The sequence below is a fragment of the Glycine soja genome, chromosome 8 (assembly GCF_004193775.1).
Source record: "Glycine soja cultivar W05 chromosome 8, ASM419377v2, whole genome shotgun sequence".
Classification (NCBI taxonomy): Eukaryota; Viridiplantae; Streptophyta; class Magnoliopsida; order Fabales; family Fabaceae; genus Glycine; species Glycine soja.
This window is the reverse complement of record NC_041009.1, coordinates 46584827-46868695: the sequence shown is the minus strand read 5'-3', so window position 1 is coordinate 46868695 and position 283869 is coordinate 46584827. Positions and strand designations below refer to the sequence as shown.

The 283869-nt window shown below is 32.7% G+C and overlaps 32 protein-coding genes, 1 long non-coding RNA gene, 2 other non-coding genes and 4 pseudogenes across 57 annotated transcripts in view; 20 read left to right on the top strand and 19 right to left on the bottom strand.

Moving 5' to 3' along the window:
- LOC114423744 (phosphatidylinositol/phosphatidylcholine transfer protein SFH9-like) overlaps nt 1–857 on the top strand; it is a 9792-nt gene extending 8935 nt beyond the window's left edge. For 4 of the 5 annotated variants that reach the window (XR_003668898.1, XR_003668900.1, XR_003668899.1 and 1 more), the window contains 2 exons: nt 288–454; nt 547–857. Coding sequence is in view for 1 of the 5 variants with exons in the window: in XM_028390613.1 (XP_028246414.1) it covers nt 288–338 (51 nt within the window). In the remaining 4 variants the exon portion in view is untranslated. Of the gene's footprint in view, nt 1–287 lie in introns of all 5 variants that reach the window. The other variant, XM_028390613.1, reaches the window with a different exon arrangement.
- Nucleotides 858–20383: 19526 nt separating this feature from the next.
- On the bottom strand, nt 20384–43330 carry LOC114423742 (chromatin modification-related protein EAF1 B-like). 6 transcript variants are annotated; one of them, XM_028390611.1, is made up of 23 exons: nt 42800–43330; nt 40552–40740; nt 40393–40447; nt 40207–40304; nt 38662–40066; nt 38450–38569; nt 38039–38311; nt 37460–37651; nt 36773–36853; nt 36535–36592; nt 35875–36386; nt 35709–35762; nt 32430–32487; nt 32133–32329; nt 31979–32032; nt 31789–31869; nt 29231–29368; nt 28768–28887; nt 27148–27239; nt 26734–26946; nt 26267–26642; nt 24199–25931; nt 20384–20857 (listed from the first exon to the last, which is right to left on the bottom strand). In XM_028390611.1, exons 2-22 carry the CDS (start codon nt 40692–40694, stop codon nt 24282–24284), a joined length of 5970 nt encoding a protein of 1989 aa, XP_028246412.1. In that variant the 5' UTR covers nt 40695–40740; nt 42800–43330; the 3' UTR covers nt 20384–20857; nt 24199–24281. The 6 variants fall into 6 exon arrangements, with proteins under 6 accessions (XP_028246412.1, XP_028246413.1, XP_028246411.1 ...); XM_028390612.1 differs by having other exon boundaries at nt 28768–28884; nt 42800–43329; XM_028390610.1 differs by having other exon boundaries at nt 24199–25988; nt 38662–40009; nt 42800–43329.
- Nucleotides 43331–48867: 5537 nt separating this feature from the next.
- On the bottom strand, nt 48868–52353 carry LOC114423741 (pentatricopeptide repeat-containing protein At5g48730, chloroplastic). Its single transcript, XM_028390606.1, has 3 exons — nt 51667–52353; nt 50197–50603; nt 48868–49740 (listed from the first exon to the last, which is right to left on the bottom strand). The coding sequence occupies exons 1-3, from the start codon at nt 52099–52101 to the stop codon at nt 49026–49028; spliced, it is 1557 nt and encodes a 518-aa protein (XP_028246407.1). The 5' UTR covers nt 52102–52353; the 3' UTR covers nt 48868–49025.
- Nucleotides 52354–52490: 137 nt separating this feature from the next.
- On the bottom strand, nt 52491–55433 carry LOC114424252 (annotated as a pseudogene).
- A 1879-nt stretch (nt 55434–57312) lies between these two features.
- On the bottom strand, nt 57313–60958 carry LOC114423740 (G-type lectin S-receptor-like serine/threonine-protein kinase At1g11300). The gene is made up of 7 exons (XM_028390605.1): nt 59528–60958; nt 59328–59432; nt 59001–59230; nt 58719–58929; nt 58263–58500; nt 58041–58191; nt 57313–57942 (listed from the first exon to the last, which is right to left on the bottom strand). Exons 1-7 carry the CDS (start codon nt 60804–60806, stop codon nt 57634–57636), a joined length of 2523 nt encoding a protein of 840 aa, XP_028246406.1. The 5' UTR covers nt 60807–60958; the 3' UTR covers nt 57313–57633.
- A 2230-nt stretch (nt 60959–63188) lies between these two features.
- On the top strand, nt 63189–74124 carry LOC114424251. The gene is made up of 16 exons (XM_028391095.1): nt 63189–64548; nt 64646–64756; nt 64851–65077; nt 65150–65360; nt 65591–65828; nt 65900–66050; nt 66147–66454; nt 68425–68454; nt 68641–68791; nt 70783–72172; nt 72258–72368; nt 72466–72695; nt 72770–72980; nt 73220–73457; nt 73541–73691; nt 73810–74124. The coding sequence occupies exons 1-16, from the start codon at nt 63264–63266 to the stop codon at nt 74122–74124; spliced, it is 5358 nt and encodes a 1785-aa protein (XP_028246896.1). The 5' UTR covers nt 63189–63263.
- LOC114423739 (receptor-like serine/threonine-protein kinase SD1-7) lies at nt 68459–69319 on the top strand. The gene is made up of 3 exons (XM_028390604.1): nt 68459–68566; nt 68641–68791; nt 68908–69319. Exons 1-3 carry the CDS (start codon nt 68505–68507, stop codon nt 68962–68964), a joined length of 270 nt encoding a protein of 89 aa, XP_028246405.1. The 5' UTR covers nt 68459–68504; the 3' UTR covers nt 68965–69319.
- Nucleotides 74125–75488: 1364 nt separating the features above from the next.
- Nucleotides 75489–76763, top strand: LOC114421117 (annotated as a pseudogene).
- Nucleotides 76764–83647: 6884 nt separating this feature from the next.
- LOC114423738 (1-aminocyclopropane-1-carboxylate oxidase homolog 1-like) lies at nt 83648–86448 on the top strand. Its single transcript, XM_028390603.1, has 3 exons — nt 83648–84380; nt 84780–85101; nt 85837–86448. The coding sequence occupies exons 1-3, from the start codon at nt 83842–83844 to the stop codon at nt 86095–86097; spliced, it is 1122 nt and encodes a 373-aa protein (XP_028246404.1). The 5' UTR covers nt 83648–83841; the 3' UTR covers nt 86098–86448.
- Nucleotides 86449–87231: 783 nt separating this feature from the next.
- On the top strand, nt 87232–90660 carry LOC114423736 (1-aminocyclopropane-1-carboxylate oxidase homolog 12-like). The gene is made up of 3 exons (XM_028390600.1): nt 87232–87791; nt 88135–88456; nt 90222–90660. The coding sequence occupies exons 1-3, from the start codon at nt 87247–87249 to the stop codon at nt 90492–90494; spliced, it is 1140 nt and encodes a 379-aa protein (XP_028246401.1). The 5' UTR covers nt 87232–87246; the 3' UTR covers nt 90495–90660.
- A 4784-nt stretch (nt 90661–95444) lies between these two features.
- Nucleotides 95445–98505, top strand: LOC114423735 (1-aminocyclopropane-1-carboxylate oxidase homolog 12-like). The gene is made up of 3 exons (XM_028390599.1): nt 95445–96111; nt 96282–96603; nt 98064–98505. Exons 1-3 carry the CDS (start codon nt 95573–95575, stop codon nt 98322–98324), a joined length of 1122 nt encoding a protein of 373 aa, XP_028246400.1. The 5' UTR covers nt 95445–95572; the 3' UTR covers nt 98325–98505.
- A 4017-nt stretch (nt 98506–102522) lies between these two features.
- LOC114421037 (putative F-box/FBD/LRR-repeat protein At3g49480) lies at nt 102523–103655 on the top strand. The gene is made up of 3 exons (XM_028386805.1): nt 102523–102911; nt 103008–103154; nt 103253–103655. The coding sequence occupies exons 1-3, from the start codon at nt 102780–102782 to the stop codon at nt 103553–103555; spliced, it is 582 nt and encodes a 193-aa protein (XP_028242606.1). The 5' UTR covers nt 102523–102779; the 3' UTR covers nt 103556–103655.
- Nucleotides 103656–106365: 2710 nt separating this feature from the next.
- On the top strand, nt 106366–112659 carry LOC114424250 (F-box/FBD/LRR-repeat protein At4g00160-like). The gene is made up of 7 exons (XM_028391094.1): nt 106366–107322; nt 107429–107578; nt 107676–107965; nt 108098–108177; nt 111105–111838; nt 111979–112125; nt 112207–112659. The coding sequence occupies exons 1-7, from the start codon at nt 106621–106623 to the stop codon at nt 112486–112488; spliced, it is 2385 nt and encodes a 794-aa protein (XP_028246895.1). The 5' UTR covers nt 106366–106620; the 3' UTR covers nt 112489–112659.
- A 2347-nt stretch (nt 112660–115006) lies between these two features.
- On the bottom strand, nt 115007–120498 carry LOC114423732 (ER lumen protein-retaining receptor). The gene is made up of 6 exons (XM_028390597.1): nt 120226–120498; nt 118319–118584; nt 118076–118191; nt 116447–116520; nt 115478–115541; nt 115007–115379 (listed from the first exon to the last, which is right to left on the bottom strand). Exons 1-6 carry the CDS (start codon nt 120314–120316, stop codon nt 115343–115345), a joined length of 648 nt encoding a protein of 215 aa, XP_028246398.1. The 5' UTR covers nt 120317–120498; the 3' UTR covers nt 115007–115342.
- A 3025-nt stretch (nt 120499–123523) lies between these two features.
- LOC114423731 (protein XRI1-like) lies at nt 123524–127411 on the top strand. 6 transcript variants are annotated; one of them, XM_028390591.1, is made up of 10 exons: nt 123531–123609; nt 123703–123778; nt 124465–124520; nt 124598–124717; nt 125050–125207; nt 125967–126030; nt 126133–126232; nt 126320–126360; nt 126473–126556; nt 126809–127411. In XM_028390591.1, the coding sequence occupies exons 2-10, from the start codon at nt 123756–123758 to the stop codon at nt 127087–127089; spliced, it is 927 nt and encodes a 308-aa protein (XP_028246392.1). In that variant the 5' UTR covers nt 123531–123609; nt 123703–123755; the 3' UTR covers nt 127090–127411. The 6 variants fall into 6 exon arrangements, with proteins under 6 accessions (XP_028246394.1, XP_028246395.1, XP_028246393.1 ...); XM_028390593.1 differs by having other exon boundaries at nt 123524–123782; XM_028390594.1 differs by having other exon boundaries at nt 123526–123778; nt 125062–125207.
- A 2046-nt stretch (nt 127412–129457) lies between these two features.
- LOC114423730 (purple acid phosphatase 15) lies at nt 129458–134147 on the top strand. The gene is made up of 7 exons (XM_028390590.1): nt 129458–129921; nt 130267–130458; nt 130628–130961; nt 131060–131277; nt 132175–132365; nt 132822–133106; nt 133717–134147. The coding sequence occupies exons 1-7, from the start codon at nt 129645–129647 to the stop codon at nt 133861–133863; spliced, it is 1644 nt and encodes a 547-aa protein (XP_028246391.1). The 5' UTR covers nt 129458–129644; the 3' UTR covers nt 133864–134147.
- Nucleotides 134148–135858: 1711 nt separating this feature from the next.
- Nucleotides 135859–139099, bottom strand: LOC114423729. 3 transcript variants are annotated; one of them, XM_028390587.1, is made up of 4 exons: nt 138942–139099; nt 138711–138792; nt 137918–138116; nt 135859–137043 (listed from the first exon to the last, which is right to left on the bottom strand). In XM_028390587.1, the coding sequence occupies exons 3-4, from the start codon at nt 138085–138087 to the stop codon at nt 136182–136184; spliced, it is 1032 nt and encodes a 343-aa protein (XP_028246388.1). In that variant the 5' UTR covers nt 138088–138116; nt 138711–138792; nt 138942–139099; the 3' UTR covers nt 135859–136181. The 3 variants fall into 3 exon arrangements, with proteins under 3 accessions (XP_028246388.1, XP_028246389.1, XP_028246387.1); XM_028390588.1 differs by lacking the exons at nt 138711–138792; nt 138942–139099 and adding an exon at nt 138441–138650; XM_028390586.1 differs by lacking the exons at nt 138711–138792; nt 138942–139099 and having other exon boundaries at nt 137918–138327.
- A 5062-nt stretch (nt 139100–144161) lies between these two features.
- Nucleotides 144162–146126, top strand: LOC114423727 (beta-amyrin 24-hydroxylase). The gene is made up of 2 exons (XM_028390585.1): nt 144162–145140; nt 145220–146126. Exons 1-2 carry the CDS (start codon nt 144235–144237, stop codon nt 145853–145855), a joined length of 1542 nt encoding a protein of 513 aa, XP_028246386.1. The 5' UTR covers nt 144162–144234; the 3' UTR covers nt 145856–146126.
- A 1794-nt stretch (nt 146127–147920) lies between these two features.
- LOC114420916 (putative E3 ubiquitin-protein ligase RING1b) lies at nt 147921–158320 on the bottom strand. The gene is made up of 10 exons (XM_028386626.1): nt 158106–158320; nt 157697–157748; nt 152365–152423; nt 150845–150926; nt 150605–150725; nt 150476–150514; nt 149377–149859; nt 148715–148822; nt 148444–148629; nt 147921–148296 (listed from the first exon to the last, which is right to left on the bottom strand). Exons 1-10 carry the CDS (start codon nt 158152–158154, stop codon nt 148240–148242), a joined length of 1236 nt encoding a protein of 411 aa, XP_028242427.1. The 5' UTR covers nt 158155–158320; the 3' UTR covers nt 147921–148239.
- Nucleotides 158321–161207: 2887 nt separating this feature from the next.
- LOC114423726 (small ubiquitin-related modifier 1-like) lies at nt 161208–164618 on the bottom strand. The gene is made up of 3 exons (XM_028390584.1): nt 164454–164618; nt 163200–163349; nt 161208–161571 (listed from the first exon to the last, which is right to left on the bottom strand). The coding sequence occupies exons 1-3, from the start codon at nt 164541–164543 to the stop codon at nt 161500–161502; spliced, it is 312 nt and encodes a 103-aa protein (XP_028246385.1). The 5' UTR covers nt 164544–164618; the 3' UTR covers nt 161208–161499.
- A 6861-nt stretch (nt 164619–171479) lies between these two features.
- Nucleotides 171480–173434, top strand: LOC114424249 (putative xyloglucan endotransglucosylase/hydrolase protein 1). The gene is made up of 4 exons (XM_028391093.1): nt 171480–171505; nt 171646–171806; nt 172227–172314; nt 172885–173434. Exons 1-4 carry the CDS (start codon nt 171480–171482, stop codon nt 173279–173281), a joined length of 672 nt encoding a protein of 223 aa, XP_028246894.1. The 3' UTR covers nt 173282–173434.
- Nucleotides 173435–175480: 2046 nt separating this feature from the next.
- Nucleotides 175481–180266, bottom strand: LOC114422027 (F-box/kelch-repeat protein At3g23880-like). Its single transcript, XM_028388201.1, has 2 exons — nt 179040–180266; nt 175481–175688 (listed from the first exon to the last, which is right to left on the bottom strand). The coding sequence occupies exon 1, from the start codon at nt 180264–180266 to the stop codon at nt 179079–179081; it is 1188 nt and encodes a 395-aa protein (XP_028244002.1). The 3' UTR covers nt 175481–175688; nt 179040–179078.
- A 756-nt stretch (nt 180267–181022) lies between these two features.
- On the bottom strand, nt 181023–187552 carry LOC114423724. 7 transcript variants are annotated; one of them, XR_003668894.1, is made up of 4 exons: nt 186254–187552; nt 185045–185125; nt 184593–184904; nt 181078–181312 (listed from the first exon to the last, which is right to left on the bottom strand). It is a non-coding gene; the product is annotated as an uncharacterized LOC114423724 (long non-coding RNA). The 7 variants fall into 7 exon arrangements; XR_003668896.1 differs by lacking the exon at nt 184593–184904 and having other exon boundaries at nt 181023–181312; XR_003668891.1 differs by having other exon boundaries at nt 185045–187552.
- Nucleotides 187553–189902: 2350 nt separating this feature from the next.
- LOC114421464 (xyloglucan endotransglucosylase/hydrolase protein 2-like) lies at nt 189903–193437 on the top strand. The gene is made up of 4 exons (XM_028387390.1): nt 189903–190139; nt 191528–191628; nt 191895–192088; nt 192781–193437. The coding sequence occupies exons 1-4, from the start codon at nt 189905–189907 to the stop codon at nt 193163–193165; spliced, it is 915 nt and encodes a 304-aa protein (XP_028243191.1). The 5' UTR covers nt 189903–189904; the 3' UTR covers nt 193166–193437.
- Nucleotides 193438–197369: 3932 nt separating this feature from the next.
- Nucleotides 197370–202370, bottom strand: LOC114423723 (ankyrin repeat and SAM domain-containing protein 6-like). Its single transcript, XM_028390583.1, has 6 exons — nt 201876–202370; nt 199709–199770; nt 199348–199601; nt 197978–198052; nt 197798–197860; nt 197370–197648 (listed from the first exon to the last, which is right to left on the bottom strand). Exons 1-6 carry the CDS (start codon nt 201980–201982, stop codon nt 197604–197606), a joined length of 606 nt encoding a protein of 201 aa, XP_028246384.1. The 5' UTR covers nt 201983–202370; the 3' UTR covers nt 197370–197603.
- A 1151-nt stretch (nt 202371–203521) lies between these two features.
- Nucleotides 203522–206199, top strand: LOC114423722 (pentatricopeptide repeat-containing protein At1g06143). The gene has a single exon (XM_028390582.1). It carries the CDS (start codon nt 203803–203805, stop codon nt 205477–205479), a length of 1677 nt encoding a protein of 558 aa, XP_028246383.1. The 5' UTR covers nt 203522–203802; the 3' UTR covers nt 205480–206199.
- Nucleotides 206200–206650: 451 nt separating this feature from the next.
- On the bottom strand, nt 206651–206798 carry LOC114424805 (annotated as a pseudogene).
- Nucleotides 206799–208835: 2037 nt separating this feature from the next.
- LOC114424871 lies at nt 208836–208996 on the bottom strand. The gene has a single exon (XR_003669161.1). It is a non-coding gene; the product is annotated as a U1 spliceosomal RNA (small nuclear RNA).
- Nucleotides 208997–211036: 2040 nt separating this feature from the next.
- LOC114423721 (GPI transamidase component PIG-S-like) lies at nt 211037–216576 on the bottom strand. The gene is made up of 13 exons (XM_028390581.1): nt 216390–216576; nt 215683–216304; nt 215108–215192; nt 214937–215026; nt 214480–214553; nt 214152–214236; nt 213956–214045; nt 213376–213506; nt 212872–212953; nt 212738–212785; nt 212298–212370; nt 212084–212187; nt 211037–211571 (listed from the first exon to the last, which is right to left on the bottom strand). The coding sequence occupies exons 1-13, from the start codon at nt 216526–216528 to the stop codon at nt 211455–211457; spliced, it is 1740 nt and encodes a 579-aa protein (XP_028246382.1). The 5' UTR covers nt 216529–216576; the 3' UTR covers nt 211037–211454.
- Nucleotides 216577–216642: 66 nt separating this feature from the next.
- TRNAK-UUU lies at nt 216643–216715 on the top strand. The gene has a single exon. It is a non-coding gene; the product is annotated as a tRNA-Lys (tRNA).
- Nucleotides 216716–218802: 2087 nt separating this feature from the next.
- Nucleotides 218803–218911, bottom strand: LOC114424817 (annotated as a pseudogene).
- Nucleotides 218912–220176: 1265 nt separating this feature from the next.
- Nucleotides 220177–225729, bottom strand: LOC114423720 (B-cell receptor-associated protein 29-like). Its single transcript, XM_028390579.1, has 2 exons — nt 224779–225729; nt 220177–220893 (listed from the first exon to the last, which is right to left on the bottom strand). The coding sequence occupies exons 1-2, from the start codon at nt 225062–225064 to the stop codon at nt 220523–220525; spliced, it is 657 nt and encodes a 218-aa protein (XP_028246380.1). The 5' UTR covers nt 225065–225729; the 3' UTR covers nt 220177–220522.
- Nucleotides 225730–226360: 631 nt separating this feature from the next.
- On the top strand, nt 226361–231580 carry LOC114423719 (RPM1-interacting protein 4-like). Its single transcript, XM_028390578.1, has 4 exons — nt 226361–226640; nt 230242–230763; nt 230930–231118; nt 231229–231580. The coding sequence occupies exons 1-4, from the start codon at nt 226635–226637 to the stop codon at nt 231256–231258; spliced, it is 747 nt and encodes a 248-aa protein (XP_028246379.1). The 5' UTR covers nt 226361–226634; the 3' UTR covers nt 231259–231580.
- Nucleotides 231581–239752: 8172 nt separating this feature from the next.
- Nucleotides 239753–242044, bottom strand: LOC114423716 (cell division control protein 45 homolog). Its single transcript, XM_028390576.1, has one exon. It carries the CDS (start codon nt 241838–241840, stop codon nt 240062–240064), a length of 1779 nt encoding a protein of 592 aa, XP_028246377.1. The 5' UTR covers nt 241841–242044; the 3' UTR covers nt 239753–240061.
- Nucleotides 242045–247773: 5729 nt separating this feature from the next.
- Nucleotides 247774–253465, bottom strand: LOC114423715 (oleoyl-acyl carrier protein thioesterase 1, chloroplastic-like). The gene is made up of 7 exons (XM_028390575.1): nt 252876–253465; nt 251915–252048; nt 251727–251840; nt 250816–250911; nt 249029–249116; nt 248806–248874; nt 247774–248454 (listed from the first exon to the last, which is right to left on the bottom strand). The coding sequence occupies exons 1-7, from the start codon at nt 253218–253220 to the stop codon at nt 248173–248175; spliced, it is 1128 nt and encodes a 375-aa protein (XP_028246376.1). The 5' UTR covers nt 253221–253465; the 3' UTR covers nt 247774–248172.
- A 4535-nt stretch (nt 253466–258000) lies between these two features.
- Nucleotides 258001–265100, top strand: LOC114423714. Its single transcript, XM_028390574.1, has 2 exons — nt 258001–258645; nt 263512–265100. The coding sequence occupies exons 1-2, from the start codon at nt 258362–258364 to the stop codon at nt 264893–264895; spliced, it is 1668 nt and encodes a 555-aa protein (XP_028246375.1). The 5' UTR covers nt 258001–258361; the 3' UTR covers nt 264896–265100.
- A 720-nt stretch (nt 265101–265820) lies between these two features.
- On the bottom strand, nt 265821–270498 carry LOC114423713 (dolichol-phosphate mannose synthase subunit 3-like). The gene is made up of 4 exons (XM_028390573.1): nt 270276–270498; nt 268016–268125; nt 267607–267714; nt 265821–266216 (listed from the first exon to the last, which is right to left on the bottom strand). Exons 2-4 carry the CDS (start codon nt 268115–268117, stop codon nt 266157–266159), a joined length of 270 nt encoding a protein of 89 aa, XP_028246374.1. The 5' UTR covers nt 268118–268125; nt 270276–270498; the 3' UTR covers nt 265821–266156.
- Nucleotides 270499–274271: 3773 nt separating this feature from the next.
- Nucleotides 274272–276069, top strand: LOC114421828 (FBD-associated F-box protein At4g10400-like). The gene is made up of 2 exons (XM_028387915.1): nt 274272–275025; nt 275581–276069. The coding sequence occupies exons 1-2, from the start codon at nt 274312–274314 to the stop codon at nt 276004–276006; spliced, it is 1140 nt and encodes a 379-aa protein (XP_028243716.1). The 5' UTR covers nt 274272–274311; the 3' UTR covers nt 276007–276069.
- A 3773-nt stretch (nt 276070–279842) lies between these two features.
- On the top strand, nt 279843–281734 carry LOC114424248 (F-box/FBD/LRR-repeat protein At1g16930-like). The gene is made up of 3 exons (XM_028391091.1): nt 279843–279959; nt 280064–280744; nt 281190–281734. The coding sequence occupies exons 1-2, from the start codon at nt 279843–279845 to the stop codon at nt 280610–280612; spliced, it is 666 nt and encodes a 221-aa protein (XP_028246892.1). The 3' UTR covers nt 280613–280744; nt 281190–281734.
- Nucleotides 281735–283869: the final 2135 nt, after the last annotated feature.

Below are 283869 nucleotides of genomic sequence, written 5' to 3'. Positions count from 1 at the left end.
TTGTAAGGATCCAAAAGTAAAGCTACATCCACCACCACCATCATATTCTCCTCACTATACCTTAAATTGAGGTCCTTGATCAATTTGAGTTGTGCACATCTCTGCATTACATTTTACTAATATATTACTCAGTTTGAGTTGTGCACACATCTTATTGTATTGTTTTAACGTGTTATTCTCAGAAGATGAGGTCGTAAATGGGTTTTGGTGATAAGCTTTTCTATTTATTTGAATGCTTGTATATAGTATATACAGATGATAAATTGATAACTTTTCCTAAAAAACAGGGAAGAAATTCATGTTGGCCTAAAAATAGAAGTTATGCCCCAGGAAGATGAGCCCGTTTTTCAGCATCAGTTTGCAGTCCATTGTTTTTTATACTTTACAGCTGAATCACTACCAGAGCTAAACTTCTATTGGCTTATATAAAAGAATTACTCTCATTATCATATAGGTGACTTTCCTTCTATTTATATAAATACAATTTTATACTCTCTGACTCCCTGAAAGAAACACTGGTATCTTGTAATATTCATTTCTTTTCAGGCTTGAGGAATGTGGGCTATGGGGAGTGCATAGCCCCAATGTATAGAAGGCAACAAGAATTTTTTATGAAGATTCTGGACTCCAAATACTCCTTTTAAATGTATAACTGAGTGTGTTAACCACATTTATTTTCTTATTGGCTTTTCTGTACAGAGGACATATACACAAAGTATGCTACTCAAATTCAGATGTATTTTAATACCAGATGCATATATGCACAAAAGAAATATTTTCTGTAATACATTGTAACAAATAGCGAGCGCTTAACTGTAAATCTTGGATTTTACTAGAGGATGTGCTTTCCCCGGAAATTTTTAGTTTTGGATTATCTTTGTTACTCTAGTTTTTAGAGAAATTACTTTTCATGGACTTTATAATGGGTCATTTTGTTTAAAACTTAAAATAAGTAATTTTAGAATAAGTTTTTTTTTCTTTCTTTCAAAAAATGCTTATTTAATAAGTAAATAGGATTTGCTTATCCAAATAAGCAGAAAAATGTTTATTTTAAGTAAAAAGTAATTTAGACAAACACATTAAAAATAAAATTAAAAAATTACTTATTTTATTAAGTTTTTCTTCAACAAATAAGTTTAAATCAATTGACCCAATACGAAGTGTCAACGGGCATGTTATTAAGCCACTATATCTTTTGGTTTGCTTGTAATTACTCCCCTTCTCATGAGAACAATGCTATTGAATTTGGTAGAATTCAACTGAACTCAAGAATAAGAGTAAAATGTGGTTTGTGACTCTTAATTAATCCTGATAAAAGGAGTGATCAAGTAACTGCGAGAGAAATTCTAGAAGAGTCACTCTCTATCCTCATCCTTCATATTTTAGTATAATAGTTGTATATAAGTTACTTATTATAAATGGAGAATGGAAGAAAACTCTTAGAATATGTTTGAATAGAGAATTTTAACTGAGGAAAGTAATTTATCAGAGAATTTGAATTTTTGTAATGTAGAATTCATTGTTTGGATGTTTTATATGAAGAATTTAAAATTTTGGAATTTTAAACCAGAATTTTAAACAACTAAAAATCTGGAATTTCAATTTCCTTCTAAAAGGTGAGAAAATGAAATTCTCTTCTTACCGTCTTCTTCAAGAAACACTGTTTGAGATTGTGGAACATCGTTCGGACTTGAGAACGTAGAGGAACACACGTATAACTAGCACACCAATAATATTTTTTCTTTTCTTTTTCATTCATTTTTTTCACCCTCATAATTTTAACTTTTTTTATCCAAACACAGAATTTTAAAAATAAAAGAATTTCAATTGAAGTATTTGAAATTCTTAGAATTTAAAATTTCTCAGAATTTTAAATTCCTCCATCCAAACACACTCTAAAGGTTATTCTTTATAATGATAAAAACTATTGGAAATCAGCTCACTTGAACCTTTATAAAAACTATTGGAAATCAACTCACTTGAACCTTTTAAAATAAATAAGGGTCTTAGTTATGTGTAGCTTGGGAGTATTGGCGTTACAGGGACGAATCCAACTCTCTTGAAAATTTTCATCTATATAAATATATTTTTTTAAAGTTAATTAGTATAAAATTATATAAAATTAGTTTTTGTATGTTGTTACTCTAATACTAGTTAATGTTAATTAGTATAAAATTGTGTAAAATTAATTGTGTGCTTGTTATTATAATAACAATTAAGGTTATCATCATCTAATAAAAAATTTTAATTTCAATTTTATGTATAAAAATAATTTTGTTTATAAAAATTATTATTTATTAAAAGTTAGACATATAAACAATTATAAAATTATAAAGAAAGAAAAAAAAATTGACATTAAGAACTTTAATTTTTATTTCCTTAATCTAAAAGGTATTAACTGACATTTGCCTATAGTTCGAAACTTCTATATACACTGAAAAGAGTGAAAAATTCACTTTTAAATTTTAATAAAGCAAAAAATCGGCAATTAAATCCAAATTTGTAAACACTCAACTGATTCAATCTAGTTTAACTAAACATAACGTTCAAATTATGAATTTATAATTACGTTAAATATTAGATATTAGAGGAGAAATTGTAACACACATAATAATCTTATCTAACTTAAATATGATTCTAATGGAAAATATACTTGTCATTTATAAAAAAAATTAATCTAATTTTCATGTTAAAACTGATTTTGACTGACTTTGGGATAGTAAAAAAGAATTCAGCATGTGATTTCTTTATTAAATTAATTTTATTAAATTACTTTTTCAAGGGTTGATCAGACTTGATTGCCTTAACCCGTGGATTGAAAATTAGTGTTGAGAAGTCTAGAGCTTTTGCTTCCCGGAGATTGTCTGGGGACATCAGAACAGATATTTCAGATATTACTCAAATTGATTTCACAAACATTCAAAATGTTCCAAGGAAGGTGGACTCTCTTGGCTGGATGGAAATGAAGGTTCCGGGCCGTTGCAAACTCAGTTTTGGCAGCACTCTTGGCCCATGGAATACACATTGTTGGAATAGTATTAAAAAAAAATTCAAGTGTCACATCAACTAAAATTAATGTGCCAAAATCACATCTTAAGTGGGGGCATGTTACCCAACCAAAGAAATATGGGGGCTTTGATGTTCGTATAGCAAGACACCAAAGCTGTCATATTGGATTGAATTTGGAAGACTAAAATTCCAGCTAACTGTATGCATTTTTTTAACGGCAGATATGCCATGTTGCTCTTCCAACTAGCTACATCAATTCTCTATCACAAGACGGGTCATCATTATTATCCTCATGATCTTTTTTTGACCATTAAGATAAAAAAAAAATTAATAAATTAATATTTGTCGATAAAAAAAAAAAAAGAAATCATGGCCAGATAGTGAAATTTCAGTATCCAACACACGTTGCGAGAGGAAAATGTGTGCAGATCTTTTGGCTAAGCTTGGTACTTCTACTGAAGCTGAGTTTCTACCCTCCTCCTGTCCTGACATAGAATCTCTAGTACAGCTGAAGGATGTTCTAGGGTTCTCGATCATTCGGATTCAGTCTTTGTTTCTTGTTTGTTCTTTTTCTTGGTTTTATCTCTCATTAAAAAAATATCAATGAAAAATATGATGGATTATCTGGTTTTCCTTTTTCTGGTATCCGAGAAAAGATAATGATTTTCATTGGTCTCATTATTCAGGATTTGGATTTGTACATTTTTATTGGTTATTATCTATTCATTCATTATATTAGTAAATTTAAGTTTTTTTTTAAATAACAATATTTGATGCAAAAATAAAATAAAATGATTAGAACTAAAGGTATTAATTAATAATTATTATTTCATTTATCATTTATAATTATGTGTAGTGTACAAGTATTATAATGTTTTAAAATTTATTAATATGTAATTATCGCTAATACCATATACAATACACGTCTTCTATAATAATAAAAAATTGTATAAAAGATTTCATTACATTCATGAATTATATGTAAAAAAGATGGTATGACAATTAATCAATTGAAATTGTTTATTATATAAAACATAATAGTACAATATATTTTTTATATAATTGTTGAAATTTTTAATATACAATTATCATTTTTCTTCAAATAATAGTATTTGAAACTGTGCAGTTAATTAAAAAAAAAAAACACAATGAGTGGGGTTTGGAAATTAAATTTAAAATATAAACTAAAAGGTGGAGGGTATTGTATTAGAGACTTGTTCATTGTCTTATAATTTCTGTGTCTCAAAGCTGCCGCGCTTTGGTTGGCACTTGGCAAGGGGAGTTGATAAATAGATTATGCCTAAGGTTGATGCTCAAGTACCAGACTGGGTGCAACAACATACGTGGATTCATGGGATTCAAATTCCCATCACGCTGTGGGTTGTTTGGAGGGCTAGGAATAAAAGTATTTTTGAGGAGGAGATGGGGACAACTACTCAGTGACATGCGCAAGTGTAGTCTCTTGTGCATTATACTAAAAGTTGTGTGTTGGGGAACATGTTAATTTGCATGAGCAAAGCAGATGGATTTGCTGGGTGATACCTCCTTTAAGGGCGGTGACATTGAAGGTAGATGGTAGCATGATGGGTAGCCCTCCTAGGGCAGGGTTTGGAGGACTTTGTAGGGTTCACCATGGAAGCTTTCTTGTGGGCTTATATGGTCATGTTGGAGGGCAAGAGATCTTATATGCTGAGATTTAAGCATTGTTGTGCTTGCACAGGTTTAAATTACAGTTTGCAACCGCAATGCAATGCAATGATTTTTCGACTCACCACAATACGACCGCAACTGCAATTTAAAACCATGGTTGCGTTGTTTGAATATTTACTGGGACTCACCATAATACAACCGCAACCGCAACCACAATTTTTCGACTCACCCTCATTCATTTGAGTAATAATATGCCTTTGTGTTATAACATGTATAAAAATGAGATTGGGCTTATCAAGAAGTTGATGCCTTTGTGTGAGGTGCAGCACACTCTCCATGAGGGAAATCAGTGCGTAGACGTGTTAGCAAAACTGGGAGCTAATTCTTTGAGTCCTCTTGATGCTTTGCATGATCCCCCAGTTGCAGGCAGACGCACTGAAGGTTGTCTTCCCAAGGCTGTAATTCACTTTTAGTTTGTGCTTCCCCCTTTAACAATTAGAATTCCTATCTATGTGTTTGCATGATTGATTTTTTTTTTAAAATGGACTATGATTGAGAGAAACATATCTAATTTTTCTTTTTTCTTTTTCTTAAATATATGTCATAAAATTTTAAAATATGTTGAAGAATCTGATGATAAAAACTGTGAAAAACATATCTAATCTTTCTTCTCTTTCTTAACCCAAATGGACAAAAAATGTTATGTGTATTTAAATCAGGATTTATTGCACTAAATTTGTTAAGAAATTGTTTTTAGCTCCTGCATCTTTCGCCTAATTTATTTCCAATTTTATTAGAGCAATTATTAAAAGATTAAATAAATTTATCTCTGAAATAAAATATATTCATTTATCGAAGGGTTAAACCCTAGAAACATTGGAACATATATATATATATATATGCACTGTTCACGAAGGTGCATGTCTTGATAGGTACAGAATTTGGATTCAGAGTGTTTCGACGCTTCGCTGAAAGCCACAGAAACATGCGACCAGAGAAGAAACCATGGTCGTCACTCCTCTGTAACGAAATCATCGAGAAAATCTTGTCTCGTCTTCCCGTCAAGCCTTTGATCCAATTCAAGTGTGTGTGCAAGGAATGGAACTCCTTGATGTCAGAACCCTATTTCATCAAATTGCACCTTAGCAAATCTGCTGCGAAGGACGATTTGGAACACCTTCAATTGATAAAAAATGTTTGCCTCGGATCCATCCCTGAAATCCATATGGAATCGTGTGATGTAAGTTCAATATTCCATTCCCTACAAATTGAAACGTTCTTGTTCAATTTCGCAAACATGCCAAGTTACCATCTGGTCGGTTCATGTAATGGGTTGCACTGTGGGGTTAGCGAAATACCAGAAGGATACCGTGTTTGTTTCTAGAACAAGGCGACAAGGGTGATATCCAAAGAATCGCCAACGCTGTCTTTTTCCCCGGGCATCGGTCGTAGAACAATGTTTGGGTTTGGTTGTGATCCGTCAAGTGACAAATACAAGGTTGTAGCAATTGCGTTGACTATGCTCTCACTTGACGTATCTGAAAAGACTGAGATGAAAGTTTATGGCACGAGTGACAGTAGTTGGAGAAACCTTAAAGGTTTTCCAGTTCTTTGGACTTTACCTGAAGTTGGTGGAGTGTATCTGAGTGGAACCCTTAATTGTGTTGTTATTATGGGAAAAGAAACCATTCATTCTGAAATCGTAATTATTTCTGTTGACCTGGAGAAGGAGACTTGCAGATCACTGTTTCTTCCCGACGATTTTTGCTTTTTCGATACAAATATTGGAGTTTTTAGAGACTCGTTGTGCGTTTGGCAAGATAGCAACACCCATCTTGGCTTGTGGCAGATGAGGAAGTTTGGAGATGACAAGTCTTGGATTCAATTAATAAATTTTAGTTATTTACATCTTAATATTCATCCTTATGAAGAAAAATCAATGATTTTACCATTGTGCATGTCTAACAATGGAGACTTCTTCATGCTGAAATTCACTAGAAATGCTGATGATGAATACCAAACAATTCTGTATAACCAGAGGGATGGTAAGTCTCAAGTTTATGTCGTTCCCTCAGGTAGTTTCAGAACTTTGTTGTGGCGCAACCTCAAGATTTTTACCAAAAGTTTGGTCATACCTTATTGAAATTCTACAGATGTGAGTTCTTGATTACCCTATTTAATTGGCATCATCTAATTTCTGTCTTTTCAATTATATAATGATAATCTCGAACGCTTTGTCAGATGTTTAATTCTGTATAATCTCGAACACATCTGGTAACCAATTTATTTTATTAGCATGTATAGAAATATTGTGGATTCTAATAAAATGTCATTTGTTAACATTTATACTACAAATCGTTACTGTTGCCTGCTTGTCTTTTGTTATCACTACCATTATCAAATTAGTAAGCTGATATATCTGTGTTGGGCATCATATTACTTTCCTTGATAAAATTAGATATTAATTTCATTTATGAGAAAATCTAAGAAAAGAAGTAATGAAACCACTGCATGTGAATTCAAGGATTCATTCATCAGCATCTCAATCTTAATCTGTGCTATCTTTGTCTGATCTCTCCAAACTATGCTCTCCCTCTCTGTCTTTCTTTGACATGTTTTCTCTCCCTCCCTCTCTCCGAATGTGAGCTTCATCAATTTCTGCAACGCTAGATCTGAATATTTGTGCTTTTTTTACTGTAAGACTGTAGCTTTGAACGATTTCAACCTATAATCACAGGTTTTTTATACTTTTTGATATATACGTCGGTTTCCATTTTGCATAGGCATTCGGTCTAACCAATCTTTTTTGTGATTCATCCTCGGTCATTCACCTCTTTCATTGCTTTGTAAGTTTAGAATCGTGATTACTGGAATTAAGTGAAATAGAAGTTAGATCATTCTACAAATCCTTGGTCATTTCATATTTCATTGATTCTTAATTCTACAATTTTATTGATTCATGATGCTACTACAATTTTAATAATTTTCTCAATGTTATGGTTGTTTTTGTCTTGCATCAGCATGCTACATTTTGTTATACTTTGCTTAACCAACTTCTCAGACTTTCAATTAACATCAAGTTTTTTTTTTTGCAGGTACGAGGACAGAACAAGAATGGTACATTAAACTGTAGTATTTATGTTATTAGTTCTTTAAATTAGTATATCATCATTGAGAAATACATACTGATGTGTTGTTGTAACTGTGACAATTATATATAAACTAGAGAAAGCTTTAAATTCTAAAATGAATCAAATCATTATTGTTCTAACTTTCATTTGTGAAATGTTGTCAAAATGTTAAACAACTAAGAAGCAAATTAAAGTTAGACTCAGACCTCAAATTTGCAAAAGAAAGATTCGAAAGAATTGAAAGTTTTGAAGAGGCAATATGCGGCACTACCAAAACAAGAAAAATTTAGCATTTACCAGCAGTAATTGTTATTAGCTTTTGTTTATTTGATTTGGGTAATATAGATAACTACCAGGATAAGCAGGATTTTATCACAAAAGATTTATCTATTGAAGTTTTATTTATTTTTCTTTAAATAATTTAATTTATATAAAATAATTACGCATCATCTTTCTTGTTTTTGGTACTTTAGAATTTCATACCATATAGCAGTATTGTTATGAGAAAACATATTAACATCTGAATTGTTAAATATTAAAAACATGTACACATGTTTGAACTTTTTGCGTGAAAGTATATTAATATTTGAATTGCTAAGATATATATATATATATATATATATATATATATATTTCATTTTAATTGTCGAAACTTTCTCTAGTTTATTATCATAATAATTTTAATATGAAAATTTTTCCCTATATTCTGATTCTTCTCGCCTAACTAAAGATTTATTGAAGATATTTTTATCAGCAAATTTAAATTCTTGTTTCTATTTTTTTCATTCCAATTAAATTTGGAGAGCATTTTATTTATTATTTGTTTATAGTTTTTTTACTTCATTGTCATAATAGTTTAAAAACTTTATAATTTTTTTTTTACTGAAAAACTTCTTATTGTAAAACTTTTATGTAATTTAGTAAAAAAATTGCAAAATTTCCTCACTGTTACGCAATTTTTTTCATCTACTCTATTAATTCAATTTACAAAACTATTTTTACTTAGTAATTATAAAATATATTATATTCTTAAATTATTATATACTCAAATAATAGTTTTTAGTAATTATAAAAAAAACATTATTCTTTAGTTATTAAAATGGATATGATACAAAATAAATATAATTATTTTCCCAAACTAAATACTGTGCAGAGCACAGGCCCAGAAATAGTGAGAAACGTATCTAACATTTCTTTTTTCTTTTTCTTAAATATATGTCGTAAAATTTTAAAATATGTTGAAGAGTCTGATGACAAAAATTGTAAGAAACATATCTCATTTTTCTTATTTTTCTTAATCCAAATGGACAAAAAAATGTTATGTGTATTTAACTCAGGATTTATTCCACTAAATTTGTCCAGAAATCTGCGTTGTTTTTATCTCCTGCATCTTCCGCCTGATTTATTTCCAATTTTATTATAGCTTTTATTAAAAGATTAAATAAATTTATCTCTGAAATAAAATATATTCATTTATTGAAGGGTTAAACCGTAGCAACATTGGGACATATATATGTGGATTGTTCATGAAGGTGCACGTCTTGATAGGTATAGAATTTGGATTCAGTGTGTTTCGGCGCTTCGCTGAAAACCACAGAAACATGCGATCAGAGAAGAAACCATGGTCGCCACTCCTCTGTGACGAACTCATCGAGGAAATCTTGTCTCGTCTTCCCGTGAAACCTTTGATCAAATTCAAGTGTGTGTGCAAGGGATGGAACTCCCTGATGTCAGATCCCTATTTCATCAAATTGCACCTTAGCAAATCTGCTGCGAAGGATGATTTGGAACACCTTCAACTGATGAAAAATGTCTGCCTCGGATCCATCCCTGAAATCCACATGGAATCATGTGATGTAAGTTCGTTATTCCATTCCCTACAAATTGAAACGTTCTTGTTCAATTTCGCAAACATGCCAGGTTACCATCTGGTCGATTCATGTAATGGGTTGCACTGTGGGGTTAGCGAAATACCAGAAAGATACCGTGTTTGTTTCTGGAACAAGGCGACAAGGGTGATATCCAAAGAATCGCCAACGCTGTCTTTTTCCCCGGGCATCGGTCGTAGAACAATGTTTGGGTTTGGCTGTGATCCGTCAAGTGACAAATACAAGGTTGTAGCAATTGCGTTGACTATGCTCTCACTTGACGTATCTGAAAAGACTAAGATGAAAGTTTATATCGCGGGTGACAGTAGTTGGAGAAACCTTAAAGGTTTTCCTGTTCTTTGGACTTTACCTAAAGTTGGTGGAGTGTATCTGAGTGGAACCCTTAATTGGGTTGTTATTAAGGGAAAAGAAACCATTCATTCTGAAATCGTAATTATTTCTGTTGACCTGGAGAAGGAGACTTGCAGATCACTGTTTCTTCCCGACGATTTTTGCTTTGTTGATACAAATATTGGAGTTTTTAGAGACTTGTTGTGCGTTTGGCAAGATAGCAACACCCATCTTGGCTTGTGGCAGATGAGGAAGTTTGGAGATGACAAGTCTTGGATTCAATTAATAAATTTTAGTTATTTACATCTTAATATTCGTCCTTATGAAGAAAAATCAATGATTTTACCATTGTGCATGTCTAACAACGGAGACTTCTTCATGCTGAAATTCACTAGAAATGCTGATGATGAATACCAAACAATTTTGTATAACCAGGGGGATGGTAAGTCTCAAGTTTCTGTCGTTCCCTCATATAGTTTCAGAACTATGTTGAGGCGCAACCTCAAGATTTTTACCAAAAGTTTGGTCATACCTTATTGAAATTCTACAGATGTAAGTTCTTGATTACCCTATTTAATTGGCATCATCTAATTTCTGTCTTTTCAATTATATAATGATAATCTCGAACGCTTTGTCAGATGTTTAATTCTTTGTCACTTAATTATGTGAGATCTAATCTATATCATGTATTAACATATATTCTTCTTTGGGTTGTGAATTACTACTAGAAATGTAGCATCTGGTAACCAATTTATTAGCATGTAAAGAAATATTGTGGATTCTAATAAAATGTCATTTGTTAACATTTATACTGCAAATTGTTATTGTTGCCTGCTTCTCTTTTGTTATCACTACCATTATCAAATTAGTAAGCTGATATATCTGTGTTGGGCATCATATTACTTTCCTTGATAAAATTAGATATTAATTTCATTTATAAGAAAATCTAAGAAAAGACGTAATGAAACCACTGCATGTGAATTCAAGGATTCATTCATCAGCGTCTCAATCTTAATCTGTGCTATCTTTGTCTGATCTCTCCGACCTATGCTCTCTCTCTCTGTCTTTCTTTGACATGTTTTCTCTCCCTCTCTTTCTCCAAATGCGAGCTTCATCAATCTCTGCGACACTAGATCTGAATATTTGTGCTATTTTTACTGTAGGACTTTAGCTTTGAACGATTTCAACCTATAATCACAGGTTTTATACTTTTTGATATATATGTCGATTTCTATTTTGCATAGGCATTCGATCAAAGCAATCTTTTTTGTGATTTATTCTCTGTCATTCACCTCTTTCATTGCTTTGTAAGTTTTGAATCGTAATTACAGGATTTTAGTGAAATAGAAGTTAGATCATTCTACAGATCCTTGGTCATTTCATATTTCATTGATTCTTACTTCTACAATTTCATTCTACAGATCATTGGTCACAGGTTTTATACTTTCTGATATATATTTCTTGCATCGGCATGCTACATCTGTTAAACTTTGCTTAACCAACTTTCTAAGACTTTCAACTAACAAAGTATTTTTTTGCAGGTACGGAGACAAAAAGAATGGTACATTATACTGTAGTATTTATGTCGCTAGTTCTTTAAATTGGAATATCATCATTGAGAAACAGATACTGATGCGTTGTTGTAACTGTGACAATTATTAGCACTATGGCTAATATATTTCAGACATAATTGACTTTATATATATGTTCAATTCAGTTGTCAATTTATCAGGTTGCAACTGTTCCTTGGAAACGATACCTGGCTGTAATACACATAGTCTAAACTCTTAAGAGATTTCTGTTATAGCTGAATCCCTTAGATGCAATGTGATCTTGCTGGTCGAGTGCAACCTCGAGTTTCTTAGAGGTTGTATCAAAAACTGATACTTGACACAATGCCTCAATTCAATACCAATTAAGCTGAAATTCTCCACCCACTTTGCAGGTGGTTATACACATAGATGTATTCTTAACTTTTAAGTTTATTTAATTTTCTAATATATTAAATTTTTCTTAACTCATATTATAGACTAATTAGTATACTATCTTTTTTATTAGAGCAGTGCTACTAAATATATTGAAAAGATTGGAATTTATGTGACACCAGTACAACGCAATTATACACTAGCAACTTTCATAAAAGCATGCTGAACGAATTGGATTCAAGCCTATATATAAGAAGTTTTCTAATAAATCTCCTTTGCTAAAATGATGTAAATAATAATTTCTAGTATTTTAAATCATGATCCAGTTATAGAAGCAGTTACTAGAAGGTAGTTCAGTTACAATTTTCACCCGTCAGGCAAATTTTTGTTGCTGTCTGCTGAAATGGCTTCCAAAATTAGCTAAATCTGTAAAATTTCCCTTCTCAAGACAATTTGCTTGACATTATTTTCGAACCGTGATGAAGCCTTTAGTTGATCGATCCAATTGACAGATTCATTTGTCAACAAAATTTAGATGCCCCGTGAGCCCAAATAGCTGAAGACATTCAGAAATCTGAGGAAGAGAACATGGAATCTGGTCGGGGAATTCGTGGATTTTATTGGATCATTTTTGAAGCAAAAATCATCTAATTTAATCACTTTAATTTTTTAATTTATCATCTAATCGGTTTTGTTCAAAACTTTAATCCTATCTGATCCAATCCAATTTGATGCGGTTTGAATTGGATTGAATTGATTTTCTTTTTTAATCATACATTTATTTTTTATAGAAAATATTATATATTAATGTGATAAATATAATAAAAATTAATTTAAAATAATAAGTATTTTATTTATATAACTATATTTATGCATCTTAACTCAAATAGTAACTAAGAATGATCTTAAATTAAATATATTTTTTAAAAATAAATATAAGTTATATAATAATTTTATAAATATATAAGAAATGAGAATATATAATGTACAAGCTCAATTTGTATTGGATTAGTTTGCAGAATTAAATTTGAAATTCAATCCAATCCGATAAAAAAATTCAGTTTTTCAAATTTTTTATCCACTGGGTTTTTTTGTTTATTCTGTTTTTGTTTTTTGTTTTGGGATTGATTTTTTTTTATTTTCATTTTGGATTGAATCAATTCACAAATATCCCTAGAATATGGTCAAAAGAAAAGTGATTCACACAAGGAGACCTAATCAATTAGCATTGTTATGCTTACTTGGCAATTTCTATTACCTAACCAATACAGAACATGCCTACACTAATCCGTATGTCTTTTGTCAAGGCAAATGCACCACTAATAGAGAATTGATCATGAGGACCTTCTTTGAAAAATAGCATATCAACATCGGGATACAGAATTGATCATATGGTTCACAACGAATTTCATCAGGTTAAAGAATTTGAGAATAGCTAGACATGGGAAATTTGGAGAAAATTCTGCTAGGTCATCAGTACTTGCATGGGTATACAGACCAACTAAACCAAGGCCAAATGATTTTGGTAGGAAACCCATAGGTATCAGCAAACACTCAGGCATGATCTTTACCACAGTTTCAACCAAGTGGCTTTTTGGCAGAATTGGTACAACCTAGCCGGCCAAATTCAATTCAGGCAAGATTGATTCCACTAGTGCAGCCGAATTCAGGTCAACCAGTTTAGCTAAATTCAGTTAAGCTAGTTCAATCGATTTCAATTCAGTCAGTTCAACCGAATTCGGGTCAGTTATTTCAGCTGAAGGCAGTTCAGCTAATACAGCCGAATTCAGTGCAAGCAGGACCTTCTTGGATGGTTCAGCCAATATGATTCAAGTAAGACCAACACCAATTCAGTTGTGTTATGCTCAGGCAAGCCAGGCTTTGCAAGTCCAACCAAATTTCACTCAACATGTACCGTATAGCCATTCTTGGCCCAATCAGGTTCATCCGCCACTACCAATCAATTGCTTGCTTGAATCGCTGTTTGGAGGTTTGGAGAGCGAGAACACCTGTTCACGGTACAGGCTGTTTTTGGGTTTTTTAATGTTTTTGTTTTTCATTGTATATGTTTGTGCACTTTTTGCATGTTTTGTGCTTGGCTTGATTTTGATTATTGTATGCACTGCATGTGCACTTGAAGACTCTTGTACCATTAACTGATAATAATGGAGGTATTTCTTGTGTCCTGTAATTTTCTAATATTGTCAGTTCATTCACTCAGTTCTGTAAAGACTTAACTACATCTAGTAGCCATTGGAAAGAAGCCTCTAATACGCTTTGAGAACCCTAAAAGAAGGCTCTCATAACCTAATTTGCACTTTCGAAATAGTTGTTAATAACTTGTATCCACATCCTTGGAGATACTTCTTTTAGTTGAAAGCTTCTAGCCATTTTTAGAGAATCAACTTTTAATCTTTGAAGATCAGATCAGAGTCTCAGAATGTAACTTGAATAAAAAAATTCATTGTAAACAGTTGAACCATTTGTTGCTAGAGAACTCGATTATCTTTGATTCACTGGGTTCACTCGGGCAGAGTTGGCTTTAACAATTTACAAAGTCTTCAAGCCATTATTGGCAATGAAAATAATATCCGGTACATGATCAAGTCTTTCAACATTGTATCAGTACAAATATTGGCTTCACGTGAATATATATATATATATATAAATAAAGTAGATGTGCGGACATTTTTGTAAAATCAACTTTCCTTCCTTTTTTTGTCTCTACTTTAGTAAAATTGCATCTCATATTTTCTTCAATAAAAAATGAAAATTATAAAACTTTATAAATATATGTGCTAATTAATGACATTTAAAAATTTGTTCTCTCTTTTCACGGCTGTTTACTTTTAATCCAATTTATACGTACGTTTCAAAATAGTTGTTAATCACTCGTATTCATGTCCTTGGAGTTACTTCTCTTAGTTGAAAGCTACTGGGCGGTTTTAACCTATAAACTTTTGAGCTTTGTTTCTGTGTAAAGGTGTAAAGGTGTGGAGGAGGGAAAGCATATCTCTTGGATCAAATGGGAAAAAAAATTGTCTTGAGAAAGAGAAGGGAGGACTAGGAGTAAAGGATGTTGCAATGTTCATGGAATTGCTTGCGAAATGAAAATGAGGAAAATAATTAAGGATGATGGGAGTCATGGTTTTAAATAGCGGAGAACAGCCGTAGTTGCGGCCATATCAATCGCATTTTTTCGCAATGTAAAGGTTTTCTGGCAGACCGCAACCTCAATTTAAAACCATGACGGGATTCTTTGGTGCAATGTTTTTAAATCAAAGTATGGGGGCTGAAGGGGATTGGGAAATTCAGATGTTGTGAAGAAAGCCTCCCTTTGGTGGAGAGATTTGGCAAAAGTATGAGGTGGCGAGGATCCAACTTTCAAACATAGAATATTGGAGGCTAGGGAGTTGTAGGGATGCTAAATTCTGGCTGGACAACCGGAATGGTGATACAGTTTTTGGGCTTTGGCTGACAAGTATAGCAGGTTACTCACAAATTCTTGTAATCCGAATGTCGTGGTGGATGAAATGGGATATTGGGTAAATAATTGGTGTCGCATATGCTTTTTCTCTGTGAGTTATCTGATTCAGTTGGGAGAAAATGTTACTATTGGATGGGGCTGCAGGTACCCTCCCAAACAAACAATGTTATTTTTAGAGGGGCCAATGTGAATTGGGAAGCTGTGTTGTGTGGCCGCATGGGATCTGGTAAAACATAGAGCTTGGGCATTGATTAATGCGAAACGGAAAGGAAGAAAATTCTCTTATTGTGAATGGGAGATGAATCCCAGGGCTTGTTTGAATTGTTTAACGTTATGATTGTTTCGATCTCTTTGTGAAGGAAAGGAGATCGATTGATATGATGATACAGGACTTATGTGAATGTTGAAGGAGTTGGTAAGGGTTGGCTTTTTTGTATAGCTTTCTTATTTGCTTTACACTTAGAAATATACGCACGAAGGGTCAACAGCAGATGATGTTGGGTTTCATGGTTAAACTGTATTTGTGCTGCTGGTATAGATACACAGTAACCGTGTGAGTCCATTATTCCTTGTTGGTGCACGACCTTGTATTTATGTTGTTATTCCTTATACAAGCTTCTTATATATATATATATATATATATATATCAAATGTTAATTAGTATCCTTAGAGTATTAATTAAGGAACTAAAGGAGAAAGATTTTCTTAAAAAATATACAAAATTATTTTATTTATGACTTTTTTTACTTTTATTATTTCTATTATAAATATTTTTTCATTTAGTGTCCTAAGTTTAGCAAGACCATATATATATATTCCTTTGGCGGATCGAAATAAATAAAAAATCTTTTGAGCCTTGTGGACGAGATTCTAGAGGGTAATTTGAAGAAAAAGATCATTGTAAACAGTTGTAGCATTTGTTGCTAGAGAAATGATTATTTGGACTCACAAGGTTCACTAGAGCAGACTTGGCTTTAACTTTTTCAGACAGCTTCAAATTAATTCCATTTTTCATTATCAAATTGATATAAAGCACATGATCAAATCTTTCACAGTTTTTATTTTTATTAGATATATGTTTCAAAGTTTTAATTAAAAAAATCAACATGTCATTATTTATTAGAAGAATCTGATGACAAAATTGTGAGAAACTTATCTGGTTTTTCTTCGTTTTCTTAACCCAAATCGACAAAAAATGTTAAGTGTGTGCTTTTTTTTTCTGCTTTTGCTACGGCTTTCCTAGTAGGTAGGCATTTATATAAGGATTTATTGCACTAAGTTTGTTAAGAAATCTGCCTTGTTTTTAGCTCTGCATCTTACGCCTGATTTATTTCCAATTTTATTACAGCTTTTATTAAAAGATTAACTAAATTTATCTCTCTAGTAATATATATATATATATTCACTATTCAGGAAGATGTGTTGAGAAGTACAGAATTTTGATTTAGAGTGTGTTGTCACTTCGCTGAAAGCCACAGAAACATGTAATCAAAAAAGCAACCATGGTTGCTAAAAGGAAAGTGTAGGATTCCAAGTTAGGAATCGGAGTTGTTAAATTATAGAGCAATGCATGAGGTGTTAAAAGGAAAGTGTAGGATTCCAAGTTAGGAATCTGAGATGTTAAATTGTAGTGTATTGTATTAAACATGTTTGAAAATAAGTGTGAAGTCATGGGTATTGTATAATTCATGTGCAGTGTCTGTATGTAAAAGTTTTAGGAATTGGACTTGAATCAGAAAAGTGAGACCCTAATGGATTCTTCAGAGTCTAGGCCTTGAGGGTAAATACATTCGGTTTGAGTGCTCCTTTAAATCTATGTTGATCTCATATGGTTAAAGCATTCTCGTTAAACAGAATAACCCTAACTGATCACCTTATGATTTCTCTTAGTAAGAGTGACCTGACTTAACCATTGTGTGGTGTATCTTGTTATGTACTCCTAGGCGCCCTAGTGTTATTTTTCACTGATACCGCATTCAATATAAGATTGAGTCTTAGTATATATGTTGCATAACGTCTGTGTAATGATCATTGTGACTTGCTACATGATGGTGGGTAATGAATTGTGTGTGAGAGATGTTGTGTTGTACTTGAGATGTTTTGTTATGAACATGTGATTAATCTGAAGGTGTAGAATGTGATTTTGTGATTAAATCCTTGGGACAAGTGATGCTACACAATGATTGGTAAAATGATGTGAATTATGTTAAGTTGAGCTTGTGATACTTTTACTATATATGTGTGTCTTCGTTTATCTCTACCTGTTTAGAAATATGATAATTTACTCCTCATGTGTTGTTTGTGTTTGAATCATGTAATGATTTCAAACCTTGTGTTTGTGAGAGCAAATGACTAGGTGAATTACTTTAACCTTGTGATGGAGGACTCCGAGACACAATATTTTGATAGGATCTAACATTGGAGCATGAGTTTTTGTTTTAATTGCATAATATTTCAAACATGTCATTTTACTTTATTTGATAAACTTGAACAGCCTTGTTTTAAGTCATGAATATTTCTAAGAAATTTTATTTGATAACAGTGAAGCGAATGTGAACATTTTACCCACGTGGACTTACTTACGATTTTATTGAATAAAATTGATTTAATTAGATTCCACATTTTATATATTTTTTTTCATTTATATGTATGTTGGAGTAGAAGGTATCAGAGACATCTTGTTCTTTATATTTCTAATAAATATAATAGTCATTGTTTAAAAGTTATTAACAAACCTCAAGTTCTTCTAACAAACAATGTGTGGCTTCTCTTCTCTTTTTGCTCTTTTTTTTGCTTTTTTCAGTCCCTCTTCCTACCAAAAAAAAAAAATCTTCCAGCTGCAATTGAAGTTCAACATGATGAATTTCCCCCTCTTTTGTGGATGTCTCTTTTATAAAGCAGACAAGACAATCACACAATTTATTCAGTTTACAGAGGGAGGGAAGTTCAAGATTAACAGGGGCCACAATTGGAGACAACAATGGTTCAAAGATTCTCCACACATTCTCAATATCAAGCTCGGTATCAACGAGCATGACCCCTGCAATGCTTTCCACCATGTCCCCAAGAGCCTGAGCAAAAAAAATGCATCGATGATATGAATTTTACAATCAGCTAAAAGTACCACAGTATAGCATTTAGCTGGTAGAAGTGTAAGTTGTTCTATGGATTGTTACCAATATACCATAAGCGGATGTTTCTAACATACATCTATAAATTTCCTATTTACTTGTGTTTATGTCAATATAAGTAGCGATGTAATTCAGAAATTAACCTTTGGAGCTTTTACTATTAATTTGGGGGAGTTCTTACTTTCCGCCATTGAACTCATGAACTTTGTTACTCGACTTTGAAGAATTCTGGAACAATATTGAAGATGAGGTTGAAGATTCCTTTTTATACAGCATTGAGCAAAGTTTTCATTGCTAACAGCTTCAGATCATAAATCAGTTAACAAGCCAGGATCAATATGAGGGTAGCTCTCATAAAATGTTGTGTAATGAGAAAGCCCAACACTGAATCACCTAGAAATTCAAGCCTCTGTCCATCAATATGAATGGGGACAACAAAGAAGAGAAACAATTAGTAAAAATTCTGAAGGTCTTATAGGACATATCACATTATTGTTGTTATTAATCTTTAGTACTACTAAACAGTTATCACCTTATTTTCCTTAATATCAGAACCATGTGGACAAATAGATAGCTTAATTTCCTTGACAGTAAAAACAAGGAAATGGGGTATATAAGCATGGACTTGTGATTTTTTCAGAAATGGGGCTACTCATTACTCATTAAGAATGATTTCTTTTTTTTAGGTGAATGAAAAATTATTTCAAGTAAAAACTTTTACGCCCATATAGAATACCTATTGATCTCTTATTATAAATAATTTTCTGATATCAACAGACTATAAAATTAAAATGAAGAAAAATTGTGCAGACAGAAATTAAATCAAATTTTTTTACTAAAAAGGTTGAAAAGAAATGTAACACAGAAATGACAAAAACATTAATTTTAGGATCAAGCTGATTAATCACACTAGACAAAAAAGTTAGAATTAAAGTTGAAGTTTAATTTTTAAATATTATTAGTGTAAAAAAATTATATGATTAATTAATTAGATATTTTCTTAAATGAAATTTTTTAAAATAATTATGAATAATGAGATCAAGTAATATCAAGAGTTACTTTTAAAAAGATGGTTTTTATCTTCACCCTTCATTTTCTTATAATCAAATGATTCTAATGAATAACTCACTTTTCATCTTAACCCTTCATTGCGTATACAAACATGAAATTCATACATCAATAAAACTATTAAATTTCATCAAAAACTCAAATACATGCATTGCTTTTAAAACATTACAAATACTCACAACTGTATTATTACTAAAAGTGACTTAAAATTAGAATTACTCATTTTTTGAAATTAACTATACTTTTTCAAATTAACAATAATAAAAATTTAGATTGAATAAGTATTAGAAATAACCAAAAAAAAAACTATCAATAATTTATAGTCAATGTTAAAAAAATATAATAAAAAATGACAAGTTTTATATTAAACTTTTTAAGGCTCAAATTTTCTAAACAAGCCCTCCCCTCAGCTACACCATTATTTTCCTCTTGCAGATGCAGATGTAATACCTAAATATAACATACAAATCCGTCACAAATAAAAATGCACTGTACCATATCATCTGCTACTACAAAAATATAAGCATTTCATCAGGCAGAACTCCAACCCCCCAACAATATAGGAGTACAAAGCATCAGCTCCGCTGAGACTAAAAAAATAAAGTCGAAAAGGTTACTGGCTCCTTCTGTGAAAGGATTAAACAAATAAACCTTACCAAGAATAATTTCACATCTCCATCCCTCCCAATGGTTCCAACTAGTTACCTGCTTTTGCACTAAAAAAAATTGTTTCTTGATACACAAGGAATAAGATAAGGTGATATGGAACAAGTGAACGTGGTTGTTTTCTCCATCACTGATTTAAAAATATTTGCAGACACCAATGGCAGATGCATACACCAGAAATTTTGTATTCACAAAACTTTGAATTGGCTTTTGCTCATAAAAATTACTCCTATCCCAATTATCTAACAGACTAATAATACATTCACTAATCTAGTAGAACAAAAAATAAAGTGTTCCTCTGCACAAGGGCAGAGAGAACGAGACAAAAAAAAAAAGAAAACAAAGGAAAATTACAAGGAAAGAAGAGACGATCCTGTACACATGCCTCTATATTCGTCTCTTACCAAAGAAAATAGTCTAAAAACAGTGGTAATATACAAGACCTATGAAACGAATGAAGTAAGCAATAATGCCTACCAATACAATTTTTCCTAATCTTTTGACAGGACCTACACAAAACAATGGATATCTATCTCCATATTACAAAGCCCTCATGTATGACCAGCTTCGTCTGCACAAAAACCATAACAAAGTTTAAGTATTTTTTTCATTCTGCCATGAAAAAATAGATAAATACACAGAAAAGAAAAATCAAAGGCCAGAAAGGAGGGAGAGGGAGGATATAGAAGGATTATATAATGGGGGTATCAAAAAATTGGTATTGAATAGGCTGAATGAACAAGCTGGTTCTTCCTCGGAAAAGGGGCTCTCTAGTTCTGTTTTTTTTTTATTTTCTTGGATTGCAGCCTTGTAACAGATTTATACCCCTACGATACAGCTCTAATTCAGTATCAACATTACTTTAGTTTTACCATTGCAATATCAAAAGAAATATTTACATCTAAAAAATACCATGGTTATTTACATAAATAACCAGCATCATAGTTATTAATCTCGGATAATGGTACAACAAAGGGACTGGTCATATTATAATACAAACTAAATAATTTATACTGCACATACAAAATACAAATACTCAAAAATAATATACCCAAAATTAAATAAATTCATGATAAATAAGTCACAGTTTACACTCAGAATCACCATCAATCAAGGAGCAATAAGAATGTAGAATGAAGTCAAAATATGAAAGATGATGGTCAAATTATCAGGGTAAAAAAACAGAAAACACATTAGATAAAAATTACGAAAATGTGAACTGTTGAATATTAAGGAAGAAAAGGACCCCAAAAAGGAGAAAAAAAAAAAAAAAAGCAGACATTTGTGAGCTCTGAAATGCTAACAGAGTGAGCTCTAATGCAAGAACAGAAACCTGTGATTGGACATTGGCCAGAGAGGTCGGGCCAGGGCAGAAAAAGATGCTAGCAATGATATCTATTATCTATCTATTACTATATATTAGAAGTTTTCCCCTCCTCTCTCTCTCTCTCTCTCCCCCTGCCACATGTCATTATGTGGTTAAAATTTTCCCGCCAAAGCTACAGTACACAACTAAGGAGCTTTTTTTGGGTACTCAAAAAAAGCTCTATTGAAACGGAATCAAAACAGCATGGTTAATATTTAATCAAATATTAATTGTTTCGACTTCTGACCATATATAATTATTGCAAATATTAATTACTTTACAAAATTAAGAAAGTATTTTCACTGAACTGATAGAAATATTCTTATTTAATAATTACTCATAAATATTTTAACTGATCTTGCATTAATTAATATTTTTATTAAGTGTATATTATATTAAAATATAAAGATAAGAAAATATAGAAAATTATTTTTAACAAAATATTTCTCTAACATTTATGTTTGTAAATAGTACTAATTTTGCTGCATTTCATTTTTGTTGGAAAAGCCCTCCTAATTGTGGACACCCCTTAGCCTACCTTACTTGTGGCCTCTTTGGGTGGTGATTTAGTCCAACATGGACTAAAGATAAAACCAAACTAAAATATATAAGTGTGGGACAAACTTCACCTTATAAGCCGATTTTGTATGATTGAGTTAGGCCTATAACCCACTTTCTAAAATGGTACTAGAGTCTATTCTAAATCCATCGTTGGGTCACCTGCATTTGGCACACTCCAGGCTGAAAGTCCTGGGAGTGATGTGGAGTATTGGAAAAGTCATCTTCTTAATTGTGGACACCCCTTAGCCCACCTTAGTTGCGGCCTCTTTGGGGTTGCCTGAAGTGAAACCTTGAGGGTAGTGCTTTAGTGGTTTAATTAGCAGCACACTCCTCCCAACACACACCCTATCATGGTTGAAATTTAATAAAATATGAAAAATTATGAGTCATTAAATAATATGTAGGGCCCACTATCTTTTGTAATTTCCAAAACAAATTAACAAATAAGAGAGTGTGTGCTCAAAAGAGTGTGTTGCTAGCACTTCTCTTAGTGGTTAGTCCCATGCCGACTAGAGATATGGTCAAATTAAAGTATATAAGGAGACAACCCTCATCTTACAAGCTGGTTTTGTAGTGTTGAGTTAGGCCTATAACCCACTTTCTATGAATTTTAGTGTGTCGAATTGAATATACTTTATAATTTTTCCTTAATTGTATATTTTGTTTTGTTTATGAAATCACTGCAGAGCGATGTGGTTTGAATTTAACCATTTCTTTGAGTTGGTTCCAAAGTTATTATTATTAAACTGTGTTTGAGCAATATACTTCATATATTGTATTCGGTAATGATTTTTACAATTGATACTTGTTATTACCTTACAGTAAAGATAAAATTATTATTGAACAATCAATTAATCAACATTTTGTTATTGTCTAAAGTAACATTTTTGTATGTATTTTTTTTTTCCATTCAACTATTATATTATTACACTAGAATCAAATATATATTTTGTTTTCATTATTAATTATATGCATTTCCATATATACTGTATATAAAATTTTTCCCTACATTATCAACCAACTACATCTACATGCCTTTTTACTAGCTGAGAATGCGATTTGTGTTGCGGTTCTTATTTATATAAGAATAAAAGAAAATAAATTTTTAATCACTTATGCTATCTGTTTACAATATGCACCATGGCATCTTTTAAAATATGATACAATTATAATATTTTGTTTACGTTAAAAATATAAGAAAACTCCGTACTGAAAATATAAGAAAATTATTAGTAACAAATACTATTTCTCTAACATTTGAATTTAAAGTGCCAAAATGAATATAGTTTATAATTTTTCCTTAATTGTCATTTAAAATTTTATATATAAATTAAATATATATAATTTAATAAAAAATAAAGAACTTAAAAAATATTTAAGAATTAAATTGTAATTTAAGTTAAATGTATAATTTTAAATTTTTTATTTAATTATTGTTATTATTATTAAAAATTATTTATTTAACTATTAAAAATAATCCATTTATATTTTGAATAATTATAAAAATAAAGTATGAACATAATTACATAATTAAATTTTAATATTTATATATAATATTTATAATAATATTATTATATAAAAATTTTAACTAAACAATTAAACTAATGATCATAAATATATGTATATGTATAACACGGCATATGCGGGCGGGGGACAGGGGACTAAATACCCGAATCTGAACCCATCCCCTATTTATTTAACAGGTATTCACAGGAAATTTTCCCTATTTGTTTTAATAAAATACCAGGTTTCTATCGCAATGCCACTGTCGACCAAGTTAATATATACTACTGAGATTACCATTGAGGAAAAAGCTTTTCACAAAAATCAACACCGATCAAGAAATTTCAAAGTACAAAATGTTTCATATACCACTAGTGAAAAGCTCACAATTTTACCCCACCCCTCAATGAAAAAAATTTAATAAAATATGTACTTCAATAATGACTAAACTTTTGAAACAAGGCCATAGAACATAAAAATACCTGTACAATGGTGACAACAGGGCATACAGATTCCAACCCTGACAGAACCAAGCACACTCAGCTGCTTCATCCATTACAAGTCATCATTCCACTTTAGAATTGGGTGGATGGATAAGCAAACTGCTCTGCCCTGGTTGCATATGTTGCACTTGTTGCTGTGATTGATGTTGCACAGCTAAATCTGTGGGAGAATGTTGCTCCTGCTCCTGTTGCTGCTGCTGATGTTCTGAAGGCTGACATGATTGTTGGGATTGGATGGGTTGAGATGAAGTTTGTTTTTGAAGAGTCGGTGACTGCTGCTGCTGCCACTGCCCCCCAGAATTATGTGCATGAGAAGGTAAGCTAGTTGATAACTGTTGTGGGCCCAGCTCTTGAGTAATAGTTGGTAGCTCATTTCCAGCAGAATTTCCAACAGGTGTGCTCCCCAGAGAGCTCGCTTGAGTAACTGGATTGGGCACATTGGAATCAAATGGTGATTCTGACGTTTTCCACTGAGAAGATGCACTGGGAGGAACAACAGTTACACTAGCTGCATCCATACAAACAGGAGACATTGCAGTGTTTGTACTGACTTGTGAAGCACGGTTTGCAGGATGTTGATCAACTTTAGGCGAATCAGATTGAGACATGCTTGATGACTCAGACTGCACCTGACAGTTTTGTTGCAGCATTCTCTGAACATTTGATTGAGTCTGATTACTTTGCTTATATGGTGGCTGAGATTGTAGCGGCTGTTGATGATGATTAGAAGCAACAGCTGGCTGTGGAGGTGATGCCATATGGCCTGCAGTAACAGACAAAACATGTCCTTGAATGCTATTATCAGAAGGAGATACCACTGGCTGAGGTTGTTTCAATGTAGTGTTTGCTGGTCCAGAATGTAGCTTTTGCTGCAACTGGGAATGATTTGAAGAATGCGCAGCAACCAATGGCTTGGATGGTTGATTTGGATTACCAGATCCAGGATATAAATTTTGACCTTGCATCACGGGCATGATTTGGTCCACTTTCTCAACAGTTTGGCTTCCTGGAGATACAGATAATCCATTTAGATGAGATGGATCCACAGAGTTGTTTTGATGGATCAACATGTTTCCTCGTCCTAGTCCTTTCAGAAGTTTTGCCTGCTGTTGAGACTGTGCATGCTGTGGCTGATTAGGATGCTGCCTACCAGGCTGTGGATACTGTCGCTGCTGTGGCTGTCGCTGCCGTTGTTTTGCTGTCTGATTAGGCAACACACTAGCACCAGGATTCCTGCTGAAACCATGTGGTAGGTGATGTTTCTGCTGTTGGTGCTGAGAAGACATGGGAGTCAATGGGGATGTTGGTGTTACAGGGGAAAGAGATACTTGCTGCAATGAATTTTGAGGTTGTGCTTGTGAACTATTTTGTAGAGGTGATGATACAGAAAGCTGGGACTGTGGCTGAGCATGTGGACTCAAAGAACTCGATGCAGCAAGCTGTTGCTGTTGTTGGTGCTGCAGATATCGCTGCTGTTGGTGCTGCAGGTGCCGTTCCTTTGCCAATCGAATTGCATAGGCCTGTTGTGAATTAGTAGCATGATTTGGACCTTGAAGAGAATGGGGATTGCTGAGATGGGACTGTTGTTGAGATAGTTGATGTGGCTGCTGGGCATGTCCTGGGTATGACTGAACAGGTGGTGCTGTCTGATTATTAAAGGAAGAATTCATCCCACTAAAAGCAGGAATGCCTTGGCTGTTCCCTTGTGTGACCTGCATCGGAAGTTCGGGAACCATCATTTGTCTTTGGTGTTCTTGGTTATGGCCAGGCTAAAGAAAATGGGAAGAAAAATCATTGGTTAAAATAAATAGGATCACCATAAATGTTAATTGATGCACAAAGGCAAGATCAATCAAAATAGAACTGACTTGCTATGAACTTATTGCCCAACCAAGTTGAGAAACTATTGGAAACATTGTAATAACTGGGATGCTAAATTGGATGGATATTAAGTTTCATAGCCAAAAGCAGAAATTCCAACCCCAACATGTTAATTATCACCAATAGAACCAATTAAATTCAAAGAGAGAACCAGAGCACTTCTCACCCTCATCATATGTACAGTCTCCCGAGGTCTCAGCATTGAGTTTCCTTGTCCAGCACCAACTCCAGCATGCATATTTACAGGGCTTGGAATCCCCACCATACTAGAAGAAGGCATGCCTCCAGAACTAAGCATAGATGATGATGGCACTCCCTGAAACCCTGGTCTAATGCTTCTGTTAATCCCACCCAACATGCCCATACCATTTCCACTAGGCAACATTCGCACACCACCAAGATCACTTCCTGAAAGAGATCCAGGAACAGACATGGTAGATTGCGACATGTTTCTGCTAGATATCATCTGATTATATTGTTGTATTCTCTTCTGTTCGTCAACTGATAAAGGTGGAGTTCGTGAAACTCCATATCTACTATCCCTGAAAACACATGCAGTCCCTAGCATTGAATAACTAATTATGTGTATTTAATAATTGCTAGCAAGAATCTCCAGTTATAAAATGTGCTAACCTGGCAGGGGCTGCCAATGGACCAGATGATGTTAAGTTATTGCTAAGACCAATACCAGAAGATGATGGAAGTGATGAATTTAGCCCAGCTGAAGGATGCACAGATGAAACAGAACTATGATTTGACATTGGTAAACCACCAGCAAGAGAGCCTTGATACCCAAGAGACAGGACATCTGGGCTTGTTTGATTTGTATCACAAAGATCAAGTGGCCTTCACCAGAACTCAAAAATGGTTAAGATACTTGTGATTGTGCCAAAGAAAACAATAATGTAAAACCAGAATGTGAAAAATTCAAGGTAACCCTAGTTGTGGCATAGACAATAATACAATAGTATTCATAACTTTAAAACTTCAATGCTAACCACCACCACCACCCAACAAAAAAATCAAATCAAATCAAATAGAACTTACGTCAAAACATTTCCATTCAAGTTGTTCGGGCAGATTTGGGAAAGAGCAATCCCGTGTGAATTATGGACAGGTACTAATGGTTGGTTATCATTCTGCATTTAAACAAAAGAATTTCAAATCAGCTGTTATTAAAAGGTTTTAAAATTCTTACAGCTACCACCCTGCTCATAGATACACATCAATAATATTCTTCAAAAATAATTACACCAACCAGCAGTGTATGTCCCATATCGGTAAGATATTACCATACAAAATCAGCAGGAAAAGTGCCAACAGGATATAAAAAAGTTATGCTGTTTGCTACATAATCACATTAAAATCAGAATTAAAAAAATGACAAAAATTATGATTAAATGTCCGACTTCTTCAGAGGTAACTGCACTCTAGAAATCAACCAGGAAATAAACCAATAGATACAGAAAAGTCCAATTCTAAAAAGGTTACCATTAGGACCGCAGGAAGGGGGAGTTAATTAAGGATAATTAGAATATTAGTTTTAGAGTTAGTTAGTGACAAAAAAATAGGAAGACTTAAGGTAAGGAAATTCATTCAGATCTGCCAGTTACCATTCGTAAATTGAACATTAGTTTGCTGTGAAAGGAAAAATCCTTTGTGAGGGGGAAACCTTTGGAGGACTTTGTTCTGTTCTTTTCCCATCAATCAAGAAATACAATCTTTTATATTCTTGCAAGGTTTCAGAGTTGAAGCACAGGCTGCACAAGCTATTGAGGAGTGAAGAAATGTTCTGGGAGGACTGGAGACTGGATTGGAGAAAGCTTGACGATTCTTAGTTTTGGGAGGAAGGGTTAACGTAGAGAAGTTTTGGGAGGAAGGAAGGATTTAATGCAATAGAAATAAAAACTCAAAAGGAACTTGAGCCCAAGTTAAGGCACTTGAGTTTTAGTAGTAGTATGAATAAAACAAAAGCAAATCCGAATCCTTATATTATGTTTTAAAAAGGCACGTGAGCCCAACCTACTCAGTTTAACAAAGCAGTGAGACCAATTTCCATTTGAACCGCAAGCCCAAACCAGACATCTCCTTCATAACCCTAATCTGAAACTGCCTCCACGATTGTGGACGGAGAAACTTCTCCCCTTCGCAAGATCCACAACACGCATGACAGCCGAGAGGAGCGAAGCAGCCACGATTGCCTTTTTTGCGGCTTATGCAACGCGACACCATCGCAATCGTGTGAAGGGGAAACCCTTGGAGGAGAGTTCTCTCTTCTTTGTTCTGTTCTTTAGTCTTAGAATATGGGTTATGGGCCTAACTAAAAGTCATTGACTGAGGGTTGCCCCCCACTTATATATTTTATCTTGGTCTTATCTCTAGCCGATGCGGGACTTGGGTTTTTCCCAATACACTCTCTCACGCACAATGTAATACAATCAGGCCATTGTAATACAAGCAGATCTAATCTTAAAATGGCATTCATACAACTACAAGCATCACTAAATTCAAGTTTCAACTGTATATCAATTAAGTTTGTCGGATATTTGAATTAACTAAATCATATTTAACTAGTCATAAAAGTGATTGACATATAATAAATACCATTTTTAAATGTCACTGCAATTGTATATTAGAATCCACCTAATATAAGATTTTGATTAAAACCTGATTCCTGTGGTAACGTTGCTTCTGCCCAATCTTGATAATTTTATCAAAATGAGACTTCAGAGTATCCTCCTCCATTGGTCCTTGCAAACGTTGAAACAACTGTCGGGCACTACCCTGCTAAAGATACAAAAATGTAAAACCAATCAAACAATGAGGATCTACTAATATGTATGTGTGAACGCATAATAAAAATTAAGAAATAATAAGGTTTAATTAATCATTTGGTCTCTCTATAGTTACAAAAACTTTCCCTTTTAGTCCCAATGCTTCAAAGCATCCCCATTTAGTCCCTACACATACCATTTTTAATCCCTGTTAGTCCAAACAGGACTTAAAGGGATTAAAAGGATATGTGTAGGGAATAAAAAGGATTAAAAAATGTGTAGGGACAAAAAGGGAAAGTTTTTGTAACTATAGGGACCAAATGAGTAATTAAACCAAATAATAGAAGTATTCATGCCTTTGGAATTCCAGGTAGTGTAGACGGATAAGACTGAGAAGACCCTGAGTCTTCCGCGCTATCTGCACCATCCCCAGAAGTTCTATCCATTAAAATTTTGTGACGCTCCTTGCACTCTTTTGGTTTCCGAAAGATACACTGGAAATATTGCAAAATTGTATTCCTTCAATTACAGATCCATGAGAAAGATAGCTGAGAAATAAAGGAGAAAAGAAAGAACAGTTCAGTCATGATTGACTGAGTGGAAAACAGAAAAGGGAGAATACTCCTTCCAAGGATTTCCCCTTCTACAACTGCTCAGTTTCCCAATCAAGGTTTATCAATAGCAAATAACAGCCTATGGCGGTGAGCTAAAAATCCACAAATCCGCAATACACATACGGCAGATGGCATGATGGCCTACGGCAGAAGCATGGTAATTGAATCGGGATACAAATCAAGAATCGGAAGGCCAATTTTCCAAATCACAAATCTCAGAAAAAACAGTATAATAATAAACTAAAATTCAAGTAAATATCATAAATCTAAAAAAAAAACAATGTCATAACAATTATCAAAGTCTCAAAATCTCATCACATAAAGTCATTAACATAATTCTTAAAAACACCAAGGTTATCAATAGTGGATGGCAGCTTATGGCTGTAAGCCAAAAATCTGCCATATACATATGGTGGACCTATGGCAGAAGGAATGGTGGACAAAAAAAAAATATAGACAAAAACTAAAAAAAAGCATAAATAAATTTCAAAAAAAAAAAAACAGAAGAATCATATACTAAATTTCAAGAAAATATCATAACATTCATCAAAGACATAATGGTGATTAAAAAGGATAGTTATAAACTAACAATTAAATAACAGAATTAGAAAACAATTAAATATATCAGAATTTAAAAAAGGATACAAATAATAATAGTTTTTTAAACACAATTAAAGAAGAATTAAAAATATAAAACCAAAATAATATTTATAATGAACAAAAATACAAAACTTTATAATTAAAACACATAATAGAACAGTAAAACAAGAGAAGCAAAGAAAAAACAGATAAAAAAAGAGTGAAATAAAGGAGACAAGTTTGTTGGAGACGGTCATCGCCACCAGAGATGATCACAGCTGCCAGTGATGGTTGTTGCAGGGTCACTGGAAGAGTACCTCAGTATTGCTGGGGTGCAGTGTTTAGTTTAGTAATTGGTCACAATTTTATATCTCGAGAATACAATACTTTTATAAGGGTTTTTCAAACATTTTGGGATTTGGGTCTGATCAGATCATGGTCCAAACTCAACTTTTCTTTTTTCCAAGGGTTTTTAAACGTTGTGGGCCTATGGGCCATGTCATACAGGTCAGGTCATACGACCTAAACCCTTCTCTTTTTCTTTAACAAATCTCTTGCAATTTCTGCTATAGCCACTGCACACAACACGGACACCACATGAAGTGAGTGCCATAACTGAAATGGTGGAGGACACCATAAAATGCAATATGGCAGATGGCAAATGATGGAGGCTCCAAAATGCCACACCATACCGCTATGGCGGGGCCCATAAACATTTCTCAGCAACATTACTCTTACCCAGCATTATTTGACAGACATTGAAACTTTATCAGCTTTCCTAGTATGGTGCAGGTGCAATTGGTGAATGTCAATAAAAAGAAAAAAAATTAAAATGAAGATTTTTAGGTGAAGGAATGTCACTAGGGGTGTAAATGTACTGAGCTATTCATGAACTATTCAAGCTCAACTCATTAATTACTAGTTCAAGCTTGTTTGTTTAATTAAATAAACAAACCCAAGCTTAAGATTAGGCTTGATTATTTATATGATCCGAGCCCAAGCTTTCAAAGCTAGACATTAAGAGCTCGTGAATAGATCGTTTATATATATAAACAATTTTATATATTCTAATAATTTATAAAAAATATTTTCTTACTATTTATCATTTTTTAGTTGAAATTAGAAAACATGAAAGGTGTTGTTGTTTATGTTTCATTGAGGTCTAAATGATTTTGTTGATAAAAAAATTGATGAAGATTTTATTGGTCTTTGTTATTTATATATTGATTATGAAAATATGTAATTTGAACTTTGTTGAGAATGTTAAATTGATTTTGAAGTTTCTTTTTTGTAAAGGTCAATAAGCTATGAACTATTTTAATAGTCTAAAAAAATTTAATTCCACATATCACATGTTAAGCACATTTTTTAAGTAGTAAATAATTATCTGGTATTAAAATAATTATCAAATGCTTAATCGATAAAGTTAAAAAATAATTTAACAAATTGTAAAAGCAAAAATCATAAGTTATAAATGAGTTAAACAAGTCAAGCTCAAGCTTCTTTTTTTTAACAAGCCAAGCCCAAGCTTTCAATTAGTTAGGCTCGTTTAAGTAAATGAGCCAAGCTTGAACAATCAATTTATTTTACAAGCCTAAGCTTTAAGAGCTCGGCTCGACTCAATTACACCCCTAATTGTGACAACTATCATTGAAGATGTCCTTCTGTCCAGCAACTATAGCACCTTTCCTATATGTGTAATTATATCTGCATATCATTACCTTGAATTGTATAGTACTGTTGATAGCATCACTAACAAGCTCCCAGTTTGGACCCATATCATGCACCAGGACAACAAGAGCCTGCAACATTGGATAATAGATAACAACTTTCTGTAAGTCACTAAGTTCAAATATTTACTCCAAAACATGACAAGAGTTAAGTTGAGATAACTATCGAACAACAAACAACCTGGTCTTCAAATAGTGACCAAGGACTTCCAGAACCAGGCTGTCCCACAGAAACCTACAAAAATTATTAAACCAAAAATGCAAATAAATAGATCAGCACGGTGACAACAGACACTTTGCTACCACACAACCATCTAAGTTCCCAGCAAAATTACCTTAAGTGCTTTGGCTTTCCTCCCCCTATCTCGTCCACCACTAATGATTCTAATAAATTTACTTGGACTGGACATGTTACTCATTTGCGAAGCAGCAGGGGAGGGAATAGAATTAGCTATTGGAGCAACATTGTCAAAATTATCAAGGGATTGTTTTGTTGTCTTCAGCTTCTTCACACTATGCTGGCCATACAAACCTTCAAAACACGACAGTTAAAAACATCAAGCATGAAAAAAATATAATACTGACTACAGAAAAGTTTTCTAAATATATTATCAGATAACAGGGCAGTTTACCGCTACTTCCATTAGGTTCAAAGTGATGACTATCCAATCTCTTCTTGGCATGATCCCTCTGTTAAATACATAAAAACACCATAGGATAAGCGCTGAAGAAAATATTGTGAACAACTAAGAAAAGGAAAAGCATAAAAGTAAAGTTCTCCAATGTCTACTTCAAAACAACATAAAACATTATAAGTTCAAAACTCCATATCCCATCTAAACATTATTGACTTCTATAGGTGTGTTGGTTTTCATGTTTCAAATGCTCAAACTGAGGTTTGACCCAAAGCAACAACACACAAGCTTTTCCATTGAGGTGCCTTGAAAGTTGTGCCAACTACAAACCAAACACACACTTTATCCCACAACTAAGCAACATTCAACTAGTTTTTACAGTAGAAAGAGTCTCTAAGGTTTTATTTGAATTGGTGGAAGGAAATGAAATGGAACAAATTGGAGTGAAACAAAACATAATAGAATAAAAGTTCTATTTCATTGTTTAGATATTTTATAATGGAATGGAAGAAAGTTCTTGATCAACTGTTTGGAAAGTGATCGGATGAAATAAGTGATAACTTTTTTTATTCCCATATTACCTTTACTTTAAAAATACCAATATTTTATTTATATTGAAAAGGAAAATAATTTTAACAAAATATCAAAATATAAAGAACTAAAGGGTCATGGAGTCATAGACTAATAGTCTAATATTCATTTTTTATTTTAATTACCTGATTTGTGTGATTGAAATAATAGAGAAAAGACAACTACAGCATGGTGCAGGCAAGGTGAGAAGTGTAAAAAACGTAGCAGTAAAAAGCATAGAAGAAATGTGTTGCTGAAACAATTCATTCATTGATAATCAGAGGGTAAGAATAGAACCATAACTTCATAATTTATACAAAGTTAGACCTTTAGCTCCTCTCATCCCCCCAAATTGGGATAGGTTTCACTAGTTTCCATTATATTTAATCCTCATTTTATCAATCCAAATAATGAAACATAATAACATTATATTCCTTCCCAACCTCTTCCACCAATCCAAACAGACTAAATCTAAAACAGCATAGGTATCATTACCCCCAATTTCAGTTTACCTCAATGAAATCACAATTCAGAATTGTTGGCAATTGCTCTGTCATCCCCATATTATATTAGAGAACAAGGAAGCTTTCAGTTTTCAACCAAGATTTACATCTATCAAATACTAATGAGGTTGTCCTCAAAATTATACACACACACACACACAGACACTAAACTTTGAAATTGGCTAGTATTAATTTCCATTTTAAATTACAAACAGGAAGGAGACAATGAATTAGAATGCTTATCAATTCTTTCCGCATTTAGTGCTGCATTTTCAGTTCTATATTAATTTCCTTCTTTCCATTCCTCTTCATATCAGATTTCAGAGGGGTAACAAAATTCATCATGATGGAAAGAAAAGTACAAGGAGATGAGGAATATGAAGGATAATTGATCTCCCTTAGCAAAAGAAAATGCAAAGTAAAGCAGCAGAAAAACATCAATGGAGCAAAGCTACCAAGTCCCTTTACAGACAGAGCAAAGAGTATTTGAAGAGGAATCTTTGGTGGAACAGGAGTTGAGAGTGAATGAATTTGAAGGGTTACAAGATAATCCCCATTTTCCTTCCATCATTTTCAACTCCCACCCCCAAACAAGGGAGTGGTTTACTTGGAGCCATTTGATTTGAAAAAAGCACCTTCAGTATTCATTTTTATGTTTTCACTTTTGATTACAAAAAAAAAAAAAAAAATCATCTTGATTTTAGTTTGTATTCTATTTTCAAAAATTTATATAGAAAATTGTGAAAATAACTTTTCATTGTCTTCTGGTTTCACTATTTCCTATACAAACTTCCAAAAACAGGAAACTTAGTCAAAAACAGAGTGACATTTTTGTAATTAAAAATGAAAATAGAAAATATTTTCTCAAAACAAACAGTCCCTTAAAACATTCCCTCATTTCCCTTTCCAAACCCCACCCCCAACCCAAACATAGCCTTAAGAAATCCCCCTCAAAAAGGCTAAGTGTTTTGCACCAAAAGAAAAACCCAATCAACTTATCCATAATCAACTTCCGAGCTGATGAGACATCTTTGAAAACAAAGTGTGTGTGTGTGTGTATATTCCAACCAAATTGAAAACAAAGAGTTTTGGTTTATGTAGGAGTAGAACAAAGTTTATGCATAATGCATTGCAATTTTAGTAAGATACGAGGAAAATGACTTGGAAGTAAAATTCTGAGAAAATGTCATACCAAAAGATCCATTGTTTTATCTGGGATCAAATTACGAAGACAGAGAAATTAATGAGGATGTCACACGTAAGACACAATCAGAAAGGTTAAAATGAGAAAGACATCGGTGTTACTTGTGATCGCAAAGTACCTATCAAGTTCAAAGGAAAGTTTTACCGTACTACTATATGTTTGGCTATACTCTTGGTAGTGAATATTGGGTTTTAAAATAAAAGAAAAGGTGGAAAAAGAAAAAGTAAGAATGCAGCACGCCAAAACAAATACAAGAGATATTGGAGGAGCCCTGATTGAGGAAAACACAACAGAAAAATGATTAAGGTGGTTGGGCCCTGTGAGAAAAGGGGAAAGCAAACCAAGGACATTAGACTGATTAGAGAAACTTATTAAGAGAAATCTCATAGTAAAAAATATCTATAAAGGATTTGGTCTCTAGCTGAGCCTAAAGGTGTCATGTGACCCGTGTAGCCAACTTCACCTAATAGAATTAGGTCTTTGGTTTTGTTCTTATATGTTCCGACCAAGTACAGTAAATTATAAAAATATATCTGCTTACACAAAAAGGACAAAAATATGCCATACAAGGAATAAGATAACCTTCTAAACTGGAAACAAAAATATATGTTTCCAGTTTTGGTTGCCTCCGAGACTGCTGTGTAGTCTGTCTTGGGAACCATCCCACTGGTTTTTATTGTAATCACAGTACCTCTGGTACTTGGTTTTCATTCATATATATATATATATATATATATTATCTTTGCTGACCAAAAAAAAAAAAAAAGATAACCTTCTAAAAAGTGTGGCCAAATCACTTTAGTGGAATAGCATATAATGGAGCAACTGCTACACCAAATATAACGGATGCAATGATAAAACTTCACATTAATGTGATACCATATTTCCAAATACAGCATATTTAGACAAAATTAAACAATCAGAACTTGAGTTTAGTTTCATCATGAACAAGTGGAAAGATGAATATCATGGTAAGGAAATTTTATATAAAAGAATAACCTGTTCACTCAGGACAACAGAATCCAATTGCCATCCTTGATCATATGAAGAACCCTGCACGCAAAATTGTTTTAGAAACTACAACAGAAATACAAATTATTATAAAAAAGATCCACAAGTCTCAAAAGTCTGCAGACATAGTTACATAAATACAGATTTTGATTACCAGATTCTTGGGCTTCTTTTTCTTTGTTTTAACTGATGTTTCTCCACAGTCATAAGCTACTTGCTTTTCAAAATCTCCAACTGACTCCACCTCCAAACTTTTCTGGATCTGTGATCCAACATTTAAAGTACTCTGGTCATCCTGAAAGGAATTGGTGTCTCCACTAGAAGCATCTGTCTTAGCATGAGCCTGTACTGTCCCAGAGATCACAGCAAAAGGACTGACAACTCTCTGCCTAGAAGCTGTACGCATGCGTTTCGTTGGAATTGATCCAACATTTAAACTAGCGGGCCTTCTTCCAAATAGCACGGATGGCTGAGCTCCAGTTGAATAACGCCCATAAGGCAAATCAATTCCAATTTCACTGGACTTATGAGTGTAAGACTTTATCCTGTTTTTGTGTTTTTTCTGAAATGATTTTGATGATCTGCTACCCTCATAGACACCAGGCAAATAATAAGTACTATTTTCTCCTTCATCCTCGTCATATGCAACCTCTTCATGCCCAAACTCTACATATAAATTTTGAAAGGAAAAAAAATATTGTGATTGATTCCAGACTGATCAACAATACACGTATAAATCAAATAATCTACATGTTCCCAATACAACTCTCTGCCTAGAAGCTGTACGTATGGGTTTCGTTGGAATCGATAGTACCTGCTGCAGCATCATACATAGATGTTTCAACTTCCTCTTGAATGCTACTACCAGTTTTCTGAGGCGGAAACCGAAATAGTGTCATCAAAAGTATAAGACATAAGAGATAAAAGAACAAGGATCACAAGTCACAGCAAAGTATCTTCAAACCAATAAAAGTTCAGCGCTAGTCATGAAGCATTAAACCATCCAGGAAAGTAAGCTAGTAAAATTAGAGCATTTACAAGCATAAATTTACCTCATACTGTAGAAAATGAGATTCAATAGACTTTCTGTATGCTTCCATTGCAGTAGGAGGAACTGTATAGAAAAGGTTTTCCTGGAAAGTAAGATGCAACATGTAAAACTGATATTTGAGCTAAAAAAATTTGCTAATCATAAACTAATAGCAAAAGTAAACCAAAGTAATCAATAACTATAAAAAAAATTATTAGTGGTGTTATAATTGTTAATATTTAATACTCTTATATTTAGTCTAAGCAGTTTATATCAATTTGTAGATACATTATTTTCTCTTTACAAATTTAAAAGTATATAATATAATTTAATATATAATGAAATCTTATATTTCATTAGGTTATTTTATAATAAAATCATCTCTACTAAATTTGAAAGTATATAATATAATTTAATATATTTTATATTATTAGCTATATTTAATTTAATTTCACAGTGCAACGCACAGGTGATATACAGCATGTAAAAGGGCAGCCTGGTCCAATGAAAATTGCTTATTATAACAAACAAACAAACAGCAAAAGTAAACCACAATCATCTATTAAATCATATTGAAATAGCCACACAGTCACATACAATGGACTTTAAAACAAGATTTTGATTTGACTAACGGAGAAAATAAACAAGAATCACTACCGTACAAAATTTATAAGCTAATCAAATAAGGATAAGGTAACTTGATCCATACTTCTGTAAGATGATCATCCCATGACATGTCAACAATGCCTGAGTCAGATATTTTATCGGGAGTTGTTGGTGCTTCTGCTTGACTGGAAATTCCCAGAGATCTACTATCCTTTAAAAATCTCAAAGCATAACTGTGCACCTTAAATACCACCTGTTTTCTGGGATTTTGTCCATCCAGGTATTTGCTTGTTGCCTGACCAAAACCACCAACATTCAAGCATCAGTAACAAATAATAGGAATACCTAGTTAAATCAAGCACAATAAAGTCCACCCATAACCCAATAGCTGATACATAAAACAAATCAACAACAAACCAGAACACAAGCAACGCACTAGGTTCAGGATTCCACAAAGCATAATATCTAGGATGGCTTTCAAGTTTACATAATCTCATAGTACATTTCTAAACGCAAACTAAATGAATTTATTTTGTTGCTGTTGAGAGAATATTCCTTTTAGAGTAAACGAATTTGCATTTGTATAAAAGTAAAGTCCTATCACAACACCAGCCAATGTGGTGGCAAACAAAGAAAGATCACTTTTTTAAGAATGGGATAATAAAAGGACAGAGTATATAACCAGCACCATCTTCGAATTGCTCCTCCTGTTCCCAGAAGCTTCATCTGAATCAATGTTCCCAGATTCAACTGAACCATCAATGCAATTACGCCCAGGAACATCATTGTCTAGAAGGAGCTCAATTGAATTCCAAAACTGCATGACAGCCTTTGCCATGTTGTGAGACAAAATTTTCACCCCAAGATGTTCGCTTTGTTTTTCAAATCTTAACCGAGAAGTAAAAGATGCCTGATGAGATAATTGTGCAGCAGCAGTTATCTTCCAAAGACGCTCCTACAAACACATTTTGGTGGGACAAAAAAGATGTATTGAAAATAAATAAATAAATATCAATTAAATTTAACAAGGGTTAGTCTTCAAGTCCAAATGATGATAGAGCAGAGAATCAAAAGTAGGTCTAAAAAATAATACCTGTGCAAAATCATTCGCCAACCATGTCATTTCCTCAAGGACAAAACCCCAGTGAGACTTTCTATGGATCTGTGAGGGCAATGTGCGAACAGATAACTCTGCAATCCTCTTCCGCTTGACCTGTGTCAACATATGATGTCAGAAGTTTATAGTTTAAAGACAAACCCACAAAATAAGAACAATCAATAGAAATGGAAACAAAAATTTAAAACCTCTATAATTTTAGCCTCTTCCAAAATAGAATCTTCAAGAGCCTTGTCTGGTAACTTCAAGTTGTGTGTAGAACATGGTTGACAGTCAGAGGCAGTAGTAGTAGTAACCTTTTCAACCGGAGCAGTTTGAGTTGTTGAAAATGATACATCCATAGGAACTTGAAGTCTTTCACAACTGTCTTCCATGATACAATTAGGATGATCCATCAGGCCAACACTTTTCTCTTTATCAGCATTTGATATGGAACTTCCGTTGTTGTGCAGTCCTTTAATATTGGGAGAATCTTTCACCTTGTTTAGCATGCCAGAACTATTAATATGGATGTCTTCCTCACTTTTGACCATATTACCACTACCAAAATGGTTTTCGTAACCAGTAGCATGTTGATTGTTTGAAGTAACCCCACTTTCACCAGCATTGGTATTACTACTTTCTTTTACAACTCCACAGCCAGTTAAATTGAGCTTCTGATCAAATTCTGATGTTTGTTCCACAGTATTTCCATTTGCATCAATATTCTTCGTATTACTACACATATTATTATTATTATTATTTACATCTCTAGCTAAACTAGTCTGTGCACAGGAGAACTCCGAATAATTCTTCATGCCTAATGCAGCACTGCAATTTTGGTCTCCATTTGGTACACCTACCCTGTCTAATTTTATGTTTCCAAATCCATTTGGCTGACCAGAACAAGATTCATTTCCAGGTTGTTTAGTAACTGCACAAGGTGAAGGCTCAAGATCACCTGAAGTTCCCAGGTCCCTTTCTCCAACTGCTTTAGCTTCCCTAGAAGCCAAGACAACTGAATTTTGTACAATATCATCTTGAGAAGGTACAATTCGTTGATCTTCTTTGAAGTTTTTATTCATGACAATATCCAATTTGTCTTCAGGAACACTAGCACTGCCACTAGCTGTTTGACAAGCTCGGACACCAACCAACTCATTACCCAGTGGATTATTGGACGTTGGATCTTTAGAAAGAACCTCACCGTTTGAACTTGTAGGCTTTGGCTTAGAAACAGAAAGAACATTGTGGTCCTTTTGTTTGTTTGTATCAGATATTATTCCCTTCAAATCCCTTGAACCCCCACGAGGACCATGATTTGGTTTGGACCTATTCCTTCGCGCATATGGCCTGAAAATAGCAGAATCTTCAGTCTCCTTTGCATTTTGATTCCCACCAATTCGAGAAGATTGTTCTGAAGGAGCAATATTATTCCTTTTATTTGAATGTAGAGACCTCTTTTCGCCTTCAAGCAACTCATTATCACCATCAAAAAGCAAGAGGTTGTCAGCGGTATTTGGTTCACTAAGAGAAGGGACCCCTGGTCTAGCACTACTGTCGACAGAGTCACCATGAGGGGAGGCAGTCAATACAAAACTACCTTTTGCTTCACTGAATCATATTAGAAGAGAGGAAAAGAGAAAAAATTGATAGGGCATCATTAAACGAATTAATACACAGTATATATTCATAAACAAGTAACACGTACTGGAGACAAAACAAAAGAAAAAGACAAGAAAATAATAGTCAACCTGGTCACAAACTGCTCCTGGTGCTGATCAGTGAGTGAAGTAGACTGAACACTAACTGAAGCACCATTCCCTAACTTAAAGTCCAAAGGATTCCCTCCCTGCAATTACAAAGCACCACCGAGCTGGTCATCATTTACATGGAAAAATTGTTTAAAGTAAGAATGCAGAAGAACAAAGCTGTCATACTTTTTCAAGAAATTGTAGTTCCCTTCTTCTTTCTTCGCGCGCATCATACTCCAGTCTGTATCAACATGCATGAGTTATTCTTCAAGCATAAGATTACATTGGCACTCAAAAAACACAATCAAACAAATAATGCAAGTACACAAACAGTTTTCCCTTCACCTGAGCTCTGCCTGGGCCTTCTCAATTGCTGCTCGGCGCGGAGAGGTTTTCAAACCAATACCAACTCCACCATCAACAACACCCCCCATGGAATCAACCTCAGCATTTACAAGGAGAGCAGATCCTGAGTTACATCCATGCATCCCACTCTTAATAACTAAGAGTCTCACTTTCCATCTATCAAAGAATCTGCAAATTTTGTAAAGAAAAGAGGGCAAATTAGGATGTAAATCCAAGTACAAAGCAAACCACTGAGGACTAAAAAGTTCCTCACTGACCAAACATTAGAAAAGTTAACAATTAAACAATACTTTACAAACAGACAGTAACTTTGTGTATGTGTGAGAAACGTACTCCAAAATAGTAAGTTGATATAGGTGAACTAATTTCCAGCAAGATTTAATTCTCCACATCAAAAAAATTCCCCAAATTAAAAATGGGGCTCTACTCTAAGCAAGACTGTTAAATCATGATGTCTAGAATTTGGATCTCCTAAATTTCAGATACTGCATGTCATGCAGTAAGTGTTTAAAGTTTAGACGGCTCAAGTTTTTTTTCCAACTGAGTTTAAGATCAATCTTGATTGTAAAATAATTTGGATGGTTTGAGATTGTATACAGTTTCCTAAAACACTAAACCATCTCAATCCAGGATGTCTATATGCCCCACTTACAAGCATGAGCTGCAATGGTTCCATACTGATTAAATATAAAATGGGAAATTGGGAACAGGTGAAGGAAACATAGGTATGTTATGGAATTATATATATCAATCAGGAATCATGTTTATATTTCAAAGCAATTTATAAATAATCTCTCATGGGAACTCAGTACTTTCCTTGTTTTATTTATTGAATATTATTAAACTATTAAATAATAATATACACCAAAAACAAGAACCAAAAGTGCAAGCAGAAAATGATATGATGAACACTTCATGGATAAGTATCATGCACTGCATGACCATTTAAAATCCTTCAATTTTCAATTTTCTATTATTATATGATAGGGGGACCCATCCCAGAATGTAAACTCTTTTCATCACTTTGTAATGAAAAGCTAGCATGCGATAAAAGTTTCAGGTCCTGTTAACTAATTGCTCACATACATTATAATAGATTTTTTCATTTCCATTACAATGGAAATTCAGACAATTCTTTAGCACAAAGGATATCTGTTTCCACTGAGTGGGTAACCGATAATTGATAAGAGATAATCATTGCAAATAAGCCACGGGTAAATATCACTTTCAAAAGGAGATGTAACCCAAGTAGAAAAACACACTGATCTATACCAGTTACTGAGGAAAAGCTTCACCTTATAATCAAATTGCCCAAAACATTTTGAGATATATGCTAGAAAATTTCTACAACATAATGGTATTAACGATCATCCTCACATAAGTCACCAGATTATATCAATCGTTTAAGAGATACAAATAACATATATACGACTCAACAGATTAGAGGAAAAGCCAGAATAATGTCCAAGTTGAAAGCAAAAGCTCCCCAACCCCAAGCTTAAAATGTTTGCACAGGAAAGGAAATCTTTGACCAGACAGAAGCAGCGCACTAACAGCCCACGCGCGCGTCAATTTAGAAAGATACCAACTAACTAATAGCAACAAACTAAAAGTTATGGTAATTAATATGTAGCGTTCTTAACACGTTAACAGCACACACACCCGACACGATACCAACTAACTAATAGCAACAAACTAAAAGTTATGGTAATTAATATGTAGCGTTCTTAACACGTTAACAGCACACACACCCGACACGCGCGTCAATTTAGAAGGATACCAACTAAACTAATTGTAACAAACTAAAAAATTATGGTAGTTAATACTCAAAATTTTGAACACGTATATTCAACAACCATATTACATCGCATGAAAAGGTTGCCGCCAATGATTCCCTTAAAAAATTTGAACTGACATCACCAACCACACATTTACACTTCAAATTACTAGCTCCCCCCTTAAACATAAGCATTCTAATTCCCTTGCCGGTAAGTGTCAAAAACAAAAACTCACATTTTAGTAACACAACAATGCAGCACCCCATTAACAGACACAAACCCATACACATTCCATTCCAACACAATGCACAGCACAAACATCACTTCCCAATTCGCCCCATCATTCAAAACCCTAACCGCGCCCATTTCCCCATAATTCCCCCAATTCAAAAATTCTAGGGTTTCGAGGGAATGCCAATAAAACAACAATTAAGGCGAGAGAAGAGCACCTGAGCGCGAAAATGCAAACCTAGGGCACAATTCAAGCGCGTCCCGAGTCGAAATTCCTCTCTCCTAGGGTTTTGGAAAGGGGGGGGGGGGTCCCCGAACAACAACGAAGGGAATTGGCCCTAAAACCTAACGTGTACGGAACCGAATGCGAGAGCCATGGAAGAAGAAGAAGGGTTGGGTTGGGTTCGTTTCGTTTTGTTTGTTCCCTCAGTATGGGTGGGTGGAGCAATTGGGGTTATTTCGTTGCGTTTCGCTCTCTATAATTTGAAGAAAAAAGGGTCGTTTTGGTGTTGGGGGTTGTCGTTGGTGATGTTTCGAAAAGAGAGAAAGAGAGAAAGAAGGGACTATGCAACCTCTGGTGAACTGTTGTGGGCTTTGGGTCATGAAGACGACGACGCGCAGAGGAGAGGGCTTGTTGTGAGAAATTGGACGTCCATTTTGGGCTTTTTATTATACACTCTTCCTCTTTCTTTGTGTATGAGTGTGATTCAATCAGATTAAAAATGAGTTTAACTTAATTTGGTTTAATTGCACTAATTATGCTTGTGAATTGGGATGTTAGCAATTAGGAGAAAGGTTTTGATTTGGTTTTATTGCAAGGAAGAAGACGATGTGATACGCCAAAGCAACATATTTTTTTAATATTGATTTATTGTCATCCAATAAAACAAAATACATTGTTAGAATGTTTAATTTAAATTCAAACTATTTTGATTTTTTATAACATTACTTATTTGATTATGAACATGAAAATGTTTTTAAAGAAGAAATAAAAGATGAAAACATGGGTTGAAAATTTGAAAACATCTCTAAAAAATTGAAGTTTTGAATGTTTTCTTTAAAGATGTAGTGACGCGATAGTAATAATTGAAGTATTACTTATTTTCAATTTGAAGTTTTGGTTATCACAATTTAACTTCTTTTGTAGTGACGTGACACCAATAATAACAAAGTTTAATAACTTCAACAAATTCTCAATATTATTGTAATGGATGTAAAGGTGAGGGTTTTCAAAGCAAGATAGATAGAAAGGGAGCATCGCATCAAGATCTCGAGTCCTCTAAATATTCTCTGAAAAATAGAAATGGGAATAAATGAAAACATGATGGTAGTTTTTAGTGTCATTGTCATTGCTTTCCTTCATTGTTCAACAGATGTCACAATTTTTCGCTATCATTGTGTTGTTTTTGCTATTATTTTTTACGAAGCTTATATTAGATATTTTCTCCTTGATTTCTTCCTTTGTTCTCTCATATAGTTTTTTTTCCTTGTCGAAAGTATTTGTCAGTAATAGCAAGACATCAGCAATGTCTTATCATGATACAGTATTGAAAAATCAATAGCCCTATCTATGAGGGGGAAAAGTAATCTTATAGCACAAAAGTTTATCCAAATAGAGCATGAGGATGAAAATCTTAGTTCAAAAGTTGTATTTAGGATGAGAAAGTGTTTTAGGACCTTTATAGTCAATGGAAGGATGCTCTTGTGATCAAATTGTTAGGAAAAAAAATGGTTACAATATCACGAGTGAGTAACTTAAGAAATATGGCACTTGGACAAAGGTTTGAATTCTGCAATAAAAAAACAAAGGCTTGCAACATCTAACAATCAAGAAATGATGGAAAGCAGAAATTAAGGGTAGTGTTTTAAGAGTGAGAAAAATTTCATCCCTTACATTAATATGTAGAGAACTAGTTAAGAGTGGTAATTATGGAAGATGATGAAACCCTAAAAAAAGATGAGAAAGTAATTGCTATTGAAGCAGACAAAGATAATAAGAAAGAACCAATTTCATGCATTAAGCCTAATGGACAAGGTTGATTTTTTAGGAGGTGGTAATGGTGGGATTAGGGACAGTTGTGACAATTATTGACAAGAATTAGAAGCATTTACATATTATTAATTATGTATATTGTTTTATTAGTTTCAACTATGTATTTTAGGAATATTTATTTTATGCAGGGTAAGATGGTAGGCAATTATTAAGTTTTTAGGAGCAATAATTATGCATTATGAAGTTCTTTTGTTAGGTTTTTTTTTTCTTCCATAAGAGTCGTTACAATTTTGGGATAACTTTTGCTCTAATTTTTTGTTTAATTAGTATGCCTAAATCTCAAATTTTAGTTTTCTATTAGAGTGCGTTTGGATAAAAAAAATTAACTGAGAAAAGTAATTTATCAGAGAATTTAAATTTCTTTAATCTAAAATTCATTGTTTGGATTTTTTTAAGAATTTAAGTTTTTAGAATTTTAAAACAAAATTTTAAACAACTAAAAATGTAGAACTTTAATTTCCTTCTAAAATGTGAAAAATTGAAATTCTCTTCTTGATAGAAGAACCTTCCAAAACGTTTCGTGTATTTCCTTTATAACCTTTATCCTCTCTTCCACTTGAAAGTTCCCGAAATCTCGTTCTCAAACTCACGACTGTTCCCTCACGCCGATGATCCTCTTATTCAAGAAACATCGTTTGAGCTCGCGGAGCGTCGATCGGGTGCGGGCGTAGGGGGACATGTAGAGCTGCATCCGCTAGTTAGGGGAGCAACTGTCGCTGCCTATCACACGGTGGAGGTGCTCACCGTTGATTGAATATTGTGGTCGGGTATGATGGTATACGATGTCGTGTCCCGGATTCCCTGCAACTCCCCATGCTGCATCAATATTATTTTCCTTGGAAGCACACCAACCATATCTTCTCTCCTCTTTGCATTCATTTTATTCCACCATCACAATTTTAATTTTTTTTTATCCAAACACAATTTTGAAAATAAAAAAAAATTCAATTAAAGTATTTGAAATTCTTAAAATTTAAAATTTCTTAGAATTTTAAATTCTCTCATCCAAACACACTTTCAAAGAATTGTGTTCTAGCAACAAAAAAACATAGCATGACATCTGCAAAAATGTAATGGAGAATAGCTTTCATTGAAGTTTTTGTTAAAGTGCTTACTTGTCATCTTTTTTATCATAACCCTATTTATTTTCTAGTTAGGGTTTAATTGATAAGTGTTAATTATGAGTAGATTTTGAGGTTAAATTATATCATAATTTGTAATTTTTCTCTCCTAATTCTTCTTTTTTGAGCAAATAATTGTTAAATTAACATCATTTAATTTTTTGTGCAAAGAATATTAAAAGTGATGAATTTATGATGTTTAGTGAGTAAAATAAAGTCCAAGAAAACAAGGATAATTAAGGAAAACATGACTAATTAAGGAAATAAGACTAATTAAGGTAAGGAGACTAATTAAGAGAATGAGGCTAATTAAGGAAAATAAGATTAATTAAGGAAAGGAAAATAATTAAGGAAAGTAAAACTAATTAAGGAAATAAGAACAATTAAGGAAACAAGACTAATTAAGGAAATAAGGACTAATTAAGAAAAGTAGACTAATTTAAGAAGAGAAGAAAAAGGAAAAGACACATAGTAATTATAAGAAAATATAATTCCTTATAAAAGACAAAGACTAGAAGAAGGAAAAACAAACATGGAGAGTCATTCATTCCCTCCATTCCCTTTCGTATCTTTCTCCTCTTTACTAAATATTTTTTTCTTGCAATTATAAAACTTCCATGATAATGAGAAGTTAAACCCCTTTTGCTGAGAACTTGACAGCCAACTAAGTAATTTTTCTTCCTATCCATTTATGAATATTACATTTACATTATTTTTTCATGTGCTTAATATTATTGTTTGTGACTTGATCATCCATTTGCACGGTAAGTTTTAGGGGTAGCATTGAGAAACATTATTTTCTAATAGAACTAGAAAAATGTATCTAAATAAAGTCATAACTAGGAATAGGTTAATATTTGTTTAGCCTATTATACATCTCTATTCTTAATGCAATTTACTATTTTAGCTCTACAAAGGAATTTGAGAGAGAAAATAGATAAATTAGGTTGTTTCATACGGGGATCAAAGTTAGAGTATACTACTAGATACATTTAGGGACCAAAGTGTAAATTGAAATAATTATAAATAGAGAAAAATTATTAACATTACATTAAAGAGTGACTCTAATAGGCTAAGTTCCCAACATTCTCATCTTCTAAATTTCCTTGTACAATAATATTGAATTTTCTCATTTCTTCTATCTTTAATTAATCAATTTAAAAATTCTTGTTTAATTTCTCTTCTTGTTTGTTTTAATTTTCTATCAATTTAAATTACTATTTTTCTACAACCTTTCCAAATCTTTTTCTTAATCAAATATTCGTCTACATAAGTAAAAATAAAATCCTTGTGGATACAATACTCAAATTTTCGTTTTAACTTTATTACTTAGGATGAATTGGTGTATTTGCCAATTCATAAACATTAACCTTAATTGAAAGATGTACAGAGGGAGATAAATGGTCAACCTCTTTTAGTTAGGAATAAAATTAGAGATGACTCCTTAATTTTTAATAAATAAGTATTTGAGAACATTCACAATCAAAAAAGAAAATTAAGACAAATATCAAGGGAATCCAACAAATCTTAAAAAAGGTTGATTCGTAACTAGTTATTATTCATCTAAAAAATACTTTTCAACTTGAATGCAATCATATTTTGTTTTAGAAAATTCATTAATATACAAAAATTACAAGAACAATGGATGAAATTAGGAGATAAAAATACATCAATTTTTTCATACCCAAATTGTTAAGAAGAAAAATAACAAATAAAAGCCCATAATTTTTCAAATATTAAGGAAACGAAACATAAAATATTTAATATAATGAATAGTTTATACTTTATTTCCTTGCCTGAAAACAAAATAAAAAGGCAATATATTGATGGTCATATTCTTTAGGCTTAATGTTCAAGTTTTATTAAAATGTTCAATTAGGTCTCTATATTTAAAAAAATTCCAATTAAGTCCTCAAATTTTAGAAAATGCATCATATTATCAATCTAGTCCTTTGTGTCCAATTGGGCTGACGCTAATACGATTATGAATAGTGATGGCTTTTGTTTATGAATTATGACAGTTTTTAGCCGATCCTATATATTTTATTATTTAGAAAGAATAAAAAATATTCATCATTCTAGAAACTGATTGAGAAAGTTGGGATATCAAGAAAATTTGTCCACAATCAAAGTTCTTTCACATTGGGATATCAAGAAGTTCAAGCAACATGAGACTAAGAATCAAAATTTAGAAAAAGAAGAAAAAATCCACCCAAATAACCCGTTGCCACTTCCTAAATCGCCTTTTGAACCTAAACCCAGAATTCTCCTTCACTTGCGCCCTCTAAACCACCGCCATCGACCCATGCAACATTACGACTTTCTCACGCGCGATTCATCCCTCGCCTCCACCCAATATCTCTACGAGGGACACTGCATCATTGGATCTCAAAGGACTTGGTTGCAACTTCCACCAAAACGGCAACAAATTTGGCCACACCTTCAATTTCGCCGTTGACCTCGACATTTCCAAGCTCAGCTTCTCCTCATGCCTCATCGGATCTCTAAAGCTGTGAGATTACTCATCATTCTCAAAACCCTAACTGTACCTCTCCTCTTCCTATCACCGCTGGCAAAACTGTCTCGTGGCCACAACCCCACTAGTTGGAGATGTGGGTGAAACACTTCAAACCCCATGAAAGAGAAAAACGCTTCAAACCTTATACTTTTGTTTCATTTTATATTAATAATAGTAATTATTATTATTATTATTATTTAGTGATAGTTTTTAACTTGTAACAACTATCAGAATTTTCAATCCTAACGTCATCAACCCAATTGGATGAAAAGGATCTAATTTAGGCAATTTAAAAAATTAAAGTACTCAATTGGAGTTTTTTAAAATATAAAGATCCAATCAAACACTTTAGTTAAATTTAAGGACAAAATTAAGAATTAAGTTTATAATCCCTCCCCTGTTAAATTACAAATGATATGAAACTCACATTATTCAAATATGCTCTATTATTGGCTTGGAACTTACTTATAAAGATAAAATTTATGGCTAAATTCCTATTTAATAAATCTCAATTATTATTTCTAAATTTTTAATTAAGTTTTTTAAAAATATATTTGAAAACGTATCTTCTTAACACATCTAAAAAATAGTCCGTTGAAAAAAATGTGTTGCTAATATTTATACCCTTCTGAAAGACGAAAATTTTAGAAACAACCTGCTCAAAAGTAGTAGGTATACTGCAAGCATGCACCAAATAAACAAATCATTGACAGCCAAATAAATTGGAGCTAAAATACGAGTAGATTTTCTCATCAAAAGTCAGGCTTATCCCTTTTCAATGGAGGCCTATTCACTGTTGGAAGGAGCTCTCTAAGTTCCTTAGCATGGCTATCCATGCCCTTGTATGTATAGGTTTTAATCATGGTTCTGTAAGTAACAATATCGGGTTTACAACCATTCTGTTTCATCATCTCAAGCACTCCCTTCATCTCAGCCAAACACCCTAACCTCGCATAAGCATCCACTAAGCAGTTGAAGAATACAGTGTCCAGTAATACATCTGAATTCTCGACAAAACGAAGGACACCACTGATTTTTTCAGGTTTACCTGCACGTGCATAAGCCCTCACAAGTGAGCACAGTGTAACACAACTAGGTTTTATTCTCTCTGACCGCATTAGTCTAAACAAGTACTCCATCTGTTTGAGATCCCCAGCCTTCCCAAAAGCATCAATGACAATATTAAAGGTCACAATTGTCCAAGAGTAATGGTACTTCTGCATGTATTCCATCACAGCACTCATTTTCTTGTAATCCTGAGCCTTGCCATAGGAATCCAAGAGAATGTTGAAAGTCTGAACATTAGGTTGGATTCCAGCATTTTGGAACTTCTCATAACACTTCTCCATTGTTTCAATTTGTCCAATGTTGCCAAATGCCCTGAGTGTTGAATTCATAGTCCATACATCGGGTTGGCAATACCGGTCAGCAAGCATTTCCACAAGTATAGATTCCATTTCTGAAAACCTTTCAAGAACAAAACAATTATATTACAAAACAATTATATTACAGATATGCAAATATGATGGTGTAGCTGGTTGCTAAAAGAATAAAATACAAGCTATACAACTAAATAAAAATGGAACAACTTCTATATCTCAAATTTGATTGGAAGGGAAGGGGCCGGGGGATCCAGGAATGGATGATGCTGTATTAGTGTCCAGCTATAGCAACAAAAATACATTAGGTGAGAGAGCTCATATATGGCAATCATAATGGTTATGACTGCCATTAAACTGACTATCCTTACCTAAAAAAAAGGATTGAACCTCTGCTCTCCCAATTGTTTTGATTGTATCTAAATTCTAGAGTAAGACAAAAAAGTAGGTAGTCAATGAAATTATTTTTCCAATTTCTCTTAGCAACCAGATTGAGGATGTATTGCTTTCAGAAAGTAAAAAAAGACAGACAAAAACAACTTACTTTCTTGCCTTCCCATAAGCATCAATAAGGGTATTGTAGGTAACTGTGTTAGGTTTGATTCCACGATTGGTCATATCAGATAAAAGACTCTGAATCTTGTCAAAGGCAAAAACCTGTAAGCAAGATTTTAGGAGGATTGAATAAGTCTGTACATCTGGCTGACAACCAGGTGTATTCTTCATTTCCTCAAGAAGAGAGAAAGCTTTGTCCAAGAGACCACTCCTACTGTAGGCCGATAACAGTGCAGTGTATGATTCACAGTCCAAAACACAGCCCTCATCAACCATAGCTTGAAAGAGTTCATGAGCTTTCTCAGGTTGCTTACATTTGCCAAGCATGACTATTAACTTGATGTATACACCAGTGTCAGGTTTGTACCAGATCTGTTCATGCAGTAGTTCAAAAACCTGAAACCATGACAGTATGCTTTGATATTATTATGAAGTCTTCCTATTAAAAAGAAAGTTACACCAGAATGTGTGTGAGAGAGTAGGTGCAAAAACATGTCAACTGTAGTTTTAAAATTCAAGTGCTTAAATATCAAATCATTCAAATTAAAAATTTTCAGTACATGAAATCCTTGAACAAGAGGAATTCTGTAAATAAGACTTCCTCCATCAATTTAACCCTCCTTATGTTGCCACACTGTTCAACTTATCTTCTAAATTCCAAAAGCAAAAATGCTTCCCTATATCTTTACTTCCTTCAACATTTCATATTTCCTGACTAATTACAATCTAAAACTACAGAACAAACACCAAATTCCAAACTCATATTACCACAATCACAAGACTCACAACATAATCCATATAGTTTGAATTTAAATGGAAATTAGTCAACTACAAAACTTACAAGCATAGAGTCCTATGGTAACAAACAACAATCCCTGAGACAAACAATTCATACTAAGCAAATACTTTCCTACGCCCAATTAGCATTCTCTAACCTAAACTGCAGTACAATAAAAAACCACACCATAAAAACTCAACTTCCATCTCATAACTCATTCACAGTCCCATACATATCAGTTTCCTTTCCTTATTTTCCATATCCAAATCCCTCTACAATAATTAAAATCTCAGAAAAACCACACACCTTCCATCTATTTCACCTTAAAATTCAACAATGCTCAATTAACCCTCAACTCTCATCTCATTTCCACCAAACACAACCACGTCAAGTAGAATATAAAAAAAAAAAAACTTTGTTCTCTCCCCTAAATCCCCACACAATCCAACACTAAGGCTTTGTTTGTTTTCCATTTTCAAAACCAGTTCTCTATAAATTTGTTGGGTCTCTAAGCACATTTGAAAGTGTTCGTCCCCAAACACATTTCTATTTCCCAAAAGCTAGTTCCCTAATCACTTAAACAGAGCAAAGCAATCCAAAAAAGAATAAAACTCAACCTGTCACCTCATCCCAACCCAACGAAACACCACATTGAACTTGAGAAAGAGAGCAACTAAAAACCTTGAGAGCGGATTCCCAACGCAGAGCCGTGACTCTTTCATGCAGCGCTTCAAGAACAGTTCTGGGAAGAAGCTTCTTGGAGTTGATGGGCCCCTTCTTCTTCCTACCACCACCGCTCTTATCAATCATGGCCTTCGTCGCCTCTCTCCACAGAATCACCGACACCGCTTTCTGCGACGCTACCTTTCTGTTCCTCATCTCCTTCCGCTCCCGCGCCTCCCGCGCCTTCAGCTTCTCCAGCTCCCTCGCTATTCTCCGCGTCCGCTCGTCGGTGACCACCAATGACGCCGACAAAGAAGAAGGAGAAGGGGGTTCAGGGTCGGGTTCCGGGTCCAGGCGAGGCGAGGCTTGGAATCGTCTTGAAGCGGCGCGGCGGGCGGCGGTGGGCGGAGGGAAGGGTGGGACGCCGGGTGCGGTGGTGGAGAGTGATGCCATTTGGAACAGAACGGAACGAGAATATTAGGCTAAATTACTAAATTATCCTCAACAACACCTCCCGTGGAGTTGACATTTACAAGAAGAGCAGATCCTTAGTTTCATCCATGCATCCCAATCTTAACATCTAAGGATCTATTTGGTTCCAAAGATAGAAATAAGTTTTTTTTTTTTTCTTTTCGAAATAAGTTACTGAAAATGAAGTGGGTACATTCGCATAAAAATGGATTTTTTGGACGACAAAAATCGATTTTTGTAGAATAAAAAACCAAATTTCTTTGAGTTTTAGACGGAAAAAATTGATTTTTTAGTCAAAAGAATTAATATTTTAGATAAAAAATGATTTTTCAGAAAAAGAATAATATTCTATGAGAAATATATTTCTCGTCTATGTTAAATCAAATAACACAATATATTATTTTATTTCTCATTTTTCAAATTATCTTTCTTCTATTTTTATTTATCCTATTTCTCTTTTAAGGAAACAAACCTATAGTATCACTTTTCATCTATCGAAGAATTTGCAAATTTTGTACTATAATATTAAACAAAAATATATTGATTCTGCAAGTATTGTACTATAATATTGGACAAAAAAAGCATACTTACTATGTTCCAACAACCATGTTAGTATTGGCCTGATCTTCACTCCCTCCAAAGATTCTAACCATACCAAAGTCTGATATTTTTGGATTTAGCTCTTCATCTAACAAGATATTACTTGTCTTCAAATCTGTGTATGATTCTTAGTCTGGAGTCTCTGTGCATATACAACAATCCTCGAGCTATTCCTTCTATTATACTATAGCGCTTCCTCCAATCCAGGAGTTTACTTTTTGATGGATCTAAAAAGTAATGGAAGCATTATACTCTTGTGAACATAATATTTGAAGAGTATATCGTGAAGCTGAGTCATCCAAATCCCCTGATTAGTATGCTTTCAAGAAAACTTAGTTATGAAATGATTGTTTATATCTTAAATATTTGTGTCCTAAATAAAGTAAAACATATAAATTTGGAATTAGATGAGCAAATACTAGAAGAACTAACCAAAGATTAACACATCCAAGCTTTTATTTGGCATGTATTCATATATCAACATCTTTTCATCACCTTCAATGCAACAGCCAAAAAGTTTGACAAGATTACGGTGTTGAAGCTTTGAAATCACCACTACTTCATTCATGAATTCTTCTAGACCTTGTCCAGATGCTCTAGATAGTCTTTTAACTGCTATTTCCTGTCCATCTTGCAGTTTCCCCTTGGGAAAATATTATTAAGAGAACAGCTATAAACAATGGATTCAAATATGACAACTTTGTTTTAAGGTACCTTGTACACAGGACCAAAACCACCCTGCCCAAGTTTGTTGGGCAGGTGGAAGTTGTTTGTGGCTATTGCAACCATTTCGAAATCTAATTGTAACAGCTCCGGTAGTGTAACTTGTGACAGTTCTTCAATTACTTTTTGGCTTGGATGTTCTGATGTTTCATCATTATTAAACAGTAGGGATGCTTTGTTGTTCCTTTTCCTTGCTGATTTACGAACAAAAACTTTTTAGCTCCTTTACGAACAAAAACTTAATTATATGATTAGTTATGAATGTACCAAAAATGGCGTTTAAATTACCTTGGTGATTGTACGTCCTCCACATGGCACATGCACAAGTAACAATGAGGATAGCTGCTATTATCACTGTAATTGTAATGATGATTGTTGCCTTTTTTTCCTTTATCTGTTAAAAGGTGAAAATTTAAATTTAAAATATAGGGAGATCAGTCCTAAGAAAATATGTTCAAAATGCTTGAGCAGACATAGCATACCATGTTCAAGTTCAGCATACGCTACACGAACATATAGAACAAGTTCTGCACTTGAGAATTGTTGTATGTCAAGTAGATTTCCAGTCCAAGACATACAACCAGTCCTATCATCATGAGAATACGCAACACAAGAGCAACTCTCCAATCTGGAACTTTAACCGTTTGCATTTTCAAAAATCCATCTTCCTTTGTATCTAAACTTGTGTTTTTGATCTTCAACCGTACGTTTCACACTGCAAGCCTGTGCTCCTAACGCATCCACTACTCCAGTTTTGTCTATCCCATTCCCCTTTGATCCTTGGCTCAAACCCTTTCAAACAGTTGCATATTTGTGAGCTCTGTGCATTGCAGATTGAAAATGACCCACATATACTATAAACATCACAATCGGATTCTGGACTAGTCCATGAAACTTCCGTGTCTTTCTTCTCATCATCCCACCTTGTTTCTTCTTATTGGCCTTTCGAATTCAAGACATAGATAGCATATTCAGATTCAATAGGCATTGAGTAATAGATATTTATATTTCCCTCCCCGTCTTCCACACCTTGAAAGCCATTAAGATACGCAGAGTCCGTGTTCGGTATCCATGTAAAGAGCCTACCATTCCATGGACCACTGCGCCAGTATGGTCGAGTTCCATTCCAAATTAGCAGTTCAATTAAATTTATGCGTTGAACAATATTGGAAGAGAAGCTCCAAATGGAAGGATTAGAAGGGCTTTTCCATGATGTAAGTTCTACTTTCAGACCTGCTCTTATATTTGTTGTAAGTTCCAGGCCAGGCAATAACGTATTTGAAGGATGCTGAAAACTATCCCACAAGATGTTTCCAGTTGAGGCTTCCATAAGTACAAGCTTACAAAAATCTGAAAACTCTGAGCTTGTATATTGGATGTTATGTTGGACATGTTTGATGACCAAATGACTTGTTTCGTTCCATTCAGCACCACAAGATTTCCATCTTCGGATATTGTAACTTTTCCAGAAGAATCATTCAGTGGTTGGTTTCTGTCAGCAACCCAGATGATTGTAGACTGAGACATCCACCAAATTCCGACATAGCGGTTTGTGGAGTTTTGAGGGGTGAAGAACCCCAAAGTGAATTTACCATCTTTGGACCTTAGAGTTTCAGGGTCCTTGATGGATTGTGATGGTGTCTATGGCAATGCCAACATCCAACAGATAACAACACAGCATGAACAAAACAAAGAACAAGTTTGTACGGTTGGTGGAATTATCCATTATTGAGATGAATAGATAACCAAGAACAAAGAATATAATATGAACCGAATGGACACATTATTCTTCCTTTGACATAATGACATTTGACACTTCCTTCTTATAGTCAATGGTCCATGGCATGCAAATGAGAATTTCTAGTTTGCTTCCCCAACACATTTGAATGGACTCTTCAAAACTGATATTTCCTGGTAGATACATAATTATTCAAAGTTAATTCTCTTGGATCAATTCAAATAATGGGTATAGAATAAACAGCCTTCACCATCACCTTGAATATTTTTCCCCTTCGATCCTTCTCTAGCTTTGCTTTATTTATTTATTATTATTTATTACATTGAGTCAACTTACCTGCGCAAATATTTAGGTAGCATTTATGTAGTCAAATTTACGGATGACAAGTTCCTAAGATAATTACTAAACTAATATTAGTTGTCTGATTCTTTTTAAAATCATTGCTTTAAAATAGTTTTGACAGGAATATGTATGTATGTATTTTTAATGAGAAGTAAAATACGTATGAAGCTTCCCAGTGGGAGCACAGTGTTGCATTATTAGCCCCATCAAAATGTTGAGTTTAACCTGACTAAATTCAGAAAATATTGTTCTAGTATTTATTTATTTTTTAAATATTACATATGTTAATCTTGACACATTTGATGGCGTAATTTTTTTTATTCTGTCAATTAATTAAAAAATACCTTGATATGACTTGTAATTATTATAAAATTAATAATTTTTAATTACCTAGCGATCTATATAATTAAATGAAAATATAAAAATATTGGACTTAACTATTATAAAATTAACAATTTTTACTTTAGCATACTGATTTATATAATGGAAAACTACAAGAAATGTATGCTCCCACGCACTAGTTCTTAGTAAGGTCGTGAACCACATACCCGTACCACGTACTAGAGCATATTGAGAATTATGTGATTGTTAATCAATTAATAACTGAATCAAATCGCGCAAGTAGTATTTATTGAAACTTTATTCATGCTAAGCAATATAAATGAATGTTTGATGAGATTTTGAATTATAATGCTAACTTAGAAGTATCATAAAAGCAATGAACAATAAAGACAATTGAAAACAGAACACAACTACTAAATCAAAAGCACAAACACTTTAGAGTGCTGGAAGAGAAAAATATGCAGATTTATGAAGTTTTTGAGTATTTGACCTTACTAAACCACTCTTGATGTAATAGTAATGATATTTTCTCTACTCAATATTTAGTCAAGTGTTATCCTAATTCACAAAAATACCCTAATCAAGATTCCTCTAATAAAAAGGCCTAAATTACTTCACTTAACTCCTAATCCTTTAGCAAGTTAAATGAAATGGATCACAACAAGGATTAAAACAAGGTTAATAAACCACATTCTATCCCTAGACATAAGTTTTATTATAAGCTACTTTTAGTTCTTAGTAGTGATAGTATTTTCCAATGACTCTCACTCTATAAAACATGCATATGGGTGATCAAACCATAAACAAAACAATAATAAAAGAAAGTAAGTAATAACATTGAAAATGAACATTAAGTAAATAAAAGAGATAATTACATCAAGAGTTTCTAGAGCACCAAATCACCTCTAACAATGGGTGAACCAGCCTCTCATTATCATGATGAACCTTACAAGAAAATAAAACACAAAGTAGAAGAAGAAGAAAATGATCAACAACCAAAAACTAGCCTAAGCTTTGTATTTTCGTGTTTTTCACTGTGTCCTAGAATAACTCTTGCCCTAGAATAGCTCTGTATTTTCGTGTTTTTCTACATATTTCATGCCACCACCAATATTGTGTGTGTTTTGGTTGGGCCTTTTTTCGATGGTCTTTGTGAAAGGCCCCCGACCAACATGGGTCAACTTCAAAGGCCAGCAATTTAATATGTAGTGGTATTTTATTTGATGGTGATTTAGTTAAAATTTTAAGGTTTAAATATGTTTTTAGTCTTTTAAATTTAAGATACTTTAGATTTGAACCATCAATTTAAAAATTCTCATTTTAGTCTCTTAAATTTTAAAAAATTTGTTTTTAGTCCCCCGAGTGAATTTGATTGACAAATTAGTCGAATTGTTTATCATAAGTCATGGAGTAATTTGTGAGTAAACTATATAGTTTCAGGACCATTCTGAAATTAAGTTTCTAAAATGTGAATATACACATATATATTTTACAATGGTATAGTTTGTTACATACGAAATATTATCTCAACTCATAATAAGAGATACAAATGAAAACCATTACATGTGAATAGGAGTTTAGAAATTTGGGAATCGAAAGTTGAAGTGTCATTACTAAAAAATTGAAAACTTTTTTTTTTCCTTCAGTTTTCCCCCTCTTCAACCAAGTGCCCAGGGCCATCGCCTCAAAAACCACCCACAGGGCTGGTACTAAAATCATTGGTACAAGTATATTGACCAAAGCTATATTTGATTCTCCTCTCAAATTTGCTATCTACCTTGGATATCTGTGACACTAACAATATTGATGGAGCAACATCTAAGAGTTTCTTCAGATGACGCCAAATTTAACATATTTTGCTGCAGGATGAATGCAGGTTGACTTGGAGGAGGAAGCGCAAGCTCACTGCTAAGCATAGAAATTACCGCAGCCATAGTGGGCCTGTCTACAGCATGTTCTTGTACACAAAGAAGTCCTATGTGTATGTACCTTAAAATATCTTCATGATGACTAGGATCGTGTATTTCTTGATCCATCATTAAAGATAACGTATTGCCTTCTCTCCATTGTATCCAGGCCTAAAATAAAAAATAAAAAAAAGTCAATGTTTGGAAGTTGTACCAGCAAAAGGCAAAAAACCCTGTAAATGAGTTAGAAATGAATTGTTGAGACATACAAATCCCAAAAGGCTAAGAGCATGCACGTTGTCGTAAAAGCTTGAGTTTCTTCTTCCACTAACAATCTCTAGTACCAAAACACCAAAGCTAAAGACATCTGATTTCTCTGAAAATAATCCTTGCATTGCATATTCAGGGGACATATAGCCACTGCATTCAAATGTAAAAGTTAATTCTCCAAGCATTTTTAGTCTGATATTGGAGAAAGAAAGCATACTTACTAGGTTCCAACAATCCTATTAGTGTTGGCCTGATCTTCAGTCCCTCCAAAGATTCTAGCCATACCAAAGTCTGATATTTTTGGATTCAGCTCTTCATCTAGCAAGATATTACTTGCCTTCAAATCTCTGTGTATAATTCTTAGTCTGGAGTCTCTGTGAAGATAAAGCAACCCTCGAGCTATTCCTTCTATTATGCTACTGCGCTTCCTCCAATCAAGGAGTTTACTTCTTGATTGATCTAAAAAGTAATGATGGCATTATACTAATGTTAACATAATATTAGAAAGGAAGTTTCGAAGCCGTTTCATCTAAATCCCCTGATTAGCTTTCAAGAAAACTCAAAAGTTGTGAAATGATTGTTTAGTTCTGAAATATTTTGTGAGCTAAATAAAGAAAAAGATAAAATTTTGGAAATGGATATGAGACAAATACTAGGGGAGGGACCAAAGAACTAACCAAAGATAAACACATCCAAACTTTTGTTTGGCATGTATTCATATATCAACATCTTTTCATCGCCTTCAGCACAGCAGCCAAAAAGTCTTACAAGATTGCGGTGTTGAAGCTTGGAAATCACCACAACTTCATTCATGAATTCTTCTAGACCTTGTCCAGACGCTCTAGAAAGTCTCTTAACTGCTATTTCCTGTCCATCTTGTAGTTTTCCCTGAGAAAAAAAGTATTAGTCAAACAACTATAGGTAATGGGTTCAAATACGACAATTTTGTTTTAAGGTACCTTGTACACTGGACCAAAACCACCCTGCCCAAGTTTGTTGGACAAGTCGAAGCTGTTTGTAGCTGTTGCAACCCTTTCAAAGTTGAACAGTAACAGCTCCGGTAGTGTAACTTGTGACAGTTCTTCAATTACTTTGTGGCTTGGATGGTTTGGTGTTTCATCATTGTTAAATCGTACAAAAGCCCTGTTGTTCCCTTTCCTTGCTGATTTAATTAAGTTCCATATCCTGCCTGGAGTGAGAAACATATATAAAGTAAGCTTACCTACTTTACCAACAAAACCTTACTAATATGACTAATACTGAAAGAAATGAAGATGGTGTCTTACCTGGATGATTGGAAGTCCTCCACATGACATATGCACAAGTAACAATCATGACAGTTCCTATTATCACTGTTATCGTAATGATGATTTTTGTGTTTGTCCCTTTATCTGTAATGAGAGGAAAATTAAAATTAAAATATAAGGAATTCAGTCCAAAGAAACTATGTTTTAAATGTTTGAGCAGAGTAGCAGACAAAGCATACCAAGTTCGGTGTGGGCTACACGAATATATAGATCAAGTCCTCCTTCTGAGAATTGTTGTATGTCAAGTAGATTCCCAGTCCAAGACATGCAACCAATCCCATCATCATGAGTATATGCAACACAAGAGCAATTCTCCAAGCATTGGCTTCTGCATATGTCTGGCTCAACAGGGGACCCTTCTGGAAAATCTGGAACTTTAACCATTTGCAGTTTCAAAAATCCATCTTCCTTTGTATCTCTACTTGTGTTGTGATCTTTGACCCTTTCACACTGCAATTGTGTTCTCCGAACACATCCACCAGTCCAGTTTTGTCTATTCCATTCCTCTTTGTTCCTTGGCTCAAACCCTTTCAAACAGCTACATATGGGTGAGCTCTGTGCATTACAGCTGGTGAACGGTCCACACATGCCATAAACATCACAATCTGATTCTTGACTTGTCCACACAAGTTGCATTTCTTTCTTCTCATCATACCACCACTTTTCTTCATATTGGCCTTGCGAATTCAACATATAGATTGTAAATGTTAATGCACTTGGAACTGTGTAATAGATTTCCGTATTTGCTTCCCCATCATCCCCACCTTTGAAACCATTACGATATGGTGACATGCTCGGTATCCCCGTAAATATCCCACCGTTCCATGGACCACTGCGCCAATATGGTTGAGTTTCATTCCAAACGAACACTTCAAGTATGTTTATGCGTTCAACAACACCCGAAGAGAAGCTCCCAACAGAGGGATTAGAGGGGCTTTTCCATGATGCAAGTTTTACTCTCATACTTGTACTGTTGCTTGAAAGTTTCATGCCGGGCAATAATGTATCTGAAGGTTGCTGAAAACTATCCCATAAGATGTTTCCCGTTGTGGTTTCGGTAAGTACAAGTTTGCCATAATCTGAAAACTGGGAAGTTGTATTGGATGATGTGTTGGACACATTTGATGACCAAACCACTTGTTTCTGTCCATTCAACACCACAAGATTGCCATCTTCAGAGATTGTAATAATTCCAGAAGAATCATTCAGTGGTTGGTTTCTGTTAGCAACCCATACGACTGTGGACTGAGATTTCCACCAAATTCCAACATAGCGGTTTTTGGAGTTTTGAGGACTGAAGAACCCCAAAGTGAAGTTACCATCTTTGGATCTTAGTGTTTCAGGGTCCTTGACGGGTTGTGATGATGTGATGGTGTCTACGGCAATAGCAACATCCAACACATAACAAAACAGTATGAACAGAACAAAGAACAAGTTTGCACAGCTGCTGAAACACATTACTGAAACACTTCCCTCCTAAAGTCAACGGTTTATGGCATGCAAATGAGAATTTCTAATATGCTCCAACACAATGAATGGACACTTCAAAAGAGAATTTCTCTTTGATCTGTTCAAATAACGTGTGTAGAATATATGAACTGGCTTCACCGTCTCCTTTCATTTCTCTAACTCTCTTTATTTATTTGTTTTTTCTTTCATTCAGTTGACTTTGCTAGCCCCTGAAATTATGAAATTTGCAAGGAAATTTCTGGAGTCAAATTTTCCTTATCCCCACGTAATTACTAAATTAGTATATTTTAGATTTCTGTTTCTTTCTAAAACTATACCTTCAAAATAGTTATCCAGGTAGTAGTTATTATATTATTTTATTGTTATAGTCGCCAAATATCTCATGCCAAGTTTGAATTAATAATTCAAATTTGAATACAGCAGAAGAAAAATGAATGAATCATTCAATTTAGCATGAACAAGTGCTGCATTATTAAACACATCGAACTATTTCGTATGGCCCGACCAAATTGACTATATTTATTTATTTATAGTTATATTATATGATTTTAATTTTGATACATTTTATAGTGTAATTTTTTTTGGGTTTAAATATGTTTTAGTTTTTCGATAAATGATTGACTTTTGTTTTAGGTCTCTCATAAACTTTTTTGTTGCATGATCTCTGATATATCAATTTTTTTAATATATTTCAATTAAATTCATATTCCATGCATTTCTCTTGTAGAAAAAGTTATACAAATATAACAGCATGAATATTAATTATATACATCTAATTTTCTAAGAAAATTATTACATTTTTAGTCTTATAGATTTTATCTGCACCCTTTTGCTTTCATACTTTAAGATATAAGATATAAGATTTGAGTCTCGGTAAATAGAGATAAGGTGTGGTTGAAAGGAAAGACATCATTAAAGGTGAATAAAATTAATGGATATTTTATATCAATATCATGATGATAAATTTTTTTTGAAGTACATAATTTCAAAACCAATGTGAAGGTTTATGAGGTTTGAAGGGTAACATCCTAACTCGTCTCTAATCCTCAAGTTATATTATCATTTAATATATTCTATGAGAGTGGAGTTATCAAGTCAGAATAAAAATTTATTGGGTGAATTGTAATTTTGGTCTTAATTTTTCAAATCCATGATTTTAGTACCTTGATTTTTAATGATAAGATTTGGTCTCTCTAGTTTTATAAATTTATGATTCTCTCCCCGATAAATTAGTAACTAATAATTGTAATTATTAGATATATTAAATTAATTATAAATTAAATAAAAATGATTAATTATTAAAATATTTAATAAAAGACGGCTAACCCTAATGTATTACTGTCAGTGGAATTTCGTGCGACAACAGAAGTAGAAGATGTTTGCAGATAATAGGAGAAGTACAGTATGAAAAATTAGAATTAATAATTTTTATTCAATTTTTTAATAATTACTAATTTTGATTAGTTTATAATAAACTTAATAACTCAATTAATCATAATTATTTGTTAATAATCCATCAAGAGAACCAAAATCACTAATTTATCAGACTAGGGATCAAATGTTACAATTAAAATCTACGGATCAAAATTATAAATTTGAGAAATTGAAGGACCAAAATTACAATTTGGTCAAATTTATTGTGTTTCTTTACTCACTTATTGACTTGTTGAATTTGCAATAAATTGGATTGTGATTAAATGTATCTTGCATTCATGATAAGCTAGGTTTCATAGATCAATTTCTAAATCATATCTCAACAATTACTAAAAATCGTCTTTTTTTTTTAAATTTTACATTTGAGAATTCTATTGATTTGATTTTTGAATTAACTATCCTTGAATACTTCCATTTGCCTAATCCCAAAGCCGTTAGCCTTTCATGGGCGCTAATATCTTATTTTGATGTAGCAACAAGGTAATTTACTCATTGCGTAAAAAAAAAACCTTGTTGACTTTAAAACTAGAAAAATTGGCACATAACATACACCCGTCCGCGTCTGCTACTTGAAAACTAGCTTAAGGTATACTTGTAAAAAGCACGAGAATTGTACTGAGTTGAATTTTAAAAAGGCTGATTCTTCTATCAAGTTTTTTTTTTCTTGGTTAGAGACTATGGGTCCTCCATTTCATTGAGTTTGAAATTAATTCTACTTGTTATATGTGTTTGCCGTTGACCTAGAATTTTTTTATTCACAAAGAAAATTGAAAAAAAATTCTCCCACTAAATAAATCATCTTGACGTGTAAACACAACAAGGTTTTACACCGATGTGTCAAGCCATCAGGCCTTTGGATTATTCTATCACGTCTTTGAATCCATTTACTGAATTTAATTATATAATTGTTTATTTAAGGGAGGAGAGAAGTGTCAAATCTTAAAAGGAAAAATAAAGAGTTGCTATTTGTTTTGTACATGTTATGTGGATCTCACTCTATGCATCTCAATAATGGGTTTCAGCAGCCGTGCAAACTTGTTCTTTGTATTGCTTATGTTATGTTGTTGTGTGTTGGATGTTGGTATTGCCATAGACACCATCACCTCATCTCAGTCCATCAAGGACCCTGAAGTTCTAACTTCCAAAGATGGTAACTTCACTTTGGGGTTCTTCACCCCTCAAAACTCCACAAACCGCTATGTTGGAATTTGGTGGAAATCTCAATCCACAATCATATGGGTTGCTAACAGAAACCAACCACTGAATGATTCTTCTGGAATTGTTACAATCCATGAAGATGGCAATCTTGTATTGCTTAAGGGACAGAAACAAGTAATTTGGACAACAAATCTGTCCAACTCGTCATCCAATAGAACTTCCCAGTTTTCAGATTATGGTAAGCTTGTCCTCACCGAAGCCACAACGGGAAACATCTTGTGGGATAGTTTTCAGCAACCTTCAAATACATTATTGCCCGGCATGAAACTTTCAACAAATAATAGTACAGGTAAGAAAGTAGAGCTTACATCGTGGAAAAGCCCTTCTAATCCGTCCGTTGGGAGCTTCTCTTCTGGTGTCGTTCAAGGCATAAACATAGTTGAAGTGTTCATTTGGAATGAAACTCAACCATATTGGCGCAGTGGTCCATGGAATGGCAGGCTCTTTACGGGGATACAGAGCATGGCAACTTTGTATCGTACTGGTTTTCAAGGTGGAAATGATGGGGAAGGATATGCAAATATCTACTATACAATACCAAGTTCATCAGAGTTTTTAATCTATATGTTGAATTTGCAAGGCCAATTATTACTAACAGAGTGGGATGATGAGAGGAAAGAAATGGAAGTTACATGGACTAGTCAAGACTCAGATTGTGATGTTTATGGTATATGTGGATCGTTCGCAATCTGTAATGCACAGAGTTCTCCCATATGTAGTTGCTTGAAAGGGTTTGAGGCTAGGAACAAAGAGGAATGGAATAGACAAAACTGGACTGGTGGATGTGTTAGGAGAACACAATTGCAGTGTGAAAGGGTCAAAGATCACAACACAAGTACAGATACAAAAGAAGATGGATTTTTGAAACTGCAGATGGTTAAAGTTCCATATTTTGCAGAAGGGTCACCTGTTGAGCCAGACATATGCAGAAGCCAATGCTTGGAGAATTGCTCTTGTGTTGCGTATTCTCACGATGATGGGATTGGTTGCATGTCTTGGACTGGGAATCTACTTGACATACAACAATTCTCAGATGCAGGACTTGATCTATATGTTCGCATAGCCCACACTGAACTTGGTATGCTATTTTTGATACTCTGCTCAAACATTTAAAACATAGTTTCTTTGGATTGAATTCCTTATATTTTTTAATTAAAAATTTACTTTCATTACAGATAAAGGGAAAAACACAAAAATCATCATTATAATTACAGTGATAATAGGAGCTGTCGTCATTATTACTTGTTCTTGTGCATATGTCATGCGGAGGACTTCCAATCACCCAGGTAAGACACCACCTTCGGTACTTTAGTCCTATTATTAAGGTTTTGTTCGTAATTAAATGTGCTAAGCTTACTTTATATATGTTTCTCACTCCAGCTAAAATATGGCACTTAATTAAATTAAGGAAAGGGAACAGGAATGGTTTTGTACAATCTAAATTTGATGAAACACCAGAACATCCAAGCCACAGAGTAATTGAAGAACTGACACAAGTTCAACAACAGGAGATGTTCGTATTTGATTTCAAAAGGGTTGCAACAGCCACAAACAACTTCCACCAATCCAACAAACTTGGCCAGGGTGGTTTCGGTCCAGTGTATAAGGTACCTTAAAAACAAAGTTGTAGTATTTTGAACTCATTTTCTGTAGTTGTTCTTTTAATACTTTTTTCTCAGGGTAAACTGCAAGATGGACAGGAAATAGCAGTTAAAAGACTTTCTAGGGCCTCTGGACAAGGTCTAGAAGAATTCATGAATGAAGTTGTGGTGATTTCCAAGCTTCAACACCGCAATCTTGTAAGACTTTTTGGCTCTTGTATTGAAGGCGAAGAAAAGATGTTGTTATATGAATACATGCCAAATAAAAGTTTGGATGTGTTTATCTTTGGTTAGTTCTTTGATATCCCTGCTCTAGTATTTGTGTCATATCTAACTCCAAACGTTTATGTTTTTATTTAGCACACAAAATATGCAAGTAACATAAAAACAATCATTTCATAATAAGTGAGTTTTCTTGAAAGCACGCTAATCAGGTGATTTAGATGACTCGGGTGCTTAGCTTACTCAGCTCTTCTAATATTATGTTCACATCAGTATAATGCTACCCTTGCTTTTTAGATCCATCAAAAAGTAAACTCCTAGATTGGAGGAAACGCATTAGCATAATAGAAGGAATAGCTCGAGGATTGCTTTATCTTCACAGAGACTCCAGACTAAGAATCATACACAGAGATTTGAAGGCAAGTAATATCTTGTTAGATGAAGAGCTGAATCCAAAAATATCAGACTTTGGTATGGCTAGAATCTTTGGAGGGACTGAAGATCAGGCCAATACTCTCAGGGTTGTGGGAACCTAGTAAGTATGCTTTTCTTGTCCAATGTAAAATTAAAATACTTCGGAGAATCAATTTTTACATTTGAATGCAGTGGCTATATGTCCCCTGAATATGCAATGCAAGGACTGTTTTCAGAGAAATCAGATGTCTTTAGCTTTGGTGTTTTGGTACTAGAGATTGTTAGTGGAAGAAGAAACTCAAGCTTTTATGACAATGAGAATTTTCTTAGTCTTTTAGGATTTGTAAGTCTAAACAATTCATTTCTAATTCATTAAGGAATTTTTGGCTTTTGCCGATACAACTTCCAAATGTTGACTTATTTTTCTTTTTCATTATAGGCCTGGATACAATGGAAGGAAGGCAACATATTATCTCTAGTAGATCCGGGAACATATGATCCTAGTTATCATAAAGAAATTTTAAGGTGCATACACATAGGATTTCTATGTGTACAAGAACTTGCTGTAGAGAGACCCACAATGGCTACAGTAATTTCTATGCTTAACAGTGATGATGTGTTTCTTCCTCCTCCAAGTCAACCTGCATTTATCCTGAGGCAAAATATGTTGAATTCGGTGTCATCTGAGGAAATTCATAATTTTGTCTCCATCAATACTGTTAGTATTACAGATATTCATGGTAGATAGCAAATTAAGAGCTCTAAGAAAGATAATAATGTAGACATTTTTTTACAGCCAATCATGTATAACTGGAACAATGATAATAAACTAGCGGTGCAAAATACAAATTTTAACTGTCATCTAGGGCCGTGTACAGCGTGAGGCCAGTTAGGCCACAGCCATAGGCCCCTTTCTTTTTCCAATATACTAGTTACTATGTAATATTACAATCTACTCAGCAAAAAAAATGTAATATTACAATTTCTCTTTCGAATTAGAATCGTAGATAATTGTTACAGATCCAGAAAAAGGGATTGCTCGTAGATTGTTATTAGCATTGATAATGATTATAATTGGAATAGCATGTATCATTGTATAATTGATATTTTGTATACGTAAATTAATTTAAATTTTTAATTGAGTCAATTTAAAATTTGAATAATATTTAAAATAGCAACTCACAATTTTTTTTAAATTAACAAAGTGTATTAAATTAAAATTTGAAATAAATTTTATTTTAGGTTTTATAATCTCTATATACGACTCTGACTAGAACATATATAGGCCAATCACCCTTCTGAACTATTTTGAGAAAATATTGTTTTTTATTTCATATTTTCACTAATATTTGTAAAGAATAATGAAAATCCCTTGAAAGTGAAGTGTTAGAATTGCTTGATTATAAAATTCTGATAAATGATTTTTACAGCTAAAAAAGCTAGAAGATTAATATAAAAATTGATATTTTATATAATATATTAAGTCTCTTTAAAATTCTTGTAAAAAAAAAAATTCCTTTAACATTTTCACCTTAAGTTTTAAAATGTCTGTCCTGTTGTCATCAATCTCTTAAATGAATCTCAATACTTTGAGGGAGTAATCTCTTTGACGAGAGATACCCTGTATTTAGCAAAAACATCTTTGTCCATCATTTGAATGAAAATTTGAAATCTATCAAGATATCTGCAAGTTCTTCCTGATAAAAAAAATTCTGCAGGTTTTTTTTCTTTTTTGTAAGGCAAGATATTTGCAAATTCTGTTTAGACAAACGTATCAATAAGAAATTATGAATAATTAATTATGCTTCGTATGGTAGGAGATTATTTGGGCATGAAAATTAAAGTATATTTCTTGTGGGATTCTAGTGCGTAGTTAAAATTAATATAATGGTGTTAAAGTGACATACAATATTAGTGGCTTTATAGATGGTTAAAGTGATAAACTCTAAGTGTCTTAAGTGAAGATTAAGATACAGTTCATTGGACCGATTTGTTTAAATGAGTGTTTATTTTAGTAAAATAATTTATTTTTTATTTTTTAGTATGTTTGTATAAATTGTTTCTACTTAAAAAAATAGTTTTTTTGCTTACTTAATAAGTAAATCATATCTGCTTCTTAAATAACATACTTATATAAAAAAAATTATTTTAAAATTGTTTTTTTAGTTTAAATAAATTCATCCAGTAATTATGAGATAAAGTACTTAACAAAAGAAAATGAGAAACCATTTGAGATAATAAAATGATCTCTAAAATAGAGAATCAACCAAAGTCCTTAACTAATAGCCAGTGTTTTGCATGTTGCTTTGTTTGTTTTTGCTAATTATGTTATTAGTATAAAGTATTTATTAATTTTTATCGATTACTAATCTTTATTGAAAAATCTAACTAGTCATCTTTAATAGTTAAAATTTTCTCTTTAAATTACATTTTTTTTATTGAGAAGATTTGAGTTTAAAACTTTACTTAAAAATATAGAGTGAACTCAGATCCAGTCAAACAAATAACTTTTTACTATACTCCTTTAGTTTGATAATGTCACTTAGTTTTGGAAATATGTGACATCAACATAATTTATATCCATTAAATGAATAAATGTTTCCATTATAACACTTCTTTCATTTCTTGGCAGTGAGTAACATCAATATCATTTATATCCATTAAATGCATAAATTTAATGTTTTCATTATAACACTTCTTTAATTTCTTTCATACAGTTACGAAAACGTACAGATATTTGAAGACAAGTAATATATTGTTAGATGAAGAGTTTAATCCAAAAATATCAGACTTTGGTATGGCTAGAAACTTTGGAGGGAGTGAAGATCAGGCCTATACAAACAGGGTTGTTGGAACCTAGTAAGTATGCTTTCTTTGTCCAATATGAGAGTAAAATACTTGGAGATTCAATTTTAATTTACATTTGTATGCAGTGGCTATATGTCCCCTGAATATGCAATGCAAGGACTAATTTCAGAGAAATCAGATGTCTTTAGCTTTGGTGTTTTGGTACTAGAGATTGTTAGTGGAAGAAGAAACTCAAGATTTTATGATGATGAGAATGGTCTTGGCCTTTTAGGATTTGTAAGTCTCAATAATTTATTTCTAAGTCTCTGATTCTTTTACAGGAACTTTTGCCTTATGCTGCTGAATGATACAACTTTCAAAAGTTAACTTTTTTTTCTTTTTGTGCATTTCAGGCCTGGATACAATGGAAGGAAGGCAACATATTATCTCTAATAGATAGCAATATATGATGTTACTCATCATAAAGAAATTTTAAGGTGCATACATATAGGGCTTCTATGCATGCAATAACTTACTGTAGACAGACCCACAATGGCTGCAGTAATTTGTATGTTTAACAGGGAAGTTGTCTTTCTTCCTTCTCCAAGTCAACCAGCACTCATCCAGAGCCACAATATGTTGAATTCGGTGTCAGTATCATCTAAAGAAAGTCATAGATTTTGCTCCATCAATGCTATTAGTATTACAGATATTGGAGGTAGATAGCGAAACAAAAGCTCTAAGAAAGATGAAACCTGTATAAGTTAGTGTCAGAGCTATTAATTTTGCCAAATTTGATTTTTGAATAAGTTTTCCACCGTCTGAGAATTGGATTTTTATGTTCTTCCCTGATAATTTCCTTTTACAAATGCCATTTAAAATTTGGATTTTTAGTTTGAGTAAATCACATCTTTTCTTAAATAAATATTGCTTTGATATTTTTGCGTTTGTTAAAATATGGTTTCCTTCTTATAATGTTAGTACTTTTTATGATCACTATCTTGTATAAATCATTGGTTAAATTCACGTGTCAAATGAATTTACTTTATCCAAAATAGTAGTACGTGTTGGTAACTGTTAAAATTTACTTATTGTTTTTGTATAGACACGTGGGTTAATAATGTCTTTGAATGATAATGAGGTTCAAGTTCAATCTCTTTATTAGTTGAGAAGATTTGGATGTATATTTTATGATAGTATTTTTTTAAAATATTTATATATTTTTATAAATCCTATATCAATACTTGTGCTGAAGTATATTATACATTCTAAACTTGGTTACTTTTAAATTACATTTTATAAATAAATATATATTAAAAATTAGATTTAATTATCCATTTAGTCTCTAGGTTAATATATAAGAACTTTTATAAACTACTAAAGCTTTTTTTATTTTCTTCTCCTGATAATATTTATGAAGTTTATGTAAACATACTAATTTTTAATTTTACTTGAATTCAGAATAATTGGATAAAAAAATAAAAGAGAAAGAAAGTATGATTAACCTGAGAGAGAGCTAGAGAGTTACACATCAAACATGGTCCTCTTCTGACGACGTTCCGATCTACTTGGGTAAGGATAACGTCGTCAAATAAGCATATGAAAAGAATATCTTCGTAAATTGGACGCTTAAATACTTCTGGATACCATAAAATAGTCATTGACATTTTTTCTATAAATATTTTAATGCTTAAAGATTTCTGTGGTAGTGATTAATAATTCTTGTTAATAATGACGAATTTCAACGTTATCGTTAAGTGAACTTTTTCTTTTTCAATCTTGATTGAGTTTTGCTCCCAAGAGTCAACACACGGATTGGTATTGTCTGACTTCTCTTGCCATGCTTGTGGAAAGAAAGGACAATAATGCATAGTAGTATCTCGTAATTATTTGACCAATGATATTTCTAACATCCCAATTTTTCAAACACCTAGTCACACTCTTCATATTTCTCTCTTTTATCCCGTATACTTGGATCCTCTACAGCATTTTTTTCCTCCAACCATCATCCTGCTGCATCGCAGCCCTTGATTAATCATTATATAGCAATCCAATGGTCCTGGTATCTCCTACAATCATCACATATCCAAATCTAATATATATATGCTACGTTTTTTTTTTTAAAAAATACTAGCCAAAGGTATAATTTTAAGAGCCGAAGTACCAAGCCAATTACAAAAGAGTTTGCTTGACAAGTTACAAATGAGAAAGGCACCTACAAATTTGTGGGGAAGCATCCTAGAAATTCTCATTTGTATCTCAAAGTAGACCGTTGACTTTTAATTAAGAGAGAATTGTCAAATCTTAAAAGAAGGAATAAAGAGTTTCCATATGGTTCATATTATTATGTAGATCTTATCTTATTCTATTCATCTAAAAAAAAAATGGGTTCCAGCAGCTGTGTAAAATTTTTCTTTGTATTCATACTGTGTTGCCATGTGTTGGACGTTGGTACTGCCATAGACACCATTACATCATCTCAATCCATAAAGGACACTGAAACTCTAACTTCCACGGATGGTAACTTTACTTTGGGGTTCTTCACCCCTCAAAACTCTACAAACCGCTACGTTGGAATTTGGTGGAAGTCTCAATCCACAGTAATTTGGGTTGCTAACAGAAACCAACCTCTGAATGATTCTTCTGGAATTGTTACAATATCTGAAGATGGCAATCTTGTGGTGCTTAATGGACACAAACAAGTCATTTGGTCGACAAATGTGTCCAAGACATCATTCAATACAAGCTCCCAGTTTTCAGATTCGGGTAAGCTTGTCCTCGCAGAAACAACAACTGGAAACATCTTATGGGACAGTTTTCAGCAACCTTCAAATACATTATTGCCCGGCATGAAACTTTCGATCAACAAAAGTACAGGTAAGAAAGTAGAACTTACATCATGGGAAAGCCCTTATAATCCCTCTGTTGGGAGCTTCTCTTCCAGCCTTGTTCAACGCAAAAATATAGTTGAATTGTTCATTTTCAATGGAACTCAACTCTACTGGCGCAGTGGTCCATGGAACGGTGGGATCTTTACAGGTATAGCGTACATGTCGACGTATCTTAATGGCTTCAAAGGTGGGGACGATGGGGAAGGAAACATAAACATCTATTACACAGTGTCAAGTGAATTAGGTCCATTGGGATTTTTAATCTATATGTTGAATTCGCAAGGCCGGTTGGAAGAAAAATGGTGGGATGATGAGAAGCAAGAAATGGGACTTATGTGGGCTAGTAGAAAATCAGATTGTGATATTTATGCTATATGTGGGTCGTTTGCAATCTGTAATGCACAGAGCTCACCAATATGCAGCTGTTTGAAAGGGTTTGAGCCAAGGAACAAAGAGGAATGGAATAGACAACATTGGACTAGTGGATGCGTTAGGAACACAGGTTTGCTGTGTGAAAGGGTCAAAGATCAAAACACAAGTATAGATACAAACGAAGATGGATTTTTGGAACTGCAAATGGTTAAAGTTCCAGATTTTCCAGAAAGATCTCCTGTTGATCCTGACAAGTGCAGAAGTCAATGCTTGGAGAATTGCTCTTGTGTTGCTTATTCTCATGAGGAAATGATTGGTTGTATGTCTTGGACTGGAAATCTACTTGACATACAACAATTCTCGAGTAATGGACTTGATCTATATGTTCGTGGAGCCTATACTGAACTTGAACATGGTATGCTACTGCTCAATCATTTTAATCATAGTTTCTTTGAATTGCATTCCCTATATTTTAGATTCAATTTTTTCCTTCACAACAGATGAAGGGACAAACACAACAATCATCATTATAATTACAGTGACAATAGGAACTGTCTTCATTGTTATTTGTGCGTGTGCATATGTCATGTGGAGGACTTCCAATCACCCAGGTAAACACTATCTTAGGTGGTTTCAGAATTAGTACTACAATTATGTTTTCGTTTTGTTGGTAAAGGAGTTAAGGTGACATTATCTTTCTCATTCCAGCTAAAATATGGCACTCGATCAAGTCAGGAAGGAAAAGGGGCAACAAATATTTGGCTCGTTTTAACAATGGGGTACCATCTGAACATACAAGCAACAAGGTAATTGAAGAACTGTCACAAGTTAAACTCCAGGAGCTGTTACTGTTTGATTTTGAAAGGGTTGTTGCAGCCACAAACAACTTCCACCTGTCCAACAAACTTGGGCAGGGTGGTTTTGGTCCGGTGTACAAGGTACCTTAAAACAAAGTTATTATCATATTTGAATCCAATGTTTATAGTTGTCCTCTTAATATTTCTTTTCCCAGGGGAAATTGCCAGATGGACAGGAAATAGCAGTTAAAAGACTTTCTAGAGCCTCTGGACAAGGTCTAGAAGAATTCATGAATGAAGTAGTGGTGATTTCCAAGCTTCAACATCGTAATCTTGTAAAACTTTTTGGCTGTTGTGCTGAAGGTGATGAAAAGATGTTGATATATGAATACATGCTAAACAAAAGTTTGGATGTGTTTATCTTTGGTTAGTTCTTTGGATTCCTCCTCTAGTATTTGTCTCATATAGAATTCCAAACTTTTATGATTCTCTTTATTTAGCATATGCAAAAATGTTTAAGAAATAAATTAAACAATCATTTCATAACTATTGAGTTTTCCTGAAAGCACACTAGTCAGGGGATTTAAATGACTTAGTTTCGTAAGTTACTCTTCTAATATTATGTTCACAATAGTATAATGCTACCCTTAATGTGTACTTTTTAGATCCATCAAAAAGTAAACTCCTAGATTGGAGGAAGCGCTGTGGCATAATAGAAGGAATAGGTCGAGGATTGCTTTATCTTCATAGAGACTCTAGGCTAAAAATCATACACAGAGATTTGAAGGCAAGCAATGTCTTATTAGATGAAGCGCTGAATCCAAAAATATCAGACTTTGGTATGGCTAGAATCTTTGGAGGAACTGAAGATCAGGCCAATACTAACAGGGTTGTTGGAACATAGTGAGTATATTTTTTGTTGTCCAATGTTATAGTACAAATGTACAATACTTGGAGAGTTAATTTTAATTTACATTTGAATGCAGTGGCTATATGTCCCCTGAATATGCAATGCAAGGACTGTTTTCAGAGAAATCAGATGTCTTTAGTTTTGGTGTTTTGGTAATAGAGATTGTTAGTGGAAGAAGGAACTCAAGATTTTACGACGACGACAATGCTCTTAGCCTTTTAGGATTTGTAAGTTTCAACAATTTATTTCTGAGTCTCTGACTCTTCTACAGGAACTTTTGCCTTATGCTGCTGAATGATACAACTTTCAAACGTTAACTTTTTTTTTTTCTTTATTGCATTTCAGGCATGGATACAATGGAGGGAAGGCAACATATTATCTGTAATAGATCCAGAAATATATGATGTTACTCATCATAAAGATATTTTAAGGTGTATACACATAGGACTTCTATGTGTACAAGAACGTGCTGTAGACAGACCCACAATGGCTGCAGTAATTTCTATGCTTAACAGTGAGGTTGCATTTCTTCCTCCTCCAGATCAACCTGCATTCGTCCAGAGCCAAAATATGTTGAATTTGGTGTCAGTGTCATCTGAAGAAAGACAAAAATTATGCTCCATCAATGGTATTAGTATTACAGATATCCGTGGTAGATAGCAAAATAAAAGCTCTAAGAAAGATGATGAATCTGTATATGTTAGTGTTAGAACCACGAGATGATTTTGCCTTATTTGAAATTTCAATTTTGAATAAATTTTAGACAGTCTTCAAATTTGATTCTTATGTTTTGTTTTGTGGTTAGTCAATGTAATCCCAATAAATCTCAATTCATTGGCATTATCTTCCATAAATTTAAGAAGGATATTGATTTTTAATTATTCTTTTCTCAGACAATTTCATTTTACATGTCGTTTAAAATTTTGATTTGTAGTTTGAGTAAATCACTTTTTTTCTTAAATAAACATTAGTTTGATATTTTTTGTGTATTTTAAAGTATGTTTTCCTTTTTATAATTTTAGTATTTCTATTATCACTAACTTGTATAAATCATTTGTTAAATTAACAAGTGAAATAATTTACTTTATATATCCAAAAAATAGTAGTGTTGGTAACTCTTTATATTTACTTATTGTTTTTGTATAGACACATATGATTAATAATGTCTTTGAATGATAATGAGCTTCAAGTAGTGTTGGTAACTATTAGTTGAGCAAGTTTGACCTTAAATTTTGAAAAATGATCATTTTCTTCATAAAGTCCTTTAAAAATGGGGTAAAAAAAGTAATTGTTTTTTTAAATAAACTAAAATATGCATATGTTTATTTAAGCATATGTTTTATTAAAAAAATATGTAATAATATTTATATTAGAATCTATTGAGTCATTCTACCTATTGGGAATTTAAATTTTGTATCCCCTATATATTTCAATAATACATACCAAATTTGTAAATTCAAAATTCCTATCCATTTATTTTATTCACTTAATATAAAACAAAGAAATTCATCTCTTTCACTATTTCCTCTCCCAATTATTTATATATCATCTTCTATTTCTTAAAAACTCATATCCTTTATTTCTCATTATATCTTGTCTTCCAATTATCCATCTTTTCTTACAAGGAAGGATGAAAAATATACAAAATAATTTTCAGGGATAAAAATTTGAATAACACAAATTACAAAGACTAAAACTTAAACAACAAAATTTATGGAGATTCAAAGTAAAAAAAACGTTACTTACATATACTAAAAACATATTTATACTTATATATTCTCTTTTTTTAGGGGACCATAATTTATGGGAGATAATTTTGTTTAAGATAGATAGAACTATAATAGGAGACACATCTTCTTGCAAATATTTAATGCAATTGGATACTCATGCTCAATCAAACCCGAGACAACTTATTAAACTGAAATCGTCTTCCATCCTTGACTGTCACTTGGATTTAATTATATAAAATTCATACTCTTCTTCCATACTACAACTTGTGTTTGAGGTAGCCACTTCTATTTTGCCAGTTCTCTCTCAATATGGTGGTCAAAAACATAAACCAGTTGGAGGAAAACATTGATTCTACTTATGACAGGAAAGCTGAAGTGAAAGCCTTTAATGATCCAAAAGCTGGTGTAAAAGGTCTTGTAGAGTCCCTCGCATGTTCCATTCTGGCAACTTGGATAGCATTGAAACCTCAGCTAGTGACTCCAAATTCAGTATCCCAATCATAGACCTCAAAGACATACACTCTGGTCCAGCTCTGCATTCAGAAATAATTAGCAAAACTCGAAGTGCATGCCATGAGTGGGTATTTTTCCAAGTTATTAGTCATGGAATTCCAATCAGTGTTTTAGATAAGATGATTGATGGAATTCGTAGATTTCATGAACAAGTCACTGAGGTAAGAAAAGAGTTCTAGTCTCGAGATTTGATGAAAAAAGTTTTGTATTATTTCAATCTTAGCTTGTATAGTAACAAACCTGAAGAAATAACATCTGTATGTAGGTAAGAGTTTTATTTCATCTTGACTTTGAATGTAATTATTATATAATTTAACTTTTTTTAAAACATCAAATAATTCATTCTCATTTATATACAATTTATGATCATATGAAAATGTAAGTGTATTCCAATTAAATTCTTTATCTTAGTATATATAATTTATGTTGTGAATTTAGCCAGTATTTGTCTTAGAGAGAAAGAGAATGGCCTGGCAGTTTTTTCATTATATGTTACTAGCAAAACTTTCGTTACAGGCATTTAGTCAGTAGTTACACTTGTTACATTACATGACATTTAATCATGAAAAAAGTACATTTCAGTTATGGATCAAGTTCAGTTGATTCAATTAGTTATCCTTGATGACTGATGAGTGTTGATTACTTTTTTGCAGGGATATTCTGATTGAATATTCAAAGAACATAAGGGATTTGAGTTTTAAAGTTTTTGAGTTATTGTCATAGGCTTCGGGACTTCATCCTTCTTACCTTAAAGAATTGAATTGTGCTGAGGGACTCTTTATTTTGGGTCACTACTATCCAGCATGCCCTGAACCTGAATTAACTATGGGCACTACCAAGCACACAGATAGTAACTTCATGACTTTACTTTTACAAGACCAACTTGGTGGTCTTCAAGTTCTTCATCAGAATCAATGGGTCAATGTTCCTCCTGTACATGGAGCTCTTGTTGTAAACATAGGAGATCTTCTACAGATAAATACTCTAAGTTATTTTTGTCAAATTTTAGAGTATGTATTTTCTATGTTGTATTAAACATTAAGAATTCAGATACAATCGAAAAACAAAATAAAGTTCAACAAAAGGTTTTGTTATTTTGGATAAATTTTAAGTTAATTAGGCGTAGAAAAGAAAATTCTACTGGAGAAAGGTTGAAACTTGAAAGTAGATATCAAGCGTATGAAATATAGAATCATAAAAAGTTGGTGTGGCACCTTTTGGCGTGTTATCTATCAAACAAAAGATTACAGAAAATTAAGGTAGTTTTGAATGTGCAAAGAAGGTAATTAGAGGCATTGGTGAAGCAAGTGGATAACATGATTTCTGGCCCTGTAAAACTAAGCAGAGGAGGTCTAAGAAGAATATTAAATGAAATTATTAAAAACAATCTTATGATAAATAATATCCAGGAGTACTTTATTTTTTATTGAGCCCAATAGTGTCATGTGATCTATGCAGTGTATCTCCCCTGATTTATTATTGTTGTCACAGTTGAAAATATAGCATGGTATTTTCCCAGCTATGACTCGCAATGGTTCAATTCAAAGTATCTAAAATCTACTACTCGTTCCTGACGACTTTTGCAGTTTAATTTGAAACCCTTTAATGCTTAACGTTCAACGCTAATTCATTCAGTGGACTTTTTCGGTTTGGGAATAGCTACAGCTGAATTTTTTTAACCAATTTTCTTGCAGAAAAAAGAGTAACATCAATCCTTGCTACAATTTAGTGTGGCCATATATGATTAAACTTAATCCTCAAAATTGATAAACCGTTTTCTCTTATTGTGTTTTTTTCCTCCACAACCGTCTTTGATTAAACACCTGAATTCACTGAAAGCAAAATCATTTTGATTGCTTCTTCATGGACACATTTTGTGAGAATAGCATTAATCAATTTATTTCATAGTGGTGCAGCTTATCACAAATGACGAGTTTGTCAGTGTGTATCACCTTTGTGACGAGTTTGTCAGTGTGTATCACCGTGTCTTATCACAAAACACGCCCAAGAATATTGTAGCAAGCTTCTTTTTAAATTCACATGACTCAGTTGAGGGTACATCAAGAGTGTTGTTAGATGCACGCAACATTCTTTAAAAATGACAAAACTGTCCCTACTAATTTCTCTTCTTACGGATCAACTTGATCCGTAAAAGATTTATGGATCAAGTTGATCCGTAAATCTTAAAAATTAATTTACGAATCAACTTGATCCATAAGGGATATTTCTGTCTTTTCGTGGTTAGTGTTGGGTGTACCAACAATAATACTGGGTGCACCTAGCAGCACTCGTACATCAAAGGTGTATGGTCCAATTAAGGAATGCTTTGAGAAGAAAACCCACCAATCTACATAGACACAACCTTAAAAGAGTTTTGGCATATTATTGTGTAAAGGGCCTTGATGGGAACTCTTTGGACACTCCTACGCGCACCCAACGAAATTGCTAGTAAAGTTAATGGTCCACGCAAGAATTAAACATATGACTTTTGGGTTATTAACAATACTCTAACCAATTGAGTTAATAGACCAATTGTGTTATAAAATAAATAATGTTGCTATACATAACACTAAACTTTCTAATGTATATGTAATGTTCATGTAAATTTAAATAATAAATTTTATAACAATTAATTTTGATATAATTCATATGAATTATTTAATCAGTATATTTTTTATAAATAAAAAATACTTACTATTAAAAATTTTAATATATTAATAAATTAAAAGACATATTTTTGAAAAAAAAGATTAAAAAAAATACTTATGAATCACGTGATCCCGCATGAGTCATACGAATTAACTCATACAAATTACATAATATGAGTCATACGGATTATGTACAGACGGATTACATAATCTATAAGAGACATACGGATTACGTAATTCGTATGAGTTAATTTATATGACTCATATTGATCATGTAATCCATATGAGTAAAACATTGGGCTCTATATCTTGTCTGGATCCGGGTGCAAGTTCACACCCTACAAATGATATAATGTTAGAAAAGCTTTATTTGTGTTAAAACAACAAATTAAACAAATGGGTCTCTTGGTGTGAAGAAAAGAAGTGTTGCCTTGTATTGGGCATCTAGAAACGGAGGGGGCGGAACGATGGTGTGACATTGCTGATGGTGTCCTTCGGTTTTTGAAATCATGATATTTGAACTCCATGACAAAAGGATGGAATGTGAAACAAAGGAAGAACCAGGAAAAAGAAAAAAGTGTGAGGGGTGAAACGCTTGAAAAAGGAAGGAAAAGGATAAAAAAATGATTGAAAAAATTTCAAAACAAAAATAGTTTGAGTTGGAGAAAAGCATTAAATGTTTGATATGTTAAAGATTTGATTTTCTTCTTGTTTTAAGTATTAAATATTTTTTTAATACACTACAAAAAATACATATTATAAATAAAATAACAAAGTGAAAAACTCATAAGAACAAATAATTTTCATCAAATTAATATAATTAGTATTTTGACTTGTAGCTTGCATAAAATAAATATTTATAATATAAAATATATTATAGTTATAATTTATAATTTTGTAATAAAAATTGTTTGAATATATAAATTACATTTAATGTTTATAATAAATAATTTAAATAATACTTGTAGGAAACTGGATAATATTTTACTTGGGTCTATGGAGATTAATTAAAGAATTAAAAAAATATTAGAAAGACAAATTAATTAGCAAATTTTAACATTTTCCATTTAAGTTTTTACTTTTTACTCCATCAATTTATTAGAAAATTATTTATGTAGCTATCTTTAAATAATTAATTATATATTTTAAACATAAATATTGCATATATATGATACCAAAAGAGGGATTTAAAATCTTGAGTATTAATTGAGGGCATTAATCTAATGCATTTTCCGTCTATTTCATATCAAGAAAATCGTCAAAAGATTATTGAATTTGATATTTTTTTTATTAAAAACATTTATAGAAAATAATGATAATTAAGGATGTAGGTAAAGTATTCCATATAATATTTTTAATTAAGATAAATCATTTATATTCTTTAACTATTATTTTTTAAGATAATTGCAAATACAAGAATTAATAAAGTTTAAATATTTATATATAATGAAGAGATATGTAAAATGAGAAAGTGAAACTTATTCATCATTAGATTGAATTGAAATATTTTTAAATATAACATGCTTAAATTGACTTTGAATGTGTCTTTGATTTTTCAGTTTACCATATTTTTTACTTTAAATAAGTTAAAATTGGAAATAAATTTATCATTTAAAAAATCTTGAAAAACTATCTTATTACTAGTATGGAACTTGCGCAACGCGTTGGTGATATACAATATTCAACTTGATAATATTTTTAATGATTTTCTATTTTCTAATTAAATATAAAGATGAGAAAAGTAAAATAAGAATAGAAAAAAAATCAATGCATGACATAATTCATATTAATTTTTTCATTAATTCATATAACTTTTACATTTTTCAAAATAAAAATCAAATATTTTAATTTTTATCATGCACAATTAATATAATTCTAATCAAATATTTTTAATGGTTCTCTTTATTTTTAATATAAATACCATGCAATACATGAGATATTTTCTAATATAACTTAAGTTTAAAAATAGGAAAAAAAAACTTTGAAATATGAAACCATTAGGGTAGATGTCTAAACACTTTTTGCCTCAAAAATATACTGTTATTTATTACTAACATTTAAAAAATATATAAAATCCAATAATTATTTGATAAATGATATTATCATTTATTCGACTATTTTAACTCATTCACGCCCTTTAAAAATTATTTAATTTAATTAGTAACAAAAAATATATTAACAATTTGTGTAATTACGAAGAATGCTTGAACTCCAACCTTAAGTTTCAGTTGATTTCAAATTCGGTTTCAGATCTGCGTTTTAGATCCGGGTTTCAGACTTGAATAATGTTTGTATTGGGTTCTGTAATTTTATTGAATTTGGGTTTTTAGATTTCAATTGCTTTTGGGATATTTGGGCTTTCAGATGCATTGTCGCTGGAAATAGATTGTTTTTTTGAATTCATCTTGTTTTATGGTTGCATTTTGCTGGAGATCTTTTAAGAATTTTTTTTATTTCCCCAATTTGATCTCTTGAGTATTGTATTTGTCTTATAAGGACTATTTTAAATTTTAGATTAAAATGTAATTTCCTTTCTCCAATTTTTTTTTTATGTTTTTACTCCTTCATTTTTTAATTAAGATATTTCATGATTAATTCTTAACAAGTTCATAATTTTAATTTTTCTATTTTTTAATTAAGATATTTTTTCTTTATTTTTAAAAGATTTACGATGTTAATAATTTTAGTCAATTTTAAATTTATTGACTATTTTAGTATCAAATTCGGTTGTCCTGGTAAGAAATCTTAAAAGTTGGATATCACAAATTTTATTTATATTATTTGAAAATTCTAATTAATTACTATAAGATTTTTTTATTAAAAATAAGTATTTTAAAATCCTAATTTAATACACCCGTACTAATTAGCAAATTTTGAACTACTAGTTGTCGTTTGAAGTTTTAACATAACAATAGTCAAGTCAATTCGGGAATCAAAAATGAAATTTTGAAAAAACTAAAAAAATGATAAAGACAAAAAACAAAATTTATTCATTATAAGAAAATCAAAAGCAGTTTAAGCCTAAATTTTATTTTAAAATTAATTAATAAAAGATATGACAATATTTTTTTATACTTGTTCTATTTTTAATTACAATTTGAAAATGAAAATACCATTAAAAATGCTAAAAAATATCATTTTGTTCCTTTAGTTTTTTTACATTTTCTCATTTCATTCTTTTATGTTTAAAAATTCTCAATTTCGTCCTCTATCTTTTGAAAGAAACCCATATTTTAATCTTAAACATGAAAAAAAAGGATTAAAATGGATCTCTTCAAAAACATAAAGGGTGAAATCAGATATTTTAAACCATAAAAAACAAAAATGAGCAAATCCAAAAAAGTAAAATGGATCTCTTAGTCTTAATATATAATGTATCAAAAAATCTATGGCTAACACTTCCCTTCCTAGAGACAGCCACACTACACAAACAACATCAAGATGAACAAACTCTGCCAAGTCATTTGAGCCGGCAAACTTCTCTGCCAACAACAACCAGTAACCCAGCCATATACAACAAACAACCTCTCTGTTTGTGTGTGTAGGAATACAACAATATTTTCAACCAAGGACCATTTTGCAATTATTTTTTTCATTCTCTATAACCATTTTGGACTATTCATGTTTTTAAATTTATATCTAATGGCTGAAATTTCCTTTGTTCAAAGGGAGCAGGTTAGGAGGCATCTGGAAGAGGTTAGGGTCATCATCATACAAAGTACAAACCTAAGGAAGGTTGTTCTAATTTTCTAAGTAAACTCACTCCCAAAATAACGTTTTTTTATTTCTCCAGAGACTGTCTAGATAGATACTAACACTCACTCCCAAAAAACAAACTTTGCTTCCGCAATCCAAAGCATATTGTATATATTTTGGGTTAGTTTTGTCCTTTCCTTTTTGTGGCTCAAGGTTAGTTTTGTCCTTTCCTTTTTTCTAAATATTCATACAAATATATTACTTTTGCAACATCTCAGGTTAGGACTTGATACAATAATACAAGTTGTATATATTTTCCTTCTAAAGAGAGGTAATGTCTAGTTGACATCGTAAGTTTAGAAATTGTGGCTGCTATTCTTTATTTTAATAATTAGGAGTTGTTTCAGTGGAATTAATTACAAAATATTCTAGTAGGGAAGATTTGATAAACTGTCTTAGATTTCTTTATAATTATTCTTACATCTGCTGTTTGACCATTCTAGGCCTTCCAATATATTTAAAGTTAAATTTTCATGTGCAATCAATATAATTTTTATTTACATGTTATTCAAATGGTTAAATTGCGACCCTAGTATCTTAAATTCATGTTTGTGGTACCTCTTAATTTTAATTGTAATATTTAGTCTTCCTAATCTTATAAATGGGTGATTTTGATCATCCTACTAGATTATTAACAAATAATTATGATTAATTGAGTCATTAAATTAATTATAAATTAATCAAAACTATTAATTATTAAAAATTGAATAAAAAATTATTAATTATAATTTTCCACAACAACCATGTGTGTATCCTTTTTTTCACAAACAACTCTTCTACCTTCATTGTCGCATACAATTCTACCAATAGTAACATAGCCACATTAGAGTTAATAATCTTTTATTAAAGTTTTTCATGATTAATAATTTATATTTAATTTAATATCCCTAATAATAACAATTATTAGTTAATAATCTATCAAGAGGACAATATCATAAATTTATAAAATTAGGTGATCAAATGTTACAATTAAAAATCAAGAAAACTAAAATTATGGATTTAGAAAACTAAAAGGACATAGATTGTAATTGAGTCTATTAAAGATCAGGTTAAATATCACTTTGAAGATAATTATTATGAAAATTAATAAATTTAATATACATTGAGAAATTTTGATAGCATGACAAATTCACAATGTAAAATTCATTTACAATGTGTCACTACATTTAAATTAAAAATATAAATTTATTATTTCTTTATTCTTGTGTCAAGGAGTGCTAAAAATACATTCTCTAATGCATTTCTTTGAATTTAAAATTTATTAAAAATTATAAAAATAAAAAATAAAATTATTAAATATGACGTGAAACCTATCAAATTTCAACCTAATGAGAGAAAATATACTAAGAGTATGCGAAAAAGTGCTTTCTTACGTGTGAGATAACGCACCAGAAATGTTATAAATGATATCTTATCTCATTTGCATTATTGTACTGTCAATTGAGCATCGACCACAAATCACATAAGCCACCAGAAAATGTCACGTTTTTATTCTGTCTTTGAGAAAGTGGCATATCCCATCCTTTTCAATTTGTGTCATTCTCCATACAGAGAAAAAACATGTGTTTATATTAATTTGTGCCACTTATTATATAATTACTTCTTCCCCCGAGGGTTATTTGGGATTTGGCTTGATCTTAGAAAAATCTATGTTTCTTTTGTTTTGAATTCAATACTCAGTGCTTTGATTGTGCATTTTGCATCAGAAGCAGGCACTGCTGAGTCACAGTATGGAGGCCAAAAGCTCAAACCAGATAAAAGAGGAAAGCAATGATTCCAATTATGATAGGAAAGCTGAAATAAAAGCATTTGATGATTCAAAAACTGGTGTTAAAGGTCTTGTAGATTCTGGTGTGAAAAAGATCCCACGCATGTTCCTTTCCGGCATCGACATAACTGAAAACGTAGCCAGTGACTCGAACTTGAGTATTCCTGTCATAGACCTACAAGACATACATAACAATCCTGCACTGCATAATGAAGTTGTCACCAAAATTCGAAGTGCATGCCAGGAGTGGGGATTTTTCCAAGTGATCAATCATGGAATTCCAATTAGTGTTATGGATCAAATGATTGATGGAATCCGAAGGTTTCATGAACAAGATACTGATGTCAGGAAACAGTTTTACTCTAGAGATTTGAAGAAGACAATTCTATACAATTCCAATACTAGCCTGTACCTAGACAAGTTTGCTAACTGGAGAGACTCACTTGGATGTTCTATGGCTCCTAATCCACCCAAACCAGAGAATTTACCTACAGTATTTAGGTAATCAGTTAATATTGTACTTACATTTTACAGTTGTTAATAATTTTGATATATTAGTTTCCCTTTTTCTTTGTATTCTATATTATGTATCTAGGTGCTTTCCTATTATATGCTGGAAGGAGAACATTTTTTCAAGTAGCTTAAGTTATTATCGAACCATAAATTTCATGTTTTAAATACAGTTTTTCGAAGAATTGGTCACTTGTGCATGTCAGTTTCAGAAATTGTTGGAGATATAAAGTTTGTTGGGTGGTAAAGAGAGAAGGGAAGTGGGGGAAAGATGGCGTGTTCGATTCCTCTATTAACAAAAACTAATAATTAACATTTTCCCATAAAAAAAAAAGTTTAAAAAGTTGTTAAACTATTCGAATTCTTGATGAATTGTTTATGTACTTGCAGAGACATAATTATTGAATACTCCAAGGAAATTATGGCACTGGGTTGTACAATTTTTGAGTTATTGTCAGAGGCTCTTGGCCTTAATCCATCTTATCTAAAAGAAATGAATTGTGCTGAAGGACTTTTCATTCAGGGTCATTACTATCCACCTTGCCCTGAACCTGAATTAACTTTGGGCACGTCCAAGCACACTGATAGTTCCTTCATGACAATAGTTCTACAAGGCCAACTGGGTGGTCTTCAAGTTCTTCATGAAAAACTATGGTTTAATGTTCCACCTGTGCATGGAGCTCTTGTTGTAAACGTAGGAGATATTCTACAAGTAAGTACTAGAACCGTAATAAGCATTTTCTGTAGTTTATATGTTCAGATAATTGTATTAAGATTACTTCAAAAGATAAAATATAAAAATCAAATATCGTGAGAAGATTTTATGTTTTAGGTTAGGCCTCTAATTATGTAAGTCAAAAGATGTCCGCATTATTTTTATTTTTTATCGCTAAATGAAGAAAAACTTAAGGAATGCGCAAGACTATGGGAAAGAAAACTATGGAAAGATTGACTCTAAAGATTTATCAAATATGAGTTATCATGGCCCTATGGCCACTATGCTTTTGTACTATATTTTTCCTTGATATGGCTTTCAGGGGTTCAACAGCAATTAACATTTCATGCACCATAGACATATAAATCTTGGTGATAGTTTGCTTTGCTGTGATACTTTTTCTTTTAGACAGCACTATTTTTTCCTAAACACATAAGGAGAAAGTAAATATACACATGTTAAGTAATCGTATTTCTCTCTCTCTGATCTTCAGAGAAATGATTGTTTTATAGTTAACAAAGCAAACCCTATTAGAATTAAAAAGAAAAATTGCATAGAAACAGGGTTGTCAATTCATAACATGCAACATTCAGCATAAGAGGCAAAAGAGAATAACATCTGTGTTATGAAAAATTTGTGAGTCACTTTGTAGGCTTGAGCAGTTGCTTCATCTACATCAATACAGTTTGTACGTGAGGAGTATAATTATTAATTTGCTAGCTATTGTTGCAGCTTATAACGAATGACAATTTTGTCAGCGTTTATCATCGGGTTTTATCGAATCATGGAGGGCCAAGAGTTTCAGTAGCAAGCTTCTTTTCGAATTCGCATGATCCAGCAAAAGGTGCATCAATGGTTTATAGTCCAATTAAGGAGTTATTATCAGAAGAAAACCCAGCAATCTATAGGGACACTACCATAGGAGAGATCATGGCACACCATTTTGCTAAGGGGCTTGATGGGAACTCTGCCTTGCAGCCTTTCAGGTTGTGAAATGAACAGATTAAGACCTAGAAAATAACGATGCTCTCCTGATTCTCATGGAGGTGCTTGTAATGTGTTATTTCTGATGCCTTTTATTTTCTTAATTTTCTTCTTCACACAACAAGCTTCAAATTAAGAAACCTTCTGGGCAGACATATGCTCATCTGTCTCATCCTAGGCTTCTTAGCTTGTGTTGTAACGAATAATTTCGTGCCATTCAAGAAAAATATGTAAGAGATTCCATTAGAATGGATATGACTTAACAAAGGATGATAGGACAAGTTTTAAATGTATCTTCTAGTCTCCTACAGCATTACCGAAATAAATAAAAAAAAGCACTGCATACACATTGAGCCTCAATACTTGGACTATCAGCATTTTTACACCCAAAAGCCCATACTGAGAACAGAAAGGGTAAAACTAACTGTACACTGTTAATTCAACAGTAAAAACTAAAAAGTGGCTTCATTGAAATGGAGAACTTGTAAAGTTATAGATAGATGAAATGAAATCAGTCTCATTTTATTCGGGATTAAAATATGTTTGTACTCGAAATAATATTTGTGATTTTTAATAAATATCTAAATTTTATATTTTTGTTTTGATAAAAAAAATCATTTTTATTTCTTGATAAAACAAAATATTTTTGATTCTTGACACATTTTTTTGTCTCTGTAAATTAATAAATTTTGTATTTGTTTTTTCATAAAAAAATCATTTGTTATTAGTTCTGTATAACAAATGAAAAAATTTATCAAAAAATAATTATTAAATTCGTTAATTTATTAAATTCGTTAATTTATTAAAAATTAAAAAAAGTGTCAATTATAAAAAATAAAATTATTATTTTATTAACACAAAATTCAGATATCAATCGTGTGTTGAAAGCATAATTGAGCCTTTATTATGAGTTTTGAAAGTTTGGGGTCGTCATTATTGCTGTTATGCCCTGGTTACCAAATTAAAAAAAATATACTTGTTTTTGGTTTGGCAAACAGAAAAAATATATTTATACCTTGGGTTACGTGTGGAATATGGAATGCAGTCACATAAGTTTAATTATATTATTTTTTTTTCCCTCGTTAACTGTCATAAATCTCGATTTAATTATTTAATAATCCCATTCTTTTCTTTATATTCTGCTAGTTCTCTCTCAATATGGAGGTCAAAAACACAAACCAGTTAGAAAAAAACATGGATTCCACTTATGATAGGAAAGCTGAAGTGAAAGCCTTTGATGATTCAAAAGCTGGTGTTAAGGGTCTTGTAGAGTCTGGAGTCACAAAGATCCCACGTATGTTCCATTCTGGAAAGTTGGATTTGGATATCATTGAAACCTCAGGTGGTGACTCCAAGTTGATTATCCCCATCATAGACTTCAAAGACATACATTCTAATCCAGCTCTGCGTTCAGAAGTAATTGGCAAAATTCGAAGTGCATGCCATGAGTGGGGATTTTTCCAGGTGATTAATCATGGAATTCCAATCAGTGTCTTGGATGAGATGATTGATGGAATTCGTAGATTTCATGAACAAGACACTGAGGCAAGGAAGGAGTTCTATACTCGGGATTCTAAGAAAAAAGTTGTGTACTTTTCCAACCTTGGCTTGCACAGTGGCAACCCTGTTAATTGGAGAGATACAATTGGTTTTGCTGTTTCTCCTGATCCGCCCAAACCTGAGCATATACCATCTGTATGCAGGTAAGAGTTTAATTTTGATAAATTATCTGTTCAAAGATTCTTACATCGTTGTCTAATCAGAAATCATGTTTTCACTTTTATGCTAAGTTAACAATTTTCAACAAAACTGTAATCTATGATTTGAAGAATATAAAAAACTTTTACATTATCTGCTTATGTACCCCATCTTGTTGTGAATAAGAAAAGCTAAGGAGAACGGCCTTGGTTCTTTTTCATTATACTTTACATGAAAAACATTTGTTACCGAAATTTAGTTACAGATCATGATTGCAAGTATCTCAGTAACGGATCCAGTTTAGTTGATTGGATTATTTATCCTTGATGAGTTTATACTTTTTTGCAGGGATATTGTGATTGAGTATACAAAGAAAATAAGGGATGTGGGTTTTACAATCTTTGAGTTATTGTCAGAAGCTTTGGGACTTAACTCTTCTTACCTTAACGAATTGAGTTGTGGTGAAGGACTCTTTACTGTGGGTAACTACTATCCAGCATGCCCTGAACCTGAATTAACTATGGGCGCTGCCAAGCACACAGATGGTAACTTCATGACTTTACTTCTACAAGACCAAATTGGTGGTCTTCAAGTTCTTCATCAGAATCAATGGGTCAATCTTCCTCCAGTACATGGAGCTCTTGTTGTAAACGTAGGAGACCTTCTACAGGTAAATATTCCAAGTTATTATTCTCAATCGTTAGATTATGCATTTTAGAGCTTACTTTTAAGTTTAAATGTGTTTTAGGTTCCTAATAAATTTTAGAGCTTACTTTTTATGACAAGTGATTGTTTTTTTTTTTAGATTCCTAATAAATTTTTTTGTTACATTTAATTCATTATATATTAAAATTTTTGTTTTGAGTCGATGTTGTCACTTAAATGATAGAGTAAAATTTTTGTTTTGAGTCGATAATGGTTACACAATTCTTTAGATTGGCTTCGATGCCTCTATGAGTGAGCATAAAGCCTAGAAATTTTCTGCCTTGTACTCCAAAGACATACTTCTCAGGTTTCAACCTCTAATCCCACTTTCTCATCTCCTTGAAGATCTCAGCCAAGTCTTTTGCGTATGAGTCCATGTTTTGGCTTTTGATAACCATTTCATCCACGTAGACTCTCATATTTCGTTCAATTTGATTGAGGAATATCTTGTCCATTAGCCTTTGGTAAGTGACCTCTACATTTTCAAGGCCAAACAACATGATTGTGTAGTAGTAATTAGCATTATCAATCAAGAATGTCATTTTGTCCTCGTTTGAGGGGAACATTTGAATTTGATTGAAGCTGGAGTAGGCATCAAGGAAACTAAGAACGGGGTATTTTGAAGCTTCATCAACTAGAAGGGTTGATGCTCGGTAGTGGGTAGGAGTCTTTTGGACACATTTTGTATTGGTATGTGTAGTCAGAACGTATCCTACAGTTGATGTTTGCCTTTTTTCACCATAATTACATTGGCTAGCCATGTAGTATAATGGACTTCCTTATGAACCCAAAATTCAATAACTTGTTAGTTTCTTCCTCTACTGCTTTTTCCCTTCTCGACACCCAACTTCCTCTTCTTATGAGACACGGGTCTGGCCTCTGGAGAAATGGCCAAGTGATGACAATGGAAGTCTGGGATGATGTCTGTCATGTCCGATGCATTTTGAGTTAGCACCTTCGTAATCGACTTTTTTATTTCTTTACCCAGATGGGATCCAGGTTGGTGTTGGAGTGAGCCCTAGTGGTCGATCTAATTTTAGACTATATTTATATATATCATGATTTTATAATCTGCATTATTACATGTATATGATAAAAATATATTCTTCAGAGACTAAGGATGTTAGGTAAACTACTCAGACCTTGCATCACTAGACCTAGCTTAATGAGTTATTTATTTATCTATTAATTAAATCTGCATGTATATGATAAAAGTATATTACTAAAAAATAATAATTACAAAATAAAGTACCTAAACAAATATATAGAGAAATAAATTAAAATATACTTTAAAATTCTTATTATATATATTTCTTATTGCTAAAAGAAATAGTTTATAAAAATTATTTTGATATTAATAAAAAATTGTAATAATAATAATAATAATAGTTTATTTCTTAATTTCTATTCACAACTGTTATGGATTATTTTATACTATATAACTATAATTTTATAAAATTATTATTTTTAATTAGGCTATATTAAATTATTATGGTTTTATAAAATTATTGTTTATTTTATCATTTAGTTTTCGTAAATGAATGTGCAATTTCGGTTTTTCTTTTAAGTTATATATAATATAATTTTCTCTAATTGCATTTTTTTTTTCTCCATAAACGTCTTTGATTAAACACCTGAATTCAGTGAAAGCAAAATCAGTTTGATTGATTCTTCATTGACACAATTTGTGGGAATGGCTTTAATGAATTTTTTGTTTCACACTGGTGCAGCTCATCACAAATGACAAGTTTGTCAGTGTGTGCCACCGGGTCTTATCAAAGAAGACATGCCCAAGAATTTCTGTAGCAAGCTTCTTTGGGACCTTCTTTGGACATTCGGATGACCCAGTTGAAGGTTTACAGAAGTTATATGGTCCAATTAAGGAACTAATTTCAGAAGAAAATCCACCAATCTACAGAGACACTACCATAAAAGATTTCGTGGCATACTACTATGCAAAGGCCCTTGATGGAAAATCTTCCTTGAACCGCTTCAGGTTGTGAATCGAACATGGGAATGCACTCTTTACGGTGCGTATGCACGGTAAAGAGTGAGTTTGTGCTTATTGAGTTTAACAATAAAATTTATTAAATAATGTAAATTCATATGAATGATGATTTGAAATGTAATTTTATTTATAATTTAAATAAAAACAGAGTTGAATATAAACTCACAATACAAATATTACATCTCGAAAATGTTATTAAAAATTTTAAAAACTTTATAAAAGATAATGGAGTGGTAAAAAATGTGTTGTGATGATATAAAATGATTTGGTATATAATTCACTTGTCTTAATGATTGGGCTTGCTGGTAGAATTGAGCGGTAAAAGTAGATAAATCTGTTGATAAGAAAATATATATTGGAATGATAGATTAAAATAAATTAACTCCAAAAGCAGGAATATTTCTATAACAGTCTTAATGTAAGGAGATCTTATACGATGAAGTAAAAATAATTAGTTATTTTAGTATTGCTACTTTTCTAAGTAAGTAGTTTAGTGCGATAACTATTTGTTGAATTTGCCTTATTATTTGGATTTGCTGATAACATAAAGTTGGGCAACCAAAGGAGAGGAAGCTGTTATAGCCAAGTATATGGTATAAACTGGATAGATGACATTATTTTTTGTTAACAGATTAACTTTCCGCAATGATCTATGGAATGTAATATTTTTTAAACAAAGTAGCTAGTATGTAGATGAATTTTTGTACAATGAAGTAAAAAAAAGAAAAAAACCTACAATGTAGATAGGTTAAGTGATTTTCTTGGTTGTTCAAGCTGAAGTCATAATTAGTTCATTCAACTTGTCTTGGGGTTGAATTTGTTGGTAGGATAACTTTGATCAAAGAGAGGTAGAGCTTCGAAATAATACCATTTGTTGCTAGACAAAATGCATGTTGGATTGATAAATGGAAAAAATAAATCACACACTGAATATAATAAATAACATTTAGATAAACAAACCTTAAAAATAGGAGTAATCTTGTAGCAGTCAAAATATAAGAGAATTTATGTACAATAAAGTCAAAAAACCTGCATAGTTGAAGTTAAGAAAACCTGCAATATAGATAAATTATGATTTTTGTGAAATATTATAAGAAAACAATACCTATCATAAGTTCTGGAACACCTCCTTGAAAACTACATTAGTTATTGTACTCAAGGATTTTTTTATCTTTATCATGTATCATTATTTTTAGTCCATTTTTGCTTTGTACCCTAGAAAATGTTATATGGGACTGGCCATGATTAAATACTGGTCTAGGCACATATAGTCCAACACTTACTAATGATTAACAACTAATAATAATCATATCTCTAGCACAATCTTGCAACATGAACAACCACAAAATCAGCTTGTAAATTTAAGTATTTTGTGCAATACCAAAACATATAAAAAAAATGCTCACCTTTTTTTTGTAACTATTTTTGCAGAAAACCAAAATGTCGATTCCCATCCAAAGCATGATCATCAGATGCAAAACGTATCTAAACAGAATAATGAAAAAAGAAACCCCTCATTCTGAATATTGAAGTGAGGTTAGCACAAGGCTTGGAGCTTCTAACCACGTTCTTCTTCTTTCTCAAAATAACATAAAAGAAGCTTGAATATATGCAGTGTATGTCAATACACAGGTTGGAGATGGTGTAAGCTGTGACACCCAACCTAGAGAGAGAAAAGGGATGACCAGTCAGGTACATTAGTCAAAATAAAAGAGAGTGAAAGTATCTAAGGAAATGAGGAAAAAAATCTAGAATCACACTGGATATTGACAAAAGAAAAATCTAGAACTGTAGGAAACATTGATCACTAACTAGTTTTTTTTTAAGAAAAAGTTGAAAAAACAAAAAAATTAAAAAACATTACATGTGTCTGCAAATCATCCCTTAAACCAAAAATAAAGAAAGAAAGAAAGAAAAAAGTCGATAATTAGTTGAATCTGGAATCATCCTAATCCTTTATTCTCGAAACTAGTCACTCTAATCCCGTTGTCGTGAAATTCTTCGAAACTCTGTCCCCTTTTAATAATAATCTTTTTTTTCCTACCTAAACATGTACTTTTGTGCAAACAATTTAGCTATATAAAAAAAAGTAAAATTGATTGTAATAATTGATTTAAAATGCATGAGAATGTAAAGTGAAGATTAATTTAAAAGAAAAATTGAAAAAAGTTAGAACTGCAATTGACGTTGTGTCTTAGCTTCCTTTTTCGTCATTGATTTTGCTGTCATTTTTTCGTAATGTGTCTGTTGTAGTGGTTGTTTTGACAGCTCCTCCTCTGCTATCTGAAAAGACCAAAAAACCAAATAGATGACACGTGTCAGTCAACTAGAGAGAGCATAAATGTATTTTCATATGTCTACAACTTTCATATATATTTAATAGAATAGACAAGCCACTTTCTGGTTTCCCAAGTTAAGGGACTTTCATATAAACAACATCAAGTTCTCGAGACTAAAAGTAAATGAAATATTGACATTTTCTTATAAAATAAACTTTTTAGCTCCCCCTCCCTCCCCCTGTTTTTTTTCTTCCTTATATCTTTGAGACAAATTAAAAAAATCGTGAGGTGGTGAAAAGAATTTTTTTAAACTAAGTATAGATCTCATTTTTGAAGGATGGGTGGTGGTTGATTATAACTTTTTTATACTAGTAATTGATTCCATTTCATAGTTTATAAAAAAGTTATAATTGATTCGATTTAATAGTTTTGGAAAAAGAGGAACCAGAATGAATTATAACTTTTTTGGTTTCATATTACTCATTCTTTAAAAACATTAACAAAATTTAAAAATCTAGCTATAGATTTTCAGTGAAAATCTAATATTGACATTTGGCAGAAAAATCAAGATAGTAAAACTTTATTAATCAGCATGGACCAATTCAATTTGGCACTTCAAATTACATCTCTTCATATCCAACCAATGGGTGACTTGTTCGTATGAGAATTAAGAGTGTCAATGAAGAAGCAATTAAACTGATTTTGCTTTCATTGAATTCGGGTGTTTAGTCAAAGACAATGGAGGAAAAAAAACATAATTAGAGAAAACGGTTTATCAATTATAAGGTTTAACCATATGATCAAATTAAATTTTAGCAATCATAGATGCCACAAATATCAAAGCTTCAACAATAAAACAAGTTATCAATCATGACATTTCTAGCATGTGATGATTACGGTTCACTAAAAACGCATTAACAGAAATATACAACAGTCCTAGTGTAACAACGAAATAGAAAGAAAAAAAAAATATGATTTATTGTTAGATTTCAAAGAATGCACGTGGGAATAACAATAGAGACTCCAGACTTAACTAATTTCCTTCTATTGGGGTTATTTTAGAATAAAGTGATATATTGAGTTATGACTTATATTTAAGTCAGGATTAAACTCTAAATTTTAATTAATGAACTCAAATATTAAATCACTTATATCAATAATTTTTTATAAATTAATTTGATTTTAAATGCTGATGTCCTCTATAGTCTGTATTTTTTTAAAAGTATATCGAAGACTTTAACTATGTATTTAAATTGATACTTTTATCACAATAATTATTTTAAATGGGATATTGAATATCTGTCATTTTAAGTTTAATATTTAAATAATAATTTAAAGGAAAATTAAATATCACTTTAAAAAAAAAATTTAATCAACAAAAAAAGAAATAATTTGAAATTCTCGTACAAATTAAAGAATTTCAATTTCTCCACACACTCATTCCTCTCTCCGTCTTTTCTCTCACGGAGACACTGTTCACTCCTCTCGAGTTACACATTCTCAAGCCTCACACTCTCTCCCTTGCGATTTCGAGACGCTCGTTCTCTCACTTTTGTTTTTCACAAAATTCTCACATGGGTGTTTTTACATAGGGTTTTATTTTTTATTTCATTAATTTGTGATTTGTTTTTTATTTAATTGTTTGATTTCATTGGTTTTGTTTTTAACTTGCTTGGATTTGGTTGATTTCTTGCTCATTGCTCATTGTGTTTTGTTGTTGTTGGATTTTTCCTGCAACACCTACCACCTTGCTCTGTAGGAGTAAATGAGAAAGGGAAAAAATGCATTATAGGGACTTAAACTCACTTTGACAAATTTATGTTCCATATGATTAACTTAACGGACTAAGCTCACTTGAGGGGACTAACTTGTACCAAAACAAATTTTAAAGAGTTGCACCGAGTTCGTAGCCATGAATATTATTTTGATGATTGATCTTATAGTTATAGATAATTTAATAGGCAACAATGATACTATTATTTATTGTGCTGGAAAGATGTCGTAAATGATATCATTCCTATGCCACCTTAAGTGCAGTCTCTTTGGCAGGCACGGACCCTCATCCTTTATGGAGGAAACTGCATGTGCAGTTAAAATAATTTTAGCAATTCCCTCTAACACTGAAGAGGATTCGTGCCTCTCTTTGGCTTGTCATCATTGTAGGCTCTAGCACCTTTATCATGTTGGGTGTGAGGGGACGTCTAGTGATATTGCCAAAGTTATAAGCTTCATATCATCCTCACTTTGATTTTGTGAGATTTAATGGTTTTAAGTTCAAATTCTAAAATATTTTAAAATAATATCAAAGTCAATTTTAAATTCATTATTGAAGCACCCACATTGTCGATACTCTGGATCTGGCCAGGAAGGGGGGTGTTGGAAAGGTTTCAACAATAGAATTAGTCTTGATTCACTAACTATGAAATACCAAAAGCAATTACGAACTCGACATGATTCTTATCTCCTTGGCATTAATATAATTGTTTGACTTATCATACATGCCATGAAAACAGTCACGTTTTTATTCTGCCTTTAAAAAAATTGGGATCACAACTATTTCTATTATTATTCTGCCCCTTTCACCAAATTAAAAAAGATATCTTGCTTTTGCTTTGGTAAACAGAAAAAATATATTTATACCTTGGGTTGCGTGTGGAACGTGGAATGCCGTCACATAAGTTTATTTTTACCTCATTGACTACCATTTGGATTTAGTTATATAATCCACACTCTTCATCAATACTACAACTTGTGTTTGAGGTAGCCACTGCATTTCTGCTTGTTTTCTCTGAACATGGTAGTCACAAACACAAACCAGTTAGGGGAAACCATTGATTCCACTTATGATAGGAAAGCTGAAAAGAAAGCCTTTGATGATTCAAAAGCTGGTGTTAGAGGTCTTGTAGAGTCCGGAGTGACGAAGATTCCTCGCATGTTTCATGCTGGCAAGCTGGATGTCATTGAAACCTCACCTAGTCACACCAAGTTGAGTATCCCCATCATAGACCTCAAGGACATACACTCTAATCCAGCTCTGCATACACAAGTAATGGGCAAAATTCGAAGTGCATGCCATGAGTGGGGATTTTTCCAGGTGATTAATCATGGAATTCCAATCAGTGTCTTGGATGAGTTGATTGATGGAATTCGTAGATTTCATGAACAAGATGCTGAGGTAAGGAAAGAGTTCTATACTCGAGATTTGAAGAAAAAAGTTTTGTATTACTCCAACATTAGCTTGTACAGTGACCAACCTGTTAATTGGAGAGATACATTTGGTTTTGGTGTTGCTCCTGATCCAGCCAAGCCTGAAGAAATACCATCTGTATGCAGGTAAGAGTTTAATTTTGATAAACTATCCGTCTAAAGATTTTTACAATTTTGATTGTTAACTAATTAGAAATCATTGTTTGAGTTATTGTCAGAGGCTAAATATTTCAGTTACGGGTCATGACTAGTTTTATTATTTATCCATGCATGATGAGTTGATTACGTTTTTGCAGGGACATTGTCATTGAATATTCAAAGAAAATAAGGGATTTGGGTTTTACAATGTTTGAGTTATTGTCAGAGGCTTTGGGACTTAATCCTTCTTACCTTAAAGAATTGAATTGTGCTGAGGGACTTTTTATTTTGGGTCACTACTATCCAGCATGCCCTGAACCTGAATTAACTATGGGCACTACCAAGCACACAGATAGTAACTTCATGACTTTACTTTTACAAGACCAACTTGGTGGTCTTCAAGTTCTTCATCAGAATCAATGGGTCAATGTTCCTCCTGTACATGGAGCTCTGGTTGTAAACATAGGAGATCTTCTACAGGTACAAATATGATGTTATTATTGTCAAATTTTAGAAGTTCGCATGCATTTTATAGGTTATTCTCATTAAGAATGCAGAAACAATAGAAAAACATGCAATAAAATTTAATAATAGGTTTTATTATTTTGGTTTGGCTCATAATCGTACAAATTTTGCATAAGGCATGGGAAAGAAAAATCTGGTTGGGAAAGGTTGACTGAAATCATCAAACGGGTAAAATATGGCTTTATAGAAAATTGCGTTGGCACCTATCAAAGATATTGGTGTGACGCTTATCAAAGAAAAGATGAAAAAAAAAATAGTTAAAATGATTTACACATGTGCAAAGAAAGTTATTGGAGTCACTGATTAAGAAAGTGGATTGCTGCATGATTTGTATCCCTGTAAAAAGGAGTAAAGAGAGTAAAGACATTGGAAGAAATTATTAAAAAGAATCTCATGATGAATAATCACGAAAAATTGGTTTTCATTGAGCCCACCAGTGTGTGTGAGCAATGTAATCGATCTCCCTAATAGGACAACTGGGCAACGCTATTGTTAGTGTTGGAGCCTTGGAGTTGAAGGTGTTGTAAAATATGTTTTTCCTAGCTATGGCTTGCAATGGTTCAAAGTATCTCAATCAAACACTCTTTTCTGACTTTTACAGTTTAATATGAACCCCTTAAATTATTAGGTTCAACGTTAATCCAATGGACTCTTTTGTTTTGATAGCTACAACTGAATATCTATCACCATTTTGCTTTATTTGCTTGTATAGAAAATAGTGGCAGACTTTCTATGAGGTTTATATACTTTATCCATATATCCAATCATATCTTTTACTGATACGTATTTAATTATATATTTCTGATATTTCTTGTCATAATTGTTTTCACGTTAACAAAGCATAGCGATGAAACAGAAACTACAAAACTATGAAAGTGGGGGGAATAGTTATCTATCCAAATACTGTAAAATTCATATTTGTTTATAATAAAATGACAATAGAGGAAACCTAATGTGTACCAAAAGAGAATTGAGTACAAGGTTCTCAATATAACCATGTGTCACTGTATATCTAAAATTTGTGCATACCAGCATATGCGCTGTGTTCCTTTTTTTGTTTTTCCATCAATTCTCTGAACTTCATTAATGTATTAGTAATTTAGTATTCATTTGAAGTTACGATTCTCCATAAAACTGTGATTTCATGTGTTCTTTGAGATAGCAATGGATTGCAAATGCCATGATAAAGATTTGATATTTCTGCCATCAATTCTTGCTACAATTTAGTGTGACCATATATGACTAAACTTAAACCTTAAAATTGATAAACCCATTCTGTTGTTGTGTTTTGATCCTCCATAACCTTTTTTTTTATTAAACACCTGAATTCAGTGAAAGCAAAATCATTTTGATTGCTTCTTCGTGGACACATTTTGTGAGAATAGCATTAATCAATTTGTTTCATACTGGTGCAGCTTATCACAAATGACAAGTTTGTTAGTGTGTATCACCGTGTCTTATCACAAAACACAGGCCCAAGAATATCTGTAGCAAGCTTCTTTGTAAATTCACATGACCCAGTTGAGGGTACATCAAAGGTGTATGGTCCAATTAAGGAACTGCTTTCAGAAGAAAACCCACCAATCTACAGAGACACAACCTTGAAAGAGTTTTTGGCATATTATTATGCAAAGGGCCTTGATGGAAATTCTTCTTTGGACCCCTTCAGGGTGTGAATCAAACATGGGAAAGCACTCTTAATTCTCTTGGATCTGGCTGTAATTCATCTAAATAAGAAGCCACTTTCTAGTTTTCCAGAATGACCTTTGTATAAACAGAAGCAACAAGTTCTCCAGATTGAAAATAAATGAATTATCTATGTTCACATTTTCCAAAAGAATAACTTTATACTTTACGTGTGTTGGTGAAGAATTTTATTTTTTTTAACCAGTGTTGAACAGATTCTAGGGAAAGCACTCTTAATTCGTGTTAACAATGGGTAATTTCCAATAACAACTTGGCACACACAATGGGACCTCTTAGTCTTACGTAGTTCGTGTCTATTGAAATTATGTTATTGAATAATGATGGCAATTGCAAATAGTGGGCAAAGAAGTTATAATCCAAGAACTTCTGCTCATATTAAGCCTTATGGCATGCCTAATTTTCCAACTTAAAATATTCCACAAATTGTAGTACAAAATTTAGGTGCTCTGCTAATGGTGTTTACTAATCCTAAACAATTTTCCCAATTTGCAAATTGGTTAACAGCCAATTATGTTCAAAACTAGCGATGGGATCTGCATCTTTGCGAATTGCAGCACATGATCTTCCCCTTCTCCGAGAGAAGGGTTCTGGTTAGGAATGACGACGGACACTAGTAGTGCCTAATTGCTACCCGGCCCGCTTGCTAAAATATCCATTCATGTCCACCCCGTGAACCCGCATTATGTTAACAATAGCGATGGGATTTGCTGCTTTTTTTTAGCTTTGATTTTTATTCACATGGTTCCAAGAATCAGAAATGAAACATCATTGTGGGGTGGGTAACTCGGATTTCTCATTCATGGCATATCATAAATTAACAGCTTGATCCCTAAATAACCATAATCAATTTTAATTTTCCATGAACATTATTTCAAATAACGTTCCCAATATCAATCATTCATGACAGATAATAGAACCTTCATTTAGCAAAATAGTCGCGAGATACTTCAATAATTTACAACATTAATTCAAACATGTTGAGCTTGACTTGATTTTCATCCAATATAATCACTTTTTCTGTTGTTTAGCAAAATTGTCAATGGACCATAAATATTTCATGTAAACAGCACTTATAAGACAATTTCAAAACAGAATTCTAGAAGAGCTATTTGATTTTCTATCCAAATCAATAAGCAAGGTTCCTAAAGTCTTCACTCTTCAGCTAAAATTTCATGAGAATAACTATGTTTCACTTAATGTTCTATTGACGTATAACAGAACAACCCAGATTCATTTTCTTCTCATCATAGTTTAAGGATCCTAATGCAAATTTTAGCATTAAAGGCTAAAAAATAGCAGTCAAATTATGCATCAGCAACGAAATTCAACAAGAATCCAAGTAAAAACACCTACATCTTTCTGCAGTAAACTTGAGTCATTACTGCAGAGCACAATTGCTGATTTTTTAGTGGATTCTCGGCATAAAACTGCTATTTTTTTGCTTAAAAACACCACTAATACCATCCCAATTATTTATCAGACAAAACTTATATTCAGTTCCATAAGTGTTTTTGTCTTTTTGATATTGTTCTCCAATTAGAATTGGTTTCACTTTGGTAATCTGCATGTGCATTCAATGAAAAAATTCATTACATGGATAACCAAGGTAAAATTCCAATTCTAATTGGCGAACAGCAGCAAGAATATCTATCAAACTACATCAAGTTTTGTCCTTATCAATATAGAGATTTCACTTGATCAACCATCAAATGTATGTGAAGAGAAAGGATCAAACATCCCCCAAAATCTCTGCTAAAAGCTTTAAACTTATTAAGAGAAACATATTTTGAGATTTTTTAAGTATTATTTAAGCATGAATTAACAAGTATTGCCCAAATTACTACCAATATCACCTCCAGATAACATGCAAAAAGTATCTTATAGGCACATGGGTTCCCACTCCTACCAAACTCTTGGGTCTTGCTAGAGTGTCATTTCTACACCCTAGCTACCAAATAATCCTTCTTTGCAAAACACTCCCAAACAGAGGCTATTCAAAAACACACTGCAATGCAAAACCTCTACTGGCCACTATACTGCTAAGGTGCAAACTATTATACAGATATATGAAAATAAACCAGAAACCCTAATCAGAATATGCAATACAAATAATTCCATCTTCACAATCAACCACAAAACAATTTTCATATGAACAGCTTCACATTATAAAATTAAACATTGCTGATTCAAAGAACTGTGTTTGGCACACAATGAGTCATCAAAAAAGTAGCAACAGCAATTCAGACAATAAGAGAGGGGAGAGAACACAATATAATTGCCAAATACTATTATTCCAAACAAAGATACAAGTTATTGATTCTGCCCCCAGCGACAACATCTTTCAAAGAAGCACAACTTATTTGTTCTTCCGTCGCAAGTTACATTAATAAACACATCATACTCCATGAATAATGCAACATAAAATTTCCACAAATTCCATGTCCACAATCAACAAACGGCAAACTCAAACTACTCATTGAATTATTGCCTATTTTTTGCTTCCAGCTGCATTATTCCCTCCTGCACCCTGTGCCGCTTTCTTTGCGGCCTTCTCCTGCAGCGCCTTTGCATCTCTGCCCACGAAGAAATACAACATTTCACCACAAATCAACGTTACACACAATTAATTTAAAAAAAAAATGAGATTGCAAAGTATGTGTGGTAAATCACAACAACCCAACCTTTCCCTGCGCTGTTCAGGGGTCAATCCATCATCTTTCTGCTTGCCTTTAGCACCAGTTCTAGCCTGAGCCCTTTCGCGATCACGATCCCTCTGGCTACCGCGTGCGCTTTAGAGTTAATTGAAAACAATAACAAACAAAACGGCTTAACAAACCAAACCACGAATACCCGGTCTGTATTGTGGCAAAGGAAACAAAATTTGAAAAGAAAAGGACAAAAAAAGGTAAAATTATTAAAATTGTGTTATTCTTGTGTTTGTTTCCATGGATCCAAACTGAATGAAACTATTAATTGCGGTAAAACCAAAAAGATCAACAAATGGGGGTAGCGGAGGGTGAAATGTGATTTATTTTTTTCCTCGAATTTTCTAACAGAAAGTCAACCCAATCCCTAAATTAACGACAATTTGTGAAAAATTAGCAGTAAAATTTCAACGGATCAAAGGATATGAGTCATTATCGTAGATCGATTATTCGAGAACGAAACGAGCCCGGAGACGAGGGGAAACCCTAAAATATCAAAATCGGGGGAAATAAAAAATACAATTAACGAATTGAAACAAAAATCGGAGAAAAGAGCAAAATAGAAGAAAGAAATAACAGAATGAAAAAAGTTCCTACCTGATCGAAAGAAAGAAGAGAGCGAGAATAGATGCTGAAAAATATGAAAACGTTGAAAAGAGAATAAATAAGGATGACAATATAGCGTGGACTAAAAAAGATTCGTTCCCCACTGGCACATAGATCCCACCACATAAAAATAAAAATAGTAAACTTAAATATATTTTTAATTTTTAATAAATATTTAATTTTTATGTTTATTTTCTCATCTTTTTAATATCCTAATTAATAAATTGACTGGTCTTAGTTTAGCTCCTGATGTTTTTAATATCTTAATTAATACTTCAGTCAATATTTTTTTTAATTAAACTTAAAATTGATTTTCATCTCATATATTTCTTTTACATATATAAATTTTAAATAAAAATCATAAATTTTATAAAAATTAATATATATAAACAAATTAATTATTAGATTAAAATTAATTATCATAAAATTTATTATCTGACTTTACATGTATATTAAATATATATTAAAAATTTTAGTGTTATATATAACAATATTAATTATTATATAATATAATTAATGTATTAATTTAATTGGTTAGAAGTTGTGTTAATAATTTAAAAATAATTCTTAAAACATATTTTTGAAAAAAAAAAGTTAAAAAAATTCGTAACACGCAGATTTCTAAGTTTATCCGAGAAATTATAACAAATTTTTGTGCATGACCCTTAAAACTCGCTGACTTCACGCGCTTAATCCGTAGGTTTGTAGGCTAACCTGCAGATTTCTAAGTTTATGTTTTCCCTTTTACGCTTTTATTTAATTTACTTTGGCTCTTTTTTTATTTGCTTTTTCACTATTTTTTTTATTTTTTGAAAATGAAATAGGAATGCATACAATATGAGAATGAAACAAATTATGATATGTGATAGTGTATTTATCTGCGGACTTTGCAGCCTAGACATATAAACCCCGTATTCTGCCTTCCTTAGATGCGAAACCCTTGTGGCTCTCAAGATTAGAGCTTTACGTGAAAATTCGCTATTCTGTTCGTTTGCCTTTACTTAGAATCTTGCATTTGAATTCCCTCAATTTCTTGAAACCCACGCATTTTGCTCGGTTTCTGCATTTACGAATGAACGTGGCGATGAATTTTATGATGAAATTGAAGATGATATGAGAGGAATTCAAGCAGAGTTTAAAACATTGCGCAAGTTGGTCAGAGCCCGTATCCATAGAACTGCGGTTGTGGTTCCATTCGAAGTTTTTAGCAATGTTGAGTTTCTGCACATAGATTGGATAAGAAGTGTGAGATTTCTTTGTCATCACTTTCTGTTTTTAAAGGAAAAAAGGGGGGGGGGGGGGGATTCTGATAATTTGTTGCTTTTGATGTATCCTTTGCAGATTCATCACGAAGCCTACGTTCCTGAATTTCAAAATTTAACTCACATTGAATTTGGCTATTTGGATTTGGAACGTGCCTGCGAGCGGCTTAAGTTGTTAAAAGTACTTGAGCAGTGTCCCAAGATTGAAATTGCTGTCATTGATCAGGTTTGATGAGTTAAACCTTTTAAACATGATTTCTATTTTAATCTTTTCTTCATGTAGTAGTATTAATTTTATTTTATACATGTTAACGGGAGGATCAGGAATTATGCGCTGATGATGAGGGGGCAGAAGACTGGTCGTATCCACAATCTGTCCCTGGCTGCATTTCATTGCAGCTTAAAAAATGCCGTCTTACCAATTATGTAGGCTCAAATGACGAGTTTCAATTTGCAAGAAATATTATGCAGAATGCAAGTCATTTGCAGACCATGACCATCTGCACTAACACTAGTTCAAATGAAGCGGAGAAGCGTATAATGATAGAAATTATATCCTTATGCACAAGGGATCTGCAACTTGTAAACTTTCATTTGAATAGTTTAGATTTGAGCGGTTGCAAATAGTTCCTTATTGTCCATGTTTACATTAGTAACCTCTAGGATATTGACGTAAAGTCACCCGGTTTCAGGGTAAATTATAAATTAATGTCTATAATGTTTGTCATTTTTTTTCTCTCTCCAGCATAAGATTGCTCCCACACCCAAAGATCAAATTTGTACCTGTTTGCTTTACTCGTACAGTAATATCTATACAGTGAAGGGTGGTTCATTCCTTTCTTTTTGGAAAGATTAAATAATCTTATGTAAGAATTTAATTTCGGTCGAAATTTGAATATGACAAACATGCTATTAGAAGTTCAACCAGATCGTTGTAATTCTTAAATAGCTTCAGAAAGTGAGTCCTATAGTAATGTTGAATCCTAACAGCATACCAAGCACGGCAATTGAGGCTTGTGCTAACTGCTTGTTTGATTCTTGGCTACTAATCAAACAAACCCCAGTGTATCGGGGAAAGGAAAAATAAGTATAACATTGTGTACATATAGCAACTGAATAGAAAGGGTAAGATGTTTTTATTGGGAAACAAGTGTGTTGTTAGTCTGGTCTCCACCTCTGACTCAGATTTTCTTGTCTTAATTTCTTTCCCAATAGTATATTCTATTGTCTCTTTTTTCTATGACTTATGCTGGTTTTGTGGGTTCTGTAATTTCCTGCGATTTACTTAGATCCACTTGGGATACAGTATGTAAACCCTTTAGTTATAATTCTTTAATTTTTTTCTCTGTTAATTGTTCACTAGTCACCAGTACTCCAACTAGTTGTTTCTCCAACTGCTCATCCAATTGTCATTAGAAATTTAGAAGGATATTTGGTAGCTTTCTCTTCAAAAAAGTGTACTAATATTTTTGTCCTTTATGCTTTCTTATAATTAGTTTGATTAATCAGACATTCCATTAAAAAATCCATATAATTTTGGGATGATAGCAATCATAAAATAAGGTAATCCCTTGCTGTGGAATTGGGGTAATCTTACTGTTATCCTTCTTACATGAACTGTTATTGTCTCCTATATACCATAAAATGCCTTACAGTTACTGCTGGCAATCAAATTAAACTATTTGCCTGCCTAGGGGACTTGGTTCAATAAAATCTTAATGTGAGTATGTGACTCAATGCTAGGGTATGTTCAATTCAAGCTGTGCATGTATTCAAGTGCCATGTGCTTGACTTGTTAGTAATATTGGACTTTGACTGTCACTGAATATACTACGAAGTTGTATATAAACATGTTTTATATAAAATTTTACTTTGTATAAAAATCTTAGTTGCATTTTCAAATGATGCTTCAATCAAGTATCGAGCTTATTTGAAAGGCTTATTGAGTTGAATGAAGCCCAGCCTATATATGGATGGTGGAAGCTTGAGCTGAGAATAGCCTTCTAAAGCTTGAAAATCTTGGCTTAGTTTTGAAATCTGGAATTTGAGTTTGGATCAGGTTGATCCTACCACTCATTGGAAATGAATATAATGTGCTCTTATTTGATATAATGCTTCACGGGGTTCCAAGATTTGGAGTGCTGCCCTTCCCCCTTCTTAGTCCTTTCTCACGTGGAGGATTTTTCATAACCGAATGCCTAATGATGAAAATCGTATTAAGAGGGGTTGCACTGTCATCTCTTGGTGTAGCCTTTGCTGCTCCACTTTTGAAACCACCCATCACCTCGTTTTTGATCGTGCTTTTGCGAAAAATCTTTGGGCTTGGCTTGGCTTGGCTTTCCAGCAAGCTTCAATGTTGCATTAATTTATCTTCTATGCATACTGTTCTTTCTTGCTGTGAATCTTTCTCTAGCAGCCAGTTGCAGGATGTCACCTTGGCTTCCATAGCTAATACTATTTGGGCGATATGGTTTGCTAGAAACAACAGTCGTTTTCAAGATACAAGCATCATCTTCTTGGCTGCCACTCAGTTGATATCTGCAGCAACCACTCTCTCTGGAAATATCTCTAAAGGCTCTATGAAATCCTCAGTTGATGAATTCACTGTTCTAAAGAATTTAGGGACCAGCATTTTAAAATATTTAGGATCAAATCGGTAATTAAGCAATATATTTTCCAAAGAATTTATAAAATAAAGGTTAAATATAATTTTGGTTTTCTTATTTTTTTTTAAAAAAAAAATGTAATTATGATCTCTTATTTTAAAATAAAGATATTTAATCTTCATATTTTTTTAAAAATTTAAATATATTTTTTATCTTTATAAATTAACAATTTTTCATTTTTGTTCATTATAAGTTTATTTTTTTAATTTTAATTTTTATAAGTTTGGATCTTTTAAATTTTTTATCCTTATAAAATATTTTATTCATTTTTAATTCATATAAGTTTATATTTTTCTAAATTTTGATTCATGTAAGAGCCAATTTATGAGGACTATGGATGAAAAATTAAAATCATGGACCAAACTTGAAAAAGCAACAACTTATAAGAACTAAAATAAAAAAATAATCTGTAATTTTAATTCTCTTTTTTAAAATAGAAAGTTTCATTCTTCAGTTACATAAAATTTGCAAATTTTATCATTTCATCAAATTCAAAAAATGTTGATTAATAAGAAATTAATTTGATATAAATTAAATTTAATAATATGATATAAGATTATTTGTTTAATTTAAATCAACTAAATATAATCTCTTGATGGAAGTGACTAAAATTATAAATTTTATCAAAAAGTGAAAGATTAAATATGTTTATTTTAAAATAAGAGACTAAGATTATATTTAAGCCTAAAATAAATATATATGTTTTTGAAAACATTTTAGAAATTGTTTGTTTAAAATAAACTCAAGAAACGGTACACGAAAAAATAAAAATAAAAATGGATAGAATTGGTTTGATTGAGGTACCAAGTCCCGGAGGTCCTCCTATTCGAACAAGAAATGCAGGACAGGGGTTTCTAGGGTTAGGGTTTATGTTTGTCCGGGGAGATTGATTCTGCCAATAAAATTACATTCTTGTTTCCCTTAGCATCAAACGATCAGCGATAGGATCAGACCTCTTTACCATAGCAGGTGTTGCAACACATCTTCTCTGCAATTAACCTTATTCCGATTCCTTGATTCCAAGTGATGGAAGATAGAATCAGTAATTTGCCAGATGCAGTACTTTGCCACATCCTCTCTTTCCTCCCCACAAAACAGTCAATCGTCACAAGCATTCTCTCGAAAAGATGGAAGGCTCTCTGGCGCTCAGTTCCCGCTCTCCACTTCGAAGAAAGCCTCATGGACAACAACAACGACATAGAGACCCATGCACGCTTCGTTCAGTCGGTGTACGCATTCACCCTCTCCCGTGACATGGACCAACCCTTCCGAAGATTCCACCTCGTTTCTCGCTCTTTCCTTTGCAACCCTGTCAACGTCATCGCCTGGGTCAGTGCCGCATTGCAGCGAAGAGTCGAAAACCTCTGCCTCAGTCTCACTCCTTTGACTAAGATGGTGTTGCCCTCTGCGCTTTTCAGCTGCAAAACCCTTGTTGTGCTCAAACTCATTGGGGGCTTGAATAGGAACCCTTTTCCGTTGGATTTTAAATCCGTTGATCTTCCCTTACTAACAACCCTGCATTTGCAATCATTTATACTGGAGCGTAGGGATATGGCCGAGCTTCTTCGCGGGAGTCCGAATCTCGAGTACTTGTTTGTTGGCCATATGTATTTTAGTGGCCCTGAAGCAAGGTTTGAAAGATTGCCCAAGTTGCTTAGAGCCACCATTGCGTTTGGCCATGTTCCGTTGGAAGTTGTTAATAATGTTCAGTTTCTGCGCATAGATTGGGTACTGTAGTACTACTGAGTATGAGATTTTTTGTTGTTGTTGTTGTTGTTGCTTTTGATTTTTAAGGAAAAAAGGGGTTTCTGATGTTTTGTTGCTGTGATACCAGATGGAGCACAAAGAGGAAGCCAACTTGATTCCCGAGTTTCAAAATTTAACACACCTCGAATTGGGCTATTCGGAGTGTACTAGGGATTGGGTTGATGTGTTAGAAGTGATCCAGCGTTGCCCCAATCTTCAAATTCTTGACATTGACATGGTTTGATGAGTTGAATTAACATTTAAAGATGATTTCTGCTTTTACCTTTTTCTTTACCTAATTTGTATTAATTTTGTTTTATAATTGTTGTTAACAGGGGAGTATTGACATGACTACTAGAGACGATGAAGGAGCAGATTGGCCATTCCCACGATCTGTCCCTTCATCCATTTCATTACACCTTAAAACATGTTTTATCAGATGTTATGGAGGCTCAAAAGGTGAGCTTCGGTTTGCAAGATATATTATGCGGAATGCAAGGCATTTACGTACCATGAAAATCTCCACTTATGCAAGTCGACAGCAGAAGTTTAATATGTTAAAAAAGTTATCCTTGTGCCCAAGGCGTTCTAGAATTTGTAAACTTTCATTTAAATCATTTAAATAGTTTAGATTTGGGTATTTGCAAATAGTTCATTGATGTTCATCTTCTCTCATTAGTAACCTTAAAGGATAATTACATATGATTGTTTTGATTATCAAATTAACCTATAACCTTTGTGTTTTTTTTACCATTAGTATTTGTAAGTTCAATCAAACTTTGTACATTGTGTGGAATTGTTTCTTTAAATTTTGGTGTAATGGAAAGCCACCACCAGGTTTGGGGGTAAATTATAAATTATAAGTTGAGTCTTATAGTAAGGCTGAATTGCAACAACGTATCAAATACTTGTGCTAACTGCTTGCATGATGCTTATAATCTTGTACATTGTGTGGAATTGTTTCTTTAAATTTTGGTGTAATGGAAAGCCACCACCAGGTTTAGGGGTAAATTATAAATTATAAGTTGAGTCTTATAGTAAGGCTGCATTGTAACAACATATCAAATACTTGTGCCAACTGCTTGCATGATGCTTGGCCACTGGACAAACAAGCTTAGTGTGTTTTGGAAAGGAGAAATGGGTATAATGTTGTGTGCATATACCAACTGAATAGAAAGGAGACATGCCATTCAAGAAATTCATATAATTTTGGGATGATTGCACTCAGAAATAAGGTAAGCCCCTGGCATGGACTTGACGTATTCTTTACTGGTGGCTATCAAATTAAGCTATTGGACAGCTGAGTAGACATGGCTCAATAAATTTTTAGTTTGACTTAATGCTTGATTGTGTCAAATTCAAGTTTAAATTGAGCTTGTGCTCAGGTGCTCATGTCTGTCTTGTTAGGGATATAAAGCTTTGATGAAATATACTGTAAAACTATATGTATGCATACATGTTTGTTACATTTGTATAAAATTTTACTTGTATAAATATCTTGCATTTTTAAATTAAGCTTCAATCACATTTAGAGCTTCTTTGATAGACACAGCCTTGAGTTTGAGAAGGCTTGAACTGATCCTGGCCTTCTAAGCCTGAAAAGGCCTGCTAAGTTTGACTTTGATTACATCTTCTATAAGAATTAAGATGAACTCTGGAATTTGAGCTTGGCTTGACTTGATTACACCGCTTATTAAAGTTGAGCATAAACACACTCTTATTTGATATTTTTATGCTTAGAGTTTGTCTTTCATGTAACTTAGTGGTTGATTGGTGTATCCTTTGAGTTCATACTCTGAGATCCATGCATGCCTCATGAATGTGTGTGTGTGTGTTGGGGGGGGTGTCAGGTGCGTTACTGTCTTACTGATCATATATGTCAAATTGGCTGAACATCTTTGTTCAACCCTTGTTATAACATGAATGGCAACTGAAATTGAAGTATGTAGAAGAATCCTTACATTTATTGAGGTCTGAGTGATAAATCATCCATCATCTCCTTACATTTTCTCTGGTAGCCAACACCAAATCAAGAATTATTGTCCAAAGTGCAGATCTGTTTGGTATATCAACAAATTATTTCTTGCATGCCTGTGGATCTATTTATGTCTTAAGGATTTAGAAAATGTGTTTCCAGATCAGTTTGAAAATCATTTGGTTTGAAATTATTTGTGGCGACATGGATGGGGTGAAAAAAGAAAATAGAGGAATGAGATTTCTCTTGCTTTTGGCATAGCAAGCCCCGGTAGGAAGCCCGCACGACAACGGGCTATTAGCTTAGTGGTAGAGCATGCCCCTGATAACTGTGTCGTTGTGCTTGGACTGTAAGGACTTTCAATCACATGGATAGTTTAATATGCTCATCGATGCTTGACCCTAAGATGTGGATCATCCAAGGCATGTTAGCATGACATATTTCTCCTGTTTGAAACCAAAATTATTATTTCTCGGGAGGATAGATGGAGTGATTCAGGTGAGATCTAATGTAGATCCAACTTTTTATTCACTTGTGGGATCCAAGCAATCCTGGTTTCTTTGTTTTTTTTATATCGGTTTGTTACAAAAGTTAGTAGGAAGGTTTGGAACCTACTATCTATTTTTTCCTCAATATGAGCTCTTAGATCTCTCACACCGACTACTCAGCTTAGCGTAGTACTCATGGTGTGTTTGATTTATAGAGTGGAAATAGAAGAAATTTTTCTGAATTAAAAGTAAAGTGTAAAAGATATAAGTCCCACATAAAAAATATAAAAATTGTCTTATTTCTCTCCTCTCACCTTAAACCAAACTCACTCAAACTATTTTGTTTCTTCTGCTAAATTCATTTTTTGCTCTCTAATTGTTATTTTATTTTTTCAAGGCAGAAAAGTTGTATCTATGTATGACCAAAGAAAAAACTCAGGTCAAGATAAAGAGATCATTCCAGATTAAATTTAAAGCAGAAGCACACTTCACACAACAAACAAACAATTATGCTAGATAAAGCCATAATGAGCTCCAACACGCTGATTTCTAACTAACTGCCTCACAACAATAAGTTCATATGTAGAAACATGTTTCAATTCACGAAAACTTCATTTAAAAGATGAGAGGCATCATGAATTAGTGTGCACACCTCTAAAAGGAACGCACTAAGACAGTTGACATTTGATGATGTTGTGAAACCTCTCTCAGGACTTGCATACCATTTACATTAATTGCCAATCTTTCACATAAAGAAGTCTATGACATTTGACCTGCATAGATACACGAGGGTTGCTGCACATTCTCCCGATATAATATTTAGAAAATAAGATATCTTTCTCATATTCATTGCAGAGATATAAAATAATCTTGCGATCAAACTGTATGAACGTGAACTTCAATATCATTAACACTTACAAGACAGAAGTTTCATTGAAAATAAAAGTCGATCAACGGATATTTATTAAAACGGATTAATTTTTTTCATAAATTATCAAAATGGATAAATTTTAAAAAAGATTACCGTAATTGATAAATTATCTTTTGAAAAATGATTTCAACGAGAAGAAATCATGCTTTAAAATACTTTTATTTTTGTTTTTATTTATTAATAATCTCCTATTGATTCACGTATAGAAATAGAAATTCTTTACGTTAACCGTAATAACACCATTAAACACAGTTACATGATTTACTCATTTCCTCTTTATGAGTACGCGTGTCAGCCAATAGTAGTATAGGAAGTCGCAACTCCGGTGAGTAATGCTATCTTTATGATCATAAAATGAGATGTAGATGAGAAAACAACAGAAAGTGCAAGCATAAAATGTCTCCAATGGTGGATAGGATTAGCTCTTTGCCAGACACACTACTGTGTCACATTCTCTCCTTTTTGCCGACCAAAGAAGCTATTGCCACTACAAGTCTTCTGTCTAAGAGGTGGAGCCCTCTGTGGCTCTCAGTCTCCACTCTTCGCTTCAACGACCAATGCTATCTGCAAAACAAAGACACCTATTTTCGTTTTCTTCAATTGGTCTACACAGTTATGCTCTCGCGAGATGTGGCACAACCCATCCAAAGGTTTTACCTTGCATGCATGTCTTCACTTTGTGACACTTCAATGGTCAACACATGGGTTACGACCGTAATTCAACGCAAAGTTCAGCGTCTCGAACTTTCTCTGCCTTCTACCATCAACTTGCCATGTTGCATTCTCACTAGCACAACCCTTGTGGTTCTCAAGTTGAGTGGTTTAACTGTGAACCGTGTTTCTTCTTCTCCTGTTGATCTTCCTTCGCTTAAAGCACTTCACTTGAGAAGGGTTCATTTCCTTGAACTTAGATGGCTTCTTCAGATTCTGTCTGCATGTCCACTTCTTGAGGACTTGCTCATAAGATCTTTGCATGTTACTAACTTTTCCAGTGATGAGCAGTTAAAAAGGTTACCAAAATTGGTCAGAGCAGATATTTCTGATTCGTTTATATATATTCCTTTGACAGGGTTTTATCATGTGGAGTTTCTTCGAACTGAAGTGGTAAGTATGAACATGATGCTTCCTGAAATTGCTAGCTAAATTAATTAAAATAAATCTTTACAATTTGCAAATATTTAGGAAATGTCATGTTCTAATGTTCTTTTTTTTTGTGTGTGTGTGTGTGTGACTAATGAATGCAGGCATGGAATTTATTTTTCGATAAGAATCACACTTTTTTCAATTTAAGCTACTTGGAGCTTAAGTTCATCTGTCAGTTCCATGACTGGGATTGGTTAATTAAATTGCTTCATCAATGCCCCAATCTTCAGATTCTTGTAATTGACAAGGTTTGTTGAGTTTGAGGATGATTTCTGTCTTTTGTTGATTTTTTTAATCTTTTATGTTTATCTTTATTGTTGACTTGACAGGAAAATGGTTTCACCAAAACAAGTGTGGACGAAAATTGGGTATATCCACGATTTGTTCCCAAAGGCCTTTCATCAAAACTTAAAAGATGCTGTGTCAGAAATTATGAAGGACAGGAAGGTGAGCTTCAATTTGCAAGATATATTATGCAGAATGCAAGAGTTTTAGGCGCCTTGACCATTTGTAGTACCACTTCCTCAAATCCAGAGGCAAAACTCCAAATGATTAAAAAGTTATCAACTTGTCCAAGGATTTCAGTTACCTGTGAACTTTCCTTTGAATGAAATTGGATAGGTTTTCCTAAGTAGCAGTAATTAGTGGGCGTGCATGCTTTTTGATTAGTTCTTCATGCACCAGTGTTGGGTTTTGAAGGACTTGAACTTTGTCCTATGCACAAGTTTAATCTACAATGCATATATAAAAGAAAAGCTCTTGTTGTTGTAAATCTTGTTTAAGTTTTTTCTCTCTAACAAGCTCTTATTGTCATGTTTGTGCCTCAACCAAATTGGTCCATAAAAGGAAATATATATTTAGTTATATTCATATGCCAATATGCAGCTCCCACATTGCTAGTTTAGTATTCACATTTCAACTAACGAGTGTTACAGTAAGACTGATAAATCATACACAGCATCCAGCCTGTACAGTTTTTGTGAGAAGGTATAAAAGTTTTCTCTAATTAGTACTACCTAGCAACAAGAAAGGTGAATCATGAATGATTAATAGTTTTAATTCGAATTGTACAAATAAAGTAAAAGACAAACTGAATTTTTCCTTTAGTAAAATGTTTCTTTAAATGAGTTGTAGAAATAAGGGAGTCTATGAGAAATGGGTCCTGTTTTACTGTCATTACCTTACCCCTCTTGCAGAGGATTCATAATATAAGACTCTTGTTTTAAAATTTATTGTTTTATTAGACTTTTTCAAGTTGATTATTGCATTAATTTTTTTATAAGAGAAATTTCATATCTCTCTTATGAGGATATTGGACAAAATGAGACTAGCCTAGATTAATTAATTAGATAGAAATTTGATAGAAAGTTGTTAAATGAAAAAAAGTGAGATGATGACTCTCAATAATTTTGAAAAAAAAAATACAAAATATTAATAAATTTAATGTTACTAATTAAATTAAATAATTTTTTAAAGTATATGAGTTAGTTAAAAGAATTTCATATTTGAAGATGGAGGTGGTAATAAGTGGATTATTATAGCACTGTCCAAATGTAACCCTTACTTCTGCAGGGATTGAAAACGAAAAGCCACCTTTTAAAATTGTAAATTTTTAAATTATTAAATACATAACTATTAGCCTTAGTTTCTATCTAAAACAGAATAAAATCTTTGGGTAGCTTGTCTTTAAATGTAGTCACTTATATGGTTCTAAACAGCTATAGATGTAATGGTATACCAGATTAGAGTGATTGCGTATACTTTGTGATAATGTAATATATGATGTATTACTAAAACAGAAACGGTGGTGTCTAGCTCCTTGCAATTAAAAATCACCCTTGATTAAACTTAACTCCTTTATATATAGAAACACATGTCAATCGGAGAGTCTGCTAACTTCCTAGCTCAAAGGTGCCAAAACCTTAATTTCTAGATGCCCTCCCATCTCCCCTGTTTATAATTCGTTTCCTGTGCATAACTCAAACCCTGGTCAATCCTTGGCACGTGACAATTTTGTAATTCCTATTATGGTTTTGAATTACAGTTACATTTTGTCTACATAAATTGTAAATAATTGAGTAAAAATGTACTTGATATGTTGATTGTTAAGTTGTAATGCCATCGTGTAAATCTTTAAAATTGTAAAATCGCCATATTATAGGTGAAATTGTGATTGTGGACTGTAATTTAAAATAAGTTTAATTAGCTATTTAGTTTTTATAGTTTTTAAATTTATTTATTTTTAGTCCTTACAATTAATAAGTTAATTTTTTAATCTAGAGGTTTTTTTATATATTTTAATTCTCAAAAGATCTTTGCCGTTAAAATTTTTTAACTCTATTAAAAAAATATTTATTTTAATAAAATAAACAGTTTTATATTTTCTTAATATGTTTGTCTAAACTATTTCTGCTTTAAAAAAAAGTTATTTTTGCTTATTTTGATAAGCAAATTCTATTTGTTTATTAAAAAATATTTCTTAAAAAATATTTATTTTAAAAAAATTAAGTTTAAACAAACCAATCCATTGTCAAAACAATAACACTTTTTCCTTCTCCTATCTTGGGTTACTGACTTTAGAACAAATTATAATGTGCAATGTTTTCGTAGTTGCATATGAATTTTCGGAGCATGACACTTTTTCCTTCTCCTATCTTGGGTTACTGACTTAAGAACAAATTAAAATGTGCAATGTTTCCATAGTTGCATATGAATTTTTGTGTTTATAGCATAACTGTTTGAAAGAAAGAAAAAAATGCATATACAATATAACTATTCTAAAGTTATATCAAAATGTCATTTGAAAATGTTAAGAAAAAAAATTAATGTTTTAAACATTGTAAAATAATTTTTACTTTTCTGTACCCATAGAGGCATAGACCCGATCCAAACCAACCCTCTATCGGTTGATTTGATTTGAATTTGATAAAAAATTATAACAATTCAACCCAACCCAAAGTATTTTGATTGGGTCGGATAACCAATTTGATGAAACCCAACCTTACCAATAAACACCCGTAACTATGAAGAGGTAATCACGGTGGAAGGAGAGAGTGTTTCTTCGAAAGAGGAAGCAATAGAGAACCCTACCGAGTAAAATTTAGAAGATCAGGAAAAGAGTCTTTACCATGAAAACAAAGTGTTCATCAAGAACGATCTTTATCTGTATTAATACTACCCAAGTTAAATGAAGAAAGGGAAGAGTAAAAGATCAAAATGCATTGTGCCACAATCTAGATCTAAATACTTTTTCAAGTTAAAATTGCAAATTACAATCACAAACAAATTGATGCTTTTTGTCTATAATCTTCCTAGTCATTAGTACAGTAGTATTTGAGGTGGCAAGAACGAACAAATAGGCAATTGTAAATCAGAAACCACTATGTCCAGACAAATTTGTGAATCCTCTCTGCTTACTGTTAATTGTCCACTTAGACCCTTGTTTTCAAGAACAGAAGAATAAACTCATGCTGGCAAATGAAGCTTTTTGTTGTTCTTCCAGCTGCACGGCACAATTTTTAAATGCTCAAAACTCAGATGAACAAGGACTCACAACATAAATAAATGAAAGTTATGGAACTGAAAAGTAGGCCAAATTACCTTTGGAAATAGTAATAGAAGAAATCAGCATAGAGTAGTGTTTGAACAAGGCCAGAAATCCATGCTGCAAAAAAACATTAAAAGGACTCAGGAAGACATTTTCAGAATACACTGTAATTTTCTAGTAACCTTTTATTATTATTTTGTGGGTGCAACCGTTTAGTGTTTGGCAGGAGGGAGAAACTTGTTTATTGCTATGTCTGAAAAATGATCCAGTGTTATGAGGACAATGTTTTCCTCAAGTCTTGTGTTGCGACAAAATATCAGTTGTGCAGTCTAAAGAAAATAACTCATAACTTAACTTCCAATTTCTTTTCTTTTCAGAAAAATAAATAGTAATATCAAAAGCTGCACTGACTGATGTTCTATCAGAGTATATTAGCCTGTGAGTACCAGCTAAATTGTAGCAGGTACCCCACATCAGAAATGGATGACAAATTATTATTGATACCTATTTGATGAATCAGAAATATTGATATTAAACATTATCTTAAACATTGAAGTTGCTACTTGAACATCAGAAGCAATAATGGGATGCACCAAATCAATATTTCAAAGATGTATTGTGGACCAACAAGAAACTCATTTCATGAAAATTGTTATTTATAACACCACCACACGCACGCACATAAAGGAAATAATATTTTTTATAGAAATTAACAGTAAAAATTCTTCAGTAATGGATTCCATGCAGTAAAAACAACATAGATTTGCTGAATATTTTAAAAGACTTGCACAACCAAGTTCGTTTTATTGTTGTTTGTATGATAAGGGAAAAACATTATCGAACAACGTCACAAATGCATCTCAGGTATCGAGAATTTTAAAAGTATGAAACTAAAAATATGCGATGAAAAGGTTCCACAAGACATAGTAGTGAATAATGCAGAGTGTAGTTACTTAATAATTATAATAAGCGTAGAAGCAAAAAAAATAGTAACCATAAAACACAATAAGAGAGAATCATACTTATCCAATGGACAAAGTGGGGCTCAGTAAAGTAGCGATAGATCCAGTTGAGAATGTATAGTCCTCTGTATGCACTGCATTGAGCCAGACAATAGTATTATAAACATGAATTTTATGATTCACGGACTTCAAACAAACAAAAACTTCAAATGAGTTGAACAAGCTTATAAGAATTTATTCAAATGCACATGTATCACATCATGATTAAATCACACGGAAGTTATATACAAATGAAATGAACTATTGAAACAAATGACAAAAGATCTGTGGAACCTGATTCATTTGAACCTCAAATAGTTGACAGTAACAAAAGCCATTTTGAATAGAGTTCTTAATTAGCTTCTTCAATAATAGAATCAAGCAAGATGCAAACTTCAAGCTTGTAAAAATTAACAATTGAATTTAATGTATAGATTTTATTTACTTGATGACACAGCCCTCATATATTTCACTTATGCCCATCAACTGTGGAAATCTAAATAGGAAAAAAGACGCAGGACCACTGTTTCATTGATTCTTGCACTTAGTGATAAAATCCTGAAATCCAGTATCATATCACAGAGTATTGAACAGTTCATGTAAGCTTGGGAAATTAAGTGTTTTGATTGAAATATATTTGATCATGATTTTAATGGCTAGAATGAATAAAAAATGGGGATGTGTACTTTCGAGACATACAAACTAGCAGTTAAAATTGTAACCAGTTCAGAAAAGAGAAGATGAAGAAAACCAAGAAAACCAAGAAAACCCAAGGGGCAGTTTAGTTTGAGAAAATGTTTTCAATTTTCACTGTTTCCTAAATAAATTTCTGAAAACAAGAAGCAAAGTGATAATAAGCTGGCATTTTTGTATTTGGTTTGAGGAAATCATTTTTGTTTTTATTTTCTATTTTCACAAATAATTAGAAATATGCCACATTCTTTTCACTTTGTTTTCTATTTTAAAAAAATGTTGATTTTGCACTTGTCTTTACCATTTCCTATAACAAGGAACCAAAATGAAAACAGTGTGGTATTTTTCTAATAATCAGTGAAAATAGAAAACAAAAACAAAAAATATTTCCATGAACCAAACACTCCCTAGCTTTCACAGTCAGGGTTCTCGAGATTAAAACATGTGCAGATAAGGTCCTCCGATATATGATTTTTGCATTTGCTTTTTTATTTATATAACTGCACACATTATTTAAGCAGAGGAAGTTGCTTCACCATCAGTAAGAACTTATTTCTCCCAAATATTAAAACTTTTTAAAAAATTCATTGAGCATTTCTAATGAAGTCAATGGGCAGGCAGGCCCAGGCACACTATTGCAAACTCATAATTTTCTCAATTCATGTTGTTGTCTGCATCAGCTCCTCTATCTAGATAAATTAGAAGCATCATTTTGGGAACTGTACCATAGATGAAATGCTACAATTCTCTCAACATAAATGAAAAGGACATGATCATTGATTTTGGAAACATAATATCTTCCATTTATTTGGTCATTGATCAAAAGGTGAAACACGTTTAGAACATAACAACTGCTAATTTATAATAATGTTTAAAATCAGATAAAGGACAATTGTAGTAGCATGAACCCAGGAATTTATAATAATGATTAAAATTAGATAAAGGACAATATCTTACCCGAGGAGAAAGACATACTGTCCAGTCAAATTGTCAATATTTCTAGTTCTCTGTAAAAGTACTAGTTGAGGAAGTATAGCAACAGCTTCCAAATACAGGGAAAATGTCCACATGACCTATTCAATGCATAAGTGTATTTTCAAAAAGTATGCAAAAGTTACACAATCAGCTCTTGAAAGCAGTCAAAAAGGACATGTTTCTAGTAGCACAATAATTACTATAGACAATGTATAACTTACTAACCTCCTTTAATGTGAATTTCTCATTGATTAATAGGGCCAATAGTAAGCAGGGCAATACAAGAAAGTAATGGCGAAAGGTATCTTGATCTTTGTCATATGATCTACGAACAACCTTGTGGTACCTCATGTACCACACAATAGAAAATGAGCTTCCCAAGAATATCAACTTCATAGTGGTATTATAGAGAGATACATAATTAGTAAAGATATCTAGGTAGCGACAAGCAAAAACGAGTGCATAGAGTTCTTGAGTCTTCAATGAGACACCTGCACACAGATAAGATGCACCCAAAGTCAGCATCGGAAAGATATATGAAATGTATTTTAAAAACAAACCATAGTCAATCAATGGCCTGAATATGCAAAATGAAAAACCACAGTTAAGTAAGTGTATACTGCTCACTTGTACTACCTTTTTCTTCATATGGTAATGGATAAAATAGTCTTTGTCCTTCCCTTCATAGATAAAAAGACAAACATAGGAGGGAAAGACATGTACATATTGATGCAGCACAAAAGTTTTTTATAATTACATGTCAAGCTTTGGTTTAGGCTATTAATTGTTCTTTATCACAATACACATACACATCAGAAATACAAACAGTACTTGAGTTACAGTAGTATGAAAAATACTCAACTAAAATAGCTTAAGCAACAGCAAACAAATAATTTTGATTGACTCATTGACCATCATTGTCCTGCATCACTTGCATAAGACTTGACTTACAGTTCCATTCATTTGTCAACAACTATAACTGTGTACTTAGAGTTATGCCAATATAGTGGTCTCATTACACAAATTTTACAAATGTAGAACTTTGGAACTTGCCATTTCTTGCTCAAAGAGAAATAGACAACACAAAAGATTAGTCTGATTAATTAATTATACATGTCCTACTTCCGTAAGATACTCAAACTTTTAGAAACATACTTTGAGATCAATGTACTGGCTCACAACATTGCTGTCTGTTGATAAGTGACATTTGTTAGACATAAATAGAAACTTCTTTCCTCAGAATTCAGATATGATACCTTGTATTTATATCTATTCTAGAAGGCAAGAAGCCTTGTTAACACAAATCCCCAACATTAGTTTAAAAGGAAGGGGTCAAGATGCAAGATGACTCCTTACGTATAATAAAGTACGTTCTGCACATTGAATAGAAAGATATGATCCAAAAAGCAAGGCAGCACAAGCTCCCCCAATCATAAAAAAACACCAAAACCGAAAGTTGTTGGCACAAGTGGTTAGGCACTGGGGTCCCTTCTTAACCAAGGTTTGGGGTTCAATCCCCGACTTAAGCATGGAGTCGCAATTTAAGGTACCACTTTACCCCAAACCCAGTGGAAGGGGATTAGTTGGGTGCCAAATAAGAAGCCCCAGATACCTCCTGGTTAGACAAAAAAAATAACACCAAAGAAACCAACACCAAAAAACAGAACCAGTAAACTGAAACATGTTGTATCAACTAGAAATGCTCCTTCTGAAAACAAAATCCTAACAGGAGACTTTGAAAGCAATAAATAATTTCAACACACAGTATTTCTGGTTCCCTACAGAGGCAATCCTGCGGATTCACAATCTGTAACCCTCTCTGAGATTAACAATGAGAAGAACAAGCACTAAATAATTTCAACACACAACATTTATAATCCCACAGTTATTATTATCTCCACACTCCTTTCCCCAAGCCACAGGATTCCAGAGCATTTCCATTTCGCCGAAATCAACGCCACAAAAACACAGTAACACATAACAAAATCACCCAACCCAACCCCACAGCGCTAAGCAATAATAGCTCTGGCGGACACACGTCAGCATTATTACAATGAAAATCTACGACATATCCTCAACGAAACAAAACAGAGCGAGCGATGAATGTTGAGATTGGAAAGGAAGGTACCGACCGGCGCAGGATTTGATGGTGTGGATCTTGAGAAGAAGGACGAGGACGCTGGCCAAATGGGTCATGTCCCCGGCTAACCTGAAAATATTCATCTTTTCTTATTTGGATCGGATCTGCAACGGGTCGACCCGGATCTCTGTGTTTTCCCTGCAACAACAATCGGTTTCAGGCGACTATGGCTGTGGCCGTTGCATACAAGCAGAGAAGAAGACTTCAGAACATGCCCCGGCTGAGACTCACGTCTTTTACTTCTTTCTTTCTCTCTCTTTTTTTCTTTCTATTTTTTATTTTATTTTCTTTCTTTTCTCTTCCTTTTAGGTTGGGAAATGTTTATTTTTACATAATAAAAAATAATATATAAATTATACTAATTTATATTTATTATAATAAAACATCAATTATGCTATAAGATTATTTTATTTATTAATAATTTTAATAAAAATTATTGAAATTAAATTTTGAGACAGGAATAAATGATAGAATCTAATGTAATAGTTTATCTTTCTTCCTAACTTTTGTAATGTGAGATAATGGAAATTATATTCTTGGACATCATTAATTTACCCTTGAAATTATTAATGAAATACCTAGGGAAAGGTTAGATTAACTTAATTAACTCAGTCCTCTAATAAAACTTAATTAACTCGGTATGTTTATATAAAATTAGATTTGGATAGAAAAAGAAAGTATTTGGGTAATTGGGTTAGAAGTTAAATTTTTTCACTTTTCCTTGACCCAAAAAACGCAAGCCCAATCCATGCAGTGTCATCAGTTTTTTTTTTTCGTATGATCTTTGTTAATGGCAGTCTTTATTGATAAATATACCCCTGCTTTGTTTATGTTTTTTTAAACAAAATACCCCTTACAAAAACGTGTTCCCGTTTATCACCAATATAAAACGAAAATGTATTTTCATTTTGAATAGGGTGTGCTCTCAATACAAAACGGAAACATATTTTCATTTCGTTAATTTTTTCTAGAAAACTAATAAAAAAAAATGCATTTTCATTATGTGAAGTTCTAAGAAAAAAAGTTAACCAAAAAAAATGTGTTTTGATGCATATAATTAATTTTATATATGTTTCTTTTTCAAGGTAATCACTTTAATGATCATATAAATAATTTTTAATTGAAATTAAAATAATGATTAACTCTACCATGAATGGAACTACTGTGTATAGGCCCAATAAGTTTATCCAAGTGAGGATGGATTATGTGGACAATGACTTTAAAAATGGGTTTAAAGAGGACATTGCAAAGACTTATAGGTCTAAAATCTTTAAATGAAGATGACACTTCAATTTTAGGGATTGGGACAAGGAAGGTTTCTACAAGAGAAGAGTCAAACTTACCTGAAGAAATTACATAGGCTTCATTGCGTAAAACATCCTCGTTAATGCGCCAAGTCCCACCAATCATCAAACTTGTTGTTTTATTGTAATTTTCACGTGTCTCTTGATAATGGTATGGATACGAAAAAAAAATAATATTTTTATTACCGTATTTTATTCATTATTTCTTTGATTTTCGTTATCAGAGCATTACTCTCTTAAGAAAAAAACTAGTCAGGTTACTCGTGTGATGCACTTTTTCTTTTTTCTTTTTTGATATGTATAACATAATTCATTAAAAAGTGGAATTCAATATAAAAACAACTATCATATTATTTGTACTGAATACTTAGATTATTGATTCTATTTATAAGTACATATAGTTTAACAACTTTAGTAGACTATTATGATCTAAACATGTGAAAATGCTCTACATATAACGAGTGTTTATCTCTAAAATATATTTTCTTGTAAATCTTTTATCTGTAGGTAAAATATATCTATTTTTGACATAGTCGTGTCAGGAATTTGGAAACCATAGGTGAAACTTTTTATAGAGTCTCTTATGTTAATCTTCTAAGTTTTTAAACTACAAATTTATTTATCAAAGTTTTATAATAAAACAATTATAATATTTTACTCTCAATAAATAAATAAAATGACTAATACATTCAATTTATCTTGCAAGATCAAATAATTTTTTTTATCTTATAAGATTGTTAATCTTAAATAGAATTTAAGTAATTACAACTTCATGCATTGTCAATAATGTTTTATTAAAAAAACATATACTTGAAAAATAATATAATCTTTTGATATGGTCTAATATTTTTATTGATTTTTTTCAGTTAATATTTTCTCGATGCTTTTAGTTTTTAAAATAAATTAAGACTATCAATATCATATTTTTTTTGCTGAGTAAGACTATCAATATCATAATGTTAACTAGAAAAATTTAAGATTAAGACAATATTATTTTTACAGTACATCCTTATTTAAAATTTATATATTCAAATATTGCAATATTATTCAAACCCAGCAAAAATAAAAATAAAAAAAATCAATCCTATTATAAGTTGTTAAATATCATATACTTACCTCCAAATGTATAACAAATACAAATACAATTAATTTTATTCATGTTATATAGACTCCATAACAAATAATAAAATAACAAAGTCCTATAATTATAAATTTCTAGTTTGCAATATTTGGATTAGTATTTATGAATGCAGACTGTTTGTTTGGTTAACAAATTGTATCCTACCTAATTAATGCGTTATTAATTGTCACATGCATAGGTAGTGGATCATTAATTTACTTAATTTGTATGATTAGTAAAAATATTTTATGTTAAGTTAGGGATAGATAATTCGAATTACCTGAATATTTGGATAGAATTGCATATAAAAAGAGCAAGATTTCTTTTAGAATTTTTTCGCTTTGATGATAAGAGATAAGTCGTTAAGTTAATGTAGAAATCAAATATCATATTTAAATTCATTAAAAAAATTATTCCGTCAATTAAATTACTTAAATAGAGGTAAAACGCTTAATTTATACAAATTAATTTTTGAGCAAATCTTACCGAATTTCTAAAACAAAAGCAAATTTTATGAGATTTAAAAAATTCAATTACTTTGTATTATTCCTATGACAAAATTTAATCTACAAATCCAATTAAATCTTAACTTTTAACACTCATCGAATTTCATAAAAAAAAAAAAAATTCAATCCAAATGGAAAGAATATTAGTTTAAATATAGTAATGACTGGAGTGGGTCCTAGTGAGTAAAAGCACGCTTGCCGTATCTTGTGTTTTCGTGTTAGCGTGGACCCTTTATTGTCCCTCCTCCCCACCTTCCCTTCTTGGATTATGTGGTTAGATATTCTTCAAGTTTAACTAAATAAATAAATCATAAATACCATACACTATGGAAATAATGATAATATATTAACCAAACCAAGAAAATGGAAAACAAGACAGGAAGACAAAAGAGCACTAACCAGGGAACATATGTATACACACATGTAGTGAGAGAGAAAAAAAAAGGGTGGTTTTTGGTTTCTCTTTTGGTTCCTTTCTTATATGCCATATTTGCATCTGATGCAGCAATTCCTCTGTAACGGTTATTATTTTTGTGAAGGGGTTGGAGAGAAACACTGATCAGTGACTACTGCTTGGTTGCTACTACTGAAAATGGATTACAGCAATGACAACAAGTATGTATGTGTGTGTCTCTGCCCTTTAATTTTCTTTTTCTCAGTCTTTTTCTTTTTAAAGGGTCTGTTTCTTGGGAAAAGAACACTCTTTGGGAACTGCATTTGGTTTCAAACATGTACTTTCTGAGTTTTATGCTCTTCAATTTTTGTTCTGTGGTTTTATTTGGGGCATGAAGTAGGTTCCCGTGAAATTCTTGGGATTTTGCTTGGAATATTAGTGTTTTTTTAGTTATTTGGTTCGTTCATGTTTGGGGGTTGTTGACCTTCGTTTTGCTGTTGTTTTTTTTGCTTTTTTTGTGAACTCTGGTCGGTTTAGAAATTTTCTGTTCTTGGCTTTTGTTTTCTCTTGAGATGGTCGATTCATGTTAGATTTTTTGTGGATAGAGGAAGGATGATGATGGTGTTGACTGGTCATCATTCCCCCCCTTTTCTTTCGTTCTTTTTTTTTTTTTTGCCCTTTTCTGCTGTAATCGATGGTTCTGTTTCTTTTTATTTGTGTTGTGGTTTGGTCAAACTTCTATGTACTTTTGTTTGGTTTGTCTGTTGTTCAAATCATGATGTCTACAATCTATCCCTCGTGATTCTGCCCAATTGGTTTTAGGATTGTCTCCTTTTGTGTTTTCTTGCACCTTTTTCAATGTTGCATGACAAGCATTTGCTTTTTACTCCATGTTGAATTGTACCAGGGAGCCATGGGATTGGCATAGGGAGGATTATTGTCTCCAAAGGAGTTTCAATTATGGTAAGTCTGACTTGTGGTTTTAAGTTAAATTAGTCTAAATAGTTGATGCCTGAGAGAAGGTTTTCTTGATTGAGCAGAAATTTCACAAGGGATATGGAATGGAGTTTCTCAAAATGAAGATCTTTCCTTTGTGTTCAATGATGAAACAACCCCAGTGAAGGCTTGTGGGGACTTTGCGTACAATGTCAATAATAGTGGTAAGAGTAAGACACTTCTATCTGGCAGGCAGTCTGACTTTGTCTATAACAATCACCATATGCAACTTGAATATTTTGTTCTTTTACATTTCTATAATTGAGGGTGAGTTTGACACAATGGTAAGGTTATTGCCTTGTGATTTGGAGCTCACAATTTCAAATCATTGAAACAACCTCTCTGCTTGTAGGGGTATACCTGTGTACATTTCTCTACCCTCCCCAGGTTCCACTAGCTTGGAGCCTCATGCATTGGGTCACCTTTAATTTCTATTATTATTGTTATTCCTGCATCCTTCTTTTATGTACAATGCTATACTTTTTAATTCAAATAGGGTTGATTTCAGAGTCAAATAATGTACAAAAGGAATCAGACAAATGTTTGAAGAGTTCTTACCAAATTAAGAGAAGGCGGATGCTACAATTCAATTCTCAAGATGGGGGTCATTTACTCTCCAATGAACAGATGTCTTCAGCATATTTGAAAGTAAGGGTCAGTGCTTGTATGTAGCTTTTACCTTGAACTATTTTTCACACCCACGGTAGCATAATGGGTCAAGCCAAAAAAAATAAAAATCAAAGCACAAATACTTTAATTTGAGCAAATATTTTATATTTTTTTAAGTATGTTCCATGTTATATTAACATGATATGGTTGTCTAAGGAAGGAATACATGATGTGTTGAGTTAACTAAAATTTGTGCTACTTTTCCTTGTTCTTTCTGCAAGATTTCTCTTTTCTGATATATTAGATTAGATTAAATTTCATAATTATGTTTTGTTAGAGGATTAGTTCAGTCATATTGGTTTGTGTTACCACATTGTATTGGTCCATCTGTGAAGTAGAACCTATTCAAGTTTCTCTCCCTGCAAGTTTACTGTAGCCATTCAATGGCTTAATATAATAGAACCCTGTTTTAACTTAAATTTTTTTATGACTGTTAAAGTTTGATATTGAGGTGTTTGGCTCATAACTTCATATATTTAAGTATCTTCTAGCCTTTATAATAATTCTCTTTTGTTGTGGGTCTCTAGTGTTTTGGGTTGATCAACAATCTTGTTTCTTTTGTTATGCCTTCAAGATTTAATGATTTGCAATGCACATAGTCAGCATAGACACTACCGCTCAAGGATATTGCTCATGTGTGTACAGTAGTACTTTATTGGTTTTGATGAAATATTGTTTGAGTTAATAATTGTACTGGACTTTTTGTTTTGCCAGATTGTATGACTGTTAACATTGTGTATATAGGGGAAGGAGGAGCCAAAGGAGGATGTTTTCCCTGAATTTTCACAATGGGTGTCTGGGACACCAGGTTTACCTTTTGCCATATTCTGCTATGATTTTTTTTTTTTTTCATTTCTTTTTAGATATGGCTTTTGTTATCTTTAACCAATCATATTGAAATATGCATTAGGAAGTGCATCAGCTTCCAATTATGAGGACCTTGAGTCAGCTGAAGGGTGGCTAGCAGATTGCTTTAAGGATGCTGAAATGCAATTGTGTCCTGATGATTTGTATGCTTCTAAAGACCACCACTAATATATGGCATATATCTATTTATACAAAAACAATCTTATGAATTATGATTATGTTATACTCAGGAATTTTTCTGGGGCAGATGAGGTTCAAGTTGATGTTGCAGGTATATGACATTGTCTGCCATTAACTTTTTCTTCCTATTTCTCATTTCTTTTCTCTTTCCTGTACAAATTGACTCTTATTTGAAAAAAAAATATATATATATGCTATTGTAGATCTGGGCAACTTCCCACCAGCATGTGAACAAAATGTGGTTCAACATGGCTTCACTCAAACCCCCAAAAATATCATCTTCAAAGGTTTGTTTTGTTTTTCCTTGTTATAGCTTTTCTTGCTAGTTTTAATTGTAGTGGGATATCTGCTTAATTTCTCATCTAGGAAAATCCTCCAAGTTGCCATCGTACTGGATTCTCTTGTGGCTGTATATTGGTGCACTCACAAGACGGGCCTTTAATTGTTGTCAAATGTTAAAAGAGACTTTAGCTAGGATCTATTAATTTCATATTTTTTTTTACATAAAAACAAATTCTGACTCTCTTTTACCTGCATAGGTGGAAAATCATTTATAGAAACACCCACAAAGCTAGCTGCTTCTGTGGCCTATCCATTTGCCTTCATTAAACCCTGTGGTGCCCATGGAGATGTCACTCTGAAGGAAATAAATCAGCGCATTCTGTCTCCACCACCTCCTTTGAAGTCCCAACAACAAAGTATGGAAGATCCATCAGCTTACCCAAAATCAGCATTTTCTGGGAAGCCCGTTGTTGGAAAAACAAGAATTCACATTGAAGGGGGAAAAGGTAGCATCACCATTATGAGAACTAAAGGCTAAGCCTTAAGTGTTCACTACTGACTTCTTCTTGGGTCTGGCTTCATTTTCTGTATGTAAAACACCTGGTAATTTATAATTGTTATTGCAATTTTTGTTCTTATTGGCATCTATAAATAACACCACCTTACTACCTTAGTGTTTGTATCCTAGGTGAGGAATCTAGATGACTGTGGCATTTCTCTTGGTAGATGTTTTTCTTTGAGCTAACTCTGCAATGGGACTTTTGATCAGTCCCGATGCTTTAGCTCATATTAAAAACTAATGTAACTTGCTTTAGAATTTGAATCTATGATATATATGAGAATTAACATTTTAGTTCAAACATTAATGATATTGATTTAAAAATATAGAATGCAAACCAAATGAAGACTTTGACATTGATAACCAGGATGTATTATTGATTAAAATTAAACTTTTAAGGGCTAAAGTTAGTAAAATTATGAATATATTCATTAGAAAACCTGTGTTCAACTGGTTACAAGCAACAGAGGAATTAGTGTTGTTTATTGGTTTAGATCAATCTGATGAACCTGACATTTCGAACTAAATCAATTAAATTAGTTTAGATTTTTTTTTTTTTCGTGTGTTCTAGTTGGGTAGACCCAAATCAAATCAATTGAAATCTAATATTGATTATTTCATGTATCAAATTCATACTTTCTAAATTCAAACTAAATCAATTATATTTCTATTATTTGTTTTTATTTTTTAATGTTTAATTTACCTATTATTGTGTTCTTTTGAATCTTTTCATTGTTTTACTTTAGTTTGCCTTCAAAATCAAGTTTTGTTAAATAATTTAGTTTATTTTCTTTTAATTATTATATATAGATGAAGTTTTATGATTTACTCAATTAATAATGTATTATTTTTTTATAATTTTTATGTTATTATTTAATTGATTATAAGTCAGTAGCATTTAAGACATCATTATTTGTTAAAATCATGATACAATCATGTTTTTCTTAAAAAATTTGATGGGATATCCGATTATCCAAAATTGAATAAATCCGTTCGTTATCATTGGTTTGGCCAATATTAGATTTTTTTTAATCTTTAATTGATTCAGATTTTATTTTCCCTGAATTCGAACCAAATCGATCTATGAACAGTCTAAGAAAAATCTTATTAGGACAGAGATGATGATATATGGCCTCTTTTTTAGCTTGCAATCCAAATTTGATAAGTGGTCCTTAAAATTGTATTAAAATGGTAAAAACATGCTTTTAAGAAATGATCTACAGGTTCTCTTTCTTTCTTGTAAGCACTTATTTGAACACTACAAATATATGATATTAAAACATCATATGTCATTAGTTTTACAAATATGTAAACCAAAAACCTTATTTCATATTTCACACATATAGTCCATTCTTAAGTAATTAGACATTACACAACAGAAAATCTTGATTTAGATTCCGTAGGTATAGCAAAGAAGAGTACTTGTGAAGCTAACATGAGTAATGAATGTAATTATGCAAATAACTAAGATTAAATATGTATTAGGTACAACGAAAAAGAAAAAGGAAAAAAATACATTAACTAAAAGGACAAATTACAAGCAATCTAGAATTCAAATTAAAAACTTAATTTCAACTAAAAGAACAATATGTCCATAGACAACAAGGCAAAACAAAACTTTTGCTTACAAGTGTGATCTCAATGTTCTTGAAATTAAATTTACATGCGTACAGAGTATTTAAAGACTTCATCGAATGGTTATTTTTCGCTAAAAAATCTAATTAATCACCTCTAATAAAAAAAATTTAATTATATTTCTTTTTATCCACAATAGTCAAATTTAAAATTTATTTAAGATGACTAAATTCAGTGTCACTTAGCCCAACAGTTAAACTTAGAATTAGTTAAACTTAGAATTTACTTAAAATGATTAAGTCTAGTGTCACTTAGTCCAACATCTTATTATCGATAGAGTTTAAACCTAAAGAAATAGATGAAGAGATAGAGTTAAGGAAATAAAAACAACTAAAAAGAGTTGAGAAAAAACAAAAAAAGTCGTATGTTAATCTACTTTGACGGAGAAAATGATCTTAAGAACTTGAAATAGAAGACCCAAGATTCATGAAACTGGTTTTAAGGCAAATAGGAGTAAAATTGGAATGGTTGTCCAATAGGTAATAATCTTGCCTCTCAATCACATGTGTCACTTAGGGCACGTCTGAATTAAAATTTTGTAAAACTATCGTAAGTCTTACTCCTTCTTTTAAATTGAGTTTGCATGTAAAACTTTACTCTTGAACATATTTTTAAGGTGGAACCAAACATACCCTAAGGATTTCAAAGAGATTATATTTCAGATTATCTTCTTTTGGCCAATTCTGATTCTCTTTGGTTAAAAAAATGATAGTATAAAATTAAAACTGCCACGTGACGTTCCCACGGCAAACGGTTCTGTACTCTTACACTGTCAGTCTCAGTCTCAGTTCCAGTTCCAAGATATTCCGTACTCTCCACTTCTTTTTACTTTTCTCACACGCAACCAAATCCATCCGTTTCAACAAACACAAAACCACGTTCCGCGTTTGGATTCTCCAATGGCGTCAATTACTTTTTCTCTTCTTCAATTTCATCGTGCTCCTATTCTTCTGCTAATTCTGCTCGCGGGTTTCGGTCACTGCCATATTCCGTCAACCCTCGAAGGTCCCTTTGATCCCGTCACCGTTCCGTTCGACCCCGCCTTGCGCGGCGTCGCCGTCGACTTGCCGGAAACTGATCCTCGAGTTCGCCGCCGCGTCCGGGGTTTCGAGCCCGAACAGATTTCGGTGTCTCTCTCTACCTCCCATGACTCCGTTTGGATATCTTGGGTTACAGGTTGCTCCATTTACGCTGTACTAAAATATCATTATGATTAAAATTGATTTTGAGGTGATGTGAATTATGTTTAAATCTTTTTATTAGAGAAAGTTAGGAGTAAAATTTTCTTATCTAACTTATTTAAGCTTGTTTCACCTCAGAACCATATCCGGAGTTAGAATTAATTTTTTAGTAGAATGTATATATAAAATCATGTTAGCTGGTAAAGTGATTATGAATCATCTAATGTGAATTCAAGGGCACACATAATTAGTGAATTGATCATACATCAAATTGGGTTGGGATAGTTTTAACCCGATGGTGTTGTTCATGTTGGTTTTGCTGGTGATATGATAAAACCAGGGGAGTTCCAAATAGGTCTCGACATCAAGCCTTTAGACCCTAAAACTGTATCAAGTGTTGTTCAATATGGAACTTCAACATTTGAATTAGTGCATGAAGCTAGAGGCCAGTCTCTCATCTACAACCAGCTCTATCCTTTTGAAGGCCTTCAGAATTACACATCTGGAATCATCCATCACGTTCAACTCAAAGGTGATCGATCTTTTTTCCCTTTTTGTTTCCTAGAAAGAGTTTTAATAGGACAAACTGATACTATGTAATATGTTATCAAATAACTTTGGCCATTGTTCTTTAACTATAGTTGTTATTGTACGCAATGAAAGTTTCATGTTACATCAAGTACTTTTTACTGTATGTGTAGGATTGGAACCAAGCACACTATACTATTATCAATGTGGAGATCCTTCATTGCAAGCCATGAGTGATATATACTATTTCAGGACCATGCCAATTTCTGGTTCAAAGAGCTACCCAGGCAAAGTAGCTGTAGTAGGAGATCTTGGTCTTACTTATAATACAACTACTACCATCGGTCACCTGACTAGTAATGAACCTGATCTTCTTCTATTGATTGGTGATGTAACCTACGCGAATCTGTACCTCACAAATGGAACTGGCTCTGATTGTTATAGTTGCTCGTTTCCACTAACTCCTATACATGAAACCTACCAGCCTCGATGGGATTATTGGGGAAGGTAAATTTCTACAGAATAGTTTGAGGCTAAACAAAAAGAACCATGACATTATATTTTATATTATATCTTCTTATGCTACCATAACTGAATGATTCCAGGTTTATGCAGAATCTAGTTTCTAACGTTCCAATAATGGTGGTAGAAGGAAATCATGAAATAGAAAAACAGGCTGAAAACAGGACATTTGTGGCCTACAGTTCTAGGTTTGCATTCCCCTCTCAAGAAAGTGGATCTTCATCTACATTCTACTATTCTTTCAATGCTGGAGGCATTCATTTTATTATGCTTGGGGCTTATATTAACTATGATAAAACGGGTATTTCCCTGTTCTATCCCTTTACACTGTGCAGTCATTTTCCTTTCATTGATTTAGTTTGGGATATTACTTGTTAGTATTGATTTAATAGGCAGGCTTCTCAATCCTTGCTTGAAAAACAGGCAGAACAGAAACAAATTATAAGGAAAAAATGAATTTTGTGAATTTGAAGTTTTGACTCTGCAGGGAAATCATGGTTAACTGGGATGGATTTAACTGTTAGTAACTTAGCATACTACCAGCGAAGGTCCCAAAACTGAGAAGTTAATTAGACTTTCTTACACTGCACTGACTGGGAAATAACTTCAAGTTATCATCATTAAATGAACTGGTTATTTTTTTTATTAAAATTGTCATATTTCATTAAATTTTCATCAGAGTAAATACTATAACTGAAAATGAAAAAATGATGAGCTAAGAGGATGACACATATGAAACTTCATTGCGCTGTGATTCTCAAGAATGTGGAATGGTTTTCAGTTAGCCATAAATTTGGATTCACTTATATACTACTACTTGTGGAACTACTTTGATTGACCATGTATTTTGTATGATATTAATCATGAGCACATGTCAACCTAGACCAGGAAGAAGGTTTTAAAATCTGATATAACAATCATGCCCTAACTCAGAAATTGAGTCAAAAGAAGTCAAACATATCGTCTAATATGAAAGGGAAGCAATGTGTTTTAATTCTGATAAGTTACAATTAAAGCAAAAAAGGAGAAGAAAACATTTTGTAGAAATAGAGAAAAGTAATAATATTCAGTTATACTGGAAAGAATGATTTAGGGGGTGTTGAATGTGTTTAAATTTTGCTTTGTAATCAATTCAAGTGCAGTTGATTTTGTTTTATCCCACCTATCTTGTTACCTGAGCTGCTTATTGCCATGGCAGCTGAACAATACAAGTGGTTGGAGAGAGATCTGGAAAATGTTGATAGATCAATAACTCCCTGGCTTGTAGTTACTTGGCATCCACCATGGTATAGTTCTTATGAAGCCCATTACAGAGAAGCAGAGTGCATGAGGGTGGAGATGGAGGACCTATTATACGCATATGGTGTGGATATAATATTTAATGGACATGTGAGTCATCCTAATTCCTATGTCCTAAGCATTAAAATGGTGATAATCCATTTTGGCTTGTTCTCTTACATCCTGGGAACTATCATAGTCATGAGAAAAATGTGAAAAAAAAAGTTTTATTCTAATGGTGAAGGGATGTTTAATTACATTTTTTGGGTTAGACCGGGGATATATGCATTTGTTAAAAGCTTAGCTGCTTCTGTATGGCAGCATATAATAATTAAATAAAAGCAATCTGAATATCATGGTAATCAAATGATCTTTGATTTTCTGAAGCAAATTGGAACACTTAGGCAGGTTAATGAATTTTGTCTGATCTGCCTCCTACCTTTGGTCACCACTGGCATGTAATTAAAAGGACAACAATACTGCAATATATGCACAGGTACTAAGTCAAATAATTATGATTTAGGACTAAGCTTGTGCTTTTTGTTTTTTACTTAAATTGAATAACAGGTTCATGCCTATGAGAGGTCAAACCGAGTTTACAATTACAATTTAGATCCATGTGGTCCTGTATATATTACAGTTGGGGATGGGGGCAACAGAGAGAAGATGGCAATCAAATTCGCAGACGAGCCTGGTCATTGTCCCGATCCATTAAGTACTCCTGATCCTTATATGGGTGGCTTTTGTGCAACAAATTTTACGTTTGGTACAAAAGTGAGTAAGTTTTGTTGGGATCGCCAGCCAGATTACAGTGCTTTCAGAGAAAGTAGCTTTGGCTATGGGATTCTAGAGGTACCATTCCTTTCCCTACCCCACGTCCCCACCCCAAGCATGGTGGTACAAATGTTATTTATATTCAATAAATTGATATATTTGTAGTTATGCCTACTACACATTAATTTGTGGATAGTTAAACATTTAAAGCTCTGTTATATCATGTTAGGTTCTGATTCTATGAATAAATATTTGCTTATACTAGAATGCTGTGTTGTTAACATTAAATAACTCTTCAGTGAGCATATAACCTTTCACTGGGATTTGATTTCTCTAAAGTGAAAAATACACTTTAGAGAATAAAGTGCACTCACAATTGTTGATTAGAAAATGAAGAGATGGTAATTGTGATAAAATTAAATACATGCATTACAAAATTTAATGTTAATTACAATCTCAACAGTTGATATCTTATTAATAGTTATTATTTCATTTCATCTTCTAAAGTACATTCTCTCCACTTTAGGGGAGCCAAAAGCAAAGGAATTCCAGGGTCTCAAAATAGTTATAAAATCTATTTTTAGCTGAGGTCATTCGCGTGTCTAACTTATGGAACTTCAAAATGGCTGAACAAAAAAGTATTAGAACTTTCACACATATCTGGAGTTCTTCGATGTGTAATATGCAGGTGAAAAATGAAACTTGGGCTTTGTGGAGTTGGTATCGTAATCAGGACTCTTACAAGGAAGTTGGGGATCAAATTTACATAGTGAGACAACCTGATATATGCCCCATCCATCAAAGGGTGAACATAGATTGCATTGCTTCGATATAAGAGCCACGAGGAGGAATTCATTTGCTGTCATTGATGAAAATGTCTCAATAGCTGAATATAAACCTCCGTGGAAAACCTAATAGTGCTAAATGTCACTACTGGGTTGAGTAGAGTAGGCAGACGATCTATCTTTCAAAAGATGTTAACGCTCCTACTAGTCTACTACTAGGGCCCAATATTACAGTAAACTGTGTTGTTTGTTAACTATCAATATACAGAGTGTGAAACATTAAAATTGTAAATCCTTAATATTTTGCTAAATGAGAATGAAAATTGCGCGGTTACCTTGGTGTAAATAGTGTTGCAATATCTTGCTGCTTACACACGATTAGGATCACGATTAGGATCGTGTACAGACATTTTGGGATCTAAGACGAAAATGTTAAAAGAGTTTTTTTTTACAAATTTTTTAAAGAGACTTAGTATTTTATATAAAATATCAATTTTTATATTAATCTTCTAGTTTTTTTAGCTGTAAAATCATTTATCAGAGTTTTATAATCAAACAATTCCAACATTTTACTTTCAATAGATAAAATAACTAACTCATTCAATCTATCTTGTAACATTCCCTTCTACTCCTATTTCTAAAATATTGTCGTCCAGTTCTTGATTGAAATTATGATTATTTGTGTTGTCAATATTATTTATAGGTGGTTGTTCTATCACATTTTTACCATTGTCAGTATCATCTCTAGGTAGTTATTGTTCTATACCGCTGTCAGTATTATCTATAAGTGGTTGTTCTATAACATTTTCCTCGTTGTTAGTATGATCTATCAGTGATTGTTCTATCACGTTTTCACTTATTGAACATGCTTCTGCGTCATTTTTATGAATAATAATAAATTTATCAAGAACACCACGTTGTGATTCAATTAACTTTTCAACTTTTCATTTTTTCTTCAATTTATTGATACTTTCTATTTGACATTTTCTTTAGTAAATAATCAAAATAAAAAATTAACTAAATATTAAAGAAATTTAAATAAAATAAACTCTAAAATAAATATAGAAAATGATGATCGATGAATAGAACGATATAACCTGATGTTGTGTCAGGCGCAAGGGTGCTACGTGATACGTGTTGTATTGTTGCATATCCAGAGTCATGCAAATGAATCGTTTCACCAATTCATCGGGATGAAGATGAAAGACTCCGTACGCGGGACGTCGGGATATATGCGCAGAATCCAGATGTCAAATCTATAGAGGTTGAGCCGCGGAGACAAAGTTTGATCAATAGGAATTTACTTTTTTGGGATAAATAAAATACTTTAAATGACATTAATTACGATATTGGTTAATTTTTAAAATGATAATATTGATTGACTAGGTAAGAGAGAGATTCTAAATTATTTTATTTTGATTAGTTAAAATTTATTAATAGTTAATAATAAAAAATTTTAGAGGCCTAAAAAAATTTTTTTTTGGGAGGCCTTAAACTGATGCCTAATTTGCCATGCCTAATTTGCCTTGCATCTTGAATGGCCCTATAGACTATGCATTCTCGTTAAATGAATACTACATAAACAAATATAAATTAAATTTGAATTAGAACTTCTTCAATTAGTTTTATTGGAATTGCAGGTTTAGTCATTTGAATTACCTGCAGCTATAAAAATGATGATATTTATGTTCCTAATTTATGGAATATCGCCGATACAGTAAGAGTGGTGACAGACTCACGGCAATGTAGTGCATGTACAGCGACCTCAGAGAAAAAAAATTGATGTCTTTCCCATTCTCATCATCACCTCACTTATGGAATTCAAATTTATAACCCCAATTGGGATACAGAAAAATAAGCAATATAACTTATATCACCCAGTTAGAAACATTAATAAGCTGAGAATTTTCAAATCCATTCATGAAAAAAAAGCAAGATTATAGAACATAGAAACTTGTCTTTATCGCTAGCTCTATCATTTGAATTGCAGAAATATGCCTTCCTAACTTGAGGAAGGAAAAAAAAATCATTGGTAAGGACTCGCATGAAAGAAATTGTATGCCTTATCCATTCTCATCATCATCTCCATTTCGCAACACTAATTACATAACTTCTATCATATACAGAAGAAAAATTATGAGCCAGGGAAATACAAACTAACTCCGAAAACTTCATCTCTATGCATGGCAAGAAAGAAACATTAACATGATCATCCCCATTCCTATTCACACCTCAGAACAGCACCTCAGAAGGGGAGAAACAAACCCAAAATAGCAATAATAATAATCAAGAACAGTAACAATCAATGAGAAAAAAAGTTAAAAAAATAGTAAACACAACAATTTCCCAGAAATTATACAGAAAAAACTCAGAAAATGTCAAGAATCTCCAAAATGAAATTGTTGCAGCGAGGGCAATTCCCCCTACTAACCATAAGCTCCCTTGAGCACATCCTGCAGAAGGTGTGGCCACAAGGTATAAAAGCAGCAGCCTTATGCCTCACCATGCAAACACAGCAAGTGTGTTCCATAGAACCCTCTCCACCATCATCATCTTCATCTTCATCCTCATCATCATCACTCAATATATACCTCGATCCTTCGAGCCCCATCTCCCTGTCCGTCTCCTCCAGCAAGTCCATCAGCGACATCATCACCGGCGCCTGCTCTTCCGCCTCTTCCGCCTCCTGCGCCGCCGCCTCTGCCGCCTCTTGCGCCGCCACCGCCTCCCTCGCCGACAGCGCCCTCCCCTCCCCCGGCTTCTCGCCGCCGTCGTCCTCGTCGTCGAAGGTGTCGCGGAACGTCACCACGCGGCCACGCTTGTAGGGCTCCGACGGCATGTTGGTGGAGTTCCGCCGCGAGAGCTGCGGCCGGAGCGTGCCGGCGGTGTTTTCGCCGGAGGGGTCGCCGTCGAAGCGGGTGGATCCGCGGCGGCTAAACTGGGGGCGGACGGCGGGAGGCATGGTGGCCGGATAACCGGAGTCGTCGGCGGCGGCGGGGTCGAGGTCTTCGACTTGGCGAGCATCGTAGGGAGTTGACATGTCCGAGTCGGAGTGAGTCAGAGTCAGAGTCTGAGTCGGGGATTGGACCGAGTTGCGGTGACCAAACTGGGTGAAGATTCTGCTATTCGGGTTAGGGATAGGAACATCCGAAGTCGGGATATGAATTGTCGATGTCCAAGCTGAGCCTGCGCGCTTCAGCCGAAGCTTGTCCTTGAAGGCTTTCCAAGATCTGCCAAGTAAATTATTCACTGAGTCAATATTATTGATTTATTCTACAATATTAATTTTTTTTGTGAGTCCGATTTTTATTAAAAATTAAAAATATAAAATTTATCACCTTATAACATGAATAAACTGTATAACATATATTATCAACATATTTTTATTATTTCACTAAAAGAATTAAATCTTCAGTGATAAATGTAAAATTAAAAATTTTCAGTAATGGAAGTATAAGAACATTAAAAGAGTGGATTTTATGGTTAAGATGGTCATTAATTAAAATGATTTTAAAGATTCATGTATTATCATATGACTAAAATTAAGTTTTAATTTTTTTACTTCTCACTAAACATATCCCTTAAAGTAAAAAATTTCTTCTAAACAAAGAATAATTGTTTCAATTCTTATGAATACTATAACATGTATATGTTATCCAAATTATTAGTTAGTTAATTAAGGACAAAAACTTGAAGAAGTAAATCAATATAATTACTAGTATTTTTCGAAGGATTATTTTTTTTTTACAAGTTTTGTAACAAAAAAAAAAACTTTCCACCAAGAATACGAAAATAGTAGTAATGAAATGAAGATCAAAAGGAAGAAGAAAACTGATTTACAAGGACACTTAAAGCACCAATGAGTTTGAACAAAAAACGAGCCGAATTATTGAGAATAATATTTGGGTTACACCATCCAATTGGGTCATTATTTGACCTGTTTGAGGTTATAAAACAACTACTAGTATACCCAATCCTAACCAAAAAACATGATCATATCATAAATGAAGTTATAGAGAACAGAAAAATTAAGCACCATTAATAAAATTTAGAAACTACAGCCTGTGGAGCTAGGCAGCTATTCCTTTCTTTTGTATATGTTACCTGCGGTCTTTCTTGTTGCTCTCGTCTTCTTTGATGATGTCAAGTAGGGTTCGGCTCTTGGGAAGTTGTTGGCTGGGAGGTGTTGAAGAAGGTCTCTTCTGGTTCCCTAACACGTCGTCAAGGGTCAAGCCGGCTAGCTCTCGGGCTCGGCTGTTATCGGAAGCTGACATTTGTTCATGTAGAGTTACCCTCCGGCGACCTTCCATCACACATATATATAATATTCCACCACAACACACAATTTTATAATTTGTTACTAACTCTTATCTAATAACGTACAACACCATATTCATCTCTACACCATTTCCATAAAACTAATGCCTAAAGGGTTGATTATAGATAAGCCTTTGTAGTTTGTATCTCAATGCATGTATTTAATTTATGTAGATCTACTCCTTGGGGGGAATATATATATATATATATATATATATATATATATATATATATATATAAAAGTTGAAACAATAACCAAAATATTTTTAATGAAACATTAATTGCATGAAACTAAAGCCTAAAGGGTTACCCAGAATGATGAAAAGTTGAAGTCTTTGCCAGCAAAAGAAATGGAACTTATGGAAGGTTCTTTCTGTTAATGGTGCTTAGATAGGCAATGAGACAGCAGTTTTTCACTCTCAAAAATTGTACTTTTTCTTGGAAAATGAAAGGAAAGACAAACAAGACAGCGGGAAAACGTTTTTTGTGTGAGTTCATTCATTTTCTGGGTGAGGCCCGTTATAAAGAAACACAAAGCAAGACAAATATAAAGAAGAGAGAGAGAGAAAGCCATGGATACCTTTAATTTGGTCCCCGAGTAAAATGAGAGAGGTCACAACTCTATGCTACGAGCACTATGCTTTGTTTGGCTTTATTTACTCCTGCAAATAAAATAATAATAATTTATTACTGGATCAGTAATATGAAAAAGAGAAAATTTGTGAAGGAAGAAAAAATTAATTAGAAAAAGAATAAACGATGGATTTATTAGAAGGAAGTGTCGTGGTCATGGTGGGGGTGAGGGGCTCACGGTCATTGTTGTTAGATGATAAAAGATGCAGCGTTGTTGTTGTTATTTTAGTATTCTGGAATTGTCACGTTCTATTCTCTCTTCATCAGCGATGGGTGGTCCATGGTAACTAGATGTACGGGAGAGAGATAAAGAGTCTCATATATATAGAGAGAGAGAGAAGAAAGAGAGTGTGAGGATGTGTTGTGGAGGAGAGAATGTTGGGTTTTGGACAGAGAAACGAATTTTATGGGGAAACACATCTCTCTCATTTTTGCGGATCTAACTTTAAAATTATACAGCTTTGATGATATTTAAAATTAAATATTATCACTAAATATTAATATAATTGTCATGAAGTGTTATTAAAATAGTGGAAGGACAGCATGGAAAGTAACAGGCCAAATTCCATTTTTGTGGACGTAATCTCATTGTGCTTGATAATGCTGGGGTTACAACAAGTTTATTATTGGCGTAATTAGCCGTGTAAAAGATTCCTCTGGACCTTGATATAAAGTACTTATGATAAAATTACACAAATCAATAAAATAATTATATTAGTTAATTTTATTGATTTTCAAAAAAAAATACCACACATTTTTAGACTAAATTAACTATAATCATGATAATATTTAACATTTGTACAGTATATAATATATGTTAAGAATAAGGACAGGCCAATTTCCCTGTTGATGCTTAACCAAGCATGGGCTCTCTTTAGATTTGGCTTGCAAGATATGTGAATTTTCCCCTCACTTTCTCTTCTTGTTGGCTGATGATTCAACTGTTGTTTTTGTACTGCTAATAATATTTGTTTTCTCTGGCCGTTACTGTTTGGTCCTTTTGTCAATGACAAATTCTAGTATGAAAAAAAGCTAGTGAATTCTGTCAGTGAAAAATTAGCTTCCCACACAGTAACATTATATAGCTCTGTTGCCTTAGTCTAAAAATAATGTTTAGAAATGTTGGAATAAGGCACAAGGAAAAGGTATAAAACTTAACAAACGGTCGCTATCAGATTGTTCAAAAACAGAACACATGATATATCAGACTGAATTATAACAGTGAGAGAAAAATCTCAACTTCCACCGAGGCAATTAGAAATTAGAATATATTACATTTTACACATTTTACATTTAAGTATATGGATTATGGCGTTCAGTTTAGACATTGGATTTTATGTTTCATATGTCTCATCTTAGCAGATTTATTTATACTATGTTATCAAGTGCCGAACAAAGATTTCAAGTTTACAGCACAGGTGATGACCTGCTGCAGCAAAGAATTGCATCCTTGAAAATGATCATTAAAAATGGAGAATGGTATTTTCCCAAAAAACTAAATGAAGAAATCATTCCTCAAGAAACCTTCTTTAAGTTGATCTTTAAAAATGGAGAATTGCATCCTTTGGTTTTACTGTCTAATTGCAATAGAAACCAACTGAACCTCATAAGCGTAGTGCCCAAATGCTTTGTGACACTGCCTCAGGTCATTGTGTATTATGTTGGAAAATAACTTGACATCATTTTTCACGACACTACTTGATACTACTCAATTAAATGAAAGTCTACAACTTGTAGAGAGTCTTGTGCACAATGATAGTTGTTTTTTTTTTATCATTTCAAGCTTTTTTGGTTCACCTCTCCTAGTGAAACTGCAAATTGTCATGTCCTGTAAGTCTTGCATTGTTCATGATGTATTTCACAATTTCAAACTCTGCGTTGGAGCCTATGATCATTAAGACAACATGCCTGAGGTGCAATGATCGAGACGCATCCAGGAACATATTGTGGACAATGCCAAGTTCCTTCCTCTCCTTCACTAAACCATTCATCAATTGTGGTACTGTTAACAACATACATGAAATAAAATTAGTACAATTATGTGAGAAAAAACAATAAAAAAAGAATCATCCTTAAAGGCCTTAAACTCATCACACTTGATTTATGGCAAAATTTTGAAGATTTGGGCAATGTTTGAGAATTTCTAACACTTCCAGCCAGTCCCGACTATATTCTCCAATGCGCCTATTTCAATGCGGGTTAAATTGCAAAACACAGGAATCTGGTCTTCATCACTTTCCAATTCTTCATCTATCTGCAAGAGTTAGTTACATTGCAACAACAAAACATCACAAACTCTCTAACTTCTCTAAAGGAATGGCTAATAAATCACGCATTCAATAATCAATACCCCAGTTATACGCAGGAACTGAACATTACAGACAATTTCCTTTGGCACTATAAATCTAACAATAACAGCTCTGACCAACTTGGGCAACCTTTTAAACTTTGCTTCAATTTCATAGCTACGAAAACTTATATATGTGGTTTCTTTTCATGTCATTCTTCTTTCTATTTTATGCTTTCCCTTCAGTTTTTTTTTTCTTCGGCTATTACAATTCCAATTCTTCTTGGGAATCATCTTTCTCACTTAATGCTTCTCTTCTCTTGCGGTCCAATGAAATAACATTTTATAGGCTTTTAACAGTGCACCGGTGCGGTGGTGCAAATCAAGCATTGGAAACCCTTACATTCAAATTCAACACAAATTAAGCATCTTACCTTCTAATAATGTTATTTAATTAATATCTAGAGCAGAGCATTGTAAGAAATGTTAAAAAAATAAAAAATAAAAATTGGAAGCGCAGGTTTCCAATGGCTGTTTCATCACACGAAATGTTTAGAATTTGCTCCATGAGATTGTTCCATGGGAGACGCCTAGAGCTTCCATGATTAATGGGATTGGTGACATAGAATCAAAAGTTTGCTATGCTGTAAAAAAAAACATCAAAAGTTTACTATTTTAATTTTATATTTGTTATCAGAAATTCTTTCGTGCGTTTCATACATAAGTCATTCGTACCGTATAGTACTCCTCATTAGAATGTAAAAAAGACTCCCTCTTAAAACTTACTCTAACTTTATCTAGTAGTTTGTGTGACATGAACTTTGGTTGAGGCTCTATTTAGAGGGAAGGATGAAGGTCTTAGAAGGCTTGGCAGAAAAGTTGGTCAAGGGAGGGTGGCACAAGGATGGCCAATTGTGGCCTTTGCTTGGAAGAATTTAAGGCTTGACTCATGATGAAGACTTGGAGTGTTGGATGAAGATGAAGTGTGAAAGAGGTTGATGTGGAAATTGCATTTAGGGTGAATAGTGGAGTAGGAAAAAAGGTTTCAAATTTCTCCCCCTCTCTATCCCCCACATCAATCTTTTGGATGGTTTTGGGTTGATGTAGGAGAAGAAGTCCCATTTATTTTATATTTTAAGTGTATTGGGCTAAAAAAATGTGATAGCCAAACTATCACTGTTTGCACCCCAAAAATTTGCTCTTAAAAACCCAACTTGCATTAGGCCATTTTTATTGGTTTCAACCCATGTAGCGACCCACTGTGTTACATGATAACTCAATGACAAAAGAAATAAAAGACTTTATTTTAATTTATTTAAAAATATTTAAAAAATCTATTTATGAAAATACATGTGAGCCTGTCACGTTTAAATACCCAAAGCTAAAAACCAATAACAATTTAAAGATACAAAATCATCCATAAAATGTTCAACTTATATATATATATATATATATATATATATATATATGTCAAAGAAATTAATTATAATAGAAAAATAAATATAGAAATTAAAACCTATTTTGATAATTACACATTTAAAATTAATTTTGGTTCAAAATACACAAACAACATTTTCTGAAAATTATACATTTTTTAATATCTATTATCCAAAAAAATAATTTACCTCATAATTAATTTTAATAGAATCATATTGATATAATTATTTTACTATATATCGAATCGAAACACATACTATAATTTGCTTTATAGATGAATTAACATTTTTTTCTAACATTCTTTTTTTAACACTATCTTCACAATTGCCTGAATATTATTGAAATCAATAAATTTTTTTGGGTCCAACTTATAAATCAAGAGAATCAATAAATGAGAAATAGTACTTATTGATAATTTCATTTTTCAATATAAATTTATGTCATTCATAAAAAAATATTAAAAGAAGAATACTAAAAAAAAGTGTGAGTAACATTTCTCGGTTTATATTTATTGAATTAACGTACGGAACAAGGGTGCAAGTATATATATATATATATATATATATATATATATATATGGGGGAGCTTTTTAGACGCACAGAACACGTAAAAATTGTATACCCCTTGTGAATACAGGGAAATAGAACACGGGTTGAAAGGGAGTTGTGAGAATCCAGACGTTGTACTATATTTTATATATTATCTTACTATTTTATTTTCATAAGGAGCTATATAATTTATATAATAAATATTTACTAGACTTTGTATAATATTATTTTTCACTATATATCTCTGTCATGGAGTTTTGTAAGTGATATATAGATTACAACAAATTATATTGTTGGGACAGTATTATGTAATATGAAAGGTAGCAAAAATAATACATAATACTGAATACTGTCCCAACAATAATATATATATATATATATATATATATATATATATAATTTATATATTAATTAAAAATTATAAAATTATGAGTGGTAGACTCGTTAAATAAAAATTTAAATCTACACAATTGTATAATTTTTAATATATAACATTCAAGAAAAAATGTGTTTTAAAAACAATATGTTGGTAGCATTTTTCTTTCCTGAAATTACTTGTTTTAATTATACCACACACTTCTCTGTCTTGTTTTTTTTTTATTTACTTTTATCTCTTGTTTGTAAAATATTTTTTACAAACTTATTATACCCAAATAATTTCCCTTTTACATGTTAGGTGATCCGACATTCTGTGAAAAAATAATAATATAAAACATGTAAAAAAAGTAATATAAAAATAGCGTGCGACATTTTTGTGTGCACTGCATGCACATTAATTTAACTATATATATATATATAATGCGGACAGGACGTACATTAATTTATAGCTTATCGATACATAATTTCAGATGTCTCAATGAAAGGTATATATATAAACTCCACTCGAAGCTAGGAACTTTCTGTTATTATTATAAAAAAAGAAACTCCATTCGAAGCAAGGAAATTTCATTAATATAATATATAGCACGAGGAACACACACAACCAAATATATGGAAATATAAAAAGACCACGAGGATCGCAAAAAATAATAACTTGCATGCTCTCACACAATCACACACGGTCCTAAGTGTACCTATTGTGATTCCAACACCTCTATTTATGTTCCAAACATTATTATTCAAACCCGTTCATGTTAGCATAGGAGGTTGAGTAGTTCTTCATCATAGTCTTAAACATTAAACCTTAGCAAAACTCAACAATGCTAGACATCAAAGGCTACCTCGTACTCTTCTTCCTATGGTTCATATCAACCATTCTGATACGTTCCATCTTCAAGAAACCACAGCGTCTAAGACTCCCACCGGGTCCTCCAATTTCAATACCCTTGCTGGGACACGCGCCATATCTCCGTTCACTGCTCCACCAAGCCTTGTACAAGCTATCACTGCGCTATGGACCCTTGATCCACGTCATGATCGGTTCGAAGCACGTGGTGGTGGCGTCGTCGGCGGAGACGGCCAAGCAGATCCTCAAAACCTCGGAGGAGGCATTCTGCAACCGTCCCTTAATGATAGCGAGCGAGAGCCTAACCTACGGCGCGGCGGACTACTTCTTCATCCCCTACGGCACATACTGGCGGTTCCTGAAGAAGCTCTGCATGACGGAGCTTCTGAGCGGGAAGACCCTGGAGCATTTCGTGAGAATCCGCGAGAGCGAGGTGGAGGCGTTCCTCAAGAGAATGATGGAGATTTCAGGCAATGGAAATTACGAGGTGGTGATGAGGAAGGAGCTCATAACGCACACGAATAACATCATCACGAGGATGATAATGGGGAAGAAGAGTAATGCGGAAAACGATGAGGTGGCCAGGTTGAGGAAGGTGGTGAGGGAGGTCGGGGAGTTGCTTGGGGCGTTTAACTTGGGGGATGTTATTGGGTTCATGAGGCCTTTGGATCTGCAAGGGTTTGGGAAGAAGAACATGGAAACTCACCACAAGGTGGATGCGATGATGGAGAAGGTGTTGAGGGAGCATGAGGAGGCTAGGGCTAAGGAAGATGCTGACTCTGATAGGAAGAAGGATCTTTTTGATATTTTGTTGAACCTCATTGAAGCTGATGGTGCTGACAATAAGCTCACTAGAGAGAGTGCCAAAGCCTTTGCTCTGGTATGTATGTGGTAATCTTTTCTTATTCTTTGTATTAAGATCGAACTAGTGAAATCTGAAACTGATCCTTCACACACAGGACATGTTCATCGCCGGCACAAACGGCCCCGCAAGCGTCCTAGAGTGGTCACTGGCGGAGCTGGTGAGAAACCCCCACGTTTTCAAGAAGGCAAGAGAAGAGATTGAGTCAGTGGTAGGCAAAGAAAGGCTGGTCAAAGAATCAGACATTCCCAACCTACCATACCTACAAGCAGTGCTGAAGGAAACCCTAAGGCTGCACCCGCCAACCCCAATATTCGCAAGAGAAGCCATGCGAACATGCCAGGTTGAAGGCTACGACATTCCGGAAAATTCCACTATTTTGATCAGCACATGGGCCATTGGTAGGGATCCAAATTACTGGGATGACGCACTCGAGTACAAGCCGGAGAGGTTCTTGTTCTCCGACGACCCGGGCAAGAGCAAGATTGACGTGAGGGGGCAGTACTATCAGCTCCTGCCCTTTGGGAGCGGGAGAAGAAGCTGCCCCGGAGCCTCGCTAGCGTTGCTTGTCATGCAAGCAACGCTAGCGAGTTTGATCCAGTGCTTCGACTGGATCGTTAATGATGGTAAAAACCATCATGTTGACATGTCTGAGGAAGGGAGGGTGACTGTGTTTTTGGCCAAGCCACTCAAGTGCAAGCCTGTTCCGCGTTTCACTCCGTTCGCTGCCTGAAGACTGTGAATGGAATGGTTTCTCTAGTTGTGTGTGCTTTACCTACTCTATATTTTTACCTTATTTTTGCTTACTTTGTGGCACTAGTATTTGTTTTGGGAAGTAGCGTTGCTTCTGTAAACTTGGTGGCAGGGGTATATTATTTATGGAAATAAGTGGTGGCTTGGTAGTTATTCCCGTCCATTTCTCTAATGCTGCCTAATAATTTAAAGGAGTTAATCAGGCCAATGAATACAGAATGCTGCCTACTATTTCTTTTTGTTTTTTATTACATCATTTATCACTTTTTTCTTTACTCTGCTTTAGTTTATTCTCATCTCTATCTTCTCTTATTACATTTAATCACGATTCATAATTGTGCTCTCTGTTTAAAAGTCCTATATTATTTGAGTAATCATACATGAATCATTTTCTACTACAAAGGTTTTATTATTTCTTTTTTATTATATTTTTTTAAGATTTCTTTTTTTTTTATGAAATATTAAGACTTATTATACGTACCTTATAACTTATTATATACTTACACTTTTTGTTTAATTTTCTTTCTCTTACTAAGTATTAAATAAATAAGAGGCGCCCAAGAATATATTTAATAAAAAGAAAAAAGAAGAAGTGGTATATTATATGAGTAATAATGATACGTGAATCATTCTCTAGCTTTATCAGTACTCATTATTTCTCTTTTCTTATTATATTTTTAAAAAACTTCTTATTTAATTTTTGTATGAAATATTAAGACATATTATACGTTATAATTTATTATACTTACACTTTTATTTTATTTCTCTTTCTCTTACTAAGTATTAAATAAATAAGAGGTGTGCAAGAATATTAATATTTTTTATAAAAGAAAAAAAAAGTTATGAACTAATAAGATAAAATATTTTTACATTAAGTATCGGTAAGTTTTCAACATCTAAGAAGAAATTTTAAGAATGGCACACTATCCACTAATAAGAAATTTTAAGGATGTTAGACTTTTCAACATGTAAGAATCTCAATCTAGTGTTGGTACTAGTTGCGTTGTTTTAAAATTTAAAGTTTCATTGGATTGATAAAAAATAATAATTGAAGTTACCTAGATACATTAATTATATTTAATTGAAATTTAAATTTTAGAGCAAAAAAATATAGTTTGAAAAAAATTATTGATAAATTGATCTTTAAAAAAAAAAAATATATATATATATATATATATATATATATATATATATATATATATTAATTTGAATTATTTATCTATTGCTATTTATATTTGATAGACTTCAAATGTTTATGAAAACTATTGTAGTGCTTGTCAAAGCATATAAGTTGGTATACATTCTCTGGCATGGCCCGTATGATAAAAATTGATAATAATTTTTTTTCACTGACTGATAATAAATAAATATTTGACAACTTAATTAAAAACTCAAGAGCACAATAAATATGACCGCACATTTTTCATCAATCAATTCGTGATAAAGACTACTTTAGTAAATAAAAAATGTAAATTTTATAACAAACTTTTCTCTACATGTTTTTTTACTAGAGTAAAATTGAAACTGTACGTCGTATGCTCAGATTTCGCTGTGAAATCTTTTTGCGTGAAAAAAAATCCAAATAAACACAGTCAAAATGAAAGGTTTTAATTAAAAGAAATATGAGACAAAAATATAAGGTGAGTTGGATTGTCATGGAAAAAGAGAAGAAGAAGAAAAAGTCACTAATTTGATCTCCATCGGCTAAAAAAAACTTGCATTTCTGAAAAAGTCACGAGGTAGTACTACTGAGGTTCACAAGTACACAGAAGCTGTACGTATAGGTTATGTGTGTTGGAAATGTTGGGGGGAGTTTTTTCACAGAAAATATATGCTGTCTCTTTGGGGGGCCTGTTGGGTATATTTAGATATACCTGTATTGGGTAGGCAATACTCTATACAGGATGCTGTCTGTATTCTGTTGGCACTGATTGTGCCCATTAATATATATGCTTTGTTTGGTCGTCTAAGAAAAAATTAAAAAAATTATCATCCTAATATCTAATATTTGTTGATAAAAAAAAAAAATGGGATCCAAGCAAAAGTTTCCATTAAAAGCTACTCCCATTTTGGTTAAAGTCTATGCTGTTCAATTGTACTATCCAACAAAGTCTAAATCAAAATCAGACAATACCAATTGCAACTTCTAACAAAGTAAAGCCTTCATGTTCACGGAGACAGTGAAGGATTGATACACACAATTTCTCAAAATAACCCAAAAGTATTCTAAAGAGTTTCATGTCAGGTGTCTTGCTCTGTGCTTCTTGAAAGAGAAAGATAAATAACATAATTGAGAGTTTTCATTGTTCGATTGTATTTTATGCATGCTCTCACCAAATGATAGTTGAGGTAACAACTCATCATTCAGCCCAAAAACAACCCTTCATTTAAGTTCCACCTCTTCCTCTTATAAGCTATGACCTGAAAACAACACCCAAATGAAACAGAAGGAGAAAGATATTGACACTGGAACAATTGATATAGGTAAAAGCAAACATATGGTTTGTTTATTTTAATTTATGTATATAGTTAATTACATGGTCAACTTTTAAAGAGTAAATTAATTACCAGATGGCCAAAGCTGAGATTATTAGTTTTGAGTTGAGCCATTGTTACTTCCTCTTCAGCTAGAAATTCAAACTTATTGTTGTCTTCATCTAGTTTGCCATCACCACTTATAATGTCAGGTTGACACTCTTTCACCAAGTACAACTCAATTTCTTCAGTTTGTAGTGAGGTTTCAAGGGCAACATACTGTAGATAAAAAGTAAAAACAACATTAACACCAATAAGAGATATTCTAAAATGAAAGGTTTCAGAGAGATGGGAAGAGAACAACCTGGCACAGTTGCTTGATTGACAGGGTAGGCCTGCAGCTAAGGTATGGCCTTGGCAAATTTGGCACTCTTTTCTCCTCAAAAGAGACAAGCTTGATAAATATGTCCAACTGAAATTATGTTGACCAAATAATTGATTGTATAATCATAATTTGCTTCAGTATAATACTCAATCCAAAAACGATAATCAGAAAATAATAATCAATTATAAAGAAAAAATAAGACATTTTATTGTAAACAGGGTGGGTAAACAAAGAATAGGGAGAAGACAGTTATACACATAAATTCAAAAGTAAAATTGAGGAGATTTTAAAGGGAATTGAAGTCCAAGTCTTATAAAAATTCATTTTTTGAAGTTTTTGGTGGGCTAGACCCACATTGGTCCATATAGGATCGGATTGGATTAAAAAAAACCTTGTTTGATTTAGACTCAAAATGTCAAGTATAAGCACTTCATTTTTTTTCTAGTAGGTTCCACTAAACCTATTTGCTCAATGTATTTTGTCACCTCTAATAAAATCGTTCAACAGAGTTGTAAATATATCATTTTTATTTTATGTTAATTTGTCGTTTTTATAAGTAGTAAACAACCCAAAATTCTGTGTGCCTCATTGATACTGGATTTAATAGGCATTAGGCAATTTAAGATTAAGAAACAACGTACCTCATCATCATTTTCTTGAGACACCTTAAGATGATCAATGAATCGCGCTATGCGATTGCTTCTCAAGGCAGCAACATTCCTAGAATTGCTTCGATTATTACTCCTTTGAGCACTCTTTCCCCACACAAGTTTATCAGCAGAGCTAATGATATCTTTAACTGCTTCATTTGTTCCATGGACAGTTTTTGTTGCAGCAGGGACATGTTGAGGAGTCTGTGCCTCTATCTCTGACTCACTTATGTCAGTGTCGGGTACCTCTTCTATTTCTTCCTCTTCAGCAATAGGAGGCAAGGCCCTTTCCCGGCTCGAACTCGATCCGGCAAATGCAGCAGCAATGTTTCTGGGACTTCTTCTTGTTGGTCGACTTGATGAACTTCTTAAGAATTTAGCTTTTGATCTCTTTGTAGAAGTTGCAGCAGCAGGCTTCTTTCCCAGTGCAATGCTCTGTCGTTCATAAGTCTTGGCATAGGCTTTTTGCATCCTCTTCAAAACCACCTCGAATTATTAGAAGAATTATTACAAGCATAGCTAGTCTTCTAGACTATGAAAAAATGTGGTTCTATATATTGATTTAACAATGTTGTAGCTCGTTTTGATTTATGCAGCTACTTATTCAAACATGATGCAACTAATCTATATCACTAGTTCTAACAAAATTAATAACTAATATTTACTGATAAAAAAAATTAATCTATATCAGTAGTTCTTAGTTTTAAAATTGGCAAATCAATCAAAAACCTTTTTAACGTATAGCATAAGAATTTTTAGTTGAAGTAGAGTTAATTCAAGTTATCACCTATTTATTTAGTTTATGGAAGAAACACATTTCCTATTATATTTTTGGTAACACAAACTTTCTTATTGAAAAACTTTAAGAATCATTATGGTTGACATTGTTCCCGTCAATATTTTGACTTCAATATATATACCCACATAATGAATGGGTCCAACCCTTCCTAGACCTTATTGAAGTTAGCCAAAAAAACAAGTCTAGTTTGGTTATCCCCACATTAGCCTTCTCAAACCGAAAAAGTTAGGAGCAATCTTTTGAGAATTTATGAGAAACAAAATTTAAGAAATGTTAAGATATCAGTCTCACCTGCATACTTTTCTTTGTGTCCTCGGAAAGATTTAACTCCTGGGTCAAAACATTGCTAATGAGATTTTTGCCATTTTTTTTTAAATAAAATAAAATCAAACCATTATGCAATACATATATGGATATTACCTCCTCCTCATATTTGTCAATGTTGGAATAGAGCAAACCAATCAAGTTATCAAAGTTGGGGTCTTCCCTTAGTGACCTTCGACTTGAACAATGAGTACGACAAGCAGGACATTCATTGTTACTGCAATAAAACCATTCCATAGTAAATTGAAAATTAGAAATGGGAAAAGAATTATGCAACTAATTAAACACAATCATTCTAATTATGTAACAAAAAATGGTGGTGGTTTGAGTGTAAACCCAAGGCGAAAGGATTTCTCTATGCAGTCTCTGCAGAAGCGATGCATGCATTCCATTACAACTCTTGTGTTTCGGATGATGCCTGAACATAAGACAATCATTAATTCTATTACGTATATAGTTTAGTAACTGGGAAATCAAAATAATGAAAAGAATAAAAAGTTGGATCCAGATTCTAGCATATATTGCACAAAGTCATTGAAAGTTTATGCATGCAGATACATAAAATAGAAAAATGAATACCATCCAAAGATGGGAAAATTTTGTATATGAAAGTTTATTAGTTTTTATTAGTGAAAGAGATTGGAACCCTCTACCTTTTTCTCCTTTTTTTCTAGTTTCTTTCAACGCCAAGTCAATCATATAACTCCTAAGTGTTGTTTATAGTGATCCAGTCTAATTCAAACTTTGTAGACTACTTCTATCTGCTTTAATTATTCTCCTTCCCTGTATATTCTTTGCTGGAAATATAGAATAGCTAAACTTGATTTAATTGCGAACATACCTGTATCTACTTATTCATCTCACCATTTAAGAACTTACAATTTCATAAAGTTATAGTTGCAAAGTATCTCTTGTGCATATGTTTAATACATGCATAAATATTATGGGTTCTACAAATACTCGTGTTACTCAAACTACAAGAAATCAAATTCAAAGTGGGTGTTCTTCTCTTCTAGGTACCAATCTCCCTAATCTATGTCGGATTGCTATGAAGAGTCAAATTCGTAATGATGACCACCTTCTCTTTTGTGGCTCCAATCCATAAAATAAAAAAAAACAGTTTTAGTAATTAGTGTATTAATATAAGGGTAATTCTTGGCTCTTAAGATTCAAGAAAAGGTAGAAAGCAATTTTAAGGAATTAGATCATACAAGAACCGTGAGTTAAGCACAAAGAAACCAAGTGTAAAGGGTCATATAGATTAGATCAGAATGTTTTTAGTCTTATTCGTGTGACATATTTTAAAAAAATTCTTGTTCAACTAAGGCAAAGCATGTGATGAGTTTTAGACCAAGAAAGAAAGAGAAATGCAAAACAGAATAAACTAAAATATAATTATATTGATTATGAAATGATTTATTTGTTGTAAGAGAAGAGGTCCATTAGCACAGATGACTGACAATAGTGGATGATGTAGATAGATCGATCACCTACACACTGAGTTTAAAGCTTAACACTCCGTTTGTTATAGGAGGAAGAGGAGAGAAGGGAAAGGATTACAATGTTTTTGAAAGAAAAAAATTCTTCTCTTTGGTTAGCAAGAAAATAGGGCAAGAAAGAAAATTACAATGGATGCTTCCCAAAATTTCAGTACGCCCAAATTGGACGGACGAGAAGAGAGAGAAACACTTAAAATTGTGCACAAATTATGAGGTGATATTATGTATTACGGCCTTTTTGTTGTTATTGTTGTTTCCCATTATGTATTGCAGTTGTGGACTAAAGATGAATAAAAAAATTTAAAAAATGCTATATGTAATTTAAATTTTATTTCTTTAAAAACAACGCACACATACCTAAGCAGATTGGGCATTCAACATCCTTGCGTATGTCATCCAAATCTACAGAAATATACCTGCAAAAAAAAAAAAGAGAGTATATTATGAATACTTAGCATGGATAATTTGAAGAAGGCAAATCCAAGATTGTCAAACATCACAACTCATAAGTTATATAATTTTTTTTCTTCTTTTTTGCCAACTTGAGTTTAAAATTGTAATGTTTTAACTAATACAAATAATATGTTGGAAATCTATCATAATAACCCATCATAATTTATCATCATCATAACCAAAATGATTTTTAATATGTCAACGTCATAGTATACAAAAAATAAAAGAATTTTTTTTTGGAGTATAAGTTAAATTCCTTCGTTCTTCACAAAAAAAAAATAAAGAAGTTAAATTCATGCATAATGATAAAATTAAAATAGACTAGATACATTAATGACTAAATAATAAAGAATATATAACAATTCAAAGCATCTATCAATTAATCAATAAGACTACATGACAACTATAAGAATTAAAAATAATGACGACGGTGATGATAGAAAACCATGAACAACAATATCTCAAGATTAATGAATAAGAATTAAAAGTAATGACGACGGTGATGATAGAAAACCAATTCATTAGATTTGAGAACAATTATATTAAATCACAGGTAATATAGAAAATACAATCATATACAGATACTAATTAATTACTATAATTTTGTTATAGTACAATAAAAACATGTTTTGCATAGCATGCCATTAAATAAGAGAAACAAACAACACAATAAAAATTCTATCTAAGAATTAATGTGTTATATAATATCATTTATAGGCTAAGCTGATTGCATTACAATAGTAAATAAGGGGCTAAATATTTTCATTTCAATCATAACCTGTTATTGTTTTTGTAACGATATGCTACACTAAATTGGAAGATTGGTGTTTTTGACATTTTGTTATTCTCTTATGTTTGATTATATATATATATATATATATGGGGGTTGCTATTTGTTAAACCCACTTAAAATTAGAAGATATTATTTTCCTATACATAAGAAATAAGTTATAGTGTAAAATATATTATTTTTTATAAATATATAGGACTAAAAGTAGTCTATGTTATAAACCAACACCTTTTCTTTTAGACCTAAAATGCATTCTTCATTATTTAGACTAACACTGAATAAAGAACAATCATGTAAATATAGTATTTTTTTCAAAATGCAAATAAAATTTCTTCTCCTCTTTCTCACAATTCTGAGTTTAAAAAATTACCAAAATATACAGCACATATGATCATGGACTAGCTAGTTTAAACAATTCTTATATCATAAAACCATACAAAGGATTCACGTTCTACAAATGTTTCTCAATAGAATAAAATTAGGCCAAGATGCAAACTTGGAAATGTACTAAAGTTAGAATAGTCCAACCATGTACAATCCGTTGATAAAACATGCTCTCATAGAAATTCATATCTAGTAACTAAAGTAATCATTATTATTCATCACAAAGTACATAAAACTCATGGAGTTATTGGGTTCTAATGTGGGTTTCCTAATAAGGAGAATTATGTGTAAAAGGACCAAGAATATTATTTTAGTAGGAATAACTGATAACGGTTAAATATGAGTTATTTTTTATAATAAAAATATATTAAAAATATTTTTAAAAATATTGATTTAGTAGTTATTTTTTGCTTAAATATTAGGAATTGATATTTTTTATTTATGAATTGCAAATATAAAAAAAGAGAGATTAAAAGTGAAAAAGATCCAAAAAAACATCAAAAATATGAATAAAAAATATTTTTGGCATCAGACCCAAGTCTACTCCAACAACTATAAAAAAGGAATCAAACCAAGGAATAAAAACACCAACCAGGAGACTCAAAGCTCTCTAATGAATACATCCTAGGCTTGAGCATCTCAAATAGGAAAAATCCTTCTTTTTATATCATTTTTTCATCCCTTCTCCTCCATCAATTTCTATACCCCTTTTCAAGTGTAAGGCCCATTGTGACTATGAGAAGTTAAACCCTTAGTTAAGGTCTAGTAGGCCTAAAAAGCCAAAAGATGTATTGTACACTTCATATTTATCAATACAAGTGTTTTTCTTTCCTATTATCCTTTCTTATTTTAATTTCATGTATCCTTCTTCCTCTTTTACTTCCCTTGTCCTTCTTTGGGTCTAGTTTTTAATTTGTCGGGGTTTGATTAGTTTTTGGTTACTATCTGGCTTGGATGTGCGGATCTAGTGTGAGGCGGTGGTGCCATGGACCTTGTCGAGGTGAGTGAAGGAGGATTTAAGCCAAGGAGGCTTGTTGTAACATCCCTAAGAATTAGTGTCTTGACAACTCACACTCTACAACACTTTACACAACTTTTTTATTGGTCAAAACTCTCCGTACGTAGTCTTACTGAGATCTCAACAATTTGTTTCATATGCTTTTAGGATAAATAATTGTTCCCATAAATCAACATGAGACTTAATAGTGTGCTTTGTACTCGCTCACAGGTTTTTTTTGGAAAACTTCCTAGAAGGTCACTTGTTTCATAACTATTCCAAGCCAAACATACTTGATTGTGGAGTTCTTAGATGATACGCTAAAGAAAAAGTAGATAGATTTTGTTGGAATAAATAGTATCAATTAATTTCTTTAAGTCATCCTCAACTATACAACCTCACACTTGTACAACCTCTTCATCCTTCTCATTCTGATATGATTCTCATGGGGTGTTACATGCCCACCAACTTTCACCTAGTTAGTCCTCGAATTACATCATATTAAAAAAGAGGTCTACTTTGATATCATTCATAACATCCCTAAGAATTGACGTTTTGGCAGTTCACACTCTACAACACTTCACACAACTTTCTCACTCATACACTTCCTGAGAAACTTCTTAAAAGATCACCAATCTCATAACTATTCCAAGCTAAACATGCTTAATTGTGAGTTCTTAGGCGATATGCTACTGAAAAAGTATATGCATTTTGTTGGTATAGGTATTACCAATTAATTCCCTTAAGTCATCCTCAACTATACAGTCTCACACTTGTACAGCCTTTGGATCTCTCTCTCATTCCAATATGATTTGCTTAGGGTGTTAGACTCATAATTATGCATCTAGTGCGAAGAAGGCATGTGACTATGGGTTTAGTGCTAGGAAGACTAGGCCAAGTTAATGTTAGTGGCGTCAAAGGGTTTGAGAATGCTTGATGGGAATGAACATAAAGGGTGCATTCAAAGATAGTATGGGTGAATATACAAAGGCATCACTTAGTCTAGTCCATCTACGTGATGAAGGAACGAATGGGTTATGCCATAGAAGAGCCACCTGTCATTGACATTTGGTGAGGAATGAAATTTGGGGGTTTGTTGCCGCTAGAGACATTGGGAAAGAACTCATAAGTGAAGATAGGAGTGGTTCCATATGATGTGGATGGGTCCTCCACATGGCATTTTGTTGTTGTCATCTCCTTTTATGCTTCTCAGGTAAAAAAACAACACAAAGAGGAGAGAAAAAGAGGTTGGAGGTGGAAAGATAAGTAAGAAAGAAAGCAATGTCATTGGAAAAATTTTCCTCCGATAGTGGCGAGCAATGTACGGAGGAGCTGCAAGGAAAGGGACGGAAAATTTGGTGTGAAGTAACCTAGAAACAAGATTCATCCAATGATCATTAAAATAGTGGCGCATTATAAACCACATGAGACAATGGTGCACCCTACCATTATCTTAATTCTTAATACAAAGTTATGAAGTTATTTGTTGTTTAATATTACTTAGGTTATGTTGTACTTTTGGTCCCTTGGGTATTGAAATAGCACAATTTTGGTCCCTCTAGGTGTCCAATTGCATGAATAGGGTCATCCAAGTATTGTTATTATGAAATTTTATTCCCTTCATTAGTCTTTTGTTGAATACTTAAAATATTTTGTTGCCATGACATTGGATGATAACATGTTGATGGGTGCAGGCTACGGTGGGGAAGTAAATTTCCTTGTGGATGGTGCACAAAAAAATCGACCGTTAGATTGATCTCTTTCCATTGTATTATGGTGCACCCTTCACACATTACCATCACTCTTTTTAATTACACCATTGTTGACCACCATCATTCCCACCTCCGATCGAGAGCACCACCTACCTTTTTCGTGTGCTGCCACCTTCGACACGACACAAATCTAAGCATAAGCATCAACCTCGATGCTACCAGATTTATGCTCATGGAGCCACCTCTGACCTCGCCAATGTCGTCCGACCATCTCCGACCTTGTACCACAGCATGCCATGCTCGTGCTCCAACACCATCGTGTGTTACACCGACAATAACTCCTTCGACTATGACACCTCTCGCCTATTTCTTCGACTGTTAACAACACCCACACAAGTACTAAACTTTCTTGTTTAGATTTTGAAATCCGCTTGTTACTCTTGTTGATGATGTTGTTGTTGTTGTTGTCATCAATTAAAGAGCACCACCAGGCATTGGGTTGCTTTGTTGATGATGTTACTCTTGTTGTTGATTGTGTGTTTTTGGCAGTGGTAGGTGGTGTTTTGCTTCGTGGAGGCAGCACCATTGCCCCGCTTGGCGTGGTCGACGTTGGAGAAGCTTGATTTAACATCCTTGAGAACCATGGTGGTAGTATAGACAAAACCCATTGTGCGGGGAGCAGTGGTAAGATGTGGAAAGTGCATCACAATACTATAGAATAAGATCAATCTAAAGGTCGATATTTTCCATGCACCATACACTAGGAAATTTACTTCTCCACTGTAGCTTGCGCCCATGTTGATGATGTATGTAGCAGTTGACATGTTATTGATACATATGATGACATGGATTAATTAGATGTTTTGTCTTTTACACATCGCAATTGTGAAGGACCAAATGTACAATTAAGTCATGATAGCTAATGCATCAGTTGTCACGTTATCATCCAATGTCATGTTAACATATTTGTTAAATATGAAATGGAAAATTGATGGAGGGACCAAAATTGCAAAATTGTGATACTTGGAAGACCAGAAAGTGCAATCAAACCTATTACTTAATATATTATACCAAAAATATTATTTAATTATCATTGCTTCAATGATAGTTAACTCATTGAACCTTGAATAAGTGTCTTGTTCAATGATCAATCAAACTATAAAACTTTTGCATATATCTTAACCCAAAGAAATTGAAAAACCATAACACAATGAATAATGGTAGAATTAATGGAACTCATGTCACTAAAAAATCCCAAAAGTAGTAAACAAAAAAAAACAATAGAGCATGCCAAAAAATGAAATTGAAAGTAAACATAGGAGGAAATTTAGAATAAAAATTGGGCCAACATACTTTTCAGTGTCATCATGGACCGTCGATTGACTTTGAGGACCTAGGAAAACATCTGACAAAAGAAAGGGTAAACAACAACAACAACAACAATAAGATAAAGCAAGATCGCTAGCAACAAAAACCAAGGAAATATATACGAAAATTAAGGAGTTATAAAAAACAAACATGGAAGAGATCTCTAGATCATTTTGAAAATTGATCATAAAAATTCATGCTTTGAATTGCAATAATAGTTTCAATTTCAACCTGATCCTTGATGTTGCAGGAAATCAAGAATAAATGTAATTGATACAACCACAATTACAATCACGATCCATCACAATAACTCCGAAAATTGTGATGTTGTGATTGAAATCGCAAAAGTAAACAATTTTTTATAACTTTGATAACAATTAATTAACAACAAAACCTGAAGAAGCATCTTGGGGAAGCTTTTGCTTGTTTCTCGGATTAGGCATAATGTCAACCTTTGTGTCCAGGTTCAAGTGTGTCTCCCTAGTCGCGTTACTCTAATATATATAAAGAAAGGAACAAAAGGCAGAGGCGGCGACGGTGTATGGAGTAGGAGAAAGGTGGCAAGGAGAGAGTGAGGTTAAGATTGTTGCTCTTTATACATGGTTGCCTTTGAGTAACATACTTTTCTAGTATTGGTGCATTGCGCACTTAAGTTGGTTTAACCAATCAAATCAAGCCACATAAATTAGTTGATTATGATTATGGTTGCAATCACCGTGAAGATTTTTTGTTAGGTGCACCAGCATGCATTTGATATTTATCATCAATGTGAATTTATTACATATTTATTCGAGATGTCAAGTTGGACCGTTTTCATAGACTTTCTCTTATTTTATATTACTTTATTTTACTTTTATCTTCATAATATTTATTAACTTATATTTTTTATTTGTTTTAAGATGAAGTGAATAATATATAATTTTAAAATAATTGTTTTTTGTTATATGAAGTATTTTCTTATTATAAATAAGGTAGGGGAGTAGAGGTGATTGGAAATTGAAAGTTGATTTTAGGAAATTTGGACTCATGTCTTTGTAGGATATGAGTTTGATCCTTACCGATTAGACCAATGTTTGTTAATCAAAACTTATTAAGTTTAGAGATAAATTTGTTTAAATAAATGTTATTATCATTATGAAAAAAGTTGTAATAATATTTTGACATAATTTTTTAGATTATATTTTCATTTTTAAATATAAATCATATAATTTTTTTTCTTTAAGCAAATATTTTTTTTGTAGTCATGTTATTAATGCGAAGTATTCATTAATTTGGATCATGATTAATATTTTTATTCTTTTTTTAATCACATCTTTTTCATTCACATGTGACCTTACTTAAGCCCAATTTTACTAAGACCAACCTATCTTGATAAGGAAGTGATTTTATAGTTTAAAAAAAAAAGACTTTATTAATATTATAATTAACATTTACTTTTATACATTGTTAAAAGTTTTAAATTATTCTTTAAAGTTTTCCTTTTAGATTGAGATTTGTTTCTTCAACATCATAATCTCTTCTTTAATTACATTTAATTCCTTTGTTATATTTAAATTTCTTTATTTATTTCAAATTTCATCTTATACTTTCAAATTTACATTGAAAGATTGAGCCTAACTCATTTTTCGCAATAATTTTTTTTATGAACCGTTGGATTCACTTAGTATTATATCAATGGTTAAGACTTTTTTGTTTTGTTTTTTTCTTTTTTAGATTTATCCTTCTCTCTCTTGTTCCTCCTTCTTCTTCATATCCATAATCACCATTGATGACTTGCGATGCCACCACCATTAACCTCCATGGTCTCCAGAGACCGTGGGGGTTGCACGAACCAAGAGGAGCAGTAGCAAATGTTGTTGAAGGTATCACCTTCTCGGCTTCTTCCTCTGATTCATCAGGTTTGTCGACAATGATGCCCTTATGGACTCCGATAGTTCCCTCCAGATCCTTCTCTCCATTGACCTCCCCCTCGTCAACAGCTCCGACGCAGAAAGACTGCAATGGAAACTACGACATGGGTTTCAGATTTGGGTTGTTGTTGTTCCTGGGTTCCTAGATCTAGCATGTTCTTAATGTTGGTTTCAAATCTAGGTTGTTCATCTGTGGTTGTCGTTGATGTTGTGTTCTTGATTGGCATTTTGTTTTTTTTATTTGCTGTAGGGATTGTGAAAAATGATTTTATCTTTTACCTTAAATATTAATTCATATTTGATTGTAACAATGGTGAGAGAACTTGATTCCCTCTTAAACTTACTGAAATTTAAAACAAACTAGACCAATGTTTGTGCTGTGCGAGAGAGAGAACAAAATAAGAAAATAAATGGTGAGACCGTATTGCATAAAATGTTTGACACTTATAAATATGAAATTGGTGGTTAGACAATTTTTATATAATTAAGTATAAATAATGTTGAGATTTCTTCTATACTAGCACTTTTATCTTAATTTAATATAGGAGACTATGTTTTTAAAAGTAAATTTTAAAGATTAATTGAGATCAAATTAACATTTAGATATCTATATGTTAAAAAAGAAGTAAAATGAAGGATTAATTTAAATAAAAATAATATTTAAGGTATTTATTTGTAAAATAAATAAAGTTTAAGGATATACTTTGGATAAAACTTAAATTAGGAGTGTCTATTCAAAAAAAAAAAAAAAAGAAGTTTAAAAGAATTGGATACCACTTAAATTAGGAGTGTCTTTTTTAATTCCTTAAATTTATTACTTTTAGTTTTGGACCTCAAAATAAAAATTTGATCTTTTGATCCTTCAAATTGGTAAAATATTTTTTTTAATTCCATAGAGAATTTGACTATTTGAGAGACTAAAAAAATAAAAAAAAATAGTTCTCCAAAATTATGCTAAGAGACTAAAAATAACATTTAAAAAATTTGAGAGACTAAAAAACAAATTTTTATTTGGAAGACCAAAATAAAAAATGTCCAGTAATTAAATATTTTTTAATTATTCAATTTCATTAAATAAAAATAAATACATTTAAGATAAAATTGTGACATTTAAAAAATCAAGTAAAAATAAGTTGACACATTCTTTGACAAAAAAAATTACAAGAATCAAAATTAGAAAAACATCAAGAGATTAAAATTAGAAAAATAAACTTATAAGATCCCAAAATGAAAAAAAAACTAATTTATAGAGACAAAAACATATTTAAAGCTTAATTCAATCATGATTTTGCATATTTTTGAATTGTTCAGTTTCATTAAATTAATAGCATATTTAAGATAAAATTGCAGCATTAGTTAGTTAAAAAAAATCAACTAAAAATAAGTTGTCATATTTTTTGGCACGTCCATATCTATTTTTCCAGTTAAATAAAAGCGCTGAAACCCTTTATTTACCTTGTGTATCCCACGAATTAAGAATCTAATTTAAGACTAATAATAACAATTTCTCTATAACAACTGATTCCCTTTACATGATTGCAATACCACAAATTCACAGAAAGTAACAAGACATGTAAGTCGGAATGACAGTGGACAAGACAATATTTACCAAAATATTGATGTAGCTAAATTCCAAACACACAATACAAATTCATCATCAAGCCAAGAATGAATAGTGAAGACCATAGTATTGTATCCAACACAGTAATAGCAGCTTTTAAGCATCAAGACTTCAATAAACATGAAAAATCCATATCGGAAACTGTCAACTTTACTACATTAGTATCGTAAGATATGATACAAAAATAGAAACCTTGAAACAAGCACCGAATACCATGCGTTTTATCAAGCATTTTGATGAAGATGATCATCATACATTTAAAGAAACTTGTGTCCACCTCCGGTTTGGTGCAGCATTGCATCTATCTCATCACCATCCTCCATCTCTAGCTGCACAAAATTGTAATTTCTCAGAATTAAGAGATGGAACAAATAAGAAGCAATTACATATGAGTCAGTACTAGGTTGCATGGTACAAGTAGGATTTGAGAATTTTCAGAAATCTAGAATAAAAAAAAACCTTAAACTAAAAGATTTTAATGGTGATCACTAAAGGTCTAAGGCCCTGTTCGGGGTAATTTTCAGTTTGTAATTTTGAAATCCTAAAAAATTCAACCCCAAACCCTCTCTGTCTTCAATCCCTGACCACCACTCCAAAACTGCATGCGACAAAGTGGATCTCGAATAAGGGAGAAAGACAAGAGGAGACGGTGGTGAGTGAGAAAGAGACGAAGAGGAGATGGCAGTGGTGGGTGAGCAGCGTCACGAGGGAGAGAGAGCAGCAGCGCAGAAAAGAGTGAAGAGTAAAATTTCAACTTAAAACTGATTTACCTGAACATGTTTTTGTTTTGAAATAACATTTCAAAATCATAACTCACAATCATCTCAAAGACTTAAATAATTTTACAGTATCCTTCGATTATAAATTATAATTGGTATGATTGATAGTATAATTATACTGCCAATGCAAAATATTCTTTTCTCAAAATAAATTTTTTAAATATACATATATAGAAAAATGTAACTTTATATATAGATGGCCACGTTGTATAAATGATAAATTAACACAAAATGTGATATACATACTATTAGTTGTGCAACACTTATACGATTAGTATCTCTCCATCAAACTAGTTTCTTTTCTTTGTTTCTCTTTCTTAGTTGTACAACACTTCAACTTGTATAATTTATTGTACAAGTATAATTTTTCATGAACATAGGATGTGTTTGAAACAACCGCCAAAGTTATATTATTTTAATGATCAATTATTGGTATAATTGATTATAATCAAAATCAATTTTTATTTGGATAAATTGGTTAAAAAGTGGTTTGAAAATAATTAATTTCGTTTGGATACAACTAAAAATCAGCTCTTACATAATGAAGTAGTATGAAAACAGCTGGAAGCAAAAAAAAAAACTTGTTGAAAAGTAATGATAAACTATAAGTTTCCTGCTTCATAAAAGAAAAAAGTTTTTTCTAAATTTAAGCTAGGATCCCAAACATCCAGTTTATTTTGAAACCAATTTTTTTTCTAAAAAAAACAACTGAAATGACTGCTTATAAGTTGTCCCAAACATGAATTTATGACGTAAAAGTAGATTAAATTCTTCAATAAGATGAGGAGAATATTTGTGAAAGGAGTTTAAATATAATGGACTGATCATTGATGTTTGGGGATTGTAGTACCATACATGACCCACAATTTCTTTGGTTTCAAGCTCCATCTATCTTATAAGGACTCAAATTGATCAAGCTCTTCTCCAACATACTTACTACAGGAGTACACAAGTACTCAATGTAGTACCAGATACGTATAAAACTTTACAATACCCGTCCCACTACATATTCGTGGAAAAAAAATGTATAGAAAGTATAAATGAGACTACAAAATCATTTTGAAGACCTTAGTATAAGATAATTCTACCAAACTATAGGCATAGTAACAGAATTGTACTTTGCAGCAATTAAAAGATGAAACTTGAGTTTGTACAAGGCTTGAACAAACCAAATTTACCTCATCAGGGGTCTGTTCAGCTCGGAGTCTCCTTCCATCAAACAAGAAAGCAATTGAGTTAAAATCTACAGATTGACGATCACAGTATGCATTCATAAGTTTCTTGAGCTGAGTGCTTCTTTTAATCCTAAAGAAAACCTCATTACCATCCTACACAAAAGTCAACCACAAAAAGATGAAAAATTTGTAAAGAAATTCCCCCATAAAATAAATTTATATTGTGAGATAATCAGTTGGGTTAAAGATAGTAAACAAGATGAATATGTCATAGTTTCCTAAAACGACAGAAAAGATGTGGGAAGAGAAACTAAGGCAGAACAAAGGACGTGTTTAGATGGCAAAGGAACTGAACTATAATAAAGCATTATAAAAAATTCGTATGACAAAGACAAAAAAAAATTGTACTAAATCATTCAACTTTTAATTCCATATCCACAATTCCACATATCTGTCATATTATCTATATATCATTGTTTTCTGAAGGCAAAATCTGAGGAGCTTGACTCTGTTGCTCAGAACAGAGCATAGAGGAAGTCATGGGCTCAACACTAAAATGTAATAATTCTACTCAATACATAGATTAAAAAGGTTATATGATAGAGAAAAGAAAAAAGTAAGCTTATTTATAAACAAAACACATGATATATTCTAGCAATATTGATGAAAATGATAACATAGATCTTTCAACATTTTGTTACATATGTCTATCGTATTTCATTTCAAACCGTCCCCAGGATAATAATTCTCTGACGATAGAAACCTAGCCATTTTCAATTAGAGATTAAATAGAGAGAGAGAGAGAGAGAGAGATTCACAGCTCTTAATTTTTAAACAATACAGTATACTACATGATTTTTAGGTACACATACGAAGACCATTAGAGACAACAAAACTGTCCTTCCCAATATTTAACCCATAATTATATATCTAGAACTCGAACTTAAAACCACTCGTTAAACCGGAGCAGTATGGTTAAAATTCATAGAAAACCCATAAGTATGAAAATCTCTTAAGCACACGACAACACATGCATGTGCGAGCGAGTGCGACCTATAAATTATTCCTCTACATTTCCGCACATGCGAGGGAAGCACTGTAAAACATCTAGAAAATTGAATCCTCGATAAAGATAAGAAAACAAGTTCACACAAGACAAACAAAAATTACAAAAACGCACCTACAAAACCAAGAACATAATAAAAAACAACCAACCATGAAATTTAACAAAGGGAAAGGTGAATATAGAATTGAGACCTGGCCCTTGACTTTGAGATTAATATGTGCTCCTTGATCAGAAGGCTTCTTCTCTTCCTCTTGGCTTCCTCTGCCTCCTGATGCAGACATCTTTACGTTGTTATTTTCTCTTCAAAGTGAGAACTTGACTTGGTTTTCTTTTCTATTGCCTAAGAAGACTCTACTTGTCTTCAGTATATATAGTAGCATAGTGGGTCCCATTTAAACAAGCAAACACGTGCCAATGCGTTAGATTCACGCTATATAGATATTATATTTGTCCGCACTCGCGCCACTCGCGTGACCTTTGGCTTCTCTTTCCTGTCCCCTCCCTCCCTAATAAAGTTTGGTTTGATTATCTATTTTTTTTGTTAAATATTGAATTATGATTTTGAAAAATTATTTTAAAATAAAAAATTATATGAATTTTAAAATATTTTATAAGAATATAATGTCTTTTAAAAAAATTTATAATTAAAATTTTATAGTTTTAATTTTAATGAATTTATAAGATTTGAAATGATATTATCAATTTTTAAGATTTTAAAAGATTTCATGAATTTTTAAAAATATTTAAAATTATTGATAAAGATCTATACTTTTTTTTTCCACATAATATTTTAAATGAAATTCATCATTCTATATAAAGAATCCTAAACATGTTACATAACAAATCAATTTATCCTAACATATTTACAAGCATAATATGTTTATTTTCATTCAATCATTAATCATGTTACTTGTATAAAAATTATATATCAAAATGTTTGTTACTAACATGAATACTTATAATCATTTTCATAATAACGATCTCATCAAACAAAAAACATGTTTAACAATTGTTTCAAATCTCATTTATATATTTATCTACTTATATATTAGTCAACTTCTTGTGTTCATTAAAATTATATATTTTTCATGTTCAAATATGTTCACATTCATTTATATGTATAAGTATGTAACAAGATGTCCAAATTATAAATTCAAAGAATTGAACAGGGCTCTTATATGTGATTATATATGATTTCAAAGAATTGTAAACTTATGAATTTCTATTACCTTCAACAAAGAGATATGAGATTATATATGATGAGAAAAAGAAATTATGTCAATTAGTAGGAAAAAGAAAGAAAGAAAGAAAAAGTTTTATGAACTCTCAAAGATTTGGATGACATTGTTTGATGTGTATTTTTTATTAAAAAATCTTATGAAATCCATTAAAATCTATCCTTAGAAAGAATCCATCAAAATTTATATATTTTTAAATATCAAAAAACTTTATTTAAGTTACAAAGAATTTTAATTGAATACCAATAAATTTTATTGAATTCCATAAAAAATTCTAATAATTTTGATTGAATATCACAACTTATTTCTATTATTTAAAATTTTTGATTGAATATCTCAAGATTTTTTTAAAAAAAAATATTTTAAAATCCTAATTAAATATACCCCTTAAAGTACTTCAATATTATACTATGAACAGATTTTATTATTTTTGCAATACAATTTTATATTTTTTTTATAATTTATTTGTATTTATTTTTTATTATATTACTCATTGCATTTCATTTTTTTTATCTTTTATTATCTATTTCATGAGCAAACATGACTTTTTAAGAAAAATAATTTTTGATGCATTTCTTGCTCACATCTCTCGTGTTTATTAATTTTTTTTTTTTACAGATATTGAAGTGTTAAAAGTATAGTAAAAGAATGAAATTAAGTGACATTTGCGGCGTATTGGAGTGAATTAATTTTGTGGAAAAAATTCTTTTAATTTTTTTTTTTCGTTCAATCAGCGAGCTAGATTTTCAAATCAAATTCAATATGCTCTAATATAGTTAGTTTTGATTTTCATTGGATTTACTTTTAGCTTTCCATAAAAAGTCTATAAATATTAAGATAAATGATAAAAATTTACAAATTAGTCCAACAACATCACATCCATATATTCTTGTATAGTCTCACACTCAACATTTTATTCTTACACATAATCGATAAAAAATTGACAAGTGGTAAAATATAAAAAATAGTGTTTTACATTTAATAAATTTAATTTGATTCCTTTTGATAAGGAAATGACATGATTAGTTTTCTTTAATAACTATTTGATCTTATAAAGGTATGTTAAATATTTAAAGAATAAAAAACTTTCAATTTATCTTATTATTGTTTTTTATGCAAATAAAATAAAATACATAACCGACTAACTAAATGAAATTTTTTATAAATATATTTTAAATGTATTTTGTAATAAATTTAAATTACCTTTAGAATCACACTTAGTCTTATACAACTTTTGATATATGTGTTTTAACATAGAATGATTTTCCTTTTGCTTCCGGTTCCTTTCTTCTTCAAATTTGAGAAACTTTCACAGTAAGTTATATGCTTCACACCTTTCTCCATGATTCTTGGAAGTCAAGTCTCTTTGAAAACACTCAAGGCACTAAAGGACTTAGAATTTACCTCTTAAAAGTTTGTTGTTATTCAAATATTTAGTTAAAAAAGGATTATGCTTCAACAAGCCAACCTTCGCGATTCACAAACTAGAGACATTGAAGCACACTATGTTCTATCTTCGACAACCATAATTAATGTAGGCCACCTAAGTAGTTGTGTTCCCTCTACCTTAGAGGTTTGTGACTCACACAAGCACCAAGTCATGCGGTGGGGTTTCCCCCTCTTCTAATCTCATTGTGTTATGGGGGTTGAGGAGATGAAGATGGGTTTGGATGAATGTTCTCTATCTCACATTCTAATGCCATTACACCACGACGTGGTTGATAGTAGCTAGCCTTCACTAGATTCTCAAACAATTAGAAGGAACCCTACATCCATAAAAGTCTTCACGCCCTCTTTGGTCACGCTCACACTAGATCCAAGTAATGAGCAAAGGGATCAACAAAATTTGAGGCTTTGGGGTTGAGGAGTAGTTGGTGGCAAAGAGAAGAGTCGAAGAAAATTGCTTTTATTCTGATTTTTGAAGAAGGATTTATTTTTCTTTGTTTTTAAAAGGATTTAGTTGTGAGGGGTGTGTTATGTTGTTGAAATTCTCCTTCTATTCATGGCATGACTTGTGGTGTTGATGGGCATGCTTGTGTGTGTTTGAGTTTGTTTGGAGAGGAAAGAGAGAGGGACAAAGAACAAGGGCTCATAGGGAGATGGAGGAGGAAAAAAGGAGGGTAGATTGAAAAAGTGGAAAGGAAAAGAGGGAGGGGGATCTTAGCCTTAGACTAAAAACTTAATATACCTAACAATAAACATTAACTTTCCCACCATGTGAGACTTTCTCAATTTATCCATGCTGGCCTCCATCTATTACTGAAAAAAAAAAATCATCCATCAAAAGAGCATTTTTACTTTTATAAATGAGTATGGTTGAGAAAGGGTAGTATTTTCAGTCAAATGATACTTTAGATTCAACAAAAAAAATTATAAAAATAAAGTAAATGAAAAATATAAAAATTTCTTTTTTTTTAGTGGACTGGACAAAGCGTCCTATATCCAAAGATTAACTATTATTCACTTAAGAAAAGTCTACAACAGATTAAATGATGTAGGATTAAAAATATAATTTAAAAAACAAATTACACTTGATTATATATAGTGCTTAATGGTAGAACAAGTTAACAAGTTATTAATGTCCCTATCACTTAATATAGTTAATATCATATACTAAAACAAAAAAATAAATTTTATAGAGCTAAAATAAAAAAATCTTTAAAGTAAGAAATATATTTTATATAGAACAATTTTTTAAAGTTAAATTAAAACTACGCAATTTAATACGAATAAAAATACTAAAATAGTTCCTAAAAGTTCTATTTTATAAAAAAAATTCAAGTTGGTACAGTCTACACTTTGCTTTGTGGCGGGGTGTGGAGGAGAGTAGGAACCAATAAAAAATAAATAGTTGGATTCCATGTATTTAATAGCCGTTCACCACAAATTGCGGTTGAAAACGAATGGAATGGAATCTAACGGTGCAAAATTATGTGAGTGCGGCGATAAGTCACTTTCCTTGCGTTTCTAAATCAGGTAAGTACAATGCTCAAGGGCTTTCTTTTCTTTGGGATTGGATTCTTTCTTATCACCTCTCTTACAATTAAACTTTTTTTTTTATTGAAAATTTTAGATGAGTTTAATCCGAAATTCACTGGTATATATAATACACATACTCATTTTTGTAAAAAATAAAAAACATGTATATTTATTTTTTATTCACCGCGGGTAAGTCTAAGATTTTTATGTCGAACTCAGAAAAATAATCTTCTAAGTGATTTTTATGTAAACTGGACTCCGGGTAATAGAGCGGGCCAAATTTTTTAGGCCCACTAAAAACACTTGTTTACTATTAAAATTTATAAAAATTCCATCATTAACTGGCTTAGCACAGTGATGGCCAACATGTTTTTTTTTTCTATCCCTAAATTACTCTGTTGCATTATTTTAGGCTGTAATTTGACCTTTTATTTTTTAAAATTTTAAAATATCTCTTATTTATTAAAAGTTGTAAAATAATCTCTTAAGTAATTTTTTTAATAGAATTTTTACTCTTAAACTAATGTCCTTTTCAGTTTTTTGGGATAAATATGTTATAAATTTTTTTACTTAAGGGATCATTTTACAACTTTTAATGAATAAGGGACCATTTTGTAACTTCTAAAAAATAAGGATCATTTTTCAACCTTTTTTTTAAAAAATAATCTAAATTACAATCTAAAGCAAAAACAAGGGATCATGCGAATGATTTATGTTTTTTTTTTCAATATTTTTACCCTCTCACTTGAAAATTAATAAACCGTTACTTTTAATTAAATACGTTGTCTCTCAATAATTCAATTCTCAACAAATTAGCTTTATATTCTTAAGAAATATTTGTCATTGTTAGGATATTTGATTGATATAATTAAAATATTTGCATTTCATTAATTAAGACAATTTCATATTTCCTTAATTAGCTTATATAAATGAATTATAGTCACTTTGAAATTGTCACTTTGTTGATGTCATTCTGCCATTTTGATAATTCATTAACATCCGTAGTTTGATCGTAACTTTGTGTTAAATGTATGATAGTGAACTTTTAGTCTTTCATGAAAGAGAAAGGAGTGTGTTGTTGAATTGAAAAGTGGAGTATGCGACATGCGAGGGAGAGAAGATGGTTTGAAGGAGGAGGTTATTTATGTAATTAGATTTTAGAAAAAGAGAAGAAGAGGGTATTAATAAAAATGGAGAGTGGATATAACAATATACAAGCCTAAAGTGACACCTCTACAAGATTAAGGCTACACTTCCCACAACTTTTGTTTTCAATTTTTGGTAAGCAATAGCAATTACAATTTATCACATGATTGAAACATTTGATGTATATACCTACCTTAACTTCCTTTCTTTTAATGAAAAAGCATTTATAATTTTTTTCAATTCAAGAAAACTTATTTATATTAATTATTCGACAGAATTTTGGTACAAAAGTAATTAGTCAATTTCATTTTACGCTGTGAAAATTTTCTCTAATATTATTTATATTGCTTATAGATTAATATTAGTGATTCTTGTAACTCTTGCTTCAGCTTAAAGAAGTTTATCAAATCTAAATCTAGTAAAATCTTATCCAAGTTGCAATATCTCTGCCGTTTGGAACTAGAAATGTGTAAGCTTGTTTTTGCTTTGTCCTTTAATTTTCTGCTCATATCTGGAATTGCGTCACTAACTGGCTTGGAATAATCTGTGTTTGAGGCCCCATATTTTGATTTTTCTCTATTTCCGATTCCAAAGGATCATCAAAAGGTACGGAAAACCACGTTTTGCCTATGATTTGAAGGGTTATTTGGTCTATGTGCATTCAGAGGAACGAGATGGTTTTTGATAGATAATCATGTGATGTGGCTGGTCAGATAGATTGGATATAAGTTACACATTGGATGGAGATGAGGTGGTTTCGTATCAAAGATAGGAGTTTTGGTTTCACTTTTTCAGAATGGTATTTGTATGGTATTTCAATGTCTTGTTATGTTGCCTAGTCTAAACTTACATTTGTGTACATGAAAAAGACCATCACGTGAATCATATCACATATTTTTAAATGGTCAGTAGTAGTCAATAATTAAGATTTTATTAGGTATATATAATTTTGATTATTAGATTCAAACTATACATTTTTCTTCTTTCTAATTCAACTTTAGACGACGCTAACTCAAAAAATTAATATATTATTATAAGATTTTTCTGTATTCACAGGTAGGTTGAGAGATATTCGTATTTTATTTTCTGACCTAAGATAAAAAATTAAAATTTGGATGGCATTTTTTAATTTTAATTTCGTTTATTCTTTAAATTAAATATTATTTCTTAATTTACCCTTGTAATTAATTATTTTTATATACATTTCACCTCCTTTTCTCTCTATATAATAGATTTTTTTTTTACTTTATCATATCCAAATATTTCTTACTTATTATTTATGTGGATCTTCTTTGCACCATGCATATGCATGCATGCGTCAAATACTGAAAGTAATTCAATAGAACAACATATATATGATCACAGTAAGGATTTCAGGATCTCCTACCTCGTCAAAATAAAATTGCTTTCTTATAGTTTGGTCCTCGCTACACAAAAATCAAGCAGAATAATAAATCATATGTATATATATATATATCTTAAGTGAATTTTCACTTCAGAGAAAAAAAATTATCCATTGAAATCAATATATCTTTTTACGTGTACGTACGCAGTAGGAGCCGCCACTAGGTATTCAACTTTAGACGGGTGAATGATACATAGTAACAAGGAAGGGCCTTTCACAAGGCACAACAAGAGTAACGTGAAAATAGATCAATTTTGCTTTAATCAAATGTATCTTTCACTTTACACTTTCACTTCAATCTCACCCAAAGTTTTTCTTTGACATGGAAATGTAGTTAAGATTCATTACCCTGTGATACTCTATATATAAATCCATAATCATTGCTTTAAATTACAATGATCACAAGAAACGGGCCACACAAAAATATAGTGGTGTGTTTATTTGACATAATGGCTCATCTGCACAAGCAACAAAAGTAAGTGCATGCGCCGCATGTATCTAAGTATATATCTTAGCTATAGTATATACTAATATACAGTACGAAGATCCTTTTTGTCTTTAAAATCTTTTTGCTTTTTTGGTAATTATTTATAAACCAGGGAAACTGTTTTGCAGCTTCTGCTTTGTCCTTCTATTTGTGGCACTGACCATAGCTTATGCTAGAAAAGCAATTGAAGTTAGCTTCCAACAGAACTACAAGGTTGTATGGGGAAAGCATCACGTCTTCTTTGTACAGCATGGTAGAGAAGTTCAACTCTCAATTGATAAGACTTCAGGTTTGTATGAATAATAGAACTTTGTGATTTCATTGAATTGTGCGTGCTTGATTAAAGAAAGTTACCAAATACCAATGTGCGCTCTAAAGATCCATGTGTATATATATGCATGCTATTATGCTCGTATATAGTTAAAATTATTATGCTTTTTGCTTTAATGATCATCTTGTACAAATGTTCACAGTTATAGAATATGCAAGAATCATATCTTAAAGCCTTTTATGCTCAGAACGAGATGAGAGAGTTTTGTTTTACACTCAGAATCATATTATCGTACTAGCTAGGAGATATATATTGATTGCAGGAATCATTCAGGGTAAATTTAGCAAGTACATGTGTGCAGTAGCTTATACACTATATATGGAAAAGAGTGGTATAGTTTAATTTTTAAATTTCCTAACTACAGTTTAATGCATGTAGGGGCTGGCTTCAGATCAAAATTGGAATATGCTTCTGGATTCTTCCAAATGAGAATAAAGATACCCAACAAGGACACACACACACACACGTAAGTTATTTCTCTTGTTGAATTAAATATCTTAATAGTGTTAAAAACTTGCCCTAATATCTATCTGACTCAAACTCCAACCTTGTTAAAATTACTATGGTTGAGGCCTACTAAAAATTATTCTTATTGAGACCGAATTGAAAATATATTTTTATGAAAATTAAAAAAATCATTTTTGAAATAGCATGATCCATAAGCTAGTCCTGATCCTAACACCTTATTAAGTGGGGCTTTATTGGAGCAGTTTAGACCCCTCATTGGGTGGGCTAACCCCTAAGGTCATTATGGTGGACCAAATGAGATGAGCCTAGGGCCAAAGTAACAGCTCTAATCCCCACTCATCAGCTAATTGAAAAATAATAGTTTTCTATATTTATAATTTAGGGAACATTTAGAAGAGTATATGCTTGAGTTTATCAAAGTAGTATAACATTTTTATAAAATAGTAAATTTCTTGAGCACTGTCTGAATTTTCTTCTTCTAAATGTAAGCCAAATTTATAAAAAATATAATAATAATTATTAATTTTCATTTAATTTTTTTCGGGGTATACTTCAATATTGTTTTCAGATTTTACGTGGATGAAATACCAATTGGAGTATTCAAGAACTACTCCAACGTGGAAGTGAGTTTTCCTTCAAAACAAATGCACGTTACGGCTAGCATATGGAATGGTGAACCTTGGGCATCTAATGGGAAGAGAATTGACTGGAAGCAAGCACCCTTCACTGCTCAGTTTCAAGGTTTCAACATTCATGGCTGCCGAACCCAAAATCGCAAAAAACATGCCTGCTATTCTCCTTATTTATGGTGGAATGACAAAAGACATTGGGAACTAAACCCTCAACAGCAGAGAGCGTATGAAGATGTGGGGAAGAAACATTTGTTGTATGACTACTGTTCTGATAGAGCCATAGAGGAGAATTGCACCAAGAATGTCAAATTAATTAGGTCATTAATTAATTGATAATACGACTAGTACATAATTAGTTAGTCATAAATTATAAATAACGAAGAAAAAACAGGAAATGATACATATCCTGAATGTATCAGATTAATTAGGACGGTATATAAAAATTCTAATTAATTAGTATTTGAGATGATTGATCAGTGGCAAAACAGCGGGAGACTTTTTTTTTTTTCTTCTTTACAGGGATACAAGAATACAATATGTTTATCTCATTTCATAAATAGGAAAAAATTGAAGTACTCACATGAATACCTTTAGTCAAAATATCAACATATTTGTAAGATAGTTAAATATTTGGATCATGTAAATCATGTATGAAAAATTATCTAATAACACATTGGGTGTTTTTAGGTGCACCCAACACTTAAGGTGAAATGACAAAAATATTCTTGATCCGTAAGTCATTTAAGTTAATCTATAAAAGTCTTACGGATCAACTTGATCCGTATTGTTTCGTAAAAGGCTTACGGATCAAGTTGATCCGTATCAATCTTACGGATCAACTTGAACCCTACGATTTACGTATCACCCTCACACACACCCATCATAAATGCAAAAAAAGCACAGGGACAGTTTTGGTATTTTAATAAAATGTTGGGTGCACCTAGCAACACTCTAACACATTTTGATTTTCATTGCATTGAGCCCAATGAACCAAGTCCATTGCTTGATCTAATAGAATGTGGGTCAACCAACTCGACTCAAAGCATAGAGCGCTCACTTTTGTACCTTATCTTATATCCCGAATTTTAGGAGATCTAATTTGATCATATCCTAATTTTATATAATTAATCATATCTAATCTTCAAGAATCAAGGAGATAAGATATGATTAGGGGTCAATTTTTTTAAAACTAATTTTTTAAAAGAAAATGACATTTTACATAAACATTTTTTTTAAGAAATAGATAAGATCTGCTAATAAAAAAAAAAGTAGAAAACTGTTTTATTTTCAATAAAAGTAGTTTAACCAAACACATAACAAATCATAAAACTACTTATTTTATGTAAAAAAAAACACTTATTTTAAAAAAATAAGCTTAAACAAACTAGCCATAGGTCTTAACTTAATTAAAGAATCACTATATAATCCATGCTCAATCCAAGAGTAAGGCAAATTACACTTTATACTCTATAGTAGTAGACCCTAACCCTAATGGAGGAACCTTATTTTGTGTTGTGTTTTATAGGTATTTGAAAAGATTCCAAGTCCCACATTGAGGTTTAGCCTATCTTAAAGGATATATATATATATACACACACACACACACACACACACATGTGATGAGAAGGGTTAAACTAGAAAGGCATGAGTCTAGTGTGCATGAGATTGAGCCATGTGAACTCGATGTAGTGCAAATCATGTGATCTTCCCCTTAAATGCTAGTAGATGAGACCGTCTGACATTTTTAAGAATTGTTTTATTAAATATCTTTGTGAAATTTTTTGAAAATTGTATCTTACTTGGAAACATGAAAATTCCTTATTACTTTTTTCAACTTCACATGATTTTGGGATTTTTAATTAACAATAATTTTGCATTAATACCTTTTTTAAACTATTTTAAATTATCAGATTTTATTCAATGGTTTAATTTGTTTTTAAACATCGATATTATTAGGCTCAACTTTCAGATTAATTATTATTGAAATTATTTTTTATTAATAAGTATTAACTATAAAGTTTGTATTCCCTATTATTGGAAATAATATGACCATTATCTAATCGGTGTTGTGCCTACTAAAGAAGACATTCTCCCACTGGTTTTTACACACACAAAACCTCCTCTGTCTCGAGTTTCTTTCTCTATTCATTTTGCTTGGTAGTTTTATGATCCCTTTTCCAATGAGAAGGGTGTATTAATTATAAATCCAGAGATTTGCACATTAATTACACGAATAGATCCTTGAGGACAATGTGCACCTAACACACATCTCAGGTCTATCTGAGCTTGCCATTGCACTGACCACCAATCTCTACAAACATCAATTTCAAGGATTTAATGGTTGACCACATGGAGAAAGTTGAGCCCTATGTGCCCAAACTCATTGTCGTGGTCAACTATGCTCGACTACTCCCAATTATCTCCAAAATTGAGGTTTAGGATAACACAATTTTGGAGGTGTCAAAAACAAGTTTATAACTAGTAAAAATTAGGAACATCTTCCTAATTTTAAAATATTTCTCACGCATTATATTTTTCAAAAATTAAAAAATTTAATAAAGTCTTTTTATTATGAGGTCCATAAAATATAGCAAGGCAAAGTCAATCAACATATTGGAATAAATAAAATATTTTTCTGATACTAACTATGTCTCATAAATATAAACCCATAACAACATCAATATCAATTAACTTCTTCAATGGGTTGGTAGAGTCGTTGGATGATCAATTGGGTCATTACCTGAAACATAAAGCACTAAAAGAGTGAGTTTGACAACAATGAGGAAATTATGTGACCAAAACTAAGACAACAAGGCATATACACTACTATATGTGACCTTCAATGACATTTTGTGTCACCTTCATCCACGGGTTTATGTAGTATTTAATCATTTACAACTCATTTGCCCATTAGTATTCTCACATGTATATAGCATGTCCATGTTAACATCATTAAGCATAAACATACATCATACATGATACTTGGCAAACTAAAGGCAATCCAATACAATCAATTATGTACTATATATATATGCGAGGACTACATTCTATAATAACAAATATACAATATTGTAGGAATGAATTCCTTTTCAAATACTTATAAATTACAAATACCTCATCCTCAAGGCCTTTCTTATTTCATATGGTTGCCCATGCTTATCAACACAAAGAATCATTTTTATAAAATATATTGATATCCATAACATTTGTATACCCCAATTCTTGCATATCAAAAGTATAATTCACACCATTGCATTGAAATCAATACTCAAAATCTCAATATGCATGAGATATTAGACATTCATATTTAAAAATAAAAACTCCAATTATTACATACATACACATACCCTAGCTTAATTTTCTTAACTCATTTTGAGGCTAATTGATACAGGTGAGGGAAAGAGTGATACACATGAGAGAAAATTTAATTGTTTAGCAAAGGCGAGTGAAGTGAGGAAATTGTTATTTGCTCATGAGCCGCTCTATCCACTGTACTGCAAAGACAATAAAGTTTCTGCTGATAATTCTAATGAGTTAATTATTTCTGCTTCTCCTAGTGTTGAACTCTCATTGCATGAATTTAAAAATGTCTTTCCCAAGGAGATTTCTCATGGACTACAACCTTCAAGAGGCATAGAACATCAAATTGATCTCTTTCCAGGAGCTTCATTTCCTAATAGGATATCTTATTAAAGCAATCCCTAAGAGACTCGCCATAAGGATGCATAGGCTAAAGTTGATTATGTGAAAAGATTGCATGAGCAGGTGAAGGCTTAAATTGCAAAGAAGAATGAAAGTTATGCTAAACAAGCCAACAAGAACAAGAAGGAAGTGATACTTGAACCTTGTGATTGGGTTTGGTAACACATGAGGAAGGAGAGGTTACCTAAACAAAGGAAGTCCAAACTTCAACCTATAAGAGACAGACCTTTTCCAAGTACTAGAGAGGATCAATGATAATGCTTACAAGATCAATATTCCAGGTGATTATTCTAAAGATTTGAGGGCAAATGCTAAACAAGAAGGAGGAAATGATAAGAATCATAAAACTGTCCAAATACGGGGACCTGTGACCAGGAGTAGGACCAAGCAGTCAATGGATACCCTCCAACAAATGGTATCAAGCATACTTAATAAGGTCCAAGTGGAGAATGATGAAGGCCTAGAGGCATAGGCACTACCAAGAATTTTAATTGTTGTTGAAGGCCCATGCCAAATATGTTTATTTTTATTTTTATTTTTTCATTGTCATTATGGCCCAAACTAATTTGAAGCCTATGCCATTTCTTTTCTAATTTAATTTTTAATTTTAAATTAAATAAAACTGGTGTATTTCCAACTGCACCTCAGATACGCTATATGTATTGAACTCGTTTTCAATAAAAGAGACTTTTGGCATGATAAAATTTTGTAAGAACTTCTCTCTGAATTCCTTGCTAAACCAATCTCAAACTTATCAAGGTAATCCTTGTGGCGTCTACCTTGACTTATCTTACCTTTCTGAAAGTTGTGTCATCCAAAACTTTGTAACTTGTATCAAGCGATCCACCCCTAGTAAGGATCACATTAGAGATAGTGTGTGAAAAAAAAAGGAATTATGAGGTTTTTGGTGAGAGATTTGAGTATAATTAATCTAGCTCTTTTAGGAAAATGGCAGTAGAAGATTCTAATGGAGAATGAGAGTTTATGGTACAGGGTTTTAGTTGGTATTTATGGTAGTGAAAGAGGTATTAAGTTATGGGAAAGGTAAAGGTTCAAAATGATTGTGAAAAATATTTGGGAATTAGATGAAAGGAATTAAGGTGTGAAGGAAGGGATAGTTTAATGACTCAATAAGGAAGGTCGTGGGGAATGGGCAAAACACTAGTTCTTGGAAGGATTTATGGTTGGAATTTGGGCTCTTGAAGGATAGATATGAAATATTATTCTTAACCCACAATGTGGGTATTGGGTATATGGAATGTGGGTATAGAGGTGGGATTGGAGAAAGGAGTTTTTTCAATGGGAAAGATAATTATTTCATGAGGTTGGTCAATTGGTGGATGAAAATGTGTTTAGATAGGATAAAGAAGATATGTGGAAGTAGTATAGAGAATTAGAGAGGTACATGGTTCATGCAACTTACAATGTCTTGCATTATATCAAAACAAGTGCTACCAACAACATTAGAATGTGGAAAGATTTTTGGAATAAAGTTATTCCAACAAAGGTTTCTTTGTTTGTTTGGAGAGAAATCAAAAATAGGATACCAAAAGAAAGAATTTGGTTAAGAAATGAGTAACTAGGAACTTCTTCACATTGGTTTATTTGTTGGCTGCAAAAAGGAATTGGGAACTACTTCACTTTTCTTTTAATGAGATTGGTTCTCAAGAGTTTGGCTTTATGTTTGTAGTGGTTAGGCTTTTCTACAACTTTGTGGAATAATATGAAGGATCATAGGCAACAATTTTAAGGACTTTCAGGGGTGGCAATTAGATATAAAGAAGGTTGAGATGCTATTTGGTTGGCAATTGTTTCGACAATTTGGCTCGGAATAAATAAAATGATGTTTCAAAAAAATGAGATTCAAATTCAGATATTTTGGAGACATTGCAAATTTCAGCATGAAAATGGCTTAGGTTCAAAAGGAAAGGATGTATATACTTTTTGTCATCATGGATTTTGAATTCGGTGGTTTGTTTAAATTGGATGGTTCCTCAACAAAATTACTAGGTGGAAAGGGTGGAATGGAATTGGCATGACATTTGGAAACAAGGATTGGAAAGAGATTTTACATTACACTTGGCAGTGAAGGAAAAAAATACCTATATAGAAAATTGTATTGTCTTGTTATTCTATTTTTTATTTGTTTTATATAGGTTCAGTGGAATATTGAGAAGTTGTAAAGATACTCATATGTTTCTGTTAAGTTCAAGCATCTCTTAAGAGTTGAACTATTTTAAATAATACTATCATTTTTCCTTGAAAAAAAATTCATTAAATCTAAATATTTGAATCCAACCCTTATAGTAATAACAATAAAATCATAAAGAATCACAAAACATATCCATATAGTCTTACATAGGAAAGGGAATTTTGTAAAGCAACTTACTTGAGATATATTCAAACAAGCAAATTGTTGCATAGGAGATTAATTCTGAAAAGGCGAAACCAAGCTTGGAATATAATTGGTAGCTTGCCACCAAGCATTGTTGTTTGGAATTGGAATAACTTCTACTCGGTTATTTCTCCGATTATAAAAAGTCATATTCAACACATCATTGTTTACCAACATCAAGACTTCACCATTTTCTGATATACAGAATGGAAGTAATGGACGATCTGGAGGGTATGGTATCTGGAGATGATTATAAGTGACCTTCATCAACAAAGTCCAAGACTTCTCTACTCCAAACTCCCTCATTTGCCAAACAACAAAATGGGTTGCATTGCGATCATGATAAAGGCACAAACGATCCCTTAATTCCACAATTCTCAATTGATCATTATCTGGGATTTGATCAAGACCTTTAGGCAACAATAAATATTTATATGTGTCCTTTTGTAAATCAACTGAAAAAATTACTAACGGATCGATAATATCATTTCGCTCTTCATAATGAGAACTTGACATGTCGATAGCTAGCCAATTAATAGTTCCATTCACAAGTCTTCCATTTTGACGAAGAATGGGGAAATTTGGGCAACTAAAGATATTTGTCCAACAATTGCCACCTAAGTTGTAAACCCATACCTCTGTTTTCTTGGATCTACAATTTGAAAGGACTGACACCACCTTGTAAATGGCACTCAAATCATCATAAAGAAATCCAAAGCCTATAGAATTTGATGGGTCGAATCCTTGACAACATGGATTGACATGTAAGCGCGGAGATTTCCTTGATTTCATCCTTGTAGCTGGGTTCCAAAATTGGACCCAATATTCGTAAATTGTGTCTTCTTCACCATGATAACCACCCAAACAAACCAATCCATTGCATGAGCCAATGATCCAATAACCATTTAATTGATAGTAGTCATCTTCATCAACATCTGATGATGGATTCTCGAATAATTGATTTATGGAGTAGGGTATGGCATAAGCATCACCATAGTCATAGTCAAAACCATCATAGAGGACTTCTTCTCGGGTTATTATGAGATGGATTTTTTTTGAAGATCTTTCAAGATGTTTTTTCACAAAACTTCGATCAAAGATGATGGATTTCCAGGTTTTGCAAACGCACCTAAAACGCATAAGATCTTTCACTGGAAGCCGTGATAGAATTTCAACAATAAGATCATCAGGGACATATGAGAGATATTCGGCTAGAGACATTTTCATGAATGTTGAAGATTGAATCCCTGAGAGGCATAAAAACCCTAATAAGGTGTTGGTCTATGGGCTAAGTGTTTCATATTCGGCCCATTTGGTACTAAGCAATTATGGAATTAAATAGTGAGATTATTATTTTTTTATTACAATATAATGAATATTATTTATCATCCTTTAAATGAGATAATATATTTATATATTTTTCTCATATAATTATTTGTATTTTTGTATTTTGTGTAATGTCTTCATTTTTTCCTTGACCCTTCATATTTGAGATCCCAAATATAGATGAAATCTTTTTACATTCATAATTGATTTTTCACTAGCAAATATTTAAGCACTTAGTATATTAGAAAACAAAGCATCATTTTGTTAAGTTATATTTTAGTATTAGAATAATATAAAGTATTTTTGGAATTGTGAAAACAATTTATTAGTGTTTATTCATAGAGTCTTTAAAAGTCATTCACTACACCGTAAATAAAGGTTTTTAAGATAGAATAACCACCTAACATTAAGAGGGAGTAATGTACTCCAAGTTGAAATGGGTGTCACTACCACCCAAGTGAAAAAAGGGTCATGTAATGAGGAGGTTTTTAAGATTGTCTAAAAAATTTGTAATTGGAGAGTTTTCTTAAATTTGTCCCAAAAAGTTATAATATGAAGAGTTTTTTTTTTAAAAAAAAAGTTGTCCAAAAAAACTTGTAATTTTATTTGAGATAGTGAACATTTTGTTATGTTCTATGAATGCAGACAAGATGAGTTGAACTACAATAAACCAATCATATATCTATTGGTAGTGTTTTTTTTTTTGTTACCATATTTTTTTTATCCATGTTATGTGTTGGAGAATTCCCCCAATACAATCCAATGATAAAACTAGTAAATTTACAAATTAATTCTCTTTTATCCAATTGACACAACATCATTGGTACAAATATAACTAGCACTCTTTGAGATTCATCGAACATATACCAACACATCATTAATCATGATTGTCATCATCATCATCACCTTTGCTCTCAAAACTGCCTCCTAATTCTTTGATCCTGTGAAACACTCAAGTAAAACACAAGGTCATTAAAAAGGAAAACTTAAAATACAATTTTAGTCCCTCTATATTTTGCAATCAGTAATTTTGGTCCCTTATTAAAATTGAGACATCTAGTCTCCTAATTTTTAAAAATCATTAATTTTAGTCTCTTTAACCCAAATAAAGTCGTTGATAGTTAAAAATTAACATTGACTTCTTGTGACTCATGTTATTGCCAATGAAATTATTCTTGAACCCTTACCTAATATTCTTTTTACACCATTTACGAAAAACTACCCTTTCTCAAACCCTGATTATGCAACAACCACTACAAAACATATCTTCGACAAAGTCATCGCCATCATTGTTTCTGTCTCCAGGGAAGGCGATTACTCCACACTTAAGCTACTTTTATCCCTAAAAACACCATGAGTGCACTCTCCCTTATCCTCTAATTTGTTTGTTAACCCTTTATTTCACCCCTTCCATCTCATTTCACCAAGCACCTAGATTTCATGCATCACTAGAGACCAACAATAAAAGGGTGTTTGCCTTTGCGTTTTGTCTTGTGATCTCAACAATGAAGCACCCATTATTGTCAATGAGCGACATTGAATACAAAAAGATGAAGAAGGTGAAGGCGATTGAAAACTAAGACACCAACGACAACAAAGTGTGAGAACAATAACACAACAACACAGATGAGAAGCTCTAGGAGCTGATATGCGTAAGATTAGATATTGTAGATCTAAATGTAGGAAAATTGAGGTGGGACTAATCTCAATTGCTATTTCAATAACAAGGTTTTGATTTGATATAGATTTTAAAGGCATTGGATGATGGTGGTCATGGTGGCTATGATGAAAAAGCCTTTGGTTTAGTGGATTTGGATTTATTTGGAGCGGGTGATTGATTAACTTAGATTCTTCAATAGATTTACCATTTTTTCAATTGTAAAGGCATTTTGAGATCCCAAATCTTCAAAGCGCTTGTTCACCTTATTCAAAAATTGTATATATATTGCTTGTCTTTCCATCTTTACTCTTGGTGTGTTGCACAAATAAATTCAATGCATGTGATTCTTTTTAATTTTTTAAAATTTTCCTTTAAAGAAGAAAGACATGATTGTTGTTGTTGGCCTTGACTATTTGTTTATTTCATCTTGTTCAATGAGGATACTCTGGTGCTGTGAATTGATATTGATTTGTGAGTTGGGCAGTAATCTTCAACCCATCTATTGTCTCTTAAAGAAGAATTTCAATAACAAAATTGGATAATTGATGTGTTGATTCTTCCATATGAAATTACCAAATTTGATTTGGGCAACATTGGGCAATAAAACTTAAAGTCAACATTTATTGTTTATTGGTCAAAGTTTTGTTTTGAATGGAGTGACTAAAACTACTATTTTTTAAAAAATTGGGAGAGTAAATGTCTCTATTTTAAAATAGGAAGAACAAAATTACTAATTGCAAAATATAAGGGAACTAAAATTACATTTTAGTCAAATAGAAAAAAGAAAATCAAAACCATTAAACCACAATTTTTTATTTGTTTGACCACTAATTTATCAATTCAATCAATTTTTTATTGGTTTTCTAATCATTCAATTTTGAAGGTTGCTTTGATCAATCATCTAATCAATTTGAGGTTAATCATAGAGTTGTCAAAATAGTCCTAGGGCCAACCCATTTGGCCCTCCATAGACCATAATTGGCCCTAGTGGCCCTTAGCCCCCTGATGAGGTCCCAACCCACACAACCCCACTTAATATGGGTTTAGAGCTAGCCCATGGACCATGGTATTTTAAAAATTGATTCTTTCAATTGTCCAAGAATATATTTTTAAATCAATCAACCTAGGCTATGGTTATTTTTGGTTGGCCTTGACCAAGGGTTATTTTTTATCGACAAAGGCTAAGGTTGTTTTATGGTGACTTAGGCCAAGACTATTTTCAACCGACCTCAATTGAGGCAGTTTACGACCAACCTCGACCAAGGCTATTTTTGGTCAACCTTAGCTTGGATTGTGTTTGGTTGTCCTTGGCCAAGGCTAATCTTAGCCAACCTCGACAAAACTCTTTTTGGCTGACCTTAACTAGGGTTAGTTTCAGCCAACTTTGGCCAAACTTATTTCGACTGACCTCAGGTAGGGTTAATTTTCAGCTGACCTTAGTTATGGTTAATTTTGGTCGACCTCAACCATACTATTTTCAATTAATCTCAACAAGAGTTAATTTTTGGTCAACCTCGAATAGGGTTAATTTTTGGTCAACCTCAACTAGACAATTTTCAATCGACCTTGATTAGCGCTAATTTTTGGCTAACCTCAGTTAGGGTTGATTTTTATTGGCCTTGGGCAGGGTTAATTTTTTGTTGGCCTCAAATAGGGTTAATTTTTTATCGACCTCAAATAGAGGTCTTTTTATCTACCTCGACTAGGGCTATTTTTGACTAACATCGGTCGAATTGTTTTCAGTTGATCTCAATTAGGGCTATTTTCGATCACCCTCAATCAAAGATATTTTGGGCCAACCTAAGCTGAGGTTGTTTTTGGCGAACTTCAACAATGATTGTTTTTTTACCTAACTCGATTGGGTTGTTTGAACTGACCTCAATTGAGTTATTTTTGGCCGACTTCGATTAAGGTTAATTTTGATCAACTTTGGCCAATGTTGTTTTTGCACTACTTTAGTTATGGTTAGTTTCAGCCAAGCTAAGCTAGGGTCTTTTAGACCAACTTCAACCAAAGTTGTGTTCGACTGACCTTGACCAAGGTTGTGTTTGGCTTATCTTAGTCAGGACCGTATTCAGTCAACCTCGACCAAGGCTATTTTCGGCCAATCTCATCTACGATTCATTATGATCAACCTTGGTTAGGGTTATTTTTTGCCAACCTCGACCATGGCTGTTTTTGGCCGACCTTACTCAAAGTTGATTTTGGCTGACATTGACTTGAGTATTAAAAAAATATGCCATACTATTAAACTTAAGGCCCATAAGTCAACCCAATCTTTGTGGACTTTTTGGTCCTGTAGTCTTTTTAATGGGGCTTTTTGGCCTTGTGGGCCTTTTGGCACTTGGCCCATGTTGTCTAGGATCAAGATGGAGGGGCTGGGCCATTTAGATGGCTCTAGTCAACCGATCAAACCAACTAGTTTGATTTTTAAAACTATGGTTACTTGAGAAAATAAAAATAAAACGTTTACCTTCTTATAATTGAAGAAACTGCACCTAAAGAATAACTTTGTTATTGATTGTGTAACCCCCACAAAGTGAAACGGTATTACAACTTACCCAGTGGATACTGATTTTGCAGCTTCAAAGCTAGAAGTTCCAATGCGTATTCTTGCTGAAGTTTAGTTCTTTTCTACTTGCAATTGTATTCTAATTGCTTGGTTGGATTGTTGCTGGCATGGACAGACCGGGAAGAAATGAAGTAGGGAGAAATGGAGGCACAAAAAATCATCTATTATGTCATTGAACTAAAAGATGTACTGCTTGCTGCCCATCTAATAAGCTAAAAGTTGCCACAAGACTCCTCAATAGTTGCTACCAAACTGTACTAGTGAGTACTTAGAGGAATGGTCCATTAACCGAGAGCATACACTAAACAATTATCATAAGAACAATTGTCATGTAACAAGATTCATTAAGTTCATTAGAAGTAGAAGGCACAATTTGTATGTATTCCATGATAACATAACATAACATCGGATACTACTTATTCAGAGACAAAAAGGAGGTACCTCTTCATTCTAAACCGTTTTGAGGCTAATACAAAGAGAACCATAGATAAAACTGCCAGCTCCAATAGGCCTGATAAAAGCCTACATACGTAATACCACATTGATAATCATACCATGTTTCAAGACGGTAAAAACATAAATGATAATCAGTCTTTTTATGATGTTTACACTTTACAGAAACCTACTTATATAGCCTTTGGCATAAAAAAACTAAAACTCTCTTATTGCTCTGAGGACGATCCTAATCACATACATGATTACTAAAATTAGTTAGTGCAGCAGATGTTTGTATTAATTCTATATCCTAACAGTAATTATGAGTAATTGGAGGAAAGACACACAATTTAAGATTAGGAGTTGCATGAAGAGAAATTGGGAACATCTTCCACAATTAAGCATGTACTTAAAAGATAACAATAAGAAGTTCCAACGAACATACGGTCAACATTTTTAATTCTGACAGTCATCAACTTAAGAGTAATGGAGTACTAGTAGCATCATAAAGATGAGAAGACTAAAACAATGAACTCCTCACAATTACAAAATCCTATGTTCATGTCACTCAAATGATAAGCTTCAATTAAAACATCTTGAAAGTGTAGGTACATCGACCTATATGGCCAATCATTGTCAATATCTCATGTTCAATATAGTATCTTTCACCATACTTCATAAACAATTTCTCCCAAACTATCATGTCCCATAAAACAGCATATTTCAAGAGAAGGAATTAAACAATGAACTAATCACCTGAACCAAAGACACTAGCAGTTGCAGTCACATAAGATTCCCAATCACACTTTAACCAAATTTAGATCTATTAAAGTTATTGTTGAAGATTCTCATTAAACTGCAGATCTAGTCCTAGTCATCCATTTCCATGGTGCATTAATACTAAATATCTGAACAGAACACTTTTACACAAATTTTTTTTAGCTCTAAGGTGTTATACCCATGAAACTTAAGGAGATAGACTCATCGTAATTGTGGTGTTTTTTTTTTTTTTTTTTTATAAAATCTTGTATTTCTGAATACAATCTGACAACCAGAGCACTTCTCGTGGGAGAGTATCCTCTTGCGATGTTTTGGTACAAACTTCCAACCTTCTCTACCAAGACCAATCTTTTCCAGAGATTTTCCGTTCTTTAAAAATTATTCCACCAGCTTGAATTCAAGTTATCTATCTTTAAAACTAGTAATTTCTATTACCTTAAGATGTGCAACACAAGATAGTGGAAGAACCCGCAGAAAAATAGAATCAACTTTGCCATCTTCGCCAAAGTGGTTGTCGAACACCGTACATATAAAGTATGTACGGGACCTGAAAATGAATAACAAATAATCTGCACACCAAAATATCCAACACAACTTACCTCATTGAAGATAAGCACTTTCAAACAATTTCAATAACACATGTGAGATGCAGCTACGGCGAAAATCAGGGCAATAGTCAGGGATAAGCTCTAGCTTGACCAAGTTCCTGGAAGTTGGTATTGTCATTGAAGAAACATAGAGAGCCTTCACACATATAACAACAAAATTATATAACAACATAGTTCCACTTCAACTGTTAAAACATGGAGGAAAGACTTGGAAGACAGGCCAAATTAAACCAGACAGGCGAAAAGAAATACACCTTCATAATGTTCTCTGACAAACTGAGTAATTTCACATGTTGCAACCTGCTAAAAAACAAAAGAAAAAAAAAACATATTGAGAACGTAAAACCAAGTCACACACACTTGTCAAATAGAAACAAAGTTCTGCTTCTATCACTGCCTCTTCAATAGAGAATAGGCTTTTAGTTATGTGAACTTGAAGAACATCACCCATAACTGTCAAGGACTTCAGGTTTAGGGCATCTAAGGTAACCTTGTGCAATCCCTCAAGATCGCATACAAAGTTGACAAGATTTTCTGCCTTCACAACAACATTGAACTCCTGTTCATCGGAACAAAGCTCGAACCATTTCAATGAGGGGATCGAGATGCAAAGACTTTCAACTTGGACACCTTCACTCTGACTCTCATTCTCATTCTCGTTCAAAGACTGCAGAATTAACACCAGATGTTCAAGCGAAGGGAAGACTTGGAGAATCCTCGGAATAGAATTCTCGTCCACCAATCTGAATGAAGCCAACCAAAGAGTCCTGAGATTCGGCAACCAAACAAATTCTAGGAGCATTCCAACCCAAAGGAAGGTTTAGATGTAAAGAAACTAGAGTCTCAGATGATCCGTTAAAGAGAAACATAAGTCAATATAGGGAAGTGAAAGAAAAAGGTTTATCCATCTGGTTTTGTGTCCAAGAATGAAAGAATGTGAAGAAGACAAGCTGAAAGTGCACTCAACCTATCACCATCTTCATTTCGGGTTCTAACGAAGCATTAGGGAACAGAAAAAACACCATGTTCTGGCGGTCAGAGAATCAGAATTGATGAAACCTCTGTTTAATCTCCTCCACTTCACCCAAAACCTAACTGCTGTGAACGCCCATTCCCCTTCCGTTATTTCATTTGCTGGATATATTTTATGGGATAATTTTATCTTTAAATTACTTCTTAACTTTTAAATTTTTGTTTTGTCTTATACTATTTTTTCACTATTTTATATTATTAATTTTTTTATTCTATCACTTTTTTTATTAACTATATTTAACTTCTATTTTTTTATTATTTAAAAAATTTAAACAAACGCCAACTTTCTCTGGTTATAAAAAAGAGAATCAGATAAGTGTTGCTAATATACTAAGTTGTCGACGCTCTAATTGTTTAAATTTATTAAAATATTATTTTTTTATCCCACATCATTAAACATTTAATGACGTGTTCCAAACATTTTTCTTATAAAAAACATAGTGCATAATTTTATTATTTTTCATTTTTTAATACATAAAAACACATAATCATATTAATTAACATAATTATGATCGGTAAGATTTTTATGATTTTAACTATCAAATTAATTGATAAAACGGACCATTCAAATTTATAATACTAAAATTAACAAATCACGCAAGATTTATTTATTTTTTATAATGCAAAATTCTTGTTTGTTATTATTTTTTATTTTGTTCTCACAATACATCCCTTTTCTCTCTCGTTTTCTCTCTAAACTCTAACTCACTACATTTCACGAGAAAAGATTGGTAAAAAGATGACAAAGCTTTTACAATAAAATAAAAATGAATCAACATAAGTCTTATAGCATAATGTGGTAGTTGAAACCAACGAGGTACCAAAACATCAACCACCATTAGTCACAATGAAAATGGATCAAGAATACAAACTAAGCACGTATATCATGCAATTGAATTAGGTCTACATGCAAAGATCCGACGACATTCAAAACCCAAACCCCTTAGCCTAAATAATTTCAACCCATTCATGTTGACATGATAGCAGTAGAGCAATCCAATGTTAGAACATGGCCTGAAGAAAATCTTACTAATGTAAGAAAGAAGTACAAGTTTAAATGATAATAAGGCTCAGTTTGGGGTGTTCTTTAGAGTTAAATTTTTTTAAAAAAAATTAAAACAACCACATTTTAATTAGTTTTTAAAATTTAGTTTTGTTTTTTCTCTAATTTTTAGTTTTAAAATAAATTCATTTTATAAGTATTTTTTATCTTATTAAAATTAGTTTAGTGATATTTTTGTGTGATGGTAATAATAAGAATGACAATAATAAGAATAATATGGATGATTTTGTTCAATATGATGATAACTATTATGATCCATGTCAGTGATAATAATAATAATAATAATAATAATAATAATAATAATAATAATAATAATAATAATAATAATAATAATAATAATAATAATAACTGTCATATATGCCATATATTCATATAACATTTTTCTAACATAAATTAAAGTGGTAGTTAGACATATTATGGGTGTACACCAACATTTTAACGATTAGACAATTCGATTATACCATTGAAGACTAATTCAATATTTTTTACAATATGAAAAATAAAGACAGAAACTAGGGCTAACAAAACAAATATCAGGTTCTCGTTTGATGTTTTTTTTAAAAAAAAAAATTATATCTCACAAATTTCTTGCGGTTTTTTGCCGCCAGAAGAATAAAGGCCACAACAAATATTTTTAAATAATTTAAAAACAACTAACTAGTTATCATTTAACATAGACACTTAGAAAAAAAATCAAACGAAAAATAGTTGAGAATCAATTAATGGTAAAATATTAGTTGAGGAGTTAAAATAAAAAATCATAAACAGTTTTTATTCAATAATTTATTATTTAAAATAAAACTCCCACAATTTAAAGCATATAAGCGTAGTGCAATAGAAGTAAGAAAATTCTTGCAAACAATTGAAGCTTTATATATGGAGATATCTGTTGTATCTCTACATTTTCTCAAATTAAAAAATTACATAATTGACTGTACAGCACTGCAAGAGCTGGAATCTTGTGTTTTGTTGTATGACATGAGATTTCCGTAAGACTATAACAACCCAATTACTTTCTGTATTCGCGTACGTCTCCATGATTTAAAGGGAGAACTGATTATATTCTTTCAGAGTTTTTGTTTTTTGGCTAACCATATTCTCGTGAAAGTTTAATTATTATAATGAATATGAAGATACATAAAGTCGATCTCTATGCATATTCCGTTGCTTCTGAACTAAGCCGTAATGATGTGGTTTGTTATGGACGATAACATTGACAAGTCAATGGCGTATTGGTCATGCAATTATGGGTCATGCCGTTTTATGCATTCCAATGTTTCCCATTAACAAAAGCTTACATCATGGCATGTACATACATATATATATATATATATATATATGGAGGTGCATAACTTTGCCAATAACAATAACCATAGCCCACTAATGTGCCAAGCTCGAGAGTCTAAAATTCAAATCCTAGCTTGGGTTAACTTAGATATGAGTTCTCTATTTTTAATTTTCCTTATCCTTCTTGTTGCCGATGGGGTCCTTGTCCGAGGAAGTATAAATATTACAGAAATAAGCTTCGATCAAAACTATGAGGTTACGTGGGGTGATAATCATGTTGTCTCCTTAAACCAAGGGAAAGAAATTCAGCTCACAATGGATAACTCTTCAGGTTAATAATATTTCCTCTTCCTTAATTTATATCCCGTGCAACTTCTTCTTTTTTACTTTTCAATTATTCGTGCTTTATAATGTAGAATTCTTCATCTAAATCACACATATGTTTTTTCAGTAATACCCTTCTCGTTACAAGAAGGTAATAGACACGTTTGTTTGTTTATTTATTTGGGTATATATATACTACTATATACATTTTTGTATGTTGTCTTCATTATGTGCATGTGAGTGCACACATGCATGCACTAGCATAATAATTTTCAAATAAAAAGAAAAATTATTCAAACTTTTCTCGTGTAATCTAATGAGAAGCAAATAAACAAACAACAATAGAAATTAAATTAAAGCAGGCAGGCCGGACTTCTTTTTTAACATGTTCGAAATGGGAAAAAGTGTATCTTCAGATAACTTTCCTTGACAGTATATATATGGATTCTTATCAGTTTAGTGAAGAGAAACTACGAAGATTATTTGAGATTTTGAGTGCATATTGATATAGTGGTATACATAGATTAATAGTAGACTTCTTGAAGTTCAGAACCAATATTGGTCAATATCCAAAGCACAAAAATATGTATAGATTTTTATATGGTCTTCTTTATAGATAAACTTATCCCTCATAAATACTGATAAGAGAAGAAAAAGAATGAAATAAATTTATCTTATAAGCTATATGTAAAGTAATTTGTGAAAGCTCTCTTAGTTAATTAGTTTCTTCAAATTATGTTCTTCTTATAATTGTTTATACAGATGTTTATTCAAACAGAACTTATAATGAGTATTTAAGTACAGAACATGAAAACAGCATTTGTCGTTAAAATTAGCTATAACTATGGCTTTGAAACAATTGCTTTGAAACAATTGAACTGTCAATCCTAGCAACCATAGCAGTGATGTTGTGAGATGACATTGCTTTCATTAGACAGATAGAACAAGGGAAAGCACATAATGGACTTCCCCTTTATGCGTTTGTCTAAACAAGAAATGATGGGTTCATCATCGTAAATTGTTGCTATTTACCTAATTACTGTAATTGAATTGATTGGCTTTCAACTCAAAAGTCTTTTTTTGTGTGTTTCCCACACGAAACTTTAAAAACATCTGTTATGTGTGTACGCATGCTTATTTACGTTTTTTTGTTGTGCTTGAAATAGAGTTAATTTTATTTTGGTACTTATAACTTTTTTTCATGATATCCCATTTTATTGAAAGGCACGTTTTTAGCCCTTGTTAATTTTGTTCCATTAAGTGATGTGGCACTAAAAAAAACTCATGGATTAAATAAAAAATAATAATTAAGGAAGCTAAATCAAAATTAATTAGTTAATTGTAAGGAAAAATATGTATTTAAACATGTGTGTGTTGATTTATTACTATATACAGGATCCGGTTTTGGATCCAAGATGTCATATGGCTCTGGACTATTCCATTTGAGGATCAAAGTACCAGATAGGAATTCTGCTGGAGTTGTCACAGCTTACTACGTGAGTCGACCTTTCAGTTTTGATCTTTCATCCCTAATTTTGATTTTTTTTTTTTTGTAAAATTCAACGGTTTGGTATAGTTAGTAAATTGGGCATCATTGTTTCAAATAAAATGGCGCAAAAATTCTACTATACTAAGTCTTAAATGGCATTTACTAACGGCCATAGCTGTCAAAAATGTAAATTAATCAACTGTTGTATGGCCATAAAAACTTTTGTCCATAATACCTAATTTTCTTGTAGTATTCTTAATGTATTTGATGCAGTTAACTTCACAAGGAAGAAGTCATGACGAGTTAGACTTTGAATTCTTGGGCAATAGAGAAGGGAAGCCATATAGATTACAAACCAATGTGTTTGTAGACGGCCAAGGGAATAGAGAGCAAAGAATTCTCCTTTGGTTTGATCCTACTGCAGATTTTCACAATTATAGAATTCTTTGGAATCAACACCAAATTGTGTAAGATGCATATCCCTCTTTGATTCCCTTGCTACAATATTTTTGTTACATTGTTATAAAAGTGGTTAGTTTTATTATTTTTTAATCATATTTATTTATGTCTATCTCTCACTTATGGTTTCTTTTTCTTATAAACACTTTTTTTTAATTTTATACGTGTGTCTCAAAAATATTCACTCAAAACATGAGAAAAGAAAGAATTGCTCTATTAATTTTTCATTGTTCAAAACATTTTCCTTGACATAAGTATTTACACAGCACTTTTCCTAGTAAACACTTGAGCAAATTAAATGAAAAAATAAAAACAATGTATTTCAACTCTTTTTACTTAACGTACACTGTATAAGCTGTTTTAATGGGATTTTTTGTGATGCCATAAGTTTGACTTCATATATAAATTGAATACATGCATTTTATGTGGATTCAACTAAAAAAATTCCCATACATCATTCAAACGGCTTAATAGTACCTGTACCCAAAAAAAAATGGCTTGATAGTACAAATGTGTTGGCTAAATTAGTAAATGTTTGAACAAATTTGCTAAAGATTTTATATTTGAATCTTATTATATTATCCTTAAAGAATTGAAGCTTGTGAGATATTTGGAGGTCTTACCGGAAAACTAAAAATTCTAATTATAATAGTTAAAAAAATTGAAAAATCACTAACCAACCCAATATATGAATTGGCAGATTTTATGTGGATAACATCCCTATTAGGGTATACAAGAATAAAAGCGATATTGGAGTCGGATACCCAACAAAGCCAATGCAAATACAAGCATCTTTATGGGATGGAGATAGTTGGGCAACAAATGGTGGCAAAACCAAAACTGATTGGAGCTATGCACCATTCAGAGCAAGTTTCCAAGGCTTTGATGTTAGTGGTTGTCAAGTTCCAACCTCAAATATTAGCCAAAATTGTTCTTCTGATAAGTACTGGTGGAATACGCAGAAGTTTTGGCGGTTGGATTCTGTACGACAAAGACAATATGAACGTGTTAAACACAAGTATATGACCTATGATTATTGTGCTGATAGGAATCGATACCCAGAGATTCCCTTGGAGTGCCTTTAATTAATTACCCAATTAATTTACTCACATATATGCTTAAAAAAATTGCCATTTTTTATGGAATTGAATTGGAGCTTCTTTTGAACGATTACGTGGCAGAGGAGGAGGAAAAAAGTGTTGATTCAATTTGATTATCCGAGTATCGATTGTTGTTCTTGTTTAGTTGTTTACCCAAATTTGATGATGTGCAATCATATTTCTGTTAACATCTTTTTTATATTATGTAATGCTTGATAAGTCTGAAATTGTTTAGGACAAACCGTTTCTTTTTTTTAGGGAAGTAGCTCAAAATTGATGAACTATAAATTTATCCAATTGCTTTGTCTTATATATCTATATGAACAATAGCTTTTAATTTCAATTATTTTTGTAAGAACGTACGTAATTAGTTTTACACTATTATAGGTATATATTGCTTTTTTTTAACAGCAAAACAATATTATAAGGACTGCCAAAAAGACCTACTTAAGCATGGTATTGGTATGTCCAATTAGTGCTATAAACCATTAGGGGCGAAATTAATTGCACTGCCACGTATTGAGGCTGTATATGATATATATGCAGATCAATAAGTAGAGTTGCATGCAAATAGATCACGATAATCGTTTAATAATCTAAAAACAATATTTTAAGCATAGGAATTGTTTTAATTTATCAATAACCTCTTAAAACAGATGAAAGTATTGTTAAGTCCCAACTGGCTTAAGCATCTCAACAAACAATGGCCAAAAACCAAATTGAAATCATGATAATAGCAAGATAGAGTTTATCTTGATATACATTAAATACCAATGCATAAATTTGGTCCTGGATAGTTATATATTATTTTGGCATTGACACAGCAGTACTATAAGTCATAGAAATGAATGAAAAACAAAAGAATCTAATTAAGCTTAGCATTATCCTACTAAACTCCTGCATTTGATCCTCAGGTAAATCCAGCATGACCAAACCAGGCTTAACTGCAAGTGGGGTGACACACTTTAGTCTCCCCCATGCCACCTTCCATACAAGGAGCCTCTTTGTTCACCTCTAAGCAATTTATCCATGACTTTATGTATTCATCATCCAACCTCTCAACCCCTTCTTGCACTTTCCTTATGTTAACAAAATTTATTCGCATCTGGCCAGTGACCACCGCATATTCATGAGCCTGCAAAGTGCGTGGGACTTACGAAGTTACGCTACCTTTGTAAGAAAATATATTATTTACAAATTTAGATCGGGAGAATTTATTTAAACTAAAAAAGCAATTTTAAAATACCTTCTGCTTATAAGTTATACCTTTAAAAAAAATTATCTATACCTATATGTCTATATAAACTTGACTTGAAAATTTTATAGTCTTCAAATCCAAAACATTATAATCTGATAACAAATGTTGATGTTATTCAATTATTTAATTTTCACTTCAACATTTTTAAACTATCAGATTAAAACTTTAATTTCACGTTAATTGTTGATATGATTTAATGTTATTTAAAAGTAATGAAAGATTGTTAATTTTTAAAATAATGATTTACCATTTTTATAATTATTATCTTTTAATATACTTATTAAATATAAATAGAGAAAATAATAAAATGAAAAATAATGTAGTATTAATTTAAAATTTTAAAATTATACTTTTAAAATAACCTTTATCTATTACTTTATTTCGATTAAATTTTAAAATGATGATTATTTTTTTAAAATGTAGTGTAAATTTCATTTACTTTTACTTATGATTAATTATTTTACTTTTATTTTTTGATTAATTTTTAAATAAATACTATTTTTTAAAATGAATAGTAAATTTTTATTTAATATTGTTTATTATATAAACTTTTAAAATATTTAAATATTTTATAAACTTTCTAAAATATTTTATAAATTATTTATGCACATATTCAAAATATTTTATAAAATAAAATTCAAAACCTTCTAAAATATTTATCATCACGTTGTAAACTTTCTAAAACCATTTTACGTTTTCTTAAAAAAATCCTTTTGACATGATTGTTTTTGTTTAATATTCATAATTTCGTTTCATAATTATTAATAATCACAATTAAGAAGAAAATGGTGTTAATAGTAGTCATTTTGCATAAAACGTTTTCAATTTAATTACTTTAATAACAAAATTTAATTCCAATTCTAAGTCTAATTATTTATCTAATTTACTTTTGTAAAACTGAATCTCGCCTGAGATATAAAAAAACAACACTAACACCTAAATAAGCAGAATTCTCATAGCCACAAAATCAAGCCTTCTGGTAGTCACTTAGGTTCTTATTTATTGTTCTTCTCCTACTCTTTTCGTTCTCAACAATGGTGATATTGTATTTTCAATTTCATTGGTGTCATATTATCATTTTAGAGAAAGGATGTGATTAGGTGAGTAAAGTGAGTATTTACATATATCCATTGGAAAATTAGCGGAGGTTAGATCGAAAGGTTGAAATATACATTTTTAAACTATGGCAACTTAGATAATCGCCATTAGATAATTCAACAAACTTGTGTAACCTCCAAGTTCAAAGTCTAGGTCTTAAATATGTTTCTAAGATAATATCCATAATTTTAATTTAATTATGCCAATACATTACTAAATATTTAAAAATAATAATTTTATTTATGTATGCATATTTTGAAATTATAAATATTAGAAATATTGCATATTAACAAACCTGTGTAACGCAAGTGACTATTAATGTACAATATATATTTTTGGTTTAATAGGACATAAAAGGACTTTATTATTAAGATACTTGAGGTTTAGTTTTAGAAAAATTAATTTTATTACTTTAATGATAACTATTATATAATTTTGATAAAATTAATTTAATAATAGTAATAATAATAATAAATATAATGCTTTAAAGTTGAGAAATTAAATAGTTCATAATCTATAATAGTGATTAAATTTAATATAAAGAAATAAAATAAGAATAAGATAAATAAGAAAATAATAATAATAAAAAACTCACTTTGCACTGATGAGAAGCACTCGATAGCACTTAGTTACAATTAATATCTTCTACATGATTAAAATAACATCTTAAGAAAAATAGTAAGTGTAACCATTTACAATATTACACTATTTCAACAAATTTACAATAAATTTTAATTTTTATAATAAATAAATTTAAAATTTTTTTATTTATTATAAACACATAAAAACCAAGAACATGCACACATAATATCTACACCTATAAAATTGAACACTCAAATTTGAATAATTATATATTATATATTCATATTTATTATATTTACATTTTAAGCTTTTTTTGAATCTATACATTTTCATACATTGATTCATTATTATTGGTTGAAGAAATAAAAAATAATAATAAATTTTAATAGGCTTAATAATTTTGAAAATATTTTCTCAATTAAAAGTATAATTATTCATCTTTCAGTTTTAATATATTTATATTTAATATAATACTAATATTTAAAAACAAAAAAAATTATAAAAATGTTTTTAAAAAATTAATAAATATAAATATCAAAATATTTAAAACAAACCCGTGCAACAGTGTGTTGCATGAAAGTTCTGATCCAACCGGTTACATGCAACCCACACAATTAGCCTTGTTATTTTGAGTCTGTCTAAACTATGGACTATTTAGTCCACCCAACTTAACCCACGGGTCCTGTTGGCTTTTTACATTCTAATAACTCAATAATTGATGAATATAATATTATGATTTAGTGCAAAATTGTATGTTAAGTATTAAGTAAGCATAATGTAAACAAATATATTTTTTTAACTGATGCAAATTATTTGATCATTTTGAACAAATATTTTTTTTATTAGACAATTCATAGTTAATTTTTAGAATCATTTAAAATTAGTCAAATTTTAGATTTAAAATTTAATTCTTTTTTTTTAAAAAAAAACCTTTTTGTCAAATGTGGACCGACCCACTAATCTCATAGACTATATGGAATGAGTACAGGCTTGAAAAAAAAAATGAACCAATTATGAATGCATGCTTCACGGATTATATGGGCTTCGCAAGACAGACTTATCGCCATGTTCAGCTCTACATGTCATACATTGAAAATAAAGCCAAAAAATAAAATGGCGTGACATGGAATTAGACGGAGAAATGGAGAAATAATGGATCCAATGAATTTAACGAGCTAGAGATGAGAAAGATGAAAAAGAAAAACAAATTCAAAAGGAAAAATGATTATATTCACAGGAGCAATCACTCTATTTTAAGATGCATCTTCATCAAACCAGCTTTCATGCTTCTTTTTTGTCTTTTAAATATTAACAGCTTGTTAGGCCACTTCCAGCAATGCAAGGGAGGAGACAAGATTAAAAATGGTAATAAAAGCACCAAAAGGATTTTTAGAAAATTACAGGCAAAGCTTGACCAAGTGCAAAGTATAAACATAAGCCTCTACCAATATGTGTTGGGTATTATAGTAATACAAGACCAAAATATCATCCTTTAGACTCCAAGGCTAAAAGTATCTTCTTTCTTGGTCCCTGAAATCAACAAAACAATCAGAATCGAAATAATAAACGCAGAAGGTATTAATAATTATTTAATTACTGTATCAAAACTAGAGCAGGTTCGATTGAAGAAATAAATAGGGATTATGAGTGAGGAATTCGCACTCCTTGCTGATACGTACCATTGGTATACCCATGGCCTTGAGATCCTCATCAGTCATATGATTGAGTGCAGTCATATCAACCTGAACAAATAGCTTTTAGTCATAAATATTAAAACTCTTTTAAGGTGCAATTAAAATTCAGTTATAATATTGAATTTTAGTCTAACTCTTAAGGGGTTAAATACAGGTATGACATACTTCTTCAGCCTGAAAACCTATGAGATACTTTTCGAGACCCAATGACTGCAAAAAATCATCCAGTGAAGCGTCAGCCTGTCAAACAAGAACCAGAATTTATGCTGAATTAGTTTTCCTCAAATAAAGAAAAGTATTGCCTAGCAAGGAAATTTAGGAGACAAAAAAAAACAGTACATTTCACAGAACTTATTTTGCATAAATGAATAAAATGTGGGACAGTTTCATCAATTGAAGGAGAAGATAATATAATCAAAATAGAGATAAAAAAAAGACTACAAAAAATTTAAAGGATTAAATACATTAAAAGAAACTTATTCTTACTTACTTCGTACCCCATTACCCAGAGGCTCTTCGCTATGCGAAGGTATGTCCAGGATTATTAGAATCCTGGTTTCCTCCATTGTTTTTATCTCATTAACCAACAGCTTGTTTGGATCACATACAAAATATGTCATCCACTTTCACTTTCAGCATCAAATAGCAAGTGTTCAGTTATTAGAATTTTTCACAGCCTGCCAGCAGTATCACTTTGCCCAGCAGATTGACAATTCAGTATGTAAATCTGACTGTTAGGACTTAGGACCATGGGGAAGTAGTTAGGAAAGTCAAAAGATTAATTACTGTCCTGCATCTTATCCTTATGCTTAAGAATTTCTAATGCTTCACAAATCCATCCTATTAAGAATTTAATTTAACTACATGTAACCCAGGAAAAAAAAACTACTACTTGCTACTCAGTTCTCGCTGTCCAAAAAAAAAACTTGCTTCTCAGTTTCCAATATTACAGAAATTTTCAACCTTACATAAAATCTTTGATACAATTATTTCCTAACCACCCCATCTATACAGCTTGATTTTTCTGATCAGCATAACATTAACAATTTTTGAAAAAAAAAAAAGCATATAGTATTACTAACATAAAAAAATGTAAGACAAAATTCTAGTCTCTGACTAACTTCAAGTGTGATGTGACTTTTCTGATTAGAAAAAGGTGAATTCAGCATATATAAAACAGGCAGAGAATTCCATATCCATTTTTGCCACTGTTACGCTAGACAAAGCAAGAAAGTGGCTAACACAATACCAGTTCAGTGAAATTAAATGAATAACTCTTGTGACCAAATACAGTTCTTGCTCATCACTCAAAACACCTCAAAGATTCAGATCAGTTCACTAATCTATAGAAACCAATGTATCCGATATATCATAGTAGTAATGTAATTAAAACTACTAATGCAGCACAGTCATCATCAGTTTTTATTTTTTTGGGTGGGGAGGGACAGAACATAACAAACACTACAATTGACATCCCTGCTACACCATTCTAGAAAATCTTGATCAGTCAATAAACAAAAAATGACAACTAATACCTTTCGGGACAACTTTTTAGTAGCTGATCTTTTGATATGTACTGCAGGCTCAACATCAATACTTTTACTGCCAGCTCTAGCAGCCACTTTAGGCTTTGGTGGGTCATAGTTTTTAGGTTGTTGAGTCATTGTCCCTGATAGCCTTTCACGGAGATCCCGCTCACCATGAACAGAACTTTTTCCAGTTTGACCTCCAGGATGAAGACCTTTCTTTTGAAGCTTCAGACGAAGATCTTGAGCAGTGACCTTGCGATCTTCACAAGTCATTAACACACAGTCAAAACCCATAAAATGAACTATCGGCATCCAACAAGAGCAGCAACTTATACTTGCATATGAGAATAACATAATCAATCCATACTAGAGAGCTGGGGTTCATCATCCTCATAGAGATCATGTTTCCACTTGTCATCTTCCCTCTGCCTGCAAAAATCATGATTTGGAATACATCACCATGCCTTTAGTTTAAATAAGCATTCAATTTTACAGGATGAACTTGCAACATAGGAGTTTCACAACTACGAAGCACAGACTCTGACAGAGACATGGACACAGGGACACCGCATACACACACAAAAAAAGAGATTCTAATTAAATGAAATATGAGTAATATATAACAAAATATCTAAATTGATGGTATATTCATCTTTTTAAACCAACATTCTATGTTTTTTTCAAGTGTATTAGCTGTGTAAAGGTGACAGTTTAAGTGTGCATGCCAACAAACAATAATTTTTGAATCAGACATCTAATATGAAGTGTCGAATAAGTGTTGTGTTGGAAATGTGTCCAACTCAGCAACACTTCGAACAAAAGAGGGGTCCATGCTTCATAGGTTCACAATGATAAACAATCAAGTAGAGCATAATAAATACACAATTAAAACAGAAATAACCCATCCAACGAATGAGCATTGCTCCAACAATAAATGGAAAAACATATTTGCTAATAGAGCAAGATCGCTCCATCCTTCCCACCTCATGAAATCAATCAATTTAATGAGTACGGTCGCAATTTAGACACCCACATTCATTGCAGTGTGCCAGAAAAGAAAAATCCAACAATTATAACCCCCCTCCCCCTGCCTCCCTCCACCATACTATAAACAATTTAATTTACAGTTTCAGGGTACAAACTATCCAAACACACCATCACCAAATACAAAGTATACAATCACATGACAAAACAGTAAACCACTAAATGGACAATTCCAATCAAATATCCTCACTGGTTAAATAGTCAAAAGCTCCAAGCCACTCAGACAATGTGAATCCAATAATCCTCTGATTGAACTACTGAAATCAATCCTCAATATCAGCCACTACATCATCATAAATCCCCACCCGAGCCAAGTATTTACCCACAATTTCACCTATGAAGGCATCCTCCCAGGTCCAGAGCTCCAGGCCAAGGCAATTCCACAATTGCTCAATCGTGCACTTAGAATATCAAACAAATAAACAAATCCACCTAACACCATCATTAACCTAACTCATGAACCCTTATCACCACAATTCCTAACTACCACTAGGAAGGGACTTTCAAAAAGATAAAGTGAAACCCTCACAAAATCACAGCAAGATCAAGAGGCTACTAGCACAAAAGCTAGCACACACCATCCAACACATCAAGAATGTGACTCAACACACCACCAAACCCACCAATATAATAATACAAAACGTGTGAAAATCTATCAGGTCTCCATGCTGCTGCAGTTAGAATAAAGATGAGTGAGTGGCTTTGTTCGTCACAGGAACCAAACGGGTCACGTTTGGTTTGGATACATTTATACCGAATGTTGAATTTAGGTAATGTTGGGGAATAAACAATTCATTCTCAATTAACTTACTTTTCTGAAAATAAAATTACTGAGAATAGAATTTTCTAAAAAACTATAAAGACTTGAATCCACTTTAGGTCCCCATAGTTTAGCGATTGATTATGCAATTTCGGTCTCCCAAAATTTTGTATTGTACATTTGGTTCCCATGTTTTTTAAATTAGGAATGTGGGTCTACCACTCTACGTCTCTACCATTAGGCTACAATCCAATTTTTTAACAAAAATGGCTAACGTGACTCTGACATGGTGATGCGGCAGACGACGTAGTAAATGGCACATGTGCCTGCGTGTGGCACTGGCGGACCAAAATTGCACAATGGTGATACTTTAGACAATGGTCACACTCTAGGGACCAAAATTACACAATTGTGGCACTTTAAAGATAAAATTGCACATCTAACTTTGCCTTAATTTTTATTTTATTTTCTTTAGCTTTCTTATTCAATTTTAAAATCATCAAATTTAAACTGAACCCCCCAAAACCATCCTAGGAAGATCAACAGACCACTATAGCATAAAAGGCTAAATGCTAGCCCACACCATCTGAAAATCAAGAATGTGACTCAACACAACACCAAATCCACCAATATTAAGCACACCAAGTCACCACCAACGAAAATATATTTTTCCACAGTGAAAACGGTTCACATGCAATAATAGTATCACTAACAACAATAATACAAGAACCTCTTTCCCGTAATTCTGTGTTGGCGAGTAGAATCAGTGCTAAAATTCCCATCAAGGCGTTCCTTCACTGATCTCCGAGTTCCACTCTCCACCCGATCAGCATACATCCTTTGCGTTAGTCCCAAATCAAAACCTAAACAGGAACACTTATTCGGTTGCAGAGGAGAGGATATTGAAGGTGCAGGAACCCAAATTGTGACAACGGTTGCGGAGAATCAAAACCCTAACTCCGTTTAATCGAATTGAGTATCGAGTTTGATGGGAAAAGAATCAGTGGATAGGGTTTCTGGGAGATTGCAAATTCCACACGAAAAAGAAAACGAAAACAAATGGAGAGAGAGAGAGGAAATTTGGCGGTGTGAGAGAGTTGGGAAATGCGAGAGTGCTTATCAGGTCTGCATGTGGTCGCAGTTAGAAGAAAAGAGTGAGCGAGTGCTGGTGTTCGTCCCAGGACAGGAACCAACTAGGTAGCGTTAGGTAATGCTCGGGAATAAACAATCATTCTCAATTAACTTATTTTTCTGAAAATAAAATTATTATGAATAGATTTTTTTTAATAAAATTATAAACCCTAAAATCCAGATTCGGTCCCTAGTTTCGCAATTATGCATTTTTGGTTTTAATTTTTTTTATTATATATTTGGTCTGAATATTTTCTAAATTAAGCAACCTTGATCTAGTGTTGGGTCAAGTTTGAGTCCCGACTAAAGGGGTGTCGGTGTTATTAAACTCATATCGGATCGATTGATTCGATCATTTAGCTCAGAAATCAGGTCATGTCTATAAAAAAATTTATTATATATTTAATCCACATGTTTTCTAAATCAAACAAGGTTGATTTAGTGCAGGACGACCCTGAGCCCTGTCTAGAGACGCGACCAATGTTATTAAACTCATGTTGTTTCAATCAGTTAGCTTGAAAATTAGACCTATGGTTAGTCCGATCACGTCTTCGGATTGAAATTGCAGGTAACTCGTATAACTTGACATAGTATACAATGTTTGTCTTGATAATCTCTCACCCTTGAATCACATGCGATCCACCGTTGCCTTGGGATAATGCCTAACCAACTCCCTTATTTTCCAACAATGAAGTATTGAAATTCCTTTAAAGAGTTAATATCTTCCAATAAATAATTTTTTATGCTCATGAGTCGACTTGTATAACTTGGCATAGTGTACAATGCTTGTCTTGATAATTTCTCACCCTTCATTGCCATATGATAATGTCCAATCAACTCTCTCATTTTTTCAACATTAAAGTATTGAGATTCTTTTAAAGAGTTAATATCTTCCAATAAATAATAATTTATGCGCATGGATGTGATCAAATTCATAATCGCACACTTAAACAACAAGATTATCTACTGATTATGTCACACTGTTTTAATAGTATCACAATTTTTTATATATTTGTCATCTTTCAAAACAAATTATATTTTAAGACTTAAATACTTCTTTTTTGTCTATGTAATTTTGTGTTTTTTATTTTCGTTTTGTAATTTTATTTTTTTATTTTAATCCTTTTAGTGTTTGTTTTATTTTCAAATATTTGTTGAACATAAAAAAAAAAAACAAAATCTTTCTATTTTCTATGGATTTTCTTTCTTCCCATGTGTCATAAGTCATAATCGGGACGCCATCGAACCGCCTGATTTGGATTTTATTTCTTTCTTCCCAAATTTAATCATAAGCTTCACATCCTCCTTTCCCTCTCTTCTTGAACAGCTTGATTTGAATTTTTGGATTTTCCCTGATATCAATATGTGAAATCGATATAAACTTACAGCTTTGGAGGCATTTAGAGATTTATATCGTTGCCGCTCTTAACCACTTGTTAAATGCAATGCTTATTAGCTGAGAATACCAGATTTAATCAAAATGTAAAAGATATAGTCAATTCCAGAACACATTGTTCAACACTGCAATGTACACACTCACTCTCAAAGACACAATTCTGGGCCACATAAAGAGATGTTTCAGCCCAAAATCACTAGAATCGGTATATGCCTCCATGATCAAGACTAATACCACCCAAGATTGCTTCTTGGTGAATCAATTTATAAGTGCATGTTCAAACCTTTCATGCATTAATTTGGCAGCTTCAGCTGTTGCAAACGTGCAAAATCCTAATGTTTTGGTTTTCAATGCATTGATTAGAGGTTGTGTTCATTGCTGCTACTCAGAGCAGGCTTTGGTGCATTATATGCACATGCTGAGGAACAATGTCATGCCCACCAGCTATTCCTTTTCATCTTTGATCAAAGCTTGCACTTTGTTGGTGGATTCAGCTTTCGGCGAAGCTGTTCATGGCCATGTTTGGAAACATGGGTTTGATTCTCATGTGTTTGTGCAGACTACTTTGATTGAGTTTTATTCAACTTTCGGTGATGTGGGTGGCTCAAGAAGGGTGTTTGATGATATGCCTGAAAGAGATGTTTTTGCTTGGACGACGATGATTTCGGCTCATGTTCGGGATGGGGATATGGCTTCTGCAGGCAGATTGTTTGATGAGATGCCTGAAAAGAATGTAGCTACATGGAATGCCATGATTGATGGGTATGGAAAATTAGGGAATGCTGAGTCTGCTGAGTTTTTGTTTAACCAAATGCCTGCAAGGGATATTATTTCTTGGACAACCATGATGAATTGCTATTCTCGGAACAAAAGGTATAAAGATGTGATAGCACTTTTTCATGACGTGATTGACAAAGGAATGATTCCTGATGAAGTGACTATGACCACCGTCATTTCAGCATGTGCTCATCTGGGTGCCCTTGCCTTAGGAAAGGAGGTACACCTTTATTTGGTGCTGCAAGGATTTGATCTTGATGTGTACATTGGATCTTCATTGATTGATATGTATGCAAAATGTGGGAGCATCGATAGGGCCCTTTTGGTGTTCTACAAATTGCAAACTAAAAACCTGTTTTGTTGGAATTGTATCATTGATGGGCTTGCAACACACGGGTATGTGGAAGAAGCACTAAGAATGTTTGGTGAAATGGAGAGGAAAAGAATCCGGCCAAACGCAGTTACATTCATTAGTATCCTTACTGCTTGCACACATGCAGGATTTATAGAAGAGGGTCGTCGCTGGTTTATGAGCATGGTACAGGATTATTGTATCGCACCTCAAGTTGAACACTATGGATGCATGGTTGACCTATTGAGCAAGGCTGGTTTGCTTGAGGATGCTTTAGAGATGATCAGAAACATGACAGTTGAACCTAATTCTTTTATATGGGGTGCCTTATTAAATGGGTGTAAGCTTCACAAAAACTTGGAAATAGCTCATATTGCGGTTCAAAATCTGATGGTTTTGGAGCCAAGTAACAGTGGTCATTACAGTCTCCTTGTTAACATGTATGCTGAAGAAAATAGGTGGAATGAGGTTGCAAAGATTCGGACAACCATGAAGGATCTGGGTGTAGAGAAGAGATGTCCTGGATCTAGCTGGGTTGAAATCAATAAGACAGTTCATCTATTTGCAGCTTCTGATACATATCACCCTTCTTATAGTCAACTTCACTTGTTGCTAGCTGAACTGGATGACCAGCTGAGGCTAGCAGGCTATGTCCCTGAACTGGGGTCTATTTTATAATGACTTAAACTCTTCCATGTACGAGAATCCTTATAAGGAGGATAGATATCTTTAGGATAGAAAGGTTGAGGTTATAATGCAATTTGTACACAGTGAAGTAAATGGAGAAAAACCTTGATAACTCCTTGCAAGGTATACTCAAAAAATTTCTTATTCTCTTGTCTGCCCTGTCAAATATTGTCTTCTGATTGCTGAAGCAGGAAGTTAAAAATTAGATGTTTTATTTTTCATCATGTGCAGCGGTAAAGTTGTGCCTTGGTGACTTGTTGGTCATGGGTTCGAATCCGGAAACAGCCTCTTTGCATATGCAAGGGTAAGGCTGCGTACAACATCCCTCCCCCATACCTTCGCATAGCGAAGAGCCTCCGGGCAATGGGGTACGAAGTTTTTTATTTTTCAAAGCATCCTCAATATTGTTTTCAAAGCATGCTAGTCTTGTTTTTATTTACTGCTTTTATGTTCCTGAACAGAAACTTAAAAGTACTGTCTCTATGCAGGTATTTTGGCTATTGAAAGAAACTTGTTCTTGGAAACTATTAATCATTCATTTTACAAGAACCTAGAGGCTAGAACTCAGCCAATCTGTTTGTGATTATATTCCGTACAAACATTATGTTGACTCCAAAATGCACTCTCTAGGTGTATAACTGTTTGAAACTTTCATTCAGTCCATAAATAAAATGAAGGGGGAAAATGAAGTTGAAAATACCAATATTGACTCTAGGGATATATTGATTTCGTTTGAGAACAACTTTTCCATTATTCTTTCAACAGATTTCTTTTTTGGAAAGGGACAGAAATTTAATTCAGCCATCATAAAAGTCGTTTTCAAAACATTGTATTTCAGAATCAATTTAATTTTTTTTAAAAGGGACAGAAATTTAATTCAGTCATCATAAAAGTATTTTTCAAAACTTTGTCTTTCAGAATCAATTTAACCGAAGCAATCGTATATAAAAAAAAAGAGCTATCCATTTTTTTTTTGGTAAAAAGCTATCCATTAATTTCGTATTAAAAAAACAAATATTAACTATTACCTTAATGACACTAGGAAAGAACTTAAAAAAACTTATTCCAAATGTCCTTAGACACTAATTAAAGAACTTAAAAAATTCCAAAGACATTAATTAACCAGATCATTAAAGAAGCAAAAAACCTTGCATTAGTTTGATAGGAGCCAGGCAGATGCTGACCCCACTACCTCAAATTATGATGTAAGCTCTCCTACTTGAGAATAACAACCCTCCTAAGTACAATGGAGGTCATCAGACTCGCCATGGACCTTCATGATCATCCATTGACCCCATTCAAGTAATTAAATACAAATGTCTTAATCAAGTTTAATTTATAGACTCTCCTCTATCAACAGCCTTCATTTACATACGATGTGGGATTCAATCGGGCACAGTATAAAATTCCCATCTTATGATGGTTTGAGCTATTCATCTCATTACTTCTCTTTTATTTGTACCACATCACATTTGTTGATGATTTAATTATTATTCACAACCCGATGCATTGCAGTTATGCATCAGATTAATATAGATACAAGACTATTAATAGTTTTAAGAAAAAATAAAGTTGCTTTTACTAATTAAAAAAATAATGAACAGTATATACAATGCACCTCTTATTCAGGAGATCCAATCAACTGTCAATAGAGATTGGAATCATGTTTCACTCATTCCCTCAGAGAAGAAAACAAATGTGCTGATTGGTTAGCCAAAACCGGTTCTGATTCAGATACTGCTTGTATTACCTAGTCCAGTTTCCACCCGGGCTACAACCTCTCTTAGCTGCAGATGTTATAGGCATATTTTTTGTTAGAGGTTCTTTGCTTTTTCTGCTTTTGGCTTTCTCTTTTATTCCCACTGATAAAAAAAATGAAGCATATCTACTAATTCAAATTGTGTAAACTTTAGTCCAGGATTTAGATTAGTCACAAAGATAACTTTGACGCATAAAGCTTTCTCCATATATTTTAACTATTAAGTTTTTCTGAATGAAATATGTAATCTAATCTCTTACATGTGATTCTGATGCATAAATAAATTATATAGACAAAAACATACAGAAGTCTAAAATAACATACTGCTGCACTAACTGCTCTCAAAAACTTGTAGAATTATTAAGCCAATAAAATGTATTTTATGGATTTCTAACCTGACATGCAATGGGCGCAGTTATCAGAGCCTACAATATTACTCCGTACAGAATTTTATATGCATAAGATGGAATGGCACGATAAGAAAGTTGTAATTCAAGAAACATTTTTTCTAATTCTTGAGAAGAATTTGTCCCACCGATAATCCTTCAAGGCTTCAAATAAAACATATTCATCCAAACAATAAAAGAAAGTGGTAAAGCAGAAAACTAGATGGGGTTGTCAAGCAATGATCTAATAACAAAATTGTAAACAAACTGAAAAAAGAACAGCAAAATTTATAACGTTGACCAGAGTTATTTTGGACAATCTTGCAGTTTCAAAAAGGTGCAGAAAATAACCATTTTTTCCCAAAATTAAGATGATTTTGTGACAACACGGGATGGTCCTGATTGGATCTCATCCCCCCAAACTTTGTTTATCAATGCATCTCAGTCTTTCCTCAACTCTTATGTCCTAATGGTTGAGCATGAAGGTTTGGTTGTCTTCCAAGAATCAGTCATATTCAAGTAATAGATCTGCAGGTTGCTTTTGGAGGGAAGCAACATGTACTTTTGCATTCTCGACTCTCTTATCCTTCTCCTCCTCAGATTCTTATTTTATCTTTTCAAAGTTTCTGCCCCCGCTTTTTTATCTCCTTTAAAGATTTTTCATCCTTTTCTTTAAGCTTGGACAGTTTCTCTTTTAAGGTTTTCCAAATCTTTTTTTGAAGCTCCCTGATTATTCCTCAAATTAATAACTTTATGAAGCTACTTATCTCTAACCACTACAAAACAAAATGCAGTAGTGATCAGCAAAACCGTAAGGGCAGGAAGCAAGGGGCATTAGGATGGACCAAACAAATAAGCATAATAATACAGTACATTGGCATGGAGAATGTAATGTTAGCATGAATTTCTACTTTCATAAGCCTTTTCCACCTAGTTACAAAGACATTAATGATATCAATAAGTTGTCCCCCTTGACCCTCCCCCCTAACACTTGGAAAAAAAAAAAAAAACTGTAATATGCTTTTACCGCAACATTTCACCAAAAGAGACTCAAAAGCTCTTCAGAAGATTGTGTTGCAGTAAAGGCAACATCAAAACTACAAATGATGAATTAGCTTTTTTAAAGTTTCTGACAGAAATGAACCTTCTACCAAATACACAAAGTGCTCAAAGTTACACTTATAAATCATTGAACTAAATTGAAGGGGGCTGCGCGAACGCAAGCTCCCACTACCACAAATTATGATGTAGGCTCTCCTACTTGAGGAGACCTTAGACTGACACCCCTCCTAAGTGCAATGGAGGTCATCAATCTAGGCCATGGACCTTATTGATCATCCATTGACCCCATCCAGGTAAGTATGTTTCAATGTTGCTAATCAAGTTTAATTTATAAACTCTCCCCTATTTACACTCTTCATTTACATTTAATGTGGGACTCAACCTAACTTCATCTTGCTACTATAAAATTTGAACTTAATCTTCCTACTTTCTTCTTTTTTGTATATTACATCATTTGATGATTTTATTTACAATCAGGCACAGTAATGCATATAATCATACAACAACAAACATGTTAGCAATGATCAAAACAAAGAAAAGGGTAGAATTGTTTTTTCTCTATGTGCAATACCAAATTGTCCCAACCAAGCAATGAGTACAGTTATTCCTCACAGAATTATATTTTTTTTGCATAAAATCAAATGGAAAGGTGCTCCGAGTCACAGTTACAAAGTTGAACTTCTGTAGTTGATAGATCACAGATCATTATTTTTATTGGAGGGAACAAATGAACAATAGATAATCAACACCATGGCAGGAATGTGAATTCTGCTAATTCTAAAATCTGCCACAGTTTCATTATTTATTTGACAACAAGAATCTCACAAAAATATTCTTGATAATGATGGACGAGCAATTATTCTGCGGATGATACATCCTACAATTGTATGGTAGTCTGGTGTAAGTTTCATCATCCCCTCCCATTCCATTTTCTCTATATGCCCACACAGATACATAATAGCATATACCTTTTCAATGAATGGTGTTGTTGCAATTTAGTTATACACAGAATATGAACCGAGAATGCTACTCATATGGGATTGAGTTTTTATTTCTGATGCCATATCGATATTCAATTTACGTCACAGTTGCATTTCTTATACTTGTATTGTAGCTGTCACTAAAAGTTCTATGTTGATTTGCATGCAGAAGAGAAGGCATGACCCCAAAGTTAAAGGAAGACATGTGATCACATTGTATATCCTGCAAACATCAAAATTATGAAAGTTGATTTCATACTTTTGTTAGCTTATTGAGGGATGAGTTCAAAACCTCTATTTCAAAATAAGATCACACAAGTTCAGATGTGAATTGTCTTATGATGATTCGATGTAATTGAACAATGATGTAGAAATGGGTGTGCTTATGAAGTTTACATTCTATAATACTCGGATTAAATGAAATTTTCCATGATTTGCACCTATTTGCTATTTTTTTTTCTTCATTGAATGGAACTAACATGGCAATATGGCATGGAGACCGATGTGCTCATTGAGACTCCGTGAAATTAGTAGCTTTTGGATCTTAGCAGTTTATAGCATATTGTTCAACTTTTTTCCTTTTTAAATACCCGACATTGCTATGTACCCCTTTGGCCTTCTCACTCTCGGAGAAAGCTCACGAAAGTTGAAATCCCTTCTGTCACACAAATCCTTGCAAAACACAACATTTTGCTCACTAGATACTAGTTAGTATTCTCTTCAGCCTCTCTTTCCTCATCTGGTTCATGTGTTAAAAAATCCTTATCTTGCTTCCAGCCCCCGTTCACTTAATATGTTAGATTCTGTCCGGGTTTAGTGTTAGATTCATACGTTTGCTCTAAATTCATATGTAATCAGATGCTTGTTCTTCGTTTAGTACGTAATGACTCTCTAGCTAACACTAGCGATTTTCGTTCATTTGATTGCTTTAATGGAAGATTATAGGTCTTTAAATGCAAATATAGATACACAATTTTGAAACCCCCATAATCATATGAAAAATTAACATAAAAAAAATTGTTTCACTCATCCAGTCATCCATTCCCGTTAGACTGTAACGAGTTTTTTGCATGTCAAGATTTTATAGAAACATCTAATCGCTTTCCATCGTTAAAGAATTACTATTAGGAAAAAATAGAGAAATAGAGAAAACATAGCCAATTAGTTGCATTCTCTCCACATTTATCTGTCTTCTAGTGATTAATCAATTTCATCATTTCAAAGCAACATTGTATTCTCAGATATTTGCAGTTCCTGCGAAAAATGAAATAGATAAAATTTCCTCATATTGTTTGCTCCACCAATAAGGTTCTACAGACTACAGGTTCAGTGAGTAGAGGTGGGAAAAATAAGAATTAGAATGGACGTAAATATCAAATATTAAAATAAGAAATCTAGTCAATGGCATCGCTTTCATTCACAACATGATTTTAGATCACAGTAGCACGAAGATACTAGATTGATACATTTCACAGATTAGTAATGAGATTTTTCAATAACTCAAGTATGAATTTTTAGTAAAGAGCATTTTCCCTCAATCTACTCATAACTATGGTACAACCAAAAGCCGCCATGCCAACATTGCCTTGCTCCAATTATATCACATGTCACGTAAGCATCGTGTCAACATTGTCATTTTCAACAGAATTCACAACGCAGCAGGTCTTGGGAAGAGAAAGGAAGGAGGCTTTACTTGGGTTGAAGTTGAAGTGCTTCACCACACGCTAGGCCCCAAATCCCAGGAAACTAGCTTCATCTTGTTATCACTGCTCAACAGATTTATGAAACTTTTACTTTGTCCTTCGATGCCAAGTACTTCTTTTTTTCTTGCTTGTACCTTTTCCATTCTCGTAAAGCAGCTAGGAGGACATGCATAGTAACTGGCAGAAAAAATGGCTACAAGGATAGAAGGACAAAAGAGTCATGACAATTAATTGCAGCTAAAAATTGGGTCTCAACTCAAGTCCCATGAACTGCTCATTGATCTCATTTTCACAGCAAGAGACAGTATCAACAAAAATTATGATGTTGGCAAAGAAACAGAGAGAACTTAGAATTACATAAATTCATAAAAAAAAAACACTTAGAATTACATAAAGAACAAAGTAAAGCAAATTCCAAATAAAGGCTAGGAGAACATTCAATTCAAGCTTCCGTAAATGAATCTTTTTATGGACACCATGGTTCTTCCAATATCTTAATATATTACTTCTTTCATGTATGATAAAAATCTTGTCAAATTAAACAAGAATCATGTCCAAAGCATAATCTACATTCCTAATAAGTAATAATGCATGCCAAAATGCAAAGATGACCATGAATATGGAGTAATCATCCAAAGGTCAACTGTATCAATCCACAGAAGCCACTATAGTCTATAGGGCATAGAGAAGAGTTCAAGGACAAACCGAATAGATGGCAAAACAATGCTCAAACGAATAATAGCTTATGGACATAATTGATGGATGAAAAAAGGCATCCTCTGCCAGAGATCTTGATTGTCTTGATGATACTGACAAGGAAAGAGATTAATCATATTTTAGAAGTAGAAATCAGGCAGTAAATCATCATCAAAGTTGGTAACAAGATTTTGAAATCACATAAAGTCTATGAAAAGTGTACCAGCTGAAGCATCATATATTCCAATAGATGCATTACTTTGAGCAGATTTTGCAGCCTCAAGAGAAAACTTAACCTGCTCAAAGACCATCAAATATTGAGAAGAAAGGGTATTCCACAACATCATTTAGAAACTAAAGATTAGACAGAAAACATTTTTGTATCAGTATTCAATACATCAGGCAAAGTGATTATATACAACTGACTGAATTATATCAATACAGCTGAAATTTAGAGTACCGTGTTTTTTACCAAAATCTGAAATTATATATCATAGACTTAAAGATCTTTGCAACTAATAAAGCAAAGGAAAAAAACTAACACATACACTAAACCCAGCAGTTCAACACCCTATAAGCTAATAGCATATGATGGACATCATAATAGTATCATCCAACATAAGTCTAACAAAGAATCAAGAAGCATTTACTCCAACAAATCACCTGTTTTCCAATCTCATCCATGATAATCATCCTTGGCAATGACTGTACCTGCATGGAATGAAAGTTTGACAATATTTGAATAAACGATAGCCAGCTGAAACAGACTGATGGAGAAACTTAATTGACAAACATACCAATCTAGAAAGTGATCCAAGCGTAGTAGCACATGACTGAAGATTAAAGCATATATGCTTCCGTGACAAAACATCCAACTCCCTATACACAAATCCCCACAAGAATAACTACACAGTGTTTTAATACTTACACGAAAAAGAAAAAAAATATACACATGCACACAACAGAAATGTAAGGAATTTCCAATTATGCTGCCATTCCAAGCTAAATGTGTAATGGCATCAAACAGTACCATGTGGTCTAGGGTCAATCTATTAATTGGCAACTACAAGGTTGAGTCTAAAGATTCAGACACATGTTAAAAGATAGCATAAAACATATCATATAAATGATGTATAGTGCTCAATGATGATTTTAAACTAGAAATTTTGACAAAACAAAGAGAAATCTCTCACCATACCATATATCCATATGCCATGTCATAAGTTAGAAGGAAAACAAAGCATTCATAAAATATGTAGTTAATAATTGCTGAAGAGCAGAAAAAGGACTATTGTTCTTACCATTCTGTGAAACCTCTTTCACTGCCTAGGAGAATGGATGCACCTGACTTACCAACATAAAGGTTATCAGACTTCAGACCAAGGAGTTGCCGCAACTGCCCCATGAGAACTTCAAAAAGCTTCTGGAGATCCTGTTTCAGAATAGGCATGCTTCAATGTTTGAAAAGAGAATTTATTATAATCTACAAGACTGTGACTATATGTGCATGTCTAGATTAGCTTAATATGGAGAAATAATACCATTTTTTGCCAGCTTCATGAGCATATATTTTTAAATGATTATTTACTAAAACTAAGCAATTGCCAAACATGCATAAGTATATCTGCATAAATAAGTAAATAACTGGCATTAAATTCTTTATTTTATAAAAAAAAATGATTTTCCAAATAACTGAAATATTATGCCTTAAAATGAAAATCTATCAATTATTACTTTGAAGCGAATCAAGGCTGGAAGTGTGTATCAGTGTATCACACATGCAATAAAAAGTTCCAAAATACTTGTGTACAGCAAATGTAAACAATGAGAAGCAATTATTGTTAACAACATAGAGTGCCAACTAATGAGTAAAAGACAAACCTGAGAAGAAATCGTATGTCTAACTGGATCCCTACTTTCCAAATCTTTTATACAGCTTCGGGGATTCCAGACAACGACACCTCCCCACATCTGCAACATTCCAGAATAGGTGCTTCATAATGTTACAGACTTGGTAATTTTGTAAGATTATAATACAAAGAGTGTCTAAGGAAATTTTGAAGGTAAGATGAATAACTGGAGATATAAAGCCGTTAGTTTTAGAGATCTCCCCACTTGAAAGCTCCAGTTGAAGAGGACACTCCTTTGCAGATGGTATATACCTGAAATAAAGAGGAAGCTTAAAATGTAAGCCTGTCTTACAGCATAACATAATAAACAAGCTGGAATCAGACACTTGAGAATATGTGTATCGGTAAGAGAATGAATCAGAAGTAATTTCATCCCCCCCCCCCCCCATTTAATACAAAATCTATATACTGTAGATTGAATAAAAACAAATTCTATGTTCAGGTTTGTGGCAATCAAAAAGAAAATAAATGTAGGTTCAAGTTAAAGTAATATACACCACGAGTTGCAATACTTTTGACCTTCCTCCAGCTGCAACAGAAGTATCCAAGTGCCACTCATTTGAATTCACCTGTTTCAGACAGAAACATTCATGTCATAAATATACTGTTATAGTATCTCACCAGATACGAGAAATGTTGGAAAAATATGACAAGGAAAATATAAAAGGACAGCATAGGAGGTTTCTCATAATAAAGTATATAGCTTTAATCAAATCTAAAATTAAAAAGAAATCAAACATAACTTAAAAGATAAAGAAACCCCTGAATGACAAATATATCACATTTTATAAGCTAGAATCATGCTAATATGTCATGTGCTATGGTGGAAAGTTACATCATCTATCCAATTGATATAAGTTTCCATAGTTACAAGTTAGACCTAAATGCATTGAAATCGTATTCAAATAAACGGAATATTAAATGATAATTCAAAGCCATAGTTACAACATACAAAGAAAGGAAGATCCTCGGTTCTAAATATGTGGCTGCCATGCTTATCATCCCAGTTAGAAAATGAAGACTTTGGTGTATGGTACAAAACCTGCCAAATAGGAGGAACAATAAATCATTTAATCTATGGTATCCAATGACTCTTGAAATTGTTACATTTATGAGATTTCACCTGGCTTTCAACAGTGATGTTTGCTATAGGTTGTAAAGCCTCAATCACAGGCCACAACAAAGTCTCATCAATTTCGCGAAAATTCCTATAATATGATCGTCACAAAAACTTCAAATTGATACTATTCAAAAGATACATAAGCAAATATTCCAGACCTGACAGGAAAAGACAGCCCTACATTATATAGCAGGTTGATTGAATATTTAACATCAGCATCATTAATATTTGCCTTTAACCCACCATAAAATCACCAACTCTGGCACTAGTTGAAGCATTTACATTCTCTATCTGCCACAATTTTCAAAAGTACATATTTTACAATTACACTAGGGTTGTTTCATTGGTCCATTAAAATGCACAGCTATGCACCTTATCTCCAAAAGTATCAACATGCCAACAAGTTTTTTCTACTAAGCCATCAGCTTGCGAATAATTCCATCCCTCAGAACTAATTTGTATAAATGAAAACTTTCAAGCACCAATGCAACACAAGCAGCACCTTTGACAAATCAAATCACACATCAACTTTTTACAACGCAAACAAAACCTCAATCATTCCATTTCACAATTCATACCAATCATATATCCAATCTCGAGGGTCTGCATTGAGCAAACTGAAAGAGAGAACAATCCTCCCATCAGCACCAACAGGCATAAACTCGCTGCGAACCGAACCCTCCTCGTCCCGACCATTAACAAAAACCTCTACAAAGATCTCAGCCGCACGCCACACCGCCTCCTCCTCCTCAACCCGCCCCACGATCCACGCATGCCTATGCTTCCCCACCACACTCCTCACCTCCCCCTCTTCATTCACCACCACAACACTATACATATTCCCTCCTCCATACTCACTCACCACACTCTTCACCAATTCATCAGCATCCTCGTCATTACCCCGCAACTTCCCGCCAAAATCGACCGCATCAATGCCTCCCCCGCCCACCGCCACGGAAACAGAGTAGTTACCACCACATCCGCCGCAATCGCCGCCGTGACTTAGGTCCGACATTTTTCTCTCAATCGCGGCTCCTACATTTCCGTTTGAAACCATGAAATCGAAGCCGATGAATATGGCTAGAAAGCGGCATGGGAAGGACAAGGGTTTGGATTCGATTTGGGAGGAGAAGGAGTCGACTCGATCGAACGGGAGCGGCGCGCGGTAGATTTTAACGGATTTCCACAGAAGAGGAAAACCTTCCAACACCAAAAACAAAGAAATAAACAGTGAAATAGTTGAAGATGAGAAAAGTGTGTTTGAGTGTGTGAGAGAGGAAGGAACCTAGGATGAATGAGAAGAGCACAGTGACGCTGATGATGAGGCGTTTGACGCCGGGTTTTGTGTTTCGCGTGGTTTTCGGAGTTTGGGTGTTTTCTTCGACGGGATTTGAAGTCGGTGGCGAATTGGAGATTTCCGCCATTGTTGATCCCAGGTTTTGCAGCTTCAAGAGATGCACATGCAAGCGGCTGAAGTGACCTTTATATTAGAGTGTTTAAATTATATGAAATGTATGTTAAGCATTTCATAATATCAAGCCGTCTTAGCTCAGCTGGTAGAGCGCGTGGCTTTTAACCACGTGGTCGTGGGTTCGATTCCCACAGACGGCGTTTTTAGCAAGTTTTTAAATTTAATAGCAAGCAATTGAATTTATATGAACCCATCTTCTATAATTTAGTACACTTTTCTTTTTTCTTTCCATGCTATTAGATATTAAAATTTGAATCTAAATTAAAATTATTTTTAATTAATATAATAATATTGAGAAAAAGAATTATTTAAAATATTAGTATATGTTATAACATTGTTTGTAATCACTTTTAATTTAAATGAGAATTTTGTAATTAGCTTAGCTAATTAGTTTTATCTTTTACAAATAAATACAACTTATAAATTGAATTGTGGTGTCTTTTCTTCTTCTTTTGATCTATATATCTTATTGACTCTAATGCTTTAACTTTAATTTAGTCATTCTGAGAGGATAAATTTAATTTTGCATCAATTGTAAAAACCACTTACAATAGGTTACCCCCTAATAATCAAGACCACCCATTTAAATAATTATTTATCCATCAACTAGGGTGAATTTTCCATCGTGAGGGACTATGTCTCTACACTAGCAAGAGTCCATAAATATTATGATAAAGTGTATAACTTATTTTTACTTTCTGTACTTTCTTTGATAGCAACTAGAAGTTACCAACTTTGCGTTTTAGGTACGTTGACTTTATCTTGCAACAATGTCTTGTCAACTCTATTATTTAACCAATATGGTATTTAACATATGAGAATTTGTAAACCCTTTTTTTTCTTCCTTAGACAAATACTCGAGTTTGTAGTATATGTCATTTTGTCTTTAAATCTTTGAAATGCTTCAAGCTCTTGTTAGTTTTCTTATTAGACGTAGCTTTCAGACGAAGTTTGAGAATGTGTTAACAACAGAAACAAGTTTAAACGGACTGCCTTACTTCTACATCAAATGAAATGTTAGGACTATATGTAGTTTGGACCAATCATTAAAACTAAGGACTAGATATTCTTAGACCTACTTGACTAATTTTTAGTGCTTATAAATAGCCTTCTTTTGCTATGAAGAACAAGACTAAATTCTGAAGAAGACTAATGTGCAACATTTTACTTCCTTGTTTGATTATTCCTATCGATCTTGTGCTTTAAAAAATGTTTTTATAATTGTGGAACTAACAAATATCATGCAAGATTTGTCTCCTCTAAAGTGAGAATATGCACCATAGAGGAAAGTGCAGTAAGCATTGAGATTGTGATAAAATACATGTTGATGAGGAAACTTTGATTGATCATCCACAAGGACGACTAATCACCAACGACTGATTCACTTTTTGAAAATCGATTTAATGGATTTTATTCCTTAATTAGGTTCTTAGTCCACTTTAAAGATATTTCTAACAACTGCGAAAATTAAAGTTTTGATTATTTTTTAAGTTGAAACAAAAGCACGAGAAGCTTTTAAAAGTGATTATTTTTTAATAAAATAAGTAATTCTTGTTACGAAAAAAACTGCAACAGAGACCCCTCTAACCAACGTTCAAACTTCAAACTCACTTTCTCATATGGTATGGTAGACCAGGTAGAAAAAATTGTTATAAAAAAAAAGACCAGGTAGAAAAAGGGTCAGAAAAAGATTACTTATTTCATATAAGCTCCAATAGGGAAGTAACCTGAAGATTCGCAATACACCCTGATTTTGTGCGCACAAATTCATGCCACTACTAACTTGTTTAAAAGTTCAAAACAAATTGAAAGCATACAAAACCAAACAATGTAGAAGATCAAATACACTAACATGGAGAATGCTGGCATGAATTTCTACTTTCATAACCCATTTTCTACCTCTTGCTTATGCCAATTGATAAGAGTCTAGAGAACTGTCCCCTTGACCCACCCTAATGCCCTTCCCCTGCTTAGTGGAAACTAAATTAATCTAAGCATTAACACTTCACAAGAAAGCTTGAGAAACAGTTCATAAATTCTTGGACTGCATAGTATTGTTGACAATACAAGCAAGATGCACACTGCATATAACTACAGTCCTCTAATCATAAGAGCAAATTAAGGGCAATACCTGTCACTAGCCATGAAAAATTCACTAACTCCCTAAAAATTCTATCAATATTAACAAAAAATCATTACTTAGTTTAGTTGTATTGTAGGGAGCTGTAACGTAGGATCTCCTACTAGAGGAGACCTTAGATAGACATCCCTTCCCAAGTGCCATGAAGGTCACCAGTCTAGGCCACGGGCCTTCTTGTTAGCCCGTTGACCCCATCGAATGCTGCTAATCAGGCTTGTTTTGTACTCTTGCTTCTATCAAAATCTCCCAGCTTCTTACCATGTGGGACTCATCAACATAGACAAACTCAGCAGCAGCATTCATTGTGGGACTCTGCTGCTACACATCACGTTACAATGAAACATATCTTTTCAAATTGGGTAAACTTCATTCTATGTTTAGATTAGTTGAATTTTCCACACAAAACAATTGCAGCTTAAAGCTCTCTATTTATTTTAACTATAAGCTTTTCAGATAAAAGATGTAATCTAATCTCTTACATGTGAATCTAATCTGATGCATATAAATTATAGACACAAACATATAACATTCTGAAACAGCATACTGCCGGGCCGTGTCTAAAGAATATGAGACCTTAGACATAAAAACTAGAGATGAAAAATAATTCATCAATTAATTTTAGTATTTTATTCTTCGTAGATAAGTTGCTAATTTATTTAATCTATTTTATAATATTGTTGGCTTTTAGATAAATTTTTAGCGATTCTAATTTTAAAGATTTTCTTTTGGCAGTTACAAGTGTTACATGTAGTATTCAATAAATTCACTAAATCTTTTTAAAAAAATAAGATTAATACAATATTTTTTAATTTATCCTCACCTATACTATTAGATTTTTTGGATGCAAAATATTTTTTTTAAAAAAAGTTTCATATTGTAAAAATTGTTCAAATTAAATCCCAATAATAAAATTATTATTAGCTTTAATTAAATTATCTTAAGAAATGGTAAACTTATATTTAAAAGACTATATTCAATTATTAGTTTTAATTAGTGTGTTATTTAATTCAGTCAAATAATTAATAGGTCTTTCCATAAAAAATAAAAAAACCAATAGGTCAATACAAACTGCACAATTTTTTTTGTTATATATTAATTAATGAGTGATATTCGTGATATTCTAATAAACATGTTGCATATTAATATGCTGCATGTTAATTTCTAAATTGAAATAGTAAAAAGTTTGAAACACAAGTCTTTATATGTTTAAATGAAACACAAACTGCCTTGTGGGCTACACGGCCCTGCATATTGCACCTAATTGTTTTCTATGTCTCATATTTGTATGTAGATTATTTAGATGACAAATGTATCATTTTTTACCTGACATGAAATGGGTGCAGAATGCAGATAGTAGAAGAACCAACAACATTACTCCTAACTCCTAAGTCCTAACAAGTGTGTTTAATGTTTATGCACAAAATGGAATGGCCAGATGCACCCCAGGGCACAATTATTAGGTTGAAATTCAACAAACCCTTTCCTAATTCTTGAGAAGTATTTGTCCCGCCAATAATCCTTCAACTAAAATATATTCATCCAAACAATAAAAGGAAGGGGCAAAAACAAAAACTAGATGGGGCAATTGTAAAGCGACGATCCAATAACAAAATTTTGAACAAACTGAAAATGAACTGTAAAACTTATAAACTTAAGCAGAGAGTTCTTTTGGTCAATGTTGCAATATCGAAAAGGACAAAAAAAGTACTCTTTTTTTTCCAAAATAAAGATTTTGCAACAAAACTAGGGATGGTCCTAATGAAGTCTCACCCCAAAACTTTGTTTATCAATGCATCTCAGTCATTCCTCAACTCTTATGTCCCAGTGTTTGAGCCTGAAGGTTTTGGTTTTCTTCTAAGAGTCTATCATATTCAAGTAGTAGATCTGCAGCTTGCTTTTGGAGGGAAGCAACATGTGCTTCGGCGGTCTCGACTTTCTTATCCTTCTCTTCAGATTCCGATTTAATCTTTTCCAAACTTTTGGACAGACATGAAAGTTCTTCCTTTAGCTGTTTAATCTCCTTGGATGCTTTCTCATCCTTTTCTTTAAGTTGGACAGTTTCTTTTTTAAGGTTTTCCAATTCTTCTTTTGAAGCTCCCGCATTACTCCTTAAATTAATAAGTTTTTGAAGATAATGGTGGGTACGATCAATTAGGAATCCAAGGAATAATGTAAAACCTGCAAGATCATATTAATTCATTTAAACCAAGCTAATATAGTTTTAAGATGTATATGCTTATTCTAAGGGTCTGCTCGGTGTCAGGAAATGTTTTTGTCTCATTTTCTGTTTTCACAAATAACTACAAAAGTGTCACTTTATTTCCTGTTTAGATTTTTGTAACTATTAATGAAAACAAAATCATTTCCTTAAACTAAACAGGCCCTAAGAAACATAAAAGAAAATTGGTGTCCAGTGTCCTCACAGCATCAAACTTGACAAGATCTAGAAAAAAAATAAGATTGGACAGGCATCAAGCTTATTATGAACTCAAGTACAGAATAAACTTGAAGAATAGAACACATATGATAATGTGGCAATTGGGAAACTAAAACACCACATCTCTACCAAAAAAATAAGTAAGCAAAAAATCACAACAGCAGATGCAGATACTTCCAATACTTATCCTATAATATTTATCCATATTTTAAGATGAAGTGTAACACAAGACAGAAAAAACCCCAGACCAGAACTTCTGAAATTTCTACAAACAACTCTATAACTAAAAACACAGTACAAAAGCCAATAGATGAAAACCCATATAATAGTATTTGTTATCAAGCACTTGCCACACATTAAGAAGCATTAATTGGTATCATTACATCATCCTAATTATGTTTTGACCTTCATGGATATTTCTCCAACCCGACTATTGTGAAGCATGAGACCAATAATACCATTAAATGATGTTTTATATTATCATTCAACCAAAATCCCGTTTCAGCTTATTCAATTCTATACACTGCTTAATCAGCTGTTTTCAATACTGCCACCAAAAATCAAAATCACAATCTTTAATGTAACACTGAACAATTTTACAAAAAAAAAAAATTATCAGCAAATGTTAGTTGTTAGTTTTGTTACAATTTTCTAAAGGCTGGGCAATCCTGATTCCATGTAGCAGCTCATTTTGTGGGAACTTTGGAATCAAATGAACTGACATGTAAGGTCGCTTAAAATGCACGATCTTAACGTGCTTCATGAAACCCCTTTTTTTCATTAAAAAAACTTTGACCCGACCATCCTGTTTTTTTAACCCATCAAATGTAAATTCTAAGGCAGCATAATCTGCCTCATTTTCGGCCGCTTTTTCATTTCATCTGCTCTCTTCAAGATTCAGGATTACTGGGTTTATCTTCATTGTCTCACTCTGTTCATTTTGTCTTGTTTGGTTCTGAGTTCATCTAGGTTCCTCTCTGACTGACCAGCTTCTTCTATAGTTCTGTTCTGGACTTGGGATCGTGTTCTTTTGTTCAGAGTTCATCAGAGCACAAATGCGACATGGACACTCGGACACCTAATGTCCAAAGTATAGCACACATGAAGACACCCTCCCCCTCCCCCGCCCCCGCCGCCCCCCCCCCCCCCCCCACACACACACACACACATTGCATATTCACCTTTTTTTCTGAGTTAAAAAGATGAATGTGTTTTTAATACTAGAGTATGTCGACCTATATGAAGGTGTTGACTCGACTAAAGCCAACACAAATTATTTTTTTAAATGTAAACCTATTAATTATGTGTTAGATTTCATCTTACAACCAATTGCCCAAGAAATGGGGCTGGTAATGTGGGACTTCCCAACAACCCCCTCCACAGATGTTTACCAGAACAAGTGAGCCTATCAAAATAGGTAGTGATTCATGAAGATGAGCTATAGGCTCTAGTACTATGTTAGGTTTAATCATAAAACCAATTGACATTAAGTGAAGTTGTTCGACAAATACATAAACTGTACTCCAAAAGTTGAGGCAGGCGATGTGGGACTTCCCAACAATCACTACTCTGTTTTGTTCACTGTGCTACTGTTGCACACTGGTTGAAAATGTTTACCAGTGGGAAACGTTTGACAACTTCATATACACGCCTTTGTGTTCTTTGTTCTTTATGTTTACAACTAGCATTTTTCCAATCTTATGTTTATATATTTGGAACTGTTAGGTTGTGATTTATGAGTTTTATGCATTGTCAATTTAGGTTTACTTTTAGTAGTGATTTTAAGGCTATTTGCTACTTTTATACATAAAACTAATCATATGAAGAACATGAGAGCACTAATCCATTTACAATGAGAATTCATGAGACAACCATCCTCTTCTAACACCCCCCCCCCCCTCCATTTTTATTCTCCTATTGCAAATTTACAATTCCCTCCTCCTGTGTTTGGATAAGACACTTTAAGAGAGTAACGTAATTTTTTAAGGTATTCTAATTACTATTCAATGAAATTCGCAGCAATGCAATTCTTTGTTAAAATTAGGAATTTCAATTTAAATCCCACCAAAATAGGGGAAATTTTTAAATTCCTCATTCTCCATCTCCATCTCAACAGAAGAAGCATCTCGTTGGGCCTGCTCTCCTAACCCTCCACCAGCCGTCTGTCACTGGCTTCTCTCCGGCAAACCTTCCTTGCCAGAACCCCAACCCTCTAGCAACCATCTCTCCACGGAATCCAAACTGACGATGAAGAGATTCAAAACAAACTGACAACGAAGAGAATCTAATATTCCCAGCAAGTTTCCCTCAATCATCTCCCTGAGCTTAAACACCACAGCCAGTCGAGGATCACCACCGAGCAGCCAGACGACAGTGTTTCATCATCCTCAATGAATTTGTTGAATCGACGAAGTTTCTTTCCTTTTAGTATTAATTATGCCAATTATTAATGGTATTATATTTTCCCCTTTTGCTCGTAATTATCAGACTGAGGCTGGAGCAGTTGTGCAGCTGCTGCAATGCTTGGCGTTGGATGTTAGGTGTGGCAGAGAGAGAAAATGAGGAGATAGAAAACAAGCTAAAAAAACAAAAATTGTATTTATTCTGCAAAGTCCATCCAAAGATTAATAAGCCAAACAAGTTATTTTACAATTGAATGAAATTTGATTGTTTTCTATTGACTTACTTTGCATTCCAAATTTATGACATTTTAAAATTCTGTATCCAAATTCCAAACACTCTTCCAGGTCCTACTAACTGTCTCTCCTAGCTCACCTAACATAGAACTTCCTAATAGGGGGTTTTCTAACAACACATAACACCATGTTGCATGAGCACCAAATAAGACACAGTTAAATTCGGAAAGATTAAGAATCAGAACTATGTTGAGTAATGAAACAAAAGGAACCTTTTGTATGTCAATTTTCTAATAGCAACTTAATAATGACCAGTATCCCTTTTCAGTTTCTTTGTAAATTGAAGAGATTATAAATACATTTTCTAGAACAAGTTCAATAACAGAGCTCAAATCTAACAGTTATACAGAGATATTAATAAATTCGACCATTTTTGGTGAACCTGACACATCAATTTAAAGAAAGATACCACCAACCACAAAAGCCATACGCAGAAGAATGTTCTTCTACTATCTACACACACATTTTCATTGCATGAGAAAAACTATTAGAATAAAACCATGGACCTGCAACACCCTAGCACATTATTTTGTCATCTGTCATGAAAGGTCTTAAATCACCAGCCAACCACATAACCAGATGTGGTCGCGGTATCACCACATCAACCTACAACAGCTGCAAAGAACTACAACCACAATTTAAAACATTGTTTTTAGGAACTAGCATGTGCATTAACGCTAATCCTTGTAGTTTAGAACTGACATAAATGGCAAGCCAAAAAATTTATCAAAAACTAATCAATTTTAAAAACATCATACAACAAAGGACACCCTTCTTCAACTGAAGCCCGGACTATAGAAAGGTCAAGATAAAATGCACATCAACACTTCTATGCAACACTTGGTGCCTCAAAACTAAGAAAAATCATAAAGTGTACTAAAACAATAAACAGGGATGCAAATGACACAGATGAAAGGAGTATGAACACACCCATGAGTGAAGCCTCGAGCAAGTGAGATCTCCATAGAACTTGATCCATGGGCGACATAGTACCGAGTTTAGCACCTTTGTTCTGGATCTTGATAATGCTCATGAGACTTGAAAGAAGAATCACAGACATGGTACCAGCAATGGTTTTCACTGTAGCTGGACCCTTCCCCATCTTCAACTGATCCAGGCTCTTTATCACAAGATCTCTCAAAGGTCCTATCTTCACCAACAAAAGAAATGCCAGAACCCCCTCAACAAAAATCACCAAGAACAACAACTGAATCATCCTTTTGCCTTTTTCAAAAAACAAAAAATGCCCACTTCACTACAATTCACTGAAATCCTCACTTTTGCCAAATGGGGTGCTATCACTTAAGGTTTGAAGATCAAAATCTACCCCACAAGAAAATTCATGCCTCAATATGAAAAAGAACACAAAGCTACTACCCTCAAATCAAACAAACACAGACCATTTTGCCACTATGCTGAAACTAAGAGAAGCACACAATGACCCACATGAATGTGCAAATGAAAAACCAATATGCGGCATCAAAGCTTGAGTCTTTACATGCATTGATTTCGAGGGAAAGGCTCAAAATTCCACTGGCGCAGGATGAGGCAGAAGAAGAGATGGCTGAAGTAGAAAGAGACAAAGTTTGGTAAAGGAAAGGTCTTTAAATAAACCCTTTTGAAAGAAGAAACTTTTGGTATAGAGGGTTTGTGTTGTGTGTGTATGCGTAGGCTCCAAAAATGGGCTTGGTCCATTGAGAAAGGTGTGTCAAGAAAAAAGTGACGAATCACGAATTGAACTGAGTCTCGGTCAAGCATGTCAACAGCGCACCGCCTGTGTGAATGTGATGTCTTCTGTTTGTGTCTTCAGTCAATTTTTCTTTTTCAGTAAAATGCAAAAATCACTTCATTTTCGATTCAAGATCTCCACATTACGACTAGCGAACAAAACTACTTTATTAAGTATAGATAAAGTGCAGACATTATTAATAACTTACTACTTCAGTATAGTGAACAAAAAATATATTTTAAATGTTAATATTAACATATGTTAAACCAAAATGGTAATACATAAATAAATAAATAAAATTAGAAATTTAGATGAAATAATTTAAACTTGCATTTAGAAAAAAAAAACTCTCAAATCCTAAATTTATACAATAAAAGATCATGACATGTGATGATAAGATTTTAAAATAGTTTACATATTTATCACATCTAATTGATTAGAGCTCTGAAAATAAATGGATCAGATGAAGTGTGAAAAATGAATTAAGCTGAACTAACTCATATTTTTATATAGCTCTTTGAGTTCATATTAACCCATTTTACTTCTTTTGGTCAACATTTACACAAATTCAATATATATATGAAGCCAAAGTAGACATGGTTGAATTAAGATATATATTTCTTAAATTTAAAATTACTTTTAGAAACCAAAATTCAAAAAACACAATCTTATAAAAACCAAAATTTGAAAAATCAACTTACAATGAAATTCTTTAAAAAAAAAAAACAATTACTAGAATGAAAAACATATTTAAGTGACGTAACAATGTGAAGGCCGCGACTCTAGAAGGAGAAGAAGGACTTTGAAGCAGAAGAAACATAGAATTTACAGAGAGAAAGAAAATGTTCAAACATTACCGGTGGCCCCGGTTAGTGGTTCATAAACCTTTCTCTAAGCTTCCGACTCTCTCTCTCTTACGGGGTCTTTGCAGTCCGTGGAAGAGCTTGTTGGGTTATCTCAGCTTTCACCTTTCCAGGCTCTGATTCAAAGAAAAATCTCAACTTCCTTCAACAATTCATCTCTACAATTTCTGGATAGTGTCTTTTTTTTAGCAAGAATGGCTGTGAGTTCTTTCAATTTTCTCTCTCATCTTTCACTTTTCTTTGTTTTGTGTGTCTCTCTTGCTGCTGACAAAATTTGAGGAAAAGGGTAGGGAGTCAGAGTTTCAATCTCTTGCATTATGTTGTAATCTCTTGTTAAGTGTGTCTCCTTTTTATTTTTAGTTTGTTTCTTTTTTTTTTCTCTTTACTGTTTATACCTTCCATGTTCTGAAGCTTTGATACAGTTTGGCAAAATTTGATTCTTTTTCTGTTTTGCCATCCCATTATTTCTCTGCTGATTGTGATCATTAGGCAATTCATTTAAACATGTATGATTTCTGAGTTTATGGTGGAAACTAGCCTCATAAATTAGGGGCTGCGTTGAATTTTTAACTTAGCCTTATGGAATACATTTGTTTTGTTTTCATGGATTTTTTTACTTCTTAATTTTTTTAGGTTGCATCAAGTACCCAGTTCTGAGTTGTGTGTGCATTACTATTAGCATCATCGGAAAAACAAGAATTCTTACTCTTAAATATAAATCTTGGTTGAATTAACATAGAAAAACTACCAGGTCTGCTATTTGTATTTTTTTTTTAATTTAGTACAGGTTGGTGATGCACATTCAATCCTGTGTCTAAAAGTTAACAATAGTAAAACTAAAAACTTGACAACATGTAACTAATATAAAAATAAAGCTGATATTATAGAATTGTGCTATGTTATTGAGTGAATGGAGCTATATCTTGTTGGATTTTAATTTCTGCATATTTTAGGGATCCAGATTAACAAATTAACAACAATAACAAACTAACAAAGACTTCTTTTTTCTTTTTTTAAATTTGTTTTAGAGATATTTTAATATTCTATATATAAAGGGGGGAAGCATATGCCCTGAATGGTTGCTTTTCCCACTTCCCATCAAAGTTTGCTTTTATAAAGTATTGTGTGATATAATTTACACATTTTAATTCACCTATATTTTGTATCCCTATCCTTATATATCAAGTCCAAAATGAGGCAATGAACCAATCTTGGTTAATTCAGAAGCCTGAGAAGCCTATGATTTTTATTTCTTGCAAAAATTAATAACTATAGTAGGCCTTATATATTTGCTAGAAATGTCTGAGCAACTTTGAAAAGCTCTGTCTACAACTTTGTTCAGGTAAGCAAAAAAAAGACAACCAAAATTACCAACTATTAACATTAAAAAAAAGGCTATGCTGGATAAAATTACTTTGGAGCTAGGATCTGATGATCCAGTGGCATAACAAAGAAAATAGGAACTTTATCTAATTTGCTAATTTCTTTCTCATAGTTGGCTCACAATCTTATAAAAACCATGCTATAGTTAATATAACATAACATGTTTTTTAAAGATGAAAAGCCAGAAAGGAAAAGAAAATAGAAGTTAAAGTTCTCCACTTTGGTGGTGGTCCAACATAATGCATGAACATGGTAAGATCACTGAGGTGATTAGGGAAATTGAACCCTCTAATAATGCATTTTTTAATAGACTAATCACTAATTTAATACTCACACTGATCAACAGATCCTAGCTCCAAAGTAGCTCCATCCAACATAACCATCTTTTTTTTGTTTCCTTAATGGGTAAACCATTCCCTGGACCCCACCATGTCTGGAGCTTTGTAGCACCAACTTGCCTTTTTAATTTAATACCCATACTTGCAGATCTGGATAATTCAATTGTCAGCTGTATCTCAAATGTATTTGGCCTTTTAAACAAAGTAAAAGGCACCTTTGATCTTTTCTTTCCCAAGAAGATTACTAATAGTATGTTTGGAATAGATTAATGGTGAGAAATAATCAATTATTTTTTCATGGTGAAGGTAAAGCATCAAATAGTTGCTTCTACTTTTTCACAGTACCACCTTGATTTTGACTTTTGAGAAGTAGAATTGATTCTTGGTGCTATCCAAACACACTATAAGACCTTTTCAGCTTTTCCAAATAGTTATGACTCTTATGTAATATCAACTGACAGCATAATAATTTTGACGGGGAATTTACTGCTTTATATTATATGACTTTGACTTTCAGTTAGTTGGTAACTTTCAGTGGTATCAGTGTATGCAACAAATTTTTAATATATAATGGATGGTCTGATGGAAGAGATGAGACTCATGAGAGTGAAGATGAATAATGCTTCTGTGATTTAAGTTGTAATGATTTTGCAAATATGTATCTGTTGAAGTGAAATTGTTAGGTTTGTAAACTAAATCTAGGGTTTGTAAATTAAATCCATGGTATGCTGGTTTGAACAACCTCCAGCTTTATGAAACTGCAATCAAGAAATCTAAATTGAACTTTATGAAAATATAATTGAACTAACTTCAACAAGCAGATTTTTAGGATTTGGCCTTTTAGGATGAATTTAAGAGACTGTCTAAAAGATTTGACCTAGAAAATTATTTATGACTTTTAATAACACAGCACTAAAACTTGAATTTCAACAAGCAAATTTTCATGAATCAGCCTTGTAGGATGAAGAGATTTTTATAAAGATTAGACCTAGAAAATTATTTATAACTTTATATAACAACAGCACTAAAACTTGTATTTTGAGTTTCTATCAGACCTTCTGAAAGATCCTGGGTGGTTATATAATGTTATTAATGTAATTATAGAATAATAATAGCCTTGCTTCTTTGGCACCTGTTTGTTGGCAATGTTCTTGAATATGTGCAAACCTTAGAGATGAAGTTATTCTTTGGTTGGGGGATTTGATCCCTGTGAATTCCATTTTTCCATGCCTCCTTCCCTAGTCACATACATTCACAAAAAAAAGACTTTTCATATGGTACTTTCATGGTATCTTCTTTATTGTTTTTACATAGGTCATGAATAATATTTTGCCACTTACAAGACTGGGGAGCAAGTAAAACTTCATATCCTAAAATATGGAATTATCAATTTTTGATTTTGATTATCCATTCTAATATGTTTTGAATTGTTCAGTTGCATGGACGATTTGGAAAAGGTTATTTGGAGCTTTTCTCTGCATAATCCTTCCACCATTTGGGGATTTTGATGGTTGGTAATGGATGAGAAACAAGTAGATGGAGAAATTTTGTTTGTGGGTGTGCAATGCCTGTAGTAATTTACTGTGCTTATAGAGATGCTAGAATTTTGTAGTTCAATGTTTAAAATTGCATTTGCTTTGGGAAAGTGTAGTACTCTATGCTTCACCAAGGTGCTTTTTTGTTTGCTTCTTTCTTCATCTATACAATATACACACATTCTGAGCAGAAATCTCGTAAACTTAAATTGAATTGGATGGTATCCTCTGTGATGTGTTCTATCATTTTACAGTCAAAGTGAAATATATCCCAGTGTATGGTATATTTACTGTTGAGTGCCGCCATTTTCAGAACACTACCATTTTGCAATGGAAAAACCTTGTAACATGTTGAATCTCCTGCAGTATGTAAAGATGATCCTTATTGCAAAGAAAATCAAAAGGAGCCATGTCTTTTGTTTCCTTTCTCTGTTTTTTCTCTGTTGATAACTCTGAAGTGAGTTTGATACTGGAATGACATCCATTAGCATTTAAGACTCTTATCAGTTAATTGATAGGATCTTTTCAATGTTTCTATTTGACAGCAACATTCTAATGTTCCAAAGTTTGGCAATCAGGAGAGTGAAGACAACGTTTTAGACACAGCTCATTCTGACAAAGCCCAGAAAGGTCAGTCTGGTTCAAAGATGATTAATCCAAATGACACCAAGGAAAATTCGGACATAGTTTCTTCTGCTGACCTACCCCATTCAAAACCCAGAGTTCATTCAGAGGATCCATCTGGAAAGGGATCAGTGAGAACAACACATGAGTTACAAAAGAGTAGGGAGGATGGTGATCCTAAACAATTTACTGACTCTCCAGCTCGCCATGGTGGCGGTGATTCTTCCCATCGAGGTCATGGAGTAGGTTCTGCTGACAACCGTAAAAGACCTTCAAGACAAAGTACTGGGCCTGAGCACAACATTGACCGTTCACCCCTTCATCGCCAGGCAAAAACCCCTGGCAGAGATAGTCCTTCTTGGGAAGGAAAAAATTCATATGATAGCAGCCATGGTACCCCAGGAAGGTCCCGATTGAGACCATCTTACCGAGGGGATGAAACTGTACGTTTTCTAATTGTCCCATTTTATATGTGGCATGAAATGTAAAAATCATGAATATTGCATCAATGATTGATCATTTTGCAAATATGTAAGGATTTCATTTTGGAGTCTTTATTAGACATTCCTTTGCAAATAATTTCTGATTTGTGGCATTCTGATTTGGCAGCCTGATGAAGGTGCTGCTGTTCCAAAGTTTGGTGAGTGGGATGAGAGCAACCCTGCATCAGCTGATGGCTACACTCACATTTTCAACAAAGTGCGGGAAGAGAAACAAGTGGGGGCTGGACACGTGCCAGGCACACCTAATGGGAGACAATATGCTGCTCGGAATCAACGTGCCAACGACAAAGCTCAGGTATGCCTGCAACACCTGTTTAATGATTGTACAGTACATCTGTAACTTGAATTTTCATCACCATACTGGTGTTTCATTGCTTCTCTTTGTTTTTATCTTTGCTTGTACAGAGTTGCTGCTTTTGCTGGGGCAAAAAATGATTTATGTGAAGCATGAATTATAATCTGAACTGAAGAGATAAAAATAGTGTTGTGAATGGCCATGAGGTGTGTGTAGCACTTGTAAATATTCAAGGCTCTGTCTTCCTAGAAAAAAATCATTGAAGAACAATTGTCTTAATTTTTTGCCTTTTTCTTCCTCTGTCTTTTGGTCAATAGAGACACTTTGTGTGGAAGATTGTGATTTGTCCTGTTTATCTATTTTTTATTTTGTTATGTAATTGCCACGCTTTATAACTCGATTTGTCTGTATTTAGCTGGGAAATACAAGATTTATTATACAATTCTTTTGGTTGTGATTCTAGTCTTATTGTGTTGATCTCGTGTAGCTTAACTCAAATTGATCCTATTCAATAACAAACTGTTTCAAGAAATAAATTTTTCCTTGGTCTATGTGTAGGTTCTTAAATGAGTTCATGTTCTGTTTGAAGTTGTCAATTCTTGTTGACCTTTATGCTCCCCCACCATCCTTCTTTGCACTTTTGTTATTGCTAGACCATATGTTAATTCGTTTAATGAAAGCACCAAGTTGTTATGAGCAAAAGTTCTGCTCACTGGTTCCTAGAATTCGAGGACTAGGAGACCTCCAGAAAAGGGAGATTAAGGAGAGGAATTTTTTGATTATATTGCTTGCCCATTAGAATTACATATCCTCATATATATATATATATATATATATATATGTTCTACTGCAAATTCTAGATACAAATTCTAACAGATTTTGACATTATATGCCTTGGAGGAATTTGGTCATTGTGCTAACATGGAGACAGCCCCTAACGGCACAGAGGATTCGTGGATTCTGCTTCTAGAATGTTGCTGCACCACATTCTAGAAATTATTAATAAATTATGTTAATAAATTGTAAAATAAATTATTAATTATAATAATAAATTATGTTAATACATAGAAAATATATTTATAAAACTTCTCTTTTGGTTAGTGGGTTATATATTTTATTTTATTCACATAAACAAAAGATAACAAGAGAAATCATTATTTTTATCATTCTATAAACATTTAACATATTAAAATTTTATTAAAGAAAATTAATTATATTGTTTTCTTATTAGATAAAATCAAATTAAATTTAATAAATGAAGAATATTTTTACTTTTCTTTATATTTTATCATTTGTCAATTTTTTAATGATTGTGTGCAATGACGGATCATAATTTTTTTTAGTGGGACAAAGAAATAATTTATATATATAAACGAAAAATGTTATAAATTTTTACACAACACGATACACAATCTTATGATAAAAAAGAAAACCAAAATACTTAAACTTTAACAAATATAAAAGAGTAAAATTAATATCAATTTATTTTTTCTTTCAATTTTTGTTTTCTTTTATCTTACAAATTGTTTTACGGGAGCAATATTTATTTTTTTACGATGAAAAAACAACAATTTTTTAATATATTTAAGTAAAAATATTTACTTTGTGGGAGAAGTTACCCTCACAACAAGCAACGTGCATCCACAAGTGATTGTGTGTGAGAATGAGATGTTGAGTTTGATTCCATCCAAGAATATCTCATATAAAGAAAAGAATTATAACGTAATACTTAAGGATAATTGTACTGTTCAAATCAGAAGAAGAAACATGTTAAAAAAAACCGCAATTATATTATAAGTATATTGAGAAAAAATTTAAAGAACTTACAGCAGAATCCGTCTTCATTTTCATTTCTATGGTGTCATTGACTTTTACGTTTAAATTCTATTTCTCCCTTCAGAAAATTTGTTTATTCCAAAATCACGTCTACAGATAGGTTTCTAACAATAAATAATTATCGAAACAACAAGGATTCTAGGCGAAAATAGAAAAAGAACCTATACTTGGTTATATTGAAAGAGTATTGTCAGCACTCCTGATATAAGTAAAACAAACAAACAAATGCTAATAATAGCTTATTCATTTTTGTATGAGAAAAATATATATATATATTACACAATCCTTTGCCGTGATCCTCAATTGATGAAGTAAAATGAAGAGATTCCTATAATTTGTGCCCAAAAACTAAAAAACAGAAATTTCACTATATGGCAGTGAAAAATAAATAAGCTTGAACCCTCCCATGTTCGTGTTTGTAAGTCAAATAGGCTTCACATGCATGCACGACAATATTATATTTGATAAAATCAATACCACCAATCAGGTTGTCCATGGTTAAGATTTTTACCTCACGTCATAAGAATATGATTATCAAAGCAAATGCACCTTTAATATAATTACGGATTTTGTGGGCAATTAAGATATGCATAATCTAAATTCCAACTTCCATACCACCTACTTCAACATTAACTGGTATCAGGTTATACAAATACAGCATACTAGGAATCAGAGATGGAGAATGAATGAAGAAACAAGAAGCTTGAAGATTGAGAATACTAAAAAGGAATTATATTGAAAAATTGACTATGAGCATATACAGTTATGCTCTATTTATTGAGCTTATTAACAAATTCTAACAAAGTAACTGATCCTAACGGAATGGAAAGTAACACTTAACTAATTACTTCTCTCTTAACTACCAATAACATCCTGTAATGGAGCACGTTCAATAAGGTTGGTAGCTCTAAAATACTAGGTTACACCTCCTACCCCTCACATATATACTAATAATAAAAAAAATAAAAAATCAAAATTAATTAAAAGTTTTTAAAACACATTTAAATAAAAACCTTTCAAAAGGATAAAAGACTCACATTTATTTTTTTAACATCATAATAAAACTTGTCTAAATAAATAATAAACCATCTCGTCTCAAAATAAGGTTCTTCAAGACTTCATGTAATTAATATAAAAACATATACCTCAATGTCACATCCTATCAGAGCATCGTGTTCCCGTGTCCTCTAGCATGAGATTTTTCATAGTTATCCACCTAACCATCTGCTCCCATGAACACAAGGTTCAACATCATCATGAGATCCAAACACAAACAGCACACGGGGAGTGAGTTATCACATTCCTAATTAATAAAGAGAAACAAGACAACATGTAGATATACATATCATATAAACAAAATATAACTTACTTAAACATAGTGCTCACGTCATTCCATCACTTTGTCGCGTAACATTACATCACAACACAACACGTCTTATTTATTTTCACATCATTCATTCATATACTCAAGGATCAAAACACAATATCACTAAATCAATCAATATCGATCAATACACAAGTGTTATGCAATAGATACACTAAGACTAAATCCTATATGCAATGTAGTACATGTCAGTGAAAAATCTCGTCAGGCGCCTAAGAGTACATGACAAGACAAACCACGCACTAGTAAGTCAGGTCACTCTCACTAGGTAAAATCATAGGGAGACCAATCGGGGTTACGTTGTTTTGCGAGAATGTTCCAACCATGTGGGATCGGCACAAGCTGAAAGGAGCACTCAAACCGGGTGTATTTACCCTCAAGGCCTACACTCCGAAGAGTCTGTTAGGGCCTCTTCCTCCTGATTCAAGTTCAACCCAAAAAACATTTTAGCACGCAGACTTTATCTATGAATTGTACAAAACATACGACTCCTCAATTTTTTTCAAAATAATTTTATCTCGTCATGCTTGTGATTAAACTCGTCGGGTCCCCTCAGTGATTCCCATCACAATACTCGTTGCGCATTAACTCGTCGCCCTTAAAGGATCTTATAGTTGTGTGATTGTACTACAATTCAATGCACACAACATCTCAATGCACATATATATTACAAGTCAATACATACTCAATTTTTCACATACATTCGATCTCAATCACAATGATATAATCTCAATTAAACATGTTATCACACCTCATGAATCATATACACTTTACCTATGAACTATGCAATACACATGACTCCTTAATTGTTCTCAAAAAAAATTTATCACATCGCACTTGTGATTAAATTCGTTGGGTCCCCACAGTGGATCTCATCACAATACTCGTTGCTCAAAAATTTGTCGCCTTTAAAGAGTCTTACAATTGTGTGATTGCACAATTCACAACTCAATACACACATCTCAATACACATGTATTTCACCATTCATCACAGGTTCATTTGTCACTTACTCACAATTTGAATCACAATTTCATAATCTCAATGTAACAGTTTATACAAAATGTTTCTCACAATATGGGAAGTAAAACCCTTCAAACAATTCCACACAATCATATTAAAATCAATGAATCAAATTATAGGTCAAAAATATAAAAACACCAAAAGCACTCAAGTTTATCAACCAATTCGTATTAGGACATCAATTAGTCAATCAACACAACAATATTATATTTATAAGTGTAAAGGAAAATTATAATTCAATAAACATCCCAAAATAAATCCCAATTTGATCCCCTAGAGATCCCTACACATGTTCATTCTAACTCTAATTGCGATGGAGACATCCCTTACCTCTAAACGGGCATTTCTAGCAATTTCTTGAGATTCCCTGAGTTTTTCCTCTTATTTGCTCTGATAGGATTTTCAAAAGTTAGAGAGAAGGAGAAACGATTAAAGTCTTCATTTTGTACTATCTTCGTGCAATTCACTTTTCTCTCTCTATGAATATTATTTCGCAAATCCCAAAGGTGAAGGTGTGTAGAATTGAATTGCAAACCAAATGTCTAAATTACACAATGATCCAATGGTTAACGAGTCTAGAATCGTAGTTTTACTAGACAGGTTTTGAGTCTCTACGAAAAAGAAAAAGCTACAATGCGATAGACATTTCTCTTAGCTCTAACATTTTTTCACAATTTTCAACGGTGAGAATGCTCAGAAATGAGTTGCGAACTTGGTGTTGAAATATCACGACAATCCAACGGTTAATGAGTCCAAAATCGTTGTTTTACTAAGACAGGTTTAAGTATATGCGAGAAAAATAGAGAGTTTTAGGAGGAAAAAAGAGAAAAAAAAAATAGAGTTTTGAGAGGAAAAAAGAGAAAACGAAACTGAGAAGAAGAGACGTAAAGTCTATCGTCAGTTTAAAAACTGACCTAACATGTCTCTATTTATAGTTAGGGTACTCACAACCTATTATTTACTTTATTTATTTATTTTTATTTTATAAAAAGAAACTTTATTTTATTTTCTATCAAATAAATAAATTATTTTTTTTCCTTCAAACCATTATTTTAATTATTTTAATACAGTTATTTTTCCTTATTTATTTAATTATAGAAACCTCACCATTTTCTAAAATTATTTTTTTAACTAAAAAAATCTTTTTAATTTATTCAACATAAGGGCACATAAGGCCATTCCCCAAAGTTCAGCACTCCATTATTTGCTTTTATTATCATCACCCTATTCACAGGCAATATAATTAGCAATTAATATATTTGAATAAATACAATCTTAATGAAAAAAATGAACTATAATTGCTGAAAGTTACCCATGTGAATTCATTGTGTCATCAATCCTTCTCTGAGATCAAAATATTAGCTATAATATATTCAGTATCTATCACTTCCGATGATGATCTCAAACTCAGGCCACACATTGTTGCTTTCAACTGTATGGTAATGAACTAATGATATCAAAATGAAAACGAACAAGACACTAAATAGCCAGTAGCCAAATTTTACAGTAACCTCTAATGACCTGTTTGTGTTTATCTTGTAAAAATGTCAAGCGTGTTAAGACTTACAGTTTCTTTGCCGACACAAATTCAAATGTTGTCACATTCATTCCTTTTTATTAAGGATTAGATTGGTATGCATACACAATATTATAATTAATTTAATCATTTTTTACTTAATCTAAAAGTAACTAATATTTTAATTACATTATCAACAAGCAAATAATCCCTTGTAAAGTATGCAAATCTTAAACCACTGACCTATGAGACTCCAATGAGGTGTGGTTCCACTTTTGGGTGCACAAACAGGTGGAGAGTTTTATCTGCTGGTGAGCAATTTTATGCTGAGTGCCAACTCACGATCAATAAACTGAAAGTAAGAAAGAACATCAGAGGAGCCAAATTAAAGGAAAGAAAATTAATGAACTCATTTAAGCAATTTAGCTATCTGGTATCTCTCAGAGCAATACCGTGCTTGTCTGCAACTACTACAGAACTTATCTCCTTTCCAGGTATCACACCAATTACAAAGAGCAGCTAAAAGTAAGAACAGACTAGTGAAATAGAGATAGATTTGGAACCATTGAACAACAGAATATTTTGATGAAATTGCTTGAGTTATGAAGCACTCGGCAACATCTCTTATAATAATTTAGATTGAGGTACATTTAATAGAAATAAATTGAAAGTGTAGACTGGAATAATGATAATCCATTAGGACTATTCAGCTTTGCTAGACTTCAATTCCCTAGAAACCAAGGGAATGTTAAACAGTTTCCAATTATTTCATGGATGTGCATACATGTACTCCAAAAACCTAAGTCATAAAAAAATGTTAATCCACATATCTTAATGGGCAAGCTGGCCATATATTAGTTATATGTTAAATAAAAATTACTGTAGAAATAATGTGGAAAATCACAATAATAACGATACAATATGAGTGGCTTGTTCAGGACTTCAGGGTAACTAAATTAAGTTTGAGATTGGAATGTAACAGTATTTACCTTTTTTCCTAATAAAAGCATGGTGCCACTATGAAGCAGTTACAGAAAGGAGGATGAAATGTAATCACTCTAACTCATGCAGCAGTTGCTGACACTAGCACTCACAACAATGAGACAATCAAGAGCAAAAAGCCAAAAACAATCATAATCAATAGACATAATAAACATGACTAAGGTCCCCAAATAAAGATCCAAACAGAAACAGGAACTTTCTTCACCACACCAAAGCAAAGGAGCTCTAAACAATTTATGAACACCTGTTTTCTTCCAGGGGGCATTACCCCAAAATGTAAACCTTCATAAAAGTCACAGAAAAAATGAATTTACATATGCAGTTTAACAAATATTATATGATGAGATTCGAAACCATTATGACAATGAGTAAACTAAACTCCACTTCCAGCAGGTCTGTATCTCTCATTATAACCACAAAAGTCAAAGTTTGACAGGCTTGCAGGCGGCTCCATGTGATCAAATCTGTCCAGTTGGAAATCGTCAAGGAAGTTATCACTGTAGGAAAAAAGACCTAAAATTTACCAAGGGCCAGAAGATAGTTTGTAGCAAGAGACATAACAATTAACAAAGTAGTTGGCCCACCAAAAGTTTCATTTGGAACATGAGACCTAAGATATATTACTACTCCCTTTACAGAAACCATAGTTCAAGATGCTTCATTGGAGTATCCATTGGTATTCATAATGCCCATACCTGAACTTTAATTTTTCTTGAATATTCTTGGGAAAACACCCTAAGATAATTTTTACAAGATAGAACTTATGTCTGCTATTCACATATCCTTATTAACTTCCTTTATTAACAAGTTCAATTTAGGGTAGAAGGCATTGCAATACTTCAAAAGTAAAAAAAAAAAAAAAAAAAAAAAAAAGATCAACCTCATTCTAACACAAATAATTGAAAATTTAGAACTTCAATTGTGAACTTTATCCATGAATATCTTCCAGTTCAATTAAACATTGCATCCAAATTGCAATAAAGCATATGTTTACAATTTACATAAAGAGTATGCTAACTTATTTGGGGGAACAAGAAAAGTCAAATGAAGATGCTATGAATCATCATATAACAACCTTGAGAAAAGAGTCATGTTTTGGTGCAACATCAACCACCACACACCACTTATTCGTAATTTCAGGCTCAGACACAGCACTGCAGTTCAAGAAGACACTTCCTAAGAACCAGCTCTAATCAGAAATTCAGCACCATCACAGCTTCGCAATGAACCTAACATCACCAGCGAAATATGATCATGTTGATCCCTGAGAAGACATTTCAGGGAAGGACACATGAAATCAACTGGCATCTGATGAAATGCATTTTCCTTCTTAGTTGATGCAAAAACCTAGCAGTTCAAGGCTTTAATACAACACAATACACAAGGATAACACAAATTATATGCACATTGAATCATAGTATGAGACATCAGCTTCATACCTGAAGCAGGAATTTTAAAGGCTCTCCACAAATGTCACACACAGATGACCTCCCTGATGGGATTAATCAGGGGGTCAAGGTTAGCCAAGCCTATTATTCACATCAAAAAACAGATCATATAACCATCAGAAATGGATTTATTTAGTTTTCAAACCTTCAATACAGGAAATATCAGTTATTGACCCCTTTCCTGGAACTGTAGTTCAAGATGCTTAATTAGAGTTTTCAGTAGTAGCCATAATGGACATACATGATCTTTAATTTTTCTTGAATATTCTTGGAAAAACACCCTAAGACAATTTTTTACAAGATACAACTTAAACTCTTTCTGCTCTGCACATATCCTTACTAAGTTCCTTTGTTAAAGAAGATTAACTTAGGGTAGAAGGCAATGCAATACTTCAAAAGACATATTAACCTCATAGTCTAACACAAATAATTGAAACTCAGGCACTTGATATTCAAACTTTATCCATGATCTCATTGTTTCAATTCAACGTTACATCCAAATTGGAATTAAAACATTAGTTTACATGAAAGTGTCAAGCTAACATATTTGGGAAAACAAGAAAAGTCAAATGAATATGCTATGAACCATAATACAACTGACTAGGAAAAGAGTCATGTTTTGGTGCAACATCAACCACTGCACATAACTTATTAGCAATCTCAATCTCAGGCATGGCACTGTGGTCAGAGAAAACACTTCCTTGGAGAACCAATTCTAATCAGAAATTCAGCAGTGTCACAGCTTCTTGGTCAACCTAACCATGAATGAATTTACAGCTGAAGCATCCAGAACAATCCATGAGGATTCAAATAACTCATGAAAGAACTCAGTTCCAATCTCCTCTGCTGCAGTCCTAAACGCAATCCCAAACGCATTGCCTTGAGCCCCACCCAAACGCGGCCTCCCACAAACCCCCACAATCAGCACCTTCCCTGGCTCCTGAGACACACAAGCACAAATCAAAGGCTTCATTTTGGCCCCCTTCTCTCGCAAAGCATCCATGATAAAATAACAGAACTTAGTCAAAGCCTGCGGGTACCCCAACAGCGTAGCATCATTTGAATCCTCTAGCTTCAGCCACCGGAAACTCCTCCCACTCCTTATACACCCATTCTTAGTAATTGCAGCACTCCCTTGCCTTAAAATTGCTCTCTGAATTTTAATGGCATGATGCATCCCAGTTCTCAAGTTGTCAATATTGTTCAAAGACAGCGCATCATAGGCCACACCAAACTGCTTAGAAGCACAAGAACCATCAGATCTAACAAAAGACTCAAGCAAGGCAGTCACACCATACACCACATCCGCAGCAGAAATCTTAGAACTATACTTGAGAGTCCTAATGAAACTCCTGTAGTAAAAATCAGTGAGCCCATACTCAGGCAAAAACCTCTCAAACTCCTTCTTCATCTTGCGCTTAACCTCCAAATTCATGTGCTGAAACTTCTGCTGGCAATCACCAAGAGCAAACCCCATTGTCCCGAACAGAAGCTTCAGCTTCTTTATCCCGTTCTCACTCCACGTCTTCAACTTGGTGGCAATGTACGAGGAGCACATCATGGAGTCAAAGAGGCTCCACTCCTGCAACAACATAAGCCTCGGCTGGTCCTCATAAGTAATCCGCAAAGAATTCGGGGCACGAATCTTGGTACCATCCTTGAGAGTAACCGAAGTAACCGCATCCAGGTTACCAGAACTGTTTATGTGCTGCTCGAGCTCCATGACTCCATCATGGTACCTCTCGTCACTCAATCTCTCGTGCACAAACTGATCCGTGAGGGAAATGCACGCGATCCAGAGCAATTCGTTGGTGTTCTTCCTGAGCTTGTCAGCGAGTTCATACATCAAACACCCGGAGGGCTTCCCGTGAAACGTCCCCAATTTGTAATAGCCTTTCTTCAGCTTCCGGTAGAGCTTAATTGGATCTTCATCATCACCATCATCATCATCCTGAGGGTTCTTCTTTCTCCTTTTTCTAGATCCAGTCCTTTCAGAGCCGGAGTCGGAATCCGAATCCGATTCGGACTCAGATTCGGAATCGGAATCAGAATCGACGGTGGTGGCGGCGTTGGCGAGTGTGGTGAGGTCGAAATCGTAAGCAAGATCGGATTGTCCCTCGTCCTCTTTAGTGAAGAGAACCACAACGGCGTCGTTCTGGTCGCTGAGGTTGCGGAGGTGGATGGGGCGGTGGCTGTCGACGACGAAAACGCGGGCGTTGGAGGGGAGGTTTAGGGTATTGCTGAGGTCTCTGTGGTTGCCCCAATTGACCAAAACGACGGAGAGAGGCTCGTCGTTTGAGGAGGAATTTGTGTATTTGTGGATCTCATGAAAAGACGACACAGGGTAGCACGCGTATTGGATGGAATCGGATTCGAGGATGTGAAAAATGATTTTCAGAGCGCAGAGAGAGTCGACATCGGAGGTTGAGGGGAAAATGAGAACCGGAGAAGAGGAAGAAGATAGCGCGGTTTGGCGAAGCTTAGCGTAGAACGACTCAACGTTTTGCTCTCTCATAGTAACAACAATTTAAGCAGCGTTGTTGAATGGTTTCTGTGAAGAAGGGATTTTTCGATGGGTCATCTCACTCAGAGTAGACAAGTTCTTTGAAATTTCTGAGGGTAATGTAAAGAAAGAAAGAGTTTGAATTCAAGTTTCTCAAAACTGAAAACGCAAAATCAAAATTTTGAAAATTTTCGGATACGCGCCGCGAAAAACTTTGGCGGGTTTGCTTGATGATTCGTAATTTCGCTGTGAATGTGATGAGAGAATTCAGAATACTGTGCGGGGAGGTGTAGGGTAGTGGAATAGGGATCAGGTAAGAGCCTCACATTTGGATTTTGGATGGAGACTGAATTATTAACTACTAGGATTTTTTTTTTGTCTGGTTTTGCTTATTTATGATTTATTCGTTTCTCATCATCATCTATCACTGAATAATTTTAGAAATTAGTAAATTAAAATAAGAAATACAAAAAAAAGTCGTATTTTTGGGGAATTTTTTTTATGTATATCAATTTTATAATATACGATTTTTTAAATAATTGTAAAGCAATGGAAACAGGTTTTCTAATAAGTTATTTGGTATGTTTGTTTTGTTAAGCTCAGTTGAAATTGAAAATAGTTTATTTTTCTAAACAAAAAAAAATGTTTTCGGGAATTTTTTTTTATTATTTTAATGTTACGTTATTTATTTTAATTTTTATGATAAAAAATAATTACTTTTCAAAGAAATGTTATGTAAAAATGTTAAATTTTAGCTGTAAAGAAATAAAATATCATTTAAAAAAATTTGTTGAAAAGGAATGAAACACTTTAAAAAGAAGAAAAAAAGTAAATAAAGGTAATAAAATGCATCTATTGCTTTTAGAAGTAATATATATATATATATATGATAATTATTCTTTTTAGAAGGATAGAACAAAATCATCAAGTCCTATAGTATAAAATTATCAAAAAAATAATATAAATTTCATTTAATAGAAAAATTTATAAATGGAAATAAATAAATAAATGTTATTTTAATTTTTAATGTGATAAATAATTTAAAATGAATTAAAATGTGAAAACTTATAATTATTTAAAAATACGTAGTTACAAAATTTCAATTACTGGTTAAATAGTATTTAATTGACAATCATTGGAGAAAGATTGAGTTATCATTATCGTTGGGACAATGTTATTATGAATGAGTATAGCAATATTTTAGTTTGATGATTAGGAGACGTGCAAATATTTAATTTTTAACATGTAAATATTTTGTGGTTGAAGAATTGGGTTATCTTTTCTGTTCATATTGAAAAAGAAATTGTTTGTTGAAACACAAGTATTTATTTTAGAAATTTATTTAAGGTAAATAATTATTTTGATCTTTCAATATGTAAAGCGTGACAAATTTATTTTTAAAAGATAAAAATTTAAATTTTTAATTCTTGAAAATGAAAAAAAAAAGTGTGACAAGTGAAAAAGTCTGTGTGGAACATTGAGTCACTGTTTTACACGTTCAGAGACGAAAATAATTATTTATCTAAAATATAATTTAATTTTCATCTTCTTTTTTTTAATCGTTACAAGTATAACAACATTACAGTAGATACTTAAAAAAATAGGAAAGCAACATAAGTTAAAATAAACATAATAATAAGCATAATATTATGTTTATTATTATATATGTTTGTTTGTTTATTTATTATAATATTATGCTTAGAACGATTAAAAAAGGAGAGTAAGATCAATATTAAATTATATTTTGTGTAAATAATCATTTTTCTTCCTGAGTGTGTAAAACACTAATAAATTCGTCCCTACATGTGTCACTAGTCTCTTTTAACAGTAACGAATGAATATATTTATCGTATTTTTTTTTCACTTTTGGACATTAAAATTTGAATTTTTATCTTTCAGAAATAAATTTGTCAGCGTTTTACACATTTATGTAAAAAAAAACTATTTATCCATTTATTTATTTTTACTTTGAAATAATGAAACATATGAAAAATACATCTTGACATCCAAATATTAGTAGATACTTTTTATTTTGACAAAAAATACTAATAGACACTTAGTGAAAGAAAAATATAAGTATGATAGGTGATATGATATGATGGAAAGAAATAAATAAATAAATAATGAGAGTTATTATTAAAGTGTTTAAAATATTGAGATGTTAAAATATCACCACCAGTGAAACATAATCTTTAGCCAATATTGACAAGCTATAGCATGGATATGTTTAAAACAAATTTTATTCATTTTCACGCTTGATTTTAACTTTTGTACTCATACCTTTTATTTTCTACCTCTACATTTGATTAGCTAGTTACTAATAACATAATAATAGTTTCCCTCTGCGATAAAATGCGAAATCCAGTCCTCATTTTTTACACCAAAAAAGGATGTCCTCATATTTTATATTCACTTTGCTATCCAAAATTCCAAATAATCTAATTATGTGCAGCTGGGACTTAGAAATTAAACAAAGTGCATGCATGTATCCTACATTCCTACCATATTATGGTTACAAATATTTCACATAATTAATAATTTGTTTATAAAATAATAATAATTAATCACGTAACATTGAATACGTAGGGTAGGGCGTTCTTCTTCTTCTTCATTTTTGTGTTAAGCTTATAATGAATTTTTAATTCAAGCAGGTTAAGTGAGTAAGAACTGAGAACTGATATTAGTCAAGTTACTGTGTTCAAAGATTGGATGGATTCAGATAATGATATGATGAATCACAAGCCAGGCTAGTCAGCGATTTTTTTCTTTTTTTTGCAAAAGCTGGTTTTTTTTATTTAAGTTTAATTTGCGAAAACTGGTGTGTATTTTATTTTTGAATTAAAAATGTTGTGGCATTATAACACCTCCCCCTTTTTTTTCTCTGACCTCATAATTTCGAATGTAATGAAAAGGCAAAACACACTTGAGCACACACAAGTATCAATAACGCATGTAATTGTGATCCTCCAGCAGTATTCAAATCCTATATTCTCATTAGAAAAACTAGAATTTTATTTCAAGCAGCACATAACCATTACATGACACAACATATACATATATACATACCACAAAAGATACATAGCTGCATGGAACACAACCAATAAAAACCATGCAAGTTATTTATTTACTTATTTAGATATATCACTTTTTAACTCTCATGCACTTATATACATATATATATACATATATATATATATGAATCCAACTTTGGTCATGGAACGGTGGGGGAATTGCCATGGCCTTCATCATCTACTTTAGGAACTCCTTGGTAATAAGGCACGGCCATTTTGTCATTTTTGAGCCACAACCAAGGATGAAGTAAAATAAATGGCCAGAGCCCCAAAACCCCGAAATGCTGAGGCTCGTACAGAAGATCATTATCATTATGATGACCATGATCATTGTCTTTACCTGGGAAGCCTCTCTCTGCAGTTGCAGTGCCATTCAGAGTTGCCATAACAAAGAGAGACAAAACCACCAAAGCTTTGGTTTTGGCCATATGATGATGAGTCGTTGCGCTTAATTATTTGTTGAATTTCGTTTTGCTTTGAGAAAATTGGCTCCAAATGACTCCAATTTATAAAACTAGGGCCAAATGATGCGACCCTTTGATTACCTGAGATGGGAATTGAATAATAAATTTACGTTTGCGTGAGGGAATTGAATTAGTTCGAGGAATTTAAGGTTAACTTGTAGCCAGTGTGTACCATTTATTGAGTTAAATGTTGAGGCATGGTTTCCTTGTGTTGTTGTATAGTATATAGGGTTGAGCTGTTAGCCAAAGGAGGAATATTGGAATAATATAAGAAATTATGTTTACGGACTGCGTTTGGCTAAAATTGTAAGTATTCTTTGAACTAATATTTTCGCCAATGCATCATTTTCTAAGTATCAAAGAATGAAGTGAATATGATAATTAGTACCAAGGATATAAATACAAATCCATACGAATTTTAAATAATTAAGGTAAAATTATTGAAATGTTATCCACCACTTTGATTGATTACTATTATTTTTTGTAAGAATTCACACCCCTGATTTTCGTACTAAATAGCACCTCTCGATTTCATATTTTGTGAAGCAAGAACCTCATTGTACGTGAGTAGAAAGGATTTTACCATATGCATTTTTATATTATTTTAAAATTTAAATGTACTATCACATAAAAAAAAGATTTATATACACTCATCATATATAATTTATAGCGGTATTATTTAATGATCAGTTTTGTCAATCTTATTAATAAAGTGTCAATACAGTGTAAGGTGACAATGTCAAAACATATCCATCGAAATTAAACTCTCTTTTTTAACGAGGAGTAATATATATATATATATATATATATATATATATATAGAAATTTATAAAATCATAAACAAGTTCTACCTAACAAAGTTATGCATGTATATCAATTTGTAGAAAAAGCCTTTTCAATCTTCACTACTAAAAAATTACTTTTATGACACACATTTCAAGATGATTATGCGGAACTGTTTTAAAATGTCATATGATAATAATTTTGTAAATACGAGATTATTCAACGAAAACGGTTGGAAATTATCGTTCCATGACGATTTCGCAAAAATCATTGTGGAAGACCAGCATTCTAAGATAGTTTTTACAAAACCATCTTAGAAGTGAATGGTTGTCAATTCGGGCTTTAAAGCCCTTTCTCCTTAGAAGTGAATGGAATGCATCAAAATACATTTCTTAATTTTTTTTAAATACATTCTAAGACGATTTTCAAATCAAAATGCTCTTAAAAAAACTGTTAAGACGATTTTAAGAGTATTCTTCTAAGACGTTTATTTGTCTAAAAAATTGTTTTAAAATGATAATTTTTCTAAGAAGATTTTTTAAAAACTATCATTAAAAGTCTTGACTTTCCACGATATTAACTTTAAAATCATCATTAAATGAATCATAAGACCGTCGTTAAATATGTCTTTTTTTTTTCAGTAGTGTCCCGTACCCACATTTGGAGAAGAGAACTACTGAAGAAAATAAAGCTTTTTTCTTTTCCTTTCCGTTATAAGGAATTCTCCTATCATGTTTTAATGACATAAGTCATTTACCGCTGTAGCATTAAGTTGCACTAAAAAAAATTGGAGGATAACTTAAGCGCCAAATGAAGTAATGGGGACAGCGAGATTTATTCGGTCAACAATGGTTGTTGAGGTTGGCTTTGTTCTCATATTTGGCAATGAGGAAGAGAGGATTCGAAAAAGTATTAGAACCCCTAAGGTTAACATTTTTTTTGGTGAATGCTCGAGTTGCATTTGATTAGCTGAAAATACTGAACAGTACAGAAATAATTATTTTAATTTCAGAAGAAAAAAAGTTTTGAAACTGAAGAAAACAAAACATTAGCATAAGTCTTAAAAACTAGTTACTCAATAAATCAAAGTAAGAAACAACTATTTATCCCACACATAATATCATCTTAAAGTAAAAAAAAAAAAAAAAATATATATATATATATATATATATATATGCGATCTTTCATCCTATCCTCAATAATCCTTGACAGACTCCCTTCTCTGATAACTCCTCTTTTATTTGTTCTTTTCCTTTCCTTCAAAATTGCTTGCATAATGCATCTACTACCATACAACAAACAAAACAAAATACGTTATGACTTTGCTACTTGTATTGTACTATTCTGCTCAGTGTGTATACTACACAGCCAGATATATGCATAGAACAAAGTGCTACCACCACCGGAAAATACAGTGCTACACAGCCAGATATATGACACATTACAGTTTATTTCAGAAAAGTAACACTTACTCCAGAACAACACAGCTTGATATGTACTTTATAACAGCCTATTGCAATGGCAAACATAACTCCTATCACAAATGCTACATTCTTCAGATAAACATGTACTGCAGTAAGTAATGGTAATAAACAAAAGTTACTTTTGATAAATAGAGACAGCAAGATTAGTCAGAACATTAATAATTAGCTAATTGAATAATTTTAAAATGATTATTTTAGCAACACGCATCGTTCGAATCATACAGTAGATGACAGAACCATACCAATTTCCTGGATTTCTATGCTCCCTTAAGGTACAATGACATTCATGGAATCTGATGCTAATGGATCAGAGATTGATGTCAACCTATTTAGCCTAACTACAGGATTTGGACAACAATTTAAATTTGTGAGCATGACAAGAAAACAGCGACAAAATTTTAACTCTCCAATCCCCTATTAAGGGCACAAACTCTAAGCAAAATATAAAGGGAAAATTGATAAGACAACCCTGGTAACGTGAAACAACACAAGAAAGACAAAAACAGAATCATGGATTTGGGTGGAAGCACACGTAATGGTTCTCATCTTGGAGCTTTCTTTCTCCATTCCGTTCGTCCCCGGTTTATCTCAAGTCCTTCAGTAGACAACCTAAGTAGATGCAGAAACTGCTGGTGTTCATGTTTGTCTTCCCTTGCCATGGCAGATCCATTTGTACTTTTCAGTTCTGAAACTGCCTCGGCACCACCCTGGATTTCTTCCACACTAGTGAGGGAATCAACTATGTCATGCTGTCCGCACTCTCGTCTGTAATCCAAGGTAATACTCTGCAACTCATGACTATCAATGATTTCTTGAGGCATGCTCTGATAAAAGTAAGAGTATGTTAATGACATCAACATGATAAGACACATTTTTTGACATAAAAATCAATGATATAGGTCACATGTACGTTATTTATGACAAGGGTAAATATAGAATAAGCAACAAACCAGAAGAGAAAAATCCAAATCTTCAGAAAAATTGAACATATCAAGTAATAGATATTTTCTTAATTTTGAAAACACTGCACCTTAAGATATAAAGATTTCATAAAAGTAAAATTAAACGAGAACATGATATAAACTGTTTACCCAAAAGCTGATTTTGTGACAAATAAACTAGCTAAAAAGTGAAATAGAAAGTATTTCAATAAATTAAAAACACAATCTATCAACCTCAAGCACCCATCCAATATAGGTGACATTGTTAACATGCTGATTCATGTCCAGATCCGCTCTTCTTGGCTGCAAAAATAAAAGGCACAGTGAGAAGGCCAGGCTCTTGAAAATTGAAATATGCTGGATTTGCCAACTATTTTCTCTCCAATAAAATCCCTTCCTTTGTGCCTATTTTGGGGGGGAGATAACAGAAAAAGGTTCATGAGGCAAATGATCATACCACAAGTCCAAGTCTGGAATACTGGGCAGGGTCTTCCAATTTCGGTATTTTCTTCAAGTTATTGCTATCTGCCTCTGGAATTGCTAACCTAAAACCACATAAGAGAATTTGGACAAAGCAAACAAAATCACAAGTTAAGCAGCAATCCAGCCAGGGTATTGAAATTTGAAACACACCAAATCACTAACAGTAACAAGACAAGCAATGTAGTATGATCATTCAGCCATAACAATTCAACCAAGCTACTTGTAGCATGCTAAGAAAAAATTGTTCAAAAGCCAATTTTTGTACCAATTGGCAATTACCAAAAAAAAAACATGAATCAGTTATGAATAATGAGTCATTATAGGAAGACTCGTTTTTAAAATAATGGAACATGGTATTTGTAGTAAAGTTCCCACAATTTTATAAGAAATCACTACGAAACTTCCTCACGTCCTTTCCTAAAAAAGGTAAGTGGCAGAAGCTGCTGAAAGTAATCAAATCCAGGTTTGTGTTGTTAATAGAAATGGTATCACAATGTCAACAATCAGTTATGAATAACAATGATGGTGATGCTGTTAAATCTCCTTTATTTGTCAATTAAGAATTTTAGAGATTAGCAATAGTTGATTCTTAATTATGAAGTAATGAAAACAGTTATTTTCACCACTTGGAGTCTGTAATCAAGGGCAGTTGATAAAGAACCAAAAGGTCATTAAGTTCAGAAAGATCCAGTCATTTCTAGAATTATGTGGAATGATCTTTAAATAGTGGATCTCCATATTTTTAGAAGTGTTTTAGTGAGGTTAATTAAAATAACAACTACAGGATTGATTTCAGTTTAGAACAGGAATTCTGATCACTGATCTATCATGGTTTCTACCCAAGGAGGTGGACTCCACATGCTGTTTCCTTATTTTCCCTCTCATTCAATCACACATGAACTATAATCCTAGGCTAAATCATTATTTCAAGAAATCTATCACACAAAGAGAGGGAGGGTATGAAAAAAATTATACTTGTATTACTTCATTTGGACTTATTGTTATTGGTGAAACTTTCTTTGGAAAATGTTCAAGTAACAATCAAGAAATAATATTTCTCTGGATATATATGAATGGGTAGGATAACATAGTTGGGTTGAGGTGTGCTCAACTTTTGTTCTTTTGGTAATAGTTCTCCACCTTTCCTCAACCTATACCCCTTCCCTCAAAAACCCTTCTCGCCCAATTAATTAAAGCTTGAGCCCTGACACTGCCAAAAGTGGAGACTCTTGACTTGATATAGCACAAGTGATAAGAGTCACAGAATTTGATGGGTGTTAATTCATAAATTCAAGTGATTTCAAATATAAGGCTACATAAATATGTGAACATGTGTCCCAGATTTTACTTGACAATCTAGTGACATCCTCATTAGTGATGCCTCACTTGGTACCTAGTCAATGGCTTAACTAACAACCTGCAGTGCAGTTTACTGCAAACTATATGAAGCTGGTAAGCTCTTCCTTCCAACCAGAAAATAAAAGTTGTAAGATGTCATTTCAAAATGTACTTTTGATGCATGCAAGATCATATGCTATAATTTAATTTATTCCAGAATCCATAAAGATATAGAATATTGATCAAGTAGTGTAACCCTCTTTGCACTAGTGAGCTAAGAAGCCCCAGAAAGTTTGATCTCTTCTGCTTATCAAGTCTTGTTATTACAACAATGATTAAGAACACCTAAATAAAACAAATCGTCTAACAAAGTTTGAGTAAGTTGTAATGCCTTGGCAGCATATGATAAAGAAAAGTGACTACCTGGGCTCTCGAGGACAGAAAACCAAATACTCTTCTTTAACATCATCAGAAACTTTCTGGAGTCGTCTGGTGTCCTGATTCATCATTACCCATTTGCTGAAACAATTAAATGTAAATAGTCAACTATATGAAAGTATCTAAAACAAATTATTTCATCAGACAGTATTGCTATTGTATGCAACAAAACATAAACATGCCAAAATTTAGAGATGCACCAATTTATGATGCAAAGGAATTAATAGTTAATGTATCTTGATTTGCATCAATGGATAATTTTCTGTCAAATTAAGATTTTGGGACAGTATTACTTCTGAGCTTTATAAACTTCGTACCCCATTGCCCGGAGGCTCTTTGCTATGCGAAGGTATGGGGGAGGGATGTTGTACGCAGCCTTACCCTTGCATATGCAAAGAGGCTGTTTCCGGATTCGAACTCATGACCAACAAGTCACCAAGGCACAACTTCTGAGCTTTATGCTTTTATAAAATCCCTAGCATCCTTGTTACTTAGGGATAAAGTTTAATAACCAGTAGTTTAGTCTCCTATCCTTTTTGCCACTAAATAGCATAGGTTATATTATATAGGCTCATCACTGATAGTTGGTTGGTACCAAAAGAAACTATCATGAGCTCAACTGAGGAAAGAGATCAAAAGGAAAAGCTTGTGATGGGTCCTCTACAAGGTTGCCCAGAAATCAAAGAGTGGTCAGATATCATCATAGTCCTACACAAAGTAAGCATATCCTACTTGTTAACAATTGATCTGCCATTTAAGACCTGAAAGGAGCCATGCCAGAAAAAACTCGGTATATTATAGTGCATAATTATAATATTTATCATCTAACTGCTGTAGGAAAAATTTCTAAAAGCATCACAATTCACAACTGTCCAATTTGTAGGGAAAATCTTTACCTTGTTGCCCTTCCAATGACTGCATCACTTGCATAGTCTTTCAGTATAAAATCACGCCTTGTCCCAACCCTTCCTTCACCTTGGCACCATGTCTCTATCTCAACAACGTCACTCCTGTTGGAATCGTTTAGCTTAGACTTTTCAAACTAGAGTTTATAAACTGAGTGTCATAAAGAACAAAAACCCACCAAGCAGGGTATTTGTAGATTTCAATGTGCATGCGAGCAGTAACCCATATGAGACGCAATTTTCTCATCGTAGGGGTGGTTGCAAAACCATCAGTAGAATATCCAACACTCTGAGCATGATTACATCCAACCTCCTACACAAAGTCACCAAACATTTCAAAATTCATTTGAGGAATACAATAGCACATGCTCTTTATATTAGATAAATTCGGCTCCTAAGGTAGATCTGTCTGTTTTTCTGTTTAATCAAACAGTCTATAAAAAACAGCCAAATTCATTTGATACTTTAGAAAATAAAAAATCAATTATATTTTCCAACTGATTTTCATCTTTTGGTTTGGATGAGTTAAGGGACTGCCTTCTCTCAAACCTGGGACGCCATAATGGTATTACAATGAGCAAACCATCAAAGAACATATATAAGTATTTTCATAAGACTGGGACTAGAAAGGAGAGTACTAGTTCTTAATATGACGATTATTCTGAATCAGGGAGTTAAAATCAAGGAAACAAATTAGCACTAATACAAAAAAGAAGCACGAATAAGAAAACAAAGCAAACTTTTTCCAAAATCTTGTATTCCAAACTCCAACACTCCATGCATGGAACTCGGTGCCTCCCAATCTGGAATCCTTAAATTGCCACAAAACAGCAAAACCAAAAAACTACTATAGATCATACACAGAACAACCTTGAATGCCTCAAATCTTCAATTTGTAAACTTTAAAACTGTTTTAGTCCAAACAAAACAACCCCAATTGCCAAAATATCGTCATTTTTCACTTTAGATTTTAGAAAGAGAAAAAAGAAATCCCATTCCCCAATCTAAAACATGCACAAACCCACATGAACCAGAAACACCCAGATGCTCAAAATCCAATCAATCCACCAATTAAACAAGATGAAGTAATCAAATCAAATCAAAATCACCCAATTGAACAAACAAATCAACAATCAAGACCTGCAAGAGATTAGCAATGGTTTCAACAGTGGCAGTCTTATTGATCCCAACTTCGTAGCTCCTCACAATGAACTTCTCCTTGTAAGACAACCCATCCTCCGTCAAGCTCCCCACCCTCAGCCGGTCCGCCAGCGTCCCGGACTCCGCCTCCACCCGGGTCGCCACCGCGCCATCCTTCGCCGACACCACCGCCGCCGACACCCGGATCGCCCTGCCGCCCGGCGACCAGAATCCGGAGACGCCGCTTATCCTCCGGCGAGGGACGACGCAGGCGGGCCGGCCCGCAAAGCCGCATTGGGCCAGCGAGTGAGCCCGGTCCAAGCCATTGCACGAAAGCTTCAACATTTTTTTTTATTTTTTAATAAAAAGGAAAGCTGGGTGAGTATGAGAAGAGAAAGGGGAAGAAGCAGAGTGGAACTGAAGAAACAAGTGGTTTTGAATTGAAGAACGTTGTGAAAGAGATAGAGATGGGAAGCGACACTGAAGTAGTGAATGAAGCACGTGTGTTCTCAATGGGCTCTGTTTTTTCCTCTCTGTTTTCACCAAACCGAACCAACCTCGTCTTTTTCAACTTTTGTACCGTCCAATAAAGTACAACTAAATCAATGTTGGGTTTCTTTTTTATACAGCTAAATCAATTTTGGTTGGCTTGCCACTGCTGCTTGTATCTCATTCAGTCATTTTGAGCGGGGAACTTTACTTTTCTTAAATGCATACTTTAATTTATTAATCACAGATAATCGTTTCCATATTATTTAAAATAATTCTTTTTTATTTTTTTTTTAAAAATTGATAAATTTATTATAAGCGATAGAGTATGATTCGACTTATATTTTTAATATCAACTAAACGATTCATCTTACTTTCTTATCTTTTATCTTTTTATCTTTTTTAATCTGTTATTTTTCAAAATCTTCAATTTAAATTTAAACTTAAATATTGCATTTAATTTAAATATACTAGTATTTTAGTCTATGTATTATATAAAGTAAATGTTTATTTTATAAATGAAAATTTATAATTTATGATAAAAATATACTTCTAAATATATAAATTATATTATAATTAAAATATATAATAAATAAATATTTTTGAACAAATAAATTATATTTTATATTTATGATAAATAATTTTTATATATTGAAAAAATATTTTTTTAAACTATTCAAATTCAAGTTAAAATAAGAAGATATTGAAAATGATAAATCAAAAAGAGATAAGAAGTTAGGTCAATTTGTTTAGTTGATATTACAAGTATCTGATAATATATCATATACATGTTTGAGCATATTTAAATTTTGAAGATAAAATATAATTTGAAATTGATTTTTGATATTCACGTAAAGCTTGTTAAATTGTTCAATTGATATTAAAATCTCTCAAAATGATATATCATATTTGTTAGTACTTAAAGAGGGTGAAGTTCACCACTTTTTGAAAGGATAGTATTCAAATAAAAGTGAATATGAGGGAGAGTGAGGAGAGTATAGGTATAGGAAAACATAATTTTCACACGTTTATATAGAGAGAGGGGTTTAGGGAAAAGACAAAGTTTGTGTCTTTTTTTTAAAGAAGATTTAAATAAATTTTCAAATTTTGTTTTAGGTTTTCAATAAATTTTAATCTGTGTTAAGTTCTAATTAAAAAAAAGTATTTTTTTTAAAATTTTTGTGGTCAGTTGAGTGAATATGTGATAGTTAAAATAATTAAAATGTAATTTTTGGTGGCTAAAAAGTTGATATTATTTATTTTGAATTTAAATTATGATTTATGACGATTAAAATTTTTCGTAAAAATAAAACTAAAAATCTCTCACCGTGAGAAACAATTTTGAGCCTTTAGATATATTTGATTTTTAAATGAAGGATTTAGATTTTTGTATGGTTAATTTAATGAGGAATATGACAAAAATAAGGTCATGGAGGAAGGACAATGGATAATATTTGATTAGTATTTATCAATTTAAATATGGTTTCCTTCATAAGTGACAGATCCAATATCCTAAATCAATGAGTACAAATTATAAAAAATAAATTCAGTGGATTTAATTATATAAATATAAATAAAATAAAATATAAAAATATAAAATTTTATTTATAAATTTGATAAATTTTAAAAAATGAGGGATATAAATACACACCCTAAAATAATGTAGGTACGCCACTGCCTTCATTCATCTCATCGGAAGCAAAAGTTGATCGCGCTCTTGTTTGGGTTAGGATTTCAAGACTTGATCATATATTTTATGATAGAAATATTATATTAACACTTGTGGCTACTGTGAGACACCTATTAGTGGATACTAACACGCTGAATATTCGTTGTACTGATAACAAACGTATCCTATATGATATTATCAATGTACCTAACTCTGAATATAATACACAAATGACCAGTTATAGTTCCAAAATAATTCAATTAGGCGATAAACCAAACAATTTTATTTTAATCGACAATTTGAAAAAAAAAAAGTTTTTATCAAATATTTTGCACAAAAAAAAAAACAAGTAGTGTTGTTGAAGATAACTTTCAGATAAGAATATGATCTCATGCGTACCCTGAATTCTCCTCAGTCTTATTTTAATTGAATCCTAAATATACTTCAATTGGCAATTGCCTATGAAACTCATTAATCAACATTTTTGTCAACATTTTTGGCAATTGCCTAATTGAAAATTCATACGAACTCAATTGCTTTACAATTTGATTAATTATAACTAGATAATGACCGGCAAATAATTAATTAGAATATAGATTGATCAATTCTAAAGTCACAATTAACAACAATGAAGAGATTTAGTTGATTGAATAATAAAGAGAACTAAATTACGAATCACAATTAGGGTACACTAGTATACTTATATCACAACCCTAATCTAGGAAAATCAGTCAATCATGATTGTAATAAAGCAGTAAATCTCAATTGGAAACATAAAGAGCTGGAAGGGATAGAAACTTTACATGTTAGAACCCTTATGTTGATCTTCACGTTGGATCCTAGCCTAAAGGTCTTTTGTGTGACTTTTTTCCTCAGAACTTCCTATTTTCGAACAAAAGATGTAAAATTTGCTTCTGGAAGTCACTAAGCAGCTTTTTAACAAGGACAACTTATGATGGAGCCATCGAGTACTAAAGTGAACAATATCATCTCACTTATAATAATCCTAACCATGTCAATAAACTTCAACTCAGAATATTAACATTAGAGAAGAAGTGTTTAAGTTATTCTTATCCGTTAGTCTCAATTAACAAACTTTTTCTATCATGTCAAAAGTCTCACATTAAAATCAAAGTCTTACTTAAGAATTAAAATCAAACATCATTTATAAATATTATTTTCTCTTAATTCACTAAAATATCTTCCAATATAGACAAAATCACTATAGACGACTGAGTACTAAATACTTTAAATGTGATCATCCTAACAAGTCATAGGGATCAGGATCTGAATATCCTCGTTTCTAATTTATAGATAAATATGAATTTTCTCAAATAATAACACTAACACTGCTCACCAAAGGCACATAATTAAATGGCCAAAAGTCCATCACAGGGAATATCCCTAACAGGTACTACATTCGAATGAGTTGTCGATCTTAACTATGATGTTTTTTTTATTCAAATAGGCTTTTTTTGGGCATATTCAAGCTAATATGCATTGATTATTGTTTTATTATACGAGATTACAATTATAAAAGAGTTATAAAAAAATATATACATAATTGCAGCATAGTTTAATTTCAAGTTATTAAAATAAAAACTGTGATAATAATTATTTGAGAATCAAATTCTTTTAATTGTTAGAATAATATTGTAAAGAGTTTATTTTTATTTTTCCTTATTTTTTATTTATTTTCTTCCTAACAATAAAATAAAAATATACTAATATATTTATATGTGTTAAGAGTAACTCATTGATGGGGAGTTGCTCTATGATTAACAATTTTTAAGCAACTCTAAGAATATATTTATCGAGGAGTATTTATATGAGTTGTTTCATATTAAACAACATTACTTAAGTGTCTTTTTTCACTTGAGTATATAAGGTGAATTTGTTTATATAAATATCATTATTTACATAAGTAATCATAAATTTGCTTATATTGCTTAACAATATTATATCATAAATATATATTTTTAAGTATAATAAAATCTACAAAATTATTTAAATTTTTACTTTAACAATTTTAACATTGAAGTGAATTTTTGTTTAAAATACTTAAATTCATACAAAATAATAAGATAACAAAATTATGATGAGAGTCATATAAACCACATGGATTGAAGATGTTATAATACTAATAGCCTGATATCAGTTTCAGAAGTTTGGAGCATAATTTATTTTTGTCGGCAATGAATAAGGGAATAATGGTTCCTATGATTTTTTTAATTAATTATATTATTTCTTAAAAAAAGTATCTCACAAATAATGATAATCTTCTAATAAAGTGTGAATTGATCATGAAGTATTTTTTAAAATTACTTGATTAGAATAAAAAAATTACATTATTTAAAATATTATAACGTGGTTATAAAAAAGTATAAAAATACATAATATTTCATTTATCAACTCTTGAGAGTAGTTTGATTAAGTTGCTGACGAATTTAAACTTGTTTATTTATTAGAAGTGAAAAGTATCATCTATCAACTAATTATTATCAAACACTAACATTATAATTTCAACCTGAGTGAATTGACTGAACCGAATTATATAATTATAATTATTAAAAGAATGTAACTTCACCTTTTCAAATAATTATTTTTTGGGTGGAATCCCACAGGCAATATATGATTACACAGAATAAAGCTATAAAAGTCAATGAAATTAAATCAAGAGTCCGTCGGTTTCAACATTTCTTTTTTATTTTATTATCATCCATTTCTCATTCCTTACTCGTTAGTCGTTCCTACTAAAAACTACTGGAAATGCAAAACAACATTGCATAATAATAATAATAATCTTAAATAGTTTTTGTCCCATAAATTTGAGTCAAATTTGCTTTCAGTTCCTTAAATCTAATTACAATTTTTTGAGTCTTATAATTTAGAAATGATTTACTTTTGATTCCTAATTTAGAAATAATTCACTTTTGATTCCTAATTTTTTTAGTCTTATAATATTTTGGATTTTTTTTGTTATCAAGCTTTAATAAAGCTAAGGTGTGGTGTTTAACTTGTTTATTCCATTTCATCAGCAGCAGCAATGTACTTTTGGGTCACCAATCCACACACAAACACACAGACACCGGCATTTTCCAACATTCCCAAAGACAAAGTCCTAGGATAAGTTAAGAACAACTCCAATCTCTTGCACTTTCTTGTTTCCACATTATTATTATTATTACTACTACTACTTGTGTAGCGTGTGTGTTCCACATTGTTGCTTGTTGCCCTACCCATGATCTTGGAACTGAGATGAGAAGCCACATTGATTAACAAGAGCAACATTAGATCTCCCAAGTTGAAGTCTTTGGAGACACCCATTATGATGGGGGGTGTGAGTCTGAGGGAATCATGGTGTTTCTGCAAAGGGGTCAGCAAGTCTGAGAGAATGAAAGCTGCTATTTTTACAGGGAAGGCTCAGGCCATGGCCACAATCACCGCCACCGCCTCCACCGCCGCCGTGCCTAATGGGGCTTTCGGCACCGGGTTTTTAATCCACCGGAACCTTCTATTGACCACTCACGCCAATCTTCCGTCGGTGGTCGCCGCCGACACCGCTGAGATCCGGCTTCACAATGGTGTGGCTGCCACTCTTGTTCCTCAGAGGTAACCCCCCATTTGAAGGCAATGCTGTGATTTGGTTTTGCTTGCTGTAGTTTGTGTCATGTGTTTGTCATAATTGGAAGAAAATGTAGCCAAACTGTCATTATCCTTTTTTCTTGTTTTTTTTTTTGGGTGGTTGAGATTTTGTGTTTGCTAGGTAGGAGAGGGAGATAGTTATGCCAGTGGAGATGATTATTTGGCTTGAGGGTAGTTGGCTTTTGAGTTGAGATTTGTTTCTAGAAGCTGGTAACCAATGCAGTTAATGTGGTCAAGTTGGATAGGGATTCAGTTCTAAATGTTGGAAAAACCTTGTTGTTAGAATTGAGAAGAGTTCAGTTTTTTAGATCCTAGTATTTGAAAGCTACTTCAGGTTGGATCGGGTAGATTCGCTTGTGGAGGGAAAAGCTCCTGTTGCTTGATTTTTTTCTATTTATAAGACTTGAACTTGATACATTGTTTGAGGGGAACAAAACTCTTTGAACCAGCAAACATTCAAAAAGAAATATTAGTAGCACATCTTGGTTTTTTGGAACTATTTGTGCATGCGCAATATACTTCTTGCTAGTGTATTACTGTACAACACTGAGATATTCAACAGAAAGCCCTTGTCTCTATTTTATGTTTCATTTAATGATATATTCTTCCTTCATTGACTTTCTGTATACCTTCGATTCAATGAAGTTTGAGATTTTTTGCTACTTGTTTATTTTTATAGCAGTTGTACCTAACATTAGTTCACTTTATCAAAGGATATTCATGTAGAATACTAATGGTGGTTGCTAATTTAGTCAATTACTTGCTTATTAAAAATTAGTTAATTACTTATAGAAAGTTAAGTTCTACACGTATTAACCAGTATCATATGATTCCATTGCATGTGTTGATGTAGATTACATTGTTGTTGCTTATTCACATATTTGTAAGCTTAACTACTTAGTTTTCAGTACTGGCTGGCCAATCCTTACCAACTTGGCCTACAAGCAGATAGAAAGAATTACCAACTGCAAAGTATGGAGTCTTGTATATTTAATTTGAAACGTTGAATTTATTTAATTTATGGTCTGAGCTAGCTATTTCTAGGCAGAGCAGACCAAAATAGTAATTAAAAATTACTGTAAATGTTGGCTTGTGTTGTGTGCATTGATGTCAATAATCTAATAGTTATTATAGTTGGTTCTAGACTAACTATGATCCTTTGTAGCATTATTTATGTAAATGTGTGAATATGTATTCCTTCAAGATGCTGAAATTTATTTTCCTGACTATATATAATTCGTGATGTTCTGGCACTTGTACATCAAACTACACAGACTGGTATGATTCTACAGTCGGTAACTAGTTGTTAGCATTTTCATGTGAGGTATTCAGTAGTCTATGGTAGTTCCAGTCTTGTTCTTTAAAAGTACTTTATCTCTCTTAAGAACTTGTGTATATGGAATCATACAACAACAACAACAACAACAACGCCTTATCCCACTAGGTGGGGTCGGCTACATGGATCAACTTCCGCCATAATGTTCTATCAAGTACCATACTTCTATCCAAATCATTAAGTTCGAGATCCTTTTTTATAACCTCTCTTATAGTCTTTTTGGGTCTTCCTCTGCCTCGAATTGTTTGCCTTCTCTCCATCTGGTCTACTCTCCTCACTACAGAGTCTACCGGTCTTCTCTCTACATGCCCAAACCACCTAAGTCTATTTTCCACCATCTTCTCTACAATAGGCGCTACTCCAACCCTCTCTCTAATAGCTTCGTTTCTAATTTTATCTTGTCGAGTCTTACCACACATCCACCGCAACATCCTCATCTCCGCTACACCTACTTTATTCTCATGTTGGCTCTTGACCGCCCAACATTCTGTTCCGTACAAAATCGCCGGTCTTACCGCAGTCCGATAAAACTTTCCCTTTAGCTTGATCGGTACCTTTGCATCACATAACGCCCCCGATGCTTTTCTCCATTTCATCCATCCTGCTTGAATGCGATGATTCACATCCCCTTCAATTTCTCCATCATCCTGTATTACAGACCCAAGATATTTAAACCGTGTGACTTGAGGGATAATATGGTCTCCTATTTTCACCTCTGAGTTAGAAACCCTCCTTCTTTTGTTGAACTTACATTCCATATACTCCGATTTGCTTCTGCTTAGGCGAAAACCATGTGTTTCTAGAGCTCGTCTCCAAGTTTCCAACCTCTCATTCAACTCCTCCCTCGACTCTCCAAGGAGGACTATGTCATCTGCAAAAAGCATGCATCTCGGTGCTATCTCTTGGATTTGTTCCGTGAGGACATCCAGAATTAAGGTAAAAAGGTAGGGGCTAAGGGTTGACCCTTGATGCAAACCAATTGTGATGGGAAAATCGTCTGACTCTCCACCCTGTGTCCTAACACTAGTCGATACCCTATCATACATATCTTGGATAGCTCGAATATATGCAACCCTAACCCCTTTCTTCTCTAGAGCTTTCCACAAAATCTCTCTAGGCACTCTATCATACGCTTTCTCCAAGTCAATAAAAATCAAGTGCAGGTCTTGTTGGTCCATGCGATATTGCTCCATCACCCGCCGTAATAAATAGATCGCTTCCATGGTCGACCTTCCCGGCATGAAACCAAATTGATTCTCAGTAACTTGAGTCTCCTTTCTTAATCTCCGTTCGATCACTCTTTCCCATAATTTCATGGTATGACTCATGAGCTTGATTCCCCTATAATTTGCACAATTTTGTATATCCCCCTTGTTCTTATAGATTGGCACTAACGTGCTTCTCCTCCATTCCTCCGGCATGCGTTTTGACCTCATAATTTCATTAAAGAGTTTGGTGAGCCACTCAAGACCTCTATCTCCAAGAGTTTTCCACACTTCAATAGGTATGTTGTCTGGCCCCACCGCCTTACCGTTACTCATCAAAGAGTTAAATACCAGGAAATCAAATTACAGTCTTATCTTATCTTTTATTCAGCAAAGGCAAAAATATATAAACAGAAGGTTCAAGAATCTTATAGAAAGGCTATCGCATTTTCAATTTTTCCTTAATACCATTGAACATTAATAGTATGTTTGTCCCTCAAAGCGGACGATCAGGCAGAAGTTGGAATTTGTAGCTTCTCACAAACTAAGCTTTGGAATGTGTGCCCACATGGTGAAACGGGAAAACAAACACCCACTAAATAGTTTGTTCCCTTCTCATTCACTTCATATATATGACTATCTGTGCAAGGCATTTACATGATTCACCTCACATTTCAAAAATTATTGTCATTATTTACTTAAAGCATCTTAACACATCTTGAATATATAGAAACTGGTGTATAATATTTTTTTTGGAAAGTCATCTTCATTGCGTTTACACCTAGCTCACTTTAATTGCGGTCTCTTTGAAGTCTACCTTAATTGCAGCCTCAAAAACGGGGGCGGGGGGAGCTAACTGGTTTCGTGGGGTTGAGTTGGGCCCGAAGCTCAAATTCTAAAAACTTTATATACTTGATCTTAACTAAAAAGCTGGAAAAGGTATTTTAAGATGTAAACTTTTAGTTGATTATAATGGAAAATGTTGAGTGGTTGCATATACAAGATGCATTGTTATCTGAAATGTGAAAAAGTCATCTAAATGTTATGCATAATATTTAACAAATAACAAATGACAATTCATGATACATGGAATGGAATCATAAACAATCTAAAACAAATTCAAAGTCAAAATTTTGGTTTTGATGTTTTAGCATTTTGTCTAATTAATAATATAATTCTTAATAATTTAGTAGAGTTTTCTTCATAGGAAATGTTCCAAAAGAAAAGTAGACATAGAACACAGTTTCCCTTAGTAAGATCTTCATTTAAAATGAACCCTAAAAAGAGTTTGGGCTCATTTATTATACTGTCATACATTTTAATATGTCTAATTTCCCCCGTTAGTTTGAATATTGCATCCTTAATCTGAGAATTTTATGGATTTATGGGCATTTTATTAGTATACTTGAGTAACTTATTTACTATGCTCCCTTTGAAGCAAGTTTCTGCTGATTTTATTTTTAGTAATTCTCTATTTCATATTACCCTTTTAGCTGAAATTCATAATACAAAGAACATGGTTCTGCAGTAACTGACTCTGATGAAGAGCAGAATGTGTCATTATGTAGAATTTTCATGGTATTCAATGTGCAATGGAAGTTTGCTTTAGTTTGAGTACTTTTTTTCTGGCATTATGTATCCAATACTCTAGCATCTCAATTCAGACTCTGCATTCTGAAACTTCAGTCAACACTTTCTAGTAGCATGTTTGAAGTTTCTCCTAGTACTCCTTTTGGCATGTAGATACAAATGACATTTTATTTTGTAGGGCAGCACCATTTATCATTATGTTGTTTTTCATTCAATTTTGCAGATTTTGCAATTTTATGTTTCTGTTAACTTTGTAAACATATATTGAATTACATTATGTTCGCATACTGTTGTGTTTAATGACTTAATTTGCATTGTGGTCTTAATTTTTATTAATGATTTTAATCATATATATTATTTCTCTCTCTTTTTTTAAAAAAAAAAAAGGTGATTGCCTCACTCCCCTGCTTCAAAATTATGTGAATTTGGGTTTTTTAAATCTCATCTTGCTTCTTGCGTCGTTGAGACCACTCCTTTAAAAAGTCATTTGGTGGATATTCAAAGAGATTGGAACTTTAGTGTTTTCTACTCAGCTAGTCATTTTTATTTTTTATTTTGGGGGTGGGGAGCTACTTTTAGAAAATATATCTCATTGTCTTCTCCAATTAATTTATTATTATCTTATCATGAAAATCACCACTTATGGCAGTCCTTAGAGTGATTATTTTTAAACCAGAGCGTTATTTTTTTACTTGGTTTCAGGTTTTTCATTTCAAGTTCTGTATTAGATCTTACGATTGTGGGTTTAGATGACGCGGATGGAGACTCAAATGCACAGGGTCAGTGCCCTCACTACTTGAAGACCAGTTGTAAAGCCAATCTAGATCTGGGAAGTGCAGTTTACCTTTTAGGCTACACAGAGAAACAGGAGCTCACTGTTGGTGAAGGAAAGGTGGTCATTGCCACTGATAATCTCATAAAACTGTCAACTGATGGAATTCAATGGGGTCCCGGTTCTGCAGGTTTTGATGTGCATGGCAATCTAGCTTTTATGATATGTGATCCTATGAAATTAGCCACATCACCAAATACCAAATCGCCTTCAACTTCAACGTCATCATCATCATCCTCTTGGAAGAAAGACCACCCCATGCAATTTGGCATACCAATTCCTGTCATATGTGATTGGTTAAACCAGCATTGGGAAGGCAACCTTGATGAGCTTAACAAGCCAAAATTACCAATCATGCGATTGATGTCAACCGGCCCAAAGAGCGAGCACTCGTGTGCTTCCTTCACCCTGCGGCAAGTTTTCAAGTCAACTGAGGGCGATGATGATGACACCCCTTCCTCATCAAACAATGCCTCAAAGGCAAGGGATCAGGGACCAAGCTCTTCTGCTGCTACCAACGCAGTTGAAGAAGAAAGCTTGATCACTAATCCCAATGTTGCACATGTACAGGGAATCCCCACTCCCGAAATATACGAATCACCTAGAGTAACTGCTGTCCCACTCAGAAGGAAAGAAAACATACCATTACAGCTTTTGGACATCAATTTTCCTCCAAGGACTTCCAAACCTGCAGTTTTTCCACAATCATCCAAACCAAAAACTGCTGAAAATCTTGCCAAAGAACCTTTGCCCGAAAACCAAGTAGAAGGAGAACAAAACAAGCACACAAGGCCAACAACTCCTATTCCAGATGTTTCCTCAACAGGTTCTGTCAATGGAGCAGCTCAAAGTGAGGTTCAGTCTAGTTCGTCTCCCGTGGAAGTATATGAGATGCAAAATGGATACAGCAGCGAAGGAGAGACCATGTACTCGGCAGAAACAGCTGAGTCTCGCAACTACACAAGCCCCAGAGAGTTTAACTTTCAACAAGTGGGAAGGAGCCAGAGTTGTGTGAGTTACAATAGGTGGGGTGCTGCACCAAGAAGCCAAGTTGCACGCGGGATGATGGTGGAAAATCAGAGAAGCTTCATGCATGTGAAGAGAATGTATTCACAAGGTGCAACAACTTCTCAGCGAAGCAATGACTATTTCAGCCCCACTGTCTCCTCAATCATGAAACGTAACAGCGGCTCAAGCAAGCCACCACCCCGGCAAAGTGCTGTTCATTCTCCTTCACCCAGATGGATGTTTTGATTGATTGCTACTTTATATATGATGTTTCTACTTCATAAAGTAAAATTCAAAAAAAAAAGAAAATTTAAAGAAAAAGAGTATAGTGGCTTTATGTTTATATTCTTTTTGTTCTCCATATTTATATGCTCTTTATTTTTTATGAAACATGTGCAAAGACTAGTTATGGTGAATAAGAAATTTAAGCCAAAATGTAGATTTCTTTCAAGATGACTGAAGGTGATTACTATAGTTCCATGTTGAGTACAGTATTCCACCCTGGATTATCTAGTTATTGAAGTCAACAGAAAGCCTTGAATTGAAAACTCCCCACTTCACTTTAGTTCACACGTTCTGGAGTCAACATAAAGCCTTGAATGGCAAAGCATTCATTTATTTTGTTAATGATTAATTCCTAAAAAAAAAAAAACTTAAGAAGGAAGACATCTTTAATATTTTTTTTCAATCACGTTTTTTATATATATAAGATTCAAATTTGAGACTTTATTTAAGAAATGTAAGTTTAATTCTACTCAAACCATCATAATGTTGGTGTGACTTTTAGTTTTATTTTAAAGAAATTTATTTTTAAACGAGCTTTTAAAAATTAAATCATTTTTTTTCAAATTTAATATTTATGAAAGGTACAATGTACCCTGTGAATTGCTCTGAACTGACTAGCCCAATATGTAAAAACAAACTACTTCAACCTAGATGTCATTCTCGGCCTAAACTAATAATTGAAGTGTTGGCCAAAGTCAACCACAGTACAACCCAAACACAAGATTGCTTCTCTGCACCAAGTATGTCGTGGGACATACTTGACGTAAAAAATCACGGTTTTCCTGAAACTTTGCTTTTGCATTTTTTTTTCCTCAAATCATTTCCAAACACACTATGTAAACAACTCGAGTTGGTTCTGTTGAAACCATTTAATCAGACATGCCTATCAAGCCAAATTGAGCTATCATTTTTTTTTCCTTGATACAACAATGGTGACAAAGAAATTCGAATTTATGACTTCATCCAAACTACCCAGATCCCTTTCCAGTAATACACAAACACTACAAATTGCAATAAATTTTTTAAAATAAAAATAAAAATAATCACCAATAGAAAAAGCTATCCATTGATTATACTGAAAAGTTCATGTACATAAGCCAAAATCGAAAACAAACCCCACATTAGTATTTTGTGTATGAAGTTAAAAGCCAAAAATCTTTCGCAACTCCCAATCAGGTAATTTCAGAAGCTAATTCAGAAGATCATGAGATATGAGACTGCATCAACTGGAACTAACATCAACTCCTTTTTGTTTCAGATATTCCTTGGCCTCAACAATGTCCTGAAAAGAAGCAAAATAAGCAACTTTCTTTGGCGACATGCCACAATCAGCAAACCATATCTGAATTATATCTAAGAACAATCGCTTCAATTTTGCCACATCATGAATCCAGCACTTGTCCATTATAATCTGGTCATAATGATCAGCTCTACTGAATTGCTTAAAGGGAAAATAGGAGGATAAAACTAGTAATTGCATAATAACCATAATAATTGAACTATTTGAACAGAGTTAAGATTTGGGGGAGCAAGATCATTTTCTTATAGATGCAGTGCAATTTTGGAAGAGCAAGAGCAGTAAAGCACTCATAAATTGGGGTTGAGATTCCTAATGTAGGCAAAATTAGGTTTCTATTTAGCTGATGGAATTTACTTTCTGCCAGCATATGGAAAGAGGGCTGACTAAAATTCACAAACATATGGGAACATGAACCTTCATTGATGAAAGTATGTGTTGGAGATACAAAAACATTCATTTAAATCTACCTAATAGAGTAATTGAAGCTTGACATGGAACAAGGGGCAGACTATATGTCAGCGACAGAAGCATTGTTCAATGCAGATGATCCATTACAGTGTGATGGACATTCTTATACAACAAAGCAAGAGGGATATGAATCATAGTCCAGGCTTGCAGTATGCCAGATATGAAATATTAGAATATCCTTGTGATTACATTGGATTTACAAAATTATCCTTCTATCAGTTTTATGTCCAGTCCAGATTCTGCGCCTACATTTTTTTGCCAATCAAAATGATAAATATGAGGGAAAGGATCTTGGCAATATAATCCTACCAACTCCAGTGGTAAATGACACAGCCATTAACTCCATACGTAATTAGAACAACTGAGACATGCACCCCATGCTTTAAACTATAGAGTGGAGTCTTTAAATGTTTCAATGATCATAATAGTTAGAAACCAGGCCAAATAGTAATTTTTTTTTAAAAAGGGCCAAATAGTAGGTGGCAGGGGGAAAAACAAGTGTGCTTTGAGGAGACTTGTGACTGGCTTGATTTTGTGGTCATTCATCTTTAAGACTCTTCATTTTCTTTTTTACTTCTCCTTTGTAATATTATAAGAGGACATCTTATTCTTATAACTTTTTTTAATCTCAATAACATCTAATTTTGATGAATCTCAATAATAGCTAATTTTTCATCCAAAATAAGTATGTTGAAATTAAACATAATCATCTTTCAGTCCTGAAATCATTTATAGTTTATAGGTTTATTCACACAATTTTCAATTTCAAATGAGTAAACTACACATGCATGAACATCTAGTAACATCCATATTTCAAAGGCACTATAAAAGCACAAAGCCACAAACCATGGATTTAATTAAATAATACTACAATATCTAATGAACAGAAGGTGTAGAAGAATACCTTCTGCAATAATAGAGCTTCTTGAGGACAGGTTGGAAAATTCATCAGACCAACTCCAACCATTAAAAGACCATAACATCCTAAAGACACAACAAAATATATGGGTAACTGCACAGAGTACAGAACAAGGCATAGTCAGCATTATACAGGTTAGAATTCAACAAAATAGAGTTAAAACAGGATTGATTCAGCTGGAAAAGACCAAAGCAGTTTGCGTATAAGGCTTGGGTTTGAATCCAGCTGCCAGTAGTCCACCTTGGTAGGGGATCTACATGCACAACTATAAGCACTCATTGAGGCCAGTTGCATGCCCTAGCCTTGGAAACAGAAAGCAACCCTTCCCAAAAACTTTTTGTACCAAAAAACAAATAAAAATTAAAAATTAAGCATTAATAAAATTAAGACCTACCAACCAAGTATGGCTGCATGGAATCATAGAAGTTTGTAGAAGGCCAACCCATAACGCAGTAATGGCCATTACCAATGTCAAAATCTTCACAATATGCTTCATTTATCAATCTGAAATTATATAAATGTGTGTATAAATTCATTTATACAAAAAATGATTACAATTGTAAATACTTCATGACAAAAACAACATATATAGGTAATATATATTGTCTTTCAAACCTTCAGACAAGAGTACAAGACACAATAACCATAATACAAATCTACTCGCACAAGAATCCTCCTTGAATCCTTAATTTAGGAAAAATATAATTGTTGCCACTACCATCAACAAGGTACCCATGAAAAAGCAGAAGTCCAGTAAAAAATAAAGCCATTACTCAATCATCCAGGCTCATTAGGAAGAAGTGGATGAAAACCCCCACCACTTAAATCCACATTGCTAAATTAATGCATAAAATATTCAAACATAATTTTAAAATAGAGCTTTTAAACAAACCTTAAAAGGTACACTCAAACACTTAGACATAAGAGAAATATCTCAGCCAGGCAAACCCATTGAGCATTATAAGTTATCAGTTATCACAGATGTCTAGATTCTTAGTCATATTATAGTAGTTTCAAATACATCATAATTTTTCAGAATGCTCATATAGCTTTAAACATGATTTAAGAGGAATTGTCTGCATGTTATACATTCAGAAATTTTTTATATATTTTTATTACTTTCAAAAGTTTATAGTATCTTACAAATCTTTCCTACCTTCATTAATGAATCAAAGAGTAAGAGAGATCAAAGGAACCCAACCCTTAAAAACAAAATCTAACATAGTAAAAAACTTGTGTAGCTACTGCCATCAGATGGGATTTCCATGAAATTCATTTCACTGTCAACAATAAATATGATAGTTAAATGACTCAAAGCCCTTGCGCAATCTCCCAGCATCATTTGGAAGTTACAAGAATAAATTCCCAACAATCAAATTCATATTTCTCAACTAATCCAATAAGTAAAAGAGTAGAAGATTTTACATCTTAACCTGCTTTGATTTAAAGAATAAAAAAACATATTAAAAGGACCTTGTATTACTGGTCCAAAAGAAGAAAATAAACACTTCCTAAAAATCAAGACCAACTGGTCCAGACCTAAATGGAAAACAAATATCAAAAGAAAACAGAAAAACTCATGAATTGGATGAAGGAATTCAATTCATGACATTCAGCCATCGCACATCAAATGTATTCAAAATGCTAATATAGCCTTAAAAGTTAAAACTAATCAACAACCATTACATCAATGCAATCACCGCTAAAAACGTAAGTACATACAGGATTTCAAATCATTTCCTACCTCCAGGGGAAGGGTCAAAATAAATAATCAACTGAAACCACATTCATGAAAAAACCAGATCCTTCATGACTGCTTAATTGAATTAAAAGCTATTTGCCACTTCCATCAGGTGGGATCTCCATGAAATTCATTTCATAGTTTAATGCAACTCAAAGCCCTTGCGCAATCTCCCAGCATCACTTGGAAGTATCAGATACAAACCCTATCAACTAAAACCCCATGTCACAAAATGAAGGAACCAAGAATACCAAAAATCATCACACATCAAATGAATCAATTAAAAACAGAGGTTTCTATGATATTCAGAATGGCACCAATTCCTAAACAAAGAAAGCATCTATGACGGCTATTAAATAAAAATCTATTTGCCACTTCCATCAGGTGGGATCTCCATGAAACTCATTTCATAGTTTAATGCAACTCAAAGCCCTTGCGCAATCTCCCAGCATCACTTGGAAGTATCAGATACAAACTCTATCAGCTAAAAACCTATGTCACTAAATCAAGGAAACCAACAACACAAAAATCATCACACATCAAATGAATCAATTCAAAACAGAGGTTTCCAATTTCCATCATATTCAGAATGGCAGCAATTTCTAAACAAAGAAAGCATTTAGGATGGTTATGACAGCATATCCTAGAACTTATTTCAAGCCCGCAAGGTTATCAAACCGGAGAGTATACGTACTCAGGGGAGTTCTCTATAAACTCGTAAGAGTCTACTTCACATAAAACAATAAAAAAACACCTACGAATAATATACCAATTCAACATTTCATCACCACAATAAAGCAAAACAATAAACCAAGATGGCAACAACTAAAAAAAATATAGAAATCCAGAAATTCTAATGAATTTCATTACTGAACATCTAAACCAGATTGGAACGAAAATAAAGGATAGTTACAGCTTCAAAACGCGTTCTGAACTTTGAAGATCAAAGTGAGCGAGGTCTTCCCCTTCACCAAACAAGAATAGACGAAATCGCGAGTGAGAGAATACCAGAACCGGACTGGAGTAGTCGCAAAAAAGGATCAAGGGTTTGTCTGTTTAGTTGCCCATTAAACCTGCGTTTTCGGGACACGGATCCCCGAGTGTTCACTTGAGGAAATACAGACCGTTTATTAAAACCAACGACAGAGATCTATTCTATATGACTGGTGTTTGTTGGGACTTAAAGATATGTTTTTAGTCTTTTACATTTGAGAAATTATATTTTTTTTTCTTAAAAAATTTAATTTTACTTCATCAAATATTCAAAAAATTATTTTTTTTTTATCTCTTTTCATTAGATTAATGTTGTTATAATTTGTGATGGTTTTTTATCATCATAATTTTAGAAAATTTAATTTTTTTAAAATGAATTTTGATGATTTAAATTTTTTAACATATGTAAAAAGAAAAAAAATACTCTCACAATTTCACTTTACATCCATATTTCTTTTTATCTTTACATATTATGGTTGTTTAAAGTCATAAAAAATATCAATAACGGTTGACACAAGTGGTAGCCACTTGTGTCTCTAAATCAAGCAATCAAAGTTTCCAATCATGTTTAGTCTTTAGGTATAGAATAAATTGTGTTGGAAGAAAAATAGGTTCCAATCATGTTTAGTCTTTGGGTATAGAATAAATTGTGTTGGAAGGAAAATAGGTTCCAATCATGTTTAGTCTTTGGGTATGAAATAAATTATGTTGGAAGAAAAATACATACCGTGTGTATGCTCAAGGTCCCCAATGAAGATCTGTCACTACTTTTGACAAGAACAATTTCATACTAAGACCATGATTAAAAAAAATCATAAATCATAAAAAAAAGTTGTGGTTAAAAACTGTCACAAATTATAAAACTATGAACACAAAACTAAAAATAGATGTTTGAAAATTTGAGAAAATGTGAATTTAGGCCTAACTCAACTCCAAAAACCAACTCAATGGGTGAGGATTGTTTCTCACTTATATATTCTAACTTGATTTTATTTTTAGTCAATGTGGAATTTGAGTTTTTCCCAATACATTCCCTCACGTCTAGCCCTTCGTGGACTTGGTGTGTGAACAACAATGGTGGGTAACCCTTTTTTGATTAATCTTGAATATGAGACTTAGGTTTTTCCCAATACACCCCCTCACGTCCACCATTTCTTGGGCTTTTTGGTGCGTGAATAACAATGGTGAGTGACCATTTGGATTAATCTTGAATACGCTTTAATACCATCTTAGAATCTTAGAATGTGAGTTTAGACCTAACTCAACCCCAAAAGTTAGTTCAAGGGGTGAGGGTTGTCCCTCACTTATATATTCTAACTTAACTTTATTTTCAGTTGATGTAAAATTTGGATTTTTCCCAACATAATAAAAATATTTTTTTTAAGATCTAAAAAATCAATTACAAAAATTGAAGGACAAAATATATTTAAGTTATTTTTTAATATGACAATCTCAATAACTTAGTCTTAAACTCGCAAGTGTATCAAGTTTGCTATGGGACCACTAAGTTTGTTGCCAGTTTATCTAAAAATGTGTTTGTTCATTAGTTAACTTATGGTTCTTGTGAACTCATACGAGTTAACTCATGAGTTTGATAATCATGCAAACATGTATTTCTTTCGTCACATTATAATTGTTGTCTTATATTATTTTACATAGATCAAGAAAAACTAATAAATAGATGAAAAGAATAATAATTTTATAAAATTAACATTATCATCATTAATTTATTTTTTTATTTTTGTAGTCCATATCATTAATATTATAAGAAATGGAAACCATTGATCTTGATGAGACTAAAGCTGTAGGGGAAAAGGAATATCTTCAATTTAAAAGAAAGACTATAGCTTTAACGGATGCTACAATTGCAATTACTCCATGCTAGGTTCCAACAGCTTCTTAGGTACATTTTCTTCTAATAATGTTCTTCATGTCTTATCAAATTGCCATTCTAACCTGGGTCTATTTAAGCAAAAAATAACTCCTGTAGAATCATCTAGTTGAAAGCTAAAGCGTTTGAAACTAGGCACTTCCACATCAACCATTCAAGTAAATCATTATTCCATATTTCTTGCATGACTCATAACCATCACACCACTCTAACATTGCTTAGAAAAAGGATCCACCTCAAGATGAACCATAAACTAAACTTGTATCTCATGTGACAAGCATTACATCCACTGCATCTTCTACTTCATCATCAAATTTTACTCGACCCACACTTCCACATGTCACCAAAAATACTTTGGCACAATACTTTCGAATCTCCTTCAGCTTCCATGTCGGTTATTCCCTTTTATGGTTCTCCCATTGATGATCATTTTGAGCATGTTGAAAAATGTTTGCAAGATGACATTCTTTTAAACTCAAAGGTACTGAAATCTTTGAAATTGTCTCTTTCAAAACAATTTGGAGTTCATTTTGATGTTATCGTGGAAGAACCTATTATGATGTAGACTTTTTGTTATGAAAACTTCATGATGTTTCCTTGTAGATATCTTGGCTTCATCATGTTAGTCAATCCTACATCAAGATCCATCCTGAAGTAGCTTACTTCAACATTGATAACTAATGTAAGTTGTTGTTGGTGTCTTGTTTAATCTTTCCTTGGTGAAGGTTTTTGAATAGTCATCATTTCTTTATTCTGATGTTCAATATCAGAATCTCTTAATGACTTGTCTCATCTTCAACTCTATGCATCTTTTGATTAATCCTCAATCATTGTGATTCATATGAAAAACAAGATGTTGCTTTATCATTATAATGCTCCAATCTTAGAGTCCTTCTAAGTCTTTATTCTAGTTCAGCTTATGTACATCATTATGATGTTTCATTCTCAAATTCCTTCAAGGTCTTGACTTTGGTTTAGCTTTATTATGATGTTGTCTTCTCATTATAGCCTCTGATATTCATTTTGAGCAAGACCTTATTGATGTCCTTTACAACTTGCTAAGATTAAGGTCTTTATAGGAAGCTCTAACTCATCATTCAAATGGAGTTTCATTCAATCTTCTGAGAGTTATTTCTTTATGCAATGTTAAGACATTCTTTATAAACTTGTTTCGAACTCATTAGAGTACTTGTTCTGATATGCTCTTTATATTTTCAACCAAAACACTTAGCAAATATTTTAGCTTGCATAGCTTTCCTCGACCATCTTTGTAATTTTCTTTACTAATAGTTTGTCATAATTAAAACCTCGGAGTCTAGATTCAACAAGAGTCAGATGGGTTAGTCACATGTATATTTTTTAAGAAAACTTTATTTGTAAACTCTCGTTTGTTTAAAGTAATTGGTGATGTTAGAATAGTTAATAAGAGACTAAAAAGATAATTTACAAAAAATACATAGTTGGAAAACATTGCTATGTCATCAGTTAATGCTTTACTTGACAACAAGGAGTAAAATTGTAAATAAACAAAAATACAAGGATGAAAAACACTAAAAAACTTGTTTAGAGATTAAAAGCAAAAAAGGTGAAAAGTTTAGAAACCAAAAATATATTATACCAAAAAGATGATAATGTAATACTTGTTTTTCTCTAGAAAAGAAGTGTAATTCACTCTAATAGTTTTAAGTTAAATGGACTAAACTATTTATTTTAACATAAGAAGGGAAGACAATATAATACATGTATCACTCAGAAGAGTGGAATGTAATTTACTTTAATTTTAACTATATAAAAGTAACTTCTTTTTTTCGTGTACAATACGCAAACTTAAAATATTATTCATAAAACAAACCATTTAATAAGACCGGTTACAACATAATATTAAATTCCATCTCATTAAATGAAATTTAATATTATATTGCATTTGCTTTTAATGAATATGTATTTCATTTATTAGGAAAGGATTTCATCTGCTTATATATCTTTGGAAAAAATCAATACAAGAACAAAAAACTTCATCTACCATTCTCAAGATCATCCTTGCCTTCCTCTGAGTAATAGAAAAATGGAAACACAGGACAAGATCAGCGCATTACCTGATGAAGTCTTGGGTCACATTTTGTCTTTCCTTTCAACTCAAGAGGCCATTTCCACAAGTCTTGTCTCTAAGCGGTGGCAGCCATTGTGGCTCTCCATCCCCATCCTTGATCTCGATGACATAACTTTTATCCAAAATGGTAAATCCTACTCCTCCTTTTTTAATTTTGCTTTTGGCTCCCTCCTAGCACGTAATGTGCAACAACCCCTCAAACTTGCACGCCTCCGCTTCAACTCTTGCGGATATGACAACAACTTCCCCTACTCCCATTTCAAGATATGGGTAAATGCTGTTATTCAACGTGGTCTTGAGCACCTTCAGATTGAGATGCCCCGTCCATTTGAGTTGCCAAACATTATCTTGAATTGCAAAACGCTTGTTGTTCTTAAGTTGTATCGGTTCCGTGTGAATGCTCTTGGGTTAGTTCACTTACCCGCACTTAAAACATTGCATTTGGATAATTTTACTATGTTGGAGACTTGGCATCTAGCAAAGGTTCTTCATGAGTGTCCCATTCTAGAGGATTTGCGAGCGAATAATATGTTTTTTTACAACAAGTCAGATGTGGTAGAGTTTCAGATCATGCCCAAGTTAGTGAAAGCAGAGATTAAAGTTAATTTTAGGTTTGAGATTCCTCTGAAGGTAGCATCTAATGTGGAGTATCTGAGATTCTTCATCAAGGTAAGAATGGAAAAAAGAAAAAAATGTGTAGTTTCTTAAATTGTTTTCCTATTTTGATAAAGAGACACTCACATTTATGAGAAACATTGTATGTTGCATGGTTTGGGTTCACCCTTGGTCCAATCAATCTCCATAAGATTGTTAATTGAATATTTCAACTTATAATAAAGAAGTCATAAAATTGACTACATGTCATATGGAGATTGATTGAGACAATGAATATGCCATGGTCAAATCTACAATAATTTCTCATTTTTGGCACAATCTCTCATTGGTTGAATTTCATGCGGATAACATTAATTTGGGAATGAGATTCCCTAAATATGGCATAAGACCTACATATCTAGTGACATACACTATTTTCATGTAGGTCTCATTAGTGAAGGAATAAGATCCACCAAATAGGGTATAAGACTCGTGTATTTAGTGGGATTCAAATAAAATTTTAATAAGATAATGTTTTAGAAAATGAGTCTCAAAAGAGTGTGTTGTTAGCATTTTTCTTCTAGATAATTTCACTAATATTTTCATGTTTTGTCTTTACAACTCTTGCAGCCTGACACAGAGTGTTTTCCTGTGTTTCACAATTTGATTCACTTGGAGGTCAGCTTTTGGTTCGTTGTTAGGTGGAATTTGGTGTTTGAAATGATTAAGCATTGCCCTAAGCTTCAAACTTTTGTGCTTTTTTTGCCATTGGAATCATTTCCTCCCATGGTTTGGACTTTCCCACAAATTGTTCCTGAATGCATTTCTTCAAAACTAAGAAGGTGTACTATTATGAATTATAAAGGTAAGAAGTATGAGCTACAATTTGCAAAATATATATTGCAGAATTCAAGAGCTTTACAGTCCATGACAATCCATAATAAAAGAGTCAGAAATACATATTTCGCAAATCCTCAGGACAAGATTAGAATCTTGCAAGAATTAGCCATGTGCCCAAAGAGCTCTACAACTTGCAAAATTTTATTTAAATCATAATTAGTAGGCTTGTAAGTGGGTACTAATTGTTCCTAAATAATTATTACATTTTCAATTGGTTGATGCAACTTATGGTTTTGGAACATCAATTTGTTGTTATGAACTTATGATATATAATAGTTGTTGAATTGATATTTGGTTTCTCACATTTATGTTTCTGTATGGTAAATGTTAACTCTTTTAGTGTCTATTTGCCTATTCATCTGGTTCATTTTGTATTTAACCTATTTGTTCTTAAGCAAACAAGACTAGATTTAAAGGTCTTAATTTTGAGTATGTCTCAACATCTTTAAAATGTACATCCTTAAATTAACCTTTAAATTGTTTTGAGCTCATGACCACCCAGGCTAACCTCATAGAAATATCTTAGAATAGGTTATGTTCTCTAAGCTCACCAAACCCGTATATTGACCACATATTGAATTTTAGTTGTGGGCAAACATCTATGCTTAACACGAAAATTCTTCTAAACTAAGCATAATCTGATTTTTTTGTTGCTTTATTAACCTTGTTTCTATCTTTCTAATGCAAAATAGGGAAATTCTACCATGTGTGCAAATTTTGAAGGGTATTAGTACCTTCTTAGACTAAATCAATAAATTATAATATAACCACATGTGGTTATAATATTAATGTAACAAGGAACATATAATATGGCTTCGAGTGAATATAGTTAATAAGGTAAACTATGTTTTTCATCATTGAACTCTTCGACATTTATAATTTTGGTCCCTATTCTTTTTGACAACTGGTCAATGTTCTCCAACTTTTTTTTGTCTTAGGTCTTGGTCATTTTCGTTTGTTTCATTGTTAAATGATTATGTGATGCTTACTTTTATTATTATTATTTTATTATGATACATTTTCTAGTCATTAAAAATCGCCAAAAATTGAAGAACACATAAAAAATCAATGAAATAAAAAAATGGATTCAGATTAAAAAACAAACCATAACCAATTAGCAAGAAACATTGAACCCAATAATAATGAATCAACTCAATTGAGAGAGCGATGGCCATGTACAACAAGTCCTCCATGAATCAAAAGAAAATATGCATGCGCTAGTTACTCAATATCTAATTTGTTGTCTTGACCATCTGCAATTACATTTTTCATCATTTCATAAGCATAAAACTCAATGGCACTTTCTGGTGCTACGTCCACAACCGACAATCCATTGCCTTAAATTCACGAATCCACCTTCACAACATGCGACAAGTTAAGCGATGATGTGAAGGTTGTTGTGTCATATATATGATATCTAAGGGTCACAGATTTGGCCATGGAGACCACAGACCTGACCATAGAGGTTGTACATCTAGCCATAGAGATTGCGAACCTGGAGATCTTGTTGTTTGGGTAGGGCGTTGACGCCGACGATGAGACACATAGAGGGTGACAACAACGACACACGCAATGACATATAAGTCACTTTGGAAATGATGTTAGTAAAGCTACACATAAGGTGTATAGTTATAAATGAACCACACATATTTTCTACATACTGATCTAATACATTGCGAGAGAGTTACACTCAATTTCATAGTATTAATCTTTTTCCTGGTACCTTGCATGCTTTTTAGGTTCTTGCAATTTGTGACGACTATCAACTGTCACATTTTATTAATCCTTTCAAAAACACTTTACTTCATAGTAAAATAATAATAAAACTAAACATCATGTCATCATTTAACGGTGAAATAGATGAACAAGACTAAATCCTTGAATGGGAAAAAAGTTGGATAACATTGAATGGTCGTTGAAAAGTTTAGGGACCAAAATTGTGAGACACCGACAAATCGGTCTCTAAAAAATGAAGAACACAAATTTAGTCTTTGAATGTGCAAAAAATGCAACAAATTAGTCTTATAGATAATTTAATGACAAATTGGTTTGTAAACTTTACAACTAAATGTGATAGTTTGCTCCACTTAGAGATACCATCTTCATCTTGCCTTTCCAAAAGTGATAGTTTGCTCCACTAAAAGATCCCATCTTCCCCTTGACCAAAGAGCTATGATACCACTCTAATGAAAAAATAAATCAACACAATAACAAAATCAATAATAGAGCAATATGCAGTGAAAATAAATTTTTTAAAACTTGCAAGAACCTATGAAAAACAACAATAAAATATAAAATGCAAAATAGAAATCAAGAGTACACAAGAGACACAATTTGTTTAACATGGAAAACCCCTCAATGCAAGGGTAAAAATCACAGATCGTCCAAACCAAAGAAATAACTTCACTATAATCAATAAAGGTACAAGAAAGTTTCCAACAAGTACACTGAAATGTGCTACTAATAGCCAAATCAAAATAGAATATCAATGCTTACAATAAAAAGATAGGAAGATGAAACCCCAAAATGCAGAATAGAGAATGCAAAACAGTTAGATATCATTTTAACAATTCAACCGAATAATTTAAAATATCACATGTGTAAAACCTACCGTCAAAAACTAAGTCTAATCCAACAGTGAATGAATCCATAGTTGTAATATGAAAAATCTTCTCTAATGAGTGTGCAAAAATCATAATAATTTTTCCTCGTAAACCCAACAGACAAGAGCTTTACCAGACGACTTTTTGTGTCGCATTCTCTTCTTTCTCCGGGAGTTGCTACGTGCACCCAGCAAACAGTGAATGGATGAAAATGCCCTTCTGCAAATATCATTTCCGGATGAACATTCTTCCTGAATCATTCCGGAAGACACTTTTTCCGGGAAATTTCCGGAAGACCCTTCTTCCGGAAGAACGTGATTCCGGAAGAACTAAGGAACACTTTCCGGAAGAACGTCATCCGGAATGTTTCCGGAAGAAAGTTCTTCCGGAAGATAACCTTCTTCTTCCGGAAATTTTTTTTAAAAAAAAATGATATTTTTTTAATAATTTAATTTTAATGAATAAACTAAGTTATAAAATAATTAATATTATTATACATAAATAATTAGTGAACATAATTATGACTAATATTTGTAATTTTTTTACGTGCATGTAAATGTAAATATTAATTCGTGTGACAATTTAGTATAATTTAAATCATAAAAATTAATTAATTCGTATATTTTATTAAAGATATAAAATATTTATTATGATAACATTTAATTTGTATTACAAAAGTTAATATATAATAAAAAATGATTATTATTTTATAACAATGTCAAGAAAAAATAATTTTCATTTTATAATAATAAGTAAAAATAAAATAATATTTAATGCATATGTAATGACGATTTTGCCCTATGTAATTTTCTTTAAATTTACTGCGCTTCACGCTTCCATTTCTTACTGCGCTCCATCCTTCGTTGCTTTCTTTCGTTTTCTTGCTATTGCTTTCCACGCTGTGTAGCTTTGAAGATTTGGTGGTCCCGTGAAGTAGGTGTTCCGTATTTGAAGATTTGGTGGTCCCTGTGAAACAGGTGTTCCGTATTTGAAGTTTTGTTAGTCGTTGTTCTTCCTATTTCGTCGAAAGTACGCATTTATGGATATTTTTTGCGTTTTCTGGCTAGTTTTTAGAGAAGAAAACCAGTAAAAAGCTGTTTCTGGAAGAAATTTTAAGTATAGGAGGAAGAAGTTCCGGAATGAGAATGTTGGATTTCCGGAAGTTACTAAGGCTCATTCCGGAAGAAGTAGTTCCGGAACTACTTCTTCCGGAATGAGCCTTAGTAACTTCCGGAAGAACACTTCTTCCGGAAAGTTTCCGGAACAGGTTCTTCCGGAAGCCTCTGCCGTGAGCCCTTTTTCCCATTTTTTCCGGCGTCTTCTACTCTCGTCTTCTACCCTAAGGTTACTATCCTAAGGTAACTATCCTAAGGTTCCATTGCTACAACAATGCTGCATATTACAACAAAGGGTAGGGAGACTAACCTGTTCGCGGAGAAGAAGAAGACAACCTTGGCGCGCCTCGCAGAGAAGAAGCAGGTTCACGGAGAAGAGAAGAAGAAGCAGGTTCACGGAAGAGAAGAAGAAGCTGTTCGAAAAAAGTGTTTCTTTGGAAAGAAATTCGTGCTTTTTATAATTTTATGTTAAAGGACAAAATGACCCATTCATAAAAATTGATAGGTGCACCTAGCATTTCCCTCTTTCTCCCAACTCACGAAGCCATTGCCACGAGCCTTCTCTCCAAGCGCTGGAAGCCGTTGTGGCATTCCGTCCCCGCCTTCGACCTCGACGATGAACCGTTTCTCCAAAACGACAAACCCTACTCCTCCTTCTTGACGTTCGCCTACGTCGCCATTCTCTCTCGCAACCCCTCCCACTCCATCACGCACTTCCACCTCAACTCCAGCGTGTGCCGAAACCAAAACGACCTCCTCCATTTCAACATATGGCTAAACGCCATCGTTGTTCAGCTTGACGTCAAACACCTCCAAATCGAGGCACCGCGAAATCACAGTCTGGCGCTGCTCCAAATTTTGAGCAGCATCTTCAACTACAAAACGCTCGTCGTTCTCAAGCTGTGTCGGTTGTTTGTGGACAGTAACAGTGTTGAGTCCGTACACTTGCCAGAGCTCAAAACTCCGCCTTTGGATGATGCTAGGATGTTGGAGACCCGGTATCTTCCCCATTGTAGAGGATTTGCAAAGCGACTAAGGTTTTAATTTCTCCCCACTCAGTTGTTCTAGAGTTTCAGAGCATGCCCAAGTTGCTGAGGGCTAATATTTATGAAAATTACGGGTTTGAGATTCCTTTGGAGGCACTTTGTAATGTGGAGTATCTACGATTCTGTCTAGGTATGAATGCAAAACGAAAAAAAAAACTTTTTACTTTTCTTGTTAAATTGTTTTCGTTTTTAGATAAACAATTTTTGGCTTCATTCCTTAGTTGCAAAAGGTTTTAAAAAGCGGTCTGGGACTGTGATTGGGACCGCATCCACCCTAATTGTCCCCGATATCAAGAAACGCGACGAAATTGCTACACTACCGATATTTAATCCAACTAATCTCCAAGTAACCGAATTTCTCAACAAGAAAAAGTTAATAAACTTGGGTACAATGATTTCTTCTCTTTTGGACTCGCTCTCTTAGTGGTTGAATTTTACGCGAGTCCCATTAATTTAGGCCAAGGTTTTAAATTATAGAAGAGTGTGTTTCAAGAAAATAGTCTTAAAACATTGATACTAGCAATCTTCTATTAGAAAATGTCACCAGTATTTTTCATGTTTTGTCTTTAAAACAGTCACTGATCAACCACCAAGTACGCTTTCCTTGGTTTCACAATTTTATTCATTTGGAGCTCATCTTTGGGAGATTTATGAACTGGCATTTGATGTTGGAAATGCTCAAGCATTGCCCCACGCTTCAAACTTTTGTGCCTAATTTTTTCCTGTTGAAAGGTATTCTCGCGAGGTTTGGTATTATACAGAGTATGGTCCTGAATGCATTTCTTCATAGCTAAGAAAGTGCACTGTTCTGAATTATAAAGACAAGGTCTGCAAGCTGCTATTTGTGAAATATATTGCTGAATTCAAGAACTTTACATACCTTGACAATCCATAATCCACAATTTACAGCATCAGCATTACTTATTCCTTGAATCTTTGGGACTGCTGGGCAAGCTTGAAAAGCTACAAGAATTGATGGTGTTTCTGAGGAGCTGTGCAAATTGCGAACTTTTATTTATATGATTACATATATAGGCTTCTAGATAGGTGCAAATTGTTCTTGGATGATTACATTTTCAGTTTGGCTTCTACATTAATGCAACTCATTATTTTCGAGTGTTGTTAGGCTTGTTATGAACTTATGATATATATTAGTTAAATCAATATTTGTTATCTCATATTTGTGTGTATAATATTGGTTAATTCATTTAGTGTCCATTTTCCTATTTATCTGCTTGGTATTTGGCCAGTTTGTTCTTGAGTAGATAGGACTGGATTTAGATCTCCTAACTTGAGTATACTTCAGCATGTCTACAAGGTAGGTCGTTAACCTCTAACTTGTTCTGAGCTCATAACCACCAAGGCTGACCCCAAATAGCAACCACTTGGAATTGAGTATTTTCTTCTAGTTCCTCATACTGCTTTTATCCTCCACCACCTCTTCTATTAAAATTCAGTTGGGTGCAAGCATGCATGTTTGACACAAAATGTTATGCTATTGCTTTGAAGTTTGTATTTGACTTGGAACTTAAATAAGCGCTCATTCAAGAAAGCTATTTTTAAAAGCAAATAAAGCAGATGTAGAATACTGGTAGTCATGGTATACTGTATTAAAAACCAACTATTACACATTCTCTAGTATGCTATACGTCTTACTTTTTTCTTGGTTAAATTCTTGAGGTGTGATTTGTTTTGGTGTTAATTTGTGGTCATCCTTCCTTTTGTTTTGATGAGGTGTGTTCTGTTGTTGAAATTTTATTAGAAAGAAATTCTGATAGAGTAGAAAAGGTAGCCCATTTTGCAAGTCTAGGTGGACTGATTTCAACTTTTTTACAAGACAAATGTGTAAATGATGCTATGGGCTCTTTAGATTTTTTTTATGGTGTTATTTTAGTTTTCACAGACTAAGAATGGTAAGAATGTCCTCTTCAATAAGTCCTATTTGTTTATGGTGTTATTTTGGTTTTCACCCCTAATTTGGTTTAATTTCGTTTTTTACAATAGAAACTGGAAATTGTGTTCTCTCTTTATAGCTCTACGCTGGATCTCTCGACTCAGTGCTCCTAGTTCATCATAGCCTCCCTCTTTCTTGCGGGTGGTTAGGTTCATCTCCCCCATCTTTGTGCATTTCTCCTCTCAAATTAGGGTTTGTTGCTACAATATATGTTTCACTTTTCATTTCATTGATTTGTGTTTCGTTTTTCATTTCATTAATTTGTGTTTCATTGATTTCATTGCTATCGTTTTATAACGTGGGATTTGGTTTAATATTATTCATTTTTCACAATAGGAACTGGAAATTGTATTCTCTCTCTACAGCTCTACACTCGATCCCTTGACTTAATGCTCTTAGTTCATCATAGCCACCCCCCTCTTTCTTGTTGGCGATTAGGTTCGTCCCTCCCCCCCTCTCTCATCTTTGTGCATTTCTACTCTCAAATTTTGTTGCTACAATTTATGTTTTGCTTTTATTTTTCATTGATTTGTGTTTCAATTTTGATTTTATAGATTTGTATTTAGTTTTTCATTTCATTAATTTGTGTTCCATTGATTTCATTGCTATCGATTTATAATGAGCGATTTGGTTTAATTTTATTCATTTTTCACAGTAGAAATTGGAAATTGAATCAACCCGCAGTACAAAATGCGATTTGTTCAATTTTTGTTTTTTCAGTTTTATCCTTTTTTGTTTTTTATACCTATTTAAAACGATTTGATTGGTTTTAAGACTCCTATTAAAAATATTTATTTATGATAAAATTTAATTACATAAAATATTTATCATACAAAACACACCAAATAAAATACGTACTAATTATTAGATATATTTAATATTTTATTTAACAAGTGTTTTCCATTAAAATATTTTATTTAACAAGTGTTTTCCATTAAAATATAGGTTAATTTTATTTTGATACATTAATATTTAAAAATTTTATTTTAATCTTTTACATTTTCGAAAGATTTTATTTTAGTCATTTTTTTCAATTTTCTGTCCACAACCTTTCTGTTATTGTTAACTTTTAAATTTTGTAATAATTAATGTAACAATGTTTATGTTTCTTTAACTTTTATTTTGTTCATCTAAATGATATCTTTGATCACGCCACGGAAGTTGTTGTTCATGTGCTCTTTGGGAATCCTCGAAGCTCTTGTAGGATCCAATGTGGCTTTTTTTGTTGTAATGAGCTTATAATTTTTAAAATAAAATAAAGACATTGTATTTTATTTTATTTTTTTATGATTATAGCAATG

Excerpts from the sequence above, each read along its gene's own strand:
- LOC114423742 (XM_028390607.1), bottom strand. The coding sequence starts at position 40,694 with ATGCATGGATGTAACTCAGGATCTGCTCTCCTTGTAAATGCTGAGGTT. Across the intron at positions 36,854-37,459 it reads GGGATGATCATCTTACAGAA|GAAAACCTTTTCTATACAGT; the intron begins GTATGGATCAAG and ends CTTACTTTCCAG. Across the intron at positions 32,330-32,429 it reads TGAACCTAATGGAAGTAGCG|GTTTGTATGGCCAGCATAGT; the intron begins GTAAACTGCCCT and ends CGTGTTTTGAAG.
- LOC114423741 (XM_028390606.1), bottom strand. The coding sequence starts at position 52,101 with ATGGCATCACTCTCCACCACCGCACCCGGCGTCCCACCCTTCCCTCCG. Across the intron at positions 50,604-51,666 it reads GTTGGGAATCCGCTCTCAAG|GTTTTTGAACTACTGCATGA; the intron begins GTTTTTAGTTGC and ends TCATGGTTTCAG. Across the intron at positions 49,741-50,196 it reads GCTTATGGGAAGGCAAGAAA|GTTTTCAGAAATGGAATCTA; the intron begins GTAAGTTGTTTT and ends TGTTCTTGAAAG.
- LOC114423740 (XM_028390605.1), bottom strand. The coding sequence starts at position 60,806 with ATGTGTTTCAGCAGCTGTGCAAACTTGTTCTTTGTTCTGTTCATACTG. Across the intron at positions 59,231-59,327 it reads GAGGACTTCCAATCATCCAG|GCAGGATATGGAACTTAATT; the intron begins GTAAGACACCAT and ends TTCTCACTCCAG. Across the intron at positions 58,930-59,000 it reads GTTTTGGTCCAGTGTACAAG|GGAAAACTACAAGATGGACA; the intron begins GTACCTTAAAAC and ends TTTTTTTCTCAG.
- LOC114424251 (XM_028391095.1), top strand. The coding sequence starts at position 63,264 with ATGGGTTTCAGCAGCCGTGCAAACTTGTTCTTTGTATTGCTTATGTTA. Across the intron at positions 65,078-65,149 it reads GTTTCGGTCCAGTGTATAAG|GGTAAACTGCAAGATGGACA; the intron begins GTACCTTAAAAA and ends CTTTTTTCTCAG. Across the intron at positions 68,455-68,640 it reads GTACAGATATTTGAAGACAA|TGGCTATATGTCCCCTGAAT; the intron begins GTAATATATTGT and ends ATTTGTATGCAG.
- LOC114423739 (XM_028390604.1), top strand. The coding sequence starts at position 68,505 with ATGGCTAGAAACTTTGGAGGGAGTGAAGATCAGGCCTATACAAACAGG. Across the intron at positions 68,567-68,640 it reads AACAGGGTTGTTGGAACCTA|TGGCTATATGTCCCCTGAAT; the intron begins GTAAGTATGCTT and ends ATTTGTATGCAG. Across the intron at positions 68,792-68,907 it reads GTCTTGGCCTTTTAGGATTT|GCCTGGATACAATGGAAGGA; the intron begins GTAAGTCTCAAT and ends TGTGCATTTCAG.
- LOC114423738 (XM_028390603.1), top strand. The coding sequence starts at position 83,842 with ATGGAGGCCAAAAGCTCAAACCAGATAAAAGAGGAAAGCAATGATTCC. Across the intron at positions 84,381-84,779 it reads AATTTACCTACAGTATTTAG|AGACATAATTATTGAATACT; the intron begins GTAATCAGTTAA and ends ATGTACTTGCAG. Across the intron at positions 85,102-85,836 it reads ACGTAGGAGATATTCTACAA|CTTATAACGAATGACAATTT; the intron begins GTAAGTACTAGA and ends CTATTGTTGCAG.
- LOC114423736 (XM_028390600.1), top strand. The coding sequence starts at position 87,247 with ATGGAGGTCAAAAACACAAACCAGTTAGAAAAAAACATGGATTCCACT. Across the intron at positions 87,792-88,134 it reads CATATACCATCTGTATGCAG|GGATATTGTGATTGAGTATA; the intron begins GTAAGAGTTTAA and ends ACTTTTTTGCAG. Across the intron at positions 88,457-90,221 it reads ACGTAGGAGACCTTCTACAG|CTCATCACAAATGACAAGTT; the intron begins GTAAATATTCCA and ends ACACTGGTGCAG.
- LOC114423735 (XM_028390599.1), top strand. The coding sequence starts at position 95,573 with ATGGTAGTCACAAACACAAACCAGTTAGGGGAAACCATTGATTCCACT. Across the intron at positions 96,112-96,281 it reads GAAATACCATCTGTATGCAG|GGACATTGTCATTGAATATT; the intron begins GTAAGAGTTTAA and ends ACGTTTTTGCAG. Across the intron at positions 96,604-98,063 it reads ACATAGGAGATCTTCTACAG|CTTATCACAAATGACAAGTT; the intron begins GTACAAATATGA and ends ATACTGGTGCAG.
- LOC114421037 (XM_028386805.1), top strand. The coding sequence starts at position 102,780 with ATGAGAGGAATTCAAGCAGAGTTTAAAACATTGCGCAAGTTGGTCAGA. Across the intron at positions 102,912-103,007 it reads ACATAGATTGGATAAGAAGT|ATTCATCACGAAGCCTACGT; the intron begins GTGAGATTTCTT and ends TATCCTTTGCAG. Across the intron at positions 103,155-103,252 it reads AAATTGCTGTCATTGATCAG|GAATTATGCGCTGATGATGA; the intron begins GTTTGATGAGTT and ends CGGGAGGATCAG.
- LOC114424250 (XM_028391094.1), top strand. The coding sequence starts at position 106,621 with ATGGAAGATAGAATCAGTAATTTGCCAGATGCAGTACTTTGCCACATC. Across the intron at positions 107,323-107,428 it reads AGTTTCTGCGCATAGATTGG|ATGGAGCACAAAGAGGAAGC; the intron begins GTACTGTAGTAC and ends CTGTGATACCAG. Across the intron at positions 107,966-108,097 it reads TCATTTAAATCATTTAAATA|TATTTGTAAGTTCAATCAAA; the intron begins GTTTAGATTTGG and ends TTTTACCATTAG.
- LOC114423732 (XM_028390597.1), bottom strand. The coding sequence starts at position 120,316 with ATGAATATTTTCAGGTTAGCCGGGGACATGACCCATTTGGCCAGCGTC. Across the intron at positions 118,192-118,318 it reads AGAAATTCACATTAAAGGAG|GTCATGTGGACATTTTCCCT; the intron begins GTTAGTAAGTTA and ends TGCATTGAATAG. Across the intron at positions 115,542-116,446 it reads CCACTTTGTCCATTGGATAA|CATGGATTTCTGGCCTTGTT; the intron begins GTATGATTCTCT and ends GTTTTTTTGCAG.
- LOC114423731 (XM_028390591.1), top strand. The coding sequence starts at position 123,756 with ATGGATTACAGCAATGACAACAA. Across the intron at positions 123,779-124,464 it reads GATTACAGCAATGACAACAA|GGAGCCATGGGATTGGCATA; the intron begins GTATGTATGTGT and ends GAATTGTACCAG. Across the intron at positions 124,718-125,049 it reads GTACAATGTCAATAATAGTG|GGTTGATTTCAGAGTCAAAT; the intron begins GTAAGAGTAAGA and ends TAATTCAAATAG.
- LOC114423730 (XM_028390590.1), top strand. The coding sequence starts at position 129,645 with ATGGCGTCAATTACTTTTTCTCTTCTTCAATTTCATCGTGCTCCTATT. Across the intron at positions 129,922-130,266 it reads TTGGATATCTTGGGTTACAG|GGGAGTTCCAAATAGGTCTC; the intron begins GTTGCTCCATTT and ends TGATAAAACCAG. Across the intron at positions 132,366-132,821 it reads ATATAATATTTAATGGACAT|GTTCATGCCTATGAGAGGTC; the intron begins GTGAGTCATCCT and ends ATTGAATAACAG.
- LOC114423729 (XM_028390586.1), bottom strand. The coding sequence starts at position 138,123 with ATGGAAGGTCGCCGGAGGGTAACTCTACATGAACAAATGTCAGCTTCC. Across the intron at positions 137,044-137,917 it reads AGCAACAAGAAAGACCGCAG|ATCTTGGAAAGCCTTCAAGG; the intron begins GTAACATATACA and ends TTTACTTGGCAG.
- LOC114423727 (XM_028390585.1), top strand. The coding sequence starts at position 144,235 with ATGCTAGACATCAAAGGCTACCTCGTACTCTTCTTCCTATGGTTCATA. Across the intron at positions 145,141-145,219 it reads GTGCCAAAGCCTTTGCTCTG|GACATGTTCATCGCCGGCAC; the intron begins GTATGTATGTGG and ends CTTCACACACAG.
- LOC114420916 (XM_028386626.1), bottom strand. The coding sequence starts at position 158,154 with ATGCCTAATCCGAGAAACAAGCAAAAGCTTCCCCAAGATGCTTCTTCA. Across the intron at positions 157,749-158,105 it reads TCCCCAAGATGCTTCTTCAG|ATGTTTTCCTAGGTCCTCAA; the intron begins GTTTTGTTGTTA and ends TTCTTTTGTCAG. Across the intron at positions 149,860-150,475 it reads ACACAAAGAAAAGTATGCAG|AGGATGCAAAAAGCCTATGC; the intron begins GTGAGACTGATA and ends GTGGTTTTGAAG.
- LOC114423726 (XM_028390584.1), bottom strand. The coding sequence starts at position 164,543 with ATGTCTGCATCAGGAGGCAGAGGAAGCCAAGAGGAAGAGAAGAAGCCT. Across the intron at positions 163,350-164,453 it reads ATCTCAAAGTCAAGGGCCAG|GATGGTAATGAGGTTTTCTT; the intron begins GTCTCAATTCTA and ends ACTTTTGTGTAG. Across the intron at positions 161,572-163,199 it reads CTGAACAGACCCCTGATGAG|CTAGAGATGGAGGATGGTGA; the intron begins GTAAATTTGGTT and ends AATTTTGTGCAG.
- LOC114424249 (XM_028391093.1), top strand. The coding sequence starts at position 171,480 with ATGGCTCATCTGCACAAGCAACAAAA. Across the intron at positions 171,807-172,226 it reads CTCAATTGATAAGACTTCAG|GGGCTGGCTTCAGATCAAAA; the intron begins GTTTGTATGAAT and ends TAATGCATGTAG. Across the intron at positions 172,315-172,884 it reads AAGGACACACACACACACAC|ATTTTACGTGGATGAAATAC; the intron begins GTAAGTTATTTC and ends TATTGTTTTCAG.
- LOC114422027 (XM_028388201.1), bottom strand. The coding sequence starts at position 180,266 with ATGTCTCTAGCCGAATATCTCTCATATGTCCCTGATGATCTTATTGTT.
- LOC114421464 (XM_028387390.1), top strand. The coding sequence starts at position 189,905 with ATGTGCCAAGCTCGAGAGTCTAAAATTCAAATCCTAGCTTGGGTTAAC. Across the intron at positions 190,140-191,527 it reads CACAATGGATAACTCTTCAG|GATCCGGTTTTGGATCCAAG; the intron begins GTTAATAATATT and ends TACTATATACAG. Across the intron at positions 191,629-191,894 it reads GAGTTGTCACAGCTTACTAC|TTAACTTCACAAGGAAGAAG; the intron begins GTGAGTCGACCT and ends TATTTGATGCAG.
- LOC114423723 (XM_028390583.1), bottom strand. The coding sequence starts at position 201,982 with ATGTATGCTGATCGGGTGGAGAGTGGAACTCGGAGATCAGTGAAGGAA. Across the intron at positions 199,771-201,875 it reads CACAGAATTACGGGAAAGAG|GCAGAGGGAAGATGACAAGT; the intron begins GTTCTTGTATTA and ends TGATTTTTGCAG. Across the intron at positions 197,861-197,977 it reads TAGGTTTTCAGGCTGAAGAA|GTTGATATGACTGCACTCAA; the intron begins GTATGTCATACC and ends CTATTTGTTCAG.
- LOC114423722 (XM_028390582.1), top strand. The coding sequence starts at position 203,803 with ATGTACACACTCACTCTCAAAGACACAATTCTGGGCCACATAAAGAGA.
- LOC114423721 (XM_028390581.1), bottom strand. The coding sequence starts at position 216,528 with ATGGCGGAAATCTCCAATTCGCCACCGACTTCAAATCCCGTCGAAGAA. Across the intron at positions 214,046-214,151 it reads CTAACGGCTTTATATCTCCA|ATGTGGGGAGGTGTCGTTGT; the intron begins GTTATTCATCTT and ends GGAATGTTGCAG. Across the intron at positions 212,371-212,737 it reads TGGATGAGATTGGAAAACAG|GTTAAGTTTTCTCTTGAGGC; the intron begins GTGATTTGTTGG and ends GTCTTTGAGCAG.
- LOC114423720 (XM_028390579.1), bottom strand. The coding sequence starts at position 225,064 with ATGATTCAGTTGTTGTTCTTGGTGATTTTTGTTGAGGGGGTTCTGGCA. Across the intron at positions 220,894-224,778 it reads GCTCGAGGCTTCACTCATGG|GTTTTACATTATTCCTTGGA; the intron begins GTGTGTTCATAC and ends ATGATCTTGCAG.
- LOC114423719 (XM_028390578.1), top strand. Across the intron at positions 230,764-230,929 it reads CTTACCGAGGGGATGAAACT|CCTGATGAAGGTGCTGCTGT; the intron begins GTACGTTTTCTA and ends CTGATTTGGCAG. Across the intron at positions 231,119-231,228 it reads GTGCCAACGACAAAGCTCAG|AGTTGCTGCTTTTGCTGGGG; the intron begins GTATGCCTGCAA and ends TTGCTTGTACAG.
- LOC114423716 (XM_028390576.1), bottom strand. The coding sequence starts at position 241,840 with ATGAGAGAGCAAAACGTTGAGTCGTTCTACGCTAAGCTTCGCCAAACC.
- LOC114423715 (XM_028390575.1), bottom strand. The coding sequence starts at position 253,220 with ATGTTGAAGCTTTCGTGCAATGGCTTGGACCGGGCTCACTCGCTGGCC. Across the intron at positions 251,841-251,914 it reads ATCTACAAATACCCTGCTTG|GAGTGACGTTGTTGAGATAG; the intron begins GTGGGTTTTTGT and ends CGATTCCAACAG. Across the intron at positions 250,912-251,726 it reads GTCATTGGAAGGGCAACAAG|CAAATGGGTAATGATGAATC; the intron begins GTAAAGATTTTC and ends TAATTGTTTCAG.
- LOC114423714 (XM_028390574.1), top strand. The coding sequence starts at position 258,362 with ATGATGGGGGGTGTGAGTCTGAGGGAATCATGGTGTTTCTGCAAAGGG. Across the intron at positions 258,646-263,511 it reads GCCACTCTTGTTCCTCAGAG|GTTTTTCATTTCAAGTTCTG; the intron begins GTAACCCCCCAT and ends ACTTGGTTTCAG.
- LOC114423713 (XM_028390573.1), bottom strand. The coding sequence starts at position 268,117 with ATGAAGCATATTGTGAAGATTTTGACATTGGTAATGGCCATTACTGCG. Across the intron at positions 267,715-268,015 it reads CATGCAGCCATACTTGGTTG|TTACCCATATATTTTGTTGT; the intron begins GTAGGTCTTAAT and ends TACTCTGTGCAG. Across the intron at positions 266,217-267,606 it reads AAGCTCTATTATTGCAGAAG|GACATTGTTGAGGCCAAGGA; the intron begins GTATTCTTCTAC and ends GCTTCTTTTCAG.
- LOC114421828 (XM_028387915.1), top strand. The coding sequence starts at position 274,312 with ATGGAAACACAGGACAAGATCAGCGCATTACCTGATGAAGTCTTGGGT. Across the intron at positions 275,026-275,580 it reads ATCTGAGATTCTTCATCAAG|CCTGACACAGAGTGTTTTCC; the intron begins GTAAGAATGGAA and ends CAACTCTTGCAG.
- LOC114424248 (XM_028391091.1), top strand. The coding sequence starts at position 279,843 with ATGCTGCATATTACAACAAAGGGTAGGGAGACTAACCTGTTCGCGGAG. Across the intron at positions 279,960-280,063 it reads GAGAAGAGAAGAAGAAGCAG|AAATTGATAGGTGCACCTAG; the intron begins GTTCACGGAAGA and ends ACCCATTCATAA.